This window comes from Cetorhinus maximus, chromosome 10, assembly GCF_964194155.1.
Source record: "Cetorhinus maximus chromosome 10, sCetMax3.hap1.1, whole genome shotgun sequence".
In the NCBI taxonomy this organism is placed as follows: Eukaryota; Metazoa; Chordata; class Chondrichthyes; order Lamniformes; family Cetorhinidae; genus Cetorhinus; species Cetorhinus maximus.
Genome location: NC_135888.1, coordinates 108,422,451 through 108,710,808, shown reverse-complemented (window position 1 = coordinate 108,710,808; position 288,358 = coordinate 108,422,451). Strand labels below are relative to the sequence as shown.

The window sequence follows — 288,358 nt, the reverse complement described above, 5'->3', positions numbered from 1 at the left end:
TGGCATGAATGCCATGTACAACTATGTGTCAGCTCAAGTCTAAATGTTACTTATGTCCTGCTATAGGCTGACATGGGCTGCTTCACAATAGTTGTGAATGGAGCTGAACACAGTGAACAAAAGCCCTAATTCTTCCCTTATAATGGAAAGAAGATCATTAATGAGGCAGCTGAAGATGGTTGAGCTCAGGATGCTTCCCTGAGGAACTACTGCACTGATGCCCTAGGGTTGTGTTGTCAGGCCTCCCATATACAAAAGGTCATCTTTGTCTACATCAGGTAAGATTCCAGTTAACTCTTTGAACCTGTTGTTATGACACAGCAGTTGATAAAAGTTGAGTTATTTAAAATCCTAGGAGGAAGTTTTAAACAATTGTCATAACCTATATTTTCAATTGGTATGTTTTGAGTTGCAGCTCTAAATTTAGGAATAAGACCACCAGTTTGTGAGAGGTTTTTATATCAAATTAAATGAAACATTTATTAATTTACAAAAAATTAAGCACATACACATGGCTACAAATTACTACTATTATAACTTTAACAAATTCCCAAATTAATCTCCACTAAGGCAACAATAACCATAAACTTAAACAGACACCAGGCAAAGCATTTTCGCCTTATGAATTCAAAATGAGGTTCCTTTCAGTTTGGTTCCTTTGCAGACAGTTGCAGGCTTACAGCTGCTTAAATATTACATGCCTCTGCCCTGCACACACCAACTCCTTTCTGTTATGCCCAGCCTTCCCCTCTCATTGTATCACCAGGCCCTTTGAACTCCTTTCATAGTATCAATTTTATTAGTAATATAAACATTTCTTGGTGTCCCCTAGCTAGGTGCAAGATTTCACTCCCACTCTTGAATGCTCTATTCAATTCAACAAAATGCAAATGTACCCTCTACCTACTGTTTGCATCTCAAAACTACTATACATCAAAGCATCCAGGCTAGCTGGCTTTAATCCAATTAACACACACACAGACTTAACCTCTATTTTAAGAAAAATTCCAATAACATTATATACATTAATATCTCTTCCTGACACCATTAACTGGAGTTGTCATTTGGAGTTCTTGGAGCTGTTCATCTCACCCTCTTCGCACATGGAGTTGTTGGAATGTGCATTTAATTGGCCATTCTTTTGGAGTTTAGCAGTTCAATCCATTTGGTTCCAGTCATATTTTTGTTTAGCACTGCTGCTGTGGCTGTTTTTTTTTATTTTCTACTTACTCAAGGAGAAAGTTAAGTTGAAAAGCTATTGTAAAAAAGGTTGTATGCTATGGTGACTATTTATGATTTTATTGTTTAATCCATTTTCTTGATAGTTAAAGCAGTTAAAGTTGAAAGAATGCAGCCAATTTGTGCACAGCAAAATACCACAAACAGCAATGTGATAATGACCAGCTAATCAGTTTTAATGACGTGGGTTTAAGAATAAATATTGGCCAGGGCTCTGAGGCAAATGCATTCCCATCCTCAAACGTGTCATGGGGCCTTTTACATTCCCCTAAGAGGGCAGGCAGGGCCTCAATTTAACATCTCATCTGAGAGATGGCACCACCGAAAGTACAGCACTCTTTCAATACTAGATTGTCAGCATAGATTCTATGATCAAGTCCCTGGTGTGGGGTTAGAACCCACAGCACTCAGAATCAGAGATAAGTGAGCCACATGTAACAGAGGTATTAAAAAAGGGGACAACATCAATCACTTCGTTAAGGCTTTGGAATGATTAGCAAAGTGGAAGAAAGCAGGTTGGCCTGAAAGGTGAATGCCATCACTTAGCAAAAAACATTTTGCAAGTGGACAGGATGCACCGTGAAAATGTAAAATGTGCTATCCTTACTGCATATAAATTGATGCCTGAGAAAGATTTCAGATGATGCAGAAAGGTTAATCTGGTAATTACAGAAATGTTGTCTTAGGACCAGTGGTATTTGAAATTATAGTTAGAGGAGTAGAAAGCAACAGATCAAAAGAGTCTGTCAACTAAGGGATCAATTTCTCGAAGTGATTCATGATAATCTAAACAATGGGCTCGATTTTACCTGCCGGGCATGTTGTCTGTGGGCAAGAGGGCACGTAAAATAGGTCGGGCGGCCAAGCCTACCACCTTCCTATAATATGCTAGGTGGGCGGGCGCAGAAATCGGCAATCAGCACACCATATGCAAATCAATTATTAAGGGTGATTTAGGCTTCTAAACAAGCCTATTAACCTGAATAATATGCTGTCCACGTGATAACATAGTTGCTGTGAGCAGTCAGGCAGCAGTGAGCAGGATGTTTTTAAAGGCCTACATGATCAAAGGCTGGAAGGAAAGGGGGGCACATCATTCAGGGTGTGCCCTGTGCAGACTGAGGGCACCGGCCCCAAGATGTCACCTCCCCCCTTCCTCCTGCACTACCTGCCCGGTTGAACCTGGTGCCTCCCCACCCCCACCACCCCCACCAGCTCCCGCCTTCCCCTCCCTCGTCCTGGTCTTTGGGATCCCTCCCCACCCTAAAACCCCCAGGACAGTGCTGTTGGAGTGGATTTAAACAAAATTGGCAGGGGGATGGAATTCTGTAAAGTAGTTCAGAGGGGATGGAATTCTGTAAAGTAGTTCAGAGGGGAGAATAAGCTGAGATGGAATTAGAAGTTAAAACACTAGTAAGTGAGTCTGGAGGGCAGAGGAAACATAGGCTGGATAAGAAAGAAGTGAGTTTGGCAAGGCTAAATGGAATATATTTTATTGCAAGGAGCCTGAGGAATAAGACAGACGAGCTGAGGGCACAGAAAGGCACATGGGAGTATGATATCATAGCTATGACCGAGACTTAGCTAAAAGGGCAGGATTGGCAGCTCAACATTCCTGGTTATAGGGTATTCAGACGAGATAGAGAGGGGGATGAAGAGGAGGGGGGTTGCAATATCGATCAAGGAATCAATTATAGCAGTGAGGTGGGATGATATCTTGGAAGGTTCATCAAATGAGGCCATATGGGTAAAAGTAAAAAACATAAAAGGGGCAAACATGCTGTTGGGTATGTACTATAGGCCCCCAAATAGTCAGGGACAGATAGAGGATCAAATATGTAATCAAATTTCAGAGAAGCGTAAGAATAATAAAACAGTAATAGTAAGGGATTTTAACTACTCAAATATTAACTGAGATAGATTTAGTGTGCAAGGTAGGGAGGGAGGAAAATCCTTAAGTTGCATCCAGGAGAACTTTTTTAGCCAGTACCAGAAAGTCCAACAAGGGAGGGGGTAGTTCTGGACCTAATTTCCGGAAATGAGCCCGAGCAGGTGGAAGGTGTATCAGTAGGGGAGCATTTTGGAGATAGTGACCATAACTCAGTTAGATTTAGGATAGCTATGGAAAAGGATAAGGTTGGGCCAGGATCAAAAGTTCTAAACTGGGAAAGGCTAATTTTACTAAGATGAGATATGATGTGGCCCAAGTGGACTGGGAGCAGCTACTTGCAGATAAAACTGTGTCAGAACAGTGGGAGGCATTCAAGGAGATAATAGCGAAAGTACAGGGCAAATACGTTCCCATAAAGACAAAAGAGGGGAACCAAGTCTGGAGTACCCTGGATGTCAAGGGACATAAAGATTAAGATTATGAATAAAAGATAAGCTTTTGGTAGATGCCAAGGGCTCAATACAGCAGACTCCCTTGAGGAGAATAAAAAGTGCAATGGGGAAATAAAAAGGAAATTAGGAAAGCTAAGAGAGTGCATGAGAAAGCATTGGTGGGTAGAATAAAGGAAAACCCAAAGGGTTTTAAATATATAAAGAGCAAGAGAATAACGAGGGAAAGAGTAGGGCCAATTAAGGGCCATAGAGGTAATGGAACCGGAAGACGTGGGTACAGTCCTCAATGAATACTTTACGTTGGTCTTCACAATGGAAAAGGATGACACAGGTATAGGCATCAGGGTGGAGGACTGTGAAATATTAGGGGGAATTAACTTAGAGAGAGAGGAGGTACTAGTGGGTTTAGCGGTCTTAGAAGTGGATAAATCTACAGGCCCGGATGGGATGTATCCCTGGCTGTTGAGGGAGGCAAGGAAAGAGATACCAGGGGCCTGGCAGTAATTCTCAAATCCTCTCTGGCCACAGTTGAGGTGCCAGAGGACTGGAGGACTGCTAATATAAAAACAAAAAACTGCAGATGCTGGAAATCCAAAACAAAAACAGAAATACCTGGAAAAACTCAGCAGATCTGGCAGCATCGGCGGAGAAGAGCAAAGTTGACGTTTCGAGTCCTCATGACCCTTCAACAGAACTAAGTAGAAATAGGAAAGGGGTGAAATATAAACTGGTTTAAGGGTGGGTGGGGGAAGGGGGGCGGGGGGGGCGTTGTTGGGATAAGCAAGCAGTGATAGTAGGAGATAACCAAAAGATGTCACAGACAAAAGAACAAAGAGGTGTTGAAGGTGGTGATATTATCTAAAAGAATGTGCTAATTAAGAGTGGAGAGCAGGACAAACAAGGTAGCTCTAGTGGGAGGTGGGGTGAAATAAACCATGGGTGGAATACAATTAAAAATAATGGAAATAGGTGGGAAAAGAAAAATCTATATAAATTATTGGAAAAAACAAAAGGGAGGGGGAAGAAACGGAAAGGGGGTGGGGATGGAGGAGGAAGTTCAAGATCTAAAGTTGTTGAACTCAATATTCAGACTGGAAGGCTGTAAAGTGCCTAGTCGGAAGATGAGGTGCTGTTCCTCCAGTTTGCGTTGAGCTTCACTGGAACAATGCAGCAAGCCAAGGACAGACATGTGGGCAAGAGAGCAGGGTGGAGTGTTAAAATGGCAAGCGACAGGAAGGTCTGGGTCATGCTTGCAGACAGACCGAAGGTGTTCTGCAAAGTGGTCACCCAGTCTGCGTTTTGTCTCTCCAATGTAGAGGAAACTGTATTGGGAGCAACAAATGCAGTAGACTAAGTTGGGGGAAATGTAAGTGAAATGCTGCTTCACTTGAAAGGAGTGTTTGGGCCCTTGGATGGTGAGGAGAGAGGAAGTGAAGGGGCAGGTGTTGCATATTTTGCGTTTGCATGGGGAGGTGCTGTAGGTGGGGGTTGAGGAGTAGGGGGTGATGGAGAAGTGGACCAGGGTGTCACGGAGGGAACATCCCTACGGAATGCTAATGTTGTCCCATTACTAAAAAAGGGAGGAAGAGATAGATCAGGAAATCACAGGCCAGTCACTTTGGTGGTGAGGAAGTCACTAGAAAGAATTCTGAGGGACAGAATATATCCGCACTTGGAGGTACATGGATTAATCAGGGATAGTCAGCATGAACTTGATAAGGTAATGTCATGTTTGACAAATTTGATCAAATTTTGGAGACGGTAACCAGGAGTGTTGATGACAGTAATGCATTTGATGTGGTCTACATGGACTTTAGCAAGGCTTTTGATAAGGTCCCTCATGTCAGACTGTTCAAGAAAATAAGAGCCCAAAGAGGCAAAGTGGCATGTTGGATCCCAGAATGTTGGATACAAAGTTGGCTGAGAGGCAGGAGGCAGAGGGTGATGATAGAGGGATGTTTCTGTGACTGGAAGTCAGTTTCCCGTGGAGTTCCACAGGGCTCGGTGCTGGGACCCCTGTTGTTTGTGGTGTACATAAATGATTTGGACTTAAATGTAGGGGGTATGATCAAAAGGTTCGCGGATGACACAAAAATTGGTAGGGTGGTAAATAGTGAGGAGGATAGCCATAAACTGCAAAAGGATATCAATGGACTGGTCAGGTGGGCAGAGCAGTGGCAAATGGGATTCAACCCAGAAAAGTGTGAAGTAATGCACTTGGGGAGGGCTAACAAGGCAAGGGATTACACTATGAATGGTAGGACTCTGGAAAGTACTGAAGATCAGAGGGACTATGGTGTGCATATCTACAGATCCCTGAAGGTAGCAGGGTGGGTAGATGAGGTTGTTAAGAAGGCATATGGGATACTTGCCTTTATTAGCTGAGGCATAGAATACAAGAGCAGGGAGGTTATGCTGGAACTGTATAAAACACTGGTTGGACCAGAACTGGAGTACTGCGTGCAGTTCTGGTCGCCACATTATAGGAAGACTGATTGCACTGGAGAGGGTGCAGAGGAGATTTGCCAGGATGCTGCCTGAGCTGGAGGGTCTGAGCTATGAAGAAAGATTGGATAGGCTGGGGCTGTTTTCCTTGGAGCAGCAAAGGTTGAGAGGGGACCTTATAGAGGTGTATAAGATTATGAGAGACATAAATAGGGTGGATAGGAAGGCACTTTTTCCATTAGTAGAGGGGTCAATAACCAAGGGGCATAGATTTAAGGTAAGAGGTAGAAGGATAAGAGGGGAGTTGAGGAGAAATTTTTTCACCCAGAGGGTAATGGGAGTCTGGGACTCTCTGCCTGAAAGGGTGGTTGAGTCAGAAACCCTTGTAATATTTAAGAAGTATTCAGATATTCACTTGCATTGCCATAGCCTCCGGGGCTATGGGCCAAGCGCTGGAAAGTGGGATTAGTATAGTCAGATATTTTTGATCGGCACAGACACTAGGGGCTGAATGGCCTCCTTCTGTGCTGTAAACGTCTATGAGTCTCTGAGTCTATGACTTACCTTCTCAGGGCAGCCATGATCCTCCTCGGACCTTCTTCCTGCAGCCCCAGCAGCGCCCACTACTCAGCTGTGGCGCTGCCTGGATTGGTGGAGCTGCCGGCCAATCAGATTGACTAGCAGTTCCCAATGGAAGGGCATCCTCCCAAATGAGGGGCAGAAGTCCCACTCTCCACCAATTTAGCCCACCTGCAGCATGTTATGATTGCGGGGTGGGCTGGCATGTAGCAAGTCGGCTTCTGGCCAACTTTACTTCCGAGTGGAGCTCAATATAGTGGCTAAAATTCAATTTTCTTGTGCTCATTTTACTCCAGCCCTGGCTTTTCCAATGAGCACATGCTGCAGCATAGGAGACTCTTGCTGTATTCATCTTGGGGAGTATTAGGGGATGTCCTTTAGAATTGCATCTTCAGCAAAAAAAAGTTGGTGTAAAGCATTCTCACAGATGCATGGTCTTAAAAAGTACTCTAAAAAAATGAACTACCAAGCCTTATATTGTGAATTAGCAGGGTTTTTTTGGGGGCATTTTTCCATTCCTAACATTGCCATCACGCCCAATTGCAACATAAAAACAGCTTAAATGTTGTATGTGGCTCAAGAATTTTGGACAAGAGAGTGAATAGGGAATGGTTGTAAGTTTGTATCTGTAATATATCATGCATTGGCTCAGGGATCTGTAGTGAGTAAATGTGTTTGCATTAAGTATTATGATGCATAAGGTTTCTGACTGGGCAATCAAATTGGCGTTCTGGTTTACATTAAAACCATCCATCAAACAATATCTGGCCTGTGTTTAACTATAAAGCCTAGAAAGATGATGACTAAGAAAAAATAAACAAACATATTCCAAGGCAAACTTATACCTTCAACGGTGGAAGGCTGCAAAAAGGGATAGAGCTTTGAAAAATATGTGACAAAAGAAAAGTAAGGAATATGTAAATAATACTGGGGGTGAGATCATTTGAGGGTGCCTGGATAAGGATGATTATTGCACTATTTTCAGTAGGTGAGGCAGATCCAAGTACTGTGGGAACATGTGGAATCACAGCAAGGTAATTATTAACAGCAATTAACCACTTATTGAGAGGAGCTGGTTGTAATGCATCAGGAAGGTGAACGTGCTGTGTTTTTCGTCTAACATATCTGAATGAAGCCAACATGAGCAGGAGCACAACCTGTTTTGTGATTTCACAAGGATTGTTTCTGCCAGGACTGTATCTGTGATATGCAATTTCACAATGGTACCAATATTGTGAAGTGAGAGTAACTGCCCTTGACATCAAGGCCAAATTTGACCGAGTCCTAACAAAAGGAGCCCTATCAAAACTGGAGGCAATGGGAACTGGGGGGAACCTCTCCGCTGGTTGGAGTCATACCGAGCACAAAGGAATATGGTTGTGGTTGTTGGAGGTCAGTCATCTCAGCTCCAGGACATTGCTGCAGGGGTTCTTCAGGGTAGTGTCCTAGGCCCAACCGTCTTCAGCTGCTTCATCAATGACCTTCCTTCCAACATAAGGTCAGAATTGTGTGGATGTTCGCTGATGACTGCACAATGTTCAGCACCATTCACGACTCCTCAGATACTGAAGCAGTCCATGTTCAAATGCAGCAAGACCTGGACAACATCCAGGCTTGGGATGACAAGTGGCAAGTAACATTCGCACCACACAAATGGCAGACAATGACCATTTCCAACAAGAAAGAATCTAACCATCGCCCTTGACTTTCAATGGCACTATCATCACTGAACCCCCACTATCAACAACCTGAGGATTACCATTGACCAGAAACTGAACTGGACTAGCCATACAAATACTGTGGCTACAAGAGCAGGCTCGAGACTAGGAATCCTGAGGCGAGTAACTCACCCCCTTATTTCCCAAAATCTGTCCACAATCTACAAGGCACAAGTCAGGAATGTGATGGAATACTCTCCGCCTGCCTAGATGAATGCAGCTCTAACAATACTCAAGAAGTTTCACACAATCCAGGACAAAGCAGCCCACTCAATTGGCACCCCTTCCATACACATTCACTCCCTCCAACTCAGACACACAGTAGCAGCAGTGTGTATCATCTACAAGATGCACTGCAGAAACTCAGCAAGACTCCTTAGACAGCACCTTCCAAACCCATGACCACTACCATCTAGAAGGACAAGGGCAGCAGACACACGGGAACACCACCAACTGGAAGTTCCCCTACAAGCCACTCGTCATCCTGACTTGGAAATAGACAGCTGTTCCTTCACCGTCACTGGGTCAAAATCCTGGAACTGCCTCCCTAACAGCACTGTGGATGTACCTACACCACAGGGACTGCAGTGATTCAAGGTGGCAGCTCACCACCACCTTCTCAAGGGCAATTAGGGATGGACAATAAATGCTGGCATAGCCAGTGAAGCCCACATCCCTTGAATAAATTTAAAAAATTAAGCACACTGCCACTTATTTAGGCCAAAGTATGGGCTAATTGGGGTCTGTGAATTACTCCATGTACAATACATTACTAAATCCATCATCTCCCTTAACCTGGAAGTAAAACTGGACTATAATTTGGTTCCTGGGATAAGGGAGTGGGACTTCATAGGACTGTATAAATTACCAGGAACTGGTTCAAATGCCAACCTAAATAAGCACCAGTAAAAAAGCACTTCAAGCTCTCCGAAGTACCTTGTACCATTTCTAGTGGCAGGCTTTAAGAATGACTAGCTGAATGACCCTATTTTCATGAGTTATTTACAAATGAGCATTTTCAAAGATGACACTTACCTCTAGTGTATATAAACTGCAATCTGCCCCAAACACCCTCCATTATAGTGCACATAGATAAACACTTAAAATTGACGAGAACTGCAAGTGGACAATAGAAGTGAATTATCTTTTTCTTGTGCAGTTTCAATTATTTCAATTGGTTCATTGGAGGAATATCAATCAGGAACAGACAACTTAAAATGTTCAGAACAGAAGGCAATACTTGTGGAGCTGCACAGTGGGAATGAATCAATAAACCTTCATTAACAATTCCAAAGCCGGTGCTCCTGATGTTGCTAATCTCGCTACCCTTTCCACAGAGCTCCAACAAATCTCCTGGAGTGGGGACTCAGTAGACCATGGCTAGCAATTTCCTTGGAGCTTCTCAGTCATTGTAATTTCACCAAATTTATGATGGAAAACTCATTTAAGTTCTTAAATGGGATTCTTCTGCACTTCTAACAAAGTTACGTAACAGCTGAAAAGGAGCAGCTCCAAGAAAGTGACTGGCTTAAGACATTCTTCAGAGAAGGACTGTAGTGTATTGCCCTGTTCATATTTGGCAAAAACAGAGGCCTGAGAATTCCACATGAATCTCTTTGTCACACTTTTAGAATCCCCATGTGCTCCATTGTCAATAATTGTTGACCATATTCAAATGTGCATAGTTGTTATGAGCTGCTGGTGCTCAGAAGCTCCTTCAGTAGCACTTAACTCAATCTGTATTTATAAATAACAGTGACCCACCGTGTTCTGCCTGAGGTTGATTGAGCTAAAGAAGAATAGATTTTCCTGACCTTCTTACCACTGTTCCCACCGGCATTTGAAAATCCAAGGTCTCATTGTCAGCTAACTGATAGTGAGGGCGTAGTAGTGATCTCCTCTCTCCCCAGTTTAGCCCCCATGTAGCTACGCTAGGCCTCAGTCTTGGCCAAGTCCTAGAAAAATTACAGCTACTTTCTTTTGGTGTCTCTTTTGTCTAAGAGTCCCTGGCAGTTTCTTTGGGTGCTGCAGTGGTGTGCCAGGAACATGCACCGATGACACGAATCCAGTTGGTCTTGCAAAGCAGACTCCAAGTTACCCTGATGGAGAAAGGTGCACTGGAACGTCAGCAGGAGTGGAAGGGCAGGAAGATGTCCTGCTCCACTACTACTCCACCTCAAGAAAGAAAATCCAGCCCAGGGTGGCTTAATTGGTCATCAGGAAAACACCGATCAATGTCACATTATCCATATTGGCTATTATTATGACTTCATTATCAGTTAGATTAACAATTTACTGCTAAATTTTGGTCAACTTTGCACTTGGATTTGTACCTGGTAAGAATGAGATTGAGATGGAGCCAAAATTGTTTTATTTTGAGCTGATACAGCTAGTAGAGAGAGAGAGAGAGAGAGAGAGAAACTTTTCCCCACATCAATCTGGCATGAACCTGAGCCATCTGGAAAGCAGTCTTAGCCTCCAATCACACTCTCTCCTCTAACAAACTTTCACGTTATCACTATCTTAATAGCATCATCTTTCTCTCTCCGAAATTTCTTGCTCTCTTAATTCCCCTTAAATTCCAAATAAGCTAACCTGCTCTGCCTCCTCCCTGAATTGTCACTATATTTAAAAAATGATTTATCGTGTTGTTTCTCAGTCTAACTTATTCTTTTCCAGAATCTCAGAATTGGAACAATCCTGTCGTCTTATAATCTATTGGCATTTAAAATTCAAATTTGGCATGACTTAGTCATGTGCTGTCTATGCAGGGAGTGAATTGCCCATGTTACAAGTAATTTATTTCCTATACTTTGCCTCCTACATTTACAGGTGCTGATAGTGTCATGGGTATCTCCCAGCATCTACTTAGTAATTGTTAGAGGGCATCAAGCTAAGGCAAAGAGGCATCACAGTTGAGTTTGATTCTGTCCTCAGCTGCCATCCATGCATATATTGGCCTGAATTCTGCATAAGTTATGAAGGCAAAGCTTTCAGTCTTCACTATGCATGGTGGAGAGGCCCAGCAACTTCTTGTGTTTACACTTTAGTGCATAAGTATCAAAATTGCAGTGGGCCAATCTCTGGTGTTGTTGTTGTGACTTTGCTGGATCAGTCCCTGACCTGCTGATTAAAACAAGAGATTGCAGTGGTGAGAAATCAGGCTGACTGCCCACTAACAACGAATTATTCTGATCGAAAAATTTTAGGGCTGGTATTTCGAGGCATTAAGACCCCCCTCTCATTTCATGAATACTTAATGAGCAAGCCGGCATCTGAAGGGAACATACAAAATGGCTATCAGATACAGGTAGATTTGTCAATCTCCACAAATTTAATTCATTAAACTTTTTAAATGTTCAAATGACTTTAACAAGAATAATCTGTCTTTTTAAATATTTTAATATATAACACTTTTTAACATGATTTTTCAGACTTTTTCAATGTTTCAACGGATATCACTTTTTAGATGTTTTAGCTGGCTTTTTGAAAATATATTAATTTATGATTTATTAAAATGATTGAACAAATTTATCTCAGTTTTAAAAAATATGTATATATACATATATATATATATATATGATTTTGTAAAATGATTCTGGTCAAATTAATCTGATTCAATGTTTTGTTCTATTAACTTTATAACATGACAGATACTGCAGCAATGTGGTTTTGACAGATTCTGCAGGTGTAATTTCCAGTCACTGCTCCACATGATCTGCCCATTCCATTTGTACTGCAGAATGCTGCAGGGCCATTTTGAGGTCAAGTCATGAGGGAATCTTTCCTCCTTGGAGCCGAAATTCTCACTGCACCATCTCTGCCAACGTGTTGTGGAGATCAGTAAATATCAGAGTTCTGGCTGATACTTCCCTTTCTGAGCCCTGCAGCACTAACGCTAATTATAGAACCCAACCACCACTCCAGCTAAGCTCAGCTAATTCAACACAGACTGGAGATTAAAACAGATATGTCCTTAGTCTTCATGGCTCAATTCCATTCTTTGACTAAGAGGGATCAACGACCCAACATAGGGCTGGATTTTGTGGTCAGCTGCAAAGCAACAGTGCTCACTGTTGACCTTAAAGGGCACTGCCACAAAGATCTCGCAATCTCTGGAGTGTGGATTTCCCCTTTCCCGATGGCAGTTTAAATCTGGCACCAAGTCAAGGGGTTCTCCAGGCATCCAGCAGCAGGGATGTCAGCAAGCAGGGTAAGTAGCAAATCACAGAGAAGCATTCTCACAGACAGCAAACCAGGAAGATAAAAGCGGTGAATCCCTTCACTTTTAATTTTAATTTTCAGATAGAAAAATAAATGACTATGATTAACATTGAAGATAAATACCATAAACAAACTAAAGAAAATTAAAAATGTATGGAATTTTTTAAATAAAATGAAGAAATTTGATATTCTTCAAATATAAGATTAGCTTTTCAAAGCCATTGAGGGTGCTTAGCAGTAATTATGAATATAGTACTCCATTAAAAACCCCTCATTCAAAAAGGTGCAACTTTTTTAATGTTTTCTACAGCAAGCCTAACAGTGTAGAAGGGGAGGCTTTCATAAATTAACTGATTGCTTAGAGATTGCACTCTGGGGTGACCTCCACTATCACTGTTGGCCCTGTAGTAGCATAGAACCATTGAGAGCAACTTTTTGATTTCCACATGTGTGGACTCCTGGAGCTTCTGTCAGTTTCAGTGGAGTAATGGTGGCAAAGGCGGACAGTTTTTCTGTCATTACCATCACAAAATCCAGGCCATAGTTTTTAACTCGTTATTGGTCTTCCATGGTGCTCTACATGAGATTCAAGACCAAAAATATAACAGGATGTAACAAAAACAAAGTGCTGGAAAAACTCAGAATGTCTGGCAGCATTTGTGGAGGAAGAAGCAGAGTTAACGTTGAGTCCAACATGGCTCTTCTTTGATACTTTAAGAGGCAGTAATGTTATGCAGTCAACAATTATGTACAGATGTAAGATTTTAAATTTATTATAGATATAAATGCAATTCTCTCTTGTTTTCTCTTTCTTGTTCACACATTTCAAATCTCTCTATGGGTGTTATTTAATGGAGGTGCGGGGGTCTCGCCCGCCTGCCTGAGAGCCAGTAAGAGCCCCATGTCATCTCTTTTAGGGAAGATTCGCCGTATTAAGTGCCACTCAGGCACTTAGCTGGACAGCAGAGGGCCTTCCCTGGGATCAAGGACCCTGGGGAGGAAGTCCCACCAGCCAATCAGAGACCATCGGCTCTACTGAACGGCAGTGACACCAGTACTATACCGATCCAAGGCCTAGTATCATCACCAGACCCCAGGCTACAGGAGAGCAATGGCAGGATTGGGGTCGCAGGGTCGGGGTCATGGGGGGAAGGTGGATCATGGAGGTCAGCAGCAAAGGCAAGTGGCTGACTCTCAGCGGGCTATCCCACCCACTACCTTTACCCCCTCAACGCCAACTCACCTTGTATCCTTCGACAGTTCCTTGACAGCTTTGATAGCTCCAATGAGCTTGTGTTTTTTTACACACAGCCATGTTTACTTTTAGCAATCCCAAACGGTGCCTTACCTCTCCAAAAAGGTGTCCAGGGCCATATCCAAAGGAGTACACTGACTATCCAAACAAATTCACCAAGTTCAAACTAGCTCTTACCTGGTCTAACCTGCACACCCCAGGCTTCACACTCCCGAAATCCCACTTCAGTGGAGGCATCTGGTGATTTAAATGGCCAGCTGCCTCCATAAACCACGCAGGCAGGAACACCAGCCTGACTCCAGTCCCAACCCCATGAAAATAGGAAATGCCGTGTTTTAGGGTTCTCCATCGTGGCGGAAGTCTGGGACAAGTGCTGCACGTTGTTGGAGAGGACAGGGAAGATTAACATATGTACCGTCAGAAGCATGTACCCAGGCGACCAAGTCAAATATGGAGTCCTGTGACCTTGCAGGAACTGCTGTGAGTGAAAAATCTGGGAGAAAATCTGGGAGTAGAATTTGCACATCACACCTGTGGTTCATTTCCAGTCTCATGAAGTGTGACAATAACCTTGATTTATTCCTTTTCTTCTTCAACCTCTTGAATTACCTATTATTTTGTAAGTAAGTAAATTCAGTTGTGACTTAAAAGTGGGCATAATTGGCTTGTTTTTTTGTAGGATGCATTTGTCTGTTAATTCACTAACTGAAATATGTATGTTAGCATAAGAGTGCTGGCTGGCAGCAGGTTAAACTGAGAATGTACATAAATTATGTGGCAGAGATAATGTAGAGCAGCAAACAACCTAATCTAAATACTGAAGGCTCTGTCCTTTTCACATTTGCTTAGCAATAAGAGGATCTAGGGTGGGGGTCGTTCAGGGTTGCAGATGGGTCCTGAATGGTCTTGACACCCTGGACCCCAAGACTTCTTAATCAGGCTCTGAGAGTGGACCAAGAATTTTCACTGCCAAGCAACTTTCCTCAACAAAGCTGATTAAAAATAGTTCTTGGATGCTGCATTTGAACCTTTCTAACTATTGGCAGCTTGCTGGAAATCCATCATGTTACAGTCTGGATGTGTATATTTTCAGTGTACTTGAGCTCTGGGAGCCGCAATCTAGGACTAGAATGAATGCTGATGCGTCCTCAGCATAATGAGAGCCGCCTGTTGTCAAATCCAATTAATCTGTTACTTGAGCAGCTTTTCTTCCCCAGAGGAGAAAGCTAACATAACAGGGAAGATTATTGTCTTCACCATCTGGGGGTAATCTTGTGGAGAGAATCACCCCAGCCATTAGAGAACTTGCCTGATATTCACCCCATTTAAATGAAAATTGGAAGATTTCAATGACGGACAAGCAAACCACTCAGATAAAAACAAAAAGCTAAAAGCTACTGCGGATGCTGGAAATCCAAAACAAAAACAGAATTACCTGGAAAAACTCAGCAGGTCTGGCAGCATCGGCGGAGAAAAAATCAGTTAACGTTTCGAGCCTTCATGGCCCTTCGGCAGAACTGAAGCGGCAAACCACTCAGTCTGACTACGACAGATGGTGAAGATGCCAATTTACGCCCAATGAATCTTCTCCATGTTGTTTCATAGCTGGAAAAGTTCTAACTGTTCCATTTTGCTCTTTAGGTTGTAAGAAATACCCACAACCCTTCAACTCATTCATGATGCTCCTTGCCTGAGACAGAAGAATCAAGGGCTGGGATCCTCCTTCGAGTGGCAGGGTCTCCAACACTGCCAGAACGCCAACCCAGTTGGTGGCCATTCCCTATGCAGGGTGGCCTCCTGGCTGAATCGCTTCTGCCAAGAGGGAGCCTGCAGCTGTGAGGACACAAAATCCTGGCAAATCCCCTGCCGCAGCAGGAGAGCTAAGAGCATTGGTTAAGGGGCAGAAGCACCCTGAAGACCAGGATCAACTGATCTTCAGGACATAGGTACTCGGGTGGAATTGGGGACGAGAGGCCACTACAAGGATATGGTACAGGTCAAATATCCTTTATCTGAAACCCTCGGGGCCCTTGTTTCAGATTTCAGATAATTTTGGTTTTCGGATACCGCACAAAAGCCTAGCCCTAATTACATTACAATGGCCAAAGCCTAGGCTAGCTATAGTCTAAAGAACATAAAATGGCTGGAAAATTAAGGCGTATTACTGAATAATAAATACAGGGCACCTGTAATAAGTTCCCACCTATGGAACCATCTGCAATTCTACTTGTAGGAGAGCTTTCACAAGGTAAATGGCGCAAACAAACAACTAGACTTCCCATGCTAAAGGTTGGTGCAGTCCAGGAGGCTCGTGTTGGCTCGGTTCGTGTTGGCTTAGGTCATGTCGGCTCAGATCATGGACTTCCGCGCTAAAGGCCAATAAGGTTCAAAAGGGGGGCAGTTTTTGGATGTGTTTGGTTTTCGGATTTACGAGTAAAGGATATTCGACCCGTAGTATAGTGGTTATGTTACTAGACTAACAATGCAGAGAACGCACACTTAAATTCCATCATGGTATTGAGGAATTTGAAATAGTTTAAAAGTTTAATCTTTCCTTAAAAAGCCTGAAATAAAATGCTGATAGCAGTAAAGGTGATCATGTCATCAAAATACCAATTGATTCACTTTGGACAATTTGTGACTCCAATCTCACACCAACATGGCTGACTCTTAACTATCCTCTGAAGTGGCCTATAAGAAAGCCATTTAGTTGTATCAACCCACTACAAAGAACAGCAACAGCTCAAGGAGTAGGCTCACCGCCTTCTCAAAGAGAACTAGGAATAAACAACAAACACCAGACTTGCCAGTAACAGCCACACCCCGTGAATGACCAAAATGTCCTCTCACTCAATGGTAGCACCTAAGTGCCATTGTTTCCTGGGGCCTATTGCCATCTTCCCCTTTGCAATCCCATAAAGTGACAGGAACAAGGGTGACTATGAGGAAGAACTGGCCAGGATTCAGGCCCCTCCCCTCATTCTTGTACAGCAGTTGGGAAAGTAGTGGGGGCGGGAGAAGGAAATACATGTTGGGTGGATGGCGATAGTTGGCTCTACTTGCTGAATTTCTGTTCATTTTCTGCAGTCATCTCAACTGGCTTCAGGTGGGATCATGGAGCAGTTCTCAACCTGTGAGGTCATTAAAAAGAAACTAAAAGTCTCTGAAAGTTAAAATTAAAAGTTAAAAGTCTCCTTCTAGATTTCCTTTGAGAAGTAGTTATGAAGCATAAAACATAGGAACAAGGCAAAACTGAGGGAAGCCAGTAAGTTTACAAATTTCTTCCTTTAGAATTATGTACAACTTCAGTTCCTTCCCTTAACAAAATCTCCAAACTAACGGTCAAAATAGGAAGCACTAATGCTGTGTGACTAAAAATTGAAAAATGGAGTACAATTCAGATGATTCAGGAATAGTAGGCTAGTAGTCATACTACTGAACCAGCAACTTAGAGATTGTGAATTCAAATCCTATTGTAGCAAGTTGTGAACCTGAATTCAATTAACCTGGTAATTTATGGCTGGTAATAGGAAGTGGGGGGTGGTGGTCGGGGTAGCTCAGTTGGCTAGATGGTTAATGTGTGGTTCAGATTAATACCAACGGCATGAAGTTCGATCCTATTCTTGCTGAGGTAGAATCAGGGACTGCCTTCATGCCTCAACCCTTAGTAAAATCACAGCATATATATAGCTGTGATTCAGCAATTAATTGTGAAGGGCCTGCCTTCAGGCAGAGACCTCATAATGATGATTTTGATTGAGAAGAAACAACAATGTAAACCACTAGAACCTCACAAAAACTAAATAAGGCTCTTCTGTGATCTGTCCCATCCCAGCCTTCTCTGGGATCCATGTGGCTCTAGTTCCACACTTGACTCTCAATGCCTTCAAAGCAACTGGGTATGGCAATACACATTGCCTTTTACCACTGTCTACATTTCAGGAAAAAATAATAAAATGAATTATACACAAGAGATGCAAAGTGCGTGCAAGGCAAGGGAAATTATGGCATTTCCTTTCTGATATGAGATGCAACAACGCAAATCAGACGGAACTATCTTACAGGAAGGCACTAAGGTAGAACATAGCAAAGCCAACAGCCTGAGACAAGATTTAATTTGAAGATTCATATTGGATGAGGCATGGGCAATTGCAAAAATAAATGTTACAATTAGAAACAATCATGACAATAAATGCATTCAAAGATACATTTGTGTATGATGTCAAGCTTTATGATAAAAACAATCTGGAACACTCAAGCCAGAATATTGGAGTTAGATTGATAACCATCATTATATTGAACAAACAGATCTGCCTTTGTTAGGCTAGCATTTGGAATGCTAAATCAGGATACATTCAGCACAGATCTGTCACGCTTTAGAATACTCAATGAGGAAGTTTATTCCAATAAATATTTGCCCTGTAGAATCCTAGTCATTCTAATCATCCTAGCTCATTGCATGTGTACTGTATTATGATATGGCAGGTGGTAATTGCCGGGCTGACCAAATCACAAAAGGAAACTTGGCGAAGCTATCACAACAATTTGCAATTTGTATTTTTATTACGAGGAGGTATGTGCACTGAAGTCAGAAGTAAAGATTCCACTGCTACTTTTGGAAATGTTAATTATTAAATTAAAACATTTATTAAGAGAAGAAAACTTGAACACACAAGATTACAGTTACAAAGTTAAATTCAGTCTTACATTTTCTAAAATATTTCAACTTAGCTAGACTCCCAAATAAATACTTTTCCAAGCAACATTCCAAATAGATCCTTAACCTATAAAACATCCAGTAATATTATCACAAGGCAACCACTGTTGTTATAAGGGAGGTATTTCACAGGGCTTCCCTCTCTCTCTCACTTGACAATGGAAATCCAAGGCTAAAACAAAATGTTGCATTCTAGTACAAACAAGCACCTCTCTGGAGTGGCTAGAGGCTGCTATTCACAGGCCTGTCTTTGCACAGCCCACCTTTCAAGACCTCATATAGCCACTCATCTCATACAGTTTTCAATCTTCCCTTAAATATATTTTCTCCCCTTTTATCTCTAAACCCATTGTTCTAAACTTTCTTTGGAAGTTACCTTTACCAGAATATAAAAATCTTTCGTGTTGTCATTATGGCCAGCACTTATAGGAAAAATAAACCTAATAACTTTGCCTCATTTATTTGTGTCCTTTGCCAGTTGTAAAACTTACTATTATGCCTCTTTGTAATTCAACAGTGAACAATTCACTCCTCACTTATCTCCTAATGCAAATTCCCATTCATACTGTATCAACTGGGATCTCATCTTAACTCGCCCATCCCCATTTCAAATGCCTGCTTTTACAGCTAATTCCCTTGATTTAAACCTTGCAGTCTGACTGTCTTCAGTTTAATTAAATTAGTCATACACACACGCACACACACGCACGCACCACACACACACACACACACACACACACACAAGCAGTCCCCACAAGCCTGCATCACAGCATCCCACGGTAATATCCGGGCCAGGATTTCCTGGTTGGCGAGTGGGGGGGGGGCGAGGCCCGCTCGCCAATGCGTAAAGTGACACGGGAGGACATCAGGCGGAACTCCCGACGTCACCCCACCTCATTTAAATTTTCAGGTTGGCGGGGGCTTAGCTGAATCAGCTGTGTGCCCACTGACCTATCAATGGCCTATTGAGGCCATTGACAAAGTCATTAATGTAATTAGTGGACCTGCCTGTCCAACGAGCAGGCCAGGAGCCCTGGCGGGCATTGGAAAAAACATGAAACCTCATCCATGGGCAAGATGAGGTTTCATGTAGGATTTTAAAAATTTAATAAAACTTTAATTAAAAGTGATGGACATGTCCTAACTCATGTGACAGTGTCACAGGAGGGGACATGTCAGGGAATTTTTTTTTCTCTCTGTTTTGAACATTGTTTAATGTGGAGCCGATCTCCCTGAGGCAGCACTTAGCCTTGCCGACTTAACTGGCCCACCCACGTAAAATGGCGGCATGCCCCCAATTGGAGGCGCCGATCAAAGCGCGCCTCCACATGCCCACTCCTGAACTTCCCCTTCTGACGGGGGGGAAATTCTGCCCTCGGAAAAATTATATTCTCCTTACAACTGCATTTCTGAGAGAATGTTACAATCAGCAACCTTCACTTACCAAATGAAGTAACTAATTCTACACATCATGAGGTCAACAAAACTCACGGTCAAAATCAGAAGCTTGAGAATAACTACCTTGATGTTGTTATGGCTCACCTTTAAGTGGGTGTGGTTATGTGTTCTGTATACATTACTGGAGAGGAATAATGGAATGTATCATGTGATTCAGACTTAGTTGCAGTTTGTTCTGAGGTAGCTACCAACTTAGACATGTACAAGTTCTCCAATTTTGTAATACTGCTAACAACTTCCCAGATCCTTAATAAATGAACATGCCTTGAAGTTTATCTACTAAGTAATGTCATGTATCTATTATATTTTTCATTATACTATTGTGATTTATTGTAAAATGGGTCTGAGTGTAGATGGTTCTATCTATGTGATTTAATTGAATTAGAGTCAGATAGACTGCAAGCTTAAATTTACCAAAAGAAGTTAGAGGTAAAAGGCATTTGAAATGCTATTGAGTAAACATGGATGAGGGCTTAAGCATGTAGGGTGTGAAGGAAATATTCAGTTTTAGATAAGTGAAGGGTTTCAAAGGGATGATAGGATGTTTAAAACTAACAATATAAGCATGGCAAAGTTTATTTTTCCAAATGGTACTGCCATATTGGAAACATGAAAGGTTTTTATATTATGGGAAAAGTAAATTTCCAAACACATATAGAACAATGAAATTTACAGATTAAAGAAAGAGAAACATATATAAAGGGTAGAAGGTTATGTTGGGGGGGTGGGGAGGGTGGGTGGCCATGTAAGATCATGTAAAACAACTTTGGAGAAGGCCCTAGCCACTTTTGCATAAGTCTGCTCTGTCCAGTAACCAAAGGTGGAGGAAAGCCTTTGGCATTCCACTGTCGAGTGGGTGATGTGGTAAACTTGCTGGCTTGCCTATTTAAATTTAAAATCTATTTTGGGACTGTAGCCTTAAAGGAGGTGTGGTTAATTTAGATAATAAATGTTTAATTTAGTTTTTAAAATCTCTAAAGGTGTCAAGGACTCATTCTGAATTCAGTGTATACACTCGTGATAAATACAAATTGCAAAATCATCGTGATAGCATGGGCAAGTTTACCTTGTGGATTTGGCCGTTTGGCACACATCATCTGCCACATCATAACAGTAAGTACAAGAAGAAGAACAACATAATAGATGTATACTTAGTCTATATTTTTTGGTGATATTTTTGTGCTTATCAATGTGACAGATATCACGACTACTGAATGCAACACAGTCCTTCTCTAAATAATATCAAGCATTCCTAGGTCAGGTATAATACAGAATGAGTGCAGGATGAAGCTCTTTCTTGGAGCCAACACTTCACCACCACCACCCCAGCCTTCACTGATCACCTCCTTCTGCGATTTCTTCACTTTTTTTTCACTTTTCACAAGTTTGGTGATACTGCAATAGCAGAGCAAACTTCTCACTGCCAGCATCAAAGGTGGCGCAGATTTAAGGCAGAAGGAGGGAAGGAGTGGGTGAGAGAGCGAGGGGAGATGGCAATGACTCTATTCATCTGTTAGCTGGACTCAAACAGAAACACTGATTATTGTTATCTTTAATGCTCTGTTTTGCAATTAACCGTGTTTAACCAAATTGATTATTGAATCAGAAACTGTAAATTATTCTGTATCCTTCTCTCTAAAAAAACTTGCTTTTTTAATACTAATGGAAATACTTATGCAGATTGAGTATTAGATAGTTATTGCCTGAGACTGGCCAGCTCATGAGCTCACTTTTAGAATAAACTATTTCAAGATGTGATTGTAAAGCTGCTTGATCTGCTGGGAGACTGAAAGGTATTTTTACAATTTAAGTGGACAGGGGTGTTGAGGGCTCAGGAACGAGGTAGCAAGGGCTAGGGAGAGGGAGCGAGTGGGAGGCAGGATGGCTCCTTGGGCTCAAGCAGTGAGCAACATCACCACGTTCAGGCACAAACCCATCCTGACACCGGTTCACAGATATAAATCAATGACGTCAGCTGTCCTTGTGATCTCTCTGGATAAGATTGCCAATTTAATACTAAAACAAAACACCATTTGTAACACAACTAACCAAAGTGCAACAGGCCCTTTCATTCCCTGTCATTCAAAGCTCAAGGTTGTTTTTTTACTAAGATGGACTGCTCTATGACTAACATACACAAAATGCATAAGATAAGTGCTCAAATAATTATGTACCACTATAATGATAATTGTTCACATGTCATGACTAATCTTGAAGACAAAAAAAAGGATCAGAATAGCATCAGTTTCACAATCAATGATGCCATTCTCCAGCACAAAGGGCTTTTAGCAGAAACAAGGGACATTTATGTGTAATTTATGCAGTGTCTGTTTCAGTCAGCACAAATGCTTTGGTTTTAAATAGTTTACAAGCTTCAATATATTTTAACACAATACAGGATTTAAGAGATTAAAATAGAGCTTTTGGACCCCCAGAGTATCCACTTCTGCCTTCAAAATTTACAGTGATAACGCACACAAAATCTTTGAAAGCAATGTTCAATGTAATTTGATAGAAGCAACAAAAAATACTTTAACCAATTGCAGGTTTCAAACTCTGATGTTTTGATTAGTATTCAAGGTGTCAGCTGTGGCTTAGTGGTAGCAGTCTTGCCTTTGCTATGCCAAAGACTTGAGCATAAAATCTAGGCTGACACTTGGGCAGCGTTGCACTGTTGGAGAAGTTAAACCTCAGCACCATCTGCCTTCTCAGCTGGACGTTAAAGATCCAATGTCACTGCTTCGAAGCAGAGCATGGGAGTTCTGGCCGATATTTAACCTTCAAGTAACATCACTAAAACAAGTTATCCATTCATTATTGTGGTAAGGTGTAGTTTGGTAGGTCCTATTAGCAGTCTTAGGTAGTTCAGCAGTAAGCATTTATTAAGCACTAGAAATTATACGCATAGGCACACTAAAGGTCCAAGCTCAGACCTGTCTCCATGCTTGCTTCTACACATGGCTCCATACAATGCTTCCCTGACCCCTAGGTGCGGGTCAGGTGCTCTCTTATATCACTGTGTGGGTGCTACTGTGCTCAGACCCACGTTAACCCTTTTAGCACCAGAACCTTGTACTACACCACCGCCCAAGTCTTTATCCTACATATTTACAAGTTATCCCAGTTTATCCCATGCATTTACATCATTACTCCTACTCCATCTCCCCCCTCTAGGCTCTGATTTCATAGATTCAGGTGGTCTGGAGGCCTCATAACCCTTCCATACCTTGTTCTCATGACTGTCAGAGGAGCGGTAGGCTCTGTCGCTGTAGGTAAACTATGTTGAATTAGAAGTTGTTCTGGTATCTGAGTTTCTTTTCATCATCTTCTGTTCTGTGGCATTGAATTGCTCTTTGTCGATTCCCCATTTTCTGTTACGGACAGTCATTGGTTCATCCCGTTCTTTACAGGGAGACTGAACTCTCAGCTCATCTATACAGTGTGTCTTCTTTTTCTTCCTTCATGCGGCTCAGTGCAATGCATGTTGAGATTGATGTTTCAAAAATGAAACCTTCATTCCCACTTGTTTCACGATTATACCCAAATATTTGATTACTCTCTTATTTTCCAGTTATTTTTCGAATTTATGAGTCTTTGCATTTAGCTCTGTAACTACTCTGATAAGTTCAGTCGCCTTTGTTACAGAATTATCTGCTGATCTCTTGTATTATTTAAACAACGTTGCCTAGGCATTCAGTTGCTGTCAGAGTCTTTCTTCCATGTTTACTGACTGCTCCTTTGACTCTTTCAATTTATACATTAGATTGTCAATATGTTTCTTAGACTTTTCCTTATCTGCTTGGGAAGGCTGGATGTGTTTTTCCATACTGTGCATCTCATCCTGCACGTTATTTTGATTGGATTGAAGTTCAAATATTCCATCATTTTTGGTTGTTAATTCTACTTTCAAGCAAATGCTTTGATGCATCAGCAATTCTTTCTCAGCCTTCAACCTTTCCGTTTCTTTCAAATCCTCCTTTGTGCCTTTGTGACACTTCAGAAATTTATTTGTTCAGATCTTGAACAGTTTGGTTCATTGAAGACCTTAGTTTATCTTGTATTTCCAAAGTACATACTCAGCTTGAATCTTGAATTTCAAATTTTCCATTCAGCTTTGATATGAACATTTTCTGATCTTACTTCTGCTTTTTCTTTCTCAGCTTACCACAGAGCTTTGTCCTTGTCATTCACTTTGGTCTCAGGTGTGCCCCTGGTGATGTATTAAGTTGTTCCACTTCTCTAATGGTGCTGCACATGGCTTCATTGTCTGCTTGTAGCGTGGAACAGTCCACAACTTCCCCCTCGACCACAGTCAGCTGGCTCAGCACTGTCACCTGCTGTTGCAGTTTAGCAAATGTGTCAGTATTTTCAAACAGATTTATCTTTAAAACTTCCAGAAGTTTCCCTGCCTCTCTGGCACCCTTGTATGGTTTGCTTGGGTAGTGCCTTTTTCCCTTTCATAGCCTTACTGGGGGTTTTCTATCCCTCTTTTTAAGCTTTGTGCACTCCACAACTTGAAGGTTAAAGTATTTGTCAAAGACTTTTAATATTTCATCGAAGCTGGCTGAGGCTTCTTCAATGCAGTGCATTAAGATTACTTTGTCAGCAAATTCACTGAATGAGCATAGGAACATATTAATTCGGACATCTTTTGATTTCCTACTTAGACCATATGTACTCCAGTAATTCAAAAATGTTCTTCTCCGGGGGCCCAATTTTGTGTCAGGTTCGGCCCTTGCATGAGTCCAAGCTGGTCTGGAAGAATTGATTTCTGATTCATGATTAAAAATTTTTAATTACAATCTCAGCCTTAAGAGGTTTCCGAAAATGGTGCCACTGTATGCTTCTTCACAAAGGGTTCTCCCGCGCTTGCCGGTTTTGGTGGGCTCCTGCAGTAATGACATTTGTAATCTCAGCCTGTAAAGTTTTCCAACAATAGTTGCCTAGATTGATTCGTTAGAGTCTTCCCTGCCTTAGCACAATGTTCTCAGGTCATGGAAGCATTGAATCCAGCTTTTGCTAGGTTTTAAAGCTGCCTACTCAGTCATGATTAATTTTTAATTTTTTTTTTTGTTCGGATCGAGCTCAGCTATCACCTGTCCAGGTGCAGGCTCGGGAATCAGGTTTCTCTGACTATAGACCATAAGATGTAGAAGCAGAAGCAGGCCATTTGACCCATTGAGTCTGCTCCGCCATTCAATGAGATCATGGCTGATCTGAAAATACTCAACTCCACATTCCTGCCTTTTTCTCATAACCCTTGATTCCCTTACTGTTTAAAAATCTGTCTATCCCAGCCTTGAATATACTTAACGACCCAACATCTACATCCATCTGCGGTAAAGAATTCCACAGATTCACTACCCTCTGAGAGAAGAAATTCCTCCTCATCTCTGTCTTAAATGGTGACCCCTTACTCTGAGATTATGCCCTCTGGTCCTAGACTTTACCCACAATGGGAAACAACCTCTCAGCGTCTACCCTGTCAAGCCCCCGAAGAATCTCATATCTTTCAATAAGGTCACCTCTCATTATTCTAAACTCCAATGAGTACAGGCCCAACTTACTCAACCTCTCCTTTTAAGAAAATCCCTCCATACCCAGAATCAACCTAGTGAACCTTCTCTGGACTGCCTCCAATGCCAGTATATATTTCTTTAGATAAGGGGATCAAAATTGTTCACAGTATTCTAGGTGTGATCTAACTAGTGCTTTGTGCAGTTTTAGCAAGACTTCCCTATGTTTATACTCCATTCCTTTTGAAATAAAGGCCAACATTTCATTTGCCTTCCCTATTACCTGCTGAGCTTGTATTAATAGCCTTTTGGGATTCATGCACGAGGACTCCCAAATCCCCCTGTGATGTAGCATTCTGCAGTCTTTCTCCATTTAAATAATATTCAATATTCAGCTCCTCTATTCTTCCTGCCAAAATGCATAACCTCACATTTGCCTATATTATATTCCATCTGCCAAGTTTTCTCCAACTCACTTAGCCTGTCCATATCCCTCTGTAGACTCTTTGTATCATCCTCACCACTTGCCTTCCCACCAATTTTTGTGTCATCCTCAAAAGTGGCAACATTACATTCACTTCCCTCATCTAAGTCTTTAACATATATTATACATAATTGTGGTCCCGGCACTGATCCTTGCTGCACTCCACTGGTTACAGGTTGCCATTATGAAAATGTCTCTCTTATCCCAACTCTCAGTCTTCTTTTAGTTAGACAATCCACTATCCATGCTAATATACTACCCCAACACCATGGGCTCTTATCTTATTAAGTAGCCTTACATGTGGTATCTTATCAAATGCCTTTTGGAAATCCAAATCTATCCTGCTTGTTACCTCCTCAAAGAATTCTAATAAATTTGTCAGGCATTATTTCCCCTCCATGAAGTCATCCTGACTCTGCTTGATTATATTATGTATTTCTAAATGCTCTGCTATTACATCCTTTATAATAGAATCTCACATTTTCCCAATGACGGATGTTAAGCTAACTGGCCTATCGTTACCTATTTTTTTCTGCCTCCCTTCTTCAATAAGGGCGTTGCATTGGCAGTTTTCCAATCTTCTGGGACTTTCCCAGAACCTAAGGATTCTTGAAAGATTACTCCCAATGCATCCACTATTTGTGTAGCTACTTCCTTTAATATCCTAGGATGCAACCCATCACGTCCAGGGGACTTATCAGCCTTTAGCCCCATTAGTTTCCCTAGTACTTTTTATCTAGTGATCATTATTATATTTAGTTCCTCCCCCTTTTGCCCCATGATTATTTAGTATTTTTGGAATTTTATTATGTTTTATACTGTGAAGACTGATGTAAAGTATTTATTCAACTCCTCTGCCATTTCCTCGTCCCCATTATCATTTACCCAACCTCATTCCCTAAGGGGCCTATGTTCACTTTGGCCTCTCTCTTCCTCTTTTTATATATGTAAAGAAGCTCTTACTGTCTGCTTTTATATTACTTGCTAGTTTACCCTCAAAGTTTATTTTTCTCCCTTTTTTTGGTCATCTTTTGTTGGTTTTAAAACTTTCCCAATCCTCTGGCTTACCACTAATCTTTGACACATTGTATGTTTTTTACTTTCAATTTGATACTATCCTTAACTTCCTTGGTTAACCATGGTTGGTTTATCCCCTTCCTAGAATGCTTCTTTCTCACTGGGATATATCTTTGTTGTGAGTTATGAACTATTTTCTTAAATGTCTGCCATTGTTCATCAACTGTCTTTTTTGCTGAACTCCTTTCCCAGTCCACTCCAGCCATCTCTGCCCTCATTCCTTTGCAATTACCTTTATTTAATTTTAGCACAGTTGTTTCCAACCCAGGTTTCTCACTCTCAAACTGAATGCTACCATGTTATAGTCATTGTTTCCTAGGGGATTTTTCACTCTGAGATCATTTATTAAACCTGCCTCATTACACATTACCAGATCCAAAATAGCCTGATCCTTGGATGGATCTATAACATATTATTCTAGGAAAATGTCCCAAATACACTCTATGAATTCTTGCTCATGGCTACCTCTGCCAATTTGATTTTCCCAATCTATATGAAGATTAAAGTCACCCATGATTAATGTGCTGCTTTTTTTTACATGTCTTCATTATCTTTTGATTTATTTTCTGTCTTACAGTATAGCTACAGTTAGGGGGCCTATAGATTACTCTCACCAGTGTCTTCTTCCATTTGTTATTTCTTACCTTCATCCAGATGGATTCTACATCTCCCAATCCAAGGTCATTTATTCCATCTCATACTAACAAAGCTACCCCACCACCCTTTCCTTCTTGTCTGTCCTTTCGAAAAGTCACATACCCCTGAATATTTAGTTCCCAGCTTTGATCTCCTTGTAACCACGTCTCCGTAATAGCTATAAGATCATATGATTAACTCTATTTGTGCTGTTAATTCATTTATTTTGTTACTATGTGCATTTAAGTAAAGAGCCATTAATTTTCCCTTTTTACCATTTTTTCCCCCTTTGACCCTATTTGCTGCTGTTTTTTTAATGTTTGTACATTCCCTTCCTTCCTGTCACACTCTGGATATCAATACCTAAATAGCTGCCCAGCAATGTTGCCATATCCTTTAGCTTTGTTAGCCTACATATCCCCTCTCCAGAACCCTCCCCCAGACTATTTAGTTTAACTGTGATTGAAGTGGCAATTTCTGACCACTGCACCATTTAATTTTTTTTCAGGGCTTGTGTTGTCCAGGAACTTTGAACTTTTAGCTCACCCCTGCCAGATCTGCTGACTCTACACACACTGGGTATTGAAGCTGGACTTCCATGGGATGCAATGGCAATTTAATTTCTGCCTTCAGCTTCCAAGACTTTCTTTGGAGCTTTCCTCTGGTGATTTCCTTCTGCACCTTTGTTTCTTGGGCTTTTCTTCAGGTCAGAATCCTTTGATTTTTTCATTCAGTTTTCCAGGATTTTAATTTTCTTCTGCAGCCTCTGCAAGCTTTTGAATTGTTCCATTTACTGCCACCATGTTGTAAGGTGTTGGGCTTAGTTTGGTGGGTCATATAAAAGTATTTGTAGTTTTAGGTAGCTTAAAAGTCAGTATTTATTAATGACTAGAAACATAAGTACAGCAAAGGTCCAAGCTAGGAGCTTGCTTCTACACACTGCTCTGTCCAACACTACACTGGCCCCTAGGTGCGCATTGTGTGTTCTCTTACATCACTGTGTGGGTGGTTTTGTACTCAGCCCCATGTTAACTCTTTATGTGCCAGGAACTTAAACTACAATTATCACATTGCAGTTTGTGGGACTTTGCTGTGTGCAAATTGATTGCAGCATTTTCTACATGATAATAGTAACCACACTTCAAAAGCATTTAAATGCCTGTAGCGTACTTTGGGATGCCCTGAAGCCATAAGACAATAATTTATTATTGTCACATGTAATCCACTGTTACAAAATTGTCACTCTCATGGGAGGTATGAAGTAGGAGCAGTGAAGGAGTAAAGGAATTTGAGTGTTTATGTGCACAGGTCACTGAAAGCCAGTGCACAGACGGAAAGAAATCTAATGGTTGTTGCCCTTTATTTAAAGGAGATTAGAATACAAAAGTGAGGCAGTAATTTTTTAGTTGTTCAGAATCCAACTGGAATCTGCATTCCACTTTGGGTACTGAAGCTTCAGGCAAGATATATTGGTCTTGAATGGAGTCTAACACAGATTTACCAGAATGTTACCAGGTCTTAGAGGGATAAATTATAAGGACAGGTTGCATAAATTTGGTTTGTAGCCCCTTACGTTTAGAAAGTCAAGGGGGAATCTAAATGAGATCATTAAAATGATTAAGAGATTTGAAAGAGTTGATACAGATAAGTAATTTCCTCTGGCAGGGAATTTAGAACAATGGAACTGAATCTTAAAATTAGAGCTAGGGCCATTTAGAAGTGAAACCAGAAATCACTTGTTTTTACACAAAAGGCAGTGGAAATCTGGAACTCTCTCCCCTAAAAGGCCGTGGATGCTGGGTCAATTGAAATTTTTAAGACTGAGATTGATTGGTTTGTTAGGTAAGTGTATCAATGGATAAGGAGCAAAGAGAATTGAAATATAGATCAGCTATGATCTAATTGAATAGTGGAGCAGGCTCCAGGGACTGAATGGCCTACTCCTGTTCCTATGTCTCAATGGTCCTGACAGTTTTAATTATTAATGTGAAGACAAAAAAGTGGGTCATTACAAAGAAGACACTTTACTATAATTACACTTAATGGTTTTAAATGTAAATGAGATGTTTAAACAGACTGTTTGCAACTTTTCAGAAGTGCAATAAATGTCCTGAAAAGGTTTAAGAAGAACATCACAGCGTGTAATTTAACTTCAAAGGATTATTATCAAGCACCTATCCTGTTCAGAGGAACAGTCAGATTGTCAATATATCTAATTGACCACCTTTTTCTAGTTCAAATAATACCAAACAGCTTTACTTGTCAGCTTGCTTCCTTTCTAGCTATGTCTCCTTAGGCACTTGTAGATTCTAACGGATTGATTTATGTGATCTATTCATTGTTCAATTGAATTACATTTCTTAACATTTATTTTAATTTGATATTATAATTTTGTTAATATAGCAAAGAACCCTGAAGTTCTCAGGCACAAGTGTGGCAGAGTGGAAACCCCGTCTGCCCCATCCTAAATTCTGGGAAAAGGTAGTTGAATGACCAAGCAGGTGCACGGTGCCTGCAAGAACACTCCAGCAGTGGCTCACTGTTGCTCCACCTGAGCTGTCTGACATTTCCAGTCCGATGAAAGAAATTGGCTAGATAATTTTTCAAGGTCCAGCAGAGCCATTGTCTCTGTAGACTAAGATAATCAATTCTCTAAAATTGCATTCAGAATCTACACTATTTTTTCTCTTTAGAAATGTTAAAGAAACAAATTGGTTCGATTATGTCATTAACATCATTGAAACTGTTACGACAAAAGCAAAAAAAAGTTACCATTTCCAAGCTGGCATTGTTATACAGTGGAGTTTCAACTTAGTAGAAATTAACTATCTTTTCATATAGCCACAACTGAGACTTCTTTGTCTGAAGGCAGGTCTGACCCACAGCGCCACTACCTCCTCCATGGATAGGACAAGAAGGCAGTTCCCAAATCCACCCCAGCCAAAACAGTGATCAAACCCCAAGTTACCCCATGTCAGATTGGTATCAATCTGATCCACACCTGCCCTTTAGCCAACTGAACCAACCTGCGCCCAAAGCAGTCTGGGTTGCTGCGGCAACATACACTTTTGCATGCATGTTATCGACCAGAGCTATGAAAAATTATGGTAGAAGCTGACACATGGCTGACCAGGAATCTCTCCCACTCTTACTGCCTGCCATAGGTGTGAATTGGATTGATTTCCAGGTTGATAATCAACTTGTTTAGTCACATTATGAACGAACCTTCCTTGGCCATCAAGTCCTGGGGCAGAACCTTCAGCTTGGCGAGTGGGGTCGGGGCCCGCTCGCCGAGGTGTAAAATGACGCGGGGTGATGTTGGGCGTGTGTCCTGACGTCACCGTGCATAATTTAGATTTTCAGTTCGGCGGGCACACAGCCGAGTTGGACTGTCAAACACCTATTAAGGCCTGTAAAAAAGCAATTAAGGCAATCGGCTGACCCGCACATCCAACCTTAAGGCTGGGGGGCAGGCGAAGAGCCCAGGTGGCCTTCGCATTTTTCATGGAACTTCATCCACGGCCCGGATAAGGTTTCATGAATTATTTAAAATTTTCAGAAAAATTGTAATTAAAATGAATGCACATGTCCCAGCTCATGCGACAGTTTCACATGAGGGGGCATATCATAAAATGTTTTTTCAGCACTTTATTAAACTGTGTAAACTTAAAACTAATCTCCCTGAGGCACCTCCATGCCTTAGGGAGATTTCTGTGCTCTTTCGCACGCATGCGCGAAGGAGTGCACTCCCGACTCAGGCAACACCCCCAGACTGCAGAGGGAGCGCACAGCGCTTCCGGGCGCGCGTCACGTTGGGCGGACCTTAATTGGCCCGGCCACGTAAAATGGCAGCACCCAGCTGATCAGGGGCACGCCCGCCCGCGCCTACCCCCACACAACCCCCCCAACAGGGAGAAAATTCTCCCTCTGGAGTGAGACTTGAACCTAGAACTTCTGGCTCAGAGACAGAGACGCTACTCACTGCGCTACAAGACCTCCTGTAGTTGAGTCATAGTTGAGCAATTGTTCTAGGTATGAAAATCTATAATTATGTCATAAATGTTAGATAATACTTGCATCATAATTTTACAGCAATAATTATCCCAAAGAACCACAGAAAAGTTACAGTGCAGAAAGAGACCATTCAGCCCATCATGTCTGCGCTGGTCATAAAGAGAAAAAAGAAGCTAGCCAACTAGCCACTCATTTTAATCCCACTTTCCAGCACCTGGTCTGTAGCCTTGCAGGTTACAGCATTTCAGATGCAGATCCAGGTACCTTTTAAATAAGTTGAGGGTTTCAGCTTTATCCACCTGCTTAGGCAGTGAATTCCAAATGCCCAACACCCTCTGGGTGAAAAAGATTTTCCTCATGTCCCCTCTAATCCTTCTACCAGTCACGTTAAATCTATACCCCCTGGTAATTTACCCCTCAGTTTAGGGAAACAGGTCTTTCCTGTCTACCCTATCTAGGCCCCTCATAATTTTGTACAACTCAATTAGGTCACTCCTTAGCCCCCTCTGTCCTAAGGAAAACAACCCTAGCCTATCCAATCTCCCCTCATAGCTGCAATTTTCAAGCCCTGGCAACATTCTTGTAAATCTCCTCTGCACTCTATCCAGAGCAATTATGTCCATCCTGTAATGTGGTGACCAGAACTGTACACAAAATTCCAGCTGTGGCCTAACCAGCGTTTTATACAGTTCCATCATTACATCCCTGCTTTTGTATTCAATACCTTGCCCAATAAATAAAAGCATTCCACATGCTTTCTTGACAACCTTGATCACCTGTCCTGCCACCTTCAAGGGTCTGTGCACAAGCACTCCAAGATCTCTCACTGCCTCAACCCCTCTCAATAACTTCCTATTTACTGAGTATCCCCTTGCTTTGTTTGCCCTTACCAAATGCATTACCTCACACTTTTCCAGATTCAAACCCAATTGCCACTTCTCTGCCCATTCAATAAAACCATTAATATCATTTTGGAGTCAACAGCTATCCTCTTCACTATCTACTACATGGCCAATTTTTGTGTCATCTACAAATTTCCCAATCATGCCTCCCACATTTAAGTCTAAATTATTAAGATATACAGCAAACAGCAGGGACCCTAACACTGAGCCCTGTGGAACACCACTGGAAAAAGTTTTCCACTCGCATTACCCTTTGTTTCCTGTTACTGAGCCAATTTTGGATCCAATTTGCTATCTTCCCCTGTATCCCATGAGATCTTACTTTCCTGACCAATCTGCCATGTGGGACCTCGCCAATGCCTTACTGAAATCCATGTAGACAACATCTGCTGTACTACCCTCATTAATCCTCCTTGTTACTTCCTCAAAAAATTCTATTAAGTTAGTGAGACACAATCTTCCCTTAACAAAACCATGCTGATCAATCTGTGCCATTCTAAGTGACAGTTTATACTGTCTCTCAGAATTGCTCCAATAATTTGCGCACCACCGAAGTCAGACTGACCGGTCTATAATTTTCTGGCCTATCCCTTGCACCCTTTTTAAATAATGGTACAACTTTCGCAGACCTCCAATCCTCTGGGACCTCACCTGTATCTAGTGAGAATTGGAAAATGATCCTCAGAGCATCTGTTATTTCCTCCCTGGCTTCTTTCAACAGCCTGGGATACAATCCATCTAGCTCTGGTGATTTACACATCTTTACTTCAAGGATTCCATTGGCAACTAAAACATGGGTAGAGAGTTCATAATTTTGCCTCTAATGGGTTTAATTTTTTTATATTGGTAAAGGAGTAAGAAAATGTTCTATCTAGTGAAAGATGTATATTACTGCAATCTCAAACTATAGTTACCAGGAACCAAGTATCAAGATCATCTTTGAGAATCATACAATCATGAGATAAAAATTTGCAAAGCAATCAAATATTTTTGAATTAAAAGTGAAAAAATCAAAACATTTTTTGCGATGAAATGCAGATTTCGCTTTTCTGAGGTATGCACAGCTAGGGGATGTGAAACTTCTGCCTTTTTCCTCCCACCCACTTGATACCCTCACAAGGTTCCCTTTGGGATATGGATCCCTTGCATTTGAGGGGGAAGTGCTGCAAAGGCTTGATGTAGCCGTAAACCAATTAAGCAACTAGTCAGCTACCAAAAGGCACACAGAACAGGCAAATGATTTATTTTCTCCTCCCCAGCTTCCATTCCATGCATCACAGCAATGCAGCTGAGACCAGAAACTCAGCATGTTCACCCACTGATGCTTAAGTGCATAAGAGTATTGTATAGACTTACAAAATGCAGATCCATTCACAGAAGCTGGCAAATGAAGAGCATGAAACATTATTTATTTATTGATTGTGCATTTTTGCTTAGCTGTGAACGTAACAGATGATAAAGTTTGAAAAGGTTAAAAACTAAGGTTCAGGAACTCTGAGTCCCATGATCCTCTGCCAGAAGTCCAATGAGTTGGGACTTCCGCATATCTAGTGGCAGACTAATGTCAAAAATCATGGGGTTAGGTCATTAGTATATTACTCAGCAGAATAGGCATGAGGTTAATGAGCAATTTACGCTTGGAAGGTCTGGAAATGCTAAAGAATAAGTGGATGTACTTCTGCAGCATTTAAAGCTGGACTGCTCTTGAAACAAAAACAGCAATTAGAAGGTGAACATATAACTCCAACAGTAATGTGTATTAAACTTCTCAAAGAGTGATATAAAACATCTACTCATTGGAAATAGGCATAGGAGAATGTCAGTGAGAGTGGGTGGCATGAAACTTGTCAATACAACAGGTAGCACCACATGAAATAAAGTGACACAAACAGTGAATAAGTGTTAACTTCTTATTCCCCAGGATCCCACTTCCATGCAGGACAAGATTTATACCCCAGAAGGTCAAGAAAGATCATAAGAGCATTAGAAAAATGAGCTAGCTCTTTGAGCCTGCTCCATCATTCAACAAGATCATAGATGAACTGGAGGCATTTCCAGACCTCAATTCTACCTTCTCATACTATCGCCATATCCTTTAATTCACTTAGTACCCCAAAATCCATCATGAAATGGTCAAAGCTGAGAATCCACAGATCTCTGGGGTAGACAGTTCCAATGATTCACAACCCTTTGACTGAAGAAATTTCTCCTTGTCTCAGTCCTAGCTGGCTACGTGACCCCTTATTCTGAGACTGTGGCTCTATGTTCCAGATTTCCCAGCCAGGGAATGTTCTCAGCCAAACCTGTTAAGAATTTAATATGTTTCAATTAGATCATCTCTCATTCTTCTAAACTCCAGGGGACACAGGCCTGGTCTATTCTATCTCTCCTCCTAGGACAATTCCCTATCTCAGGAACCAGTCTAGTGAACCTCTGTTTAATTCCCTCTGGGGTAAATATGTCCTTCCTTAGGTATGCATTTCCTACATTACAATAGGGACAACACTCCAAAAGTACTTCATCGGCTGTCGAGCACTTTGAGATGCCTGGTGGTTGTGGAAAATAATGTATTGATGCAAGTCTTTCTTTCTTCTTAAGGAGACCAAAACTGCACATAGTTCTCCAGGTATAGTTTCACCCAGGGATGAAACACACTATGCCGTGGCATGGACCCCCCAAAACAACAGGGGGCCCCCAAAATGAATGAGTTTCAAAATGTTCAAACTGGGTGCGTGAACTAATGCTGCGACAGCCTCTCCTACCCAGTGGGCTGTGAGACGTGTTTCCTCTGGTTTTGTTGCAGTTGCTCTGCTTTATGAGGCTGATTTAATTTCATGCTAATTGCTCACGCTTCCTGCGGCGCTGAGGTTGTCAGATCGATGACCCTGCAGCCTGAAAATCCGCAAACCGTCTGAGGCTCAGGTTCAATGATCCCACCGCTTGGGTCTATATATATATAATCTATATATTAAGCTCAGTGGGACACCTTGAACACTCAATCCTCTCATCCCTCAGCCTTCAAATTTAAACGGAATCATTGGTTAATTGAAACTTAAGACAATATTTGTCACTGCAGAGGCGATATAGACAGAATCAGGCAATCTGTGAGTTGCACAAACGGATTTCAAAATGGACTTGGAGTATTTATTAATGGTTGCAAATCAAATGTAAATTAAAAAGCAATGATTGTAATGCACAATGTTATATTGGCAAATGTTTAACACATTTTAGCCTGTTCCTTTAAAAGGGAAAACATTCTTTGCAGCATTCATGGGCAATGGCTGGTCTGTGTTTGGCGGAGAAAGCTGGGGGCTTACAGTCTTGCTTCACTTCATATTCTGTGTTAGGAACAGGACATAAAAAGTCAGATGACTTCACTACAATACCCAGAAAGCTACATGATTCACTAAACTGACCATACAAAAACCCACACCTGGAATGATCAATTGAAGAACTATTGATTCATAATCAATCACTTCCTAGTGTCATATCCTCAGGGTTGAACATCTTGCCCTGTACACCCACGCTTTCATTAAAGGCAGGCTAGTGTGATGCAGTAAACTCCGGTTGATCACAGTCAGCACAGAGTCAGATCTAGACAGGCCTCCCTCCACATACATTCTCTCTCTGATACAAGGTGTGCCACTTGCTAATAAGCCTAGAGCAGAGCACCAGGGGCACCACTAGTGAGCCAACTTGCTTTACCAACAATAGTGAAGTCCATCTGCTCCCCTCAGCCCATGATCACTGATGCAAGTAGGGAGCTCATTCACTGGTGGTTTGAATGAATGGCCAAGGCCACAGGTTAAAGGTATCAGTGATGGTTCCGGTGCTAGCAGTCTGGTCTCTGGATCAGATGGTTGTGGATTCAAGTCCCAGTCCCATCTACACAGGCATTCCAGGGAAGTACTGACGGGTTAGAGGTGCCACCTTTGGATGTAAAAGATCCCATGAGGCTATCTTGATGAAGAGCAGGTGAGTTACCCTTGGTGTCCTGCCCAATATTTATCCCTCAATCAACATCACACAAAACAGATTCTGGTCATTATCACATTGTTTGTGGGGCCTTACTGGGTGCAAACTGGCTGTAGCATTTCCCACATTCCCACTTCAAAAGTACTTCATTGGCTGTACAACTTTGGGACTTCTGGTGCTTGTGAAAGGCGCTATATAATTGCAACTCTTTAAATTTTGGTATGTATACGAGGTGGATTTAAAAGTGCCAGCCCACTATGCTGAGGCAGGAGGAACTGTAGTCCACACACACGCTTACGACTAGCTTCTTACCTCAGTAATGCCAAGTTAGACTTAATGACAAAAAACAAATAGAGACAGAATCACCTGGCACTGCTCTAGACTACATCTTATCAGCTGGTTTCATAGTCAATCTTTCCTTGGCTCTCACTCCAGACATCGTGTCCAATGCAGAGAGATACCAGAAACTGGATTGGAAAATTGACTGTGGTCAGATGCTAGGGGGAAGATGTTGGGCAGTCGTAGAGCTTCACTCCACACATTCCCATTCTCTCTTAATGATCAGCAAGCTTTGATTGGGAGAGGAGTTTCAGTAAAACTTTGGTCAGTTTGTTCAGAGGTTGAAACATTGACCTCGAGCCGAGTTTTAATTTGATTTTAATTTAAATGATTGTAATGCGGGCCAGCCTGAAACCACAACAGCAGTCATCCTCTTCCACTGAGTGACACAGTTATGAGATTCTCCAGTGAGTGATGAGATCTCAGTAAAGTGCAATGTTTCTCGGGTCTCCTTGGCCACAGATACGTTGTCAGTGCTATTTTGCCTTAGTAAACTTTTAAAAATTCATTTGCAGGAAGTGGGCCAACATTTAATTGCCCATCCCTAATTACCCTTGAGTAGGTGGCGGTGAACTGCCTCCTTGAACAGCTGCAATAGGTACATGTACAATGCAGATAGGGAAGGAGTTCCAGGATTTTGACCCAGCGACAGTGAAGGAACTGCGATATATTTCCAAATCAGGATGGTGAGTGGCTTGGAGGGAAAATTCCAGGTGGTGGTGTTCCCATGTATCTGCTGCCCTTGTCCTTCAAGATGGTAGTGGTCGTGGGTTTGGAAGGTGCTACTTAAGGAGCCTTGGTGAGTTTCTGCGGTGCATCTTGTAGATGTACACGCTGCGGCCACCGTTCATCGGTGTGGAGGGAGTGAATGTTTGTGCAAGGGGTGCCAATAATACGGGCTGATTTGTCATGGGTGGTGTCAAGCTTCTTGAGTGTTGTTGGAGCTGCACTCATCAAAGTGGAGAGCATTCCATCACACTCCTGACTGGTGCCTTGTAGATGGTAGCCAGACTTTGGGGAGTCAGGAGGTGAGTTACTCATCACAGGATTCCTAGCCCCTGACCTACTCTTAAAGCCACAGTATTTATATGGCTAGTCCAGTTCAGTTTCTGGTCAATGGTAACCTCCAGGATGTTGATAGTGGGGGATTCAGCGATGGTAATGCCTGAATGTCAAGGCGCAATGGTTAGATTCTCTCCTGTTGGAGATGGTCATTGCCTTGCACTTGTGTGGCGCGAATGTTTCTTGCCACTTGTCAGCCCAAGCCTGGCTATTGTCCAGGTCTTGTTGCATTTGGACATGGACTGCTTCAGTATTTGAGGAATTACGAATGGTGCTGAACATTGTGCAATCATCAGCGAACATCCCCACTTCTGACCTTATGATGGAAGGAAGGTCATTGATGAAACATATTAAGATAGCTGGGCCGAGGATACTACCCTGAGGGACTCCTGCAGTGATACCCTGGGACTGAGATGATTGACCTCCAACAATCACAGCCATCTTCCTTTGTGCTAGGTACAACTCTAACCAGCAGAGAGTTGTCCCCCTGATTCCCATTGACTCCAGTTTTTCTGGGCTCCTCGATGCCACACTTGGTCAAATCCAGCTTGATGTCAAGGGCAGTCATTCTCATCTCACCACTGGAGTTCAGCTCTTTTGCCCATGTTTGAGCCAAGGCTGTAATGAGGTCAGGAGCTGAGTGGCCCTGGTGGAACCCAAACTGAGCGTTAGTGAGCAGGTTATTGCTAAGCAAGTGCCGCTTTATAGCACTGTATTGACCCCTTCCATCACTTTATTGATGATTGAGAGTAGACTAATGGGGCGGTAATTGGTTGGGTTGGATTTGTCCTACTGTTTGTGCACAGGACATACATGGGCAATTTTCCACATTGCCCGGTAGATGCCAGTGTTGTAGCTATGCTGGAACAGTTCAGCTAAGGGCGCAGCAGGCACAAGCCTTTAGTACCATTGCTGGAATTTTGTCAGGGCCCATAGCCTTTGCAGTATCGGGTGCCTTCAGCCATTTCTTGATATCGCATTGAGTGAATCACATTGGCTGAAGACTGGCATCTGTGATGCTGGGAACCTCTGGAGGAGGCCAAGATGTATCATCCACCTGGCACTTATGGCTGAAGGTTCTTACAAATGCTTCAGCCTTATCTTTTGCACTGATGTGCTGGGCTCCCCCTTCATTGAGGCTGCGGATATTTGTGGAGCTCCTCCTCCAGTGAGTTATTTAATTGTCCACCACCATTCACTACTGGATGTGGCAGGACTACAGAGCTTAGATCTGATCCATTGGTTGTTGAATCGCTTGGCTCTGTCTATCACTTGCTGCTTATGTTGCTTGGCATGCAAGTAGTCCTGTGTTGTAGCTTCACCAGGCTGACAACTCATGTTTAGCTGTGCCTGGTGCTGCTCCTGCACTCTTCATTGAACCAGGGTTGATCCCCTGGCTTGGTGATAATGGTACAGTGGGCAATATGCTGGAACATGAAGTTACAGATTGTGGTTTAGTACAATTCTGCTGCTGCTGATGGCCCACAGTGCCTCATGGATGCCCAGTCTTGAGCTGCTAGATTTGTCCTAAATCTGTCCCATTTAACCTGGTGGTAGTATCACACAACGTGATGGAGGGTATCCTCAATGTGAAAACAGGACTTTGTCTCGACAAGGAGTGTGAGGTGGTCATTCCTATTGATACTGTCATGGACAGATGCATCTGTGGCAGGCAGGTTGGTGAGGATGAGCTCAAGTATGTTTTTCCCACTTGTTGGTTCTCTCATCACCTGCCCCAGACCCAGTCTAGCAACTATGTCCTTTAGGACTCAACCAGCTCAATCTGTGGTGGCGCTACCGAGCCACTCTTGGTGATGGACACTGAGGGCTCCAGTCTGCTGTCTCCAGCTCTGAACAAAATTGTACTAACGGACTGACATATCGATCTTCAAGTGGGAATCTAGTCAGCTTCCTTCTCCTACCTGCAGATCTCTCCCTCCATCTCTCTCTATTTATAATTTGTCCTTGGTTTTTGGCCTTTCTCGTCAGCAAGTTCCATGTTTGCTCGCCTCACATCGCAGTATTTACCATCTTTACCATCATCCAGACTACAGATAAGCTTGGATTTCAACAAGGCAATTATTCATACAGGCATGTTTTTACAAGTGAAGAAGCACTGATCAATTTGTGTACTTCCTTGGCTTTGCCTTTCGTGCCCCGGTTTTGCGGGGTGGGGTTGGAGTTGCGGGGGCGATGTGGGTTGGTGGTGGGGGTGGGGTGGCCGAAAGTGAAGCTGAGAACAAGGCCCCACTAACTATAAGTCCACCACTGGTTTCACCAAACCCTATATTACGATAATAAGCCTCACTACTTCAGTGGTAATTTCTTAAGAGAAGTGATGAGAACTGTCAATTAATTGCCAAAACAAAGCAGTCCGTTGCAGACAATAACAAACATTCTTTTGTCATGCAGAGAAATATTGTGTACAATTATTGAGACTAGTCAGGAGCGAGGAAGGAATTAGGAGCTCGAAGGTAGTAATTTCTGGATTACTCCCAGTGCCATGTGCTAGTGAGAGTAGAAATAAGAATATAAGGTGGATTAATGTGTGCCATGAGGAATGGTGCAGGAGGGTGGGCTTCAGATTCTTTGGTCATTGGGACCATTCTGGAACAGGAGGCACCCATTCAAAAGAGAAGGGTTGCACCTCAACAGGACTGGGACCAATATGCTCATGGCAAGGTTCACTAGTATGGTTGGTGAGGATTTAAACTAAATTGCCAGGGAGACAAAAGCACCAGCAGACAGAAGTAGAAAGGAGGAATAAGATGCAAAGAGGAGTAGAAGTGTTGGACAGTACTAGAGGAGGAAATAGTACTATATTAACTAGGAGCCGACTAAGAAAGACTACAAAGAAGACAAAGGCAGGTTTAGGGGAGATGGTGGCATAGTGGTAATACTGGACTAGTAATCCAGAGACCCAGGCTAATGCTCTGGGGACATGGGTTCAAATTCCATCATGGCAGCTGGTGGAACTTGAATGCAATTAATAAATCTGGAATTAGTCCATGAAACGAACGTTGATTGTTGTTAAAAACCCATCTGGTTCACTAATGGGGAAATCTGCCATCCTTACCTGGTTTGGCCTACATGTGACTCCAGACCCACAGTAATGTGGTTGATTCTTAACTGCCCTCTGAAATGGCATAGCCATTCAGTTCAAGGGCAATTGGGGACACCACATCCTATGAAAAAATAAATAAAGGAATGCATCTACGTAAACACACAAACTGTGGTGAATGACGTTGGCAAGCTGCAGGCACAAATGTCTGTTGAGAATATGAGGTAAGGCAATAATGGAACTGTGGCTTGAAATAATGAGGCCTGGGCACTTTATATTCAAGGATATAAAGTGTTCAGATAAGGAAGGTTAGGTAGAATTACTGATTAGGGAAGATGCACTGTTGGAAAGAGAGGATATCCTTGGGTGGGTAATGACAGTATCCATTTTGTTAGCGTTGAGAAACAAAAAGGGCATGATCATGCTACTGGGGTCTCCAGAAAGATAGAGGAATAAAATATGCAAGGAAATCACAGAGACACAAGAGAACTATAGAGATTCAGGGAATTTTAATTTCTTCAAATAATGATTGGGAGAAGAAGGAATTTCTGAAATGTGTTCAGGATAATTTCCTTGACAAATATGTTTTTAGACCAACCATGGAGGAAGCATTGTTGGATCTGGTGCTGGGAAATGAGGTGTGCCAAATGGGCCAAGTATCTGTGGGAAAACACTTGGGTAAGAGTGATTATCATACAATGAGGTTTAGATGAGTAATGGAAAAGAGCAAGGAACAATCTAAGGTAGAACTTCTAAGTTTGAAGAGGGCTAACTTCAATGGGATGAGTGGTTACATAGCCAGGGTAAAATGGAACCAAAGATTGACAGGAAAAACTGTAATGGAACAATGAGTGATCTTTAAGGAGGAAATGGTTGAGTACAGGCTAGATACATTCCAACAAGGGCAAAAGGTAGGGGAACCAAAGCCAGGATGGCTTGGATTATGAAGCAGATAGAGAATATGATGAAACAAAAAAGTGAGTGTATAATGCATGTCAGACGAATTCTTCAAGTGAGAACATTCTTCAAGCAAGAACCAGGAAATGAAGAGGAAAATAAGACCAGCAAAGAGAGAATATAAGAATATAATGGTAGTTTTGCTGAAAAAGAGACACGCTATTGAAGCTTTTCATCTTGCACTCACCTGGACTGATACGCAAGAACTCAAGAATAGTAATTGTAAAGGGACTAACAATTTATGCTGCATGAGAAGAGAGTGCTGATTGATTCGCAAGTGGACTCTGATTAATAGAGGCATTGCCATGGAGTCAGAGTCCACTTGCCAACCAATCTCCTGGTCTCCTTACCTAAGAAAGGATATACTTGCCATAGAGGGAGTACAGCGAATGTTCACCAGACTGAGTCCTGGGATGACAGGATTTTTGTATGAGGAGAGATTGAGTCAGCTAGGCCTGTATTCACTGGGGTTTAGAAGAATGAGAGGGGATCTCATTGAAATGTATAAAATTCTGACAAAGCTGGACACACTGGATGCACGGATGATGTTTCCTCTAGCTGGGGGCAGGGACGGTCTAGAACAAGGGGTCAAAGTCTCAGGTTAGGGTGTAGGCCATTTAGGATTGAGATGAGGAGAAACTTCTTCACTCAGAGGGGAATTCTCTACCACAGAAGGCTGTGGGGGCCAAGTCACTGAATATATTTAGGAAGTAAATAGATAGATTTCTAGATTCTAAAGGTGTCAAGGGGTAGGGGGAGAGAGCAGGAATATGGCATTGAGGTAGAGGATCAGCCATGACCATATTGAATACAGGGCAGGCTCGAAGGGCTGAATGACTTACTCCTGTTCCTATTTTCCTATGTTTCTATCAGCATTCTCTTCTCATGCAGTATAAATTGTTGTTCCCTTTCCAACTGGCATTCTTCCGTATCTGTCCTGATGAGTGCAGGACAAAAACTTTTGACAGCATGTCTCTATTTTCAGCAATATTCAAGTTCTGTACTACCAAAATAATGATGGTTAACATAAAAGAGAATCCAAAATCCTTCTACAGGCAGGCGAATAGCAAGCAAGTAGTAAAAGGTAGGGTGGGGCCGATGAAGGAAAAAGGTGATATATGCTTAACAATGCAGGGCTATCTTAGAATATTTATTTTTTAAAAATCAGTGTTTGATAAGGAAGAAGTTGCAGATAAAATATCAGAAGAAGGGGAAATGGTAGAGGTAATGGATGAATTGAAAATTGATAGGCAGGATATACAAGAAAGAGTGACTATGCTTAGAGTGGATAGGTTGCCTGGCCCAGGTGGCTCGCCATAACCTTCCAATCTTCCCCAGCTATGGGGGAGGTGACAGAGGAGATTAGAGATTGCTTGAATAAGGGTGGCATATTTGCCAAAGGTGCATGCAAGGTTGTAGTAACTACAGGCCAGTTGATTTAATATCAGTGGTTGTCTTAGAAACAATAATCAGGGAAAAATTTAAGAGGCACTTGGAGAGTTTTGAATTAATTAAGGAAAGCAAGCACTGATTTGCAAAAGGCAGATTGTGCTTGACCAATCTAATTGATTTTTTGATGAAGTAACAGAAGATTGATGAAGGGATGCAGTGATTGTTGTCTATAGGAATTTTCAAGAAGTGACAAAGTACAGTATTAAAGTCTCGTTAACAAAATTGGGCTCGTGGAATAGGAGAGTTGGAGTCAACTTGGATAAAAAAATTGGTTTCATTGGCTTAAAATTGCTTGTCAGCTGCGGCTCAGTTGGTAACACCCGTGCCTCTGAATCGCAAGGTTCTGGATTCAAGTCCCATTCCAAAACTTAAGCAATAAAATTAAGGCTAATACTACAGTGCAGTATCAAGGAAATGTTGTACTGATGGAGTTGCTTTCTTTTGGATGAAACTTTAAACCAAGGCCCCATCTGCATGTTTGGGTGGATGTAAAAGATCCCATGGCACTATTTCAAAGAAGGGCAGGGAAGTTACCCCCAGTGTCCTGGCCAACATTTATCCCTCAATCAACATCACAAAAAAACAGATTATATGGTCATTATCACAGGGCTGTTTGTCAGAGTTTGCTGAGTGCAAATTGGCTGCTGTGTTTTCTGCAACAGTGACTGCACTTCAAGAAATATCACATTGGCTGTCAGGGAAATCACTAAATAAAAGCAAGTATTTATTTCTTTATGATTAGATTGACAAGAGTATAATCAAACAAGGGCATTTTCGCTGGGCTGGAAGATAGAGCAGAACAAGATAGTGTGATTGATTGTGTCAAAGACTGCAGAAAGGCAATAGAGAATAAGGAAGGACAATGCATCATGTTTACAGTCACAGTGCATGTTATTTTTGAACTTGGTGAGGGTCATTTCATGGAAGTTTTGCTGGGGGCAAGGACAAAGGTGGTGAGGAAATGGTTAAGCAAATGGAAAATGAGAAGATGGGAAATAAGAGTTTGTAATATGGACTGAAAAGCCTGAAATGATGATGTAACTGATCAATTTTCAGTTGCACAGCACAACTACAGTTATGTCTGTTATGCTGTGAGAATGTACATAAGGCACAATATCTTAAATTGGATTGGCTACTGTTGAACTTGATTTTTGTGGGAACTCAAGGGCTAAGTGAGTGGAAAATAGTAATGGTCAATTCGCCTGTGCAAACAAGCACTCAAACAGAAATCAGTATAAAATGTCTTGTGTCCTGCATAAGCTGCATTCTTAAAATAGGATATAAGCAATTAATTGACCAAAAGCCTGTAATTATAAGAGGTCAGATATGGGTTTGTCCTTATTGCAAACATTTCAATGGTACAAATACTTATGGTTATCAAGGTTCTGACAGGAAGGACCTCATTAAGGGAATTTTGAAACTACTTCTCATCTCATAAATTATCATTGTGTTATGGGGAGCAAAAAACCTTGAAACAGTGTGAAGATACACTTGGGTGGTGCTTATCAACCATATGGAATGCTAGGCCTCTTTGGGAGACTTGTAATTGTTAAAAAGGGCATTTTTAAACAGAACATGGGGACTTTGTCCATGAGGGGCGACATCACCTTTGACCACCTACACAGCTGACCATGCAGCGAGCAACTAATCCCGGATCACCACAGGCTTTGAACACATGTACAGAAGGGTACAGGAAAGGCGTGCTTTCCTTTGTTCCTTGTGGTACAGTCAACCATTGGCCAACATGTCAGAAGTTACGCCTTTCCCCCTGGGTGCCTGATCAGCACTCTAGGTGTTAACAAGGATTAGAAGGGACCAGCTAGGCTGGGTAAGAGGAAAGCTTGTGATTATCGTTCAGGGAACGCATAACCTTTTAGTCTCCTGGTCGAGTTAAAGCTGGAGGGGAAGTGCCAGTTTTTCTGTGGGTTAAAGTAAAGAGAATGAAGGGCAAGGCTGGATACTGTGTGGAAGATTAAGCTTTGTGGACATTATCCCGACAACTAATTGTGTAAACCTTTGATGTCATAGTTCAAAGTAAGACAGGGAGCTTGATGAAAGAGGCCAGTTGTCCTGTAGTTTAAAAGCTAAAACATGAACTGGATTGGAGGATTCAGCTTCTGTGGGGTATTTATAAAATGAGGACACAATTGAATTGAGCGAAATCAGTTTGAAAGTTTTGTTTTTCATTGATGCATGATGTTATTCACCTGCCTATCAGCAATCAGCATGCTATTCATATCCTTGTTAATTTTGAAACATAGTTCAATAAAATTAGTTCGAGAATTTTACAATCCTATGTTTTGGCAAAGACATTTGGTGGAATCATCCCAATTTGCACTAAGTGCGGTAGCAGGTGGGAAAAAAAATGCTTTACCCGCAATGGCCACAATGGCGGCTTTTCATGCCGTATCATCCCAATCCCGCCTCATTAATCATGCATTCCTAGGGAACATGCCTTTTCACTGGCGGGTGGCCTCTGATTCCCTTGCCCCGCTGTCACCGCACGCCGCTTCCTCATGCCAGACGCCATATGTAAAGTGTAGCTGCGCGCACACCTCTCAGTGCTCCCAGCCCAGGATTTCTGCACAGAATAGATGGGCCCAAAAGACAAGAAGACTGCAGCCCGCCGACTCAGTAATGCCTCCCTGGGACGCTTTCTGGACACCGCTGGAACCCGCCGCAATGTCCTTTACCCCAGCTCAGGCTGCAGGAGGTCATCAGAGTCACCACTCCAGCTTGGGAGAGGTTGTCAGTGCCAACTCTGCACAGAAGAGGTCAGCCATACAGTGCAGAAAATGGATGAATGATCTCATCCATATTGCCAGGGTAAGACAACCATCTCATCACTCTAAACTCACACATTCACAAGGCCATCACACCTTCATTGGCATCTCACTCACTGCCAGCTCAAGGGACATCACCACTCACTCTCTCACTCACACCCTCACAGGTCTATCTGGCCTCATCACCTCTGGAGACTGCCTCCTCTGCCCTCACCCTCTTGAGGTCACTTGCACAGATCAACATGTGCCCCACACACAGCCTGGGTTACCCCCTCTTCCCCAGTACAGCCCTCGTCCTGCAGCCTGGCCTGAGGCCAATTCTCCCCATTCCCCAAGCAAGCCCTAGCCCTGCAGCCATTGAAAAGCCACCTCCACCTTACGGCTGGTCTTGTAAGTACAGAGCTGCCCATGAGTCCCCCTAAAAGCGATGTGGTGCTGCCTGGCGCTGATGACCACAAGTACTGCCCGAAGCAAGGTAGGCAAACAAACCTTAAAATCCAGAGTGAAGTGCAGCTCCCCAGATGCACATCATTATGTTCAATTGTGAAACACGTTGATGTGCAATCGTGCTGACATGCGCGGATGATCCAGGTAGGGGGATGATTCCGGCGATTATGATGATATGCCGATATATTACAATGAAGTTCCCGATGTGTGGCGCTGGGAAATGCAGCCCGCCATTGGCGACAGAGTGGATAATTGTAAACTGGTTTGCACTAAGTATGGTAGTGGGTGGATAAAATAATGTTTTACCCACCGGCCGCAATGGCAGCTTTTCACGCCATATTGTCAAACCCATTGCATTAATTATGCATTCCCAGGAAACACGTTTCCATGGCGGATGGGCTCTCATTCACCCGCCACCCTATCACCTCACCGCTTCATCATGCCAGGCGCCATATTTAAAGTGCAGCCGTGCACACGCATCTTAGTGCTTCCAGCCCAGGACTACTGCAGAGAAGGCATAGCCCTGAAAGGTAAAAGACTGCCACTCAAGGTTCAATGGCACTTCCCTCAAGCACCTTTTAGACACAGTGGAGGCTCACCATGATGTCCTCTGCCCCTGCTCTGGCCGCAGGATGGGCAGCAACCTCATTAATCTGGCTTGGGAGGCAATGGCAGCGGTGGTCAGCGCAAATACCCTGTAAAAGAGGGCAGCCATACAGTGCTGCTACAGGATGAATGGTTTCATCCATTCCATCAAGGTAATTCACTCTTCTCATCACTCTCAACTCACACACTCTCAAACCCATCACACATCCACAGAGACCTCATACCTCAAGGGACAACACAACTAACTCTCACACACACCCTCACATCTCCATCAGGCTCATACCTTTTGGAGCTCACGTCCACATCCTGTCCATGGCTCCACTCACCACACAAACATTCCACACAGTGCCATGTGTCCTGCTCACACTCTCTCAATCTGTTGCCATGCAGGAGAAGCCTGCACACATCAGCAGGGAGAGGTCCCAGACTGGGGTGGAGTGGCCCACATGAGGCCCCTCACTCACTTTGAGGAGTGTGCCATCGCACAGACTGTTGAGGGCATGGACCGTGCCTGCGGTGACAATGAGGTCGGCAGCGAACACCCTCGTAAATAGCCTGCACCACATCATCCCTCTCTCAATGCAACTGTGAATGCTCTCTCTCCTGCTTTTGACTCTGCTGCCATGCACTCATTATCTCTATTTTGGTTCACAGGGAGCTCTGTCAAGCGACCAACACCCTCAGCCAGCCAGTCCCTCAGCTCCATCCACGTCCTCACCTCCAGCCAAGAGGACACCTCCTCCATTGAAGAGCTGGAAATAAGCAGCCTGGAAGACCCGTCACAGCGCTTACGCACACCCTGCACCAGCGCAGAGACACACATCTCGGTGGAATCTAGACCTAGAGCAGGCTCGCGTTAATAATCTGGTGGTCACCACATGGACACATGTCCGCAGCAGCAGGACGCAGGTCTGTGCAAGCTCCCCGACACTCAGAGGACTGCTGAGAATCAGGCATCAGTGAAGTTCAAGTCAGATGATGAGCCTCTAGTTTTGGCTTTCATTTCATCATGTAGAGTCAGCAGAAGGCGTGGGAACATCACGCAGAGCTGTTGGAAGCCCTCTGCAGGGTGGCAGACGAGTCGGAGGAGTGCGTCCGCCCGCTCTCTGATGAAGTGGTGCCTACATGTGCATGTATGGAGGTCTCCACAGGGAGGGTGGCAGACACCATGCAGACCCTGGTCCAGCAGAATGCGGAGTTGTGTGCAGTCCTGCACTCCATCGCAGCAGCCATAGTTGAGTTCCTGCAGTGGCAACGCGAGAGGGAAATGGGGCACCTCAATGTCCCTCCAGGTGTTCCTTCCCCTCAAGGAGTCAGGCCAGGGTACCCGGGCACCCGAAGGGAGGAGGAACGGCAGTTGGACACCCCTGGGTCATCCACTCGAGAATTTCAGAGGCTGTCTTCTCCCTCCGAGTCCCCTTTGCCTGTGATCCCCTCAACCTCATCCTCTGCCACCACAGAGGGAGCAGCTGGCCAGCGAGTGATTCTAGAGGGTGAAGTGTGTGTGTGGCAGGGCCTTTCGGAGCCTCGTGCAAGCACTCTCCCACGCACATGGATCCTTCACGTATCACACTCCCCTCAACGTCTTGAGCATTTTGAATGCTGCCTGCTGGGGTTCGCTTTCAGTTGTCCATCTGAGCTGATCAGTATCTCTGCCCACCCAATGATCACACTCCCACGCAGCACCTGATCTTGCCCACGACTGTCGTTTCACTTTCGATTTGGACAGCATGGTCTGGGTTCATTTTGTCATCAGCTCCGCCATCTTTTCCCCTCCCCCAGTCACCCATTTAATTTCCTCCATCACAGTTGACCCCCTGGCATCAACTTCCACCTCCCCTCCGTGACGTACCAGCCACATCCCTTTCTCCTTCGGGGGTGTCCTGGTGAAGGTGCACATTCCCTTCCTTCCCAAAAATCCTATCCCCCAGCCATCTCCCTGACCATCACCTTCCCACAACCAGGGTCTGTGTTTGCCTCCAAGTCCCCACCAACCACCCTCACTGCCCCTTCTACAGCTAAAAGCCGTCACCCTCCCACCCTACCACCTCACTCTACCCTCGGTCATTCTCACTATTCCTCTCATACAACGCCCACCCTCAGTTCACTCCCCAGGAGGAGGCAATCATGGACCCATCAGACCCCTCCCTTGCACGTTCACCTGGACATCACCCCCCAGAACCCCTTCTCCCCTCCGGACCCCTTCGCCACCCTAGAACCCCTTTCACCCCCCTTAGTCCTCCCACCCCACTGGACACACACACACCCACCCCCCCAACCACCCACCCACTTAGTCCCTCCCCATTCCGGACTCCAGCAGACGCCCTTACTTCTTCTGCCACCCTTAGTCCTCCTCCCCTCCCCTGACTCCTTCTTCTAGGCTCACTTCCTCCTCCACCCTTACTCTCTCCCCTCTCCACTCTCCTTCCTCTCCCTGGACTCCTTCCCCTCTTCGCATTCCTTCCCCGCTCCAAACTCCTTCCCTTACACCTTACACTCTCCTTACACCTACCTCCCCAGTTGCCATTATCTCCCCTGTTAACCCCTCCCCCCTCCCAGCATCACCCCCCCACCCCAACACCTTCATTCCCCTTTCCCAACCTCAACACCCGACACCTTCATTCCCCCACCACAACCTCACCATCCCCCCGACACCTCTTCCTCTCCCATTCGATCCTAGGCCTTCCTTTCCCACCCCCTCGGTCATCATCTGTTGTGAGCATCAACAGTGACTTTCCAACATCCATGAGCTGCTTCGCAGCACAGCCATGCCCATGAGAATCTACCCAGAATGCCATGTACGTTCCTCCAGGATCCTGTTTCTGTCGGGCTCCAGCATCTTCTGCTCCTCGGATGCCCGCAATCTGAGCAAGGCCTTGGCGATGAGTCCCGACCTCTGCACGTCACAGTTGTCAAGACATGTTCTGCACTAGCGTGTTTTCCCACCAACATGGGCAGATGATCCAGCGTGGGGGATGAGTCCGGAGGGCTGGCCTTATAATGATATGCTGATGTACTACAATGAGGCTTCTGATGGCGGGGAATGTGGCCCGCCATCGACAGGCTCAATGGACGATCGCAAACTGGTTTCACAACATCGTAAAACCGATTTTGGGCCTTCTTGCCATATTGTCCGCTCATGCACTGAACAAGCCTGACGCCAGCAGGCACGGAAAATCCCGCCCCTTGGCTTTCTCAAACTCTCAAGGTGTGAAAAGCCACAACACAGGATGTTGGCCTAACATGCCACCTTATTTGGAAAAGGAATTTGGACTTGTAACAGGTCACATGGATGAGATAGCCATATTTGTTGCCTGCTTTTAAAATAACAGGAAAAGCTGTTATGAGATAGGGGGACAGGTGAAAGCCATCGAACCATCTGCAGTGAACTAAGCAGTAAAGGTAATAAACAGCAATACCTTGAAAGTAGGAGAATGCCTCTCTCCAACCTGTTCTGACTTCAAGTTCACCTGAGAACCAACCTCCTGGAAACTCAACTATGAAAAACCTCGCAGCTTACTGAAAATCCTCCGCTTAGAAGACCTTTACTTCAGCTAAAAACATCAACACATCTAAGAAACTAATGGCCTGCCCAAAAGAAAGACTGAAACAATTACACATTATAACTATTTTAGTTTTTTTCTTCATATGTATCTAATCTTTGTGTGAGTGATACTGTGTGTGTGTGAGATGTCACGTTTTAAACCTCTGGGGCAAGTGTGGGATAATAAATAACCTTCCTTATTTTTAAACTCACAAAACAACCTGCTGCTGAGCTATTTAATTGAGCTAATGACTCTGACAGAAAAAGATGCACACACCTCTCATACAAAACAATTTGATCATGGCCAATAAAAAAACATGTAAAATTTATCCGTGACCATATGAGACAACCTCAGCAGCGATTGAAACCATGTGAGTGAGAGACAGCTTTATTTTTAATTTGTTCATGGGACGTGAGCACTGCTGGCAAGGCCAACATTTGCTGCCCATCACGATTTTCTCTTGAAGGTTGTGGTGCACCACTTTTTTGAACCACTGCAGTCCATGTAATGTAGAAGCACCAACAGTGCTGTTAGGAAGGGAGTTCCAGGATTCCAACCCTGAAACAGTGAAAGGAATGGCAATATAGTTCCAAATCAGTATGGTGTGCATTCCAGGGGAATATGCACGTAGTGGTTAAGATGGCACAATTGAGGGGATGACTATAAATATAGGTAAGATAACTTAGAGGGAGGGACAGTTGTAGAAAGTGCAGGAGGTATTGAATTCCAATAAACGAAGATAGGTGTAGTTGAGATGAAAGACAGAAATCACCTAGAGTGAGGATTCGCTCAGTATAGGGGCTGAGGGAAGAAAGAAAGGACAATGCGTTGAGACTCAGTGGTCTTGGGGAATCATAGTCAACACGGATTTCAGAGGAACAGTAAGAGGGTTGGAACAGAGCGAGTGCTTCATTTGAAACTTAAAGAAAAAGAAGTCAGACCATGTCCTGAAAAGACTTTGGGCTGAGGCCCAGCCTCCCATTAATGAATGCACCTTAATTTCTCCTTTCCTCTTCTGAATGCAGCGATTCATGGATCCAGAAGTTGGAACAAATGTTGCCTTATCCAATTGACTATTCTTCACCTAATATGCCCAGACATTGAGCATCTGCAGGTTATTCAACTGTAGGAGTATTACAGCTAAGGCCAATTCATTCCTTACTGAAAATCAACAAACTTGCCCTTTGCCAACAGGGGTTACTGGGGCACACTCAGTCAATCAGGAGCAGGCTGATTTTATTTCTCTCTCTTTCCCATGTTGGGAAACAGACACCAAGGCCAGAATTTTTGGGTCGGCGAGTGGGGGCAGGGCTTGCCGACGCGTAAAACAGCGTGCAGCAATGTCGAGCATGCATCCCGACGTTGCCGCGCGTCATTCAGGTTTTCAGTGCGGCAGGCGCGCAGCCAACTCGGGTGCGCACCCATCAAACTGTCAAAGGCCTATTAAGGCCATTTAAATATCAATGAAAACAATAAACTGAGCTGCCCGTCCAACCTTAAGGTTGGTGGGCAGCCGAAGAGTTCAGGCGACCTTCGTATTTATCATGGAACCTCATCCATGAGCGGGATGAGGTTTCATGAAGATATTTAAAGTTTTTAAAAAATATTTAATAACATTCATAGACATGTCCCAGCTCATGTGACACTTTCACATGAGGGGACATGTCTTAAATTTTTTTTCATCATTAAAATTTTCAGAACTTAAACTAATCTCCCTGAGGTACCTCTGTGCCTCAGGGAGATTTCTGTGCTCTTTCGCACGCATGCACAAAAGAGTGCAGGCCCCGACTCAGCCTATACCCCCCGCCCGCACAGGGAGCGCTTAGCGCTTCCGGGCGTGCATCACGCTGGGCGGGCCTTAATTGGCCTGCCCATGTAAAATGGCGGTGCCCAGCCGATCGCGGGCGGCGATCGGCTGCGTGCCCACCTGTGCCGCTCCCGCCCAACCCCCCCTGACGGGGAGAAAATTCTCCCCCAAATGTACTTTCCACTATTGCCACAGCTGAGATCGACTAACAGATCAATGATTGCATGAGGGACCTTCTAAGACTGCATGGTTCAGGGCTAAGCAACATCCTGAGTTATTGGATGGAGCAAAAGAGCGCACTCCCGGCTGAGGGACTCCTTCCCCGCCCGCACAGAGAGCGCATGGCGCTTCCTGGCACACGTCACACTTAATTTGCCCACCCACCAAAATGGCAGCACGCCCTGACCGGGGGCGCCAATTAGAGGCCCGCCCACCTGCATCCGCTCCCGCTCTTCCTCCACCCCAAAGGGGGGGAAATGTTGGCCTAGGTTAATGTTTAATCAGTTTAAGACAAACGTTAGTTAAATTTCTAATCAATAACAGAAAGACATTTTGATTTGTTACAAAGTGAGGTTTTACTATTCAGTGCCACAGGATGGGAGGATGTAGATTCACACATTACCTTAGTTCTCCCTCTTACTCTTAGCTCTTAGACATTCCATCACAGGCAATAAAAAGAGTCATTCTCAGCAATTTCCACACAACTCCTGATGACTGTCGTGGTGTTGTTAAAAACTTGGGATTGGGGAGTGGGAAATCTCCCAGTGAAGTGAGGACAAATGGCACCTGTATTGTGAACGTTACAACAGGTAGATGGTTACCCACCTTTTTGCTTTAGAAAGGCAACCTACTGCATCTAAATACATACACTTTTAATTCTAATAGGTCTTAATTTCCTAGGCTTTTTGGTAACATGGGAAGTTTTCAATAAGAATAGAAAATGGGGAAATTTCCTGACTGTGTACTCTTAGTAAGGAGCCCTGCCTGGTGGGAGCACATACTGATTATTTGGATATGCGAAAACTAAATTTACAGAACATTCTCTTCAGCGAAATAAAACAAATAAAACGAAAGCAAACCTGCAGATGCTGGAAATCTGAAACAAAAACAAAACCTGAAATACACTGTAAGAAAGTCACTCTCTGAAAAGGTAAGACGGGGCTAAATTTTGGGTGTGGTGCATCATTCAGCGTTATCTCTTTGTTCCAGTGCCAACTTGGTCAGCAGTAGCACTCTTGCCTCTGAGTCAAAATTTGTATGCTCGGGCCCCATGATGTACCTGAGTCCATAATTTTATGTTGGCTTTTCAGTGCAGTGCTGAGGGGTTGCTGTATTGTCAGAGGTGTATTGTCAGAGGTGCCACCTTTCAGATAGGATACTGAATCAAGGCCATCCGGGCCTGTTCCTGTAACTGTAGAAGGTTTTATCACAAATTTTTCAAAGATCAGATATCCTGACCAAATTTATCTCCAAAGATCATCAAAACAGATGAACCTGTTATTTGTTTTTTGTGAGAATTTACTCTGTGAAAATTAGCTCCTGTTCTGCCTATATAATGCTGTTTTTGTATTATAGATCACATGGCATATTTATATATTTGCTGTTTGTTGTGTATACCATATACAGTGCAAAATGCACACTATATTTTGGGACAAACGCCTATATGTCTTAATCATCTGCAACTGAGAATCAAATCCTGGTATTAGTACGTCACCAATCAAATGATGTCACGTACCCTCGCATTCCATCACTATCATCTTTATTACCCCTTCATGTTCATCACTCTGCCTTTATTCCAGATAACAGTAAAACTTAAGCAAAGCACAAAAAACAATAAGATAAAGAACAATTGCGTGCCTGCATCTCCGACACTATTTTTAAGTGTTAGGTGGTCAGATATGCCTAGAAAAATAGGCGCTACATAGCCCAATTTAGTCCCGTGATATTTTATGGGGGTGGTGAATCGCTTAGCCCAGTTGGCTGGATGGCTAGAGCATGGCGCAGAATAATGCCAAAACCTTTTGTTCAATCCCTGTACCAGCTGAGGTAGTTCTTGGGGCCTGCCTCCTCACCTTGCCTCATAGTGATATCATGGCATAAGCAATGATTAGCAAAACTCGGAAAACAAGAATGTTACATGAAAGGAGGGATGTTTTATGACATTAATGTTTTTTCATCACGTATGCTATTAATGGTTTTAAATAATTGGTTTTCTAAAACAATTAGACCTCAATTGACAAGAAAACAATTGCCCCCAAAAAGAGCAATATCCAAGCAAGGGACCAATTCTTAGTGTGGACTGAAGAAGGGAAATGTGAAGAAATGCTGGAAGTCAGAAGTTACCTACTGTCCAGCATAAAGATTTCTTTAAGACAACCAAAGCACTTAATAAATACTCATTTGCCCACCCTACCCCCTTTGATGGGTTATGAACAATGTGTTATCTTTTTTTTCCCCCCAGTTCTTCTTGGTCAATGGCATTCAGTAACCACTGATGAAAGGACAGCCTGTGATTCTGTCCCAGGCTTCTACCAGCCAGGCTGGGAATTATCTTCCCTGATTCCATGTGGCAAATCCATGTGCTTGCTGTCAAAACTGAATAGGTTAATCAAGATTAGCAACATGTATTCCACCACTCCATAGCATTGCAGAGTGCTGTAATGAATACAATGTCATAATGTTTAATGTAATATTTGACTTCTAAGAGCAGACCGAGAGCAGGCCTATGCTCACAACACTTTTTCAGTTATTTTCTTTAGCTGCTTCTCTGAATGCATAATGATTTGCTGACTGAAACACAATCCAATTTGCAGAAATGACATTTCAACAGATGAAAGAAAGGAGATTCCGCACATTCTGGTGCTTCACAGAGATTCACATTGATTGTATTACAGATTTATATGTCTCAAGTACCTTGATCCAAATGAAGTAAATTTTTTTTAAAAACCGAAGACGTAGTATAAAGCACTGTTTCTGCTTAGCCTCACTATAACATTAAAACATGAAACCAGAAAGGATTGTTGACTGATTAAAAAAATATTTCAGCTGAATGCAACATTTTTGAGATCCCAGCCAGACCATATTGCAGGTTTTCCAAATCAATCCACATACTTAGGAACAAACATACATACAAATTAGGAGTAGGAGTAGGCCATCCAGCCCCTCAAGCCTGCGCATTTATTCCTTCAATATTTCAATGGTGCACTCAATGATTACACGGGTGAATTATTATACCTCACACCAATATACAGCTCATGTCTTGAAATACTGCTGTAGAAAGTCGACACCAACCTGAAACTTGCTGCCCTGGGTCACAGGATACTGGCACACTGGGCTGCATTAAAGTTGAAGAAAGTATGACAGCTGTCAGCAAACCAAGCATTCACTTGCATTATTCAGTGCTACTGGTCACAAACAGGCTGCACACTGAAAGAGTGGAATTCTTTCCTGTTGTGGTATTGAGCAAAGCAACGTGGTACACTTGGTAGCATCCTAGGCCCAACCATCTTCAGCTGCTTCATTCATGACATTCATAGGTCAGAAGTGGGGATGTTTGTTGATGGTTGCACAGTGCTCAGTACCATTTGCAGCTGAAGCAATCCATGTCTGAATGCAGCAAGGCCTGGTCAATATTCAGGCTTGGGCTGATAAGTGCGAAACAAATGCCAGCTAATGACTATCTCCAACATGAGAGAATCCAACCATCTCTCCTTTGTATTCAACGGCATTACCATCACTGAATCCCCCACCAAAAACATCCTCTAGGGGGGTTACCATTGGCAAAAAACTGTACTCAGCCAGCCATATAAATATTGTGGATACAAGAACTGGTCAGAGGCTTGGAATTCTGCAGCGAGTAATTCACCTCTTGACTCTCCAAAGTCTGTCCACCATCTACAAGGCATAAGTTAGTGTGATGAAATACTCGCGATTCACTTGCCTGAATAAGTGCAGCTCCTACAACATTAAAGAAGCTCAACACCATTCAGGACAAAGCAACCCACTTGATTAGTACCCTGACCTTTACCACTTAGAAGGACAAGGGCAGCAGAGGCATGGGAACACCAGGAGCTGCAACTTGCCCTCCAAGTCACACACCATCCTGACTTGAAACTATATTGCAATTCTTTCACAGCCACTGAGTCAAAATCCTGAAATTCCCTCCTTAATAGCACTGTGGTTGTACCTACACCACTTGGACTGCAGCTGTTCAAAAATGTGGCTCACCATCACCTTCAAGGGCAATTAGGGATGGGCAATAAATGCTGGCCTAGCCAGCAATACTCACATCCCAAAATGAATATAACAAAAGTCTAACTTCCAGAGGTCATAGGGAAACTGAAATGAAGGAACTATAACAGTTGGTTATGAAAAATACAGGATAGTATTTTACACAAGTGATCTTTGAGAAGATCTGAAATGATTGGAGAGATTTTCTACCAATTAGCAGAATTTAAGCTAAAGTCACCATCTGAGCCATAACAGTCTAAATGCTCCCTGGTTGACTCCCATTTGGTACAGAGTTATCTGATCTCAATTGGGGCAACTGTAAGGGCTCTATAATTGGTCACATCACCCCAGATTAGGGTTTCAGGAAGATATAATGATTCTCATAATGTTACTTCAATTTATTGTAAAGTACAGTACTAGTGGAGTCTGTGTCTAGGGGTTTGTGTATATGTGTGTGTCTTTGATGTATTAGAAGATAAACTAAGTTTGAAATGTTAAGGAGGTAAACATAGGTGTAAATGGAACATTTGCATTTTTAAATAAACCAGACTAGCTTGAGTTCAAAAGAGGATGTGAAATGTGTCACCTAGCCAGGAGAAGTTTAGAGACAGTGTGTTTATTTTTCCCAAAGATTACTGGTAAACTTGGTACTCTGAGGGATTTTTATTATCAGAGTAGTAAAGTCCAAAGACATGGTGAAACAATGGGAATTCGCATTTAAAGGGGAAAATATGTACAAATGAGCAAAGGCTGTGTGTAAGGTTAGGCATTCTAAGATCTAACAAGTGTGAAACCCTCCAGCATCTATGCCTCAAGATGCTGTCTACAAAGATCTGAAGTTAAGAAAACTCACTTTGTATTGGATTGTTCAGGGTATTGTGTTTCTTTACCTGTCTTTTAAAATCTGTGTGCCTTACTGTTGCCTTAACGGAAATGTAACTGGGAGTTAGATTAACTAGGGGATTTAGAAGTTATCATAGTAGTAATTTGTAGATTTATGTAATAAAGGTTTAATTTAGTTTTGTAAAAACCCTATGAGACTCATTGGTCTTATTACTACTGAATTCAAGGCACACATCACAAAATTTACACAAATTGCAAAACAATTGTGGCAGTTGTTTCAAGTTTCCCTCTGGGATTTGAGCAGCTCAGCATTTACCATCGGCTGTGCCATAACATAGGGTAAGAGAGTTTAACCAGTGAATAAATTAAGGATTCAGAGCAGAGAGCTGTGGTGCCTGGTCTCAACTGAGACAACAGCAACAAAGGTGCTACAAGTAGTCTCAGCACCATAGGAAGGGGGAAGTCTCCCAGAACCCTGCTGCTGATTTGGAAGCATATATGGTTGTCAGGGATGTGCACAAACAAGGCTTATCTATTATGTCTGTGCCTTTCCCCTGTGCCCATATTTAAATCACTGAGGAATCAAGTGATTCCTCACTTAACATTGCAATTACATGCCTGAAAAATGCAACTTTGAATGAAACAATGTTAAGTGAATCAGATTTTCTCATTACAACCAATGTAAAAACATTAGTTAGGATCTGTAGGACATTTCCTGTCAGAAAAATCGTGAAAACATTAAACACTGTAAGATAAAATACTATACATTGCTAAAATACTATATTTGTAGATGAAATAACTTTTAAAATAAATGTAAAAATATAATAGAAATATGCTAACAGTTTTTACTTACCTCCCACCCACTGCCTCTCCCACTCCGCGACCCTCCAGCTCACCACTAATCATGCTCCCCCACCCTCCAACTCTTCAATTTTCCCACTCCCTGCCAACCCTCCCACTGGCCACCTCTCCCATTCCTGACCCTCCTACCAGCCACATCTCCCATTCACCACCCACCCATTGGCCAACCCTCCTGCTCTTGACTCTACCGCTCACCGACCCTCTGAGTGAAGTCTCAGGAGATGAGCAGCAAGGGACAGAAAGCAACCTATGGAATGAAAGCAATTTAAAGTTGCGGTGTCATGAAAATAAGCTGCAAGAGGCAGCGGCCAGGAGGAAGATGACGAGCGGGAGAGTCGGGATTGGGAGGTTCAGGGTTGGGAGGGCAGCGGCCAGTAGAAGGGCCAGGGAGCCAGAGGGTCAGGAAATGGGAGGGTCGGCGTGCATGTGAGGCTGCTCCAAAATGGCACCGATGAGATTATGCAGCCCTATGTCATACCTGGTGCGAAACAAGGTTAATGTGAATCCACAACACTAATCACAAATCAGGTCCCTTTAGACACATAACATTCAATCAAAATAACTCAAAACGGGGCAACTTAGGGTAAAGACTTACCATAACACAATGAAAGTCATTGCCTTTGCATTGGTGCACCAGAGAGGCAGAACTGAATCAGTATCAGAATACATTATAATGGAGATATTTTTCAGAATGACAATCCACATTTATTATATCCTGATGCTTGCATATGCAGTATGCAAACACATTAACCAGGAAGATGAGAGTCCAGACAAGAAGTAATGGAAAAGTCTGTGATTAGGTTACTCATATTAAATATAATCTGTCACAGCTGAATTCCCTCACAACATAGTATTTTGGTTTGTAAAGGAAGCACAAATTACATGCTTTATGTCCTGATTACACTTATTATGGATTTTAATGCTGAATTTCTGCAGGTGTCAATAGTTGTCTGATTCAAATATTCCACCTCCAAGATGATCACAATGTTGCCTGATGTTGGAGTAAAGGTTTTTCAGCTGTGGTGAAGCAGCCTACACACAAGCCCCCAATTAGTAGTGCCACGGAAAGCATTACAGCCAATCTATTTGTTTATGAACAGAAATTTAATTCCCTTCATGTTCTCATACATGAGCACTACAGTGAACTTCTACCAACATAGTCCCTATGATCATTTGATTCATTTTTTTTATTCTTTCACAGGATGTGGGCGTCATTGGCTGGGCCAGCATTTGTTACCATTCCTAACTACCTTGAGAAGGTGCTGATGAAGTCACCTTCTTGAGCCGCTACAGTCCATGTGGTGTAGGACACCCACCGTGAGGCTAGGAAGGGACTTCCAGGATTTTGACCCAGTGACAGTGAAGGAACGGCAATATATTTCCAAGTCAGGATGGTGAGGGGCTTGGAGGGGAACTTCCAGGTGGCTGTGTTCTTATGTATCTGCTGCCCTGTCCTTCTAGATGGTAGTGGCCATGGGTTTGGAAGGCGCTGTCTAAGGAAACTTGGTGAGTTGCTGCAGTGCTCCTTGTGGATGATACACACTGCTGCCACAGTGCATCAGTGGTGGAGGGACTGAATGTTCGTGAAGGGGTGTCAATCAAGCAGACTGCTTTGTCCTGGATGGTGTCAAGCTTTTGGAGTGTTGTTGGAGCTGCATTCACCCAGGAAAGTTGAGACTATTTCATCACACTCCTGACTTGTGCCTTGTAAATGGTGGCAGGTTTTGTGGAGTCAGGAGGTGGGTTACTTGCCTCAGGAATCCTAGCCTCTGACCTGCTCTTGTAGCCACAGTATTTATAAGGCTGGAGCAGTTCAGTTTCTGGTCAATGGTAAGTCCCAGGATATTGATAGTGGGAGGGTTCAGCAATGGTAATGCCATTGAATGTCAAGGGGCAATTGGTAAATTCTCTCTTGTTGGAGGTGGTCATTGCCTGGCATGTGTGTGGCAGAGCTTAGATCTGATCCGTTGGTTGTCCTTGTTGCAAGCAATTCATCAGAAACAATTGTTTATACAGACCACAATCCTTTAAAATTTCTGGACAAATTTCGAGACCGAAGTGCAAGTCTGTTCAGATGGAGTTTATTCCTGCAACCATTTAATTTACAGATTATACATGTGACTGGAAAATCTAATTGCAGATGCATTGTCAAGAGTTTAAAGTTTAAAGGAAATTGGGAATTCAAATTGAAACGTGGACACTGGACTGAAATGACCTCTGTTGATATAAAGGATGTGTATAGATTGTTATGTTAATGCGTGCACCTGGTAATATAATCATTTGTGTATATAGATAAGTGTAGTAGGTAATGTAAGATGGGTTGAGAACATGAAGTCGTCTTTTAAAATTATGATGGTTCATTTTTCCATAAGGATAGAGGCATCACAAAACTATCATACTTTTCATATTATTGTGGGGTATTAAAAAGTAGGCTTACATTTGTCTGTGTGTGGATGGTTCTGTTTGTATGGCTGATTTAATTAAATTAGAGACAAATAGGCTGCAAGGTTGAAATTATCAAAAGAATTAGGTGAAAAGGGCAAGTGAAATGCTAATAAATGAGCTAGGGTAAAGTCAGCAGATAGTGTGTGAATGAAATTTGATTTTAAGGTAAGTGGAGAGGTGTTTGATTTTCAAAGGGATGGTGGAATGTTTACAGCTAACAAGATAAATAAGGCAGGTTATGATGCTGATTTTTCCCAAAAGGGCTAACCATAATGACAACATTAAATATTTTTATATTATGGGAAAAGTAAATTCCAAAGACATGGGGGAACATGGGGGATTTACAGTTGAAAAAGGAAGAAATATATTTAAAGAAGGGTTGGATGGCTATGTGTGTGTGGCTGCATAATATCGGAAAGGTACACTGTGTGAAAGAAACTTGGGGAAAAGCCCCTTTGCAGTGGTCTGCTATTCCAATTAACCAAAGTTGTGTTAAAAGCCTTTAGAATTCCACGGCCAAGTGGGTGCTTGTAGTAACCCTGCTGGATTGTCTACATAAATTTAAAATCTATTTTGGACTGTTGCCTTAAAGGGGTTGTATAGTTGGGATTCTGGTTAACTAGGAATTGTGGGAATTGTTATAATATTAAGTACCCATGTAAGCGTAATCTTGAGTTTGTGTTTTATTCTTTTCTTTAGTTAATAAATGTTTTAATTTAATTTTTCAGATCCCCAAAGGTATTAGTGGACTCATTACTTCTGAATTCAGTGCACAAATCTTCTCGTAATAAATACAAACTGCAAAACTGTTGTGATAGTTTCCCTTATAGATTTGGTCAGCCTGGCAAATATCATCTACTGTATCATAACAGGATACTGTGTGACTTGGAGGGGAATTTCCAGGTGGTGGTGTTTCCATGCATCAGCTGCCCTTGTCCTTTTAGGTGGTAGAGGTCTCAGGTTTGGAAGTTGCTGTTGAAGTAGGCTTGACGAGTTGCCGCAGTGCTTTTTGTAGATGGTACACATTGCTCTCACTGTGCATTGGTATGGAGGGAGTGAATGTTTAAGGTGCTGGTTGGAGTACCAATCAAGCAGGCTGCTTTGTCCCGGATGGTGTCGAGCTTCTTGAGTATTGTTGGAGCTGCACTCATTCAGGCAAGTGGAGATTATTCCATCACACTCCGGGCCTGTGCCTTGTAGATGGTGGACAGGCTTTGGGGAGTCAGGATGTGAGTTACTCTCCACAGAATTTCAGCTTCTGACCTGCACTTGTAGGCACAGTTTTTATATGGCTGGTCCAGTTCAGGTTCTGGTCAGTCATAACCCCCAGGATGTTGACAGTGGGGGATTCAGCGATGGCAATGCCATTGAATGTCAAGGAGCGAAGGTTAGATTCTCTTTTGTTGGAGATGGTTATTGCCTGACACTTGTACAGCATGAATGTTACTTGCTATTTTTTCAGCAAGATCTCCCAGTAAGTGACACCCATTCAAGATTAATTTCAATCTTAGCTATATGTTGTGTTTAATGGTTTTACCTCCCCTTTTATTGCATTCAATAAAATTCAGTTGTTGGCTGCTGTGGATCAGATGGTATACTCCTGACTCTGAGTTACAAGGTTCTGGATTCAAGTTCCACGTCAGGCTTGAGCACAAAAATCAAGCTGATTCTCCAGTACAACATTAAAGGATTGCTGTAATGTCAAAGGAACCATCTTTTGGATGAGACAGTAAACTGAGGCACGGTCTGCCTGCTCTGGTGGGTATAAAAGATCCCTTTGCACTACAGGGGTATTTCAAAGACAACCAGGGGGATTATTTCTGATTTCCTGGCCAATGCTTATTCCTCAACATCACAGAAACAAATTATCTGGTCATTACCATATTGTAATTTGTAGGAGCTTGCTGTGTACAAATTGGCTGCTGTGCTTTCTACATTATAACAATTACAGCACTTCAAAAGTACTTAGTTGGATGTAAACTTTGAGATGCCTGGTGGTCTTGAAAAGTGTAAATAAATGTAAGTCTTTCTTTTTTGCTACTTGCATGTGTCAATACTTCAGCTCACCTACCTGCCAATTGCTCATTTGATTCTTCTTTGTTCTATCCATGTGCTCCCATTACTTGCCAGCTCCAGTGCTTTGCCATGCACCCACTGCAAATCTATCTCAACTACTATTTAAGATCGAGTTGTATTGCAACAAAGGGGCAAAATCTTCAGGGGCAGTATTTTACGGCCCCATCATGGAAAATATAGCAAGCGTTTCAAAACTCCATTGACTTCGGCGGGACCTTCTGGTCCCACCAGCAGGAAGGGCCATAAAATTCCACCCCATAATTTAAACTATCTGTAAGTTGCAGTAGTCTGTATATGCGGCCATGTTGTAAGGTGAATCTATGTCAAGTTGTCAATGTTGTTGGGCAGGGAAAAAGAGCCGTTAATCAAGTTTATTGCAATGATTTCAAATGTAAACATAAAACAGGATGCTTCATTGTGATTTTCATTGTAAGGTGGCGTATCTGGAAAAAGACACGGGAAAAGGTTCACTCAATCTCTTTCAGCATGCCTTTAAACAAGTTTTCATTCATTGCTCTTCTTTGAGCCCTGACATGCTGGGCCTGTGCAAATATTATACTAAGAAAGACAAACAGCCATAGATGAATAATAAGATGTAATATTGTATAAGTATTCTGGACCTTCATCTGTGGGGACCAGAAAGAAAAATTGCAGAATAACCAACCTATGTAACCACGAGATTAAATGGATTGAGTTAATATTAGAGATTATCATTCATGGCCTTTGGAAGAATGTGTTTGGGGGCTCAATGTGCTCCTCTTATTCAATACTTTCCTAGGTTAACAATTTTTGATGCATACATGTAATTTCATAATTGTGGTCTCCAGGAATGAATAAAATTTAAAATGTGACCACAGTCATGCCTTAGCCTTCTCAATATAGCCCTACCAATGAATTTACTGTATTAAAAAAGTGTAGCATAATAGTCAATCCACCTTGGCAATTGATAGCTTATGGTGAAGTGATGTTGAACATTGAGACGCATGATAAATCTTTTGACCTAGTGAACGTTGTTTAATGATATACCCCTGGCTGTCTAATTATATCTACTATTTTAGGACTGAAATTAATTCCCTACCATTTCTCTATGTTAAATGCCATTCGTCACAGTTGCTAAGTGACTGGAGAGCTCTGGAAAAAAAGTGACACCTCTGAACTGCTTTTATTGTTTCACTTCAAGAGTAATTGCAATAAACAAGCTCCCAAATAAACACAAGATATACATGGGCTGGGAATTTCCTGGGGGCTTCCCACTTCGATGTCAAAACTTCACTGAGAGTACTGCGGAAACCTCATTTCTGATGAAATTATGACTGTGAAGTGGAAGGAGCCCCACAAGATATTGCCAACCATGGCTTAAGTCATGTAAACAAATCTTTTCATAGCGTACGTACGCAATTAACATGAATCTGCTTGGTGGCTGTGTGATTTCAGTGTGGCTTATAAGTTAAAAAGAAAAGAAAACTTGTTATGGTGGGAGATTGGAAGGACCCCCACAGAAATGACAGGCAGCATTGTTGAGATAATGACATTGAAAAATACATGAACGACGTTCCACATTCTGACCACTCTCTGGATAAGGAGACAAAGAGCGAGGAAGACTGTGAAAGGCATCAGGAAGACATTTTGCCTGGAATTTCCTCAGTGCACCTTTAGATAAAATTCTTAGGCCCATTGTTGGACTCTAGAAGGAGGAACAAGCAAGTTTCTTGAGTATGCTTATTTGCAAACCGATTACTGCAAACATTGGTGTGAAACTGGTGGGAACTGGGTAAGCAGCTGAAGCAGAAGGAAATTTCTGCAGGGCTTTTTAAATATACTCTTCTGTTTGTGTTGTTCAGCAGAACATTAGGGAACAAGAAGGTAAAGCTGAAACATTGCTGGGCCCTTTTGTTTCCCTCCCAAATAACTTCACTGCATGTCTTGCCAACATTTTTATTACACTTGGACTTGGTTATGAATATTCAAATGCTCTTTAAATCCAGAGAACAGCAGGAAATGGTCCCAAGCCAGAGGAGAGGAATGCTGTTATGAATGCTGGACTTATAACACAGTTTTGTTTTAAATTGCCTCATTTAATTTAAGGTAAAATGGAGTAGATTGGAGAGTGGGAAGTGACCTCCTATGAAATCTGCCCAGAGACAAGCCCATGTGACCTCATACTAAATATGCCTGGAGACAAGCCCATGTGACCTGCTTATTATGGAGACAGAAACTCAAATCAAAACTTATTGAAAGTAAGGTGCAAGTTTTAACACTTGACACAAGAGAGGAAGCAGCTGGCCTTGCTGTGCACAGACTATCAGAGTCAATCAGATAGAGATTTGGGGAATAGGACCCACAACAGGTGCTGCTATGACAAGCTGAAGAAAAGAACTGTTTTGGGGTTAATCACCAAGCAGAGTGCTGGTGAGGACAGGTTCCCAGTTTGAAGAAACAAAGCTTGTGAAGAGTTAAAGAACAAAGGCCGGGATTTTCTGGACCACCATGGCGGGACGCACTGCAGGGTATGCAATGGGCCAGCCAAAAATACATTGACTTTCAGCAGGACCAGGCGATCTCAGTGGCAGGCGGTCCTGGAAAACCATGTTCAAAGACTCACCATAGGGTGCCTTGTTACTGGAAGACTACTCGCTTATGCTCGGAAGACTGATGAAGGGGACTTTGTTTAAAAAGACACTGGATCCAAGTGTCATGATCAATATAGGTACCAACAACATAGACAGAACTGTGAATGGGGTTCTGCTGAGGAAGTGAGGTTGAGGAGCTACAGTCCAAATTAATAAACAGAACATCAAAAATATATTAATTTTTGGGTTAACACCTCGGCTACGTGCAAATATCATCAAACGGATGAGAGTTGAACGTGTGCCTCAAAGTGTGATATGGGAGACAGGGATTTTGATTTGTGAAGCACTGGCACCTGTATTGGGGAAAGAGGGAGCTGCTTCATTGGGACTGGCCCCACTTATATCGGGCTGTCCTGGCGAATTGAATAACAAGGGCTGCAGACAGACTTTAAACTGAAAAGGGAAGGAGAGTAAATCAAGTCATGGGGAGTTTATAAGTTTAAAGGGAAAATTCAAGGCCATAGAGCAGTGCAGTGATTTGGGTAAAGATAAGCCGAGTATGGCAGGAAAGTGCACACAGGGGAAAATGCTGCTTGACTGGCAGCTTTTTTCTTAGATCTATTTTGTCGATGGCCCAAAGTTTATTTACACAAAGTAAAAAGGTGGCATGTGCTCATAGTTACTGTTTTTGAAACTTTAAAGGTCGGTTGATTGACTCTTTTATAGGGCACCAGTAACAGCAATTTTTTTTAAAGGAAGTTATGAATGGCTGTTTTTTAAGTGCTTCCACACTTGATATTGTTACCATAGGGTTCATTAGTTCTAAAAGTAGTGTATAATCGGTGAAGGGGCTTGGAATTGCTATAGGTTGGCATGGAGGGCATGAGGGGCCATTGGGGCTGGGTAGGGGGATGAGTTGGCATGGGGAGTATGAGAGGCCATTGGGTTGGCCTGAGTTGACATAGATGGGGAATGGGGGGTGGGTGGGGGGCTGAGAGGATGTGAGGGGTGAAAGCCTAATATTGAACAAAGCAACTGGGATGTAGTTCCAGAAAACCGAGGTTAGCCTTTTAGCCAGCCAGCATCTGTGGCCACCGCCAAGCTGTTTATAGGGACAGCAGGACCGACTCCAATGCGCACTCGCCCCTCCCTGGAATAAAAAGCATGCCTCTCGAGGCACATTTTCCCAAGGAAGGCCCACTGAACCCCAAAACATTTCTCGACTTCAGCCACCTGCCTCTAACATGACAATCCAGCCTGATAAATCAAATTGGCAATAGCGTTTTGGAGGATAGGTTCATGGAATGCATTCAAGAAAGTGCCTTGGAACAATACTTTGTGGAACCAACCCAGGAACAAGCTATTGTAAACAAAAACAGAAAGTGCTCGAAAACCTCAGCAGATCTGATAGCACACGTGGGGAGAGAAAAACAGAGGTGACATTTCAAATCTGTATGACTCTTCTTCGGAACTACTTCTTCTTTGTGGTTCCAAAGATGTCGTATTGGACTCGAAATGTTAACCCTGTTCATCTCTCCACAGATGCTGCCAGACCTGCTGAGATTTCCCAGCATTTCATGTTTTGACTTCAGATCTCCAGCATCCACGGTATTTTGCTTTTAATAAGCTATTGTAAATCATGTTTTGTGTAATGAATCAGGGTTCATTAATAAGCTGATAGTAAGGGATCCACTGGAGAAGAGCAATCATAACATGATGGAATTTCACATTGAGTTCAAGATTGATGTCCATAAACCCAAAACTAGAATCTTAAACTTAAAATAAAGTCAATTACATAGGGATTAGGGGTGTTTTGTGTAAGGTAGGATTGCAGTAGAAAATAAATGGTGAGTATTTAAAGAAATATATCATAGACATTCATTGCCAAAACTTTTCACCCTGCACTCATCAGGACAATTTGCAAGAAAATTCCAATGTCAGGGGGAACATATTTATACTGTATGAGAAGAGAGAACTGATTGGTTGGCAAGTGGACTCTGATTGGTAGAAGCTTTGCTATGGAGAATGCACAGTTGATTGTGACTTACAGTTAACTGCCAAGCATTGTTTGAAATTTAAACCAGGCAGATTTGTCAAGACAATGCCCTGGGAATGAACCAGCGAATGGCTGTCACTTATTTTGTTTGGCTGAAACAGGTGCAATGGGCAGAACTTTACGCCTCATGGGCGGGCGCACGCCCAGCCCGATCGGGTGTAAAATAACACAAGTGCCCCAACATCATCCTGCATGCAACCTTCAGATTGGTGGGCATGCACGGGTGTCGGAGCCATGCCCACCATCAATTAAAAAGCCACTTAAGGCATTAGAAACCCAATTGATCCTGATTTTACCTTGCCTATGTGATTTCGCGTTCATTGCACGGGCAAGACGGGCAGCCCACATTTTGCAAAACCTTATCCAAAGGCGGAATAAAAAGGGTTAGCAGCATTGCTATCGTGAGTTAGGAGATAGTTTGTTGCTGGTTGATTATTTGAACTTGACACCTTCATCTCAGTTCTGAGCTTCATTCTTAGCATTTCCAGGCTTCCCTTCAGGAGTCTTTGGTGTCTCCAAGGCCCCCGGAGGATTTTGGCTGTGTGGAACCTTTTAGGTATCAGACAGCCTTCTGTAACCCTGGGAATAGGAATTGTGGTCTCCGCTGGAGGCACCTTGTCGGAGGGGGAAGAGAGGGGCAGCAGCTTCCAGAGGAGTGACTTGTGGGAGGAGAGGCGTAGGCACAAAAGGCGCAGGGCTAACAGGTAGTCCAAGGCGAAAGAAGACACGACTATCCTGCTGCCAGGGTTTACAGGTGGCGATGCAGCTACCTTAATATGTCCAAGGTACAATGCCGAAGGAGGCCCCACCTCTCAAGGGGGACTGTGACCTTCATTTGTCATGTGATTAGGCCTGAGATCACCTCCAACTGTGTGAGTAGACACCCAATATTAGTGGCCCCTAACTTCTATGCCTCCAGTTCTTTCCGGGGGTCAGCGGGGGATCTTTGTGGAGTCTCCCAATCAGCTGTTCACAGTTGCGTCAAGCTGGTGACTGATGCTCTGTCCAGGCGGGTAATGACCTTTATTCATTTCCGTCAGGACGAGGCCAGCCAGGCTGAGTGAGCCAGAGGGTTTGCAGCGATTGCTGGGTTCTCCCGCATCACTGGTACAATCGACTGCACACATGTGGCCATCAAGGTGCCAGTGGGTCAGCCGGGTGCCTTCGTCAACAGGAAGGGCTTCCACCCCATGAACGTCCAGATAGTTTGTGACCATAGGATGCAGATTCTACAAGTCTGTGCAAGGTACCCTGGCAGCTCCCATGACGCATATATCTTCAGAAACTCCCAGATGCCAAGGCTATTCAGTGCTCCAGCCCGACTGGATGGATGGCTGCTGGGTGACAAGGGCTGTACATTGAAAAGGTGGCTTATGACACTTCTCCGCCACCCAAGAACAGAGGCAGAGGAGCATTATAATAGAAGTCATGCAATAGAATGGATCATAGGTCCTCTGAAGACTCGCTTCCTATGCCTGGACTGTTCAGGGGGAGCACTACAATACCCGTCCAGAGCGGGTGTCACTAATAGTGATTGCTTGCTGCGCTCTCCACAATCTGGCACTGGCAAGGAGGGACCCACTGGAGGAAGAGGATCTTGAGGCAGCTCCACAGGCCACCGAGGATGAATCCAGTAGTGAGTCAGAAGAGAAGCATGGTGAGGGGAACGCTGAGGGCATGGAAGCAGATCTCTGTATCCTTCAGGGATACAGGGACACCAGGGATGCCTTGACCCAATGCTCCTTCAGCGAGGCTGCCAAAGATCTGCTTCAACCTCCAGCCTCAGGGCTGCCCCCTCCCTCCAGGATGTCTGAAATGACCCTTTCATTTGAACCCAAAATCCACTCAGTGCCTGTGCAATAACACTTAGAGCCACTCACATCCAGCATTCCAAACTGGCGTACCCTGCACCAAAAAAAGGGGAAGCATTCTCAGGCCATTATAACAAAAGAGAAACTTAATTTTCACACTCAAAACAAGTTAACATTACAATCTCTGGTGTTCATTACCACACCAGTAAACATATAAACAAAACATTACAGAACAGAAGATCACCCGCGAACAGTCCCTTTTGTGCTCATGGTGCCTTAAACTTAAGTTTATGAGTGCTGCGTTTTTGTGCCCCCTCCCCCCAACCTCCAATCTTGCTGGCAGCAGCATTGGAGACAGCTGCTGGCTCTGGTGTCTTGTTGGTCTTGATGACCTCAGCGATCGTCCTCTGGCCAGTGGAGTCTATGTTGGCCCCGCCTGGGAGGGAGCGGCCAGTGCCACGGCTGGCATCTCCCCAGTCACTGCAGCCTCATCAGATGCCATGGTCACTGGCAGAGGGGCAGAGGAGCTGCTACCATCATCCAGAGCGCCCTGAGAGAAGCCTGCAGAGATGACAAGCAGCTTGTGCGCCAACGTGAGGTCGCTCTGGACCTCCCTGCTCGCCATTGATGGACGGGCACCTAGCTGGGATACTGAGTGCCTCATCCATCTCCCACACTGGCACTAACCTCCTGAAGTCAGTGCCTGTGTGAGGGCTTGCAGGTCCGAGCACAACCCCAGGAACCCCTGATGCTGTCCCTGGAGCTGCCTCTCCATGAGAATCGCCACTCTCTCAATAGAGGAGGCAGTGCGCTCGGCCATGAGGGTCAATGCAGTGCTTATGCTCCGCATGGACTCTTCCACAACCTTGGCACACATACCATCATGGATCTCCACCGATCCTCCCACACGTTCCGCTGGACATCCAGCATCTACCGCTTAATGGACGGCTCCAGGGGCTCCATTTGCCTTCGACTCAGCATCATCCTGGTCTCCAGCAGTCCTCCGACACAGGTGCAGCTGAAACCCAGCGGCCTTCTAACGCCAGGGGTTTGTCCTCGGTCCCGGGCCCGCCGATCATGCTTGCCTACCAAGGGTAAAATTCAGGCCAATGTGTGTACATGTCCTTTCTGTCTGCAAAGAACGGGTCCCTGTGTATTATTATCTGCAGCTTCCATTACACGCAGTGTGGCGCATTTGCACCTGTTTCAGCTAAACAAAATAAGTGACAGCCATTCGCTAGTTCTTTCCCCAGGCAAAAGTCTTGACCAATCAGAGTCAAATTGCCTGATTTTAAATTTCAACCAATGCTTGGCAGTTAACTGTAAGTCACAACCAACTGTGCATTTTCCATAGCAATGCCTCCGCCAATCAGAGTCCACTTGCTGACCAATCAGCACTCTCTTATCATACAGCATAAATATGTTGTTTCCCCTGACATTGGTATTTTCTTGTGAATTGTCCTGATGAGTGCAAGACAAAAAGATTTGACAAAATGTCTTTTTTTTCAGCAATACTCAAGTTCTATACTACCAACCAACTATAAATATATCATAATTCTCAATAGGTATACATCTCATTGAGAAACAAAAACTCCATGGGAAAAGTGATCCTATTGTGGCTAATTGAAGAGGTTGAGGGTGGTACTGGATTAAAAGAAAGGGTTGATAATGTTGTCAGGTAGAGTAGTAAACTTGAGAAGTGGAAGAGTTTTTGATATCAGCAAAGGAAGACAAAGAATTAATAAAGAGAACTAAGTAGAACATGAGAGCAAGAAATATAAACACAGATTGTAAGAGCTTCTGCAAGTGTTTAAATGGGAAGGAAGTACTGAAAGCAAATGTGGGTACCTTAGAGACTCAGACAGAAGAAATTATTGTAGGAAATAAAAGATAACAGTGATGTTAAACTAATATTTTGTGTCTGTCCACATCTACCTACATCTGTTGTATCTGGTGGAACCAGCAAATTTTCAGTGGTGGTGGCGAAAGAGCTAGAACCTCAAGGGACAACAGTTCTTATAGGCAGAGGTTCCTTCAGGAAGAGGACTTTCCTTTGAGAACACATGAGGAAGGCAACAGAGAAACCGCCTCAAGTACCCTTTGCCCTTGTCATATTGCTCATTGCTCCTTGAAATTGAGAATGGGAGGCACGAGCAACTGAAGAGAAAAGTGCAAGACCATGAGGCATGGAAAAATGAGCAGAGCACCTGTTCTTAGCCAGATCACTACTATGACATGGCACAGGAGCAATCACAAACAGCACACCAGAAATAGAAGCATACCAAGGGTCAATTAAGATTGAGGAACTTGAAGTAACTAATAGTAGAAAAGAATAAGTACTGAAGAAATTATTGGGACCAAAAGCCGATAAATCCCCTGAACCTGATGATCTACATCCTAGGGAACTAAAAGAAATGGCTGCTGAAATAGTGGGTGCACTGGCTGTGATCTTCAAGACTCCCTGGATTCTGGAATGGTCTCACGGTTTGAAAGATAGAAAATGTGGCACTGCTATTCAAGAAAAGAGGAAGAGAGAAAACAGAGGACTACCTCAGTTAGTGTCACATCAGTCACTGGGAAAATGTTGGAATTCCTCATTAAGGAATTGGCAACAGTACACTTAAACATCATAATATGTTTCGGTAGCGTCAACATGGTTTTACGAAAGGGACATCATGTTTGACAAAACTATTAGAGTTTTTGAATAATGTAACTAGCAAGATAGGTAATAGAAGAACCAGTGGAAGTAGCATACTTGGATTTTCAAAAACCTTTTGAAACAATGCCACACGAAAGGCTGCCACACAAGCTGAGGACTCATGGGGTTTCTGTGCATAGCAGATTAATTAAAGGACAGGAAAAGAGAGTAAAAATTCATGGGGCAGAATTTTACAGCCCCGTCGCAGCTAGGGTGGGGCTAGAAAATGCAGCAAGCCGTTTAACGGTCCATTGACTTTGGCGGGACCTTAAGATCCCGCCGGCTGGGAGGGCCATAAAATTCTGCCCACGTTCTTTGTCAGGTTGGCAGGCTGTTACTAGCGGGGTGCTGTGAGGATCAGTGAGGCCTAAGCTATTTACAAACTAGATTAATAACTTAGATGAAGGAACTGTATGTAATGTGTCAATGTTTGCAGATGACACAAAGTTAGGTGAGAAATTCAGCTGTAAAGAAACCATGAGTTTGCAAAGTGATGCAGAGTGGGTCAGAGCTGGCAAGTGCCGTATAACGTGGGGGAATTGTGAGGTTCTTTTCTTTGGTTAGAAGACTAGAAAATTAGAATGTTCTTAAACAGTGAGTATTAAATGTTAGTGTTCAGAGGGATTTGGATGGCCTTGTACCTAAAACATAGAACGAGGAAGGAAAATGGTATGGAGGCCTTTATTGCAAGGGGATTGGATGGAATACTAGTGCAAGAAAATTTTGCTGCAATTGTATGGGGCTTTGGTGACACCACTGGAGTCCTGTGTACAGTTTTGGTCTCTGTACCTAAGGAAGGATATACTTGCCTTAAGAGCAAGTGCAACAAAGATTCAGTAGGTTGATTTGTGGGACAAGAGGGTTGCCCTATTGAGATTTAGTAGAATGGACCTATACTATCTGGAGTTTAGAAGAATGAGAGGTGATCTTAGTGAAGCATATTGGATTCTGAGAGGGCTTGACACGGTACATGTAGAGAGGCTGTTCCCCTTCGTTGGAGAGTCTAGAACTAGAGGCCATAGTCTACGGATAAGCAGTTGGTCATTTAAGATGGAGGCGAACCACAAAGCCATCATTGATCTAGTATCCCAAACACAAAGATAAAATTAACATTTGTGTATTTAAATACCTTAATTTGTGCCTCTCTCCTTAACTCCATAACTTCTTTCTGATCCTACAATCTACCCACATGCCCCTTGCCTGTGACTATCTATATCTATCAATGCCTCTGACTCTGGTCACCATTGGTGACCATGCCTTCAATATATAGGACCCACTCTCTGGAATTCCCTTACCAAACTCATCTGTTTCTACAGAAAATGCTGGAAAAACTCATCAGGTCTGGCAGCATCTGTGGAGAGAGAAACAGAGTTAACATTCCAAGTCCAATATGACTCTTCATCAGAACTGAGAGAGGTAGAAATGTGGTGGGTTTTTATGCTGTTGAAAAAGAGGAGAGGGGCAGCTGGAGCAAAATAAAAGGTCAATAGAGATTAAGAGAGATTAAATGACAAAGATGTCATGGAACACAAAGCAAAGGGATTGGTAATTATAGTATTAAAGACTATAGCAGGTGTTAATAGCAGAATAAAGGTTAGCACTGTCTGAATACAATACAGTGGAAAAAGGTTCCATGCTGTCTGAAATCAAAACATGAGAACAAGATGCAGACAAGCACTTGGTGGGGAGGTTGGGGAAGGAAGTTGGAAAAAGATCAATTAAAATGGTGAACAGAGTTCATGGTCCGAAGTTGTTGAACTTCTACCTCTCTCCAGTTCTGATGAAGAGTCATATTGGACTCGAAAAGTTAACTGTTTCTCTCCCCACAGATGCTGCCAGGCCTGCTGAGTTTTTCCAGCATTTTCTGTTTTTATTTCAAATTTCCAGCATCCCGTAATATTTTGCTTTTATTCACCTGTTCTTACACTTTCTTCTGCTCCTTTAATGTCTTAAATCTCAGCTGTTTGATAAAGCTTTCAACCATCCTTCCTGATCATTCTTTCTTTGGTTCGGCATCCATTTTCCTTACGGGTCTGTGCAAATGGCTGTTACCAAAGTCACAAATGGCATCTTATGTGACTATGACAAAGGTGAACTTTCTCTTCTTGTCCTTCATGAGTGTTCTGCAGCCTTTGACATGATTGACCACACCATCCTCCTCCAACACCTCTCCACTGTCGTCCAGCTGGGATGGGGCTCCACTCACCTTGTTCCATTCTCAACTATCTACTCATGGCCGGGGAATTGTCATCAATGGCTTCTCTTCCTATTCTCATAAAGTTACCTCTGGTGTCTCCTAAGGATCTATCCTTGGCCCCCTCCTATTTCTCATAAAAATGGCTCCCCTCAGCAACATCTTCTGAAAACATGTAATTTCCCACGGATACGCCGACGGCACCCAGCTCCAACTCACCACCACCTCCCTCAACCTACACTGATTCCTCATTAAACAATGCCCCAATTTTTAAAATTCTCATCCTTGTCTTCAAATCTCTTCGTGGCAATGCCCCTCCCTATCTCTGTAATCTCCTTCAGTCCTACAATCCATTGTGCTGCACTAATTCCAGCCTCTTGGGCATCCCAGATGTTAATCGCTCCACTGCCAGCCTTCAGTTTGCTAGTCCCTAAGCTCTGGAATTCCCTCCCTAACTCTTTCCCTCTCTTCCTCACTTTCTTCCTTTAACCACTCCTTAAAACTTACTCCTTTGAACAAACTTTTGATAATCTGTCCCAGTAACTGCTGTGTGACTCGATGTCATTTTTTTTTTATAATGCCACTGTGACGTGCCGTGGATTGTTTTATTACATTAAAGGTGCTACACAAATGCAATTTGTTGTTTTCGTTGTTGACTCCATCCCTTTTCCAGGCAACTTCCTGAAGCCGAGCCAAAATCTTGGCAAACTTGGGGGATGGGTGGGGGGATGGGGCTCGACGGGTGTTCGGAGGTTGGGCGGGGGGGGTCGGGGAGGGGGTCGGGGGGGGGGCGTGGGTGTCTGGGGGTTTTGGGGGTGGGGGTCAGAGGGGGGTCAGGAGGTCAGAAGGGTCTGGAGATCAGTGGGTTCCGGAAGCAGGGGGCGGGTGGGGGTGTTGGGGGTCAGAGGTGTCTGGGGGTCAAGGGGGGTCTGGAGGTCAGAGGGTTTGGGGGCTCCGAGGTTGGGGAGTGGGGTGGTGGTCTGAGGTCAGGGAGTTGGTGGGGGGTCCGGAGGTAGGGGGGGTTGCCCAATGTCGGTGGGAGGAGTTGGATCTGAGGTCAGGGGCGGGGATCCGATGTTGGCAGGGGTTCAGGTTGATGTGAGGGTGAGGTGGGGTTGTCGGAGGTTGGGGGGGTTGAGGGAGTCCTGTGGGGTCGGTCTGGGTCTTTACAATAGTTACCCAGAAGTTAGCAGAGGTTCTAATTCTTCTAACTTTTTTCTGAGTAACTATTGGTATAACCCTGATGGAACCATCCGAAGTTTGCGATTTAAATCGCATTTCGGATGGTTCCAAGTGCAGCGCTTATCCAGAGGAAGTTAGCACCTCTGGGCAATTGCTGTGCAAACCCTTACCTGGGAACTTGCCAGAGGGATTCCCCAGCGCATCTTTAGGGTACCCCCCAAATCCGACGCTGGGGAGCACAGAAGCTACAGGCCTATATCTTTGACCAATTAAGCTTTTGATCATCAACCCTAATATCTTCAGACATGGCTCAGTGTCAAATTTTCTTCTATGAAGCATCTTAGGATGTTTTGTTTACAGTAAATACAAGTTGTATGTTGGACCTTGAGGAGTTACTGGTGTATGAACAAATGTCTGTCTCCTGGAGCAATGGACTTTCCAATAAAAACAGAATGACTTCAAAGAACCCTGAGATGAAGCATGGCTTATCTTCTGCTCCACATGTCTGAGTATTATCTGCAGCAATTACTTGCACAAGGAAATGTGACCAGAATGACATCTAGGATAATAAGCCTGAGTGGAGTGATCTATTAACTATAGTGTGGAAAGAAAATGATTAATGAAGAATACTGTTCAGCAATTTTAAGAACAGATAAACCAGGAAGTCTTGTTTGAGTGAAATAGCTTTGGAGTAAACAACCATAACTGTTAACATGAATAGATTCAGAAACAGATGTGTCATGAGGTCTTATTTGTGACATGCACATTTGATGCGGGCAAATGGGGTGTATATGGTTTTCAATTGTTCTTTGTGGAGCTCGAATGATAGAGAAATTGAAAGTCATTCTCTGTTTACAATACCATAAACTCTCACTTAAAGTTGTAGTTGTGTTCCTGAAAATCGCTACTTTATGTTAAACGACTTTGAGCAAATCACATTTTCCCATTAAAACCAATGTAAAAGCTGTAGTTAGGTTCTGTAGGACCTTCATCATCAGCAAAAAAAAACCCATTAAAACATTAACCCCTGTAAGTTGAAATAATTTACATTTCTAAAGTGCTATATTGGTAAATGAAATAACTTATAAAATAAAATAGACTTAAAAATATAAAAAGAAATACGGTAATTCTTACAGTACCTCCCACCCTCTGCCAATCCTGCTTGCCATACATCCCATTTGCTACAGACCCTTCCTCTCGCCAACCTTCCGATTTGTGGTCTCTGTCGGTCCCTGACTCACCCTCTTGCCGACCCTCCCACTCCCCCACTCTCCCATTCACTGCTTCCCTCTCCTGAACCCTCACTCTGAGCGCGGCAAGAGACAGAAGGGGCAGCTTTGACTTGCAGGAGGACTTCAAGTGGGCTGGTCATCAGCTTCATCCCTTTTTGATCAGAAATCTCCTGGCAACAGATTCCTGATTCCAACAATGAGACGAAATGGATTGAATATGTTTTGGACATCAGGCCGGGTTACGACTTCTCTCTACCGTGGCAAAACTGGGTAAACGGGCCAACTGTCTCACTTACTCTGCCTTCGCCCACGCTATGAATGTGGGAACCACTTCTGGGGGCTTTAAAGCCTAGCCAGGTGTGGGAAGGGAAATTTCTGACCAAAAAGGGATGAAGCTGATCACAAACCCACTTGAAGAGAACTTACCTCTCCTGCCTCTTGCTGTTCACCTCCACAGCCCACGCTCACAGTGAGGATTCGGGAGAGGGAAGTGGCGATTGGGACAGTCGGGGAGCAGGATGGTCAGCGAAAAGAAGGATCAGCGAAAGGGTGGCTTAAGGGGCAGGTGAGGCTGCAGGTTTGGGGGGCTCAGCAGCAAGAGGATGAGTCGGAGAGCAGGAGAAGCTGTGGGTCGGGGGGTCGGCAGTGAGAGGGTGAGTCAGGAAGAAGGAGAGGCTGCAGGTCAGGGGCGGGGGGGCATTGGCAGTGAGAGGGTGAGTCAGGAAGAAGCCACAGGTTCGGAGTTCAACAGCTAGAGGGTTAGCCGTTCCAAAATGGCGCTGATTAGGTCACTCAGCCCTATGTCAGACCGGCAGGAAACTATTAAAAAATCTCACGATGTTAAACAAGAACACAAGCCCCATTAGCTTACCAACGTTAAATTGAAATGGGGCAATATTAAACGGGGACTTATTGTATTGTATTGATCAATCATCTATGTTATATATCAATAACTCTACCATCAAGTATTTCATGCTTACTCGAACCATAGAAGGAAGAAGTTTGACTAACAGTTGAACATAATATTCTGTAATGCACCTTATGACCTTTTTCTTTATTATAGCTACTATATAAATACAAGCTGGTGGTGAAGATGTAAAACGTCAAAGAAAGAAATACTGTTACTGATTGAGATAGATAAGCACAGGAGAGAAATAAACCAGTGAAGAGGTGGAAGGATGGACAAAAAAAGAAAGAAATGCAGGTGGATAAAGACTAAACATAACTCATGTCATTGACAACTGCCTAATTAAAGAATTCCACATTTTTACCGGCCAACGTGTTTTTCTTTTCAATTGATTCAAATGTGCACAGAAAATTCAAAAGTTCCATACCCATGCTCAACTAATACAGGCTGAGAAATGAATGGTTATTCCTTCAGATTCTGTGAGCGAAGTTTATGATAACCTTATATCTGCAATGGCTCTTCAAATATAAACATTAAAAGTAGGATCCACACACCAAAAAGGATTTTGTTGCCAAACCAAATTGTTTCCAATATCCTATCAGGACTGACTTTCCACCTGTTTAAAAATGGAGGATTTCTATACAACATTTGGGGAAAATCAATGGCTGTCTGGTGTGGCTGGTCATCATACCTTTCACCTCTAGCACTGAGATGTAAACCTAATCTAGAATGAAAGCACAAAAGTTTCAACCTGATGATTTTAATGGCTGTAAGCCAACCAAGCTGAAGGCACTGTCAACTCAGTTCCTAAGTGCACAAATTTACAGCATAATTTTTTTCTTGTTTATTACAAATTGGTGCTAAGTTGCCTGTCTCACTCGGAGAAGCCTCAAATAAAACTGGTGTGAATGGAAATGTCACACTGATGCAATGTCCAATGCTCTTGAATATTACATTCAATTCTGGCCACCAAGGCACAGGAGAAATATTTGAGCTCACAAATAATGTAAAATGGGACGCAAGGTTGATCCCTACATGCCAAATTTAACTCGGGGCACATATAGGACAGCCAGGGCATAGGGCAAGTGGGACACCCCCAAGACCTCACCAGCATAGAGCCTGCCCCTAATTCCAAGTTTTCATTTCAATGTGAAAAAGAGGTTTCCCATTCAATCACCCAAAGTGAGGCGAATCATTGCCTCCTTTAAATTTCGTTCCAGCCAGACAAACTGGATTGAAATCAGGCCTCTAGTCTCTGAGTGCTGAGCAACGGTTAAATACAACCAGGGAGAGAAACTCGACATCGGTTTGCCCATTTTCTGGATGAGAAAAGAATGATAGGGGGATGAATTGTGCCGTGTGTTAAATTGGAAACTTCAGGTATACAGGGCACCCTCGTGAAACAGGTGTTAGGCAACTTGTATATTTGAATCAGGGTCCTAAGCCTGATTGTAGGACCCTGAATGAAAGTTGTATACTGCATATTTAAGATAGAGTCACTTACCTTTCCTCTTCATCAAGTCTGAAGGTTCACTCTGCTGTAAAAGAAAATAAATAGAGTAATCAAAATGTTACAATAATTTAGGTATACTGCAACCTTATTACTGCCAATCTATTACAATTAAAATTTTTTGATCATATTCTGTAGCTCTTTCACAGCTAGTATAAGAGCTTAAGGTGTGACTGTGACACTTTGCACCATTAGCCCTCTCCCTAAACCTCCAAATTAAAGTGCCATTTGTAGTGGTCTTTTAAAATTCATTTTTAAGTCAGTGTTGTTAAACTGGCACAGACAGTATGTTGGATTTTGCCAATGATAAGCCCTGTATTAAGATTGTAAGGTTGAAATGGCAAGTTCTTCAAAGCCAGCCGTGTCTGGACTATAATTCAACTGATATTAATTTACCTTCTTCAGTAGCTTCTCCAGCCCAGTTCTCTTTGGTCATATCATTGGCACTTGCTATTTAAATCATTATTTTGTTTAAAAAACAGAAATCTGCATATAAAATGTATAATGCCTGCAACTCTTTTAAGCTTTCTCATAGGTTTGATACATTTATTAACCAATCTAATTAGCAATAAAAGTAGATGGAATAGCCAAATGTGTTACAATTTGATGAAAGATCATCAATTTGAAATGTTAACTCTGGGGAGGATCTTCTGGTCTGCGAGCAGGGGCGGGGCCCACTCACCGACGTGTAAAATGACCTGGGATGACGTTGGGCAGAATTCCCGACGTCGCCCCGCGTCATTTCCATTTTCAGGTTGGCGGGGGCACAGCCGAGTCAGCTGTGCGCCCGCCAACCTGTCAACAGCCTATTGAGGCCATTGAAAAAGTAATTAACCTCATTAATGGACCTGCCTGTCCAACCTTAGGGTTGGCGGGCAGGCCGGGAGCCCTAGAGAGCTTAAGAAAAAGCATGAAACCTCATCCATGGGCGGGATGAGGTTTCATGAGGGTTTTAAAATATTTAATAAAGTTTTCAGTAAAAGTGATGGACATGTCCCAGCTCATGTGACAGTGTCACATGAGGGGACATGTCAGGGAAATGTTGTTATCATTTGCTTACCATTTTTGAATTTGGAGCCGATCTCCCTGAGGCAGCACTTAGCCTCAGGAAGGTGAGCGCGCTCTTTCATGCGCATGCTGAGGGAATTCCCCCCCCACTCCCGCACAGGGAGCGCATAGCGCTTCCTGGCGCATGCCACGCTGGACGGGCCTTAATTGGCCCACCCACGTAAAATGACAGCAATCGGAGGTGTGCCTGCCCACGCCCGCTCCTACACTTCCTCCACAACGGGGGGAGAATTTTCCCCTCCGTTTCTCTCCCCACAGATGCTGCCAGACCTGCTGAGTGTTTCCACCATTTTCCGATTTCATTATGTTACATTATTAGTCATTTGCTATTTGTCATCCCAGCACAATACCGGGAATGGCAGGACTGCCCTATGAGGAGAGACTAGGCCTGTATTCACTAGAGTTTAGAAGAATGAGAGGGGATCTGAAACATATAAAATTCTAACAGGGCTAGACAGACTGGATGCAGGGAGGATGTTCCCCTGGTTGGGGAGTCTAGAACCAGGGGCCACAGTTTCAGGATACGGGGCAGGCCATTTAGGACTGAGATGAGGAAAAATTTCTTCACTCAGAGGGTGGTCAACCTGTGGAATTCTCTACCACAGAAGGCTGTGGAGGCCGGGTCACTGAGTATATCCGAGAAATAAACTGATACATTTTTGGATATTAGGGGCATCAAGGGGTATGGAGAGCAAATGGGAATATGGCATTGAGATAGAGGATCACCCATGATCACACTGAATGACGGAGCAGGCTTGAAGGGCCGAACGGCCTACTCCTGCTCTTAGTTTCTATGTTTCTATGTTTTCTATGTAATAGAAATAAAAGCAAGAGGAGAGAACTTGCATTTTTATAGTACCTTTCATAGTCTCAAAGCATTGCTAAAGGGCTTCAGCAGCCAATGAAGTATTTTTAAAGTGTAGTTACTGTTGAAACGTAGGGAAATATGGCTGTCAAAATGAGCACAAACAAATTAGGTAAATAATCAGTGAATCTGTTTTTCAGAGTGTTGGTGGAGGAATAAATGTTGGCCAGGACAACAGAATAACTCCTCTGCTCTTCCCCCAATAGTGACATAGGACGTTTTATATCCTGCCACAACACTGAAATGGTCCTTATCAAAGTTACAGAGGACATCTGACATGATTGTGATCATGTTAAACTATAGTTCCTCAATCTTCTTGATCTGTCTGCAGTCTTTGACACAGTTAACCACATCATGTTCTTCCAATGCCACTCCACCCTCTTTCAACTGGATGGGACTGTCTTCACCTGGTTCCATTTTTGTCTATCCGGTTGTAGCCAGAGAATCATCTGCAATGGCTTTTCTTACCGCTCCAGCAATATTACTTACAGTATCCCCCCAAGGATCTATCCTTGGCTCCTGCCTATTTCCCATCTACGTGTGCACATGTCATGAGGTATCATCTGCAAACACAACATCAGCTTGCCCATGTATGCTGATGACATCCAGCTCTACCTCACCACCACCTGTTTTGTCCCCACCACGGTGTTTGATTCATCACACTGCTTGCCTGACATCCAGTTACGAATGAGCAGAAATTTCCTTCAAGTTAATCACTTTGGTCCCTACCACAAACTCCATTCTCTTGCTATTGATTCCATTCCTCTCCCTCATCACTGTCTGAGGCTGAACCAGACTGTTCACAACCTTGGGCAGAGTTTTGCCCTCATCGGGCGGCCACGGCCCAGGAGCGGACGCAAAGCCGCCTGCTGCCTGCGATCAGCCGACATAGGTTTCACGCTGGCTGGCTAATTAACGGCCAACCAGTGTGAAACACGCTCCAGCACTCAGCGCTGCCAGGATGGGGCAGGAGGAGCACGAGCGCAGAAGTGTGCGCATGCGCGCAGGTGTGTGCAGTAAAAGCTCCCTGAGGCACAGAGCTGCCTCAGGAAGCTGAAGATTTTTAACAATAAAAACAAACATATTAAAAGTAATGAAAACATGTCCCCTCATGTAACTCTGTCACATGAGCAGGGACATGTTAAACATGTTAAAAGTTATAAAAAAAAATTTAATCACTGGTCGAAACCTCATCACTCCCGTGGATGAGGTTTCACCAAAAATGCAAAGGCCGCTTGGCATTTTTGCCCGCCAGTGAAAAATTCGAGTCAATTGGGTTCTTAAGGGCCTTAATAGACTGCTTAATTCATGGCGGGTGCGGCTCCAGCTCCCACGCGCGCCCACTGACTGACGCGAGTGCGCAATGATGTCGGGACGCTCGCCTGATATCATCGTGCATCGTTTTATGCTCGTTCGGGTCAGGCACGCGCCTGCCCGGCGAGTGAAATATTCTGGCCCTTGACATCTTATTTGACCCTGAGATGAGCTTCCAACCTACACCATCACCAAGACTACCTACGTGCAATTCCGTAACATTGCCAAACTCCACCCTTGCCTCAACTCATCTGCTGTTTAAACTTCAGCCATGCCTTTGTTTCCCCTCGACTATTCCAATGTTCTCTTGACAAACCTCCAATCTTCCACCCTCCATGAAGCCAGTGAGCTGACTCATGGGGCTGCTTGAGCCTGGCATCTGAGTTATGAGATTGATGCCAACTGTTTATATTTAATACAATCAGCAGCAGTTCAGAGGTACTGTCCACACTTCAGAATTTGCTGATGACAAACTGATTTTATTTTCTGGCACATTGAAGTGGAATTATAACTGAACAAAATAGCAATAAAATAGCAGGTAGCCACTTGGAGCAAGGATATTACCAGGAGAGTTCTGTTAAATACTTGCCAATGCTCAGCTTGAAGTGTTTTTATTTATCCCTTCTCAGCGTTTGCTGACAAATATTTCCATACTGTGTCGAAGTCGCCACATAATGCAGCTCAACAAAGCTTCTTTTGGCCACATGCAACTATGTTAGGGGCTTACATACTTTTTATTCTCTTCAGCAGCTACTTTAGGTAGGGCAGGTAAACAATGTCTTTGGGAGATAATCCCAGCAGAAATCATGGTAGGACGCTGGGTAACTGACTGGGTGTCAGTGATTTTAAGATGTTTAGTATTGGAACATCTCCATTGGCATGTTCCAAATTAATATGTATGATGTTTTACTGCATGTATCCCCTGTTGCTAGACTCAAAAGCCAGAGGAAACATCCTATCTACATCTACCCTGTCACACCCTATAAGAATTTTGTAAGTTTCAATGAGATCACGTCCCATTCTTCAAAACGCTAGAGAATACAGGATCAGTTCCCTGAATCTCTCCTCATAAAACAATCCTACCATCCCAGAGATTAGTCTGGTGAACGTCTGTCGCATTCCCTCGAAGGCAAGTATATCTTTCCTTAGATAAGGTGACAAAACCTGTACAAAATACTCCAGGTGCAGTCTCAACAAGGCTCTTGCAGCAAGACATCTTTACTTGTGTAGTCAAATCCCCTTCTGATCAAGACCAACATACCATTTGCCATCCTACTTGCTCGCTGTACCTGTATGCTAGCTTTTAGTGGCTCATGAACAAGGACATTGTCACTGGTAATCCAGAGACCTAGGGTAAATCCCACCATGGCAGATGGTGGAATTGGAATTCAATAAAAATCTGGACCATGAAACCATTGTTGATTGTTGTAAAAACCCATCTGATTCACTAATGTCCTTTAGGGAAGGAAATCTGCCGTCCTCAACTGGTCTGGCCTGCATGTGACTCCAGACCCACAGCAATGTAGTTGACTCTTAAAATGCTCTCTGAGTTTGTATACTCGGTTGTATCAAACTGCTAAAAAGTCAATAAAAAGGAATTGACCTGGACACACCATCTAGCATCGACCTAGGCATCGGAAATGATAATGGCAAACCCAGCCTTATCGACCCTGCAAAGTCCTCCTTCCAACATCTGGGGGCTTGTGCCAAAATCGGGAGAGCTACCTCATGGAATCATACCTTACAGATCATGTCCCAGACGCCACCATCACCATCTCTGGGTATGCTCTGTCCCACCAGAGGGCAGACCCAGCAGAGATGGTGGCACAGTGGTATGCCTTCGGGAGGGAGTTACCGGGAAGTCCTCAACATCAACTCCAGCCCCCATGAATTTTCATGGCATCAGGTCAAACATGGGCAAGGAAACCAAGGAAACCTCCTGCTGATTACTACATACCACCCCCGTTCTGGACCCTCAGCTGAAGAATCAGTACTGCTCCATGTTGAACATCACTTGGAGGAAGCAATGAGGGTGGCAAGGGCGCAGAATGTACTCTGCATGGGCAATTTCAATGTCCATCACCAAGAGTGGCTCGGTAGCACCACTACTAAGCTGGCTGAGTCTGAAAGGAACTGCTGCTAAACTGGATCTGCAGCAGGTGATGAGGGAACCAACAAGAGGGAAAAACATACTTGACCTCTTCTTCACCAACCTGCCTGCTGCAGATGAATCTGTCGATGACAGTTTCGGTAAGAGTGACCACTGCACAGTCCTGGTGGAGGCAAAGTACCGTCTTCATGTTGAGGATACCCTCTATTGTGTTTTGTGGCACTACCACCGTGCTAAATGGGATAGATTTCGAACAGACCTAGAACTCAAGACTGGGCATCCATGAGTCGCTGTGGGCCATCAGCAGCAGCAGAATTGTATTCAACCACAATCTGTAACCTCATGGCTTGGCATATCCCCCACTCTACCATCACTACCAAGCCAGGGGAATCAACCCTGGTTCAATGTAGAATGCAGAAGAGCATGCCAGGAGCAGCACAAGGCATACCTAAAAATGAAGTGTCAACCTGGTGAAGCTATAACACAAGACTACTTGCAAACAGCATAAGCAGCAAGTGATAGACAGAGCTAAGTGATTCCACAGCCATTGGATCAGATCTAAATTCTGGGGTCCTGCCACATACAGTCATGAATGGTGGTGGACAATTAAACAACTCATTGGAGGAGGAGGCTCCACAAATATCCCGATCCTCAATGATGGAGGAGCCCAACACATCAGTGCAAATGATAAGGCTGAAGCATTCACAATAATCTTCAGCCAGAAGTGCCAAGTGGATGATCCATCTCGACCTCCTCTGGATGTCCCCAGCATCACAGTTGCCAGTCTTCAGCCAATTCGATTCACTCCACATAATATCAAGAACCAGCTGAAGGCACTAGATACTGCAAAGGCTATGGGCCCTGACAGTGTTCTGGCAATAGTACTGAAGACTTATGCTCCAGAACTTGCCGCACCCCTAGCCAGGCTGTTCCACAACAGCTAAAATACAGGCATTTATCCGGAAATGTGGAAAATTGCCCAGGTATGTCCTGTACACAAACAGCAGGACAAATCCAACCTGGCCAATTACCGCTGCATCAGTATGCTCTTGATCATCAGTAGAGTGTTTGAAGGGGTCATAGACAGTGCTATCAAGCGGCACTTGCTTAGCAATAACCTGCTCACTGACACTCAACTTAGATTCCACCAGTCACTCAGCTCCTGACCTCATTACAGCCTTGGTTCAAACATGGACAAAAGAGCTGAACTCCAGAGGTGAGGTGACAGTGACTGCCCTTGACATCAAGGCAGCATTTGATCAAGTGTGACATCAAGGAGCATTAGCAAAATTGGAGTCAATGGGAATCAGGGGGAAAACTCTCCACTGGTTGGAATCATATCTAGCACAAAGGAAGACAGTTGTGGTTGTTGGAGGTCAGTCATCTCAGCTCCAGGACATCACTGCAGGAGTTCCTCAGCAGTGGTAGTGTCCTCGGCCTAACCATTTTCAGCTGCTTCATCAATGACCTTCCTTGCATCATAAGGTTAGAAGTGCGGATGTTTGCTGATGATTGCACAACGTTCAGCACCATTTACACCTCCTCCGATACTGAAACAGTCCATGTCCAAATGCAGCAAGACCTGGACAATACCCAGGCTTGGGTTGACAAGTGGCAAGTAACATTCACGCCACACAAGTGCCGGGCAATCATAATCTCCAACAAGAGAGAATCTAACCATTGCCCCTTGACATTCAATGTCATTACCATCACTGAATCCCCCACTATCAACATCCTGGGGTTACCATTGACCAGAAACTGAACTGGACTAGCCATATAAATACTGTGGCAGCATGAGCAGGTCAGAAACTAGTAATTCTGCAGCAAGTAACTCACCTCCTGACTCCCCAAAGCCTGTCCACCATCTACAAGACACAAGTCAGGAGTGTGATGGAATACACTCCACTTGCGTGGATGACTGCAGCTCCAACAACACTCAAGATGCCTGACACCATCCAGGACAAAGCATTCTGGTTGATTGGCACCCCATCCACAAATATTCACTCCCTCCACCACCGACACACAGTGGTAGCAGTGTGTACCATCTACAAGATGCACTGCAGTAACTCACCAAAGCTCCTTAGACAGCATCTTCCAAACCCACGACCGCTACCATCTAGAAGGACAGGGCAGCAGACACATGGGCACACCACCACCTGGAAGTTCCCCTCCTAGCCACTCACCATTCTGACTTTGAAATATATCGCTGTTCCTTCGCTGTCGCTAGGTCAAAATCATGGAACTCCATCCCTGAAGGCACTGTGGTGCACCTACCCTCACAGCCACCACAGCGGTTTAAGAAGGCAGCTCACCACCACCTTCTCAAAGGCAATTAGGGATGGGCAATAAATGCTGGCCTAGCCAGCAACATACACATCCCACAAATGAACAAAAAAGAAACATCAACACTTGAGAAACTCACAACATTTAAGAAATACTCTGACTTTTTGATTTTTCTACCAAAGTGGCTAACTTCACAGTTATTCGCAATATATTGCATCTGCCATGTTCTTGCCATTCACTCAGCCTGCCCAAGTCCTCTTGAAGCCTCCTTGCATCCTCCTCACAACTTACATTCCCACTTAGTTTTGTGTCATCAGCAAATTTGAAATATTACAATTAGTCCCCACATCCAAACCATTTATCCAGATTCTGAACAGCTGTGGCCCAGCACTGATCTTTGCGGTCCCACTAGTAAGATTCTGCCAACCTGAGGATGGTCCATTTATTCCTACTCTCTGTTTTCTATCTGTTAACCAATTCTCAATCCAAATCAGTATATTACCTCCAGTGCCATGTGCTCTAGTTTTGTTTGCCATCTTCCTGTGCGGGATCTTATCAAAAGCCTTCTGAAAATCCAAATGCAGCACATCCACTGGTTCTCCTTTATCTATGCTACAAGTAACGTCCTCAAAAAACTCCAACAGGTTTGTCAAACATGGTTTCCCTGTCATTAGTCCATGTTGCCTCTGCCTAGTCATACTATTACTTTCCAGGTGTTTGTTATGACTTACTTTAGAATAGATTCTAACACTCATGCCATCAAACTAACAGGTTTGTAGTTCTCCGTTTTGTCTCTTCCTCCCTTCTTAAATAGTGGGGTTACATTTGCTACATTTCAGTCCGCAGAAACCTTTCCAGAATCCAAAGAATTGTGAAAGAGAACCACCAATGCATCCATTATCTCTCTAGCCACTTCCTTCAACACTCTGGGATGTAGCTCATCAGGTTCAGTGGATTTATCAGTCTTCAATCCAATTAATTTTTCGAATACTACCTCTTTATTCAGACTAATTCTTTCCAGTTCCGCATTTTCACCAGCCCCTTGGTTCCCAAGGGCAGAATTTTTAGCTCGGCGTGCGGGCACGCGCCCCACCCGTTCGAGTGGAAAATAGCGCGTGATGATGTTGGGCAAGCGCCCCGATGCCATACTGCGCTCGCGTGATATTTCGGCCGGCAGGCACACACGAAAGTCGGAAGCGAGCCTGCCAACAACTAAGAGGGCAATTAAGCCAATTAAAGTTCCAATTGACTCTGATTTTTCATGGTCCATCCAACCTTACGGTTGGCAGACCAGTGAATCTGCCAGGAAGACTTTGCATCTTTGATGAAACCTCATCCAAAGGCGGGATGAGGTTTCCGTTCTTAAATTCAAAACAAATAAAATGTTTGGATAGAATTTTCATCATTTACATGTTCAGGGGACTGATTCTGATGCACGGTCATTTTTTTCTGAATTTCATCATCTTTATTGATTGCTTTTAAATTCTTCAGCTCCCTGAGGCAGCTCTCTGCCTTCAGGGAGCTTACGTTCCACGCTCCCCCAAACCTGCGCTTATGCCAGCGCCCGCCCTCCTCCTTGGCAGCGCTGAGCATTTCAGCGCGCGTTGCACGCTGGCTAGCCGTTAATTCGTGCCGTTAATCCTGCCCAAATTATTTCCGGGAGATTTTCTGTATCTTCTCCGTGAAGACAGGCACAAAGTAATTGTTTAGTTTCTCCACCATTTCCCCATTCTCCGTTATAAATTCTCCTGTCTCCGCCTATAATGGACCCACATTTGTCCTTGCTAATCTTTTCCTTTTCACATTCTTAAAGAAGACTTTACAGTCCACCTTTATGTTTCTCACAAGCTTGGATTCATATTCTCTTTTCCCTATCTTTATCAGTTTCTTGGTCCTCCTTTACTGGATTCTAAATTGCTCCCAATCCTCGGGCTTATCACTTTTTCTGGCAAGGTTATAAGCCACTTACTTTGACCTGTTCTACAAGGAGTCAAGAAAAGTGTATGTACTTCCAGTCAAAGAATCAGGAACAGGACTAGGCCATTAAGCCCTGTGAGCCACTTCTACCATTCATTTGCATCATGGCTGGCTGTAACTCAATTCCATTTATGTGCCTTTGATCCATATCCCTAGATATTCTTACCTGATGAATACCTACGTAAATGACTTGTGCCCAAATTTCTTCAATCTTTTGCACTGAAAAAAATGGCATTTTGCCATTATTTCAGCACAGGTTTCAGGAAATTATGAGCCCAAAATACAGGACGAACTGAGTATTGAATGTGTAAATCCAGCTCCATTTCACTATTAAAATTAGTGAACCATCAAAATGAATAATCATCCCAATGTTGTTTAAACAAGCAAGTGTAGTCAAAACTTAACCCATTTGAAATAAATGTCAGCCTATCTTCCATATGGTTCTGAATAGTAAATCTTATAATATATTGCTTTCTTGTCTAGATTAAAAATATTTTTTATATCAGTTGTGCAACATTGATTAACCTCAGTGTTGCAATGGCAATAGCCTTCAGCATTCTAGATCACAATCCTTTGTTCAAATGTGCCAATGATAAATAAACATTATACACACAGAAGTGTTATAAACCCAGTAACTGTGAATATGTTTTTAAATCTGGGTGCTATTTACACATAGGAGGGGATAAACACATTTTAATTTTCCAACAGCAATCTCTTAAGTATTTCCTGCCACTCAATTTGAAACTGGAAGGGATGCTAATGGAAGAGATGAACAACGACAACAGTACTTAAAAGATAAAGGTCATACAATACTAATTCTTAGCTGAGAGAATGCTTTAAGAGGCATGTACACTGCCTTTTATCTGTTTTTTTTCTCTGTCTTTGCTGGTCTCCACTGTTTTTGACTCATCAAGGTGAGGGATGTCAGTGTTAGGAAATGGGTTACTTTACATTTCAAGCATCCAGTATCAGTATTTAGCATTCCCAGAATCAATACAGCGCAACACAAAACCTCCTCTTTTTTGACTCAGCAATATGCTCTGACTCTAACCTCCAGATAACTGTAATGTGGCATATTTTCCACTTCCTGCACCAACTACCTACCTAAAGGACAATGCCAACTAGTGTCAATTGAGTTTTGTGTTGCAGATTCATGCCCACTAGAAACTCAATTAAGACTCCACTTAGAGTAGATAGATAGAGGAGACGTTCATCCACAAGTCTGGGTTGGATTTAAATTCAGGTCCCAGAGATCATTTTTACTTATTCGTATGGCTGACGTAGCAGTTCTATGGTTTAATATAGTGGTTAACAATCCATTCACTGGCTTCTGCTGATGCAGTATGAATGGTTATGATGCCACCAGGAATAGATCTCTCAGGGCAGAAGTTCAGTATGTGGGCGATGGTCTGACTTGCTTTCTGTCTCCCTCCCTTATTGGACAAAGGAGTCACATTTGCTAATTTCCAATCTAATGGAACTTTCCTCAAATCTGGGGAATTTTGAAAAATTAAAACCAACGTATCAACTATCTCACAAGCCACTTCTTTCAAGACCCTAAGATGAACTCTATCAGGGCCACTTGTTTGACTGCAACAGGTATTTTTTTAAACAAAAGATATGCTCGCTAATTCAGTGATTGTTTAACTGTTTATGTGCTGTTACTGTAAAAAACACACATCTACAGGTTTACTTTTAAGTTTTAGTTAAAAGAAGTGAGAATATTAGTTAGTACCCAGTCTAGCTAACACACACATGCATTCAAGGCTTCACTCTCTCTCTCACACGCACACACACACACACACACACACACAAGTTATAAAGTGGGAAGATAGATAAAATAGCAGCAAATAAGGTTGGTTCTTAAAACTGCCTGCAGCATCTGGGTGTTCAAAACAGCAGGTAGGGTTCGAGCTTGCAGGCTGGATGGAGAGAGATATAGAGAGAGAGGGAGATTGGGTGCCCTGCTCAGGGTCTTACTTCTTCAGTGTCTCTTCAACTTCTGTTCTGTGACCTGAAGAAAAACAGTTTCTTAAAGCACAGAAGAGGGCTTGATCCCCCTCACCAACTGACCAGTTATACAAATATAGTCATTGCAAGTTGATTCCAAGTTCGTGGTTTAGACATGGTTGGATTATGGCTGGATGAGTTCCTTTCTCAGCCAGAGTCCATTGTGCAAAGTGATTACATCTAAAGGCTTGTTCCCCACCCAACTGAATACCCATGTGCTGTCTGGATGTTTTGTGAATAGGTCAGGAGATGTGACTAATTCACATTCCTCCAAGGTGATTGTCTTTGATGGGTTCCTCCAGAATGGCTGACTCCATTTTAATGACTTTGGAATATGTAAAGTACAGTCACACAAATGTTCAGCCATCTTAGAAGCTGTTGGTTTAAGTCTCTGGAATGCTATTTCAGGTTTTTAAAACTCAAAAAGTGGTTTCAGTCCAGTAATTAAAGTCATTTTCGATATACAGCATGTTTTTTTTAACAACTCCCATATGCGGTGCTGGCTGTTGAAGTTGGCAATTTGGATGGTTAGATGTGCTGGAGACTGTATTACGATGTTGGGCCATCGGTCATTTGGTGGCTTGTTGACATTTGGAATGATCAGCTTACCTACTTTGATAGAAATGAAGTAGGAGCCATCTGATTTTAGGTCTTCAGCACCTTTGATGAGGCTTTCCTTGATGTAGGTGGCTAGGCCATACGTCTTGTAATCCCTGCTTGCAATGAGTTGGTACCCAGGAATGCGGGCTTGACAGCTGGAGTGGTCTGTGAGGTTGGTTTCTTGCAGGGTGACTATGTCCACATTCCTGTTAGATAATTATTTTGCAAGGGGCTTATGTTTTGCTCAGGAAAGGCCTTCAACATTGAGCTGGTATATTCTTGTTGCTGGTCCTGTTTCTCACTGTTGTTGTCCCTGAGAGAAGCCATTTTCCAGTGCGTTTTTACCACTTGGACCAGGAGCCCAGTGGTTTTTTTTTGACAGCATTAGCCCGTAGATTTTCAGGTTGGAAAACTTACTTTAACAGGAGGGTCACATGATGGTTGCTGTCTCCCTCCTGGTCCCAGAGGTAAAAGGCCAGGTTCTAACCCACAATGTCACCCAGTTTCCAGCCTCCCAGTATAAAGAAAAATACCATCATGTTAGGCAGGAAAGATGTTCATTTTTCATAGCATTTTAAGAGAACTGACAGTAATTGAGCTAATTAAGTTTACAGTCATCCCCTTTTCACCATTCTCAGATGTGCTGAAGTTCAGAATGGCTCCCTGCAATGAAATCCTGAAAATGCACCATTCTTTTGCCAAGCAACATTCTACTTACATCAAGACTGCCATAAAATTCTGACAGAATGTAGCTCACTGACTTAAACAAAACCAGCAGAAAACAATTAACACACAATTGATTTCACATATAAAATCTGCTGTTTAGTGAAATTTACAAGAGAATTGACAGTCGTTATGCTGAGCATTTAAAACCTGTTGTTACACTTAGATCAGGGGTCCTATACAAGCGCAGTGAATAGGAAAGGAGCTCAACCACTTGAATTTTACATAATGGCAACAATGACAATTTTTTTTAGCCATTGGAATGTTATGTTTAGGTTTTAGCTTCTGAATGGTCTTTGTTACAATATGTGGCCATCTATATCTTTGTGTATTTTTATGTACAGGTCAAATGAAAAATGATAAAACTGAGCAAAGTGTTGCAACTGTAAAAGTAGAAGGATGCAACATTACCCAGTCTCCTAATAAAGGACGGAAGCAAGCGAACGAAGTGAGAGTATAAAGATAAACAGATATTCTAGATCCTCCCATTGACAAAAAACAATGGATTTTCAATGTGTCAAGTCAGGCATCCTTCTGTCTTGTGAGATGATGGTTTGCACCTTGGTGGTCAACTCTATGAATAGCTATGGTCTCCCATACTTCAGGGCCCCCTCTCAACCTCCCTGGTTGAGCTCAAAGGAACGCAAAGCACTATGTTTAGCACTAGCTTGGTTGCAAGTGCTGCTGGAGAGATGACATATTTAGACTTCAGTCTGCCTTTGGGCTCTACTTCAGGTTTTTTTGTCAGGGATTACTCCCTTAGCCTTCAACTCTCCCAAGATATCTAGAAGGCAATGGAGCTATTCACCCATAACTGTGAATTTGGTTCATGAGTGCCAGGGCATACCGGTGGGCCTGCACACTGCATGGCTGGAAGTTAAGCCTCCTCCAAGTTCCCCTGAAGCTTTAGTCTGGGCCTCAAGGGGCCAAATTTCCATGAATCACCACATAGAGGCACAGTTGAGGAGCTGTGTACTGACAGAGACATTGGCCAGAATTTTCCCGTCGGCAATTTGGGGGCGGGGCCCGCTCACTGACAGGAAAATCATGCGGAATAACGTCGGGAGGAACCCCCGACATCGTCCCGGTCCCTTTAAATTTTTAGGAAGACAGGCTAATTAAAAGCAAAAAACTGCGGATGCTGGAAATCCAAAACAAAAACAAAAATACCAGAAAGTTCTGTTGAAGGGTCATTCGGACTCGAAACGTTAACTGTGCTCCTCTCCGCAGATGCTGCCAGACCTGCTGAGTTTTTCCAGGTATTTTTGTTTTTGTTTTGTGACAGGCTAATTAAGATCATTAAAGACCTGCCCGTCCAACCTTAAGGCTGGCGGGCAGGCCAGGAGCCCCAGCGGGCTTCTGATAATGCATGAAACCTCATCCACTGGCAGGATGAGGTTTCATGTCCGTTTTTAAAAAGTGTAATAAAGTTTATGTCATTTTTATTAACATGTCCCATCTCGTGTGACGTTGTCACATGAGGGGGACATGTTAATAATATTTTTATTTTTCTATTTTTTAACATTTGTGCACTGTCACCAATCTCCCTGAGACAGCACTTAGTCTCAGGGAGCAGTGCGCTCTTTCGTGCGCATGCGCGAAAGAGCACACTTTGACAGCTGGGGATTCCCTCCCCCGCCCCGGCACAGGAAGGCCGCTGGGTGGGCCTTAATTGGCCCGCCTACTCAAAATGGTGGCAGGCCCCGTTTCAGCGGTGGGGGTCGGCTGTCTGCCCGCCGCCGAGCCGGTGGGGCCCGCACGCCCACCAAGGTCAAAATTCTGCCCATTGCTGCTCACCAGCTGTGCAGGCTGAAAATGAGAAGCAAACTAGCATACAAATAGTGGAAAGCGCTAACTCTCTTCACCCACACATTAGATGCATCACATCAACCTGTTGGACACATTTTCAACGCGTATGCATCAATTAAGATTCCATTATAGTACAAGGATTGAGTAGATTAGAATTATATTAGCTCAAGCAAACCAACCTTTTCAAATAGGGGTGGGAGGGGAGAGAGATAAGGAAAACACAATTTTGTATCTCAGTGCTACTGATACATATTACAGTCATAAAATAATTTGTCAAATTTTTACATCCATAAATTAAGCTTTAGGAGGTTGATGACAGCAGCTGGATTTCTACAATGACAAAATTTGAGATTTAATAGATTTACAATCCTTGTAAAAACACCTGTTTGGAGTTAATTTTCAGGCTGCAGAAATTGTAGGAGTCCACCAGTTGAAGATCAGATTAGGTGTATAAGTAATTACAGTTAACCTGCTGCAGCTTCAGGATAAGGCACAAGCTCAAGACAAAGAGCAGACTATATATGGCATAAAGGGAGAGTTTGTTTCTTTTAATTCTTTATCAGCCCATAGATAATCAACACATAAACAAAGGAATTTGATTGCATTAAGTAGAAATATAGGAGTGTTTTACTTTTAATCCTAACTCGCTAAATTGAATTTTTATAAGTGAAGATTTGTACTTGAAATGTTGCCATTATTGTTTGTTTTGTAATGCGTTCAGTTGGGTTACAGTGATAAAACCTCTTATACTGGTATATGTCTGTTTGTGTTTCTGAGAGACAACACAAACAGGTGAACAGCATGAAAAAGGTTAACTTCAATGGGTGAAAGGTTGGGGATCATCTGCCTTAAAAATTCTGAATTTAGGCATGTTATAAACAGCACTTGGGTAGCATAGAATGCTGTTGCAAAGGTGTTTGGTGAAGAATGAAGATGAAAGGTAATTTAATAATTTATGAAATCACTCCTGTAGCAAATAAAAATTGTTATTAACAACAACCACAACTGCTGAACTTCTGTGCATACTTAATAGAGAGCACGGTGCTAGTGTGCTAAAACAGAAAGGTAATAAAACAGGTTCAGAAACACACTGCAAAATATTCATACATAAGCACTGGAAAGTAAGGTTGAATTTTTCAGGTCACATGGGGGCAGGCTGGGAGGCAGAGGCTCTGGCAAAATGGTGGGGGAAGGCATCAGGAGGGGACCTGCTGCTATCCCACTGCTGGCAATTTAAAAAAATTATTCATTCATGGCATGTGGGCTTCGTTGGCTGGGCCAGCATTTATCCCTAGTTGCTCTTGAGAAGGTGGTGGTGAGCTGCCTTCTTGAACAGCTGCAGTCCATGTAGTGTAGGTACACCCACAGTGCTGTTAGGAAGGGACTTCCATGATTTTGACCCAGCAACAGTGAGGAAACGGAGATATACTTCCAAGTCAGGACGGTGAGTGACTTGGAGGGGAACTTCCAGGTGGTGGTGTTCCCATCTTTGCTGCCCTAGTCCTTCTAGATGGTAGTGGTTGTGGGTTTGGAAGGTCTGTCAAAGGAGAATTCCTGCAGTGCATCTTGTAGATGGTACACCATGCTGCTATTATGCACTGGTGGTGGAAGGAGTGAATGTTTGTGGATGTGGTGCTAATCAAGCAGGCTGCTTTGTCCTGGATGGTGTCAAGCTTATTGAGTGTTGTGGGAGCTGCACTCATCCAGGCAAGTGGGGACTATTCCATCTCACTCCTGACCTGTGCCTTGTAGATGGTGGGCAGGCTTTGGGGTGTTGGGAGGTGAGTTACTCATTGCACAATTCCTAGCCTCAGACCTGCTCTTGCAGCCACAGTATTTATATGGCTAGTCCAGTTCAGTTTCTGGTCAATGGTAACCCCCAGGATGATGATAGTGAGGGATCCAGTGATGGTAATGCCATAGAAAATCAAGGGCTGATGGTTAGATTCTCTCTTGTTGGGGGTGGTCATTGCCTGGCACTTGTATGGCGTGAATGTTACTTGCCACTTGTCAGCCCAAACCTGGATATTGTCCAGGTCTTGCTGCATTTGGACACGGACTGCTTCAGCATCTGAGGAGTCGGGAATGGTGCTGAACATTGTGCATTCATCAGTGAACATCCCCACTTCTGACCTTATGATGGAAGGTCATTGATGAAGCAGCTGAAAACGGTTGGGCGGAGGACACTACCCTGAGGAACTCCTGCAGTGATGTCCTGGAGCTGAGATGACTGACCTTCAACAACCATAACCATCTTCCTTTGTGCTCGGCATGACTCCAATCAGTGGAAAGCTTTCCCCCTGATTCCCATTGACTCCAGTTTTGCTTGGGCTCCTTGATGCCACATTCGGTCAAATGCAGTCTTGATATCAAGGGCAGTCACTCTCACCTGACCTTGGGAGTTCAACCCTTTTGTCCATGTTTGAACCAAGGCTGTAATGGGCTGAGTGGCCCTGGCGGAACCCAAACTGGGCATAAGTGAGCAGGTTATTGATAAGCAAGTGCAGCTTGATAGCACTGTCGATGACCCCTTCCACTACTTTACTGATGATCGAGAGTAGACGGATGGGGCGCTAATTGGCTGGGTTGGATTTGTCCTGCTTTTTGTGTATAGGACATACTTGGGCAATTTTCCACATTGCCAGGTAGATGCCAGTGTTGTAGCTGCACTGGAACAGCTTGGCTAGGGGTGCGGCAAGTTCTGGAGCACAAGTCTTCGGTACTGTTGTTGGAATATTGTCAGGGCCCATAGCCTTTGCATTATCCAGTACCTCCATATGGGATGGCAGTGGGAAATTTGGCAGCAGACACCCATCAGATGGCCAATTAAGAGCCATTTCCCACCTCTGCAGGCATTTTGCCTGCATCAGGAGAGCACTCTGCTGTGCCAGTCTCGGCTTTGGCAGGGAGGGAACACGGCAGCATTTGTTTATGGGCACTCCATGGCCCACTGAGAGGGCCCCCAGTGTGGCCATTGCTTCATGACCCCCACCATCGCCCCAGCTTTGCCCAATCTACGTCACCTCACTTTCAGGGTTCCCTATTATTGAGGCAGCCTCTCCCTGGAGCTGCAGCCTCAGAACTGGCCACCATGAGTGGTGGCACTGCTAAGGTTGATGCTCTTGGAGATGGACAGCCATCCTTAATTGGACAGCAGCCCCGGTTTCTTAACTGGCCATTGGTGGCAATGTTCTGCCTTGGGTCCTGCTGCTTCCCACTTTCGGCCCCAACTGTGGAACTTGCCAGTAATCAGTAAAATTCACCCCTAAAAGTGCCACCTGACCTGCAGTTCATGAACACTACACAACATCAATCAATGTTCTTTAAATTTGAAGTTCTTCTTAACAGATCATGGGGCAGAATTTTACATCCCGTGGAGGGGGGGGTGCGCACCTGGCCCGATTGGGCGTAAAATAGTGAGCAATGACGTTGGCTGATTGTCCCAATGCACTTGCACGATATTTCGGTCAGCGGGCACACACAAGAGTCGGCAATACGCCTGCCGACATTTAAGAGGCCTATTAAGGCCATTAAAGTTTCAATTAGCTGTGATTTTTCGCTGCCTGCCCAACTTTACGGTTGAGAGCCGAGCAAATTGGCCAGGCAGCCTTCCGATTTTTGAGGATACCTCATCCAAGGGCAGGATGAGGTTTCTGATATCAATCAAAAATAATAAGAAAAATGTTTGGGCAGAATTTTTATTACCTGTATGTTTAGGTGAGAGTCCGATGTGTGGAGATTTTTTTCTGCATTTTTACATCCTTATTTCTTGGTTTTAAACTTTTCAGCTCCCTGAGACAGCTCTCTGCCATCGGGGAGCTTTCATTGCACACTCCCCCGCGCATTCTTCAGTGCTCACCCTCCTCCCGCCCCCACCCTGGCAGCGCTGAGCCTTTCAGCGCACATTTCATTCTGGTTGGCCGTTAATTGGCCAGCCAGCGTGAAATCGAGATCGGGGGCCAATCGCGAGCGGAGGCCTATTTCCCGGTTGGTCCTGGGCCCGGGCCCGACCCACCCACCCCACCCGCCCACTGCGCCTGCCCGATGACCCAAAAATCCTGGCCATGGACTTGGAAAAAAAGAAAATCCCAATTCCCTTTCATAACTAACATTGTAAAACAATAAACTTTAATTTACATAGCACCTTTCATGACCCCAATATTCCACAAAGCACTTCTAGGCCAATAAAATATTTTTAGAGTGGAGTCAATATTGTTGAGGTATTCCCACAAACAGCAATGAGATAGTGGGGAAACTCCCTCACTTTCTCCAGGAAAGTGGAGAATATACTTGTACAATACTTTCAAATGCTTGTACCACCCAAGTTTCCTGGCATTCCTGGGGCTGTTCCTAAGCACACCCATAGACTTTATTTACATATGTTGCCTGAGAGCCAGACGAACTATGAGTGGCAGTTTCCTACTTGGATTTGGTTATCTGGGGATAAGTTATATTTGTTTCCATTAGGGACAGTAGCTGTCACGATCAACTGCTAAAAACGGAATTGAAGAGTTTCGAAGAGCCTGCAGAACTTTCATTGAAGATCTTTAAGATAGGAAATGTTTATTTTAAAATCAATTCTCTTTTTTATATTCAGCTTACAGGCATTAGCTTTTGACTGCTTTTCAGAGGGTCAGATGACAGCAGATGTTTGGACGGCCACCCACACACACCATGCAGTACCCTGCGTCATGAGTATTCAGGAGCAGATATGGCATTCCCTAGGACCATCTTATTGCAGTGTTCTTCCAACTGCCATTGGAAGGTTTGGGATTTAAAGAAGTGTTTGGTCCCTCATCCTACTAAAAAAAAGGCTGGGGCTGAGGTGGCCCTCATCCAATGACAACGGACTTCTGGTCTGCCGCCACTGCTGATGCTGTCCTTGAAGGGTGCTCCCAGGAACTTGGTCTCAGATCCCACATCCCATGCAGTGCCCTATGGGAGACAGCAGAGTTTCCATTCCTCCCTGATTGGCTTAGCATCTCCTGGAGTTGAAGATTAGTCTCCACAGCACTGTTGCAAGCCACCCTGGAGAAAAATCATACCGGCATAATAGCAAAGGTGTGCTTCATTTATTTTCTTTGCACACCTCTATTTATTAGTTATAAAGATATTGAAGGCTGGGGTAAAAGGCTGTTTGACTGAAGGTCAAGAATCATTCGATTGGATAATTCAGAGATTTTTGCTTTCCAGTTAGTGTGGGAAGGCTGACAGGATGAACATGTTGGGGGTGTAGGGGAAGGGCAGCTGGAGGCCGGTCATACTTTGATAAAACCTCCAAGAAAACGTCCAGAGTTGGAAACCTTAGGGGACAAATGAAAATCTAACATTCTCCACTGTCCTGAAGGATGGCCGTATCATGCAGTTGTAACCTCCTTTAAAGGTATCTTTAATGTAGAAAAATACTTTACAGCATGTAATTAAAAAGGGAAGCCAAGTCTAAGGATTGGTAACTGGATGGGTTGTTAAAAGGTTAATCAGAGTGATGGGATATATAGATAGAGTTGGAGAGATAGGTGGGTTTATGAGAGAATTTAAGAGCACCGGACCCAGGCACAGGGTAAGTGGAGGAAGGGGGTGAACAAAACACCAAAGTTTAAGCAACAGTGTGTGGGAGGTTGTAGGACTGGAGGAGGATACAGAGGTAGGGAGGTGTGTGGCCATAAAGGTGGCCATAAACCTAAACAATTAAGGTGACAATCTTAAATTGGAGGCACTAGGATCCAGGAGCCAACATAGTTGAGTGAAGGCAGTGGTAATGGGTGGATTAGACATTGTGCAGGATATGATATGGGCAGTAGAATTTTGGATGACTTGAAGTTTCTTGTGAGCAGAGGATCAAAGGTTGACTGGAAAAGTAATGAAATAGTCAAGTCTGAGGTGACAAGGTTGTGGAAGGGGGTTACACATGGTGGCTAAGACAGTGGAAGAGACAGGCAACGTTACAGATGTGGAAGTGGACATCCTTGGTGATGGAGATGAAATGTAGTTCAAAGCTGAGCTCGGAGTCAAAGTGGACGCCAGAGTCATGAGCAATCTGGTTCAGCTGAAGACAGTATTAGGGATGGCGATGAATAGGTATCAAGGGTATGGAGTTTGTGGCAGGAACTGAATATTATGTTTTTGATTTCCAATGCTTAATTGAAGGAAAAAATGGGAGCTGAGGCGAGGGAAACATTTACAATGTCAAACAATGATATAGTCATTTACTAGACTTTTGACTGCGATGCACCATGACCTTTTCCATTGTAGTGATAGCAAAAGTACAGCCTAACACTGTTGATGAGTGGAGGAAAGGGGGCTTGGGGGTTGTATTAATTGGTTCCCACACAGTGCCACTGGAGATAGCACTGGTTAGGTGCTCTGCTTGCTTGCACATGAATAAGCTGACATCACTCCATAATGTATGGTCAGCTCACTAATATTTTATGGCCCTCCTAGCACATAGCACACGACATACTGGAAGCACTAGTTGTGTGATCAAATCTACAAGCACCAGCAGTATTCTATGAGAGGCATGGTTGCACATAGGACGGAGTGTACAGGGGCGAGAGTGCAATGAGGGAGGGGCGTAAGCAAGGACAGCCAGGGAAATGTAAAGCATTTATTGATTAGGACCTTGTATTCAGCATCAATTCCAAACTGCTGCCATTCAGGTTCTTCAGTCATACTAAGAAGACCCTTAATAAACTCTAAAGAACTTTGCGCATAGTGCAGGCCAGCCACACTAGGGTGCTGCAGCCTCCATAACTGATAACCTGAGAGGTGCTTTAGTGGATCGGTTGCCTGCTACGATATTATCAGCCCCTTTTAAATTTTTTCTGTCTTTGCGCTGTAATTAATAAGTTCATCTGAAAGAGGTACATAATAAATGAGCAGTAGATGTACAATCTAGACCTTAACCATTATATTTTAAATTACCACTTTTTCAATTTCTAATCTTTGAAACAAAACACTTATCCTATCAAATCTTTTCAAATCGTCAAAAACCTTGCTGGCAGTGTGAAGCTGAGAATTAGTATTCAGTGCACAATCTTTATCTTCTCTCACTCAACCGCAATGGAATCAGCTAATATAGCCAGAGTTATATTCGACTGAAGTGTCTGATCCAGAGTACATCATTCAGTGCAGTGTAACAATGCCATTAGAACATTCAACATCCAAACTGCAGCATTTATGAGCGATTCCTGATTCCAAAATGTTGAAGAAGCTCTCTTTAGTTATAGAATTACTGAAAATCAGAAGGCAATTTCTCTCAAAATAGTTAGTATAAAAACTTTAGAATTTGTACTTTACAACAAATTATTGTGGCGTTGTTAGCACTAAATCACTGCTAAAACATTCAAGTATCCAATGAACATCTGGCATTCCAATGGGATATTACAGAAAGAACACAAGATTTCACCTTGGACATCTGGTTAATGAAAGAAAAATAACATTTAGTGCATAACAAAAAAAAAACTGTAAAAATACATTTTGTATTATAATGGCTGTTAAAAAAATCATATGGGGTAAATCACTATTATATTCTGAAATTCTTTGGATCCAGTATTATTCCTAGGACGCATGATTCTGAATGGATTCCTACTCCAGCATCCAAGATTTAAATTCAATTCAGCTTTAAACATTACCTCCGAGTGACTCATTTTCTCTTTCTGCCAAGTTCTAATTTGGCAAAAAGTCTGCAGTAGAAAATTACAGTCTTCACCCTTGCTTAATAGTATGCCTTCAAATTAGATATGCATGCTGTGTAATCTGCAATCACCCAGGCAATTTATATACAGAAAAACATTACTGAAACAGGTGAAAGGATGTTCATTCTAGTCACCCTTTTGTATAGAGTCCAGTGTGGATTTTTAGTACAAATTATCAATCTAGCCCAGTTAAGAATTTATTGGATCAGATCACAAACAGTATCCTCCAATTTGTTTCTCAGAATCTAATTTAAATTATATAAACTAAATTAAACAGAGAAAACAGGAACACTAGCAAACGAACACAGGGGGATAAGAACAGAGCAATCAGAAAGTAGGATAAGCCTCCAGCTACCAAACAATTTAAAGAATAATGGTTAATTGCAACATTTTTTGATTTTGCTGGATGATTTTGTTTGAATATTGACTGCTGGTGACATTAGAAAGTTTGGGGTGGCTACTGGCTTGAAAAAGCCTGATTATGAGAGAGGTAGATTCACATAAAGAGGGAATGCTGAAATGCTCATGTTATTAACTGTATCTCCATTGATGCTACTTCAGCTCACGGACTCTCCAGTATTAATAACCCATTTCAGCAAATGTTTGTCCAGGGAGATCACCAGCACTTAATACTTAAAGAAAACTATTACAAAAGTGAGGTGTTTTAAGACAATCATGTTTTAAAATGTCTCCTTTAATTTAAGGTGAAACAGAATGTCCTGAATGGGGGATAGCGATTGAACTGAACTCTGCCCTGAGCCACAGGCCTATGTGTTTTGGTTGCCATGGGGACAGAGGTCCAGGTCAAAAGCCACTGACACCCAAGAGCCAGTTTTCACACCTTGACACAAGAGGGGCAGTTGGTCTTGCTGGACAAAGGCTCTCAGTCAGACTCTGTCAGAGACCTGGAAAGAGAGAGAGAGAGAGAGAAGAGAGATGCTGCTGTGATTAACAGAAGAAAAAGACTGTGTCATGGTGTTAGCCCCAAGCAGAATGCTATTAGGAAATGGCTCCATGGTCGAAGATTCAGAACTTGTAGAGATTAAAGAACCAAGGTGTCGCCAGAGGGTGCCTTGCTGCTGAAAATGCTGGAAGACAGAGTGAAGCAACTTTCAAAAGGACACTGGAAGACTCGCCCTGACATGGCAGGGAGAAGGGAGCCTGTTGATACACTGGAAGAGATTTGGACTTTATTCACAAGGCTACATATCTGCTGAAAATGTGGCGTAATGTATAAATGTGGTGTGGGTTTTTCCAGATGTGTTAATTAGTTAATGGGGAAAGTACTTTTTCTGTTGTTTAGTGTAATAATTGTCTACTAAGTAAAATTTAGCCAATGTTGATTTTCATTTGTTTGCTGCAGTAAAGTCTTAAAACATGAAATCTTGTCATGCGATGCTTTCTGTCACTGGAAATTCATGCTTCTTTAAAGTTATTGGTCTCTAGGGGATCCTACAAATAAAATCAACAAACCAACAGAAACTGACAACATAAAGCGAACATTTTTTCTTCCTTCTCGGAATATTGGCTTCAATGGAAAGGCCAGCAGTTATTGCCCATCCCTAATATGCCCTTGACAAGATGAACAACTTGGACAGCTGTAGTGTAGGTGCACTCACAGTACTGTTAGGGATCGATTCCAGGGTGCTGACTAAACAACAATGAAGGAACAGTAATATATTTCCACGTCAGGATGGTGTGTGACTTGGAGCAGAACTTGCAGGTGGACGGTGTTCCCATATGTCTGCTGCCCTTGTTTTTTCAAGTGGTAGAGGTCATGTGTTTGGAAGGTACAGTCAAAGGAACCTTTATGAGTTGCAGCAGTGCATCTTGTAGGTGGTACACACTTTTGTTATTGCACACCGGTGCTGGAAGGGGTGAATGTTTAAGGTGGCAGATGGGGTGCCAATCAAACTGGCTACTTTGTCTTAGGTGGTGTCGAGCTCCTTAAGTGTTGTTGGAGCTGCACACATCCAGGCAAGTGGACAGAATTCTATCACACTCCTGACTTGTGCCTTGTAGATGGTGGACAGGCTTTGGGGAGTCAGGAGGTGAGTTACTCGCCACAGAATTCCTAGCCTCTGACCTGCTCTCGTAGCCACAATATTTACATGGCCAGTCCAGTTCAGTTTCTGGTCAATGGTGATCCTCAAGAAGTTGCTGGTGGGGAATTCATTGATAGTAATGCTGTTGAAAGTTAAGGGGAGATGGTTAGATTTTCTCTTATTGGAGACGGTCATTGCCTAGCACTTGTGTGGCACAAATGCTGCACCAGGAATACAGGATGGCAAATCTGGGATATCACAAGCTTTGCTTACAAAGATGTATAATAAAAACAGAAAATACTGGAAAATCTCAGCAGGTCTGACAGCATTTGTGGACAGAGAAACAGAGTTAATGTTTCGACTCTCTCCACAAATGCTGCCATACCTGCTAAGTTTTTCCAGAATTTTCTGTTTTTATTTCAGGTTTCCAGCATCCACAGTATATTGCTTTAAGATGTGAACCTGCTACACATCCATATCGCCTCAGGAAGAGAATAGTTTTGTCATTCTGCCTTCATAAACCTTACTCCAAATTAAATCAGACTTTGCTAAAGTAGTTGTGCTGAATTTGGTTTCCAGTATTTCACCCCTATGTCTACCACACTGTTCTTTGAATTTGTCTGAGATAAGATGAAGTTCCAATGATTTTGGTGTCATGAGGCAGACCTCAGCTTTTACAGAAGAAGGAGATTTTTTTTCAGAATTAATAGATGCTCTCTGAATTTGAACTCAACTGTAAAACGAATTCTTTGTGGTGAAAGGTGCTATATAAACAATTTATTTTCTTTTCACATTTATACTCCACAAGTTGAGTAAATTTTGGATTAGTCATTTGGCTATCCACAGATGCATTGCTGCAACATGTTTACCACTCTGCCTGTGAAAAAAGCAGTCATCAGCTTTACAGGGTGGAGAATGTTTCGCAGGTGCCAAGATTACCAAAATTACAGCACATAGTACCTGACATTAATGTACTTCACAGATCATTGGGGCTAGTTGTCATCACCGGACAGACAAGGTGCACTGCTATACTCTAGAAAGAGTAGCCTAAAGTGTCATACAGGACTCTTCTTTATACAGCAGCATGCCCACTTTGCCAACAATTAAACAGGGGATTAGATGTGGTTCCACTGTCACTTGTCCCAATGTCGAAACATTTTCCTCATTTGATTTTGCCTTGAACCTCAAACCTACCTTCATCATCAGTCTTCAGCTGTTTTGATTCACTCCACATTTGAACATACATACATGGAGCAGGAGTAGGCCACTCAGCCCTTCAAGTCTGCTCCACTATTCAGTAAGATCTGATCTGATTGGAAGCTCCTGCCTAGCCCCCGGTAACATTTGTTAATCAAGGATCTATTTAGCTCTGACTTGAAAATATTCAAAGACTCTGCTTCCACTGCTTTTGAGGAAGAAAGTTCCAAAGACTCACGGCCCTCAGAGAGAAAAAAAGTTCTCCTCATCTCAGTCTTAAATGAGTGACCCCTGATTTTTAAACCGCGATGCGTAATTCTAGATTCTCCCACAAATGGAAACATCCTCTCCACATCCACTCTGTTAAGTCCCCTCAGGATCTCAAAGGTTTCAACTAAGTCACCTCTTATTCTTCGAAACTCCAGTGGATACGAGCCTAACCTGTCAGCCTTTCCTCAGAAGACAACCTGCCCATTCCTGCCATTAGCCTAGCAAACTTTGTCTGAACTGCTTTTAACACATTTACATTTTTCCTTAAATAAGGAGACCAATACCGTACACAGTACTCCAGATGTGGTCTCAACTGTGCCCTGTACAACTGAAGCATAACTTCTCTACTTTTGTATTCAATTACCCACGCAATGAATGATAACATTCTATTAGATTTGTAATTATTGCTGTACCTACATACCAGCCTTTTGTGATTCATGCACTAGGACACCCAGATCCCATTGAACCTCATAGCTCTGCAATCTCTCACCATTTAGATAATAGTCTTCTTTTTCATTCTTCCTGCCGAAGTGGACAATTTCACATTTTCCCACATTATACATCATTTTCCAGGTCTTTGCCCACTCACCTAACCTATTTATCTCACTTAGTAGCCTCCTTATGTCCTCCTCACAACTTACTTTCCTACCTATCTTTGTGCCATCAGCAAATTTAGCAACAAAACCATCTGTCTCTTCACCCAAGTCATTCATATAATGATCCCTGTGGCACACCACTTGTTACATCCCACCAACCAGAAAAAGACCCATTTACGGCTATCCTCTGTTTCCTGTTAGCTAGCTAATCATCTATCCATGCCAGTATATTACTCCCCATACCATGAGCTTTTATTTTCTTCAATAACCTTTGATGTGGCACCTTATCAAATCCCTTCTGGAAATCCAAGTACAGTACATCCACTGGTTCCCCTTTATCCACAGCACGTGTGACTCCTTCAAAGAAAGCCAATAAGCTGGTTAAAATTTCCCTTTCACAAAACCATTTTGGCTCTGCCTGATTGCCTTAAGTTTTTCTAAGTATCCAGCTTTAACATCTTTAATAATAGCTTTGAACATTTTCCCTATGACAAATGTTAAGCTAACTGGCCTGTAGTTTCGTACTTTCTGTCTCCCCCCCTTTTTGAATAAAGGAGTTACATTTGTAATTTTCCAATCTAATAGAACCTTCCCTGAATCTAGGGAATTTTGGAAAATTAAAACCAATGCATCAACTATTTCACTAGCCACTTCTTTCAAGACTCAAGGATGAAGTGCATCAGGACCCAGGGATTTGTCAGCCTGGAGCTCCAACACATGATATCAAGAAATGGTTGAGCCCATTGCCCCATCCCCCATCCACCACCACACGCTCCCCACCACCACCCCCCTCCCCCACCATCACCACAGCACCTCTGCTGTAGTACCGAAGACTTGCACTCTAGAACTAGTTGTATCCTAGTCAAATTGCATCAATGCAGCTACAACACTGGCATCTACCCAACAATGAAGAAAACTGCCCAATTATTTCTTGTCCACAAGAAGCAGGACAAACCCAATGCAGCCAATAACTGCCCCATCAGTCTACATGCAATCATGAGCAAAATGATGGACGGTGCCATCGACAATGCTATCAGGCGCCATTTACTCACCAATAATCTGCTCACCAATGCACTGTTTGGGTTATGCCAGGACCAATTAGCTCCTAAACTTATGACATCCTTGGTTCAAATATGGACAAAAGAGCAGAATTTCAGAGGTAACATGAGAGTAATTGCCGTGGACATGAATACAGCTCTTGGCTGAGTGTGTAAAGAGCTCCATTAAACTGAAGTCAAAGGAGTTCAGGGGGGAAACTCTCCATCGCCACTAGCACAAAGAAAAATCGTTGTGACTGTTGGAGGCCAATTATTTCAGACAACGTTGCAGGAGTTCCTCAGGATAGCATCCCAGGCCCAACCATCTTCAGTTGCTTCATCACTGACCTTATCTACATCATAACATCAAAAGTAGCGGTGTTCACTGATGATTGCATAGTGTTCAGTACCATTCGTGACTCCTCAGATAATGAAACAGTCTGTACCCATACGCAGCAAGGCCTGGACAACATTCTGGCTGGGGCTGATAAGTGGCAAGTAAAATTACACCAAATAAGTTTCAGGGATTGACTATCTCCAACAACAGAGCCTAACTACCTCCCCTTCACTTTCAGTGGCATGACCATTGCTGAATCCCCACCATCGACATCCTGGAGGTCACCACTGACTAGAAACTTATCTAGGCCAGCCTTATAAATACTGTGGCTACAAGGGCAGGTCAGAGGCTGAGTATTCTGTGATGAGTGGCTCACCGCTTGACTCTTCAATAGCTTGTCCAACATCTACAAGTCACAAGTCATGAATGTAATGGAATACTCTCCGCTTCCTTTTTATTCATTCATGGGATGTGGGCTTCGCTGGCTGGGCCAGCATTTATTGCCCATCCCTAGTTGCCCTTGAGAAGCTGGTGGTGAGCTGCCTTCTTGAACCTCTGCAGTCCATGTGATGTAGGTACACCTAAAGTGCTGTTAGGAAGGGAGTTCCAGGATTTTGACCCAGCGACAGTGAAGGAACGATGATATATTTCCAAGTCAGGATGGTGAGTGACTTGGAGGGGAACTTGCAGGTGCTGGCGTTCCCACCTATCTGCTGCCCTTGATCTTCTCGGTGGTAGTGGTCGTAGTTTTGGAAGGTGCTGTCTAAGGAGCCTTGGTGAATTCCTGCAGCGCATCTTGTAGGTGGTATACACTGCTGCTACTGTGTGTCAGTGGTGGAGGGAGTGAATGTTTGTGGATGCGGTGCCAATCAAGTGGACTGCTTTGTCCTGCGTGGTGTCTAGCTTCTTCAGTGTTGTGGGTGCTGCACTCATCCAGGCAAGAGGGAAGTATTCCATCACACTCCTGACTGTAGCCTTGTAGATGGTGGACAGTATTTGGGGGTCAGGAGGTGAGTTACTTGTCACGCGATCCCTAGCCTCTGACCTGCTCTTGCAGCCACAGTATTTATGTGGCTAGTCCAGTTCAGTTTCTGGTCAATGGTGACCCCCAGGATGTTGATAGTGGGGGATTCAGTGATGGTAATGCCATTGAGTATCAAGGGGCGATGGTTGGATTCTCTCTTGTTGGAGATGGTCATTGCCTGACACTTGTGTGGCACGAATGTTACATGCCACTTGTCAGCCCAAGCCTGGGTATTGTCTAGGTCTTGCTGCATTTGGACATGGACTGCTTCAGTATCTGAGGAGTCGCGAATGGTGCTGAACATTGAGCAATCTTCAACGAATATCCCCACTTCTGACCTTATGATGGATGGAAGGTCATTAATGAAGCAGCTGAAGAGGGTTGGGCCTAGGACACTACCCTGAGGAACTCTTGCAGTGGTGCTTTAGAGCTGAGATGACTGATCTCCAACAACCATAACCATCTTCCTTTGCGTTATGCATGACTCCAACCAGCGGAGAGTTTTCCCCTGATTCCCATTGACTCCAGTTTGGCTTGGGCTCCTTGATGCCACACTCAGTCAAATGATGCCTTGATGTCAAGGGCAGTCACTCTCAACTCACCTTGGGAGTTCAGCTCTTTTGTCCATGTTTGAACCAAAGCTGTAATGAGGTCAGGAGCTGAGTGACTCTGGCAGAACCCAAACTGGGCATCAGTGAGCAGGTTATTGCAAGTGCAGCTTGATAGCACTGTTGATGACCCCTTCCATTACTTTGCTGATGATCGAGAATAGGCTGATGGGGTAATTGGCCGGGTTGGATTTGTCCTGCTTTTTGTGTACAGGACATACCTGGGCAATTTTCCACATAGCCAGGCAGATGCTAGTGTTGTAGTTGTACTGGAACAGCTTGGCTAGGGGCGCGGCAATTTCTGGAGTACAAGTCTTCAGTACTATTGCCGGAATATTGTCAGGGCCCATAGCCTCTGCAGTATTCAGTGCCGTTAGCAGTTTCTTGATATCACGTGGAGTGAATCAAATTGGCTGAAGACTGGCATCTGTGATTCTGGGGAACTCCGGAGGAGGCCGAGATGGATCATCCACTCGGCACTTCTGGCTAAAGATTGTAGCAAATGCTTCAGCCTTATCTTTTGCACTACTGTGCTGAGCTGCTCCATCATTGAGGATGGGGATATTTGTGGAGCCTCCTTCAGTGAGTTGTTTAATTGTCCACCAGCATTCAGGAGTTGATGTGGCAGGACTGCAGAGCTTAGATCTGATCCGCTGGTTGTGGGATCGCTTAGCTCCATCTATCACTTGCTGCTTATGCTGTATGGTACGCAAGTAGTCCTGTGTTATATCTTCACCAGGTTTACACCTCATTTTGAGGTATGTCTCGTGCTGTTCCTGGCATGCCCTCCTGCATCCTTCATTGAAGTCGGCTTGATGGTAATGGTAGAGTGGGGGATTGTGATCAAGTACAACTTTGCTGCTGCTGATGGCCCATAGCGCCTCATGAATGCTCAGTATTGAGTTGCTAGATCTGTTCGAAATCTATCCCATTTAGCACAGTGGAAGTGCTACACAACATGATGGAGGGTATCCTCAATGTGAGGGCAGGGCTTCATCTCCACAGTGACTGTGTGGTAGTCACACCTACCGATTACTGTCATGGACAGATGCATCGGCGGCAGGCAGATTGGCGAGGATGAGGTCAAGTGTGTTTTTCCCTCTTGTTGGCTCCCTCACCACCTGCCGCAGACTCAGTCTAGCAGCTATGTCATTTAGGATTCGGCCAGCTCGGTCAGTAGTGGTACAACCGAGCCACTCTTGGTGATGGACATTGAAGTGCCCCACCCAGAGTACATTCTGCACCCTTGCTACCCTCAGTACTTCCTCCAAGAGACATTCAACATGAAGGAGCACTGATCCATCAGCTGAGGGGGGGCAGACATGGTAATCAGCAGGAGGTTTCCTTCCCCATGTTTGGCCTGATGTCATGAGACTTCATGGGGTCTGGAGGCGATGTTGAGGACTCCCAAGACAAACTCCCTTCTGACTGTACACCACCTCCCTGTCATGCCGGTGGGACAGGACATACCCAGGAATGCTGATGGTGGAGTATGGGACATTATCTGTAAGGTATGATTGCTTGGCTAGTCTGTGAGACAGCTCTCAAGTTTGGCACTAGCCCCCAGATGTTAGTAGGGAGGACTTTGCACGGTTGACAGGGCTGTGATTGCCGTTATCATTTCCGGTGCCTAGGTTGATGCCGGGTGGTTTTCATTCCTTCTTTGTGACTTTGTAGTAGTTTGTTACAACTGAGTGGCTTGCTAGTCTTGCTAGTCCATTTCAGAGTCAACCACATTGCTATGGGTCTGGAGTCACATGTAGGCCAATTAAGGACGACAGATTTCCTTCCCTAAAGGGCATTATTAGGACATGGGTTTTTGACAGCAATCAATGATGGTTTCATGGTCATCATTAGGCTTTTAATTCCAGGTTTTTATTGGATTTAATAATGGGATTTGAACCCATTCCCCAAGGCCTCTAGATCACTAGTCTACTGACAATACCACTACGCCATCACCTCCCCCCAAGTACAGCTCCAACAATACCCAGAAACTGACAACATCCAGGATAAAGCAGCCTGCTTGATTGACACTCCATCACCAGCTTAAACACTCCCTCCACCAGTAAAACAGGTGCCTAAGCTCTAGTATGACACAGTCAGACCAGGCACATGCAGTAAAACGTGGTCTGCAGGCAGGGTAACCTCAGACCATAAAGTGATAATTGGGATTGCCACCAAAAAGGTAAGCTTAAAAAAAGTACTTGCCTGAATGTGGAGCTGGAAGATGCAGGAGTGTTCCTCCCGAGCCGACTGCATTGCCAAATATGGTTGCCAAATCCTGTTCAAGCCCTTTTTGATCACCCTCCAGAAAATTACTTCTTGAAAGGCCAGAATATGGTCGACCTTTAACAGCCATTTTATATCAGAAAGCTAAATGCACCACACAACCCATCCATACCACTTGGGAAATTATGGAGACTAGGTGGCAAATAACACACCGTACAGGGCCAACGAGGAGCAAACAAAACATAACATTGCAGCATTTGGCAGTCTCTTCAACCCCAGCCCGCCATGGTAAGAATAATGCTGCAAGTTGAAAAATTGGTTCCACAAAGTGTCTCTCACAGAAAACAACCTCAGCAACTGTTACACATTTCCTTAGGATGAGGATTATACGATGCCCTCCTGCACACTCTGGATCTCCTTACTAACCACATAGAGTCAGCCCATTGACTCGGGTTGAAAGCTTATGGACTACAATGTGTGTAGAATGCAGAATGCTTAGCATAATCACACTCATCTGTCATGACAGGGCATTTAGGAAGGAAAGTTAGTGTTAAATGGTCATTTAATTTCAGTGTAGCTTGTGGTCAAAACAAACTGGTGCAATGGTGGAGATATGGGGATACATCACTTCTCTAGAATCTATCAGCTATTCTCTATACCTACAGGGTGTGGAGGCTGCATAGCTTTGATGTATGAAGAAGACCTTGCCTGGCAGGTCATCTATCTAAAAGAGTTACAAGGGCCGCTTTTGAGCTGTGTGCACTGTAGATATGGTGGAAGCTTTTAACTAACACACCGAGCTCTGCCAATTAGATGCAGAGAACAATTAGAAACCATTTTCACATATTCTGCCTGCCAGTATTTAGTTATTACCACACACCATAAATAGTTTCACTATTTTAATAATGATGGATGCTTTACAGCAAGCATTGTAACCATTATTATTATTATTGGTAGGTGATTCTTTCAGCCTCATTAACCACAAAATAGTAACTGCTATAATCCTTACATCTGTCAAGTAATATTCTGGCAAGGAAAGGAGCCCTTCATCAAATCACTGGATTGCAGCACTCAGCTCATCTGGGTTACCGGATCTGCTCAGGACCAGGTGTAAAACATCTGCTCTAAGGCAGCAACTTAAGTAACTGCTATTACAATCTGGACACTGCTGCTTTCGTGTATGTCCAAAGGTGGCTTTGCATTTGCACACTTAAATAAAGAGGTTCATTAACCTCCATCAAATTCAAACAAATTTAAATCATCTCAATATTTGCCCTAATTTAGGAGAGAACAAGATTCACTGCAACACAGCAGAAGGAAAGCAGAGCAACAGCTACGCCATTCAATTCATTTAATATCTTTCTCCAGGGCAGATGGACAAGTAATTTAGCCAATATAAGCAGGGCTAAGAGCCATTTGCAGCTGAGCTATCAGTGAAATTGTGAAGGGTATATTTCTGAGTGGCATAAAGTCACATCACAAGTAAATAAATATTATCATGCAAAATTTAAAAAAAAACTTTTAAGGGCATTAGTTGTTACAGGGGGTTTGATTATTCCTTAATATAGAAATTGAGCAGGAGGAGACACTGGTAGCAGAGATTTCTTTGGAGAGGCCATGCTGGGGGTGCAATCCCCTCCAAGCTCTATTCAGCTGAACAAATATACCGACCTCCACGGACTGTTGTTGTTTTTCATTCATTCATGGGATGTGGGTGTCGCTGGCTAGGCCAGCATTTATTGCCCATCCCTAATTGCCCATGTTCAGAGGGCACTTAAGAGTAAACAGAGTTGAGAACATAAGTACTGGAAAGTGCATCAGCAACGTAGTCAGATACTAACAGATGCACCACGTACACTCTCCACATTAGCAGAGACGATGGAGGAGTCCAACTTGGTCACTAGTGGAAATAAAAACAAAAATACCTGGAAAAACTCAGCAGGTCTGGCAGACCTGCTGAGTTTTTCCAGGTATTTTTGTTTTTGTTTTGGATTTCCAGCATCCGCAGTTTTTTGCTTTTATCTTGGTCACTAGTGGATTGGAGGTGCAATGAATTGTGAGAATGTCTGCCAAGTATAGAGAGTCTGCCATCATGGAGCCTCAAGCAAGGTTCTCAAATGAGTCCAGGCCATGACCAAGGCCATGCAGAATTCAGATACTATTGTATGCAGCCTTGAACAGGGTGACAGAAATCATGTCCGTGGTCTAGCCATCTCGGTTACCTTCAGCCATCGTGTCTGCAGCAGTACAGGAGTGATGTCGCACTGGTCCAGGTTAGGAATGATAGTGAAAGGGGACCAGGAACTGAGAATTACACACAAAGTACCCCCCCTTCTCAACCATGCACCCAACTGTCTCTACCAACAGCTCCCCTGCCCCCACCCGTCCTGCCATCTCTGACTCAGACAGTACCTGACATGCTGCCTCATTACCCAATGACCAAGTCTGCTCTGCACAGGTGGAGCAGTCTTTGGCAAGGTCCTCATAAGCTCCAAAATCCAGAGATCATTGGCCAGGTGCATCTCAGCAGTCAGAGCAGGCATCTGAACAGCCTGCTTCCACACCAGTGTTCAGTTCCATTCATAAGTCCTCAGAGAATTTAGGCTTGGGCTGGTAAGTGGCAAATCACATTCATGACACACATGTGCCATAATGGCCACATACAAAAAAGTATCTAATTACCTCCCCTTGATATTCAATGGCCTTATCATTGCTGAACTCCCTCACCATTGACTAGAAATGTAACCAGACTAGCCTTAGAATTACTGTGGTTACAAGAGCAGGTCAGAGGCTGAGCATTCTGTGGCAAGTGACTCAATTTGATTCCTCAGTCACCATCTACAAGATACAAGTCAGGAGTGTGAAGGAATACTCCCCACTTGCCTGGGTGAGTGTAGCTCCGACAACACTCAAGAAACTCAACTGAATCTAGGAGTGGCCCCTTTGATTCAACACATGAAATATTCATTCCCTCCACCACCACCACTGAGTAATATGGCTGCAGTGTGTACCATCTAAAGAATGCACTGCAGCAATTTGCCAAGGCTGCTTCAACAGTACCTTCCAAACACACAATCATTACCACATAGAAAAGCAAGGTCAGCTGGCACATGGGATCACCAGCACATCCAAGTCACATACCATCCTGATTTGGAGATATCTTATTGTTCCTTCATCGTCCATGGGTCAAACTCCTGGAACTGTTTACCTAACACCGCTGTGAGTGTACTTACACACAGACTGCAGCAGTTCGAGAAGGTGGTTCACCACCACCTTTTCAAGGGCAATTAAGGATGGGTAATAAATGATGAGCTTGACAGTGACACCCATATCCCATGAACAAATGAAAAAAAAATTGAGAGAAAGCTGTTAAAAGGTATACTATACGGACAACAAAACCTTGAGGTTCTGTGGCACTTTTCTTTCTTGGCATAATACATCCTGGTATAATGACCCGGCGTTTGAAAATTCTGGGTTATTATTTTAATCTGACTAGTTCATAATCTATGCATGAATAAACATCATAGTCACAGCAAAGAGAATGTTTTAAAGATAAATATATATATACTGGTGAAGCCAGCTTTAATCCAATAAGCTGTTTCAGGATCCCCATTTGGAGCCCCACAGATTGCTGATGTCTCAAAATTATAGTTGCCTGTTTGCCACGGGTATGAGTTTCTGGCCACTCCACATGTGGGTCCAAAAAGCAATATCAAATTCAATATCCCAGATATGATTTGGTGGTTATGAGTCAACTAGTACACACACATGCTCACTGCTGGGAAATCACTCATCAGAGCTGCTCATGCTCAATTGCCATAATTTCAACAGAAGCAGAGTGGAAATCTAGCTAATGCATGGAATCAGGGAGCTGGATTTTCAGTCTGGGGTTCTAGGTCCCAACATTGTGCAGCTTCAGCACAGTGTAAAACACACAACTGGCACGGAGCAAGTTCAGTGTCCAATCCGTGGCTATGGGAGCAGCCTGGAGGCAGAATACTGATCTGGAGGATCCTTTGAAAAAGCAAGCAACAGCTAAGGCTGGGCTTGCCATTCACTGAGGAGATGTCACAGGGGGGTGTTGATTGGGCAAACGCTGGCATGCACAAGTACATATGGGTAGCACCAAAGTTTTCTGATGTCTCCCTTGAGGCACTGATGGACGTCGTTGCAGACCAGAGCACAAATGTCCAAAACAAGTTGCCTGGATAGGTGCAGCTTCCTACAGCATTCCTGCTCTGTCATTTACAAACAGCTGACTCCTGGGTACTACACCTGATGATTTGGGTAGCACCTTCTTCTCCTTGCAGCCCTTCTCTGTGCTTCTCTGGTCTCCTCCTGATCAGGAGGATGAGTCTGTTGAAGCTCCTCCTTGCTACTCTGTCCTATGTCAGAGTAACCTGTTCCTATCTCCATTCCCTCAGCTGGCGCTCGTCTGTGCAGCAAGGTTCTTCTGCCAACCTCTGCTGTCCTGATGATGACAGCCTGATGCCCCTCTCAGGACACCAACCTCCCACTGGTGAGAAATACAAGCCTGTCAGTGTGAGCGATAGTAACTCTGTGCCACTGGTTGAGCAGTTGGCTTTATTCTACCTGTTTTAAATGAGTTGAGCAGTGTATCCATTTGCCTCATGGCTCCCCACTGTCTGCACGTCAGCTGCCCTCACATGTCCCAGACACTACAGCCTGAATTTTCGTTCCCAGGTAGGGGGCATACAGTAGGGTAAATTCCTAACTCCACAAATCCGACCTAGGGACAGGTACTCTGGATGCTCTGATTTTGGTTCTGGGGTGGGTGGGGGAATGGTAGGGTGGATTGGTAGTAGGTCCCACTGACCCCAGAAGAAGTGTAGAGACGGAGGTGGGCCCAGCATGGGTTGGGCAACTCGGCTAGGTTTAAAAAGCTGGCCAGTAAAGAGGTCCATTGAGCCAGGAAGTCTATGCTGTTGTTTCTGTGCCTTTGAGGAAATGTCATCTGAGCAGTCAGGTGAGTGCAAACTCTCTAAACGTTGCCCAACTGGATGCTGACCCTGGAACAGATGGCCCATCATGGGCTTTCCATAGGAAAAAAGTAGTCATTGTTGCTGCCTATTCACATTGTATTGAAGGAGCACACTGAGCCACATAAAGCATCGAGGGGCCTCACAAGACAAAGCCATGGAGATGACACTATATAGTTGCTAATGACTTTCTGCAAAATTAAAGCAAGTTTTAATTCTGTTTAATTCTGTCTCAGAGGATGTCTGGTGCATACTACAATTGCCACAGTCCTTTGCCCATCCATCTAATGCCACCCATCTATCAGGATGCACACACTCAATTGACCCTTGACCAGCTCCCTTGCAGTAGCACACTGGCAGGCAGAACAGTGTGACCCAGAGGGAGTTAGTGGCCAGTAGCACAGCATGCCATCTGGGAATGACAGCAGCAAAATCTATGGCAACATGTATTTGTGTGATCAGGTGCACCTCAAACGTGAGTGCTGTGTGCAAGACAATCATCTGCACACCACTGACATGCAGTCAATTAAGTGGAGGCTCCACCAGTCAAGATGCCATGTATGCTCCAGTGAAGAGTGCTTGTGTGCTCTCCCCATTATTTTGGAAGCCTTAGTCTTTCAGACGGCAAGGACTGTGGTTCGTAAGGGAGCCAAAGTATATGGCAGCAATGGATGCTGCATTTGTCTCCCATTCTTGAAACTGGACCATGGAATTGTACAGATAATATGGAAGGAGGTCCAAAGAGCTGGTCTAGCACAGTTGTGACCTCGCCCTGCACAATGTGCATTATGTGCATTTCTGTCAGCACATGCAATCATATCTGCGGGTATTAGGTGGTATAAGTGCCAGGCAATGACCAGCTCCAACAAGAGAGCATCTAATCATCCCCCTTGACATTCATTGGCATTATCATCACTGAATCCCCCACGATCAACATCTTGGGATTAAGATTGACCAGAAACTGAACTGGACTAGCCATATAAATACTGTGGCTTCAAGAGCAGGTCAGAGGCTAGGAATCCTGCAGCGAGTAACCCACCTCCTGACTCCCAAAGCTTGTCCACCATCTACAAGGCACAATTCAGGGGTGTGGTGGAATACTCCCCACTTGCCTGGATGAGTGCAGCTCCAACAACACTCAAGAAGCTTGACACCATCAAGGACAAAGCAGCCGCTTGATTGGCACCACATCCACAAACATTGTCTCCCTCCACCACTGATACACAATAGCAGCAGTGTGTACCATCTACAAGATGCACTGCAGCAACTCACCATGGATCCTCAGACAGCACCTTCCAAACCCACGACCACTACCATCTAGAAGAGCAAGGGCAGTAGATGCTTGGAAACACCACCACCAGGAAGTTCCCCTCCAAGCCATTCACCATCCTGATTTGGGAGTATGTCGCCATTCCTTCACTGTCTTTGGGTCAAGATCCTGGAACTCTCTTCCTAACAGCACTGTGGGTGTACCTACACCACATGGACTGCAGAGGCTCAAGAAGGCAGCTCATCACCACCTTTTCAAGGGCAATTTGGGATGGGCAATAAAAGCAAGTCTAACCAGAGATGCCCACATTCCATGAATGAATTTAAAAAACAGGTCATGATTCCTGCTGGCCCTCCCATGGGCATAGTAGGCATGGTTTGAGTATGCACAAGGTCGTAACTTTGGCGCCTCATTGGCAGCCATTGGCAGAAATCTGAAGGGTCCAGGTTGTGAAGGATTTCTCAAGCTGTGTATTTGCAATATGTTGAGCCCAATCGTTATACTATTTTGATGATGAGGTTATCAGCCACATTTATGTTATTGAGTCAAACTCATTGCTATTGTTTTTCTCCCTTGTCGGGGATGAGCATTTCGATGTGTAACTGTGGTTTCCATGGAAAAGGTTTATTATGTTGAAGTTGTTCACCAGGGACTGGCTGATGCTAAGTGTGAGATTTCGGGACCTCAGGTAAATCTGCATACGAACTAGGAGCAGGAGTAGGCCACTCAGCCCCTCGAGCCTGCTCCACCATTGAATAAGATCATTCAATAAAATCTATTTTGGATTAGGACACTTCTGGCGATGGCCCCCCCTCCTGCACAAAATCAGCTACGGCTATATGGGTCTGCCTCTTAGCTGCTCTGCCATTGCCGCCCTTCCTCATCCTCCTCTGTGTCAGATTACCCAGAATGGTCAGGGACATCCTCCTCCTCCTCCTCTTCCTCCTCCTCATCATCTTCCTTATCATCCTCCTCCTCAGATATTGGAGCTCTGGGCATGGCTTTTTCTCCTCTTCTGTGCAAGTGTGTGCAGATATGCAGCACTGCTATTCCAGGCCCCCTTGTAGGGGAATGAGCAGTCAAGGCACCTGAAGCGTCTTTTGTGAACGCCAATAACCTGCTCTACAGTACCCCAGGTCACTACATGACTGTTGTTATAGTTCCATTCAGGCTCAGTTTGTGGCTGCCTTAAGGGGGTCATGAGCCACCTCCTCAAGGGAGGCTTATTCCCCCAGAATCCATCCACAGATCTGTGTAGGTGGCTGAAAAAAATGAGGTAATGGGAGCTCCTCAGTGTGAAGGAGTCATGGCAGCTGCCAGAGAGCCTTGCACAGACTTGAAAAAAGCCTTGCTGTGTTCGCAAACTGCCTAGGGGAGGAATGATTTTTGGTTCCGGTTGATAATTTGGATCCCTTATGGTGAGGTAGGTGCAGTTGATAACTCCCTGCACCTGAGGGGGGTGGGGGGAGCCTGCTAACGGTGCAAAAAGCCTGGCTCTCTGTGTCTGAAACACCACATTAAGGGGAGGCAGTGGCATATTGTCACTGACCTGATAATCCAAAGACCCATGGTAATGCTCTGGGGACCTGGGTTCAAATCCCACCACAACAGATGGTGGAGTTTGAATTCAATAAAAAAATCTGAGACACCACATCAACTAAAAGGTTACTGTGATCCCCTACCTGAGCAAAGAGGACATCAGTGACTTGATGCAGATGTATGTTGCTGACTCTGAGATTTCCTGCTGAGCCTGATGCATAAAAATTCAAAGCCACAGCAACCTTCACAGTCACTGACAGTTCATGAGGACTGACAGACTGTGATTCAAAAATCATTGTACCATGCCACATATGTCAATGACCATTGCTCAGCTTAACCTCAGCAGCCTTCTGCATTAGTTCCCAGTCATATGTTGAAATATGACCTCTGAGGTCAGTACACCCTTACTTCTGGGTAAAATCTGGTTGCCCTCCTTCCTGCTGCATGCTGTGTGGCCTCAACCTCCTGGCCTGGTGCCCTCACTTTGGTTATGTTCACTGGCCTCTATGTGTGAAGGTGTCATACCCATTCAGTCTCTTCTTTGGCGCAATGCTCCCATCTCTGGCACACTCTCCTTCCTGCCACCTGGGTGCCCAACTCAATAGAGACAAAACATTTTGTCCTTCCAGGTCCTGTAGCCCCACTCTCCTATTCTGTTGGGTGAATGCCAGACACCTGTGATAGGTTTTTTGCTACATCTGTGGCAGTTGCTGCAGCTTTTCAGTTATCCAAAGAGGCCCCTGGGGTTATCCAAGAGGGTACCCTATCTCTCCAAAGAACTCTTCAAATGTTTGCCCTTCTCCTGATAGCTCTAAAGTGCAGAAGTTGTATTTCCTGCTCCTTCCTTTTGAAAATCAGATCTGAAGGCAGCTGCAGCTTTTTATGTGCAGCTGCCTCCATGAAACATGCATGTCCAAAGTGCGACCCACCCTCGTTCACCCCTCCTGTGAAAATGGGGTCCAGGTTTGGGGCCGGTCTTCCGGATTTAGATCTCCGGCACCATTTTGAATAAGCCTGGAACACTCTCCGTCATGGCGAAAACTCAGGCCTGCCTGTTCCCCCATGCCTGACAGTTCCAAATGTAAAACTGCTCCCCTGAGGCCTGTTAATGAGCTCATCAATGAGATCAACAAGCATTTAATTGAAGGCGTGCAAGTTTCAGAATCGCCCCCTCACCGAAAATCATATTGTATTCCAGAGGTGGTGGAATCCAGTGCCGCATCTGGGAACATGATTTTCAAGTGGCGCCTTCAATCATTCCCATCCTTGCCAGCAATTAGAAATCCAGCCCAGGGTTTCTGAAGCACCTCCGGCAAAGTCACAGAGATGGAGTGGGAGCAGCTAATTTTTTTTATCATGCAGAAACTGGCTTTATTAATTTACTGAGATCTAACTTTGTGAGGGTGTTAAAGGAAATTACACAACTGATACCTTGATAATTCTTGCTAGGCTTTAGGTTCCAGCTTTGAAATTACTTTTGCTGATATTAGAAGGTGTTATTTTAATGCAAGTTATTTCAAGATGGTTTATACCTCAGCTGAAATTAACAGTCATAATAGTACATTAGCATTCATACACTGATAGTTAACAGTAATTTCCAAGTTATATTTACATTAATGATAATTGTGCTCCACAAAAAATAAGCTCCACTTCTTCCAGCGCTCACTGTTAAAGCAGAAACAGTAAAACTTAACAGAAATGAATACAAAGAAAAAGCTTTAGGATTAGTGTTAATTCTTGCCAGCCATTCGTAAAGTTCATTCCCATTGCGTACTGTTTTCAGGGCAGCCATGAATACGTTCACATGATTTCCTGCCTGTACTGTTTTAACACAAGTTTACCTTTTCACTTCAATTGATAGTTAAAAATAAATCTCAAATGGATGGTTCATTGTTAAGTACATGCTCCTGACAAATGTATCACAAATTGTAGTGGTATATTGTATTTAACATCCTTGCTCTCCCTTCATATTATAATCTAAGTGGATAACAAAAGCAAAATATGCTTGGGCTAATGTTTTTTCTTATTTCGGGTATCAGCAAGCAATTGCCACACTTCTCTTTGTTACCATGCCTGCAGCACTGTAATATGTCATTGAGCAATCTCAGCCCGACAGTAAGTCTCAACCTTCTGCTACAATAATTGCAGTGTAATGTGGGAGTTTGTGGTCAGTGAAACTGTCTCTAGGGAACACATCTGCAATAGATGGCTCTATCTTTAATCTCTCCAGTTTAGAGTAATTGAGCTAGATTGCAAGTTGGAGACACTTTGACACGCAAAAGAAAGGAGAATCTAGACAGCTTGACCAGAGCTCAGTAACACCTCGGAGCTGCGGGATCATAACCAGGGTTAACATGGCTGAAGGAGTGGTATGAGTGGAACGAGGGATGCCATCTCATGAGATACTGGCTCCAAAACTGGGACAGGAAAATGCCCACCTTTGTGACTCCACCTGAACTAGGTTAGGACCAGGGTCCTAGCAAAAAGGACCAATACAGTGACAACAAGGACTTTAAACCAGTAATAGGTAGGTCTCAGGTAGAAAATATAGTATAAATAATAGGCCAAAAACAAACATACAGGATGAGAGTACAGTAATAGTCAGAAATTGTACAGGTGAAAGAAAAACAAAATCTAAAAGATGTAAAAATAATTAATCCAGGAGAGAGAATTAAGAAATGTGTGAGTAAAACATTAGAAGGACAGGTAAGGATGTGTGGCTGAAATAAGCAATGTTTTTACAAACGGGTGGAATATAAAGGGACAAATTGAATGAATTCCATTAGTAAGACTGCAACAGTCAGGACTGGGAACTAAATATACCAAATTATGAGACTGAAAGGAAAGAGAGGGAAAATAGTAGAGGAGGAGAAATAGTCTAATGACAGAATTTTATGTCCTACAGGCGGGCGCACGCCTGACCCGATCAGGCTTAAAATTGCGTGAGATGACATTGGGCGAGCGTCCCGACATCATCGCGCACTTGCCGGGGGTCGGAAGCCTGCCCGCCAACAATGAAGCAGGCAATTAAGCCCATTAACAGTGCAATTGTCTGCGATTTTTCATGGCCCATCCAACCTTACAGTTGGTGGATGGGCGGACTGGCCAGGCGGCCTTTACATTTTTGATGAAATCTCATCCGAAGGCGGGATGAAATCTCCATTAGGAAAGAAAATAAAAATAAATATCTTGGGAAAGCATTTTTATGAGGAATGCTTTCAGGTGCTTGATTGTGATGCATGGACATTTTTTTGCAGCTTTTTAGAACTTTATTTTATTACTTGCAGGTCTGCAGCTCCCTGAGGCAGCTGTCTGCCTTCAGGGAGCTCTCTCGCAGCAACCACCCACACCCGCAGTGACGCCATCGCCCGCCCTCTTCCTGCCCCATCCCAGCAGCGCTGAGCTTTTCAATGTGCGTTTCACACTGGCTGGCTGTTAATTGACCAGCCAGTGTTAAATTGCAGTTGGGGGCCGATCGCGGTGGGGGGAGGGGGTCTGTTTCCCGGCCGCTCCGGGTCCCTCCGATCACACGTGCTCGACCGGGGAGAAATTCAGGCCTAAGTGATTAACGTTGAAATTAATTTAATGATGAGAAAGTATATAATGAGAGATAAGCAGGCAATGGAGACTTTGTAGGTAGAATTAAGAAAATGTGGCGGGGCCTCTGACAGCAGTTGGAGATGTTGGTGGAGAGCACTAAGAGGGGAATTGGTCAGCCCCTATGGGCCCCTCCCTGCAGGAAGCAGTATCTTTGACAAGCTGAGTGGTGGAACTAGATGCCATGTGATGAAGGAGAACGTAGCCAGGACAAAGCCAGGGCTTGAGTGGCTGGGGCCTTGAGCAGCTTGAAGCCCCCGAGGGAGGCTAAGGAGCCAGGAAGAGAATTGGAAACCTATTCCAGCTGATTGGAGCACCCGAGGGTCTGAGAGGCCTCATGAGTGAAAGAATGAGGGAACAGGATTGCAGCCAGGAGCTGGACCACAGGACAAACCTGAACATGCTTGGTGAGTGACTGTGTGTTGAGGAGCCAAGGCTTCAAAAAGTGAATTTTCTCTGTAAATAGTTTGTTTCTTGAAGTTACCCTTTTCCACGAGAGTTGGTAGCACTTTGACGCCAGTGAAATAAACGAACTTTGTTTTCTAACCTTTGTGCTGTCCAAGTGCTTAAATCACATGTTACAAAAAAATTTCAAGACTGTAGTGGGAATTAGATATAGCTCCCTTTGTAGCAGCAGTAAAGTGGTGGAATGTATAAATGCACAGATTAGATAAGCATGTAATAAAGGCAGAGTTGTTTTAATAGGGAATTTTAACGTTCATGTAGATTGTGATAAGCAAATTACATGGGCAACATTTTCAATCGTCCATGGGAGTGAGATTGGGTGTGCTCTGAAAATCGCGCACTAGGATGGCATCAGCCTTCCGGTGTCTCTGTGACATGCTGGATTTTTTTAAAGAGAGGGCCAGGGTAACCACATGCTGCATGGCTCCAATTAAATTGCTGTTAAGCTCGTGGAAGAGTGTGTTAACAGTCTGGAGAGGGATGGAATCAAATTTTCAAAGTTATTAACAGGAAGAGCAAATGGTCTGGGACAATTTAGTGCACAGCTGTCAGAAGCACAGCAGGAAGTCAATATTGATTGTGGCTGCTGATGAAAAATCTTGTACAGAAAAGGCTAGCTAAACTGAGGTGCTCATGCAGTAGCACAAAGTTGCCATCACTTAAGCAAGGTGGTTTGAGTTCCTGGGGAGTAAGCGTTTGGGTACTTGTGTGAAACCTGAGGCTGCTGGCTCTCTGCTCTCCTACGTGCTCCGTTCCTCAAGGGAAGGGCAAGACAATTAATGACTGCTTGCCTTTTAAATTCACCCTCCAGAACTAGTCCCCGCTTCCTCCCTGCACTCACCACCCCTAATTATGTGCTAAACACGCCTCTGAGTCAATTAGGAACTTTTTCATCGAAAATCACATCACATGACTGACCCTGATGCAATGGGGTCAGGACCCAGAAATGGTCCCAAAGTTGGGTTCCCAAATCCAGACTTAAAATTCAGGCCAACGTGTCAGAAAGGTAGTGAGTTTCTTGAGTGAATTCAGGATAGTTTTCTGCAACGATATCCAACAAGGCAGATGCCGTATTAGATTCAGTAATGAAGAATGAGCCAGCCCTAGTTAGAGACCTAACTTTCATGAACATTTATCTAATAATGATCATGTTATGATTGAGCATAATGTGGGAGAATTGCAAAACAGCTCCTAAGATTCTAGATTTACGTAAGGTTGACTTCTATTGATGAGATGGAGGCCATCCACAGTAAAGTGGGCAAATCTGTTCATGGGTAGAATGACAGACTAACAGTGGGGAGGTGTTCAAAAAAATATTTCATGTGAAACAGAGCCAATTCATACACCTAAGGGGAAAGAGCTCTACTACCAAAAAAAAAAACAGCGATAGGAAACCAAAGAGGCAAGAGAGAAGATAAAGCTAAAAGAAAGCGCATAGAAAAATGCAAAAATTAGCGCAGATGCTAGTGAAAGGGAAAAATACAAACAGCATCAAAGAGTGACAAAACAGGTGGTAAGAACAACAAAAACAGAATATGAAAAGAAACTTGGAAGAAATATTAGGATCAGCACTATTTAAAAAAAATTTTATTAGGAAAAAGAGGTTAATCAGAAGGAATGTGCAGCCCCACTGATAACGGTGGTGGGAGCGGGAACCCAGAGGGACTCCTGCCAGAGAACAGGACGGGTGAGCACGCCAAATCGTACGCTGCCCGCCTCACTAATTATGCAGCAAGGGGTTTGATGCCAAATCGTGGGGTGGGTAGGAAGTCGCACGCCCCACAGTCATGTCCGGGTGCCATTTTTAAAAGGCACCCGGACATTCATTCATCATCGCGCCAGGACTCTGCAACACCAACATGTCCTCCAGGAAGCAGCAAGCACGGGCCCCAACATTCAGCGACGCCTCACTGGAGACTCTCCTCCAGGCTGTGGAGGATAGGAGGGACGTTGTCTTTCCCAGGGGTGGGAGAAGGAGGCCCACCTGACTCACCAGACCTTCCTGGGAGGAGGTCTCCAGGGTGGTCAATGCCATAACTAGGCAGAGGAGAACAGCCTTGCAGTGCAGGAATGAATGAACGACCTAACCCACACCGTCAGAGTAAGTGAACCCTCTACTCTCCATCACCTCACCAGTCTCTGAATGGCTCATGGGACATGGGTATCAATAGCAAAACCAGCATCTGTGCTAACCATCCCAAAAGCCCTTCACAAGATGTCCCACTGCAGTTCATGTGGTCCACTGACATGGAGGCAACTGCAGGTTGCTGACCCAGCCACACTGAAGGCACAGCCATGGTAGGGGAGTTGTAGTAAAGGGCAACCTGCAGATGCTGCTGATGCCATGCCTCTGTTGCCCTTGTCCTTCTAGCTGATAGAGCCCTTGGGTCTGGAGCTGGCTGCTGAACTAGCCTTGGGGATCAGCTGCAGTGTATCTTTTACATGGCACACACAGCTGCTAATGGGTTGGTGATGCAGGGACTCAGTGGGAGTGCAGGATGGGGTGTTAATCAAGCGGCTTGACCAGCTTCCTCAGTGCTATTGGAGATATACTTATTCAGGCAGGTGAACAGTATGCCCTCAAACCCCTCACTTCTGCCTTGTACATAGTGGACAGGCTTTGGGGTGTTACAAAGTCACTTATATGCCATAGAATTAGCAGCATGTGACTTCCTCCAGCATCTTAAGTGCTCATAATCCATCTACATTTATGCAGGAGAAGACAATGCACAACATGCGTGAGAGGGAGAAGACTGGAAGGGGCATGTCCGAAACCCTCACACAATATGAACAGCAGGTTATTGAGCTGGCAAGGGAGGACCGTGACTGTGCACATGCTGAAGACAAGGTCGGCCTTCCCCAAGCGTCCAGTGAGGAAGCACGCTTAACCTCTGCCACTTGGAACCTGAGGGTGGGGCTCTGTGCTATGTCGGAGGCAGCATATGCAGTTGCAGATCCTCTCTTCTTTTCATTCCAGGTGCCAGCAGGAAGAGGGTGAGCTAAGACTCCATGCCAGAATTCAGCCCCAGCCCGCATGAGACCTCAGAAGAGGCTGACCTCTCACCTGTAGAGCTGTCACAGCATTCACCTGTGCCCTCCACCAGCCCAGGCACACACACCTTGTTAGGTGACATGTCTAATCTAGGCTTGGGCTCTAGTCTGGTGGTCACTACACAGACATTTGTCTACAGCAGGAGGAGACTGTGAAAGCCAAGGTTTCTGACACTCGGAGGACTACTGAAGAAGAGGCCCCTGCTAAGTCTGAGTCAGATGATGAGCCTCTGGAAGAGGCCATGGAGAAGATACTGGACTATCAGTGAGACGCAGGAGAACATCATGCAGAGGCGCCAGAGGTCCTCAACAGAGTGACACACAAGGCGGAGGAGTGTGTCCGCGTACTCTCTGATGTAGTGGCAGTGACATGAGTGCATGTAGATCTCCATGGGGAGGATGGTGTATGCCATGGAGACAGCAGAATGCCCAGTTTCTGTTGAGGGTGTGCTCAGACCTGTACTCCATCACTGTAGCCATGGGTGAGCTTTCACAGTGGCCACGCAGTAGGGGTATGGAGCACCTTGACTTCCCTTCGGGTACCTCTTTTCCTCAAGGAGTCAGAGAGAGGCCCTCGGGCACACAAAGGGAAGAGGGGCATCAGACAGACACTCCTGGGTCTTCCAGTCTGGACTCTACAAGAGGGTCCAGGCATTCCTAGTCCCCTCTCTCTGTGACCCCATCAGACCATGAGACCGCTGAATGTGCACCTGTCCCAGAGCAGGAGACATAAAGGACACTAGGGCCCTCCAGGTCTCAAGCCTCCAGAGGACGGCACAAAAGTCATCAGAGACAAGAGTGCAAAGTGGTCAGCAGGCTCCCTCCACCTCGGCTGCAGATGTTGGAGAAGCACCTAGGCATAGCGATAGGGTAAGGAAAATTAAGATTGTTAAATTCACTCTGGTTGCATGGATGTAGGGCCATTGTAAATAGTTGTTGCAGCTTTGTAAATAAATATATTAATCTTCACGCCTGATAGAGTTCACCTGGGTTTTTTTGTTGCTGCTGCTCATGTTATTGCCTCCCCCCTCCCCTACATCCAGGGGGCAACCCAGGCTGAGTTGACGTCCCCCTGGATCATGCCTGTGCGAGCCAGCTGCGAGGAACCTCCCATACGCATTGTTCCCTTTCCCTCCACTACCCTCCTGAGTCGAGAGAGAGACCTTTACCTCGTCAGGACAGATTATCAGGGTTCCCCTTCAGTTGGCCAGTCGAGCTGACCTTCAGCTCCTTCCATCCGGTGATGCTCTTCCCGAGCAGCATTTCTTGAGCTGGTCATCGAGGGTGTGGACTCAATGCATGAGGATGATGCACGTGAGCTTTCAAACCGTTTCCAACATATTCCTGTAACCCACACCCTCTATGCCCCCTCAATCACCAGTAACCACCCCCCTCCTCCTGTGTTACTTTCACTCTGTGAACCTTGAACCCCAAACCCCCATCACCCTTCAGCCCTTCACCATATCCCTTCACATGTCTTCCCTCCCTGATGAGCCCACACCTGTCATGGTCCCCATGCCCATCCTGATCCAGCCCACCCCTAAAATTCATGTACACCTCTGTATCCCTGCCAATAATCCAAACCAGCCCTTCCCCCACCACATATGGGCCCTCACTCTCCCACCCTACCGCATCTCACAGTCCGCTCTAACAGTTACAGTGTCGTCCAACCACCAGTACCCTCGGTTTGCTCCCCACCATCGACAACACCTCCCCCTCCCCCTGAACCCTCCCCACCAACTCCCAACCCTTCTCACTGCCCTCTGTTTTCCTACAGCCTCTCCACTTCCTCCCCCAGCAAGGCTCTATGCCTTTATCTACCTACCCGCTCTGGCCTTTCAACCTCCCACCTCGGACCTTAATACTCCATCCACTTCTGGCTTCCCCCACCTCGTGTTCCAGTGACCCCATCCCCTCCCTCCCCACCAACCTGGTCGACACACACCTTACTTCCCTTTGGACAAGGCTTATCATTGCCATCTCAACACCACGTTGGTCTGGTTGTGTTTCAATCGGCTGGTGGGGTGCATGATATGCTGGAGGGGGTGGGGGTTGGGGGGGGGGGAGAATTCTGGCCAGCTGCTCATTTTAATTCTATTAATGAGATGCTAACTGAATGGCCTTTGGCGGGAATGGCGACCTGCCATGACAGTTGGGACCACAAGCTCCCGCCTTCATTTCCCGCCATTGGGAGCCTCATTTTTTTCCATCCCCTTGTATTGTCCAATTCCCACCTGCCACAAACCCTGCCACTGGCGGGGGGGTGGAAAATTCCAGCCGTTGTCAATGAAAATAAGGGAACGGAAGACAGTTGAATAATTATTTTGCATCAGTATTTACTGTAAAGGTCAGCATCCCAGACCTTCCAAGGAAGCTAATATTGAATCAGGGACAGGGTCTCAATAAAATTACTGCAAGCAAAAGAATAGCAATGCAGAAAACAATGGCATTAAAGAATAAAAAATTCTCAAGGGTCAAATGGTTTCCACCCCAACATTTTAAAGGTACTACGTAAGAAATTGCACATGCCTGAACTATAATCTTCCAAAGTTCTCTTGATTGGAAACCATTCCTTTAGGTTGGAAAATTGTGCATGTTACTCTGCTACATAAGATAGGTGAAGGAAAGAAACATGGGAATTAGTCCAGTTAACCCAACATCTATTGTTGAGAAATTATGGATAGAATATCTGAACATCTTGAAAATGTTCAGCTCCTCTGAACGAGCCACCATGGATTTGTAAAGGATAGGTCTTGTCTAATAAACCTGACTTGCTTTTTTTGAGGAGGTGACTAAAGTCGGGACAAAGATGTGCCTTTGAAAGTTATTAATATTCCAGAAGGCATTTGATAAAGTCCATCCCAAGAGACTGTTAGTTGAATTTGAAGCTCAAGGAATTGAGGCAAATTATTGACCTGGTTAAAAAATTGACTGAGCATCAGGAGACAGAGAGTTGGGGTATACAGGCAGGGCTCTAAGTGGTGAGATGTAACCATTTGTGTTCCACAATGGTTTGTGTTGCGGCTGCTATTCAACGTATTTATTCATGATTTAGATGATCGGGTAGCAAGCCACATATCCAGGTTTGCCAGAGTGACAAAGTAGCATTATAAGCAGTGCAGATGGAAGTTTCAAATTTCAATGAGGTACTAACAGACTAAAGGCAGAATTTTCCGTCCCTGTTGACGTTGGGCATCATGGCGGGCATGAGTGGACATTATGGCGGGCAGGCCAAAAATTGTTTTCACGACATCGTGAAACCAGTTTGCAATCGTCCATTCTACCTGTCTATAGTGGGCCACGTTTCCTGCTGCCAGGCGTCGGGAATGTCACTTTAATACCTGCATATCAACATAAGCCCTGCTCACCGGAATCATCCCCCCATGCTGGATCACCTGGGCATGCCAATGTGTTTCACAACTGTACATAAGCAATGTGCACCAGGCGAGCTGCACCTCGCTTGGGATTTTGAGGTTTGTTAGTCTACCTTGTTTCGAGTAGTACTTGTGATCATCAGCGCCAGGTTTCGCAGGCAGCACCATCTCACTTTTAGGGGGGCTCATGGGCTGGTCTCTACCTACCAGAGCAGCTGTAAGGAACAGCCCTGGGCTTTTCAATGGCTGCAGGCTTAGGGTTTGCTTGGGGAAGGAGGGGAAGTGGCCTCAGGCAAGGGAAGAGGCTGCAGGGCAAGGGCTGCACTGGGGAAGGGGGGTATCCCAGGGTGTGTGTAGGGACACATGTTGATCTGTGCAAGTGGCCTCAAGATGGTGAGGGCTGAGGAGGCTGTCTCCAGAGGAGATGAGGCCAGGTGGAGATGCGAGGGTGTGTGCGAGAGAGTGAGTGATGATGTCCCTTGAGCTGGCAGTGAGTGAGATGCCAGTGAATGTGTGATGGAATTGTGAGTGTGTAAGTTTAGAGTGATGAGATGGTTGCCTTATCCTGGTGGCACAGATGAGATCATTCATCCTCTTCCTGCATAGGCCAACCTGTTCTGTGCAGCACTGGCACTGATCACCACTGCCACAACCTCCCAAGCCAGCGTGGTGAGATTGCTGAACCTCCTGCGGCCAGAGTGGGGGTGGAGGACATCAGGGCGGGCCTCCAAAAGGCATTCCAGTGACAGGTCACTAAGCTCTTGTTGGTTTTCAGGGCCAAGTCTTCACTGGAGCGGTCTGGGCTGCAAGCATTGAGAACTGTGTGTGCAGCCGCAGTTTAGATATGGCACCCCAAACTGTGAGGTAATTGTGTGGCTGGTGATTCAAAGGCCGCCCGCTGGCGAGACGGCATGTTTCCTGTGGCTGCATAATTAATGAGGTGGGAAGCGGACGATATAGCAGGAAAACACACCATTCCAGCTGGTGGGTAAAACGTCGTTTATCACACCCCCTACTACAATTAGTGCAATTCTGGGATGATTCTGCCCTAAGTGAATTAACAAAACTGTGGCAAATGGATTTCAATGTAGCCAAATGTGAGGCCATCCACTTTGGACCTTAAAAGTATACAATAGGTACCTAGGGTACTTTCTAAATGGTGAAAAGCTAGAAACAATGTAAGTCCAAAATTAACTTAGAGGTCCATGTACCTAGATCATTAAAATATTTGTACCAAGTACAGAAAATAATCAAAAAGGCTCTTTATATCTAAACACAGTACAAGTGGGCAGGTGCTATGTTACAGCGAGACAAAGCCCTGTCTAGATAAAGCCCTGTCTAGATCACACCAGGAGTACAGTGAGCACCTTAGGAAGGATATATTAGCTTTGAAGGAAGTGCACCACTGATTTTCCAGAATGCTACTTGGATTCCCAGGGTTCATTATGAGGAAAGATTACATAAATTAGTGCTGTATTCCTTGGAATTTAGAAGATTGATAAAAGTTTTATTGAAGATATTGAAGGGAGCCCATGGGTAAATAGAAAGAAGCTATTTGTCCTGATTGAGGAGCCTAGGATGAGGGATCATAGTCTAAAGATTAGTGCCAGGCCTTTTAGGAAACACCTCTACGTGCAAAGGTTGATAGAAGTTTGGAACTCTCTTCCTCAAACAGCAATTGATGCTAAATTGATTGGTAATTTTAAGTCTTAAATAAATAGATAAATCAGTAGTGTGGGATAGGGGGAAAAGATGGGTGTATGGAGTTGCGTCACAGGACAGCAATGATTTCATTGAATAACAGAACAGATTCGAGTGACAGATAGCCTACTCCTGTTCCAATGTTCTTATGTGCTGTTGATATCTTCTAATTTACATATTACTGACCAGTCTATAATATGAGAATTTTTTTTTATTCACTCATGGGATGTGGGCTTTGCTGGCTGGGCCAGCATTTATTCCTCATCCCTAATTGCCCTTGAGGAGGTGGTGGTGAGCTGCCTTCTTGAACCGCTGCAGTCCATGTGGTGTAGGTACACCCACAGTACTGTTAGGAAGGGAGTTCCAGGATTTTGACACAGCAACAGTGATGGAACGGTGATATATTTCCAAGTCAGGATGGTGAGTGGCTTGGAAGGGAACTTCCAGGTGGTGGTGTTCCCATCTATCTGCTGCCCTTGTCCTTCTAGATGGTAGTGGTCGTGAGATTGGAAGGTGCTGTCGAAGGAGCCTTGGTGAATTCCTGCAGTGCATCTTGTAGATGGTACACACTGCTGCTACTGTGCGTCGGTGGTGGAGGGAGTAAATGTTTGTGGATGTGGTGCCAATCAACTGGGAATTTGTCCTGGGTGGTGTCAATCTTCTTGAGTATTGTGGGAGCTGCATTCATCCAGGCGAGTGGGGAGTATTCCATCACACCCCTGACTGTAGCCTTGTAGATGGTTGACAGGCTTTGGGGAGTCAGGAGGTGGGCTACTCTTCGCACGATTCCTAGCCTCTGACCTGCTCCTGTAGCTACAGTATTTATATGGCTAGTCTAGTTCAGTTTCTGGTCAACGGTAACTCCCAGGATGTTGATAGTGGGGGATTCAGTGATGGTAATGCCATTGAACATCAATGGGCGATGGTTGGATTCTCTTTTATTGGAGATGATCATTGCCTGACGCTTGTGTGGCGCAAATGTTACTTGCCACTTGTCAGCCCAAGCCTGGATATTGTCCAGGTCTTGCTGTATTTGGACATGGACTGCTTCGGTATCTGAGGAGTCACAAATGGTGCTGAACATTGTGCAATCATCAGTGAACATCCCCACTTCTGACCTTATGGTGGAAGGAAGATCATTGATGAAGCAACTGAAGATGGTTGGGCCAAGGACTCTACCCTAAGAAACTCCTGTGGTGAAGTCCTGGAGCTGAGATGATGACCTTCAACAACCACAACCATCTTCCCTTGTGCTTGGTATGACTCCAACCAGCGGAGAGTTTTCCCCCTCATTCCCATTGACTCCAGTTTTGCTAGGGCTCCTTGATGTTGCACTCAGTCAAATATGGCCTTGATGTCAAGGGCAGTCACTCCCACCTCACCTCGGGAGTTCAGCTCTTTTGTCCATGTTTGAACCAAGGCTGTAATGAGGTCAGAAGCTGAGTGGCCCTGGCGGAACCCAAACTGAGCGTCAGTGAGCAGGTTATTGCTAAGCAAGAGCTGCTTGATAGCATTGTTGATGACCCCTTCCATTACTTTACTGATGATAGGGAGTAGGCTGATGGGGCGGTAATTGGCCGGGTTGGATCTGTCCTGCTTTTTATGCACAGGACATACCTGGGCAATTTTCCCCATAGCCGGGTAGATGCCAGTATTGTAGTTGTCAGCTTGGCTAGGGGCACAGCAAGTTCTGGAACACATGTCTTCAGTACTATTGCCAGAATATTGTCAGGCCCCATAGCCTTTGCAGTATCCCGTGCCTTCAGCCATTTCTTGATATCACATAGAGTGAATTGAATTGGCTGAAGACTGGTATCTGTGATGCTGGGGACCTCCGGCGGAGGCCAAGATGGATCATCCACTCGACACTTCTGGCTGAAGATTGTAGCAAATACTTCAGCCTTATCTTTTGCACTGATGTGCTGGGCTCTTCCATCATTGAGGATAAATAGACAAAAGGCATGAAAAAGAAATACCTTTACAATCATGTAAATTAATCAAATTAGCAAATTGTGAATGATTAAATCTGTGTGAAAATTAGGGCAGGCTATTTTTGAAGCACAATGTAAATCAAATCATTGAAATTTAAGTAGTACTTTACTACCTTGTCTGATTTTTACTGGACAGTAACAGCTGATCCCTTACACATTACACTATATTATCTTCCTCTTCTCTATTTTTTCTCTGATTTTTAAAAATTATTTGTTACTAATTTGGTCCCAAGAGCGTTACCTTGGGTCTCTGGATTACTAGTCCAATGACAATACCACTACACCACTGCCTCCCCTTGCTACAATGGGGGTAACTTTAACTCCAGAACGGTTGGGAATGATGGTAATTAAAATATGGGCAACATGACCCCAAACTGCCCACATCCATCTTTAAAATAGCTGGGTCCTGGGTGAGCGAACAATCCATTCCCAAGACATACGAACATATGAAATAGGAGCAGAAATAGGCCTTTCGGCCCTTTGTGCCTACCCCGCCATTCAATAAGGTCATGGCTGATCTGTTTGGGCTTTGAATTCCACATCCCCATCTACCCCTGATAACCTTTGATTCCCTTGCCTAACAAGAATCTATCTGTCTCCACCTTAATAATATTCAATGACCTGGCCTCCACCGCCTTCTGAGACTGAGTCACACGACCCTTTGAGAGAAACAAATTCTCCTCATCTCTGCTCTAAAAGAGCGACCCCTAATTTTAAAACAGTGCCCCCTAGTCACTCCTTAAAATATTTTCGGGAGGCTGCGTACCTACTTTGTAACATCACTTTAGTTTTAACACCTGTAGGACAGGTTTTCCTGTCACCTCCCCCAAGATCTGAATAACCCATGAGACCACCTCATGATCTGGCCAACCGTTGACGTCCCTCTGACCAATCTGATAGAACTTCATCCAATGACCAACCCTTTTGTTGATCCCCAGGTGTGGCCTAGAGCCAGAGTCCTAACCACCCAGACAGCCAACATTCAATGTGTTTGGTTGCAGCCAGACAACAGAGAATTTGTAAAAGAATTCGGTCCTGTCATTTGACTTGTCAAGATTTTTGTTAAACCCATAATTAAGCATTTCTGAGTAACCAAAGCCCCTTCCCCCCACCCTTCCCCAACCAACAGCACCCTTCTGACCTACTGACTTATTTGGGTCAATGAGTCTATTGGCACAATTTTCATGTGCACAAGGCCAATCATACTTTATCGAAGAGTATCCTTAAATTGAACATTATTTTTGTGGTACTTGGAATCGGTTTCTCTGTTGTCCTACTCACTGTATGAGTTGTGTTCTGGACCTGATGATAGTGTTATGTTTTCATAAAGAATTTAATTAGATCTTGGCTGGTTTGTATGTCAACTCCATTTACATGCCTTTGTTTCATATCCCTTGATACCTTACTCAACAAAAATTTCACTCAATCTTGGAAGCTTCAAGAGGCTGGGTATCCACAGTCTTTTAAGGGGGTACAACTGTGGGAGTGTGTTCCAGATTTCAACTACTCTTTATGTTGAATATTGCTTTCTGATTTCACTCCTTGATAGTGGAGGTTTTTAAGTTTATGCGTCCCCCCACCCGTTCTTGATTCCCACAGAGGAGAAAATAAATCCTCTGTCTTTTACCCTATCAACTCCTTTTAATATTTTATAAACATCTTAATTAGAGCACCCATCAATCTTCTAAACTCAAGGGGATACAATTTAACCAACCTGTCCTCATAATTTAATGCATTAAGCCCTGATATCATTCTGGTTAATCTGTGCTACAGTCCCTCCAAGGTCAATATATTTTTTCAACATACCAGAGATATATAATTCTTACAGCAATAGAGTTATCTTTCTCAACTCTAATCCTGAAATTTGAGCTAGGCCACAAATTATATGCCCTCTGAAGTAACCCCAGCAGGATTAGCTTGGGCCTGAGGAAATCAAAATATTGGTTACTGTTTTTGTGCCAGTCAGGACAGCGGTTTGAAATGATTAGATTTAAATCCAGCATCAATCTCTCCAGCATTCATCAACCAGGAAGAGATTTATTGAATTCCTGCATTCTTAGGCTCCAACTAGGAGAACAGCAATGAGTTAAGGCTCTCTCACACTTTAAGGGCAGAATGTTACCCTGATCGGGTGGGCATACGGCCGACCCGATCAGATGCAAAATTGCGCGAGGTGACATTGGGCAAGCTTTCTGATGTCATCCCGCACTCGTGCAATATTTCGGTGGGCGGGCTTGCGCTAAAGTCAGAAGTGCGCCTGCCGACAGTTAAGAGGCCATTTAAGGCTATTAAAGGTGCAACTGTCTCCGATTTTTTGTGGTCCGTCCAACCTTACGGTTGGCGGATGGGCGAATCGGCCAGGTGGACTTTGCATTTTTCATGAAAGCTCGTCCAAGGGTGGGATGAAGTTTCCGTTATTAAATGAAAAAAAAATCTGTGGACAGCACTTATATCATGTACATGTTCAGGTGACTGATTGCAATGCTTGGACATTTTTTTCCTGATTTTAAAACTTAACTTAATGCTTTTCGGGTCTTCAGCTCCCAGAGGCAGCTCTCTGCCTTCAAGGAGCTTTCTGTTAGCGCTCGCCCACGGCCTCGCTGATGTCAATGCCAGCCATCCTCCCACCTCGTTCACAGAGACACCAAACAAGGTTGCTCCCATTTATAGTTGCAAATGGTACATTGAACTAAAGAGCCTTACTCAGGGAATCTTTAGCAAAGTTGTATTTGATCCTTCTTAACTCTCAACATGTTAAGATCAAATAAGCAAGTCCCTACTCAGGTGCATCCTTGACTCCTGTAAGGTTATTCTGTTTTAATTCATTTACTGATAACTGCATTATGGATTCATATATCAATATTTGGCCTTCTGGAGGGGATTCTGTCTCCAATGGAATAGTAATCTGAGTAATTTAAGAAATTTAAACCACACGTCTGGACAAGGAACCATTTAAACACCATTATCCAGACAAGCTGAAGTTTTCAGAGACATGTTTATGATTAATAGCTAACTAACCTAACCTTCCATGCTGCATCAGTAATTGCCACTGTTTATAACAAATATGAACTCAAACTGTCACAATGGATGATATTTGGACCAAATAAGCCAAGGCCAAATGTTGAATAGGCAGAAAAACAGGATACCTCTGCAAGATGTGAGACAAGCAAAAGGGAAGTGAGAAAAAACACATGTGCAGGGAGGTTTTGCACAGTAAAAAGCCCTAAGTAGGACAAAATGATTGGATGCATTGCATCATATGGCCTAGGAAAATGGTATATAAAGGATAGGGCATTTTTCACAAACAGAACAGAATTAGAAGGCAATCAAAAGAGCCCTAGCTTGAGTAGATGGGAAAGGAAACTTCTGCTGATTACCAATTTCCACCCTCCCTCAGCTGATGAAACAGCACTCTCCATGCTGAATGCCACTTGAAAGAACAGTGAAGGCAGCAAGGGCACAGAATGAACTCTGGGTGGGAGCCTTCGCTGTGCATCACCAAGAATGGCTCAATAGCACCACTAGCGACTGGGCTGGTTGAGCCCTGCAGGACGTACTTGTCAGACTGAGCCTGCAGCAGGTGCTGAAAGAACCAACAAGAGGGAAGAACCGACTTGATCTCATCCTCACTGACCTATCTGTTGCAGATATATTCAGATGCATCAGATGTATCTATACCACCTAGAAAAACAAGGGCAGCATACACATGGGAACACCACCTTCTGCAAGTTCAGCTCCAATCCACATACCATCCTAAATTGGAACTATATTTCTGTTCCTTCATAGTTGCTAGGTCAACTAGGTCAACAGGAGCTGGAGTCCGAGCTGCAGTCATTGCACCACATCAGGGAGGGGGAAAGTTACCTGGTGTGGTAATTATGGTTTCATGTAACGTGTAGTATACCTTTAAGAAGGATATTATAATGGGAGATCACATGATCTTTTGTAACCAATAGAAGAGTAGCACGGGGTAACTCTGTACTTAGTGAGAATTTGGTGAGTTTGTGTAGAGCACACATGTGTGGCTGCTGAGCACTTTGTAAGTAAACAGAATGCATTCCACCTAAGAAGTGTCTGCAGAACTACTCTATCTAAAGTACCAGGTCAGTCACCCTGCAACAAGCATGCAACTGGGATTCACAAGTCCCAACACCTGGACACTTTGCTCCAGGAGGCAGTCACACCCCTCAGATTAGGTCATTCAAATTTGTTCTGTGATCAGGGACAGGAGGGTGTGACTGCAGGTGAGGCAGGTATGGGGACCCAGGGGGTAGCATTTGAGAAGCCTCAGCCCCTGCAATTGTCCAACAGTTACGAGGTTCTTGCAAGCTGTGTGTATGAGAGCGGGGACTGCAGAAAGGATGAGCGAACTGACCACGGCACAGTGGTACAGGGAGCCATTCAAGTGGGGGGAGGAAATAGGAACGTAGTAATGATAGTGAACAGTATAATTAAGGGAAAAGATATACTGTTCTCTGCAGCCATGAGTGTGAGTCCCTGTGTTGTCTGCCTGGTGCCAGGGTTAAAGATACCTCCTCAGGGCTGCAGAAGAACTTGGAGTGGGAGGGGAGGGATCCAGTTGTCATCGTCCACGTTGGTACCAATGACATTTATAGGTGTAGAAAGGAGGTTCTCTGAAAGAATTTGAACAGTTAGGAGCTAAATTAAAAAGCAGAACCTCCAAGGTAATAATCTCAGGATTACTACCTAAGCCACGGGCAAACTGGCATAGGGTAAACAAAGTTAAGGAGTTAAATGTATGGCTCAAAGATTGGTGTGGGAGGAATGGGGCACTGGCACCTGTACTGGGGTAGAAGGGAGCTATTCTGGTGGGACGGGCTTTACTTGAACCGTGCTGGGACCAGTGTCCTGGAGAATCAAATACCTAGGGCTGTGGAGAGGGCACTAAACTAAATAGAGGGGATGAAAGTTCTGGAGAGGGGATACATAGGCTTACAAAGCTAAAGGATATGGCAGCATTGCAGGGCAGCTACTTTTAGGTAATGATACCCAGAGTGTGACAGGAAGAGAGAGAGTGTACATACACAAAAAAAACAGCAGCAATTAGGGTCAAAGGGGGAAAAATGGTAAAAGGGCAAAATTAATGACTCTCTACTTAAACACATGTAGCATTCGGAACAAAATAAATGAATTAACAGCACAAATAGAGGTTAATGGGTATGATCTTAAAGCCATTATGCAGACATGGTTACAAGGAGATCAAAGCTGGGAACTAAATATTCAGGGGTATGTGACTTTTCAAAAGGACAGGCAGAAAGGAAAGGATGGTGGGGTAGCTTTGTTATTATGAGATGGAATAAATATGATAGCAAGAAATGATCGGAAGATGTAAAATCCATATGGGTAGAGGTAAGAAATAACAAGGTGAGAAGACACTGGTGTGAGTAGTATATAGGCCCCCTAACTGTAGCTATACTGTAGCACAGGAAATAAGTCAGGAGATAATGAGGGCATGTAAAAAAGGCAGTACATTAATCATGGGTGACTTTAATCTTCACGTAGAGTGGGAAAATCAAATTGGCAGAGGTAGCCATGAGGAAAAATTCATAGAGTGTATTTGGGGCAGTTTCCTAGAAGAATATGTTGTGGATCCAACCAGGGATCAGGCTATTTTGGATCTGGTAATGTGTAATGAGGCAGGTTTAATAAATGACCCCAGAGTGAAAGATCCCCTAGGAAACAGTGACCATAACATGGTAGAACTTAGCATTCAGTTTGAGGGTGAGAAACCTGGGTCAGAAACAACTGTGCTAAAAGTGTGCTAAGGATAATTACAAAGGAATGAGGGCAGAATTGGCCAGAGTGGAGTAGAAAAGGAAGTTAGCAGAAAAGATGGTTGATGAACAATGGCAGATGTTTAAGAAAATAGTTCATGGCTCACAACAAACATATATCCCAGCAAGGAAGAAACATTCTAGGGAAGGGATAAACCAACCATGGTTAACCAAGGAAGTTAAGGATCATATCAAATTGAAATAAAAAACATACAATGTGGCAAAGGTTAGTGGTAAGCCAGAGGATTGCGAAAGTTTTAAAAACCAACAAAAGATGGCCAAAACAAAAATACAGAGGGAGAAAATAAACTTTGAGAGTAAACTAGCAAGTAATATAAAAACAGACAGTAAGAGCTTCTTTGCATGTATAAAAAGGAAGAGAGAGGCCAAAGTGAACATAGGCCCCTTAGAGAATGAGGCAGGGAAAATAATAATGGGAATGAGAAAATGGCAGAGGAGTTGAACAAATACTTTGCATCAGTCTTCATGGTAGAAGATGCTAATAGCATTCCAAAAATACTAAATAACCAAGGAGCAAAAGTGGGGGTGGGGTGGGGGGGTGGTTGCCTGGGGGAGGAAATAAATACAATACAAAAAAATACACTAGAAAAAAAGTACTGGGAAACTAATGGGCAGATAAGTCCCCTCGACCTGATGGGTTGCATCCTAAGATATTAAAGGAACTAGCTTCTGAGATAGAGGACGCACTGGTGGTAATCTTCCAAGAATCCTTAGGGCAGGATTTTACATTTGTCAGGTGGGTGTGTGCCTGACCCGATCCGGCGTAAAATCGGGCGCGATGATGTTGGGCGAGCGTCCAGACGTCACCGTGCACTCTCGCGATCTTTCAGTCAGCGGGTGTGTGCAAGAGTTGGCAGCACGCCCGCCAACAATTAAGAGGCCTATTAAGGCACTTAAGCAATTAATTAGTATTTTTTGCTGCCCACTCAGCTGTTCGGTTGGCAGGCAGGCAAGTAGGCCAGGCGGCCTTTGCATTTTTATTGAAACTTCATCCATAGGCAGGATGAGGTTTCCAACGGTAAACAAAAATCCATTAAATATTTTTCACCATAATTTTAAACATGTCCCTCATCATGTGACAGATTCACATGTGGGGATATGTTTATATCATCTTTAAAATCTTTATTTTCATTTTTCCACTTCAGCTCCCTGAGGCAGCTCTGTGCCCTCAGGGAGCTTTCAGCACGTGCCCCTCCGTGCATGCACAGACTTCTACGTTTGCCCTCCTCCACCCACATCCTGGCAGCGCTGAGTGTTTCAGCGCACCTTTCACACTGGCCAGTTGTTAGTTGGTTAATTAGTTGTCCAGCCAGCGTGAATTTGAGGTCGAGGGCCAATTGCGGGCGGCGGAACTTTTCCTGACCACCGCTCCCGCCCAACGACCTCAAACTTCAGCCTTTAGATTCTGGAAAAGTCCCAGAGGATTGGAAAACTGCCAATGTAACACCCTTATTCAAGAAGGGAGGGAGGCAAAAAGCAGGTAACTATAGGCCAGTTAGCTTAACATCTGTCTTTGGGAAAATTTTAGAGTCTATTATAAAGGATATAATAGCAGAGCATTTAGAAATACATAATATAATCAAGCAGAGTCAGCATGGCTTCATGAAGGGGAAATCATGGCTGCCAAATTTATTGGAATTCTTTGAGGAGGTAACAAGCAGGATAGATAAAAGGGAACCAGTATATGTAATATATTTGGACTTCCAAAAGGTGTTCGGTAAGGTACCACACATAAGGCTGAGTAATAACATAAGAGTTTATGGTGTTGGGGGTAGTATATTAGCATGGATAGAGGATTGGCTAACTAATAGAAGACAGAGAGTTGGGATAAGGGGGGCATTTTCAGGATGGCAGCCTGTAACTAGTGGAGTGCCACAGGGATTGGTGCTTGGGCCACAATTATTTACAATATATATTAATGACTTGGATGGGGAAGTGAATGTACTATCGCCAAGTTTGCGGATGACACAAAAACGGGTGGGAAGGCAAGTGGTGAGGATGACACAGAGTCTACAGAGGGATAGACAGGTTAACTGCGTGTGCAAAAACTTGGCAGATGGAATATAATGTGGGAGAATGTGAGGTTATGCACTTTGACAGGAAAAATAGAGTAGCTGAATATTATTTAAATGGAAGATTACAGAAAGCTGCAGCACAGGGGAATTTGGGGGTCCTCGTGCATGAATCACAAAAAGCTAGCATACAAGTTTAGCAGCTAATAGGGAAAGTAAATGGAATTATGGCCTTTATTTCAAAGGGAATGGAATATAAAAAATAGGGAAGTCTTGCTAGAACTGTATGAACCATTAGTAAGACCAAGCCTAGAATACTATCTAATATCTAAGGAAAGATATACTGGCATTAGAGGCAGTCCAGGGAAGGTTCACTAGGTTGATCCTGGGTATGGAGGGGTTTTCTTATGAGGAGAGGTTGAGTAGGTTGGGCCTGCACTCTGGAGTTTAGAAGAATGAGAGGCGACCTTATTGAAACATATAAGATTCTTCGGGGGCTTAACAGGGTAGATACTGAGAGGTTGTTTCCCTTATGGGAGAGTCTAGGACCAGAGGGCATAATCTCAGAGTAAGGGGTCACCCATTTAAGACAGAGATGAGGAGGAATTTCTTCTCTCAGAGGGTAATGAATCTATGGAGTTCTTTACCACAGAGGGCTGTAGAGGCTGGGTCATTAAGTATATTTAACGCTGAGATAGACAGATTTTTAACCAGTAAGGGAATCAAGGGTTATGGGGAAAAGGCAGGAAAGTGGAATTGAGGAGTGTTAGATCAGCTATAATCTCATTGTTTGGCGAAGCAGACTTGCACGGCCTAATGGCCTACTTCTGCTCCTGTGTCTTATGGTCAATATCCTGGAACTCCCTCCCTAAAGGGACTATGGGTATGACTACACCAGATGGACTGCAGCAGTTCAAGAAGGTATCTCATCACCACCTTCCCAAGGTCAATTAAGGAGAATCATTAAATACTGCCCTGGCTCATATCCCATGGATATGCGGAAAAATTCTGGCTAGAGAACAACATTTACATAGTTAACAAAGTAAGAAGGTAAAGGAAGGAGAGAAAAGAGGTTAAGAAAGGAACAGTTTGCATTATTCTATCAAGTAATCAAATGAGTAATATATGATCTGCTTGGAGCCATAAATTACAGTTTAAAAACTGTAATGTGGTGACCCCTGCTCTGTGACAATTAAAGAGGTTTATTGCAACTGATTGTGTCAAGTTAAAACTCTCATGCCCCTTTTTCATCCATATACTGCCCCTTAGTGATAATTGCAAACATGGGAGTCATATTCCACAGGTGCACTGACAATATACATCTCCGGCTATTCCTCACCTCTCTCAACCCCATCACTGTCTCTGTTCTAACAAGAATTGTCTGAAATTTAGACTTGTTTAAGCTGTAACTTCTTCAGGTAAACACTAGCCAGATAGAAGCCATTTTCTTCAATTCCCCAGCCATTAACTCTGTACTGTTGCCACCAGTCTCTTCTTTAGGCCACTATCTTGGGCTGAACCTTCACAATATCTGCACCCTATTCAACTGTGAACTGAGCTTCCTATATCTTTTCTATCACAAAGAACCGTAACATCACCTACAGCTGCGCCTGCCTAAGCCCAACTCCTGTTGAAACCCTCATCTGTTCTTTTGTCACCTTCAAACTTGACCATTTCAATATTCCTCTAGTCAACCTCCTCTTCTTCCACGTCAATAAACTTCAGCTCAGCTAAAACTCTACTGCCCCTATGCTATACCACACCAAGTCCTGCTCACCTATTCCCCATCCTTGATGACCTACATTGGTTCTGATGGTTTATCTGTGTGAAGGCACAATATAAATATGTTGTTATTGCAGTAATCACATGATTGACCAGCTAGCAGTATACCAACACAAAAGACAATTAGAATAGATTAGAATCCCATGCTATAAAAGAAATCTGATGATTTTTGGCACCTATAATTGTAAATATATTAACATATCCAGCTCTGGCATGATCATTATTTCATTAATGTGATGTTTTCACAGGCACATCAACACTCTGCCTTGTGAACACTATTCTTCCTTGTCAGAAGCTTTAGAAGACTTCAGAACATTCTATCTGGAATGTTAAGCTTCTTTTGTTCATGGTTAAAATGGTTAATCTGTGTGGTAATTTTTTCTATTAAAAGCTGAAATTCCGCTTGCTTGCTAGAAGTAAATGTGTAATTATTTTTGCAAGTTCTTATGACTTTAGTTACCCCCTCCCTCTCAAAGCAGTTCCTTGGCTTGCAGCAACCTCTATTGAAAGTCCATTTGTCATATTTAAACCTAAACAATGAGTATCAAACAAGGATCTTGGACAACAATGTAAAGTGGGAATCCTGTCTGAAGCACATCCACTAGTGTACCAGTTCAGCAAACTCAGCACAGAACAGAATTGAACAAAGGAACTTTAAAGTCAATATGGCTTACAGCAAATTATCCTATTAGGAGCTCATAAAACTGTCAAAATAAACAAACTCACAGTCCCCTTGATAGCTGTATCAACAACCTGTGCTGAGCTAAATCCATTAATGCATTTGGAGCTCAGGCAAGCATTTGTGATGAGATTGCATTGCACAATTGTGTCAGTAAAATCTCCAGAGCAGAATACATGAAAGTCTTTGAAGTCATTCAAAGAGCTCTGCCATCTGTTCAAGCTTTGCAGCAGTCAAAAGGATGTCTGAGATTAAATTAGATGCATAGATTGAAGCAAAAGGGACAACCGACACAGCCAATTCTGAATTTCATTTTGTTTTTTTTTTCATTCATGGGATGTGGGCTTCGCTGGCTGAGCCAGCATTTATTGCCCATCTCTAGTTGCCTTGAGAAGGTGGTGGGGAGCTGTTTTCTTGAATCACTGCAGTCCATGTGGTGTAGGTACACCTGCAGTGCCAGGATTTTGACCCAGCGACAGTGAAGGAATGGTGAGTTTTTTCCAAGTCAGGATGGTGAGTGGCTTGGAGGGGAACTTCGAGGTGGTGGTGTTCCCATGTACTTGCTGCCTTTGTCCTTCTAGACGGTAGTGGTCATGGGTTTGTAAGGTGCTGTCTAAGGAGCCTTGGTGAATTCCTGCAGTGCATCTTGTAGATGGTACACACTGCTGCCACTGTGCTTCGATGGTGGAGGGAGTCAATGTTGGTGGATGCTATGCCAATCAAGCGGGCTGCTTTGTCCTGGACGGTGTCAAGCTTCTTCAGTGTTGTGGGAGCTGCACTCATCCAGGCAAGTGGGGAGTATTACATCACACTCCTGACTGTAGCCTTGTAGATGGTGGACAGGCTTTGGGGAGTCAGGGGGTGAGTTACTCATCGCACGATTCCCACCCTCTGACCTGCTCTTGTAGCCACTGTGTTTATATGACGAGTCCAGTTCAATTTCTAGTCAATGGTAACCCCCAGGATGTTGATAGTGGGGGATTCAGTGATGGTAATGCCATTGAACATCAAGGGGTGATAGTTATATTCTCCCTTGTTGGGGATGCTCATTGCCTGACACTTGAGTGGCACGAATGTTAATTGCCACTTCTCAATTTATGTGTAAAAAGATTCCCAACTCCAGAACAGGAATCCCCCATGTTTCATACCACTGATCTGGTGTGAACCAAGCAAGCCTGACTCCATCAAAATTGCAGAGGGTCTGAAATGCCCACATCCACAATGGAGTCAGCAATGTCAGAACAATTGCAGACACACTTGCCTGCACATGTATCCCACACCAATCAAAACTGCTGGCAAAGGGAAGGGAGGCAGGAATCACAGAATTTGCATCCCACTCAGAATTTTTAAAGTCCACCCAATGTCGTTCGGCCTGTGTCAGAATGGGAAAATCCAGCCTCCTGACTCCATTATTTATTTCATGTTTATGGAATGGTGGCATGGGAAAAGTTGGCCAGGATTTTACATTTGGCGGGCAGGCTGGTTGGGAGCAGGCGCGGACGAGCGCAGAGCCGATCACATTCCGTGATCAGCTCCGCACCGACATTTTACATGAGGGCGCCAATTAAGACCCGCCCAGCATGAATTGCGGTTCCCGAGACCACCAGATCCAGTGGCGACCCAGCGGCCTATTCAAACATGGTGCAGTCAGCCTTCCAAAGGCTGACACCGACATCGCACAGGAGGATGTCTGGCAGCGCTCTCGGAGAGCAGGCCAGGCAGGAGGGCAGGTCGGCGGGGCAGTGTGCCCCGAGATTCTCGGATGAGTGCCTCGCTGCCCTCCTCGAGGAGGTGGCGGCACGGCGCGACACCATAGTGCCAAGGAACAGGAGGAGGAGGCTCCCCCACATAACAAAACGTGCCCGGGAGGAGGTAGCAGAAAGGGTCAGCTCCCACAATGTGGTGAGATGCGCCTGGGTGCAGTGCCGCAAACGGTTTAATAACCTCTTGCAATCGGGAAGGGTGAGTACCGTGTTGGCATGGGTCACTTAGCACAGCAGTTTGGTTGCCCCTCCACACCCGGCCCCAACCCCAGCTCAGAATTTTGTTTTTGCATTCATTCATTCATGGGATGCGGCCATCGCTGGGTGGGCCAGCATTTATTGCCCATCCCTCGTTGCCCCTGAGAGGGTGGTGCTGAGCTGCCTTCTGCATCTGCTGCATGTGGCGCAGGTACACCCACTGCAGTGTTTGGGGGCGAGCTCCAGGATTTTGACCTAGCCACAGTGGTGGAATGCCAAAACATTTCAAAGTCAGGATGCTGAGTGACTTGGAGGTGAATTTCCACGTGGCAGTGTTCCCATCTATCTGCTGCCCTCGTCCTTCTAGGTGGTAATGCTCATGGGTTTGGAAGGTCTTAGAGTGTGAGTGGCAAATGTGATGGAGGCAGCATCTGGGCAAGCGGAGTGAGTGTACGGCAGCTCCATGGTCACGAATTGGAAGAGCCCTGCAATGTTTCACTCAGGTGGGGGTGGCAAGGCTGCAATGGCAATCCAGGTACAGGGTGGACTAAGCAACGTTCCTCTCTCCTTTCAGAACACCGCACACAATTATGCCGAGCGGCTGCAGACTGGCGGAGGGTGGCTCCACCTTCTCATCATGACCAGATACGAGTAGGAGACTCTCGAGCTGGGGAGGCACCGTGCGCCCAGGTCAAGTGGCCATGGTGAGGTCGGGGTGCCACTGGGAGGTAAGACTGCCGTGCACTGAGGTCACAATGTCTGTCAGTGCAAACATTCCACTGTTGACTGTATACTGATTTCAGCCTCCAACATGGGATCCCTGTTAATAATGGAAGGGGGAGAACATCCTGATCCAGGTGCCAGGCATGCACATTAACAGTGTAATGACTTCAACTAATCAAACGTCCTTGTTCTTCCTTTCAGCCTCAGCGGAACATGGCCACACTCAGGAGGCAGAGGGACCGCCGATGACCCCTGAGGGCCCAGAAGGTATAAACGCACCAGTGTCATACCCTCTAAGTTAGACAGGAACCATCAAGATACCAGCACCTTGGTGGGGATAAGATGGTCAGCTAGTGTCTTGGTGCACGGCGGTGAGGGCACTTCACACTTGCTTGAGGTGCAGGCGGAGACAGAGTGTGCCCAGGGCGCCGGCAGTCGGGGGACTGCTGGGAACCAGGAACATGCTCAGTCGGTGGCTGATGATGGGCCTCTGGAGTCGTCCCTGAGGCAGTTGATGCTGGAAGTCCAGCAGGGTGTGCGGGAGGATCTAGCGGAGATACATGAGGGAATGCGTGCCATGGTCTCCGTGATGGAGGAGTCCATGCAGAGCATGAGCAATGCAATGACCCTCACAGCTGAGCACACTGCCTCCTCCATGGAGAGAGTGGCAACTCTTATGGAGAGGCTCCTCCAGCAGAATAACCGGGACTTCCTGGGGATGCACTTGGACCTGCAAGCCCTCACAGCGGCATTGACCTCAGGTGGTCATTGTCAGTGTGGGAGATGGATTGGGCACCCAGTATCCCAGCTGGATGCCCATCCATTAATGGTGAGGAGGGAGGTCCAAAGCGACCTCACATTGTCACCTCTGCAGACTCCTCTCAGGGCTTTCCGGAGGATGGCAACAGCTCCTCCGCCCCTCTGCCAGTGACTGTGGCATCTGATGAGGCTGCTGCGACTGGGGAGATGCCAACCATGCCACTGACCACTCCCAGTCAGGGACAGCAAAGGCTCCATGGGCCAGAGGATGCCCGCCAAAGTCATCAAGGCCAACAGGACAGCAGAGTGCCAGCAAGGGGGGAGAACCTAGACGTAGCACCCGCAAACATAAACGTAAATCACCTTAGGCACAACACAAGCTTATCACTGGTGGATTTCTTTTGACTCCTGTTTCAGTTGTTTTTCAGTAGGTGTGCTGTTCAACACCTTTTAATGGACTTTCATTTCTGTATGCAAGTATGCAATCGTTAAATGTTTTGGTTCTCAACAAGCCTCAGGGTGCTTCATTACTTCTGCAGGTGTATGGGAACCCATGATAATATGAGTGACTTGTTTGTCATTGAGCTTTATTGACAAGACACATAGTTAATGTTCCTAACCAGGCAGATGTTGCTCTCCGGTATCGAGTATGGAGCCTGCAGCCCTCTCAGGTGTTGAAGGTTCATCTTTGGTAGGCTAGCTGAAGGAGCGTTGGATCAAAGCCTCCCAGGTGTCCCTGCCTCCCTGGAGGTTTACCAGGTCAGCGTCTAACCCCTCAGCATTCTCCTGACCGTGCTCATCCTCGGACTCACTGCTGGAGTCATCGTCTGCAGCTAGAGCATCTGCGTTTACAACTTCTTCCTCCACTGCGCCCCCCCTTTCCATCACCAAATTGTGGAGAGCGCAGCATGCAACCACTATCACTGACACATGATCTGGGGGTACTGGAGTGCGCCCCTGAACGGTCCAGGCATCGGAAGTGCATCCTGAGAAGACCGATGGTTCTCTCTATCACAGCCCTTGTGGAGGCGTGGCTACTATTGTACCGCTGCTCAGCCTCTGTTCTTAGATGGCGGTGAGGTGTCATGAGCCATCTTTTGAGGGTGTAGCCTTTGTCACCCACCAGCCATCCATCCAGCCGGGCTGGAGCACTGAAGATCCCCGGCACCTGGGAGTGTCTCAGGATGTAGGTGTCATGGGAGCTGCCTGGGTACCTTGCACAGACTTGCAGAATCTGCATCCAATGGTCACACACTATCTGCGTGTTTATGAAGTGGAAGCCCTTCCTGTTGACGAAGGCACCGGGCTCACCCGCTGGCGCTTTGATGGCCACATGTGTGCAGTCTATTGCACCCTGGATGCGGGAGAACCCAGCAATCGCTCCAAAGCCTCTGACTCGCTCTGCCTTGCTGGCCTCGTCCGAGAGGTAGTGAATGAGAGTCAATGCACGCCTGAACAGAGCGTCTGTCACCAGCTTGTGGGCAGCTGACAGGGAGACTCCACAAAGATCACCCACCGACCCCTGGAAAGAGCGGAGGCATAGAAGTTGAGGACAACTGTGACCTTCAGAGCCACAGGCATGGGGTGTCAACCCACATTGTTGGAGCTGGTCTCAGGGTCGATCATCTGACAGATGGAGGTCACTGTCTCCCTTGAGAGACAGAGCCTTCTTTGGCACTGCACCTCAGACATATTGAGGTAACTGCATCGCCGCCTGTAAACCCTGGCAGCAGGATAGTGGCATCTTCTGTGGCCCCTTCCGCCTTGAACTTCCTGTTGGCCCTACACCCCTTGTGCTTGCACCTGTCCTCACAAAGGTGGCTTCCCTGGAGGCTGAATATGGACTCCTGGCCTCCTCCCCCTTTCTGGCCCTCCCTTCTCCCCCAGAGGAGGTGCCTCCTGAGAAGAGCACAATCCCCATTCCCAGGGTAAGGGAAGGCTTCCTGAAACCTGCTTGGCCACAAGTGTTATATTTCCTCCAGAGTCTTGAACTGAAACCTGTTATTTCTGTCAAAGCAGCTCTGAAGAGAATTGAAGTTGTCCTGTTCACACAAGCAGATAGCAGTAAGTTTAAAAACTAAAGTACTAACAACTCGCATCAGCGAGCCCACTCACCCCGCTTATCCCGCCCGTGGATGAGGCTTTCAAAAATGTGACCTACCAGTTTGCTCGCTGTGCCCATGCGATGCACTGAAAATCACACGGGCTGTGAAAAATCGCTATCAAATACTGCCTCAAGGACCTTAACTGGCCCGCTAATTAATGGCGGGTGCACCTTGGAACTCATAGCTCGCCTGCCCTCCGAAACATTGCAGTGACGCGCGGTGACGTCATCGCGCGTCATTTTACGCATCGACATGTCGGGCCCACCCCCACATGTCGACGGCAAAATTTACCACGGTATACACAGCATAGATACAGGCATTCGACCCAACAAATCCATGCCAGTGTGTTTGTTCCACATGAACCACTTCCAGCTTTTTTTTATCTAACCCCATCAACATATCGTTCCATTGCTTACCTAGCTTTCCCTTAAATACATCTTTGCTATTTGCCTTAACTGTTGAGGAATGTAAAGATGCCACCAGATGGGTACTGGGCTTGAAACAGGGAAATTGATTAACTCATGGGTCCAAATTAGGCACAAGATCCATAAGAACTGAAAATGTATGTTAGTCTAGACTGGGCTTGTGTGATTTGAAAATTTCCTGGAGTAACACTGGATCACAAAGACATTCTAGATTGAACACCTCAAAACAATGTTGATGTCAAATCCAGGTTATATCTCAACATCTTATTTATACATTAACACCTTCATTTCTTGTTTGAAGCTTAATAAAGCATTTAAGCTTTGAGCCTTAAATAAATTACATTTGATTCCACGATGAAGGGTGGGGGGTGCAATTTTGGATGAAGTACATTGTAACCTTTAGATTGCTGTACATGTTAACGCTAATATTAGCATTAAGAGTTTCCAGTTTTGAGAGACTTGCATAATAGTTCAGGAACAGTACTGGTGGCAAAAGATTATATCCACAGGCTCATTGGGCGGGGTTTTCATCTTGGAGGCAGGAATCGGGAATTAGCAGCTTTTCCAATGTCACAAGACCACCTCCTGTCGTCCACAGTACCTTCACGGTGGGTTGTTGGAAATAAGCTGATGTTCGGGCCGTTGCTTTCCACAGCCTTGAGACAGAGATGCATGTGGGCTAATGCGGTCAGGTTAAAAAGCCCACCTCCATTTGCAGAGACGTTGGCCCAGTTCTGGTGATGAGCCCCACTAAAGCTCATTCCCTACCCCTCTCAGCCCCTAACCCTCTCACCCCCTAACCCTCCCTTCACCCCCCATTGCCCCCCATACTCCCCAAAAAACCCACTCACCCAATATTCAATACATAAGAACTCATGAGCCCTATAATAGCAGCGGGAAGTCTTTGAGATGTTTATAAATCTGTCAAAATAAACAAACAGTACTTCAGAAGTGCTTAAAAACAGAATCCTCTTAACAGCGGAAAAGCTGGGTGTGGGCTTGTGACATGCCCCCTTTCCGGTACCAATGAAAATTGCTGATGATGGGAATAGAGGTGGGAATCCCTAATCACTTCCCATCTGCCATTTAAAAAGCCTGCCTAAAACCATTTGGCCTCGCATCAGGAAAATTTTGGAGAAAAAAAATGAAGTATGTTTAGCCATGGAAGATGAGATCGATAGGTGTAGAAATAGAAGGGAAGCCAGCAGAAACAGTGAAAGATGATCCTAATGGGAACAGCTTGCTCAAAAGCTGTCAAAGTTTCTGTAGGAGTGGGCTGTATTAAAACTGCTAAAATGTTTAGTGAAAACCTAAAATGTTGGAGTTGCAAACATGATCTAAGGGGGATGCAGAAATGTAATGTTGAAATCAGCAGTGAGATTTGTTACAGAGGATGTACTGGGTAAAGGGCTGGGTCTCGATTGGATTCTCAATGTCCCCTTTCCTGTGGGTCATAACACTTCCCTTTGGATACATGGGAGCTGTGTAAAAAATTATACAGGAAGCAGCAGGCTTGGGAAGGACATAGACTGTGCACTTGAGACTTTGAATCAGTACAGAATGGGGTGAAATAGCAAATATGACACCAGTGGTTCAAACTTAGTTTGAGAGAGAAAGGACAAATCAATCTCTGATGAAATAAAGAAGGAGAAATTGGGCCAGATTTTCACTCCTGAGGTGGGTAGCTTGAACTCAGGAAACTTCCCGGCTCGATGCACCCGCCTTTGGAAAAAGTGCCCTGAATGGCGCAATTTATTTTTGCTGGAGGTCAGGAAATCGGGGGCAGGATATGACTCCCAATGTGGAAAACACAAACTTTATAGAGCTATTTGAACTCAGTGTTGAGTTCAAACAGACCCCATTTCCGTGGTGCAAGGACCTTATCTCAAAGTGTACGAGTTACGAGATATTGGGGAATCGGTAACACACAAATCCGTTGGTTTCTGACCCTGCATTCTTTTGTATAATAATGAATGTAACAATATTTCAAATTAAATGTGAGGCAACTAGTATGCAGAAATGCATTTTGAAGATGCACTGTAGAATGTGGTTTGGATATGCTCAGTTGCTTGACAGCATGACATAACATGGTTGATGTGGGGCTAAAGAGAGTGATAAAAAAGTATTTTTAAATCAATGCACTAAAACATCCTCTACAGAGAAACTGAATAATTAAAAAGAGGGACACAAAATTTGGATTTCCAAAATTTAGATCTCATTTCCTTTGAGCTAACAATGAAATTGGGACAACTGAGGGCAAGGGAGAAGCAATACTCAGTAAGACTTATCCACAAGATGGATGGTAGTAAAGGATTCTCCAGCTCCCCCTTTATGTCCATGATTTCTTGATAATATTGTGCATTGCAACTTAAGAATATTATGATTTTCTATGCCTGTATCATGATGTATAATATTAATTGAATTAATTTAGAGTAAAAGAGAAAATGGCTCAAGAAAGGTATGTGACCCTAACAAGCTGAAGATCTCAGATAAGACCATGTAGGGCAACCAGGGGCCTTTGGAGATTAAAACAGAGAAGTAGCAAAGGAAACCAATTTCTTTCATTACTTTTGTAGTTTATATAACCTATTATTCAAAGGCTGACATGCATAGGAAACAAAGTAATGCTGTCATTAAAAAGGAGAGATTTATCCTTTGAAATTATGCATGGTAGGAGATGGTTTACAACATAGCTCAGCACCCATAGGCTAAAAAATATCAATGAGTTTGGTCATAGTCTAGATAATTGTCCTCATATTTTAAATCAGTACAATGAGTTTGTTCAAATGTTCTAATGATCAGTTAGAGAGTGTTATAGAACATCCAGAGCTTGGTATTGCATGCTTTGATTAAAGGGTGAGAAGTCAGGAATTTGTTACTTCTGCATGTAAAACTTGCATTTAGATTAGGAATTTTTAACTTCTAAACTCTAAACTACTCAAATTTAGATTAGGCAGCCTAATACACAAAGTGTACATACTTATAAACATAAGCTAGCTAGGAATCATAGGATAGTAGCTAAAATTAAGCTAAGTTAAATAGCTAAGTTAAAACGCCTCAGAATTAAGAATTACAGCTGAAAGCTGCTTACGTTCCAAGTTTCAAGATAAGGGCGACGTTGTGAGAATATGTCGACCTCGGGCATGTCTGATAAGAGGTCAAGTAATTGCTTTGCTGTCATGCTTATGAAATAAAACTGGAGAGGCTCTACCAACCAATGTTGCCCGAAAAACTCAAGTTTATGGAGAGAAATTCAGGTTAAGATACAGATGCAATTCCAAGGGATATCACCACATATACCATGAGACAGAGAGAAAAGCAGAAAGGTTGTGTATAGGGGCTAGAGCAGGGACGTCCACTTGAAACAGATATAGGAAGCAAGTAGGAACATGATAGACTGGTGCTGGAGAAAACTTATGCAATATTGGGTGCCTGGTATCTGTTTAACAAGTAAATTGCTCCTATGAAGGATGGGGCTATATTGTGACTATATTGCAACTCAACACCTTCCACCTGATCAGAAGCTGCCACCAGGTCTTCAAGGTGGCATCTGCTGACATCCTCAAGAGTGGCATACATAATGAATTAACTATCCAGAGATATTGGTATAGAGTGGTGAAACCTGGGTAGTGTCAAATTTATCTTGCTATGCTCTGATCAAAGAAACATTGATTTGTCAGTATGATGTCACTCAGAACAGTGTCCACCCAAGATTAGCTCCCCTAATTACACTGTTAATGTTCAAGGCCAGAAATCAGGATAAGAATGATATGGATACACAGGGAGAAACTGATACGACGTAACAATAATGGATATCAAAGGTTATTGAGGAAAATAGAAGCTCATGGTGTAGAGGGTAACATATTGGCATGACGAGAAGATTGGCTAGCTAATAGGAAACAGACAGTAGGCATAAATGGGTCTTTTCTGGTTGGCAGGACAATAAGTCGTGTGCCAAAGGGATCAATGCTGGGGCCTCAACTTTTCTCAGTTTATATAAATGACTTGGATGAAGGGACTGAAGGTAGGGTTGCTAAATTTGCTGATGACACAAAGATAGGTAGGAAAGGGTGAAGAGGACATAAGGAGGCTACATAGAGACATAGATGGGTTAAGTGAGTGGGCAAAGATCTGGCAAATGGAGTATAATGTGGGTGAGTGTGAAATTGTCCACTTTGGCACAAAGAGTAAAAAAGAAGCTTATTATCTAAATGGTGAGAGATTGCAGAGCTCTGAGATTCAGAGAGATCTGGGTGTCCTAGTGCATGAATCACAGAAGGCTTGTATGCAGGTGCAGCAAATAATTAGGAAAGCTAATAGAATGTTATTGTTTATTGCGAGGGGATTTGAAAATAAAAATAGGGGGGGTTATGCTTCAGTTGTACAGGACACTGCTGAGACCACATCTGGAGTACTGTGTACAGTGTTGGTCTCCTTATTTAACAAAGGATGTAAATATGTTGAAGCCATTCAGAGAAGGTTTACCAGACTAATACCTGGAAGGCAGATTGTCTTATGAAGAGAGGTTGGACAGGCTCGGCTTTTATCTGCTGCAGTTTAGAAGAATAAGAGGCGACTTGAATGAAACATATAAGATCCTGAGGGGTTTTGACAGGGTGGATGTGGAGAGGATGTTTCTTCTTGTGGGAGAATCAAGGACTAGGAGTCACTGTTTAAAGATAAGGGGCCGCCGATTCAAGGCAGAGATAAGGAGAATTATTTCTCTCAGAGGGTACTGAGTCTTTGGAACTCTCTTCCTCAAAAGACGGTAAAAGTAGAGTCTTTAAATACTTTTAACACAGTGGTAGATAGATTCTCGATTAACAAAGGGGTGAAAGGTTATCAGGAGGTTACAATCAGATCAGCCATGATCTTACTGAATGGCAGAGTAGGCTAAGATAGGCCAAGTGGCCTACTCCTGCTCCTAATTTGTATGTTCGTATGTTATATACCATTGTTACAGACTTGGTCCTGGTCCTCATTAACACCCATAATGCTACAGGGGTACATTATTTAGGAGGAAATCGGTTTAAGAAAGGAAACGCAAAGGCTGTTACAGAGTTTAAACATCCAATTTGACCACTGAGTCTTAAAATTATACTTGGCAGGAAGGTCACATCAGACGCAACCTAACTGACCTACAACAAAATGCAGTCAAAGCAAAACCATAGAACAGTTTGGACAGCATAGATGACGGAAACAGTGTATAATGTAGGACTGCATCACTGCGCTAGAATTCTCATAAGTTTAAATCTTTAACCACTCCATTATCATAATTTCTATTATTATAATATATTAGATAATATAGCACCTTCAATGTATAAAATGCAAATCATTCTGTTGCCTATCAATGGCATGAGCTAATCTTTGGACGGAGATATGAGCTTGAGTGATAAATAGTCCTTAGGCTCATTGATGGGATATGTCAGAAAATAAATTTCTCAGATTGACTGTAGAATGTGGGCTTCTGTTGAAAATTGTCAAGTTCAGCTTAAACTGTTATAATAGTGTGTCCTCGATGTGTCCACATGTGTTCCCATGGTGGAAAAATTGAATAAGGCCTGTTTTTGGGCACGGGAATCACAACATGTGTCTGGTCCCAGGCAAGCTTCAGGCAAACTTTGTGCTGCCCCCTCATCTAAATGATTTCAGCAAGCTGTCCTGTGTGGAACATGCTGCAGAGTGATTGTACACTTGCCTAGTGACCTTGCCTAGTATGACGTGGAGGTAATCTGGACCTCTTTAAGGATATCAGCACATTGCTGGAAGGAAAAGAACAAATGGAGCAACAGGCAAAGAGGACTGGCAGGATATCTGATGAGGCACTGGAGGCAATACTAATGGTGGCATTAGTGGTGGAGGTAAGAGGAAAAACGCCATATTCCGACAAAGGACCAGGAGGTCCTCAAGGCATACCCTGAGAAGGAAATGGAAGCAGATGGCCACAGACATCAATTCCTGGAGTCTGGTCCCAAACAATTTGCTGCATTGCTGGAAGTAGTTCAATGACCTAAAATGAGTGGTCAAAGTCAATGAATGCATCTTCCATTGACAAACTCTACTCACTGCTCCATCAACATCTCACACTGCTCAATGCAACACACTCCCAATAGGCACTCATCAGCAATCCTGGATCTGACACACTGCATCATAGGGTCTTAATAGAAGTGGCTGCAGAGGTAGTGGAGGTACTTGCTGTACTTCCAAAATTCCCTAGATTCTGGAAAGGTCCCAGCAGACTAGAAAACTGCAAAAGTTACGCCCCATTCAAGAAAGGAGGAAGACAGAAATCAGGAAATTATTGGCCAGTTAGCCTAACATCTATCATCGGGGAAATGCTAGAACCCATGTTTAAGGAAGTAGTAACAGGACATTTAGAAAACCATAATACAATCAGATAGAATCAACATGATTTTATGAAAAGAAAAATGTATTTGACAAATTCATTAGAGTTATTTGAAGATGTAGCAAGCAGGGTGGATAATGGGGAACCAGTGGATAATGTTTATTTGGAGTTCTAAAAGGCATACTATAAGGTGCCACATAAAAGGCTACTACACAAGAGGAGAGCTCATGGTGTTGAAGGTAACCTATTAGCATGGATAAAGAATGGGCTAACTAACAGGAAACAGAGGGTAGAAATAAATGCGTCATTCTCAGATTGGCAAACTGTAACTAGTGGAGTGCCACAGGGATTAGTCCTGCAGCCTCAATGATTTACAATCTATATTAATGATTGGCTGAAGGGTCAGAGTGTGTTGTAGCCAAATTTTCTGATGAAGCAAAAAGAGGTGGGAAAGCAAGTTGTGAGGAGGATACAAATATCTGCAAAAGGATATAGATAAAGTGAATGTGCAAAAACTTGACAGATGGAGTGTACAGTAGAAAAATGTGAGGTTGTCCACTTTGGCCAGAAGAGTAGAGAAGCAGAATATTATTTAAATGGGGAGAGATTGGAGAATTCTGCAATACAGGGGGATCTGGGTGTCCTCTTACATGAATTACAAAAAGTTAGCATGCAGGTAGGGCAAGTAATAAGGAAGGCAAATGGAATGTTGGCCTTTATTGGAAGGGGGTTGGAGTATAAAAGTAGGGAAGTCTTTTACAACTGTATAGGGTGTGGGTGAGATCATACTTAGAGTGCTGCATATAGCGTTGGTCTCCTTATTCAAGCAAAGAGACATTTGCATTTGAGGCATTTCAAAGAAGGCTCACTCAGTTGATTCTTGCGATGAAGGGGTTATCTTACAAGGAAAGGTTGGGTGTATACTCATGGAGTGTAGAAGAATGAGAGGTGGTCCTTTAGAAAAATATAAAATTTGGAGGGAGCTTAACAGGGCAGATGCCGAGAGGATGTTTTACCTCTTGATGGAATCTAGAACTATGGGGCAGAATTTAAAAATTAGGGGGCTCCCCTTTAAGATGAAGATAAGGAGGAATTTCTTCTCTCAGATTTTTGTTAATATTTAGAATTCTCAACTGCAGGGAGCAGTGGATGCTGGGTAATTGAATATGTTCAAGTCTGAGCCAGATGTATTTTTGATCTACCAGGGAGTCGAGGGTTATGGGGGGCAGGTAGGAATATGAGGTTGAGACCACGAGCAGATCAGCCATGATCTTATTGAATGGCAGAGCCAGCTCGAGGGGCTGAATGGCCTACTCCTGCTCCTAGTTCTTATGTTCTTAAACAGGACTCATGCCTAACACTCAGATACTCTGCATCCCCCTGTAATGACCCATCTGCTGGGAAAAGCTTGTATTTTTTTTTCATGCGATGTCTCCTTGAGGACCAGGGTGAAATGGGGAGTATTTTAAAAGAGGGTTAATTGGTTTTCTGATTATGACATCATAAGGTTCTAAGAAATGCCCATGTGTGCTGAGATTGCCATGGGGATGAACAGCTAAGAAGCAAAGAACAAATAGAAAGATATTGCAGTGGGGTTGGGTCAGCCTATGTTTTGTGTTTGGCAGTTCAAAACACACTAATAATTTGTGTAAAGAGGAAACACGCAAGGCTCTCTCCAAATGGAACAGTTTTCTGTTTGACAGTCTTCAAATAGATCCTGGTATTGAAGCAGGTCTCTGAGAATAGAGCAGAAGCTATGTTACTGTGTGTGTTATTCAGTTGGAAAGAGTAGAGAGCTGAAGACAGGAAGGGTGGTGGACTGAACAAGACCCAATATTGCTCTTTCAGTGTTGCCAGAGCCCACCAGACTGTTTAAAGGTTGGAGAAGGGAGTGTCTGGGAATTCTGTGCCATCAGGATTATCGTGACCCGAGTGAGAGAACGTTCATAGACATGCAGCTTTTCAGTGTTGACTATGTCTCGCCACATTGGATGGAATATGGCTGCTGGTGAATGCAACTCAAAGGCTGAAACAAATGAATGGGAAATGAGAGACCCTACATAATGGAGGCCGAGTTGGAAAGACTGTAAGATTGCACATGGTCCCAGATTTGTGTGGGAAGTAACTTATAACTATGTGATGTGTATTTTTGTTGTATTGATTTTACCTCTTTGCAGAAAATATCCTTCACATGTTAATTTATGTTTGAATTATGTTGATTTTAGTTGGTTTGTTACAGTAAACATTTTAAAAAGTGAAATCTTGTCCAAAGGTTTTTTTTCTATTGGCGTCATGAGGATTCCTTTCTTTTTAAGAAGTTATCAGTCACTAGGGAGATTGTAACAAATTGTGGGCATGTCTGGGATCATGAAACACTAAGATATGAAAACAGGTACACTGGAATTTTCCAGACTTTAAACAAATAAGATTTCACATTTACTTTTGTTATATGCATTGGAAATCAAAATGGCCACCTTTAATGCTCAGACCTTTCTGAAGAGAACGGAGTTAACTATTGATGCCTTGGAAAAGTTAACAATGGTTAATTTGAAAGGTCTGGCAGAGGAGTTAAGAGTCGACATGAAATCAAGAGTTAAAAAAATCAGGGATCATTGAAGTAGAGCCTCAGCACATGAAGCTTAAGTGAGAAAAGGGTAGCTCTTCTCATGCTCAGATCAAATTAGCAAAAATTGAATTAGAAAAAAAAATGAAATTTGAAAGAGAGGGAAAGGAAAGACAGAGAGTGAAATGAAAAAAAAAACTCAAAGGAGAAAGAGAAGAAAGCATAATTCTGATTGAATTAGAATCAGAACGGGAGTAGGAAGAAAGAGAGGAAAGGAGTAAGGAACGAGACAGAGTTGGAAAGAGACAAGCTTAAAGTCTATGCATTGAAGGGGAACAGTGAGGATGGCCAAGACCCAACACCTCGTACCTTTGATGTCGTGACGTGTATTTACTTGGTACATTTTTACTCCTTCCTCACCAAATTTAGGTACCGTGTGTCACTTGAGAAATTTGCTACAAAAATGAAATGGCCTAAAGAAATTGGACTGTGTTCTTACAGAAAGCTTTCATAGGAAAAGCTTTGGAGGTTTAGTCATCCCTTTCAGAAGAGCAATTAGGGGAGGCGGTGGTGTACTGGACTGGTAATCCATACACCCAGGGTAATGCTCTGGGGACCAGGGTTCAAATCCCACCACAGCAGATGGTGGCATTTGAGTTCAGTAAAAAAAAATCTGGAATTAAAAGTCTGATGATGGCCATGAAAACATTGTTGTAAAAACCCATCTGGTTCACTAGTGCCCTTTAGGGAAGGAAATCTACCATCCTCACCTGGGCTGGCCTACTTGTGGCCCCAGATTCATAGTTAACGTGGTTGACTCTTAAATGCCCTTTGAAATGACCTAGTTGTATCAAACCGCTACAAAGCCAATAAAAAGGTATGAAGCCAGATGGACCACTCAGCATCGACCTAGGCACAGGAAATGACAGCAGCAATCTCAGCCCTGCAATGTCCTCCTGAATAATGTCTGGGGGCTCGTGCCAAAATTGGGAGAGCTATTCCACAGGCCAATCAAACAACAGCCTGACATAGTCATCTTCACGGAATCATATCTTACAGATCAGGTCCCAGACCCAGATACCACCACCACCATCTCTGCGTGTGTTCTGGCCAACTGGCAGGACAGACCCAACAGAGGTGGTGGCACTGTGGTATACAGTCAGGAGGGAGTTACCCTGGGAGTCCTCAACATCTCTGGCCCCCATGAAGTCTCCTGGCATCATGTCAAATATGGGCAAGGAAACCTCCTGCAGATTACCACATACCCCTCCCCCCCCTGCCCACCCCACTCTTGATGAACCAGTGCTCCTCCATGTTGAACACCACTTGGAGGAGGCACTGAGGGTGGCAAGGGTGCAGAATGTACTCTGGGTGGGGGGCTTCAATGACCATCACCAAGACTGGCTCGGTAACACCACTACTGACCAAGCTAGCTGAGTCCTAAAAGACTGGTTCTGTGGCAGGTGGTGAGGGAACCAACAAGAGGGAAAGGCATACTTGACCTCATGCTGACCAACCTGCCTGCTGCAGATGCATCTGTCCATGACAGTATTGATGGGAGTGACCACAGCACAGTTGTTCTGGAGACAAAGCACCATCTTCACACTGAGGATACCCTCCATTGTCTTGTGTGGCACTACCACCATGCTAAACAGGATAGATTTCAAACAGATCTAGCAACTCAAGTCTGGGCACCCATGAGGCGTTGTGAGTCATCAACAGGAGCAGAATTGTACTCAAGCAATCCGTAACCTCATGGTCCAGCATGTTCCCCACTCTACAATTACCACCAAGCCAGGGAATCAATGCTGATTCAATGAAGAGGTCAAGTGGGCATGCCAGCAGCAGCACCAGGCATACCTAAAAATGAGGTGTTAACCTGGTGAAGCTACAACACAGGACTGCTTGCATGCCAAAAAACATAAACAGCAAGTGATAGACAAAGCTAAGCGGTTCCACAACCAACGGATCAGACCTAATTTGCTCAGTCCTGCCACATACAGTCATGAATGGTGGTGGACAATTCAACAACTCACTGGAGGAGGAGGCACCACAAATATCCCTATCCTCAATGATGGAGGAGCCCAGCATATCAGTGCAAAAGATAAGGTTGAAACATTTGCAACAATCTTTAACTGGAAGTGCTAAGTGGCTGATCCATCTCAGGTTCCTCTAGCGGTCCCAAGATTTACAGATGACAGTCTTCAGCCAATACAACTCACTCCACGTGACATCTAGAAATGGCTGAAGGCATGGATAGTGCAAAGGCTATGGGCCCTCAGAGTATTCTGGCGATAGTACTGAAAACTTGTATTCATGAACTTGCTGCACCCCCAGCCAACCTGTTTCAGTACAGCTACAACACTGACATCTACCTGGCAATGTGGAAAATTGCCCATGTACGTCCTGCACACAAAAAGGACAAATCCAACCTGGCCAATTACTGCCCCATCAGTTGACTCTTGATCATCAATAAAGTAATGGAAAGGATCATCAACAGTGCTATCAAGCAGCACTTGCATAGCAATAACCTGGTCACTGACGCTCAGTTTGGGTTCTGCCAGGGTCACTCAGCTCCTGACCTCATTACAGCCTTAGTTCAAACATGGATCAAAGAGCTGTACTCCAGAGGTGAAGTGAAAGTGACTTCCTTTGACATCAAGACAGCCTTTGACCAAGTATGGCATCAAGGAGCTCTAACAAGGCTGGTGTCAATGGGAACCGGGTGAAACTCTTCACTGGTTGAAGTTATACCTAGCACAAAGGAAGATGGTTATGGTTGTTAGAGGTCAATCATCTCAGTTCCAGAGCATCACTACAGGAGTTCCTCAGGGTAGTACCTTAGGCTCAACCATCTTTAGCTCCTTCATCAATGACCTTCCCTCCATCCTAAGGTCAGAAGTGGGGATGTTCGCTGATGATTGCACAATGTTCAGCACCATTCGCAACTCCTCAGATGCTGAAGCAGTCCGTGTCCAAATGCAGCAAGACCTGGACAATATCCAGGCTTGGGCTGACAAGTGGCAAGTAACATTCACACCACACAAGTGCCAGGCATTGACCATCTCCAACAAGAGAGAATCTAACCATCGCCCTTCGACATTCAATGGCATTACCATCGCTGAATCCCCCACTATCTACATCCTAGGGGTTACCATCGACCAGAAGCTGAACTGGACTAGCCAGTACTGTGGCTACAAGAACAGGTCAGAGGCTAGGAATCCTGCGGTGAGTAACTCACCTCCTGATTCGCCAAAGTTTGTCCACCATCTAGAAGGCACAAGTCAGGAAAGTGATGGAATACTCCCCACTTGCCTGAATGCGTGCAGCTCCAACAACACTCAAGAAGCTTGACACCATCCACGGCAAAGCAGCCTGCTTGATTGGCAGCCCTTCCACAAACATTCACTCCTTCCACCACTAATGAACAGTGGCAGCAGTGTGTACCATATACAAGATGCACTGCAGGAATTCTCCTTCGACAGCACCCTCCAAACCCACGACCACTACCATCTAGAAGGACTAGGGCAGCAAATAGATGGGAACACCGTCACCTGGAAGTTCCTCTCCAAGTCACTATTCTGACATGGAAAAATATCACCGTTCCTTCACTGTCGTTGGGTCAAAATCCTGGAGCTCCCTCCCCAACAGCACTGTGGGTGTAACTACACCACATGGACTGCAACGATTCAAGAAGGCAGCTCACCACTATCTTCTCAAGGACAATTAGAGATGAGCAATAAATGCTTGCCTAGCCAGCGAAGCCCACATCCTGTAAATGAATAATTAAAAAAATTAGGGGACTATGACAGAGTAAAGCATGCTGCTCTCAATGCCTGCGAGTTAGTACCAGAAGCCTACAGACAGAAGTTTTAAAAATTGAAAAGCTTTTGAAATTTGCTGGAGAGAAGGAAATGGTGTTTGAAAGGTGGTAAAAGCAGAATGCTGTGGATGCTGGAAATCTGAAACAAAAACAGAAAATTCTGAAAAAACTCAGCAGGTCGAACGGCATCTGTGGAGAAACAGAGTTAACGTCATACGGACTCAAAATGTTAGCTCTGTTTCTCTCTCCACAGATGCTGCTGGGCCTGCTGAGTTTTTCCAGCAATTTTTTGGTTTTGTTTGAAAGGTAGTAACTTGATTTGCATGGTATGAAATGGCTAATTGTCCATCAAATCAGCATTAGAGGCTATTTAATGTCACAATTTGCCCACTCTGCATGTTTCTGGCTCACAGAAGGCATACCCACGCTTGCGCCCTTACAGTCAGTGGGCAGAATCGTCCCAGCTTTGCACTAAGTGCGATGGCAGGAGGGTAAATCAACGTTTTACCTAGCTTCTCACGCCGTATCATCCCAAACTCGCCACATTAATTATGCATTCCCAGGAAACAGGCCATTTCCATGGTGGGCAGGTGGAGTCTCATTCGCCCACCATACCATCATCTAGCTGCCCCATCACGCCAGGCACCATATTGAAGGTGCAGCTGTGTGCACACCTCTTAGTGCTTTGAGCCCAGGGCTGCGGCATGGAAGGCATGGCCCCAAAATGCAAAAAGACTGCAGCCCCCAGGTTCAATAATGCATCCCTCGAGAGCCTTTTGGACACCGTGGAGGCCCACGTGATGTCCTCTACCGCACTCTGGCCACAGGATGGGCAGCAACATCACCAATCCAACATGGGAGGCGGTGGCAGCAGCGGTTAGTGCCAGTGCCCTGCAAAATAAGACAGCTACCCAGTGCCACAAATGAATGAATGATCTCCTCCGTGCTGCCAGGGTAAGTCACTCTTCTCATCACTCTCAACTCACACATTCACAAACCCATCACACATCCACAGGCTCTCACTCACTGCCGGTTCAAGACGAATCACCATTCACTTTCATACACACACCTTCATTGTCCTCATCCTGTCCATGGGACCACTCACCACCCACACATACCAGGCGTATTTGTCACCTGGCCTGGCAGGCGTCCTGCTTACACTCTCTCCATTTCTATTCATGCAGGCAAGCTGGCACACAACAAGCAGGGAGAGGTCATAAACTGGTGGAGGAATACATGAAATCAAGGTCCTCAGTGACTTTGAAAACAGAGCAACTGCTGGCCGGTGAGTATCTGGGCAGTTCCTGTGCTGACGGTGAGGTTGGAGGTGCTCGACCAAGTGAGGATCCAGCAGTGCAATATCCACCAGACAACCATGCTTAGAGTGATGTGCCCTGTTTCACAGGCCACTGCCATGCACTAATTATCTTCCCTTGCTTCCGCAGGCATATCTGGGAAACAGCCAATGGAGTCCATGGCCTAGGACCTCCAAGCAAGCCCCGAAGAAACCTCTGAAGAGGAATCTGGAGGCATCCTCCTTGATGTCCTATCACAGCGCTCACCCACACCCTCCACCAGCGCAGAGACACACTCTTCGGGGGAGCCTAGCTTTAGAGTAGCCTCGGGGTCACAGTCTTGTGTGCACATCACACTGTCTGATCCACAACATCGGAGGCAGGGAAATCCAATGGTGCTGGCATTTGGAGGACAGCTGGAGGCCAGGAATCTTCTGAGTCCGAGTCAGATGACGAGCCTCTGGACTCTGTCATGTCACAGTTGCTGGAGCTGCAAAGGCAAGCTCGGGAACATCAAGAAGGGATGTCTGCTGCTCTCCTCAGATTGCAAGGCACGATGGAAAAGTCCGTCCACCTTCAGGCTGAGGTGATAGCGCAGGATGGCGGCCGCCATGGAGACCTTGGTCCAGAACGTCGCTCCTGCACTGCTGCACGGGCTAAACTCCATCACCGATGCCATAGTTGGCCTCCAACAGTGTATTCGTAAGACGAGTGCAGGGCAACCTGATCTCACTCCAGCTATCCCTTCTCCTCAAGGAATCAGCCAGGAGCCCTCAGACACCCACAGCGAGGGGGATGAGCAGATGTGCCACCCCAGAGCCATCTGTCCAGGTGGCTCTGGGAGCGTCCGGCCTATCCGAATCCCCTCTTCCTGTGACCTCAGCAGCTCCAGATCCACGGGCCGAGGAGGGCGCCACTGCCACACATCAGGACCCCAAAAATCAGGCCGGGGCCCACCAAGTCTCAGCCCTCCAGAGGATGCCTGCCAAAGTAATCACAGACAGGGTGTATCAATCAGCAGGCTGCCTCAACCTCTGCTGCGAATGTCCAGAGTGCACCAAAATGTAGCGGCAGGGTTAAGAGAGTGCAGAAGCTGTAGTTTCACAGCCTGGGCACAGGTGTTAATCACTCGTACATAATGTTCACCATTGTAAATAAACTCCCAAGAATGTCTTCCTGCCTATGGCTCCTTGTTCTGATGAGCAGTGTTTGTGTCACTCTGATGTGAAACCTTTCTGCACAAGATAAAGGCAGTTGTCTCATTCCAGGGCCTCTCCCCTGTGCTTTGTGCAGCCTTCAGACCAAAGTGATGGTCCAGCTTCACACTCTCTGGACACATCAGTGATGCCTGCACCTCGATGGTGCTTGTCATTGCTGCTAGAATGGAGTGGGAAGGCGTCATAGAGTTCCGTCATTCTCTCTGTGTGCTCTCAGCACCTTTAAGGTGGGGCTGGCCCTCATCTCTTCAGCATCTGTGACCAGTGACACTGTGCTCCTGAAGGGGTCGGGTGCTGAAGGTGGATAAAGTTTCATGGCTGTGTCTCCAAGATATGACCCTGATCACAAAGTGCAAGTGAGCTGCCCTCGGCCAGACAGGAGTCAGACATTCTCAGAGGCTATGTGAAGATCTATGGAGTGTCCTTAATGTATGTCGTTATCATCCTCCTGCAATCAAGCGACTATTAGGGCTTTCACTGCATCTCAATGACAGGAGCATTGTTACAGAGGGTATGTGCGCTGCCATAAGCCAGACTGGAATCAAAAGTTCGTAGGTGCTATGTGAGGATCCATGGTGTCTCCTCGCTGCACATTGTCATCATCCTTCACATATATAGCAGCTATGAGGGCCTGCTGAGTGCCTGCATCATCTGCCCAGTACAAGGGCCTTATCGCCATCATCGTCATCTTTGAGGATCTCCTCACCCTTATCACCATCGACGTCCTCCTCATCGGAGGAGACCTCCAGCTCCTGCATCTCCTCCTCAGCCAGTTTCTCTCCCTGTTGCAGCGCCAGGGTGCAAAGGGTGCAGCAGGTGATGACGATGTGTGACACCCTCTGTGGACTATATTGCAGGGCTCCACCGACCGGTCCAGGCACTGGAACCTCATGTTCAGCATCCCAATGGTTTGCTCCACCAAGTTACAAGCTGCAGTATGAGCCTTGTTATACCTTTGCTCTGCTGCAGTCTGAGGCCGCTGTATAGGTGTTGTCCACATCATCTGCGGGTAGCCCTTGCCCTCTAGGAGCCATCCCTGCAGCCTCTGTGGACCCTGGGAGAGGTCAGGGATCTGTGACCGACTGAGAATGTAGGAGTCATAGACGCTCCCTGGAAACCATGCTCAGACCTGCAGGATACGTGAGTGGTGGCCACACACCAGCTGCACATTCAGCAAATGGAAGCCCTTGCGGTTGACATATTTGGCCAAGTGTTGCGACAGAGATCTGAGCGCCACGTGAGTGCAGTCGATGGTACCTTGCACCTGTGGGAAACTCAAGATCTGGACAAATCCAATCGCTTTTGCATCCTGGCTCTCTTGGTCCTGGATGAAATGCAAAGTTGTGTGCCCTCGCGCAGATGGCATCCGTGACCTCATGGATGCATTTGCGTGTGGAGGCCTGTGCTATCCCACAGAGGGCACCTTTGGAGCCCTGAAAGGAGCCATTGGCATAAAAATTGAGCACCACGGTCACTTTCACAGCCACTGGCAGTAGATGTCCTTCATGTCCCCATAGCGCCAAATCCTGCAGTAGCTGGCAGATGTGACTGAGCAGCTCCCTAGACATGTGCAGTCTTCGGTGACACTGGTTCTCGGTCATCTGCAGGAATGAAAGGCGGTGTCTATAGGCCCTGGGTCTAGCTGGGCGTTGACCAACGACGCCTCGCTATGGCTTTTCAGCAGCGTGTGTGGAAGCCCCAGCTGCCCCTTCTTCCTGAGGGTGCTGCTCCTCCCTCTGCACAGCCAGGCGCCTCCGTCGCTCTCTTCTCCATTGTCTTCACTCACTGTACACCACGAGGCATACAGCTAGTTCACCAGGCTCCATGCTCCTGATGTACCCCTCCTGCACGATGAGAGAGACATTCATGTTAGCTTGGGTGTACTAAGAACCTCTCTTTCTTAAGTCTGAAGGCACCTTAACGCATCCTGAAGAGTGGTGACCACCACTTGGATGGCCAGAGTTTAGTGCACTGCATGGATGCACAAATCCCCACCCACCTCCGCCCCACTCCACCTGGCCGATTGGCAGCAGCTTTGCCCGTTGCAGTGCATGCTGTGCTCTCAGTTCAGGTGCAGGAATTCTCATAACCCGCGCTGCATGGCTGCACTATTAGCTTGAACCATGGGGGAGGCTGGTTCAAACCGGGATGAAGACGTTGCAAGGGGCTGTGATCGCCTCCACCAGTGACTGCTCCAGGGCCAGCTTTAGCAAGGAGATTGTACAATGTGCCCAGTTGCCAACTGTTCTGCAGTCCACTAAAACACTCATTTAGTTTGCAGTCTGTGCCCAAGGGGTAAAAAGCTCTGGAGCACTTGGTGGCACTTTCATGCCTCTGCGTTGCTTGAGTGGGCAGATAAGCTAGAGACCTGGTTCCACATGTGTCAATGTGGCTGTGCCTGAACTGTCTCAGCTGCAGAGGATTGGTCACTTTATACAGCGTTTCCATAATGATGCTTTCCTAACCTCCCCCCCTCCACCCGCATGTGCTTGGGCACTACCTTCAACCACCAGACAGCCCTCGCCCCCACCCCCATGTCACCTCAACCACAGGACATCCCTTGCTCCCCCACCGCCCCATTCCAATGCACCTCAACCTTGAAGTCCAACAGACGACCTGGACAAATGCTGCTCAACGTTACTGTGCATTCACCTCCAAGTTCCCCTCAAAGTGCAGCCCAACAAGTGCAAGCCTTACATGTGCTGTTGTGAAATACGTCAGCGTTTACCGGCGGATGATCCAGCGTCGGGGGAGAATTTTGGCAGCTGGCCTTATAATGATATGCAGATGCATTACAATGAGGTTCCTGACGTCCGATGATGGGAAACATGGCCTGCTATCGATAGGCTGAGCGGACGATCACAAACTGGCTTCATGACATCGTGCAACCGATTTCTGGCCTTCTCACCATATTGTCCACTCATGCCGCCAAGCACACCCAACGTGTGCTGCGCCGGCTGTACCAGAAGTGTTCCGACCACCATTTTCTGAGTTCAAGCATCAACAGCACTATGGAATCCAATTTCATGCCTAAGTCTCCAATATTTATCTCACATGCATGGAATGGTGGCATGGGAAATGTTAATATCTGTTTATACTTTGTTGTGGAGTGTGCAGGATTTGATAGATAGGTGCTGGGCTTGAGGCAGTGAAATTAATTGGGCCCAAAGCAGCTTCAAGGTTCCATAAGAACCATTAACCTATACAAATTGAGTCTGTAATTGTGTATGTTACAACCTCTCAGTGTGAGGTTGAACCACTCAAGTGTTACCACAAGGTCATTTGAGATTGATCTGTTTGAAGCTTTGTTAATGTTAAAGCTCGTTGGTATTTCAGTGGCTTATTCTATGTTAATGTGTATTGTAACTTAATAAAGCCTTTATACTTTAGAACAAAAATACCTTTGAGCGTCTTTGTTCAGGGACTGAACCTTAAACTACTTATTTACAGCTATCACATCCAATATTGGGCAGCATTGCAGAGAAAAATCCAACCCTAACTTTCACTTCCATTATTCCTTGCCTACAGTAGTTACACAAGGACACATATCAAAAAGAGATTGTGTTCTCCAACCTTAGCTGTTATGGCAGCAGTTATACTAGGCTCTTGATTGTTTAAAAAGCATAAAAGACTGGTGTGTGCCTAGGCAGAATATATTCAGAACACATAGAATTATCGACATTGTTTAGCAAAATGCAAACAGGAAAAACAATGTTAACACTTGTCTCACCAAACCCCAACCCCCACCACCCCCAATTTTTAAGATCAGTAGGTAAGCACAGCACAGAATCAGTCAGACCAGAAAGGTCCTTAGTTGGGTCTCTGTTCCATGCTGATTTAATGAATCCCAGATAGGGCTGGGATAGGGACACTCTTTGGGTTGATGGGTGGTAAAAGTTGTCAATAAAACATACTGCCTCTGATCATTATCTATGAACGCCACTGGAAGGCAAATGTGTGGATATCTGAAGAGGAGGGAACCAAGCTTGGCCATGATCAATAACCTACTGACATCTATTGGAGCTATTTGAACCTAACCCACCACCAACCAGGAAGCTGATGGGATCCGGTGCAATTCTGATTTTACACCTTGCCCAATTTTACTCAAAAGGCACGGGAGGGTAATATTGGGCAGACTGTAGAACCAGCATTCCACCCGATTCCACAGGGTTCTCAACCAGCAGTTAAGTAAAGTTACCCCTGCATTGTCTAGACTCAGAATAGCAATTTGAGTGAGGAGTACTAAAGAGCAGTCAGTGCCTGTGGAATCACAGTCAAATATGAATCATCACTTTCTGGGTAGCATAAAGGAGAAGAGAAACTAGACACAAAAATAGCTTCCATTTCAAAGGTGTCTTTCTCTGAACTTCAGAGGTAAAATAGAAACCATATTTAATTATTTTAGAAGTTTAAAAAAAATACTCCAAATGTATGTTTGATTGGAACATAGGAACAGGGGTAGGCCATTCAGCCCATCGAGTCTTCTTCATTCAATTAGATAATGGCTGATCATCTACCTCAATGCCACTTTCCCACGCTATCTCCATAGCCCTTGATGTCATTAGTCTCCAGAAATCTATCGATTTCTGTTTTGAACATGTTCAATGATTGAGCTTCCACAGCCCTCTGGGGTAGAGAATTCTAAAGATTCAGCACCCTCTGAGTGAAGAAGTTCCTCCTCATCTCAGTCTTAAATGGCCTTCCCTTATTTTGAGATTATGTCCCCTGGTTTTGGAAAATAATGATCGGAATATATTCACACATATGTTGTGAAACAAAATCACATATCTTCTGAAAATGTGAGCTTGGTTTTAGGCTTTTTTCACTGCATGAAAATGATACATGTTTAATGCAAAAATAACAGTAGGACATTGAGATGATAGATGTCTTCATCCAAAAGGTAGATGATTACTGACATGCCAGTTTTCCACTTGTGAGCCAACTGTTCAGTCTCATAAAGATAAGTATCATGTGTCAGTGCAAACAGTGACATAGCTTTGATTTAGCAACAATTCAGGCTATAATTAATCTCATCTGTAAACCTTCAAACCAATTCTAACTTCAAGGATATCGAACACAATGAAAAATCAAAATAAAAAAGGCAGCACATAGATGGGTTTTAAAAGTTGCCAGGAATTAAGTTCTTCCATGTTTCCTCTATTATTTGATGGCCTGGGGCTTCGCTCCGAATGCTCCCATTTACCTCTCTGAACTGACTGTTGCTGTGGAGATGAGCACAAAATACAAAGCATAGATATGTTAATGAACCTCTGGGGATTGAGGGGGTGTAGTTCCACTGGGGCCACTCTCAATGTATCACTGGGCCTGAAAGGATGTGGGTGATGTGGAACTCATCCATTAATTGCTTGAAGGGAAAATCCTGTTGTTGGCTTCACCCTCCTAAGTAACCAAAAATATACCCAGGTCTATCATGACATTGTCTTTTATATACTTCTCCCTCATTCTGGACATTCCATGTCTAACTGAGCAATGCACTGTATTTTTAAATTCTACATTTGAATGCTATTATTAATGAGTATTATTGGTGAATCCGATGAAGCATAAACTTGTACTTGCTTGCATCAGGTGGGCTTGAAATTTGCACCCAATGACCTTCTTAACTAAAATAAAAGCAAAATATTGCAGATGCTGGAGATAGAAAGGGCTATTTCAGACTTTCCTAATTAACCCTGGCTAGGGATTTTAGCTACTCCTGTAAACCAGTAAAGCATTATAACATTGTAGACAGAAAACTGATAATTTAGTTATAAAAACAGAGCAAGGAAAGGGAAAATTGCAAGATGGCTAATTTTAGGGTTCGGAGGCCATTTAAAGAATTGCTTAAGCTTTATTCACACCATTTATAATAACTGAAGGCCTCAGTTATGTAACTCTATAAGTCAGTCTTACTCATGAATTAACTGCCAGTTCAAACTACTGAACCTTTGGCACATGCTTGAATAAGTACATTCATGTACAGAGGAATTAAGTGGGAAAAGGACAATTTTAAGCTCAGTAATGTTGCTCAAATTTATTCAGAAGCTGACATATTCAGATGGGAAATTAAATGTTCTTGCCATCTATTAATCAAATGTGGGAAGCATTATATTTGGCAAGAAACTCTAGTCTTTCCTTCCCCATGTCTCACAGTTTTCTCCCTTTATCCCCTGAAGATCATAACTGATGTGTGGATATATTCAGAGGATACATGCAGCCTTCCAGTACCTCAACCAAGTGGCCATTATTGGTGTATTAGTCTAGACAGTGAATATCAACAAGTTATTCAATTACAGGAAGTACCACACTCTTGTCAGATCCTACATTCATCAATCATCCACACCAGCAGTGTCAGTAGATAAAGAAAAGAAAGACTTGCATTTATATACCACCTTCAGATGTCTGGAAATCCTTTACAATCAATTAAATGCTTTCAAAGTGATGTCCACATTGGAGCATAGAAAACATGGCAGCTAATTTGCATATAGCAAAGTTGTACAAACTGCATTGTGCAATTGACTATATTATATGTTTTCAGTGATGCTGGTTGAGGGATAGATATTGGCCAGAACACCAGGAAAAACTCCCTCACTCTTCTGTGAAATTGTACCATGGGGTCTTTTATGTCCAGCTGAAAGGACAGGCATCACGAAATGGCCCCAGTCACGTTTCTGAATGACATAAATCCAGGACGTGATCTCCCCCCTTGAATGGCAGGCTGCATTTCCCATTATCCAATGTTGGGAACTTAATTTTAATGTAAGGATGGGCACGGCAGCACAGGCTGATGGAAGAACACAAGTACATGCCGGGATGGGGTGGGCAGGGGGGCCTGGGGGGCGGTGGGGGGGTGGGGGGTGGGAAGCGGCCACACACTTGGAGAAGCTTGTCAAAAGTGAGCATTCTTCCATAGCTGGAACCATTCTCCAGCAGCTCCACTGGCTTGGAGTTGGACCACTGAAGCATTTCTGCCCACTCAAGCAAAGCAAAAGCTTGAAATTGCCACCAAATGCTCCAGAACCTTTCACCCCTCGGGCGCAGACTGCAAATTAATGTGTATTTTAGGGGGCTGCAGAACAACTAGATGACTTGGCAAGTTGTAGGATCTCCTGACACAAGGTGGGCATGGAACAGTCACTAATGGAGGTGCTCACAGCCCCTTGCAATGTATTTATTCAGATTTGGGCCAGTAGCCATCATGGTTCAAGCTAAAAGTGCAGCTTTGCAGTACGGGTTAGGAGAATGCCTGCGCCTGAGCTGAGAGCATAACATGCAGTCGAGTGGTCGACACTACCGCCAATCAGTCAAGTACAGTGGGGCAGAGGCTGGTGGGGTTTTGGACAGCCATGAAGCGCTCTAAACACTGGCCACCCAAGAGATGGCCAACACTCTATGGCGTGGGTGAAAGGGCCTTAAGGTGCAGTCGGAGCCAGCAACTTAATAAGATGAAAGTGCAGCAGAGCCTCTTGCACACGCAGCTGAAGGTCTACAGCGAGCCGTCACTCGTAGGTGCTTCGATAGACTCAAGGTCTATAGACGGCGCTTGTCATTCCTGCAGATGAGAGAGAAACAGTGTCACCAAAGAATGTGCATGTCCAGGGAACTGATCAGTCACATATACCACTTTCTGCAGGATTTGGGGCCACAGGGACTTGGAGGGCATCCACTGCTAATGGCAGTGAAAGTGACTGCGGCACTCAATTTTTTTGCCAGTGGCTCCTTCCAAGGCTCCACAGGTGATCTGTGCAGGATCTCACAAGCCGCCACCCGCAAGTGCATCCTGGAGGTCACAGACACCCTCTGTGCACTCAGAGGAAGGCACAAAACTTTGTACATTTCACCCGGGATCAGGCAAGCCAGGAAGCAAGAGCGCTGGGATTTGTGGCATTCTCTGGTTTCCACAGGCGCAGGGGCCATCGACTGCACTCACGTGGCACTTAGATCTCCATGGCAACAAACAGTCTAGTATGTGAACCGAAAGGGCTTCCACTCGCTTAATGTTCAGCTGATGTGCAACCACAACAAATGCATCATGCAGGTCTGCGCACGATACCGCAAGAGCATGCACAACTCCTACATCTTCTGCAGGTCTCAGTTCCCTGACATCTTCCAGGGTCCACACAGGCTGAAGACTTGGCTTCTCAGGCACAAGGGCTATCCACAGAGGACATGGCCGATGACACCTGTGCGGAGGCCTCAGTCTGCAGCAGAGAGACGGTACAATGAGGCTCATGCTGCAACCCAGACTTTGGTGAAGCACATGGTTGAAATCTTAAAAACATGGTTCCAGTGCATCAACAGGCCCGGTGGAGCACAGCAGCACAGTCCCCAGAGGGTGTCATGCATCATCGTAACTTGTTGCTCGCTACAAAACCTGGCGCTGCAGCGGTGCAAGGACCTGGCTGAGGAGATGAAAGAGCTGCATATTTCCGATGAGGAGGATGTCAAAGGGGATAGGGTGACAAGGTCCTGGAAGATGAGGATGCTGGCGATGAGGCCATCGCAGCAGTAAGCCGAGGCAGGCGTGTTCGTGGGACCCTAATAGCCACAAGATTCATGGAGGATGATGACGACGACATGTGTGAGGACAGCCCTGGCATACTCGCATTGCAGCTTCACATTGCAGCAGGTCAAACAGACTCGAAACGTCAACTCTGTTTCTCTCTCCACAGACGCTGTCAGACCTGCCGAGTTTTTCCAGTATTTTCTGTTTTTGTTTCAGATTTCCAGCATCCGGAGTATTTTGCTTTTATACTCACATTGCATCCGTGAATGTCAGACTTATGTCTGGCTAATGGCAGTGCACATACCCTCAGTGATCAGGCTCATGTCATTGAGACACAGCAGTGATACTTTAACAGCACCTGATCCTTTGGTAGCTCTCAGCATCCGACCCCTTCAGGAGCACAGCATCACTGTGCACAGATGCTGAAGATTTTGGGGGGGGCCAGGCCCACCTCAACGGTGTTAAGAACACACAAAGAAACTCACGAACTCTGTGATGCCTGCCCACGATATTCTGGCAGCAATAACAAGCCACACTGAAGTGCAGACATCACTGATGTGTCAAGTGATTGTGAAGTTGGACAATCACTTTGCTCTGAAGGTTACGCACTGCACAGGGAACAGGCCCTGGACTGAAAATCTTGCCTTCATATTTTGCAGGAACCAAGATTTCACATTTGAGTGACAAAAACACTGCTCATCAGAACAAGAAGCCATAGACAAGGAGACATTCTTGGGAGCTTATTTACAATTGTGAACATTATGTACAAGTGATGAACACCCATGCCCATGCTGTACAACTACATCTTCTTAGTTTTCCTAACCCTGCCAATATGTCTTGGTGCTCTCCCCACATCCACAGTGGAGGTGGGGGCAGCCTATTGACTGCTATGTACTGTGATAACCTTGACGGGCGTCCTCTGGAGGGCCAAGGCCTTGAGGGCCCCGGCCTGCTTTCAGGGTACTGCGATATGGCAGTGGCACCCTCCTCGGCCTGCAGAGCTGGAGCTGCTGGGGTCATAGGAAGAGGGGATTCGGATGGGCCGGACAGTCCTGGAGTCACCTGGGTTGATGGGCCCAGGGTGTGCACTTGTTGATCTTCCTCCCTATGGGTGCCCGAGGGCCCCTTGCTGACTCCTTGAGAGGAAGGGGCAGCTGGAATGAGTTTGAGATGTCCCACCCCCCTCTCGCATTGACACTGATGGATATCTGCAAGTGCCTCAGTAATGGAGTGCAGCTCCTGCAGCAGTGAAGGACCAACGTCCTGGACCAAGGTCTCCATGGCGGCCGCCATCTTACCAGTGTTGACCTCGGTGCACTGGCATGCAGGCGCTATTACCTCAGTCTGAAGGCAGACGAACTCCTCTATCGAGCCTTGCAATCTGAGAAGTGCGGCGGACATCCCTTCCTGATGTTCCCGAGCTTGTCTTTGCAGCTGTAGCAACTGAGGTAGAACCAAATCCAGAAGCTCCTCATCTGACTCAGATTCAGCAGATTCCTGGCATTCAGCTATCCTCCAAATGCCGGCATCCATGGATTTCTCTGCCTCCGGCTGTTGTAGATCAGTGTGATGCACACACGAGATTGTGACTCTGAGGCTAATCTAGAACTAGGTCCCGCTGAGATTGGTGTCTCTGCGCCGATGGAGGGTGTGGGTGGGCGCTGTGACAGGACTTCAATGTTGATGTCTGCGGATTCCTCTTCCAAGGTGTGCTCGGGGCTGAAGCCGAGGACCTGGCTTGTGACTGCCCTCAGATGCTTCACAGATGTGCCTGCAATAGAAAAGAGAGAGAATTAGTGCATGGCAGGGGAATGTGAAACAGGAGCAGTATGATTGTCTGATGGATGTTGCAGTGAAGGATCTTCACTTGGTTGAGCACCGCCGACCTCACCGTCTACACAGGGACAGTCCAAGTCCTCAGCAGCCAGCTGGTTGGCTCTATTTTCAAAGGTCATGAAGGCCTTGATGGCGGGCATTCCTCCATCAGTCTGGGATGTCTCCCTGTTGTTGTCAGCTAGCTTATCCTGCATAGAGACAGATGCAGACAGTGTAAGCAAAATGCCTGCCTGGCCAGATCAGACAGTTGCCTGACATGTGTGCAGTGAGTGGTGCCATAGACAGCATGAGGAGACGATGGGCAGGGGAGATGAGGATGTTTGGGAGACAGTGAGTGGAGAAGTCCCTTGAGCTGGCAATGATGGATGTGGATGTGTGATAGGTTTGTAAGTGTGTGGGTCGAGTGTGATGAGAAGAGTGACTTACTCTGGCAGAACAGAGGAGATCATTCATCCTCTTTTGGCACTGGGTGCTTTTCCTCTTTTGAAGGATGTTGGCACTCACCACTGCTGCCACCACCTCCCATGCTGGATTGGCAAGCTTGGTGGCTGGTCTTCACCCAAAGCAGGGGTACAGGAGTTTGTGACGGGCTTCCACTGCATCCGGTAGATGCCCCAAAGAGGCATCACTTAATTTGGGGGCCGCCATCTTTTCTTTCGGGACCATCTGTCACCTGGAGCAGTCCTCTGGTTTGAAGACACGAAGTAGGCTGCACTCTGGTGAGCTTTAAATATGGCGCCCAGAGCGAGGAAGCGCTGAGGTCACGGTGTGGTGGGCAAAGCCAAGCCTGCCCATCAGCTACCCGGCGTGTTTCTTGTGCATGCATTTTTTAAAAATTAATTCATGGGATACAGGCTTCGCTGGCTGGGCCAGCATTTAGTTGCCCTTGAGAAGGTGACAGGACACGCTGGGAAGCAGATGATATGCGCAAAAACCCGCCATTGCGGCCAGCGAGCAAGAAATCTTCTTTCATGCCTGCCACCACACTTAGTGCAATTCAGGGAAAATTCCGCCCTCGGTGTCTGTGTTCAAGCCTCATAGTACAATGCCAAGCAGTGCATTTTCCCATTAAGTCAGTATGGGTAGCAATGCCATTCATTTCTTGCGGTACATATTCCGTCAGAATTCCCTTTTCTGATGATAAAACATGCTGGCGTTGTGGAGCATACAACTTACAAATCATGTAAATTGTTTTCTTTGATAATGACAGAATCAGTTTATTAAAATGAGAGGCATGTTTTATATAGCTTCCCTAGTACTAAGGGGACCACAAACATTGGTACTAAATCAAAGGTCATGATATATTACAGAATACTGTGTATTAAGACCTATGCCCCACATTATGGCACTGTTATGCTACAGGTACCTCAGGACACTAACTCACAAGGGATTCATTAAATCACTCCATGTAGGAATGAAACTGTGCCCTCCTCCAAGATTTAAATTGCTATTTCATATGCAGAAATATATACTATCGCTGAACATTAGTAACGTGTCAAAAAGTTCCAGAAGAAACAAGTATAATGTCAGCCAGTCTCACACAGTATGAAAGACTTCATAGAATCATAGAATGGTTGCAACACAGAAGGAGGCCATTTGGCCCATCGTGTCCATGCTACCCCTTTGCAAGAGCAAGTCACCTAGTCCCTCTCCACCACCTTTACTCCATAGCTCTGCAATTTTCATTTCAGATAATTACCTAATTCCCTTTTGAAGGCCTCAATTAAATCTATCTCATCCATATTCTCAAGCAGTGCATTCAGATCCCAACCACTCACTGCATAAGAAAGATCTTTCTCATATTGCCATTACTTCTTTTGCCAACTGCCTTAAATCAGTGTCCTCTGGTTATGCATCCTTCCCCTGCCAATAGGAACAATTTCTCCCTATCTACTCTGTCCAGGTGCCTCATGATTTTGATCTCCATCAAATGTCCTCTTGATCTTTTCTTCTCCAAGGAGGCCAGCTCAGCCTCTTAAGCCTACGCATGTAACTGAAGTTCCTCATCCCTGGAACCATTGTTGTGAATGTTTCCTGTACCCTATCTAATGCCTTCACATCCTTGCTAAAGTCTGGTACCCAGAACGGGACACAATACTCAAATTGAGTTTTTTTTTACAGGATTAGCATAACTTCCTTGCTTTTGTACTCTATGTCCTATTTATAAAGCCCAGAATGTGTGCTTTTTCAACCTGCCCTGCTACCTTTGATAATTTGTGCACATATACTCTCAGGTCCCTCTGCTCCTGCAGCCCCTTTAGAATTGTCCCTTTTAATTTATATTGCCTTTCCTCATTCTCCCTACCAAAATGAATTTCATCTGTCAATTGTCTGCTCTTTTGAAGTTTATCACTATCCACCTCACAGTTCATAACAGTTTCAAGTTTTGTGTTATCCACAAATTTCAGATCATTAATGTAGATCTGCACAGCCCTAATCGCAACCCTGGGGATCCATAGTTTTCTCTAATCTGAAAAACAACTGTGCACAACTACTCTTGGTTTCCTGTCACTCAGCTGATTTTGTATCCATGCTGCTACTGTCCCCTTTGTTCCATGAGCTCCGACTTTGCTCACAAGTCTGTTATGTATTACTTTATCAAATGCCTTTTGGAAGTCCAAGTGCACCACATCAACCACATTAATCTCATCAACCCTCCCTGTTACATCATCAAAAATTTACCAAGACAGAGGTCCTTCAGTCATGTTTATAACTCTCTGTGGCCAGGATCTTAGATACTGATGGGTTTAAGACTGCTAGTCCTAAGTCAGGCCTGCGATAATAATGCCATACAGCCAATTACATCATCCGGATGCAACTATCATACAAGCAAGGAGCAGGGGTAGGCCATTCCGCCCCTCGAGCCTGCTCCACCATTAAATAAGATCATGGCTGACCTAATAGTAACCTGAAATCTGCATCCCACCTATTGCCGATAACCTATCACTCCCTTGCTTACCAATAATCTATCTACCTCTGCCTTAAAAATATTCACAGATTGCTTCCACCACCTTTTCAGGAAGAGAGTTCCAAAGAGTCATGACCCTCTGAGTGAAAAAGTTTGCCTCATCTCCGTTTTAAATGGGCGACCCCTTATTTTTAAACAGTGACCCGTAGTTCTGGATTCTTCCACAAGAGGAAACATCTTCCCCACATCCATCCTGTCAAGTCCCCTCAGGATCTTATATGTTTCAATCAAGTTGCCTCTTACTCTTCTAAACTTCAGTGGATACAAGCTTAGTCTGTCCAACCTTTCCACATAAGACAACCCACTCATTCCATGTATTAGTCTGGTAAACCTTTTTTGAACTACTTCCAAAGCATTTATATCCTTCCTTGAATAAGGTGACCAATACTGTACACAGTACTCCTAATGTAGTCTCACTAGTGCCCTGTACAACTCAAGCATTACCTCCCTACTTCTGTATTCAACCCCCCTCGCAATAAATGATAACATTCTATTAGCTTTCCTAAATACTTGCTTCACTTGCATACTAACATTTTGTGATTCATGCACCAGGACACCTAGATCCATCTGCACCTCAGAGCTCTGCAATTTCTCACCATTTAAATAATATGCTTCTCTTTTATTCTTGCTGACAAAATGGACAATTTCACATGTTTCCACATTATACTACATCTGCCAGATCTTTGCCCACTCACTTAACCTATCTATATCTGTTTGTAACCTCCTTATGTCCTCTTCACAACTTACTTTCCAGCCTATCTTTGTGTTATCAGCAAATTTGGCAACCACCCCTCTATCCCTTCATCCAAGTCATTTATATAAATTGTAAATTGTAAAATTGAGGTCCCAGCACTGATCTCTGTGGAACATCATTCGTTACATCTTGCCAACCTGAAAAAGACCCATTTGTGCCTACTCTGTTTCCTGTTAGCCAACCAATCTTCTATCCATGCCAATATGTTATCCCCAATACCATGAGCTTTTATTTTCTGCAATAACCTTTAATGTGACACTTTATCAAATGCCTTCTGGAAATCTAAGTACAGTACATCCACTGGTTCCCCTTTATCATGAGCACATGTTATTTCCTCAAAGGGCTCCAATAAGTTGGTTAAGCATGATTTCCCTTTCAGAAAACTATGTTGACTCTGCCTGGTGACCTTGAGCTTATCCAAGTGCCCTGCCATAAATTCTTTAATAATAGCTTCTAACGTTTTCCCTACAATTAAATTAGGAACACTCTGTTCTGGGTAAAATCACCTTCCTGTGCCTGATTTCAGACTAGTTAAAATGGTGGGGCTCAAAATTATATTGGAAACATGGCACGAAGCCCCTTGCCATCTTAACCCTTCCATCCTGCATTGTTGGTGTTTAGTAGGAAAATTCCACCTAATGTACAACTATTACAAGGTTAGATCAACATTGTCCAGCCTTTCCACAGGGTCACTAATGTCAAATTCAAATTGGGCCATAACTTCCGACTAGCATCGGAAAGTGCTGGCCTGCAGAAATTAGAAGAAATAAATGCATACTTACCTGGTATTGAAAATTGCGTGGCCACTTCTGTTTGCTAGACCTGCTTGGGGCCTGCAGCAAAAGAAACCTTACAAGTCCTCCCAAGTCTGGATCCAGCGTATTCAAGGAGGCCACGCTCCATTTTTACAGCACTTGCTGCCATAAAGCTGATAAGTTTAAAGAGCCAGGGAAACCAAGAGGCCAAGGGGAAGGTAAGTGTCTAAGGTAAGTGGATAGGATTTGGGGATTGTGGGTTTCCGGAGGTCGGGGGCGGGTATTCGGGGGTTGGGAAGTGGGCATCCGGAGGTTGAGGGGAGTTATGGTGGGTGTCTGGAGGTCAGCTGGAGGGGGGGAGCGTCCAGAGGTTGGAGGGGTGCGTGGGGGTGGGTTTCGGGAGGTCAAAGGGATGGGAGTGGGTGTCTGGAGGTTGGGGGGGGGTGGGGGTGGGTTTCCTGAGGTCGGAGTGGGGGTTGGGTGTCCAGAGGTTGGAAGGGGATTGGGGTGGGCTGGGTGCCTGGAATTTGGGGGGCTGGGGGTGGATGTCTGGAGGTTGGGTGGGGGTGGGGTTGGTGTGTGGAGGTTGAGGGATTGTGAGGGTGGGTGTCCGGAGGGGGATGGGAGTGGGTGTCTGGAGGTCAGGGGGTGTGGGTGGATGTCCAGAGGTCGGAGGGGTGTGGGTGGGTGTCCGGAGGTCGAGAGGTTGGGTCTGAGGTGGAGCGTGGAAACCAAGGTCGGGTTGGGTTGGGTCCAAGGTCAGGTTGGGTCGGGTCGGGAGAAGGGGGGGTCCGAGTTCGGGTTGGATCAGGTCGGGGGGTGTCCAAGGTTGGGTGAATTGGGTCGGGAGGGGATCTGAAGTCGGGTTGGGTTGGGTGGGATCTGAAATTGGGTTGGGGGTCTAGGTTGTCTGGGGTCGGGTCAGCCCGGGTGTTCTGGAGGCTGGGGTGGGGGTTCCAAAGGTCGGGGGGTCCGACGTGGGGGTGGGGGGGGGGTGGGTGGATGGGGTCCAAGGTCAGAGGTGGGGGATGGTTTGGGTGTCCGAAGTCAGGCGGATGGTCAGGATTCGGGGGGGGGGGGTTTCGGGGTCCGATGTTGGGGCGGGGTCTGGTGAGTGGAGGGTGGGGCTAAGATCGGTGGTGGGGGGAGGGAGGAGGGGAGATGGTTATGTCGGAGGGGGATTTGGGGGAGTCCTGTTGGGGGCGCGGGGTGCAGGGTTTGGGTGAGTACCGTGGGGTCGGTCTGGCTCTTTACAACAGTTACCCAGAAGTTATGAGGTTTTAATTCTTCTAACTTTTTCTGGGTAACTTTTGTTATAAGCCTGGTGGAACCATCGTAGTTTGCGATTTCAATCACATTTTCGGATGGTTCCCAGTGCACTGCAATTGTCCAAAGGAAGTTAGCATTTCTGGGCAATTGCCGTGCAAACCCTAACCTGGGAACTTGCCAGAAGGATTCCCCAGCGTATCTTTGGTGAACCCCTCAAATCCGACACTGGAGAGCATGGAAGTTACGGGCCATTGTCTTTCGCTATGGCAGTATGCTGAATTTGGCATTAATATAACATTAATACCTACTTGGATTAGTAAATCATAGCCAGTGTGTGCCATAATTGACAGAGCTTGAGCATTTCCACTATATATTACAATTTTATTTAAAATAAAACATTTGCCCCAAGAGTAAATCACATAATTTGGCACATGATAAAATAATGTTCAACTCATCTTACATTCCTAGAGCTTATGGTAGCCTGTTATCTCGTTCTACTGCACTGATCACCACCACAGATAAATGGAGCAGACAAGCTCTTTCTACGTATCGCCTTCATTATTCCTGTGGGTCTCATTTCATAAAATCATGAGCCCATCAATACAATTTCTTGGCATCAACTATAGTCAGTTTTTTATAATCAAGCTTCATCTAAGAAAGGCTGTAGCAGAATTATAATCCAAAGCACAATACCCCCACCCCTTTTGTTTTCAAGGTTAGAGGGCAATTTCAAATTTCAACTTCCCATAGCACGGTGATCCTTGTAATTAATGTTAGGTCACTTTATATGCATCAATTGGACAGCTTATCCAATTTGAACTGTCATTTTGAGAAGGTTATGTCTAATATGTCCAATTTTGTCTGATTACGCTCCGTTTAGCAACCCTGGGACATTTTATTACATTAAAAATGCTATATAAATGCAAGTTGTTGTATATTGCAGCTCATTAGATTGTAGTAATTCATTAGGAAATCCTAATATTTTGAGAGGCGATAAGCCACATGAACAGGATGTAATAAAGTCCTAACTTTGCAATGGATTATGTATCTAAAAGTTAATGTCTCACAGGTATCATCCATCTTAGATCAAATTAGCCACTTAAGCATGACTTAGAAAATCACAAAACAAGGCCAAAATGTAATAAGGACATAAAAAAGCATCGACGTGACTAATTTCATAACATTTGTAAATAAGTGTGCAAGCCTCACAAGCGCTAGCTAATAACATGACCTTTTTTCAACTATTTTATGTGTGCTCATAATCGGTTCAATTGCACTTTGCAAGCCTGGATGGTATAATATCATGAAATCATTCATACAACAGCTACTGTCAAATAAGCAGAACTTCGACTGAAACACAAAAAGGTACAGGGCAAACTCAGTTAGCACTTACAAAGCCATTTAAAACAGGTAAACCAGGCAGATGTTTATAATACTGTTGTGCTATTGATGAACTATATTGTCATCAACATAATTCTGTTGCACATAGCCAAAAAGTCATTTTTTTTCCAAGTAATAAATATCTCATCTGTGACTGTGAAATGTTTTCACATTCTCCTTGTCCTGCGTCTTTGCCATAGTCCTATATTTTCCTTGACACATGAATTATTGCATAATTCAAGTGATTCTGCACACACTGACAACAAATTGCCAGGAATTTTTCCATAAACCATTATAGCAATAATAGTATATCATGTAGTTAATTAAGTAATCACATGGTATTATAACAATGTAATTACTGACAATAATTAAACTTATCAAAATAAATTCAGAAATTCATAGATTAGAATGTGAGAAAGCATGCAACTAGAAGGAGACAGTTGGCACACTCAACAGAGCACATTTTCCCCATCATGCACTCTGCATGACTAATTGCATAAAAATTTCATATCTTTTCTGTGATCCTCAAAGAAATCCAAGCAAAACTCCACAATCTCCATTTCTATTACAGATGCATTACTCAAGCCTGAACAGTTTTGCCAGGTATTTAATGGCCACAGCACAGAAATGGCCATATTCCACAGAGTATTTTATCACCTCTGTCCATATTTATCTGTAAAACTTTTAATTCCATTCCTAACCAGAAATTTATCAAGTTTTTCTTTGAAAGAATTAATTAACGTGTCACCAAAAGCTTTGACTGGAAGTCTGTTCTGCATATCTACTGTTCAACAGCAAAATCTTATTCTCCTTATTTTCACTCAAACTATTTAAATTTTAGACTTGTGGAGACTAGCATTTTCGACAGAATGGAAAATGGGTTTTTACATATCGGTTGCCCGTTAAGACCCTGCCCGAATTCCCTTTCCATTAAGGGAAATGGAAAAGCTACGTGTGTATCTTAGTGCCCAATTCGCAGCTTCTAACTCTCTGTCCCTGCTCAAAGTTAAAATTAGCCCCATGATTTCCAGTGATCAATTGAAAATGTCATAGGAATAAGTGTATCGTTTTACATGTCAAAATGAATGATTGGCACCAAACTAGTTAGGGAAAAGGTTGAAAGAGATCAAAGAGTCTGAGTGCACTCTTACCAGATTTAGTCGCAACAAAGCAGAAATCAAAGCAAACAGAATGTTAATCTTTATTGCCAAATCAGTACAGTGTAAATCTAAAGCCGTTATGATGAAGCAGTGTGGAGACCTACTGGTCAGGCCGCACCATAAATATCACATTTACTGTCAATGAGGAACAAGAGAAATAGTGAGGTCCTAGAAACGCTGCATACAAGGGGAACGAGGCTAATCCCTTATGTCAGAAGACTGAATTATGGGGAATTATTAAAGAAGAAACTTGGAACTGTTCAGGCTTAAATAAAGGTGAATGAAAAGGAACTATAATGAATGCATATAAGATACTGGGTGGAATAAGAAACATTAACCCTGAGCATTCAAATTAAGTATTATTGAGGTGTGCTCACTGATCTGCAGGCAAAGGCACCAGCCAACTTGCAAGCAAAATCCCATGAATGGCAAAATGAGGTAAATTATCAGTTAGTCTGTTTTTGTTAATGTTGGCTGAGGGACTTTTAATTGCAGAGATCCCCTGCTTTTCTTCAAGTAATTCCATGGATATTTTACATCCACCTGAAGAGCCAAATGGGCCTGTACCGTGACATCACACCTGAAAAACAGCATCTCTGACAGTGCAGCACTTTCTTTGTACTGTGCTAGCCTAGGTTATATACTCAATTCACAGAGTGGGGCTTGAACCCACAACTTCCTTACTCAGCTGAGAATGTATTGTTGTTGCAAGCTAAAATGGAAGCACAATGGAGTAAAAGACAAGTTTAAGACTGATATAAAAAGATACATACATGATACACCAATTAGGATAGTGATAAAATTCTGAAGTCATTAAAGAAACAACTAGATGCTGTGACGGGCATAAATTCCTATCAAAAGGCGACCTGGATGAGTTGAAATCCCTCCCTTCGAACTTCTGCGTCATATCCAAACTTAAGAGTTGGTACAGGGAGATTGCATAGATTAGTACGCAGTTAAAAAGGAAAGATTAATTTGCGGAAAAGAGTTCAAACTTCCAACGTTCTTTGTGTGAGCACCATTATGCAACACCTGATATTAGTTGTTCAATGTGGGATTCTGAAACCCAAGAGTTCAATCAGATACCTATCAAGTTTTCAGGTGTTCATATTGGATTTAAAGAGTTAGAATTTTAACTTGTTCAGCAAACCTAAAACTGATGCTGCAGATCATAATATCCTGATACATATTAGTGATGTGCATCTTGGTGTACGGGGCACAATTTCAAAGTTTGCGAATGATACAAATCTGGAAAGCATTGTTAACTGTGAGGAGGATAGTGTAGAACTTCAAAAGGACTTAGACAAGCTGGTGGAATCGGTGGACAGGTGGCAGATGAAGTTCAATGCAGAGAAATGTGAAGTGATTCATTTTGGTAGAAAGCACATGGAGAGACAGTGTAATATAAGGGGTACAACACTAAAAGGGGTGAAGAAGCAGAGGGACCTGGGTATATATGTGCATTAGTCATTGAAGGTGGCAGTACAGGTTGAGAGCGCGGTTAATAAAACATACAATATTCTGGGCTTTATTAGTAAGGCCATAGAGTACAAGAGCAAAGGGGTTATATTGAGTCACTAGTTTGGCCTCAGCTGGAGTAATGCATCCAGTTATGGGCACTGCACTTTAGGAAGGAAGTGAAGGCATTGGAGAGAATGCAAAAAAGATTCACGAGAATGGCGGATATGGACCTCTGCACCTCCTCATGCGGATAGCTGACGCAGACACGGTGGGCCAGATGCCTCCTTCTGCATCGTAACAATTCTGTGATTCTGTGATTATAGAATCTGCTCAATTTTAATTTCCATTGAAATTGGTCTTAAACCCATGTGGAAAAATGTACACCTATCCCAAAGAATCTTAGTAGAAACAGGACGAAATTTTATGGCCCCCCCCACCAGCAGGATCTTCTGGTCCCGCTGAAGTCAATGGACTTTGAATGGCTCATTGCATTTTCTGGTCACATCCCCGCAATGACGTGGTCGTAAAATTCCACCCAGAGTTGCTGCAATAATGATGTTCTGCCAATAGATGGTTTTAACATGAAACTCCCAACTGCTTCTCACTCCCACATGTTACCATAATATTGGCTTTCTCAGAAACGTCCTAACTTCTGTCTTTAATTGCCACATACCCACTCCCACTGTTCTCCCAGTGTAACATCCTTCTTTTTGCATTCTTAAATGGCCAGTTATTTTGATGGATTTAGCTTGACCACTTCAAATAATATATTAGTTCTCTTATCGGCAGTCAAATCCTTCTCCAGAATCATCCTAAAGCGCAGGGACAGTTCCATCTCACCAAGAAACTCTGAAATTCTCTACCTAAAGCACTGCACCTCCTCATTTTCAAAAGTCTTTGCAAAACCTACCATTATACATCTGGCTTTTCCCCAATTCTAGCATGAGCCCGATCATCACTCACTTTATGAAGTGGTTTGGGAAGACTTGCCATGATAAAGACTAAATACAAGTACACATTGTTATTGTATTGCAAAAACAATAGGTAATCATAAATATTCCAATAACCTTCATTTTTGTTGTATTGATATGCTTTCCAATCTGAATGTCTAATAGCCATTAAATAGCATAGGTATCATTTTCGACTAACATATTTTTGATAATGTGACAGCTACTGAAACTAAGGATTCTTTTTTTCTACAAAAAGTGTTTCAAATCTGCACAGGCTCTCAGATGAAATAGGTGAAGTAAATAAAGGACTTCTAGCTCACATACCTTTCTTGTCTCAATCGCCTATCTGGCTGCATTTGAAACAATACATTCAAGGAAGTGTTCATTTGCAGAGACCACACTATTGGAGAATTGAAGAATCAAGTGACAATGTCAGCAGAATAAATGACTGTAAAATGCAAGCTTTCAAATTGGGATCGGTGAACTCCGCAACAGATTCTCTGGTCCACCCTCCCCTTTAAGCCAATGACAGAAGCTGTACACACAAGTGCAGTGCCCAAAAATGTCAAGAAATGTTACTGTAAATGCATGATCCTTTTAACGATATGCAACATACAAATATGAATGTACAATGAATAAATAGCCCCTCCCAGTATAATCAGGGTAATTCATCCAGGCTTAGAGCCCAATCCATTATTGCACGCTTTTTCTTTCTGTCCTTATAAAAGCTAGAGGATTTTTCCACAAAGTACCTCCCATAAAATTTTGTAAGGCTTCACTGCACCAATATTATTATTCATCACATAAACACCCATGGTTAATTGAACAGAATTTTCAAAAATTGCTAATTTACACTAGTGTTTAATCCAGAGATCAATTACCCACTCTTGTATGAAGTGTGTAATCATACTGGTTCTGTAGATGGGATTTTTTTTGATTGTGATGTTTTCTACACTATTAAGCTCATGCCTTCATCATGAGAGACCTCAATAGCTTAGATTTTACAATGAATTAAGCCAACTTTTTGTTGATTTGTGGTATTTCTCTGTCAGCAAGTACATGTCAATCTTACGCATTCATAAACTGCCAATAAAACTCTCATTGTAAAAACAGGAGTGGCGTGTCCAATAGTGCAGTGATTGCTTTTTAACCAACACATGAATGGGGCGGTGATCACAGCTTTCACACCAGGTAAATGCAGTTTGGTAGTTATTAGAAAGGATGATAATAGTCAAAAGGCAAGTCAGAGATGTTCCTTTGTTGGGATGGAAAGAGTAGGAGTGCAAGGCTCTCCCTAAGGTCCCTCTACAACACTTTCCTGGTAACCTCCAGGAGCTGTGTGCCAGGTAAGAAGTGGACCAGCAGCATTTAAATAAGTACCAGTAGTTAAAATGGTTGACGACCTTGTGTGGCCACTGATGAATGGGAGATTAACTGGTTGGAGTGCTTTCCCATGTAGAATTGTGTGGCCACCACCCACCACACCAACTACCACACCCCTCCACCACCCCGCCCCCCCCAACCCCACCCACTTCCAACTTCCATTCCATCTATCTAGCACTGGGGATCATATTAGCGGACCTTTTCTGCAATACTTCCAGAATTTGAATGTCAATTAAAAGACAAAGGGAAGGAAGTGAAAAATAAAGGAAATCACCCTGTCCACACCCTGAACCCAAAGCAAGCAACTTTACTAACCCATTATTGTCCTATGATACAGCACCTAAAAATGATGTGCAAACTGGTGAACATTATAGGTCCAATTCTGTGATTTATCTGGGTTTTGCAAACAGCTTTTCAGTGCTGGTGATTCTTATTTTGAGATAGTTCATTTATGGCAAATCTAGATTATATATCAGTCAGTCTATAACGGCCAGCTACATAAAACAGTATTACCTCTTGCGGGAGTGAGACTCCACGTAGATAAAGCTTTCTAGCCGTTTTCTTTTCCAACCATCCTTCTGCCATCAACAAGCATAACCCAAGCAAGGAAAGAAATGACCACGGCACATTGGACTTCATTGGATCAAGTCTGTCAGAAACAAGATAACAATTGTCACTCATTGTTACTCTTTCCAAGATTTTCTTTTTAGTGAAACTTGCCTTGATTAGCTTATCTTAATGTCTTCTGTAATAGCTGTTTACCATGAAGATTGTGCGTTTAGACATAGTTGACACATTAAACATACATTATAGTATTAACCATACATAAGTAGTTAATAATAGCTTTACAAGGCCCAATATCAAATGCTGGACATTCCATCGGGAGTGTGAAAACTAAGCATATAAATAATATTGTAATTGGAAACTCAGAACATTTTGGTACGATAATGGGAATAGGCAACAAAATGAAGGTTTTCACGGCATTATTATTTTGACAAAACTCAGATTTTATATTAACGTAATTTGCAATGCATATAGTGGATATTTGCCAGGAAATCTTATGGAATAAAGAATCTATTTTGTATCTATCAGAATTTTTGTTATCTAGTTAGTTGCAAGTTAAAATGACAAGTCAGCAATGGAATATGTGATGCCCATGCACTGCACCTAGTGAAAGAGACAACAGGGCTAATTTTAGGGCAGTGGTGGAAAACAGGTGATCTCTGATAAGGAATTATATGTTCTGTTTGAATCTCCTTCCTACTGACGTCAATGAAAAGGAAAATCAGGGTGTGCAACCTGCAGCCAATTTGCTCCTGCCAGTTTCCTGTCCGGTGCAAGTTAAAATTTACCACAGTAAGTCCTGTATTTTGATCATCTCACTCTTCAGAGCAATTTCTATATGCTATGTCATTATATTTTGTGGATAAGCTGCACAAATTCTCCATTGACTCCTATTATGTAGCTTCTTCTACATTAAAATCAATGCAGTGCTTTTGGAGTCACTGTTGTAAAGTGCTTTGGAACACCCTAAGGTTGTGAAAGGTACTATGAGCGCTGCCATCTTGAAAATCCTACGGAAGGAGAACATCAGAAGATTTCAGTATTACTGAAACAAAATTTCACTGCCGTGTAAAAGAATACACTTATTTTTATATAACACATCCCAATCTGTATTTCACAGCCAATTAATTTCTTTCCAAGCTAATACAACAGTCAATTTACACAAGTAAGAATCAATAAATGGTAATATGATCAATGGCCAACCAATGAGCCTCATATCATTGATTGAGGGTTGAATTTTGGAGAGGACAACAGGAGAACTCCCTGCAGTTTCCCTTGAAAAAAATGCCACATGTTCTTTTACATTCACCTGAAGACATCTCTTTCAAAAGATGGCACCTCCAACAATGCAGCACTCAGTACTGCACTGAGGCATCAGCCTAAATGATCTGTTTACATCATGGGCCTTGAAGCCAGGACCTTCCGGCTCAGAGGTGAGTGCAGTATCATTCAGTCAAGGTGAGGATTGTACATAGAATTAATAATATCGGAATATCAGTTTTGAAATGTATTTCATGTTTTGGCTCTATAATAAATCTCGGAGCAAATATATGTCATAGTACAGTGGTGCAATTCATTCCTGAGGAAAATTTCTACGTGGATCTCCAAATTTTATACCATGATGTTGATGGAAGATCAGCAAAAACCCTGGGAAAATTATAGTAAACCAGTTTTCACCTTTTCTCCAACATTTCTGCTGATCCTCTGCTTCAGTAGGAGACCAGGGGAACATTTGTAGAAATCCCAGTTATCTAATTTTAAACAAAAAAAAACCCTCCTCCTTATGAGTTCTTCAGACTCACTAAATAGATTAACAACATACTGGCAGGTGCCCTGCTGAGGTCATGAGAACACATAAACATGTGATGACACTGCTCATATTAATCAATTCTTTTAGGAAATCAAAAATGCATCCTTGTTTTCAGCATAAAGCTCAGTAATCTTTGCTAGTCAAGTCTGCAGTACTCCACAACGCTGTTGATGTCTAGTATCTGGGGACCTGAAAAGGTAGACCTGTATCTGAAGACTGAGTTTTTTCTCACTCCGATCCAGATAAAAATAAGCCACAGACATAACACAGAGTACGGTGCTGACATACAGGGAGTGTGTTCCTGCCTGTGTAAGCACCTGTACGCCAATGCTAGTAAATTGCATAGGAGTTTCAACTGATTAATTTCAACTGTATATCAATGCAAAGCTAAGCCTATCCAGTCAGCACCTGGCTTAAACAGGCTATGACCTTGTAGAGAGAAAGTGTGCATTTCCACCTTAGGCAAACTGAAATTTTACTTAAAGAGCTAAAAGCTGCACAATTCAGAAATATGTAACAAAACCAAAATGCTGGAAACATGCAGCTGGTGACAGCATCTGGGGAAGACCAGACAAGTTAATGTTTCAGGTATAAGCCTTTATCCGAACTGGAGAAAAATTACAATGAACTGCATTTAAAAAGGAATCGAACAAAAGAGAGGGGAGGGGGGTGGATATAGGCATATGTGTTAACGGCAGTAGCATAACTTGTAAAGTGCTAAAAAGTAAAGCAGAACATGGTTAAAAGGCCAAATTGATAATAAGACAAAATGATAAGAAGAAGCATGACTAAAAAAAGGCACTTAAGAGTCAGTAAAAACGTGAATAGATAAGGATGTGGCAGGGAGGGTGCGGTAGGCAAGGCAGGTCTGAAATAGAACCAACAGCAGCTGGCAAAGTGGAACAGAATGCAGTAGCCTGTGAAGTACAGAACTAGCTAATATCAAGATTGCAGACTGCTGCGCCAGCACAGTTTTGTGACAGAGAATCACCCTTCAAGTGTCAGGCCTGGGAATCAAGTACATTCATGATCCCTCCAGACAACTTCACTTCTAACACACTCCATTAAAGTACAAGCGGGTTGTACTGAGGGCTGCATAATAGCACAGAAATGTGGTATTGCCATACATTTGGCTGGACCCTTTAGGCCCATGCATTAATCTTTCTCTGGATTGGTCAAATAGGCTGATTACACAAAATGACAAGAGCAGTGATTGCAGGAAGAATGAATAGCACAGAAATTAAGGAATGGAGAATGTTATAGATCCAGAAGGATGCTGAATATCAGAGAGTGAGAGGAGTAGCGAATGTCACAGAGATATGAGTGAATATAGGTTAGTCTAAAGAGGTGAAGTTTGACCTAGAATTCATATGTAACCAAAAGCCCTACTGATGTGAATTACTCCATTGTTTGATTTGTGGATTCATAAATATGATGATTAACTGTGTATCAGATGCCAAGCTGACCAAATAAAATGATAATATTATACAGGTAAAATAATTATCATTTACAGGAAAGTGAAGAGTTGGGAAGAAGCTGAGCTTATGGTGCTTTCTCTGCAGGGATTTGGCAAGGAGTGGGTTTAGAGAGAATTACTGAAAAAATAAGGTCTGATGACATGGCAGACGGAGCAGGGAATGAACAGTAAACCTGGACCAGAGAAACACAGGGTGCGAACAGAGATGCACGACTGGAGTAGATATTCAGCTAGGGCGAAGCTAGTATCTTGGCAATGGTAAAATTGATTCACTGCAGCATAAGAAGCCTCTGGGTGTGACAATGATGGGTTTGATGTGTGCGAACTTAATGCAGGCAGAAACATTCAGAACACTCCTTGGTAGCTACTAACATATTTCTCAATAAAATTTAAATCCTAATATTTGATAACTTGCATTATAATTTATGCTGATGCCAATATATAATCCAATGGTATTATTGAAGCATAGGGTCTGTTCTAACTGAACTTAATTTTTTTTTACACCAGTGGCCATGACACACATCTTCTATATGTTTTGATGTAAAAGTCCATTTTTTTCAGTTCTAAAAAGGTTTTAAAGTCAATATGGCTACAGTGCACCAAAATAAATGGAGATTATATTTCTCCATTCTACCAAAATTGTCATAAAATGCTTATGGGCACATATAAAGGTATATATGTGGCATATTTTTAAAAATTCTCTAATTCCATTATCTCACCCACTTTCTCTTGGCCAACTCCATGCCCTTCATTGTGGCCTAAACCCCTCTGCCTTTCTGTCTTTAAAAGCCTTTTGAAAACCTATTGCCTCAGCCATGCTTTCCATCACCTCTTATAATTCTCACTCTAAGGTTCCTTTCTTCCTGACTGAAGTGCTTCAAGGTGTTGGTCCTCATTAAAAGTGATATATATACATACACACTATATCACTCTGATACACACACGCACACACACACACACACACACACAAGTTTGCATTAAAAGCTGAGTATCTAAGTGACTATTTTGCAGTTGTATCTCCAGTCAGAGTTACTAACATGATTGATCACATCTTTTGAATATAAAAAGAGTTAAGTGGCTTGATTAAGTTAAATCATTGCCTGGTGAACAGTATAAACTAATTTATGGTAAGCATCTCTGACGTACAAAACAGTTAATGGTTATGTAAAGAGAGGATTGCGGAAGATGATGATTGCAATAGGTGAGATAAATGCTGCACAATGATGCAGCAACTAAGGAGCATAATATGCTGTGATGTGAGTCACATAACAAGAGGTAAACCTTTTCCAACTAAACTTCAGTGGTGGTCGTTCATTCTTCTCAACAGTGCTCAGTGAGAGGAGCAGTGGGATCACTGTAATTGGCTTCAGCATAGGAGGAGGGGGTAACAAGCTAGATTTCTGATTCCTGATGACTGAGCCCTGCTGAGACATGTATGTGTGACATGCTGATGACTGGGGCACAGCTGTTAAAATAGTTTAATGAGAAAGCATTTTCAGAGAGGAGAGGGTGTGGAGAGAAAAACTAGGAAGGTCATGTCATTTGCCACAATAACACAAGTGATACATGTATGGGTTTCGACAAGAATGATGCCACCATTGTCTGTGTGTAAACAAAATAGATTTGCCAAAAACTTCATGAAGACGATAGACCTTCAATACTTAAAGTGCCCTCTCAACACTCGTACACCTCCCAGCTACTATGTGAAAATAATCTTTCTCCCAACAGTCCATGGAGGCCTAAATTCTCTTGTTTCAATTTGTGTTCACAAGAGCACCCCACAGCAGAAAAACTTATTACAAAAATACAGCACTGATGCCTCAGACTTCTGAGAATTAGCAGATTAACCTGCTACTTAGCTTCACTCTGGAACATCAAAATCATTCAATGGATCACCCATTGAAAGCCCAATCACATTGAAAATGGTTGAGCAATGAGGTGAATAGTCCGACTGAGTATCAACATATTCTGGTCTCAGTGTAAAGACTGCAGAGAATGAATTTGTTATTTTTTGTGACAAACAGATTGTTTTACACGGTTTGTCTGGCTATAGTTGGTATTTAAATAAAACGTGCAGACTGCAACTAGCAACAACGATGATGTTAGCACCCCAAAACAGGTCTCCAATATCTTGTAATGTAATTATTACATTTAACTTAGCAATAAAAGCAGCGTTAATAGAATTGATTCTGGGCTATTAAAATAATTTAAAATAAACATTGGCAAACCATCGCTGCCTGGTTACCAGGAAGCTCCCCAGTCTGTCTCCACTAAATGGCACCACTGAACGCCACAGCATCGGGACTTTAGTTCATGAGCTGCCGAGGAACCAGGTTTGCCAAACGGTGGGTAGAAGTATTAAATCATGTGGAATATGAAAAGAAAACTGTACGTCAAATTAATATTGTTCTCTATTTGTTGCGGGAACGTACTAAGACAAAGGAATCCAGTGCCGTCCCCCTTTTAGTTGTAGAAAATTGTCAAATAACACTGAAATTCTTTTATTGTGGTCAGTCATGAAAAAAGACTAAAACACACCCCACTTGATTTGAAAGACTGTGTTCTGGAAGGGAGGAGGCTGTTGGAAGATGGTAACGATTTTCAAAGTGGAGTAAAATGACATTGGCTTCTGAGTTCGAGAGTCACAATCGAATGGTGACTCACGTCCAATTCAGGATCGTGGGCACAGGTCTGATATTTTATCCACTTCGGCCTCTCGGCCATCTCTCCTCACGTTGCTCCGCATAAATGTTCTTCCAACAACACATTTCGCATTCAGATGTACATTTACATGGATATACACATAAACCTACAGATACCCTTACACAAAGGTCCATAGCTCTCGCAATCGTTGACTTGGGGTGGCAATTTAATGTAAATGTCTTGTTTCAATAATCAATGGCAGTGTGTCTGTGTTCAGTCTGACTATGGACAGTTGGGCTGTTGAAGCGGGAACTGATCTAACTGAACTGGAGCCGAGTGTACATTTCAGCACTGATATCCGAAGACAGCTCATTTGCGTTCCAATAGCCTCGCAAGAGCTGTATGAACTGGCGCACAGCCTTGCTGCAACTACTCAACACTGCCTTAACTGCTTGGCTCCACCAAGCCACTACTTTCATTTAGTAACCCACCCCGTCCAAAACAAAAACCTATAGTAGGTCTTTGGCTGTTACACCAACCCAGTTCTGAATGTAAATTTCAATAGACAGCTCACCTACTGAAATACTCACTCAGACTTGGTGCGGTGGGCATAACACGCTGAATTGTGATCCACACGTGTTGCTTGAAGGAATATTACCTTGGAACTGTAACAATTAACCCAGCAGGACCTATTTAACTGATGACCTAAAATATTCAAAATCAAATTCGCCTACACGTGAAACACTTGACTAATCTTACTGAAAAAAACCTCTCTCAAATAGGTGAATAAGTTCAAACTGATTGCAGGTTTTCTTAATATTCAAATTAATGCGTTCATGACTAATTTGATTTTACATATCGCATGTCATTCTAGTTATTCCTTTGCTGTTGGGATTGAGATCATATCTGCAGACAAGATGTCCACTCAGTCCCGTAAATAATGGAATACCTGACCCCCTTTTATTTTAATTTGGTTCGTCTCCTTAACTTGCTCCGCCAATACTCTTTAGGGCAATTTTCTGCACAGGAAACTCCGGGTGCAAACCGGTATTGCGCCAGTTTCTGCGCACGTATCGGAGAATTGCTTCGCCAAAGTACAGCATCCCCAAAAGTGCGAGTAACATTAACCGCAGCCCATCGATCAAAGGACTGGAAAGGAAACGTCAATCCCTTGAAAGGCTGTTCCTTTAATCCTTTGGTGGGACTAAAACACTTTCTTTTTAAAAGTTGTACAAAACACAGAAGAACTCTCACAGCTCATTAACAGATATTAAAATGTAGAAATGGTATTCACCATCGCATCTATTATTAAACTGAAACACTGGGGACATGATAGACAGAAAAGTTACTGCATTCCCTGGGGCCAGTTGATAATCGAATGATGAATGTTAAACTCTGCTGTTTTCAGCCAGCTTGCTGGGGGATAGATACATGCGTCTGGTCCGCCAGAAATCGCGACTCAACTTCGATTTTCGATAGGGCAGGGTATCTTCGAAGTTCTTCCGATTATTTTCTCTCTCTAAGGACGTTGCTTTTAGGACAATGATTGTCCTACACCAGACTGGGATGTGCACACATGCATTAATGTTGAAGCTCTATTTCATTAGAGCTTCGTTGTACAAGGGATGGGTAATAAATGCTGGTCCAGCCAGCGATGCCGGCATCCCGTACATGAATAAAAGAAAAGTACGAAGACACGATGGCTTCGCCACAATATCTGAGATAGTTTAAATCCATCGGTGGCACATTGCTGGGAGCAGCTGGATAAAAACCCAGGACGCTGGTTCAACGTCGTGTATTTTCAAAAAAGTCCAAGTCACAGGATCTAAAGACAGAGCCAGAACTAATAATTAGACAGCCGAGTTCCAACAGACAGCAACTGCAGTGCCGTTCCTGCCGCGTATTATATCAATCACCTAGGATCACGGCCAGGTTTTAATATACATTTCTAAGTAAATAAGATTGAAGTCATTTTTAACATCTTTCTGAAGACTGTTTACAGCAATATAGCAATCCTGAAAAAAAACAGTTTTATAGACAAGAGGTTCCTCTTTAATTAACTATTTCAGGGGAATGGGACTATTTCGATTGTTCTAAGTGCCGTCACAGGCACCGTGGGCCGAATGGCCTGCAGTGCAGTGTCCTCTGTAGTTTAAATGCTCAGAGAAGCGTTTCCACTGTCCTGTTGAGAATCAAAACTGCTTAGAGTTAGACTTTAGAAATATTATCCTTTCCAAGTGCTCCACTCAGTCTCGGGTCCAATAAAGTCAAAGAAAGGTTCTCTGGTGGTTAAAACATGGCAATCTATTGTGACAATTTGCTCCGATAGAGTAACAGTAACACGTTAAACCACAACGCAGGGGGAAAAAAAAACAGATGCAGCGGTGACACTTGCATTGACTGAGTTTTACCTGCAACAGCCCGCAGTCACTGGAGAAATCCGAGACGTGCAGTCACAACTGAGGAAAAGCCAATGTCAAAGATTCCTCGTTTGTTGTCCAAAAGGAGTGTGTCGCGATCAACACAGAACTGTGGGCGGTGAACGACCTGCTTTGGGCTCAGGATCGGTATTACCATCAGCATTAGCACCACGCTTTGCATCGCCGGCACCAACAACTCCCACCTCTCCTGCTCATCTTTATGCCAACACGCTACACAGCGCTGACACACCCACGAGTCCTTTCCAACCAATGACTGCGGAGCCTTGCGCGACTCTGTATTTGCATATAGCCCGCCCCGTAGCCAATACCTGGCGCTGGCGTTAGGGTCAGTCCTTGATGACTTGAAGCTCAATGATTCAGGACACGAGAGCGGACTGGTTAAGTCGCACCTTCTGCTATCCACATTGCACTGCCTGACTGTCTGTAATGACCATATTGAAATGCCTGCGATGTTCATTGATTGTATTGAAGCTCTCTATGTGGAAAAGTTGAAGACCATTGCACTTTTTGTGATGGCCATTTTGAAATGTGTTGTAATGTTCTTTCAGGTATTTTACGAATAAAGTATATTTTTCCAAAAAATTGTCACCTATTATGCATAATATATTCGGTTATTGATTCATAAACCATCTAAATGTCCATTGGCAGGTATGCTGAAATTTTACTGATTTCAAGGATTTACTCTCAACCCAAATTTCGATAGTTTTATTTTCAACTCTGCATTTGATTGTGTAAACTTGCTATGGTACTTTGTGTATTTGCCTCCATTTTTATTGTCTAACCCACCCCCCTCCCCCTCACTCCCCAATATTAATGACTCAAGCTGGGATGGATGACTAGCGAGCAATTTTAAAATTGCACAATCTCTGTCACAAGTGGCTGCCCTGACTGGTGTGCATATGTAAGGATGTGTAGAGTCATGGTAGCCAGAAAGGAAATTGTTGCTTTTTAAATAATAAACTAAATAAAAGTTTACTTTGTTATTGGAACTTCCACCAGTGGCACAGTGCATGAGCCATATGGTTTGGAACCAGGCAAACCAGGAAGGATCTGCTCTGTGTTGAGTTCGTTGATCCTAGGCAACTGCATCCATACTAATTATCTCAATATTGCTGGGGCTAAGAGATGGGAAAGTATCAGGCAGCTTTTGAACTGATTATTATCCTTCGACCTCAGTCAGAATGTGAATGTGAAAGCATTGGATGGAAGAAAGACTTGCGCTTATATAGCGCCTATTAAAACTTCAGACAACCCAAAGTACTTACCATCCAATGAAACATTTTTGAAGTATATTCACTGTTGTAATACACTGTAACATATTAGACAATTTGCACACAGGAAACTTCCATAAATAGCAATACGAAATTGGCTAGATAATCGGTCTTGATGATATTGGTGAAGGGATAAATATTGGCAAAAACACTGGGAAGAACTCACCTATTGTTTTTTGCATGGTGCCGCAGGATCTTTCATGTGTGCTTGAGGGGGAATATGTGGCTTCAGTTTGCCTAGTTTGAAGTGTCATCCTAGATGATGTGCTCAAGTCTCTTGAAATGACAACCTTCTGGTTCAGGCGAGAGTGCTACCACTGAGCAAAAGACAGATAACTAACTTCAGCTTTGAATCCCCAATAGTTAGATAGCTTGCGGATACTCTGCTTATAAAACAAATAGCATCAAGGTATTCTACTATAAGTCACTGCATTTTTAAAAAAAAGGAAAAAAAGGCAATTATTTGATTATCTTGATACATATTGTATAAAAAGAATGCAGACAAAACACATGGTGGACTACACATTTTATTCTGATTTTAACAACATTAATTGAATAAATGTGCTCATTTACTTGTCCTGATTGTGTGGTATCAATGCATCATCATATATCGAGATCAAGAGGACAGAGTCACATAGCAGGTTAGCAAATGTCCTTTTTCACTCCTGGGACCTTGGTTCAATTCAGCCCAGACAGATGAGATGTAATTTTCCATTTTCATCCAGCTGTAAATGTCCCATCTGTAATAGATTTGGGCAAATCCACAAAAATTCAGAGCACAAAATTGCCATAATTTGGCACAAATTGGTAACATCACCCTGTGAAATTGCAGTGAAAAAATACATGCTAGTGGATTTCTGAAATATTGTCCTTTTGGTTAAAAGAGGCGGTAGAAGGAAACTTGGTTCTGTATTGAACTCATGTTATACCCAACACTGTGACAAAAATAGCAGGTATTTCAATGTCTAGTATCAACATCCTTCACTTTGAAAACAGAGATTCAGTAATAAAACAAAATGCCTTTCTATAAATACAAAACTATATGGCTGAGTCACCGCTACAAACCAATTTGGATCAATTTACCAATTTACAACAAATTCAGTGACTGTTATCAATATGCAGTGGAACAGAGATTATTATTAGAGAATTTATAGGCTCTGTTCCATCCCTACACTTATCAAACCAAGTTAATATATACCATTTGACTTTGGACCACAGGGAAAGGTGCAGGAAATGTAAAGGGTTAATATTGTATTGCCATTAACAACTTCATATTTTAATTAATAACTTAAGATTCAGGAAACTACATTTATAAAACTTTGAGATTAAAATTGATACTTTGTCAGGCATAGGCTATTAACCAGTGCTCTGAATTTAATTCACACAAAGATTTGATTAATTTTAAATAAAATCAGATCGATATGTTAATCAGGCTGGACTGCTATTAACCTAATATGTCAGGTTATACTACAAAGCTTCTGGAGATCAAACTTTGAATTCTACATAACTGATAGCTTATTAAATTCAACAACAACAGTTTGCATTTATATAGCATCATTGACATAGGGTCTAATTTTTAGGTTCCACTGGGGACAGGAACGGAGGCAGACAGGCATAGGAAATAGTGTCTCCAGTCAGCATGCCAGTTCCCCATCGCCATTCCTGCTGCTGGCAAGTTTAATTAGGTCAGGAGCAGACATCAGGCCCATCCGGTGATATGGTGAGTTAAGCTGGTTAAAGCGCTCATTGCGAGACCATAGACGACCAAGTTGGGATTTTGATGTGGTTGCATGAATTGCAGGCTTGATCAAGGTGCATGGAGGTGGCAGCACAGTGGGGAGCCAGTCACGGTCACCCACTAAAATTAGTTGGGCTCATAAAAGGGAGCATGGCTGAAAGGGGCACTCAGCCATTGGCACATGGTTGCCTTCAGTTATGCACAGGTTGCAGGGTGAGTGGTCAAAATGTGCTTGGGCAGTACAGAGGGTCAGCACCCTCTTGGTATTGCAGGGGCAATATTGAGAGTCTAACTGAACACAAGGAAATGGGAGCACAACTCTCGAATTTTGGGACAGAGTTACATGGAGATGTTGGATAAGCAATACAGGAGCAAACTGTGACTGTCCACACAGATTGTCAGAGAGGTGTGTGCCCTCATGGTGAAACATCTCACACCTCACAGCATTGCTCGCCATCCCTGCCAGAAACTGTAAAAGCCACTGTGGCCTTGAATTTCCTCATCACTGGATCCTTCTAAGGATTAGCTGTGACCTTGGTGGAATCTTGCAAACAGCTGAGCACCACTGACATTGCAGGTCACCAATGCCCAATTTGCAAGAGCTGGGTAGGAGATTCAATTCAGACATGATGGGCCCTCCTAGGCACAAAGGGCAGTGGGTTTTGCCTCAATTCCTGGACACCCCCAGGAGCAGGGTGTAATCGCCTGCACTAATATGGCCATCAGGGCACCCAGTGACTGGCTAATGCGATTCAGCAACAGGAAGGGCTTCCACTCCCTCAACACTCAACAAGAATGTAAGCACTCACTTTCCGGGCAGCAGTCATAAGCCCTTCATCCCTGGTGCTGCAACTCTGCATTCCACTTCACAATCTCCGTGGATGGATTCTGGGGTCCAAGGATATCCCTTGAAGAGATGACTACTCCCCCCACCCCCTCCAACCCCCACCCCCACCCCTAAGAACACTATCATTGAAGACATAGGGCGGATTTGTCCCAGAATTGCACTAAATGTAGTAGTGGGCTTGAAAAGCAATGTTTTACCTGCTGGCTGCAGTGGCAATTTTCGCACCATATTGTCCCCTTCCCACTTCATAAATTATACAGTCACAGGAGCCACGCTATCTCGCTGGCAGGCGGCTTCCAATTTGCCTGCCATGCCGTTATCTCGCTGCTTCCTTACTCCAGGCGCCACATTTAAACTGCAGCCGTGCGCACAGTTCTCAATGCTTGAAGCCCAGGGCTGCTCCAGTGACAACATGGCCCCAAAAGCCAAGAAGAGTGCAGCTTCCCAATTCAGTGACGCATCCCAGAATGCCTTTTGGATGCTGTGTAGGCCTGTTGTGATGTCCTCTACCCACTCTGGTCGCAGAGTCTCACCACTCCAGCTTGAGAGGCCGTGGCAGAGGTGGTCAGTGCCAACACTGCACACAAGAGGTCCGCCATCCAGTCTAGAAAAAGGATGAAAGATCTCATCTGTGCTGCCAGGGTAAGTCAACTATCTTGTCACTCTCAACTCACCTACCCACAAACCCATGACACATTCACTGGCATCTCACTCACTGCCGGCTCAAAGGACATCACCACTCACCCTCTCACACACAACTTCACATCTCCATCTGGCCTCATCTCCTCTGGAGATCGCCTCCTCATTCCGTCCATGGCTCCACTCAGCACACACGCATGCCTGGTATCCATCTTATTTGGCCTGGCATGCGCCTTGCTCACACTCTCTCCATCTGTCTTTATGCAGGGCAAGATCACGCACAATCACCGGGAGAGGTCCCAGACCAGGGGTGTAGTGCCGGACATAAAGATCTTCACTCCATTCGAGAGCCACGCATTGAGTTGGCCGGAGAGGACATGGGCTGTTCCTGCGGCGATGGTGAGGTCGGCGGCAAGCATCCACATGAGGATCCTGCACCAGGTCATCCCTCTCTCAATGCTACTCTGAGTCCAATGTTCTGTGTAGAACGTAGCTGTCAAGCACTAATAATCTCCACTTTCTCTCAAAGAGACATCTGCACGTTGCCTTCAGGTGACCTTGACCCAGACTCCAGCGCCGAGAGTGCCCTTGATGAGGACCCTGAGGGTAGCATCGTTGAAGACCTATCACGGCGCTCACCTGCACCCTCCACCGGAGGAGCGACACACACCTTCGTGGGATCTGGATGTAGGGCAGCCTCAGGATCACAATCTGGTGAGCACTGCACACAATCTGTTCCACAGCAGGCGGAGGCCGGGACATCCGAGGTCACTGGCACTCGGAGGGCTGCTGGAGGCAAGGAATCCGCGGAGTCCGAGTCAGATGATGGGCCTCTGGGCTCGGTCCTCAAGCCGTTGTTGGAACTTCAAAGACAAACACGGGAACATCAGGGAGGGGTGTCCATTGCACTCCTCAGGTTACTCCTTAGGGACAATGGAGGAGTCCATCTGCCTTAAGACCAAGGTGTATGTGCAATCATGCTGATGCACCAAGTTTAAGACTGGCGGGTTGGCGGCCGCCATAGAGACCTTCGTCCAGGACATCGGTCCTGCACTGCTGTGTGGGCTGAACTCCATTGCTGATGCTATAGTTGGCCTGCAACAGTGTCAATGCGAAAGGGGTGCAGGGCAGCTCGATCTCACTCCAGCTTCACCTTTTCCTCAAGAAGTCAGCCAGGGACCATTGGGCCCCAGTTGCAGCACCAGGCTGTGTAGCAAACAACAATGATGTGCGACACTCACTGAGGACTGTATTGCAATGCTCCACCACACCTGTCGAGGCACTGGAACCACATTTTCAAAATGCCAATCATCTGTCCCAACAAAGCCCGGGCTGCAGCATGAGCCTTGTTAAACCATCTCTCTGCTGCAATCTGAGACCGCCACATGGGCGTCAACAGCCCGGTCAGTAGCCCTGCTCACCGAGGAGCCAACCCCTGTAGCCTCAGTCAACCCTGGAAGATGTCAGGGATCTGATGCAGGACTCGTGGACGCACCCTGGGGAATCTTGTGCAGACCTGCAGGATGCGTCTGCAGTGGTCGCAGACCAGCTGAACATTCAGCCAGTGGAAGCGCTTGTGGTTCACATACCGGACTGCTTGTTGCCATGGAGATCTAAGCATCACTTGAGTTCAGTCAATGACACTTTGTACCTGTGGAAAATCAGAGATCGCCGCAAATCCCAGCGTTCTTGCTTCCTGGCTTGCCTGACCCCAGTTGAAATGGACATATTTCAGTGCCTTCGTAAAGATGGTGCCCGTGACCCCCTGGATGCACTTGTGCATGGCGGTTTGTGAGACCCTAGAAGAAGCCACTGCCATAAGAATTGAGTGCCGGCGTCACTTTCACGGCCACTGGCAGTGGATGCTCTCCAAGTCCCTGTGGCACGAAATCCTGCAGAAGGCGGCACATATGACCAACCAGTTCCCTAGACTTGCACAATCTTCGACGACACTGGTTCTCGCTCATCTGTAGGAATGACAAGCGCCATCTATAGACCCTGGGTCTAGCGAGACACCTACAAGCAACGGCTCGCTGTGGATCTTCAACTATGTGTGGAGGGGGCCCTGCTGCACCTTCACCTTGAGGGTGGTGCTCCTCACTCTGGCAAGCCAGGCATCTCCGTCGCAATCTTCTCCTTCTTCTCTGCTCCCTGTAGGCCATGAGGCATAGAGCCAGGTCGCTATGATCCTGATGTTGTCCTCCTGTAGGATCAAAGAGAGAGATGTGAGGGTTAGCATATGTCTCCCAAGGACCTCTCTTGGTTGAGTCTCCAGCTCTGGCTGCATCTCAAGACCCCTTCACCCATGCCGGAAAGTGTTGGCCACCTCTTGGATGGCCAATGTTTAGTGCGCTTCATGGCTATCCAAAACCCCATGCACCTCTGCCCCACTGCACTGCATGGTCTGCTCTCAGGTCAGGTGCAGGCATTCTCCTAACCCACACTGCAAAGCTGCGCTGTTAGCTTGAACCATGAGGGATACTGGTCCAAACCTGAATACATACATTGCAAGGGATTCTGAGCACCTCCACCAGTGACTGCCCTTGGCCACACTTTGCAAAGGGATTCAACAACTTGCCCTATCATCCAAATGTCCTGCAGCCCTCTAAAACACACATTAATTTGCAGTCTGCCCCCGAGGGGTGAAAAGTTCTGGAGCATTTTGTGGCACATTCATGCTTATGCGTTGCTTGAGTGGGCAGAAACCCTTCAGAGGCCTGACCCCAAACATGTCAATGGAGCTGCTGCCGACCGGTCTCAGCTGCAGAAAAATGTTCGCTTTTGACAAGCTTCTCTAAGTGTGTGGCCGCTTCCCTCAACCACCCCCTCCACCCTGCTCCCCCACCCGCCCCTAATGTGTTTATGTACTTCCAACAGTCTTTGCTGCCTTGGCCCCACCCCCACCCCGGTCTCACGTGCACTGGAGTCCTTGCCCTGGCATTGCACTGAAAGTCATCCGGGAAAAAGCGACTTGTCTGTGTCCCCCTACCGAATGTGCGGTGCCTCCTCCTTGATGTCCCACGGGCAATCTTCATGAGCTCTGTGCAAAGTTGTGTGCACTCACCTCTGAGTTCCCATTGAAGTTCAGCTCACCAGGTAAAGACAGTCATGAATGATGCCATTCTGAAGTCACGCCAACGTGGGCGGTAAATTTGATTGGGGGAATGATTCCGGTGTGCAGGCACAATGATGAGATGCAAATGCATTAAAATCAAGTTCCCGACTTTGGACAGTGGGAAACGTGGGCCGCTGTTGACAGGTGGAGTGGAAGATGGCAAACTGATTCCACGATGGACTAAAACCGATTTTTGTCCTACTCGCCATATTGTCCACTTACGTCGCCAAACATACCCACAGCCAATTGCAGTGGAAAATTCTGACCTTAGTCATATTCCACTCTTACTGTCACTGAGTGATGCACATCTGTCCAGGGGTTTCACTGCCCTGCTTTATGGACAATTGCTTCCCTTCAGCACTTCTTCACTCTTCTTCTGTCCTGCCATTAAAGAATGAAAGCAGGAGAGTGATAAACCTCTAGAGGACATAGACAGGCTGGTGAAATGGGTGGACAAGTGGCGGAATAAATTTAATGCAGAGAAGTATGAAGTGACGTTTGACATCAGTTGTCCATATATTTTGGAAAAGAGAAATGCACACTTACGGTTGAGAAAACTCCAATGGCCTATTCAGTACTCTGCCCGTGCAGTGGCTTCCGCTCTTGGCTACTTTTCCACAGTGCCTCCTTGTGGCCTCAGATGAGTTGGAGGCCACCTGCTCACTTATCACTGGTTTCAGCTGAGACGTACATAGAAAGATAGAAGGAGGTATAGGCTTCAGTATAGAAGGAGGTCATTCATCCCATCATGTCTGTGGCTCTCTGCAACAGCAACTGACGTAGCCCCACTCCCCCACCTTTTCTTTGTAGCCCTGCAAATGTTTTCACTTTGGATAATTATCTCTTGTGAAGTCCTTGATTGAATCTGCCTCACTCACAATCAGTGCATTCCAGATCCTAACCATTCACTGCTGTCATGAAAACATGTGTTATGCCAAACAATGATTTTTAATCCATTGGCTGGAAAACCGAACAGAACTTTTAAAAGCAGAGACATTTGAAAAACACACACTAAATATGTGACTTGAGCTCATAACAAAGATGGCTACCTAATTTACATCTCTATGCTCTTCACCTTGCAACCCACAGAGATGGAGACACCATGTCTGCAAAGGCCCATCAAGGACAATGGCCTCAGGAGAATACAGTGTGCCACAAATACTGTCCCCTTTAGCAAGACATGAAGGCAATCACCTGTGTTATTCGACAGAGGGTTCGCAGACATGAACTCATCAAGCCACAATGGGAATATGCTAAACCCAATAACTTGAACAATGGGACATTAACTAAGAGAGAGGATTCTCAGACAGGAACTTATTAAGACCCTTTGTGTGTTTAAACTTCTTCTTTCTTGCAGTAAGAGGACAAGCAGCTGAGAAGCTGGTGAGAAAAGACCCGATGGAGTCCCTCCTTCCTCACTCTCTGTCCAACCCATCTTGTAAGCTTTGAATGCTGTTTGCTGACTGCGACCATCCAGGGACACCCCTGTGGTAGGCAGAGGCTTCTTGAAAGAATTCAACCCAGCACTACTGTCTCCAGGAGAACAGCCAAATCAGCCATCTACATTTTTAAATCAGAAACATCGAGACCACTGAAGGAAAGTCAAAAGGCCACTGAATTCAGCCTGAAAAGACCCGAGTCACCGAACTACAGACTGTATACCCATCTTATTTCTCTGGACTCTAAGTTGACAAATCTATCCTTCCCTGCTCTGTAACCTATTGGTATGTGAACTTTGATTGTGTGTGTGTGTATGAAAGTCAGAGCATATTTTATATTTTATTTAGGCAAGAAAACCTGTCTATTGGTTCTTTTATGATCGCATTGTATTAACAGTTAAGCACTCACTGACTTAGCAAATATGTCCTTTTCAAGAAACTGGTTGTGGTCATGCGAGAAGAGAAAAAAAGGGAAGCCATCCGACCCCTCTTCACCTGATTATAACACTGCAAAAAAAAAGATTTTCCTTATCTCACCATGGCATCTTTTACCAATCATCTTAAATTGGTGTCCTCTGGTTCTGGGATCCTTCCACCAATGGGAATATTTTCCCCTATCAACTTTGTCCAGACTTCTCATGACTTTAAAAACCTCTATTAAATGTCCTCAATATTCTCTTCTCCAAGGGCAACAAACCAGCTTCTTCAATCTAACAAATTAGCTGAAGTTCCTTATTTCTGGAACCATTCTCATGAATCTTTTCTGCACCCTCCCTAATGTCTTCACATCCTTCCTAAACTGTGGTGTCCAAAATTGGACACAATACTCCAGTTTATGTCAAACTAGGGTTTTATACAGGTTCATCATAACCTCCTTGCTTTTGTACTCTATGCCCCTATTTATAAAGCCCAGGATCCCATATCTCATTTCTTATCCGCTTTCTCAACCTTTCCAAGCAACTTCAATGATTTGTGCATATGTGCCCTCAGGTCCCTGTGTTACTGCACTCCCTTTAGAATTTTACCCTTTAATTTAGATTGTTTGTCTTTGTTCTTACTACCAAAATTAGTCACTCCATACTTCTCTGCATTAAATTTAATCCGCCACTTGTCTGCCCATTTCACCAGCCTGTCGATGTCCTCAAGAGGTTTATCACTATCCTGCTTATAGTTCACAATACTTCCAAGTTTTGCACCATCCACAAATTTTGAAATTCTGCCCAATACAACAAAGTCTGGGACATAAATATAGATCAAGAAAAGTAGTGGTCCTAACACTGATACCTGGGGAACCCCAAGGTATATCTTCCTTCAATCCAAAAAACAACTGTTAAGTAGCACCTTATCAAATGCCTTTTTAAAGTCCATGTATACCACATCGACTGCATGACCCCCAACAACCCTCATTGTTACATCATCAGAAACCTCAGCATATTAATAAATCAGGATTTTCCCTTAACAAATTTATGCTGGCTTTCCTTAATTAATCCGTATTTGTCCAAGTAGCTGTTAATTTTGTTCCGCCCAGTGACATCCTTGACCTTGGCACCAAGGAGGCAACAAACCATCCAAAATTCATGTCTGCAGCCACACAAATGTCTGTCTGTTCCCCTAGCTATTGGATCCCCTACCACTATTGATTTCCCAATCTTCCTTCTGCCCTTCTGTGCAGCTGACCTAGCCATGGTGCCATGGACATCGGCTCTGGCTGCCCTCTCTAGGTGAAACATCACGCTCACCAGTATTCAGAATTGAACACTGGTTGGAGAGTGAGATGCACTCAGGGAACTCCTGCACTACCTGCCTGTTCCTCCTTCACTGCCTGGCAGTCACCCATTCATTCTCTGCCTGCACACCCTTAAGCTGCATGGTGACCACATCTATAAACATGCTTTCCAAAAGCTCTCAACTTAATGGATGCGCCGCAGTGACACCAGCTGCTGCTCAAGCTCCAAGACCTAATGCTCGAGCTTCTGCAGCTAATGACACTTACTCGACATGTGATTGTCCAGGACATGAGAATCATAAAGGGAGGTTAACTGGAATATTTTACTTGACTCTTATTATCTAAGAACATTGGATTTTAATTTCCTGAAAAAATCAGACTCCTTTAGTGTTACTATCCTTTGTTATTTAATTTTAACTTTATTCCCTAGATCTGATTAACTGATTGAGCACTGATTATAATTATATGATAAATTATAAATAGGATTCAGCTTTTAGCATTTGTACTAATTAATCAATCAACCCTTACTTTATCATTGATTAATTTTGAGTAAATTAAAAGCTTACCAGAAAATTCACCACACATGACTCCTGTGACGTCACTTCGATTCCAGGACAACCTGATTCCACTCTGTTCTGACTCTCAGCTCCCACTTTTTTTAAATATCTGCTCTGGCTCTCCGTTCCTGCTCTTTTATTAAATCTCCACTCTAACTCTCAGCTTCCATTCTTTTAAAATCTCAGTTCTCAGCTCCCACTGTTTTTAAATCAGTGTGATGCCAGTCATCCTCATCATGAGGGGTCAGCAGGAGTACCTGCAGATGTTGCTGCACTGGTCTATGCAGGAGCAGCCTCCGTCATTTGGCCTTGCTGCACAGATATTCCCTCAGTCAGAAGGCCAAGGAGGCTGACGATGATGATGGTGCCACATGAGGGCTGGCAGCCTCTTCCTCCTCTTCCTTGGCTGGCATTCCTGATTGCTGGAGGGGAGCACCAGTTGTGGCGCAACTGGCAACCACTCCAAATAAATCAGTGCTATTAGTGCCACTGACCGCTCAAGGTTGCAGTGTGGCATGCATTCTGTGTATGTCAACGCATTGCTCCTGCATCCACTCTGAGTGCTGCTGCATATGGCTGTCCATGAGGTTGGCCACTCTCTCAATGGAGGAGCTCATGTGTTCAAAGCCCCGAGCAAGGGTTGTGCACATGAGCATTTGGGCTCCTCCATTCTCAGCCAATGACCTACACTGGCTCAGAGAGCTCTGACCTGTGGGTACACATCTCTTGCTGCTGGTCAAAGTTGTGACTCGCAAGGTCTTGCACATGTGCCCAGCACTGAAGGGCTGTGCCTGTTCTCCATCCTCTGAAGGGAACTGCCCACAGCTACCTCTGCCTTTCTCACCTCCTTCTCACTCATCCTATGCTCTTCACCCAGCGCTACCCAATCTAATCGTGTGTGAGAACCCACTGAGGTGACTGTACCTGAGCTGGCAGAGGATGTACTTGTGGGATGCGGTGGTGCTTGCTCTGATACCAGGCTTGCCTGGTGCAAACAAAGGCATCTATCCTTCCCCATCAATGTCAGAACCTGTGAGAAGCACAAGAAAAGATTGTGAGAACTAGCCTTTGGGAGCAGAAGCCTCTTCAATGCTGAGGCTTTCCAGTGCAGCTGAGTCTTTGACGTGCTTTCGGATGGAGTGGAGTGCACTTCACTCTCTTCATTTACTGTTTGCAATATCTTTTCGCCTTCTGCACCTCGAATGCCCATCTCGCCTTCCCTGACTTGCTCCTGGGGAGCAACCCTGGCAATCTTCATGACTCCCTCCTCCATGGTAGTCACAATGTATAAATGGAGCCCCCCTCCTCCTGTGAGTACCCTTTCTTGGTGTTCTGAGCTCTTTTCTCCTGCGAGGATGAAAGAGAGAGATATGGCAGTGCTGGTCTCTTATAGCCAATGTCAGTGGCTCATCTAGATAGGAAGCTGTATGTATCAGTGCTGGCAAGTCTTCAGCAGCACCAGGGCTCTGAGCCTTGCTATGGGGTCAGTAAGTACCCTGGGCTCACATTCATTCCATCTTCAGGAACAGCCTGCGCCTGTAGGGTCCATAGCTGGTGTGTCCACAGGGGACTAGCTAGAGGCCTGTCATGAGACTCTATCGTTGCACTCATCCTGCTAGAATAAATAAGGTCATTGAACCTTTTGCCGTAGTGGATCCAGTTCCTCCTCAGCATGCTTCATCTACAACCCTACAACCTATGCCCTACAACCACTCCCTCCCACAACTTCTCTCCCCCCACCCCCCCACCTTAAACCAGCTTATATTTCAGCCCTCTCCTAATATTACTCGCTCTGTTGAAGGGTCATGAGGACTCGAAACGTCAACTCTTTTCTTCTCCGCCGATGCTGCCAGACTTGCTGAGTTTTTCCAGGTAATTCTGTTTTCGTTTTGGATTTCCAGCATCCGCAGTTTTTTGTTTTTATGCTTCATCTAATGTCAGTCTCGGTGACCTTGATCCAGGCCTTCTTGGTTTGTCAGGCTGGTCTTCTCCAGCCACCTTCCAGCCTTCCTCTCCCTCACTACCTCAAGGAGAACCTCCAGGTCATTGTGCATGAAGTGAGGGACAGTCCTGTCCCGAGTTCCAGCGTTGTCCAGCTACCCTGACCCAGGTTCCAGCTATCTGTCTTTCCTGTTCCATGACTGCTGCTACTATGGCCGCCTTGGTGTGCTTAAATCAACCCCATATTCTCTCAGTCCCACCTCCATTCCAGCCCCTGCAGTCACTAATTGGCTGCCCAACCCACCTACCAGCCAATTAACAGGTGCCCCTGTGAAAATCGGGACCTGTGTGCTTCACCTGGGTGATGGGGGAATGGGACCAAGTCTCAGAAATGGTCCCAACGTTGGCTTCCCAACCCTGGAAGGAAAGTCAGGCCCGTAGGAAAACATTCCAAGGTTCCTTCCTAGGAGAGGAATCAAATAAAATTTGAGACTGAGCCTCATGAGGAGATATCAAGACAGGTGACCAAAAACTGTTCTTACGATCTCAAAGAAGACCAGTAACTTAAAAAAAATAAATTCCCAGTTATTAACTGAAAGAATTACGCCACAAGGTTTGACATTTTAAACAAAACCTTTTACTGTACAAGAATTAAACAAAGCAAATACTACTAACTTAACACTATCTATTTCAGAAACAATTATATTATATACCTGAAAAACTCAGCAGGCCTCTTCCTGTTCTACCGTCATTTACACCAGGAGTTGACCTACACTTTACAGGAGCTTGAAGGCTCCCTCATTTCTACTGAAACCAAATCAAGGTGTGGCTCTCAGGAGTTCACTTTGATTCTCCTCAGTGTTCCTGCTATTCTCTTAGGGATGAGATTTCTTGGGGTCTTTCTATTGCATCCGGCTAGGCGACACTCCAACTCTCCTCCAACACCTCACAATTGTGGACACGCCAACTCAAACATGGGCCTCACTGCTTTTTTGCTCAATGACCCCAAAATCAGAAAACAACCTTGGTTTTTGATAGCCATTTGCTTATCATTTACAGCTTCTGGCAGATTTTTCTCTCTGCTTCTCAAAGCTGCTCCTAGGCTCCAACTCCAACTCCGGTGAGAAAGCACACAGATAACCCAAAACCACAAAAAACCTCCCTGCAATCTATCCCCTGGCAATGTAACATTCCTGGGATGTCCCAGATAGAAATTCAGACTCATTATTTCCAAGTCCCAAACATTCCCTTTGCTCTGGGAAACCATATGAATAATTTAAACTCCTTTTGAAGACAACTGTAGATGCCTTGTCTCCAGCAAGACTCAGGGAGGGGCCACCCATTATTTAATGTTACTTCTAACTCTGACCTTATCAAATAAACACAGGACACCCTTTGAATTGCAATAACTTTTAAATCAGTTTATCGGTCTCTCACCAGGGGTTTTCATTCATCTTATATTTAACATTTCAATTCCCAAACTAAAAATTATATTCCTACAACATATGAATTATGAAATTAGACATTTTTGCAACATTGTCTTCAGAGTCTTAAAGGAGGAGAGAGAGATAGAGAGGAGGAGTGGTTCAGGGAGAGAATTCCAGAGCTTAGAGCCTGTGCAGCTGAAAATATGGCCCCAGTGGTGAGGCAAGGGGAGTTGGAAATGCACAAAAGGCTAGATTTTGAGGAACTCAGAGATCTCGGTGGGTAGATCCTACTTGGAGGAGGCTACAGAGATAGCAGGAGTGGTTGGGAGTGCGAGGTTATGACGGGATTTGTAAACAAGGAAGGGAATTTTAAAATCAAAGTATTTCTGGACCAGGTGCCAATATAAGTCAGCGAGCACAGAAGTGACAGGTGAATAGGACTTGGTACGAATTAGATTATGCACAGCAATTTTTTGAATGAGCTCAAGTTATGAAGGGCAGAAGATGGGAGGCTGGCCAGGAATGTGTTAGAGCAGTAAAGTCTAAATGTAACAAAGGCATGGATGAGGGTTACAGCAGCAGACGAGCAGAGACAGAAGTTTGAGTAGCCGGTCGTGGTGATTCCCTTTGCTCACCAGTCTGCCACAGAAACATGTGGCCAAATTTTCTTTGTCAAAATAATGGTGAAGCTAAGAGCATTTGCTGCTGTGATGTATGAATGTGATCGTAACTTCAAGCCAGGAGCAGATGTGTGATGTCATGAGGCTATGCTTCTTTATTTTTGAAACTATGATTTTTCAACTTTCAACTGACTGGAACTTTTGCAATTTGAACTGAGACAGAGCAAACTGCTTAAAAATGCAAAGCCACATTTCAAGTTGAAGATGAGACACCAGAAAGTCACCCTCAGGGGAGTGTGCAGCAAGAGACATTTCCTGTGATCCAGACACCCATCAAAACTCATAACTGCCTAAGGCAGACACATTAAAAATACAAAGTACTGGACATTGAAACAGTGGTTGACATAGACAGACCCACTCAAAGCCTCTTGGAAAGACACAATGGGTGAAGTATTTCATGGTAAAGCTGCCCAGCCACTAGAGAGAGGTTGCAAGTGACACAGGTGGTGTCAAAAAAGCCTTCCACAGAGGAAACAAGCTGATGGCTGCTTACTCTGTCTCTTTGGGAATAAGTGTGTTGCCCAGTTCAAGAAGCCAACTCACCAGAAACCTACCAGCGAACCAAGATCTCATAATAATTGCAACATCTTCTTCATTTGATTGTATCCAAGAAACCAGATAAGCTAAGTTAGCAATCAGACACAATGTTTAAAATCAACGCCCCAAGGGCAATCAAAGGACACTTAGCCTTATATTCTTTTACCTTTTTGTTTTTGGATTCTAACTCCCTCTATTTCTGTGTGCACCCTAGTGGCAGCATAAGGGCTGAATGCTTGAAGTCACGTTTTTATAATTTTTCCCGGGTTTAGGAGTTAATAAATTTGCTCTTTCTTTGACTCAAGAAAACATTGATTGGCTCCTTATTGCTCACAGCTTAAACAGTTAATTACATTCTGATTTGGAAAAGGCGTACCCTCTCAAAAAGAAACTTAAACCTTTGTTGTGACCAACCGAGGAGGTTGAATGGAGTGTAGCCAATTCATCCCTTTTCACCAGGTCATAACGGTGGTTGAATTTGAATAACCAAACGTCGCTGTCCAAGTTGCGCCATTCCACTATTAGCTTTGTAGAAACAATATTTCACTGTCTCCTTCATCATTGATACACAATACATATTGTGGAGCCTAGATCTGCTGTAGCATGGAATTTAATGGTATCTGCTATGGGTTAGGTTTACCTTTGCACCCTCAGCTCAAAGCACTTTTGCCTATAAAGCTGCTGAAAGTGTGACCTGATAATGACTCAGTGAGTGAAACAGGATTCTGGTAGCCAAGTGAACAGGGAAATCATTGGGTATCCACTTAAGCAAAAAGATTTAAGAATTGGAAAATAGACACAGGAATGACTGAGAAGGAGGGTAAATTAAAGGGGTGAATTACATGTCAAATCAGGTACAGAAAGAGATAAAGAGAAGGCTACAAAGGTTGGTTTGAGAAAGAGAGAGGGAAAGATATAGAAGACATATAAGAAAAAAATAAATTGGTATTTTAAAAGCTTCCGAAAAATTCAAAAAAACTTGAAGATATATATACCCTACTTCTATCAATTTTCAGTTTCAGAGTTTGTTGATTAATTGTAATTAACAATCATGTTGTTAAAAAGATTTTTACATTGCTAATTATTTGCTGCAAATATGTGCAGCAGGTCTAATTTATACCTACCATGCAATTAGTACAACTCTTTACTCAAAATGTTTTGAACTAAAAGGTACAGGGACAAGTCTAATTAACACCATCTGCTGTTGGATATTGTGTCATGGCAAACTCTGGCCCAATGTTGTTTTACTGCCTCAAATTGAATTTTCTCATTCTTGTTTTCAAATCCATCAGTGGTGTCTCTCCACCCTATCTCTGTAATCTCCTCCTGCCCTACTATGCTACAAGGATCATGTGTTCTTCGAATCCTGGCCTCCCGTGTAATCCAGAATTTAATTGCTCCACCTTTGAGCTACTGTGTCTTCATCTGCCTAGGCTCTAAGATCGGGAATTCCCTCCCTAAACCTTAGACTTTCTTTTATTTATTAAATACCAATAAAAGGGGAAAACAACAATTTATACTGTATTGGAAGAGAGTGCTGATTGGTTGGCAAGAGGTGTTGCCATGGAGAATGTACCAGTGATGGTGACTGACAGTTAACTGCCAAGCATTGTTTGAAATTTAAATCAGGCAGCTTGACCCTGAATGGTCAAGGCATTGCCCTGAGGAATGAGTCAGCAAATGGCTGTCACTTATTCTGTTTAGCTGAAACAGGCACAATTTGTGTACGTGTTCTTTCTGTCTGTAAAGAACAGGGCCCTGTGTATTAATATATGTAGCTTCTAGTACACACAAATGTGCCACACTGTGAGCCTAACTGACAATCTTAAATTGGTTGTCAGCATAATTCTTAGCACACTGAGGATGTTGTCCAATTGCAGAATCACATCTAATGTTGGACACTGTGTTTTGAATTTTGCAAGTACGGGCTTGTTGGGTACGGTCTGTACCCTGCCTGTTGCAAACAGTGGCTGGGACATGCTGTTTGATATGATCCACCAGTCTTTGGGATGTACATCCTACATACCTAGCATCACATTGGCACTGAAATTCAGATGCCACATTACTCATTTGTATGACAGACAGAACATCTTTTTGACTTGACAGCAGCAACCTGTTAGTGACGAATACCACTCATGTTGCTCCTGCATAGTAGCAGTGTGAAACAGCTAGCTTCACCTGTTACTCAAATTTTTGAGAAGGGCAAGGTGTCTCAAAAATTTGAGCAACGGGTGAAGCTAGCAGTTTCACGCTGCTATTATGCAGTAGCAGCACAAGTGGTATTCACCACTAACAGGTTGCTGCTGTCAAGTCAAAACGACATTCTGCCTATCACACAAATGAGTAATATGGCACGAATTTCAGTGCCAGTGTGATGCTAGGTACATAGGCTGCATGTCTCAAAGGCTGGCGGATCGTTTCAAAGAGCATGTCCCAGCCACTGCTTGCAATAAGCAATGTACAGACCGTACCCAACCAGCCCGTGCTTGCAAATCTAAAAACACAGTGTCCAACATTAAATGTGATCCTGCAATTGGACAACATTTGCTAAATAACCCTCAGTGTGCTAAGAATTACACTGACAACCAATTCAAAATTGTCAGTTAGGCTCACAGTGTGGCACATTTGTGTACTAGAAGCTACATATATTAGTACACAGGGCCCTGTTCTTTGCAGACAGAAAGAACATGTACACACATTACACCTGTTTCAGCTAAACAAAATAAGTGACAGACATTCGAGGACTCATTCCTCAGGGCAATGCCTTGACTAATCAGGGTCAAGCTAGCAGTTAACTGTCAGTCATCATCACTGGTGCATTCTCCATGACAATGCCAATTGCTAACCAATTAGCACTCTCTTCACATACCGTGTAAATTGTTATTTTTCCCTTACATTGGTATTTTTGCAAGCTGATCTGATGGGTGCAAGACAAAAAGCTTAGACATGTCTCTTTTTCAGCAATACGTTAAATCTTTTGGCATTGACTCTTTTGCCATTGGAAACAGTTTGTCCTTATTTACTCTATCAAAAAAATTCCTGATTTTCTTCTTAACCTCCTCTGCTTTAAGGAGAACAACTCCAGCTGTTCCAGTATCTCTACATAACGGAAGTCCTTCATCCCTGGTGCCATTCTAGTCCACTGTACCATTTCTAAGGTCATGACATCTTCCCTAAAGTGTGATGCCCAGAATTCAGCATTCCCGTTGAGGCTTAACCAGTGTTTTATTTAGGTTTAGCATAGGTTGCTTTTATATTTTGCGCTTCTATTAATAAAGTCACACATCCATATGTATTTTTAACAGGCTTCTTAAGCTGTCCTGTCACCTTCAAAGACTTGTGCACATAGAACCCCCCCTCCCCCACCCCAGGACTCTGTTCCTGCACCCCTTTTAAAATTATATTATGTACTTTATATTGCTTCTCATAATTCTGCCTATCTCCAGTGTTCAGTCCAATATTTAGCCCTCAGTCAACATTATGGAAACAGGTTATTTGGTCATTATAACAATATTGTTTGTGGAAGCCTGCAGTGTGCAAAATAGCTGCTGTTTTTCCTACATTACAACAGTGACTACACTTCAAAAGTATTTCATTGGCTGTATTGTATTATGAAACATCCAGCAGTTGCGATAGGCACCAAACAAATGCAAGTCTTCCTTCTCTTTTTACCAAAATCATATCACTTCACACCTCTCTGGATTAAACTTCGTCGGCCATGTGTTTGCCCATTTTACGAGTTTGTCTATGTCCTCCTGAAGTTTGTTGCTCTCATCCTCACTGTTTTGTACATTTCTGAGCTTTGTGTCATCTGTGAACTTTGAAATTGTGCCCTGTATACCCATGTTCAGGTCATTAATATATATCAAAAAGACAGTGATCTGAATTCCAATCTTTGGAGCACACCACTGTATGCTTCCCATCAATCTGAGAGACAACCAATCACCACCACTCTCTATTTCTGTCCCTTTGCCAATTTCATTTCCATGCTGCCACTGCTGCATGAACATTAATTTTACTGACAAGTCTATTATTTGATATTTTGTTGGAAGTCCATCTGCACAGCATTAATTGCATTACCTTCAGCAAACCGTTTTGCTTTTTTTAAAGAAGTTAGTAAAACACAATTTGCCTTTAGCAAAGCTTTGCTGGGCTTTCATTTATTACCCCTTACTTTTCCATATGCCAGATAATTGTGTCCCAGAGTATTGTGTCTAAAAGTTTACCCACCATTGACATTAAGCGGTGGCCCTGTAATTGTCAGGCTTAACTCTCTCCCCCTTTTAAAAAAATAAAACAGGGGTGTAACATTTGCAATCCTCCTCACTTCTTCACCCCTCCCATATCCAAAGGGGATTGAGGCAACCTCCACCCTTTCTTTCCTCAGTAATTTAGGATGCATTGCATCAAGACAAGTGACTTTTCTACTTTGAAGACTGTCAACTTTTTAGGTGCCTTCTCTTTATCAATTTTACCCTATCCAATCTTGCTACTGCCTCCTTCTTTACTGCTACAATAGTACCATTTCTGTGCCCGGTGGGCACCGCGGGGACCGGGGTGTTTTATCGACCCTTTTAATCACATTTTGATTTGATGTTTGTAAGTTTCCTTTAAACTTTGTCCTTGGTTTCACAGCTGACCTGACTTAGGGGCTGTGTTTATTTTATCCCTCATTTTGTTAATTTAGTTTAATTATTTGACTCAGAAAGAGTTACAATAGCACCATCCTCTTTTCTAGTGAAAACAGATGCAAAGTACTCATTAGTACCTCAGCCTCCACAAGTACATCTTATTTTGGAACTCTATTGAGCCCCACCTTTCCCCTGCCTGCCATTTTACTATTTAGATGCTTATAAGCTCTTTTGGATTTACTTTCTAGCCACTAATCTATTCTCATACTCTCTCTTTGTACCTGTTATTCCATTGTCATAATCTCGTCTTTACTTTCTACATTCATCTTGGCTCTCTACTACTTATGATCACCATTGAATCTAATGGAGAATAAAATCAGCATCTGAGCTGTCCCTAACAGGTGAATTAGGTTAAAATTGAAGCTGGTGTGTCTGTGTGTGTCCAACACCTTATCATATTGCGTATTAACACATCAACAAATTTCACATACAATCAATTATTTTGAAGTACAGCCAATGTTGTGTGTGTAGGCAAATGCAGCATCCATTTTACATCTAACAAGATGTCATAACATGTGAGAAGTTAGTCTGAATTGGTGCTAGTTGAGCAAGGAATATTATTCAGATGAAATCTCTGCATTTCTTTTTATTTTTGCTATGGTATTTTTAGATACACTGGAACCACTGGAATAAGCAGATGGTCCCTCACTTTGCCATCTTATCTGAGGAGCAGCAGCATCAGCAATGCAGCACGTCCCCTCCTGTACAACACTGAAATGTCATGCTAGATTACATGTTCAAATCTACTCTCGATCAACAGCAAGGTGATGGAACGTGTCATCAACAGTGGTATCAAGCAGCACTTACTTAGCAATAATCTGCTCACTGACACTCAGTTTGGATTCTGCCAGGGCCACTCGGCTCCTGACCTCATTACAGCCTTGGTCAAAACATGGACAAAAGAGCTGAACTCTAGAGGTAAGATGAGAGTAACTGCCCTTAACATCAAGGCAGCATTTGACCAAGTGTGGCATCAAGCAGCCCAAGCAAAATTGGAGTCAATGGGAATCTGTGGAAAAACTTTCCACTGCTTGGAGTCATACATATCTCAAAGGAAGATGTCTCTGTTTTTGGAGGTCAATCATCTCAGACCCAGGATATCACTGCAGGAGTTCCTCAGGGTAATGTCCTAGGCCCAACCATCTTCAGCTGCTTCAGCAATCACCTTCCCTCCATCATAAAGTCAGAAGCCAGATAATGACTATCTCCAAAAGAGAGAATCCAACCATCACCCCTTGACATTCAATGGCATTACCATCGCTAAATTCCCCACTATCAACATCCTGGGGGTTACCATTGACCAAAAATTGAACTGGAACAGCCATATACATATTTTGGCTACACTCTGATTCTGTGATTCTGTAACTAACAGGTCAGAGGCTGGGAATTCTGCAGAGATTACCTCACCTCCTGACTCCACAAATCCTGTCCACCATCTCCAAGGAACAAGTTAGGAGTGTGTTGGAATACTCTCCACACCATCCAGGACAATGTAGCCTGCTTGATTGACATCCCATCTACCACCTTCAACATTCACTCCCTCCACTACCAATGCATAGTGGCAGCAATGTGTGCCATCGACAAGAAACACTGCAGCAAGGCTCCGTTGACAGCACCTTCCAAACCCGCCACCTCTATCACCTCGAAGGACAAGGGCAGCAGGTGCATGAGAGCACCACCACCTGCACATTCCACTCACCATCCTAACTTGGAACTATATCACTGCTCCTACACTGGCACTGGGTCAAAATCCTGGAACTCCCTTCCCAGCAGTACTTTTGGTGTATCTACACCATATGGACTGCAGTGGTTCGGAAGGTTACTCATCAGTCCCTGCTCAAGGGCAATTAGGGATGGGCAATAAAGGCTGGCCTAGCCAGCAATGCCCACATCCTGTGCAAGAGGGAAAATAGGTTCTAAATTGGGGTTTGTGTCCATTAACTTCTGAAGGAGAGGCAAGAGTACTAACAACAGCAAACTGACTAAAGCCTGCAATCTAGGCAAGCTGCCTTGATGCCATGAAAAGGATTTACACAGAGCCCAGTGAAGGCTCTTGCAAAAAAGCTTACTAAATTCTAGCAGCAGCATGGGTATCCATAATCAAATAACTGGAAAATCCATATTATATCAGACTACAAGCTATTTTCCTGTATTAGCCATGAGTCATGCAATGGGAACCAGCCCATCACATTTGTGATTGACTGGAGTATCCCTTCAAAAGGCTTTCGGTTGCATTAAAGAAGAAAAGCAACTTCCCAACATTGTTTCAGCAAGCACAAAGTTCTATTTATCTAGTTTGCACATCCAATGAGAAATATAACAACCATAACTGCAATCAATATTAATTCTCAGATGTATAACAGTGAAAAGTATAAGTGCCCCACATCAGGCAGCAGACAAATATATCACAGTAATATCTATTAAAACATTTAGAGGGAATGTTTAAAAAAAATGAGCAGTGCAATTTTAAAATGACTTGTGTAGATCCTTGGCAGTTTGAGGCAAAACAGAGTGAAAATGGGCAAGTAAATAGAAGAGGTTATATTTCACATTTAAATCTTTGTACAGAAAGTGAAATAAAGATTGGTACATGCAAATCAGTGATGATGTGATTTGGCATTGTTGGCTGGATTTTCAAATGCCTGCAAGGTCGGGTAGGCCTGGTTTCAAAATTGTGGTACCAGAGATCATCCCAGGATCCCAATGCCTCCAGGTTGGTTTGGAATTTTCAAACGCCCAGGAGGCAAGAGGGAACAGAGAACCTGCTCGCTGACAATTAATGACTCGTTAAGCTCATTCAGGAGCTTGATGAGGAGCCTGTCCAGTGGACAACGCGATGTTTAATCTTTATTTTGGCAAACCCGATCATTAATGCACAGCTATCAGGTTCATCATGGAGACAGCAGGAATTCCTTCTGCATTTTATTAATTTTGTATAGTGAATTGATACAAAAGGCTGGATTTTCATGGCGTTGGGAGGATTCACTGGAGGGGTGAAAATGGTGACCGCGGCCTGATTTCAGGATTCCTGACCCCATTCCAGATTTTCAGAAGTACCTTTTAAGGGTGAAGGCTATTTAGGTCATGAGGCTGCATCCTGCACTCCTGACCTGCTCCATTGTTGAGATAGGTATGTCCTATTCTTTGCAATTTTAATGGAGTTGAGCTAGCTTTTCAAAGAGTCACAGTTCACGGCACCTCAGAGGAGTCGTGAATCAGAGTTGATATGAGGGATCTTTTTGAATGGTAAGTTCAAAAGATCCTCCTCATGTCCCCCTTGCCAAAGTATGCCTCTCACCCACCCCTATGATCCCTCATGCCACCCCATGCTAAGGAAGCCCCCCCCCCACCCTCCCTGCAATCACTCACTATGGCCCAGAATATGGCCCAGGATGTTGAGGTGCAGCTACAACAGTTCATAAGTTCATAAACCAGGACAAAGCAGAATGCTTGATTGGCACTCCATACACAAACATTCATTCCCTCCACCACCGATGCTTAGTGGCAGTAGTGTGTACCATCTACAAGGTGCCCTGCAGAAACTTACCAAAGCTCCTTAGGCAGCACCTTCTGAACCCACAACCACTACCATCTAGAAGGACAAGGGCGTCAGATACATGGGAACACCACCACCTGCAAGTTCCCCTTCAAGCCACACACCATCCTGACTTGGAAATATATCGTCGTTCCTTCACTGCCACTGGGTCAAAATCCTGGAACTCCCTCCCTACGCCATATGGACTGCAGCAGTTCAAGAAGGCAGCTCTCCACTGCCTTCTCAAGGGCAACTAGGGATGGGCAGTAAATGCTGGCCTAGCCAGCAATGCCCACATCATGTAAGTGAATTTTAAAAATCTTACAAAAAAAAATTACATTTGGTTGAAACGTTATCAACTCTGGTGTTGCTGATCTGTTTGTGACCTTGTAGAATATTGAGAATCTATTCATATTTGCTGATATAAAATCCCTAATTTAAAATGATCTTGACCAAACTCAATCAAGCTCCAATTTGACAGGAGTGCCTCAGCACAAAGCTTCCTACATTTCAGCATTAAAACCTAAACACACCTGAAGATACCACCGGATGGCTAATATGGAAAATGAAAATACCAGGCTGAATAAAGTAAGAAGTGCTCTTCTGATGCTAGGATTAAAATCCATTGTTGCAGCAGTTTGAATTGGCATCTAACATATCCTGTAGTTGGTCTGACAATATTTGAAACTGACACTGGATAAAAATAGTGAGAAAATGTTCCATTTTCAATCATGTTGCTCCTCATCTTAACTATTACAAGAATCACCAGGAAGTATAAATATTTAGCACAATAATCTACACATTTAACATTGTCTGAAACAAGTTTTGTAATAACAGTATTTTAATAGAGTTGCTCCATAGCAGCTTATCTGCTTTGTAATTTGTACATTTTATGTAAAAATACATTTAATAGGTAAATTATTATACTTTTAATTGTTTTGCACCATGACATTTTACAGAAATATTACCAATTTATATAGAAATTTCTAAGATGTATCCGATTTAAAACAAGATATTTTAATGGATATATTAAATTTTCATAACACTAAATATTTAAGAGATGTGGTTTAAAGTCCCTCATTGCCTTTAAGTTCCTAGAATGTATTCCTTTGGGACCTAGCGCTTTGCCTTCCTTGAGCATAACTAGCCTATCTAAAAATTTCCTTTTATCCATCCTAATTACTTACTATCACTTCAGGATTCACCTCCTCTCCAATGCCCACCCCTTTAAAAAAATCAATCTAAAACACTTAAGTCCCACTGCCATTTTTGACAATTATCTACAAATTAGCAATCCTCTTTTCTAAAGGTGTTACAACTAATTTTTAACAATTTTATTTTAACTGATTTGTGAAATATTTAGCTTTCCTTAATCTGCTCTTAACCTTGCATTTTTCATGTTATTTTATTATTATTCCAATAAACATCATGGGTCCTCTTGAATTTTATTTGGTTTAAAAACTTTATATTGATCTGTTGTATTCTAAAGATACTAGTAATTTCCTTCTTTTCAATTTAATATACTTATTCTCTACTTTATCAATGTCTTTTCAAAAAGATCGCTACTGCTGTTCAACAGTCCTATGTGCACATTTCTCCTCCCATTTCTCCTTGGCTGCTTACACCTTATCATTCTAAAATCTGCTTTATCCCAATTTGCTGCTCTACTTTTTGTACCAGTTTCCCATCCATGCCCCATCCTGCTCCATGGTTGAACCCCTAATCACAACTGTATTTTAGTGTTAACTCTGTTTCTCTCTCCACAGATGCTGCCTGACCTGATGAGTTTTTCCTGCATTTTCTGTTTTTATTTCAGATTTCCAGCACCTGCAGTATTTTGCTTTTACTTTTGTATTTCAGTGATGTTGCTCATCTCCACCCTGGATCTGCAAGATAGGCTGTACGTCCAGCATCTGAGAAGTGCTATTAGCATGAAACACAATGAATGCAGTTTTTCTTAATGGCACAGGCCAACAGACAACAGCAGAGAGGTGCAAATGCACAAAGGCACATCCTGGGGCTGCCTTCTGCCTCCAGCTGAAAAATTGGCTAGGAAGGTGGAAAGCTTCAGTTACTTGTTCATTTATCCAGGGACATTGCTCTGAGAAGGTTATTGATTATTGGTTTGATGTTTACCAGTGTGATCACAGGTCTGTCATTATACATGTACCTGAAGCCCAAGGGCATTAATTGACACAAGAGGCCACTTTCAGGTAACCATAGTAACAAGCAGATGGGTGTGAACATCAGCTGACAGACTGTGAGAAATTATTTTGTGGAATAAATGTTAGACGTTAAACCATTCACATTTTGTACCTCACTTCAATTATATTGTAAAACAACATTAATTTTTTTTATTGGATTCTACAAGTGTTATTGTCCATGAACAATTATTCCTTTCATACTTAATCAAGAGGTTCATTGAGGAATATACAACACTCTATGAATCAAGAACAAGAAAAAATTGCTTTCTTTGAAGCTAAGGCATTATTATTGATGAGGAATGGAACATTGCCATTGAGTCACCCAATGTCAGCAGTAAAGACTTGCAGATCAGGTATAGTATTACTAATATGTAGAATAAAACACACTGAATGTAAGCCTTAGCCTCAACTTTAGAAAAGTGTTCTTGCTGTTGTCAGTATGACGCTTTTGATTCTCTTCCCAGCCATCATTTTAGCCTGCCTGAAAAAGATGGCCAGTTTTGCAACAATCTGCATTAAGGTATTGCTAGTTTTGTGCGAGGGACTGATGCTTGGAAGAGAATAAGATGAAACAGCCATGAATTAATGTCACTTAGTACCTTCACAGCTGGCGAATAGAAAAGACCCCTCTCTAGTCTCAGCTAGACTCAAGTTCAGGATTACAATTCAGGCTCTCCCATACTTTTTTTATTCATGTTTCCAGACAACTGTACATGAACAGATCCGTGTCCCCAAGTATAGAAATTTACAATATATTATGTCATAAACAGAACTATTGTGCGACAAGGTTAACAATTTTTTCATTCTTTCACAAGATGTGGGTGTCGCTGGCTGGGCCACCATTTATTGCACATCCCTAATTGCCCTTGAGAAGGTAGTGATGAGCTGCTTTTTTGAACTGCTGCAGTCTATCTAGTGTAGGTACACCCACAGTGCAGTTAGGGAGGGAGTTCCATGATTTTGATCCAGCGACAGTGAAGGAACGGTGATATATTTCCAAGTCAGGATAGTGAGTGGCTTGGAGGGAAACTTGCAGGTGGTGGTGTTCCCATGTGATTGCTGCCCTTGTCCTTCTAGATGGTAGTGGTCGTGGGTTTGGATGGAGCTGTCTAAGAAGCCTTGGTGAGTTCCTGCAGAGCATCTTGGTAGATGGCACACACTACTGCTACTGTGCGTCGGTGGTGGAGGGAGTGAATGTTTGTGGATAGGGCGCCAATCAAGCGGGCTGCATCGTCCTAGATGGTGTTAAGCTTCATGAGTGTTATTGGAGCTGCACTCATTCAGGCAAGTGGAGAGTATTCTATCACACTCCTGACTTGTGCCCTGTAGATGGTGATCAGGCTTTGGGGAAATCAGGTGAGTTACTCATTGCAGGATTCTTAGCCTCTGGCCTCCTCTTGTAGCCACAGTATTTATATGGCTAGTCCAGTTCAATTTCTGGTCAATGGTAACCCCCAAAATGTTATAGTGGGGGATTCAGCAATAGTAATGACATTGAATGTCAAAAGGCGATGGTTAGATTCTCTCTTGTTGGAGATGGTCATTGCTTGGCTCTTGTGTGGCGTGAATGTTACTTGCCACTTGTCAGCCCAAGCCTGGATACCTTCCAGGTCTTGCCTCATTTGACACGGACTGCTTCAGTATCTGAGGAGTCGCAAATGGTATTGAATATTGTGCAATCATCAGTGAACAACCCCACTTTTGATGTTATGATGGAAGGAAGGTCATTGATGAAGCAGCTGAAGATGGTTGGGCCTAGCACACCACCCTGACGAACTCCTGCAGCGATGTCCTGGGACTGAGATGATTGACTTCCAGCAACCACAATCATCTTCCTTTGTGCTAGGTGTAAATCCAACCAGCGGAGCATTATTCCCCTAATTCCCATTGGCTCCAGTTTTGCTAGGGCTCCTTGATGCCACACACAGGCAAATGCTGCCTTGATGTCAAGGGCAGTCACTTTCATCTTTACTTCTGGGGCAGAATTTTCCCCCCGTTGTGGGGAAGTTGATGGGCGGGCGCGTGCAGCCACGCTTCCGATCGGTGCCTCCAATTGGAGGTGTGGCGCCATTTTATGTGAGCGGGCCAGTTAAGGCCCGCCCAGCGTGACGTCCGCAAGGAAGCGCTATGCACTCCCTGTATGGGCGGGGAAATGCCTAAAATCGAGAGTGCGCTTTTTCACGCATGTGCCCGAAAGAGCGCATTCATCTCCCTGAGGCTAAGTGCAGCCTCAGGGAGATCGCCTCTACTTTCAAAAATATTAAAAATAGAAAAAAAAAATCCCCTTACATGTCCCCTCATGTGACAATGTCACATGAGTTGGGACATGTTCATAATTTCCAGAAAAACTTTATTAAAATTTTTGAAACCCTACATGAAATCTCATCCTGCCTGTGGATGAAGTTTCATGTTTTTTTCTACTTCCCACTGGGGCTCCTGGCCTGCCCGTCAACCTTAAGGTTCGACGGGCAGGTCCACTAATTACTTTAATTGATCTGTCAATGGCCTCAATTGGCCATTGACAGGTCGGCGGGGGCGCAGCAAAATCAGCTTTTGCTGCGCCCCCGCCTTCCTGAAAATTTAAATGGGGCGCGGTGACGTCGGGAGTTCCGCCCAACGTCACCACGCGTCATTTTACGCGTCGGTGAGCAGGCCCAGCCCCTGCTTGCCGACGGTAAAATCCTGCCCCTGGAGTTCACTCTTTCCGACTAAGGCTGTAATGAGGTCAGGAGCTGAATGGCCCTGTCGGAATCCAAACTAGGTGTCATTGAGCATGCTATTGCTGATTGAATGCCGTTTGATAGCACTCTCGATGACTCCTATCATCACTTTGCTGATTATCAATAGTGGACTGATGAGATGGTAATTGGCTGGTTTGGGTTTGTCCTGCTTTTTGCGGACAGGACATACCTGGGCAATTTTCCACATTGCCGGACAGATGCCACTGTTGTAGCTGTACTGGAACAACTTGGCTAAGGGCACAGCTAGTTCTGGAGAACAGGTCTTCAGTACTATTGGAATGTTGTTACAGCCCATAGTCTTTGCAGTGACTCCAACCATTTCTTGATATCACATGGAGTGAATTGAATTGATTGAAGACTGGCATCTCTCATGCCGGGGACCTCCGGAGGAAGCTGAGATGGATCATCCACTCGGTACTTCTGGCTGAAGATTGTTGCAAATGCTTCAGCCTTATCTTTTGCACTGATGTGCTGGGCTCCCCCATCATTGAGGACGGGGATATTTGTGGAGCCTCCTCCTCCAGTGTGTTGTTTAATTGCCCACCACCATTCATGACTGGATGTGGTAGGATTGCAGAGCTTAGATCTGATCTGCTGGTTGTGGGATCGCTTAGCTCTGTCTACTGCATGCTGTTATTGTTGTTTGGCATGCAAGTAGTCCCATGTTATAGCTTCACCAGGTTGACATTTCATTTTTAGGTACGCGTGATGCTGTTCCTGGCATACCCTACTGCACTCTTCATTGAACCAGGGTTGATCCCCCATCGATTGTAGTGGTAGAGTTGGGGATATGCCAGGCCATGGGGCTACACATTGTGATTATGTACAATTCTGCTGCTGCTGATGGCCCTCAGAGCCTCATGGATGCCCAGTTTTAAGTTGCTACATCTGTTTGAAATCAACCCATTTATCACAGTAGTAGAGCTACAAAACACGATGGAGGGTATCCTCAATTTAAAGATGGGATTTTGTCTCCACAGGACTGTGCAGTGGCCACTCCTACCAATACTATCATGGACAGACGCACCTGTGACAGGTAGATTGGTGAGGATGAGGTCAAGTATGTTTTTCCCTCTTGTTGGTTCCCTCACCACCTGCCGCTGACACAGCGCTATGTCCCTTAGGGCTTGGCCAGCTTGGTCTGTAGTGGATTGTAGTGGTGCTACAATCCCTTCTTATTGCAAAATTTCACACTGAAGATTGTAGAGTTTAATAATAATGTACTTCTGACTTAAAAAATCTTATTATTAACCGTATCACTACTTAGAGTCATACCTTGCTCAAAGAAAGATGATTGTGGCTGTTAGAAGCCAATCATCACAGGCCCAGGACTTCACTGCAGGAGTTCCTCAGGGTAGTGTCCTAGGCCCAACCATCTTAAGCTGCTTCATCAATGACCTTCCCTCCATCATAAGGTCAGAAGTGGGAATGTTTGCTGACAATTGCACAGTTTTCAGTATCAATAGTGTCTCCTTAGATTCTGAAGAAGTCCCTGCCCCCATATCCAGCAAGAACTGGACAACACTTAGGCTTGGGCTGATAAGTGGGAAGTAACATTTGTGCCACACAAGTGCCAGGCAATGACCATCTCCAACAAGAGAGAATCCAACTATCTCCGCTTGACATTCAATAGCATTACCATCGCTGAAACCCGGACTAGCAACATCCTGTGGTTACCATTGACCAGAAACTTAACTGACCAGCCAAATAAATACTGTGACTACAAGAGCAAGTCAGAGGCTGGGAATTCTGTGGTAAATAATTTACCTCACATCTCCCCGAAGTCTGTACACCATCAACAAGGCACAAGTTAGGAGTGTGATGGGATACTCCCGACTTGCCTGGATGAGTGGAGCTCCAACAACACTCAAGAAACCCGACACCATCCAGAACAAAATTATCCCATTTGATTCATACCCCATCCACCACCTGAAATATTCACACCCTCCACCATTCAGCATTGTGGCAGAAGTCTGCTCCATCCACAAGATGCACAGTAGCGACTCACCAAGTCTTCCTGGACAACAAACACACAATCTCTACCACCTAGAAGGACAAGGGCAGCAGCCATGAGGAAACACCACCATCTGCAAGCTCCCCTCAAAGTCACACATCATCTTGACTTGGAACCATATCACCCTTTCTTCATTGTCATTGGGTCAAAAACATGGGATGCCCTTTCTAACAGCATCGTGGGTGCACCTACACCAGATTGACTTCAGCATTTTAAGAAGATGGCTTACCAGCATCTTATCAAGGGCAATTTAGGATGAACAACAAATGCTGCTAGTCAGTGATGCCCATATCCCATGAAAGAATTAAAAGAATATATCATTTAGCCTAAAACTACATCAATCTTATTTACAAGGTTTGGAATTGGAGTACACATGTTATGAAAGTCAAACTTATCTTGACATGAAGAGCAGACGTTAGGAACTTCAACCCCCGATGGACCTTGGAGTTTTGTGCATGCGCAGGCTAGGAGAAGGCTGCACATGTGTAATTCTACATTTTCACATTATTTGGACCTAGCACGCCTGTGCAGGGAGAAAAAACGGTGCGAAAACCCAGGTTAGGTAACCGGGAGCAGAGTGCCATGGAAGACTAGTGCCTCAAGCAGGGGACAGGGAGAGTGCACAGTGAGAGGTCCCAGAGGAAGCATCTCAGAGAGGGGGTAGGTGCAGGAAAAGGCCCCAGTTCAGTTAAAAAAAAAAGAGCAGAGCAACAGGTTCAAAACAGGAAAAGGGCTGTGGGGAGCAGAATTTAAGTGAAGAGAGCACCTAAAGGTTGTCGACTCTGTGCTACGGGTAATTGGGGTGGAGTTGCCCTCATAGAGCAGTAGTGTTCTGCTTAGAACTGCTTAACCAAAGAGCTGAGGTTGTGCTTCTGAGTTGGTGTTTGAGCGTATCCTCGGGAATCCAGGGGAATGGAATCTCGGGAGACGAAATTGAAAGACTGCGAGGTGGGCCGTCATTGATGTCATCCAAGTTGGAGCGACTTTTGGGGGGAATTCCAAGACAAGGTCTTGAAAGGTAAAGATTGAAATCCCTTGTGAGAGAGATAGAGTTTCACTGAGATTGGTTGTCACTGACGTCTGGAAATCCTGGAATCTGTTTTGGTCGCATTTGGCATTTATTGTGCAGTGTGGTCTGTTCGATCACAGTTTGTTAATTCATATGTATCTCATATTGACCCTGAATGTTAGAGTACAAGATAGATATTGCAACTTGTTTTATCTTTCTGACCAATACAGTAATGTTCTGAAGAAAAGTCATACAGACTCAAAATGTTAACTCTGTTTCTCTCTCCACAGATGCAGTCAAATCTGCTGAGTTTTTCCAGTATTTTCTGTTTTTATTTCAGATTTCCAGCATTCGCAGTATTTTGCTTTTATACAGTAAAGTTTATCTTTGTCTATTCAAAACCCATGGAATCTTGTGGCTTTATTCACTGAGCAAGTGTCTTGAACCTCAAACTTTGTCTACGTTAAACAAAATGGTATTGATTCAAAACCAAACCTTACCAAAACCTTGGGGGTCTGGCCTAGGGTTATAACATAAATTGGGGGTCTGGCCTAGGGCATAACACAGAAGCAAAGAAAATTACAGCAAGGAACTGACAGTACACGTATTTAAAAAACATAGCATTTGAGTCTGTTCAGGAAAGTTCAATAAACACCTATCAGAGCATAATCCTTAGAAAGCCCATTAAATTGCAAGGATTCCTGCTATGATGTTTACACGAGGGCAAGGTAATGTCCTTGCTATCTGCCATAGGTCATAATCAATGTTTAAGTTAGAGCCTAAACTAAACCTAACATTAGGAGCAGATAAGACAAAGAAGAGATCTAACAGAAACATTTAAAATTATGAAAGCGTAAATAGTGAAAGATAGTCTCTATTGGTCAGTGACTCAGCAACAATAGGGGCATAAGTTTAGATTAATAGCAGAAATGAGGAGATTGGAATTGGAATAGGTAATCCATTATAAACCGTGGCCTATAAGCCAATTCAGTCACAATATTTAGGAGGCAGTTAGATAAGCGCATGAAGAAAATATTACCGGGTGCAAGGAAACAGTAGAAAAATTGAACTGCAATAGATGCCTCCAGTGTAAAGCTAGCATCAGCACAGGGGCATTGGCCAAAATTATTTTCTTCTGTGCTTAAATTTCAGTGTTTCTACAATATGCCCAATAAAACAGAAACCAGATCAAATACACAACTGTGGGAGATACTCACATTTTAGTTGTACTTTAGTAAGCAACTTAAACCTATCACCTGCATTTCTTAGACACTTCTAATGATTTAAACAATACACAGTCATTCTTCTCCATAGAATGAAGCTTAAGCTTGATGGCTCAGCCATTCCTGCTAATAGCATGTCTGGAAATTTGCATTCTTTGACACCTTTCAGCAATCTAAGCCATATGCCCAGCTGTTTGGAAATCCTAAAAAGCCATCCACTGTTCTCCAAAAGATCAATAAATTTGATTAGTCAGAATTCAAAGACTTCAATCCAGACAATGTGATGATGCTTCCCAGGGCTACAAATACAAAGAGCTTCTTCTTGAAGCATTGGTGGCTGAAGTCAACTTTAAATTTGAAAAGTATTGATCTATCCAAGATTTCATAAGAAAAAAAATATAACTAGATACTTTATGTTATGAAGCAAAATGGAGCATTGCTCCACACCCAGATTCTGGAGACGTAAGAGCAGTGCAGTGTAATCCACAATGCCATCCAGTCCCCATTAACATAGGTTATTGATTTAAACTGTGGAGTTTTACAGAGGATTTATTTAGCCAGAGTTTATAGAAAAAGACAAACAGAACCCCAGAGAGAGTAGCAGAGGCTGGTCACTGGGTTAATGTACATTTGACTGAGAGTTTAGAACTGTCTGAAGAATTAAATTGTATAAACAAGCACTCTGTTTAGAAATGAATTAACATAACGCACACTTAAATTTTATTACTATAATCTACAAAGCAGTATTATTTCCCAATAAATTGCAACATATTACATCTCAATCGTGTAGTCATTATGTTAAAGATTTAAGCCTCCTATATGGATGTTATTACTGATCAAATAGATGAAGCAACTCAGCTAAGGTCTGCTATGACAGTGGCTTCCAAATATTAATCTTCTGCATGGCATTAGAATAGATTTATCATTAAAAAGAACCCCGCTACCTATATACAAATAATGGGATTTTAATCACATTGAGAGATTCAGCCAATGCCATAAATTATGAAAGTGAAGCTCAAGTAAAATGTCACCTATCTAGTAATTATTTTCTTGCATTTCCTTCCACTCACCAATTGTCCACCAGAGCAATTGAACCAATTGGTATTTACATCAGTATTGGAGCTCCTACAGTTTGTCAAGTTGCATGCTTCAGTCACAAGAATTCATTTAAATCCCAGTTTCAGAGGAAAAATAACTTCCATTTTATACAGCACCTGATCATGCCTTCAGATGCTTGAAAGCGTTCACAGCCAATGAAGCATTTTTGAAGTGTGGTTAAGTTTGCACACAGCACAGCCCACAAACAATAAATATATCTGGATTTGATTGAGGGAGAAATCCTGCCCAGTGCACTAGGGGAAATCCCAGCTCTTCTGCTAAAAGTGTCATTGAATATTTAACAGGTAAATGGGGGCCATCTCATCTGAAATAGGATATCTCCAACAATGCAGCACTCTGGCAGTGTAGCACTGGGATTGCAGCCTTTGGCCTTTGCGCAAATCCTGGAGAGGAGCTTAAATCCTTCGTTTTCTAACCTGGAGACAAGGATGCTACCAATTGAGCCAAGCTGGCACTTCTCATCTCAATACTCATTACTGAGTCTATTAATAATTGGTGAGGCTTGACGATGCTAGTCTATTTTTGTCCTTCTCTAGCCGATGGAGCATAAGCCAAATTCAGTGATCCCCACCAGTATCCTAGCTGCCATTAGATAAATCAGAAGAAATCAACATTTAACTTGAAAGCACTTTGGTCTGTATAGGTGAATACCATCCATGAAAGACATTTACCCACTGAGCTATCTTGTTAGTACAAGAACTATTTTTTTTTATTTATAGAGATGAAATAGCAGGCCTGTGCTGTATCAAAAATCAATCAATATTATCACAGTCCCTCGTTGCATATAGGGGCCTCAAGGAAAGCATCAAACTTGTATCATGTTCCTTCTTTAAGTATGAAAAGTAACATTTCAACTTTTTCATCATTCATGCACAGCTGCACACATGTTTAAGCTTTTCAATTTTTAATGCGACTTGTGCTTATGCCATAAAAGTGCATTTTAAAAAAGTGCAGATCTAAATAAGGATTTTTTTTTAAAACTGCTCTAAAGATAGCAGTAAAATCCCAGAAGAATCACATTGATCCCTGCTGCACCTGAGATTCTGCAATTTTAATAGAGAGCCTGTAAGAATCACAATAGAAAACCCTTATATGAGGCTCTGCAACTGGGAGCTGGACCTGTGTTATGGGTGGAGATGCATTGAAAGTGCAGGAATTGATAAAATATTGAGAAGATTTTGGAATTTTTGTAGTTAATTCACTTATGCCCAAAATTCCCTGATCTTCTAAAATGCACAATTGGCTTGCATCCCAGTTGCATATATTCATGGAGAAAGTTCAAACTTTTGTTTTAATTTCTGTGTACATGATGATTTGATGATTTTGTCTGGGATGTGAGATGCTGCTGTTAATATACCATTGTTATGACCGATGCAGTTGGTAAAAAGGAGTTATTTAAAAATCCCAGAGGGGAACTTTAAACAACTGTGATAACCTATAATTTTAAGTGTGATACAAAAACAGAATTACCTGGAAAAACTCAGCAGGTCTGGCAGCACGGGTGGAGAAGAAATCAGTTAACATTTCGAGTCTTCATGACCCTTCGGCAGAACTGAGTATAGTTAGGAGAAAGGTGAAATATAAGCTGGTCTAAGGTGGGGGGGGCGGGGGGAGAGAGAAGTTGAGGGTGTGGTGATTGTGGAGATAAGCAAGCAGTGATAGGAGCAGATAATCAAAAGATGTCACAGACAAAAGGATCAAAGAGGTGTTGAAGGTGGTGATATTGTCTAAGAAAAGTGCTAATTAAGAATGGAAGACAGAATACTCAAGGTACAGCTCTAGTGGGGGTGGGGTGGAAAGACTAACAAAGTTTTAGTTTTAGATTTAAAAATAATGGAAATAGGTGGGAAAAGAAGAATCTATATAAATTATTGAAAAAAAGGGAGGGGGGAGAAACGGGGTGGGGATGGGGGGAGGGGGAGTTTAAGATCTAAAGTTGTTGAATTCAATATTCAGCCCGGAAGGCTGTAAAGTGCCTAGTCGGAAGATTAGGTGCTGTTCCTCCAGTTTGCGTTGGCCTTCACTGGAACAATGCAGCAAGCCAAGGACAGACATGTGGGCAAGAGAACAGGGTGGAGTGTTAAAATGGCAAGCGACAGGGAGGTTTGGGTCTTTCTTGCGGACAGACCGCAGGTGTTCTGCAAAGCGGTCGCCCAGTTTGCATTTGGTCTCTCCAATGTAGAGGAGACCGCATTGGGAGTAACGAATGCAGTAGACCAAGTTAGGGGAAATGCAAGTGAAATTCTGCTTCACTTGAAAGGAGTGTTTGGGCTCTTGGACGGTGAGGAGAGAGGAAGTGAAGGGGCAGGTGTTACATCTTCTGTGTGGGCATGGGGAGGTGCCATAGGTGGGGGTTGAGGAGAAGGGGGTGATGGAGGAGTGGACCAGGGTGTCACGGAGGGAACGATCCCTACGGAATGCCGTCAGGGGGGGTGAAGGGAAGATGTGTTTTGTGGTGGCATCATGCTGGAGTTGGCGGAAATGGCGGAGGATGATCCTTTGAATGCGGAGGCTGGTGGGGTGATAAGTGAAGACAAGGGGGACCCTATCATGTTTCTGGGAAGGAGGAGAAGGCGTGAAGGAGGATGCGCGGGAGATGGGCCGGACACGGTTGAGGGCCCTGTCAACGACCGTGGGTGGAAAACCTCGGTTAAGGAAGAAGGAGGACATGTCAGAGGAGCTGTTTCTGAAGGTAGCGTCATCAGAACAGATGCGACGGAGGCGAAGGAACTGAGAGAATGGGATGGAGTCCTTACAGGAAGCGGGGTGTGAGGAGCTGTAGTCGAGGTAGCTGTGGGAGTCGGTAGGCTTGTAGTGGATATTGGTGGACAGTCTATCATCAGAAATTGAGACAGAGAGGTCAAGGAAGGGAAGAGAAGTGTCAGAGATGGACCATGTGAAAATGGTAGAGGGGTGGAGATTGGAAGCAAAATTAATAAATTTTTCCAGGTCCCGACGAGAGCATGAAGCAGCACCGAAGTAATCATCGATGTACCAGAGAAAGAGTTGTGGGAGGGGGCCGGAGTAGGACTGGAACAAGGAATGTTCCACATACCCCATAAAGAGACAGGCATAACTGGGGCCCATGCGGGTACCCATAGCCACACCTTTTATTTGGAGGAAGTGAGAGGAGTTAAAAGGAGAAATTGTTCAGTGTGAGAACAAGTTCAGCCAGACGGAGGAGAGTAGTGGTGGATGGGGATTGTTTGGGCCTCTGTTCAAGGAAGAAGCTAAGGGCCCTCAGACCATCCTGGTGGGGGATGGAGGTGTAGAGGGATTGGACATCCATGGTGAAGAGGAAGCGGTTTTAGCGGTTTTAAGTGTGATGTTTGAGATGCGACTCTAAATGCAGGAATCAGACCATCATTTCTCGAGGTTTTACATTAAACTGAAGGAAAGGTTAAAATAGATATACACATGGCTACAAATTATTACTATCATAACATTTAACAAATTCCCAAATTAATCTCTATTAAGGCAACAGCAACCCATAGACTTAACCAAACACCAGGCAAAGCATAAAAGCAAAAAACTGCAGATGCTGGAAATCCAAAACAAAAATAAAAATACCTGGAAAAACTCAGCAGCTCTGGCAGCATCTGCGGAGAGGAACACAGTTAATGTTTCGAGTCCGTATGACTCTTCAACAGAACTAAGTAAAAATAGAAGAGAGGTGAAATATAAGATGGTTTAAGGGGGGGGTGGGACAGGTAGAGCTGGATAGAGGGCCAGTGATAGGTGGAGATTGCCAAAAGATGTCACAGACAAAAGGACAAAGAGGTGTTGAAGGAATGTGCTAATTAAGGGTAGAAAGCAGGACAAGCAAGGTACAGATAGCCCTAGTGGGGGTGGGGTGGGTGAAGGGAAGGGATCGAAATAGGCTAAAAGGTAGAGATAAAACAATGGCTGGAAATACATTTAAAAATAATGGAAATAGGTGGGAAAAGAAAAATCTATATAAATTATTGGAAAAAAGGGGGATCGAAAAGGGGGTGGGGATGGGGGAGAGAGTTCATGGTCTAAAATTGTTGAACTCAATATTCAGTCCGGAAGGCTGTAATGTGCCTAGTCGGAAGATGAGGTGCTGTTCCTCCAGTTTGCGTTGAGCTTCACTGGAACAATACAGCAGGCCAAGGACGGACATGTGGGCATGAGAGCAGGGTGCAGTGTTGAAGTGGCAAGCGACAGGGAGGTCTAGGTCATGCTTGTGGACAGACCGAAGGTGTCCTGCAAAGCGGTCACCCAGTCTGCGTTTGGTGTCTCCAATGTAGAGGAAACCGCATTGGGAGCAATGAATGCAGTAGACTAAATTGAGGGAAGTGAAATGCTGCTTCACTTGAAAGGAGTGTTTGGGCCCTTGGACGGTGAGGAGAGGGGAAGTAAAAGGGCAGGTGTTGCACCTTCTGTGGTTGCATGGGAAGGTGCCGTGGGAGGGGGTTGAGGTGTAGGGAGTGATGGAGGAGTGGACCAGGGTGTCACAGAAGGAACAATCCCTGTGGAATGCCACCGGGGGGGTGAAGGGAAGATGTGTTTGGTGGTGGCATCATGCTGGAGTTGGCGGAAATGGCGGAGAATGATCCTTTGAATGTGGAGGCTGGTGGGGTGATAAGTGAGGACAAGGGGGACCCTATCATGGATCTGGGAGGAAGAGGAAGGTGTGAGGGTGGATGCATGGGAGATGGTTAAGGGCCCTGTCAACCACCGTGGGTGGAAAACATTTTCACCTTACGAATTCAAAATTAGATTCTTTCACTTGGTTCCTGTGGAGCCAGCTGGAGGCTTACAGCTGCCTTTTGATCTCACATTGCCTCTGCTCTGCACACCCAAAAACTGCTAAAGTTATACCTACCAGCACTGATTGAATTCAAATTCTTATTGTCTCCCTAGCCTCTTTGAACTTCACCTTTTAACAATAAAACTCCTTTCATTGTACCAATTTTATTAGTAATATAAACGTATTGCTTGGTAGCTGCTAGAAAGGCATCAGTTTTCACCCCACTTCTTGAACGCTCTATTCAAAAAATGCAAATGCACGCTATCTCTCTTACATATCAAAACTAGTTCTCATCAAAGCACCCAGACAAGCTGTCTTTAATCCAGTTAAGACACACCCACAGACTAAACCTCTGTTTCAAAAGAAAAATATTCTCCAATAATATGATATACATTAATAGCTTCATGACAACCATGAAGACTTTTTTGTACTAATGCAAAATATCAATGGGCTTTACAGTAGCTTTTACATTTCTGACATAAGTATATAGGCCTGTTTTAAGTGCCAGCAATTTTATAATGCTGTCCTTGTGCCTTTCTATTTTGCCAGCTCTGCAACAATCCAATCTATCATTCTGGCTGCACCACAACCAACACACAGATTTGCCGGTTCATCCTGCAAGTTTCCCTGAGTCAAAGAAGATGAAATGAAAGAGCCAGCATAAGAACTGGTAGATCTTTCGTCACAAAGGAAATCAAATCAACTCTGGATAGCAAGAAAATATCCTTTGTATAAACAGATGGAACAGTAACATAAGGAATGACAGAAAAAGATGAAAACGTAAAACAAGAAACAGGAAGTATTTGGAATAGTCAGCATCTGCAGAGTGAATAGGTGAATCAACATTTCAGGTGTGGATCCTTCATCAGCAGAGAAAAACATGAGCTGCAGCAACTTCTCAATCAATACATTCACTACAATCATAATGTTACATTTGAACAAGCATGTCCTCAATGATTACCATTATGTCTTGAACAACAATGGAGACAGCTGAGCAAATGCAACAAGATTGCTCTTTCCTGTTCCAAGATTTCTTATGTTTGTCACTCTGAATAGTATGACATAGAGCATCTACTTTAAATTGGCAGAAGGATATTGGAGCTACTCAAACATCAAGAGGCCACAAAAAGTGAGAATTTAAAGCATATGCTGATGATTAATACAGGCAAAATAAAAAGCCTTCAATGCCATCCTGCAACAAAATCAATCAATATTGAGTAGCTATTATAAGATTGCCAACAATGCTAATGGCTGAATCGCAGAAAAGTGTTAAGACTCTTGTGACAGTCATTCATGATACTATTGAGTAAATAAACAATTTAATATTGATGAACTCTCCATAAATTGCTCCAGCCAAATTGTTAATAACTGAAGATTCAAAGTGCCTTTTCCAATTCTTTAAAATGATTAAAATGGTGATTCTGTAAAGAAATGAGAACGAAACAGTTAAACTTTCGCACTTTAAAGCCTTGATGGTTAATTTCTTTTTATGGGAATACATCAACAATTTTCTTAATAGGACTATCCTTGCTTCTTTATCCAACATTCCCCACAGATGTTGCTTAGTTGACACAGATGTGGGGCATCATATATTTGAGATTATTGTCTTAAAAGTAGGCTTTTTGAGCATTTAATATCAAATTACTTTGTCCACCATTATAACAGAGCTGTTTACCGATTTTATGTAAATATGTTAATATTTGGAGCAATTAATTCCAAGATAAATGTTGCTTGAACAGACTGACAAATATCTCAGTTTATTAGTGAGAGTTGGGATCATCCCTTCCATACTTAGTAGTCACATCTGTGTCATTTTGATTTTAGTTGGGACACTGGTGAAATTTGTTGAAATGTTTTTCAAAGTATGCTTACATAATTGATTGCAAAATGCCTTTTCACTGTATACACATTCTCCCCATTAAGAAAGCCACAAGATGCCATTTTCAAATTTCTGTCCATTTGGCTGTCGTGAATTTCTTATTTCTTTGTTGAGCTTGTGATTGCAATTCATATTGTATATTCATAAATGTGAATCCTACTTTGAATATATATACACATATGCTCTTTATTGCTTCTGATACAACAACTTGCGATGATACATGCCATGTGAAATAAATATAAACAAAGGGCTGAATTTTGGAAAGACCTGAAGCTCCTACTCCTGGACTGGAAGTGAGAGCTACTGCCGCTAAGGCAGGGGCCATGCTAGAGAATGGGATTCAATAGCAGCCAGCCAACTCAGGTGGCGTAGGAGGCTTGACGTCAAGGCAGCAAGTGCTGGTTCCATATTTAAAGGGGTGCCAATTTTTTTGTCCTTCAATAAATGTGGAACGTTGCAAGGCAAAAGGGATGCTTCCATTTCTTCCAGGCCACCGGGCCTTCAGCAGTACCCTGACTCCCTCAAAAGATGAGATAGGAAAGACAGCACTGAATAAGAATAATGCATTCCCCATGCTCCAGTCCATTGTTTTAACTGGTGCGGGTAATTGGTAAATGCAATAAAGGAAATGGTAACATGGGCCAGGATTTTTCCTTCAGCGATTTGGGGGTGGGGCCAGCTCGCCGAGAGGAAAATGATGCGGGATGACATCGGGAGGAATCCTTTAAATCTTTAGGAAGGCGGGCAGACAGTGAAATCAGCTGTCCACCCACCGACCTGTCAATGGCCAATTGAGGCCATTGACAGGCTAGTTAAGATAATTAAAGACCTGCCCGGCCAACCTTAAGGCTGGCGGGCAGGCCAGGAGCCCCAGCGGGCTCCTGATTATTCATGAAACTTCATCCACTGGCGGGATGAAGCTTCATGTCCGTTTTTCAAAAATGTAATAAATTTTAAGTGTTTGTTATTAACATATCCCATCTTGTGTGACATTGTCACATGAGGGGGACATGTTAATAATTTTAATATTTTTCTATTTCTAGAGTTTGCTTACCTCTCACGAATCTCCCTGAGAAAGGACTTTGCCTCAGGGAGCAGTGCGCTCTTTCGTGTGCATGCGTGAAAGAGCGCACTTTGACAGATGGGCAATCCCTCCCACCCCTGCACAGGAAGCGCATAGCGCTTTCTGTCGGGCAGGCCGCTGGATGGGCCTTAATTGGCCCGCCCACTCAAAATGGCGGCGGGCCCCGTTTCGGTGGCGGGGGTCGGCTGTCTGCCCGCCGCCGAGCCGGCGGGGCCCGCACGCCATCTGAGGGCAAAATTTTGCCCAGGGTTGCAGAGACTGTAGCTTTATTGAATTGCATGGGTCTGTCATTAAACATCATCTGAAATGTTCCTGTATTAGCTCATCGTGAGTCTCCCTTGTGCCTATTTTATCGTGCCTGGCCTGTGTTCTCTGAGGTACTTCATCATGCAGTGCCTGGCCAGCATCTTCCTTCATATCCTCCTCACTGGAGGAGGGATCATTTTCTACAATGTCTTCATTATTCAAGGCTTTTCTCCTCTATAGCACCAGGTTGTGCAGAGCACAGCACACTACAATAATATGCGAGACCCTTGTTAGGGCATACTGAAGGTCACGTTATTGATGTAGGCAGATGAGCTGCACCTTCAAAAGGCCTCTGGCCTGTTCAGTGATCACTTGACTTGTCCCCTGAGGTGTTGTACCTCAGAGCTTGGGTTCCTTACAGGTATCATTAACTGTGGCTTCAGACCTTAATCATGTTTGAACGTACATGGGTGATGTGCGAGGTTCTGATACTTAGGGCTGTCTTAGTCGTTAGGCATTGAGACTGCTTCCTAGAAACTATACACACAACTATAGAAACTGCTTCCAGTGGTGGCAGACCAATTAGACATTGAGCAGGTGGAAGACTTTCCTGTGGGAGCCTTGGTGATCACATGCGCGCAGTCAATGGCACTTTGAATTTGGGGGAATGCAGCATTGGCCCCAAACCCTATGGACCTCTCAGTTTGATTTTCTGGATTGGTAGGAAAGTGTATGTATTCGCTTGCCCTCTTGAAAATGGCATTCGTGACCATCTTGATGCATTGGTGAGCTGCAGACAGGGAGATCCCACACATATTTCCAGCAGATCCCTGGAATTATCCTGAGGCACAGAAATTCAGCACCAGGGCCATTAGGTGGGCACCACTTTCCATGGGGCCCAACTCATTCACCATCATAGCAGACAGCTCTATGACTACCTCCCTGGAGAGGTGCAGTCTTCAACGACACTGCTGCTCTAACATTTTTAGGAAGCTGAGCCTCTGACCATAGGCTCTCTCTGGTGGGTAACCACCTCTGAATTTTAGAGACTGGTTGCGTACCCTTCTGTGCCCTCTTCTTGCATCCCTTCCCCCAACCTCACGCACCACCCACCCCCCCCCCCCCCCCCCCCCCTCACTCCACTCCCCCAACAACAATGCTCAAGTTCCTGGTTATCCTCAAGTTCCTGCTTGCCTGTTGCCTGTGGCTGCAGCTCTCTCCCTGGCTGGTGCTCCTCTTCACTGAAGCTCTCAAAGCCTGAGTGAATGAGACCCATGGTGGATATAGCTGCACTCAACTTCCAGGGCATCGCACTTCCCTGCTCTATTAACACAAGTGTCCCTTCTGAGGTGGTATGCCCCCACTGTGCTGACAACTTTGTCCCTGCTCCCGACTATCGCTGCCAAAGCCCACACTGTTCCACACTCCCTGTCAATTCATGCTAATGTTCACAGTGAATACCGTCTGGAGTCAGCATTGGCTTCCTGCTAGTCCACGACCTCCTTATACATGGTCAGGCTCTGAAAGCCCTGTTGTTCCCATGCACAGTTTACAAAATTCAAAATCCCTGATAAATTACAGTCAATTGCCTGTTAAAATAGGCTTAATTACTTTACTGCGTTTCAGCAAGTGGCCCATGCGGCCGCGATATGAACCCCTCTTGCCGTCTTATAGTGACTCCTCCTGCCTTCCAGCCCATCACCATAGGGTTGGCATAATTCGGCCCAAGGAGCAAGTGTAAAAAATATGAAATAAATTTTTATGAAGGTTTCAAAAGCAGCAGCAGGCAGCAACACAGAGGACAGGGCGCATCTGCTCAATGATTGGCAACTCATTGCAGGCTGGAGAAATGTGGACAAAAACAACAAACCAGACTCAGAGGAGCAGAAGAAGAGGGCTAGAGTATAAGACTGTTGATTAGCCAAAAAAGGGTTGCTGTGAAACCGAGGGAGAGTCCCATAAGACAGTGAGGATCTTGAAGTTGATATGGTAGGATACAGAGAGTCAGAACAGTCAGGCGAGGGTGGAATGATAAACATATGGGCATTGGTTGAGAGACGATTCAGGCCACAAACTCTTAGTTATAAGAAGTTTATGAAGAGTGGAGATGAGGAGACTGATGAAGAGAACATTTGAAATATCTATCTTCAAAATAATGATGAAATGGATGAGGATGCTAGCAACAGGAGGCACGAGGGGGGGGTGGGGAGCAAAGGTCAATAATATTCTGGATTGTCTTGGCAAATCAGGTTTGGATAGAAAACTCATCTCAGAGCTCAACAGAAGTCTGTAATTGTGTAGCACTGGGCTCAAGCTGAGCAGGCAGCCAGATAAATTCTTTTTAAAATTTGTTCCTTGGATATAAGCGATTCTGACAAGACTGCATATTACTTTGACTTGTATCCAAGACAGGATAGTGTGTGATTTGAAAGGAAATGTGGAGGTGAAGGTGTTCCCTCACATTGCTGCTTTTGTCCTTCTCAGTGGTAGAGGTCAGAGGGGAGGAAGGTGCTGCCAAAGTAACCCTGGTTTCTGCAGCGCATCCTGGAAAGGGACTTCTGTGCTGAATGACCAAGTTTAATCTGATGACAGGCAGCCAGAGCTGCTGCACATTACATTCATTCTCATCCCTGGTCCAAGGTCTTGAGACAATGGAGGAGTCTTCTTATCCAGCAGCAGTGGTGGGGATGAAACACTGAAAGGGGAGGAAAAGCAGCTGTTGAACAGATAATGAAGGTGCCAATGGCCAGGATTTTCCATGTCCACTGGCGTCGGACGTGTTTGGTGGCGTGAGCGAACAATCTGTCGAGAAGACCAGAAATCGGTTTCACAATGTTGTGAAACCAGTTTGCGATTGTCTGCTCTGCCCGCTGATGGCGGGCTGCGTTTCCCACCATTGGATGTCGGGAACCTCATTGTAATACACCAGCATATCATTATAAGGCCAGCCCGCCAGAATCATCCCCGCGCCCCCCTCCCCCCTGCTGGATTGTCCGCCCACGTTGGCGTGATTGTATGCTGATGTGTTTCACAACATCATATGTAAAGTGTGCACTTGGTGGGCTGCACTTTGAGGGGAACTCAGGGGTGACAGCATAGTAACGTTGTGGAGCACTCGGCCAGGCTGCCTGTTGGATTTCAAGGTTGAGGCGCGTTGGTGGGGGGTGGGGCAAGGGCTGCCCTGTGGTTGAAGGAAGCGCACAAGCACGTGCAGGGCGGAGGGGTGGTGGGCGAGGGAAGCAGCCGTGCATGAGGGAAACCTTGTATAAAGTGACCATTCCTCTGCAGCTGAGACAGTTCAGGCACAGCCACATTGACATGATTGGAGTCAGGCCTCTCACTTCTCTGCCCACCAAAGTAGCGCAGAGGCATCAAAGTGCCACCAAGTGCTCCAGAGCTTTTCATCCCTCAAGCTCAGTCTGCAAAGTAATGAGCATTTTAGTGAACTGCAAAACAGTTGGATGACTAGGCATGTTGTACTATCCCCGTGCTAAAGCTGGCCAGGGAGCAGTCACTGCTGGAGGTGCTCACAGCCCCTTGCAATGTCAGCATCCCGGTTTGGACCAGTGTCCCCATGGTTCAAGCTAACAGTGCAGCCTAGGAGAATGCCTGCACCTGAGCTGAGGGCACAGCATGCGGACGAATGGGCAAAATTGCCGCTAATTGGTCAAGTAGAGTGGGGCAGAGGAGGATGGGGTTTTGGGCAGCCATGCAGCGCACTAATCTCTGGCCATCCAAGTGGTGGCCAGGACTCTCCGAGATGCCTTAAGGGGTCTTCAGACTTAACCAAGACAGGTTCTAAGTACACCCATGCTAACCCACGTGTCTCTCTCTTTCATCCTGCAGGAAGAGTACATCCGGATCATGGAGCCTGGTGACTTAACTGTATGCCTCGTGGCTTACAGAGGGAGAAGACGATGGAAAAGCGAGCGACAGAGGCACCTTGCTATGCAGAGGGAGAAGTAGCACCCTCTGGAAGAAGGGGCGGCTGGGGCTCCCGCACACACCGCTGAACAGCCACAGTGAGCCATTACTGTTCAGCGCCTAGCTCGGCCCAGGGTCTATAGACGCTGCCTTTCATTCATGCAGGTGACCGAGAACTAGTGTCGCCAAAGACTGTGCATGATAGGGAACTGGTCAGTCACATCTCCCAGCTACTTCAGGATTTGACGCCATGGGGACATGGAGGGCATCCACTGCCAGTGGCCGTTGAAGTGACAGTGGTGCTCACTTTCTATGCCAGGGTTCCACAGGTGACTTCTGTAGGATATCACAAACCTTCATTCACAAATGCATCCATGAGGTCACGGATGCCATCTTCATGAGGGCACACAACTTTGTGCATTTTGCCCAGGACCAGGACAGCCAGGATGCTAGAGTGATTGGATTTGCCCAGATCTTGAGTTTCTCACAGGTGCAGAGTGCCATTGACTGCACTCATGTGGCACTCAGATCTTCCTCGCAACATGGGGCCAACTATATCAACTGCAAGGGCTTCCATTCGCTGAATGTGCAGCTGGTGTGCAACCACCATAAATGCATCCTGCAGGTCTGTGCACAACTCCTACATTCTCAGTCGATCACAGATTCCTGAAGACTCCCAGGGTCCACAGAGGCTGCAGGGCTGGCTTCTCGGGGACAAGGCTGTGGCTGATGACATCTGTGTGGCAGCCTCAGACTGCAGCAGAGTGAAGGTATAATGAGGCACATGTTGCAACTCGCAACTTGGTGCAGCAGACCATCGTGATGCTGAAAATGAGGTGCCGGTGCCTGGACTGGTGGAAGTCCTGCAATACAGTCCAGAGAGGGTGTCATGCATCGTCTTCATCTGCTGAGCCCTTTACAGCCTGGCACCGCAATGGGGAGAGGAGCTGGCTGAGAAGGAGATGGAAGAGCTGGAAGTCTCCTCTGATGAAGAGGATGCCGACGGGGATAAGGGTGAGGAGGTCCTCGAAGACGACGATGATGGCGATGAGGCCCCTACATTGGCCAGACAAGACACGTGTGCTCAGGAGGCCCTCATAGCTGGTAGATTTGTGAAGGATGATGATGACATGCAGTGAGGAGACACCATAGATCCTCACATTGCATCTATGAACGTTTGACTCTAGTCTGGCTTATGGCAGCGTACATACCCTCTGTGATAATACTCCTGTCATGGAGCTGCAGTGGAGGCCCTAATAGTCGTTCAATCGCAGGAAGCTGATGAGGACATGCAGTGAGGACAGTCCATAGATCTTCACATTGCCTCTGAGAATATCTGACTCCTGCCTGTCTGAGGGTTTGCTTGTACTCTGTGATCAGGATTGTATCATAGATACGCAGTCATGAAACTTTAAAAGCATCTGATCCTTTGTTCGCCTTCAGCACCTGTCCCCTTCCGGAGCACAGTGTCACTGGTCACAGATGCTGAAATGATGAGGGCCAGCCCCACCTCTAAGGTGCTGAGAGCACCCAGAGAGAGTGATGGAACTTTGTGACAGCTGTCCACAACATTCTGGCACCAAAGACAAGCACCACCAAGGTGCAGGCATCAGTAATGTGTCCAGGGAGTGTGAGGCTGGACCACCACTGTGGTCTGAAGGCTGCACAAAGCACAGGGAAGAGGCCCTGGACTGAGACACCTGTCTTTATCTTGTGCAGAAAGGTTTCATACCTGAGTGACATGAGCACTGCTCATCAGAACAAGGAGCCATAGGCAGGGAGACATTCTTGGGAGTTTATTTACAATAGTGAACATTACATACAAGGGATTGACACCCATGCCCAGGCTGTGCAACTACATCATCTTCACTTTCCTAACTCTGCCGTTACGTCTTGACATTCCCCAGATATCCACAGCAGAGGTGGAGGCAGCCTGCTGACTGATATTCCCTTCTGTGATTACCTTGGCAGGCTTCCTCTGGAGGGCTGAGGCCTGGAGGACCCCGGCCTGCTTTTGGGGTCCTTCTGTGTGGCAGTGGTACCCTCCTCAGCCTGTGGAGCTGGAGCTTCTGAGGTAACAGGAAGAGGAGATTCGGATGGGCCAAACATTCCCAGAGTCAACTGGATGAATGGCCCCGGCAGGTACACCTGCTGAACCTCCTCCTGATGGGTTACCAAAGGCACCTGGCTGAGTGCTTGAGGTGAAGGGGTCGCTGGAGTGAGATTGAGCTGCCCCACACCGTTCTTCCGGACACACTGCTGGAGACCAACTATGGCATCAGTGATGGAGTTGAGCTCGTGCAGCAGTGCAGGAGTGACATCCTGGACCAAGGTCTCCATGGCGGCTGCCATCCTACCTGTGTTGACGTTGGTGCATTGACATGTTGGCGCTATCACCTCAGCCTGAAGGCGGTGGGCTCCTCCATCGTGCCTTGCAATCTGAGGAGTGCAGCGGACATCCCTTCCTGATGTTCCTGAGCTTGCCTTTGCAGCTCCAGCAACTGTGACATGACCGAGTCCAGGGGCTCGTCATCTGACTCGGACTCAGCAAATTTCTGGCCTTCTGCAGTCCTCTGAGTGCTGGACACCTGGGAAGTCCCTGCTGCTTGCCTGCTGTGGATCAGACAGTGCGATGTGCTCATCATATTGTGATCCTGAGGCTACTCCAAAGCTACGTGGAGGGTATGGGTGAGCGCTGTGATAGAGTCTTCAATTAGGGTGCCTTCAGATTCTTCTCCTGATGTGTCTTTGGAGCTTTATTGGAAGCCTCGGTTCATGCACGCCTTTGGCTGTTTCCCAGATGTGCCTGCGGAAGCAAGGGAAGATAATTAGTGCATGGCAGTGGCCTGTGAAAGAGGACACATCAGTCACGGCATGGTTGTCTGATGGATGTTGCACTGCTGGACCCTCGCTTGGTAGCCTCACCGTCAATACAGGACTGGTCTAGATCCTCACCAGCCAGCTGGATGGCTCTGTTATCAAAGTCCATGAGGACCTTGATTTCAGACATTCCTACACTGGCCTGCGACCTCTCCTTCTTGTTGTGTGCCAGCTTTTCCTGCATGAATAGAGCTGGAAAGAGCATAAGCAGGACACCTTTCAGGCCAGATGATAAGTATGCCTGGCACGTGTGGGTGATCAGTAGCCCCATGGACAGGATGAGGATAATGACAGTGTGTGTGAGAGAGTGAATTGTGATGTCCCTTGAACTGGCAGTGAGTGAGGGCCCTGTGGATGTGTGATGGGTTTGTGAGTGTGTGAGTTGAGAGTGATGAGAAGAGTGACTTACCCTGGCGGAACGGAGGAGATCATTTATCCTGTTGTGATACTGGATGGCTGTCCGCTTTTGAAGGGCATTGGCGCTGACCACCGCTAACACTGCCCATCATGTGGCCAGTGCGGGATTAGAGGACATCGCATCGGGCCTCCACGGCATCCAAAAGGCGTTCCAGTGATGCGTCATTAAACCTGGAGCTGCAGTCTTTTTGCCTTTCGTGGGCATCTTCCCTGTGGTAGTCCTGGGCTGGAAGCACTGAGATGTGTGTGCGCAGCTGGATTTTAAATATGGTGCCCAGCGTGATGAAGTGGTGAGGTGATGGCGTGGAGGCTGAATGAGAGCCCGCCCACCATGGAAACGACGTGTATCCTGGGAATGCATAATTAATGTGGCGGGATTGGGATGATACGGCGTGAAAAGCCGCCATTGCGGCCGGCGGGTAAAATGTCGTTTTATCCGCCCGCTACCGCACTTAGTGCAGCTCTGGGACGATTCCGTCCAAAGTCTGTTGTGCCTGAGGATGGGAGTTGGAAAGGCAACTGAACAACTTAAGGTAGTTTTGCTTTCAGAGACGCAAGGGTATGTAAAATATTTCGGAGTTGAAGTCGGTGGGGAAATGTGTATGGGGAAAGAAATCGAGTTATCTGTCTGAGATTGTGACCCTGGAGAGTGTGCAGTTTTTTTAAACCCGAGGTCAAGACACATGAGTAGGAAAGTTAATGCAGAGGTTAAGGCTGAGATGAGAGAGAGGGCCAAGAATTCAGGGGAGATGGAGCAGGGATATGTTCATGTGCGGATTCATGACCATTAATCAGAAGTTGTTCTTATTGAGAGAGGACAGATTGGAGTTCTCAGCAAGGAACATACTAATGCAGGATGGCAGGAGGTTGATTTTTACTTGATGAGAATCTTAGAGATGTGAAAGGTGGAGATGCACCAAGCCAATGCTCAAAATCTGAGGGATATTGTTCATCTACAATACAAACAAAAGATTAGCAAATGATTTTTTTATTCAGAAATTAGAAAACACATTTTTCATGAACCATAGAACCACAAATGTTTACACAACATAAGGGCTTCATTCAAAGTAATATGTTTGTACCAGTTCTTTACTATAACAATCCTAAACTAATGCCATTGTCCCTACAGCCATAAAACTGTCCCATTTAGAATAGAGGGGCACTAGGGTGCCTGTACATTGATTGGGTGGAGGTGTTGGGGGACGCAGAGGGAAGAGGGTTTGCAGTATTTCAATGAAACACTCAAAAGTGACATCGACCTCCTGAGCTGATAGAGCAGGTAATCCTAATGCTAAGCTAAAGGTTGAATAAGAATTGCAAATGCTTCTCACTGGCACACAAACTGTATTCTGCAATTAAATTAGCATGGCCTCCAGTAAGTTAAGTTTTATTGGTTCACTACTAGCATTCGACTTATTTCAACTTCTTACTTATCTTAATGCACCACTTATTGTGTCCTAAACTTCTGACCTTGGAAGACTAATTTAAGCTTTTACATTTAAGCAATAAGCAGGAGGCTCCGATTGAGGATAGATCATTTGATGGAAAAGGAAGCTTGGAGGTCAAGTCGTTTGATCAAGCTGCTGACTTCTACTTATAATCATTCTTTGTGGCACCCCACAGGAACATCAAGTACTCTTGAGACAGATTAGCTGTGACTAGATTCAGAATAAAACTCCATCTACACCAACCAAAGTTGTGCTTTAAACTTGAATCTCAGGAGTGTCCAGTACCACATATTGCAACACTTCTTTTTCACATGCTATCCATCACTGTGATCTCTGAATCAGATTTTGTCAAATTAGAGCCAATTTGTTGCACATGGAGGATGGTTTTGTGCTGGAGGTCCAGAGAAAAATTATCAAGATAACAGAGGAGCAGAAACTAAAATATTGCACTAAGTAGCTCCCAGAGCTGGACTTTTACATTTTATGAGTGGAAGATTAAGGTTGCCACCAACTTGATTTCGGACTACCACATTCCAAGTACTCAATGGGTTGTAAATACTTAAAAATGTAAATTGTGCAACAAATATTTGGATTTGGAACCTGGTCTGGTTTTTGGGACCATATGCTGCGTGTGCCCATAAAAGCACTGTGTATATGATCTGATGGGCCATTCTGTGGAGTCCAGAGAGGAATGTTGATATTCCAATCATCTCTGGCAATTGCCTTAATGATTAAAAGGGCGTTGGTCATTCAGGTTATTCTTCAAGGCATTCTAATCAATAACTGAAGTTAATCAATTCCACGTGAATATTATGAGATTTGGAACCAGAATGAAATGTATTCATGTGGGCTTGCAGCTTAAAGAATGTCTTTAACATCTGGTTGTTAATAAAGGCTAAACACCTATAGAATTTTTTCTTGGAATGTGGCGTCACTGGAAAAGCAAGCATTTGCTTCCCATCCCTAATTGCCCTTGAACTGAGTCGTTTCCTAGGCCATCTCAGAGGGTAGTTAAGATTCAATCACGTTGCTGTGGGGTCATGTGTAGGCCAGACTAAGTAGATTTCCTTCCCTAAAGGACATTAGTGACCCAAATGGGTTTTTACAACAATCATAGTTTCACGGTCACCATTACTGAATCTAGCTTTCAATTCCTGATTTATGAATTGAATTTAAGTATTGCTGAGAAAAGAACATGTCTAAGCTTTTTGTCCTGCAATCATCAGGCCACTTTGCAAGAATGCCAGTATAAGGAAAAAACAACAATTTATACTATATGTGAAGAGAGTGCTGATTGGTTGGCAAGTGGCTTTGCATTGGGAATGTACCACTGATGGTGACTGACAGTTAACTGCGAAGCATTGTTTGAAAATTTAAACCAGGCAACTTGACCCTGATTGGTCAAGGCATTGTCCGGAGAAATGAGTCAGCAAATGGGCTGTCACTTATTTTATTTAGCTGAAACAGGCGCAATGTGTGTACCTGTTCTTTCTGTCTGCAATGAACAGAGCTCTGCATATTAATATATGTAGCTTCCAGTACACGCAAAATGTCCTGTTAAGTGAAGTTAAAAGGGAGGGGCAGAGAGAAAGGCTCCAAGCTTCAAGTTTAAAGCTTCAAGCTGCAGAAAACAGATTTAAAGTGAGAACAGCTTGCAAGAGGCAAGAAGGTCCAAAGAGACAACTGAAGGTCTGTGTCTAGAGGAGAGTATGAGAGGAGGATCCTGGGACAGGCAGTCAGCAGCACCTAGAGGATCTAGTATCTGGTCTATACTCAAGCAGGAGTAAGGGTAAAAAAAAAGCCAGGGTACATATTCTATTTAGTTAAATATATCTGGAGAGCTCAGTCCTGTGATTTACACATCCAGCTGAAGGGCTCTCAAAATTCCCACATTTTTCATATCATCAACAAGGATATGACTTTTGGACTTTTAAACTGCTGAGTTAAGTGTAAAACCCTGCAGACAGGAGGCTAGACCCATGAAGGCCTGGAACTGGACATGCCCAGGCTTGTTGAGTGCAGTGTGGTTTTTTTTTTGCCTGAAACCAGACAACGAGAGGAGACAGAATACACATTCTTCCCTTTAAAACAATCAAACCAGAGAAAGACTTCATGTTACACGAAACTAAAGCCCATCAAAATCTTGCATAAATAATCGCTACTAACTACTAAGGCAGGAAGGCACAATCAATGCAATTATGCGAACCCATCAATACTCCACACATACAATGGCTTTCAGTTCAAAACTAGTTACGGGGGCAGGAAGATAATGATAAACATCATGCGAGCCCATTAAAAACAATGAGACAATAATCACTGGGGGAAGCCCACTAAAATCAAACAAAGAACTAACCTTGATTTGGATTCCGATAAGAAATTCGAAAGACAGTATAACTGGCCCAGTCAGTTACAAAGGAGGGAGAGAGAAACCAGCTAGCAGGAGGGTGGCCAGTTTTGAAATGGTTGAAACAGAGTTTAAGCAAGAAGATCTGGAGGTTTGCAGGCCCACAGGCAACATCACGGCAAGGAGCACGGGGTGGCAGGCTCAACCGAAGACAACAAGGCCACAACCGCAGCCCTCCACGAAGATCAACCACCCACAACCGCGTCCTCCACCCAACTAAAGAACCTTCGCAGATTCCACAGACCAGGACCACATGGGGATGGCAGGCCCCGGAGGACAAAAAGAATGTACCCCAAAACTGCAACCGGCTTACCTGGCTGGATTCCGAACTGTCAAAAAACCCTGGGTTGGTGAGCATGATCCCTGACCTCTCCTAGTTCAATTTAGTGAATTTTTGGGGGTGGGACAAGGGTAAGGGGATTAGTAGCGTGATTTTCCCTCGTTATGCCGTGTGTTCCCCATGCTTAACTAAGTGTACTTTGTAAGTCTGTATAATCTCAGTGTAATCCTAATGTTATAAGTTCATTTGTGACTTCAATAAACTCAATTTTTCTTGCACCAAAACCAGTTGTCTGCTGCACTTTGTCACAACCCCCAAATAAAGTCCAAGGTCTAGAACCCAGGGAGTGGGAGTGAGTTGAACCGCTCGGGAGTCAGAGGTGAAACTGACACACACCACCACCCCCTACACAGCGCTATGTGGGAAATCCAAGATGCTCCTGGCAATATGGATGACTATGTCTACAGGAGGTGCCTCCAATTGGAGCAACTCGAGCTCCAGATTTTGGAGCTTAAGCAGCAGCTGGGTGTACTACAGTGCACTCATGAGGCTGAGAGGTTCATGGATAGCATGTTTCAGGATGTAGTCACCCTGTACTTTAAGGAAATGCAAGCAGAGAGGGAATGGGTGACCGCCAGACAGAAGAAGGGGACCAGGCAGATAGTGAGGGAATCCCCCGAGTGCATCTCACTTGCAAGCCGTTTTTCGGCCTTGGAAAGCGATGAGAGTGACAGTTCTTCTGTGGAGGCCAACCAGAGCCAAGGCCATGGCACTGTGGGTGGTCCAGCTGCTCAAGGGGGAGGAAGAAGTGTGGAAGGGCAATAGTAGTAGGGGATTCATTAGTGAAGGGAGTAGTCAGGTGTTTCTGCGACCATTGACGTGACTCCAGGATGGTATGTTGCCTCCCGGGTACCAGGTTCAAGGATGTTACAGAACATCTGCAGGACATTCTGAAGGGGGAGGGTGAACAGCCAGAGGTTGTGGTCCATGTTGGGACCAATGACTGAGGAAGAAAGAGAAATGAAGCCCTGCAAGCAGACTTTAGGGAGTTTGGTTGGAAATTAAAAGCAGGTCTTCAAAGGTAATAATCTCTGGATTACTCGCAGTGCCACGCAGTAGTGAGTGAAGGAACAGAAGGATGGAGCAGATGAATGTGTGGCTGGGGAGATGGTGAAGGAGGGAGAGCTTTAGGTTCCTGGGGCATTGGGACCATTTCTGGGGGAGGTGGGAACTGTACAAGTTGGATGGGTTACATCTGAACAGGAACAGGACCATCGCGGGGAGGTTTACCAATGCTGTTGGGGCGGATTTAAGCTAAATTGGCAGGGGAGTGGGGTCCTGAAAAGTAGTTCAGAGGGGAGAGAAGCTGAGATGGAATTAGAAGTTAAACGATAGTATGTGACTCTGGAAAGCAGAGGAAACATAGGCTAGATAAGAAAGAAGTGAGTTTAACAAGGCTAAATGGAATATATTTTAATGCAAGGAGCCTGAGGAATAAGACAGATGAGTTGAGGGCACAGATAGACACATGGGAAAATGATATTATAGCTATGACCGAGACTTGAGTTGAAGGGCAGGATTGGCAGCTCAACATTCCTGGTTATAGGGTATTCAGGCAAGATAGAGAGGGGAATAGAAGAGGAGGGGGGGTCACAATATTGATCAAGGAATTAATTATAGCAGTGAGGAGGGATGATATCTTGGAAGGATCATCAAATGAATCCATATGGGTAGAAGCAAAAAACAAAAAAGGGGCAAACACGCTGTTGGGCATGTACTATAATTCCCCAAACAGTCAGGGAAAGATAGAGGATCAAATATGTAATCAAATTTCAGAGAAATGTAAGAATAATAGGGCAGTAATAGTAGGGGATTTTAACTACCCAAATATTAACTGGGATAGTTTTCGTGTGCAACGTAGGGAGGAAGCAAAATTCTTAAGTTGCATCCAGGAGAACCTTTTTAGCCAGTACGTAGAAAGCTCACCAAGGCAGGGGGCAGTTCTGGACTTAATATTTGGAAATGAGCCCAGGCAGGTGGAAGGTGTATCAATAGGGGAGCATTTTGGAGATAGTGACCATAACTCAGTTAGATTTAGGATAGTTATGAAAAAGGATAAGGTTGGGCCAGGACTAAAAGTTCTAAACTGGGGAAAGGCTAATTTTATTAAGACGAGATGTGATTTGGCCCAAGTGGACTGGGGATAACTACTTGCAGGTAAAACTGTGTCAGAGCAGTGGGAGGCATTCAAGGTGGAAATAGAGAGAGTACAGTGCAAATATGTTCCCGTAAAGACAAAGGGGGGCATCAAGTCCAGAGCACCCTAGATGTCAAGGGACATAAAGGTTAGGATTAAGTAAAAAAGAGAAGTTTATGGCAGATACCAAGGGCTCAATATGGCAGAGTCCTTAGAGGAGTATAAAAATGCAGAGGGGAACTTAAAAAGGAAATTAGGAAAGCTAAGAGAGTGCATGAGAAAGCATTGGTGGATAGAATAAATGAAAACACAAAGGAGTTTTTTAAATGTATAAAGAGCAAGAAAATAATTAGGGAAAGAGTAGAGCCAACTGGGGACCATAGAGGTAATCTGTGTGCAGACCCAGAAGACGTGGGTGCAGCCCCCAATGAATACTTTGCATCGGTCTTCACAATGGAAAAGGACGACACAGGTATAGGCATAAGGGGTGGAAGGCTGTGAAATATTAGAGGAAATTAACATAGAGAGAGAGGAGGTACTAACGTGCTTAGCGGCCTTAAAAGTGGATAAATCCACAGGCCCAGATGAGATGTATTCCAGGCTGTTGAGGGAGGCAAGGGAAGAGAAATCAAGGGCACTGGCAGTAATTTTCAAATCCTCTCTGGCCACAGGTGAGGGGCCAGAGGACTGGAGGACTACTAACATTAACCCATTTTTAAAAAAGGGAGGAAGGGGTAGACCAGGAAATTACAGGCCAGTCAGTCTAACCTTGGTGGTGGGGAAGTTACTAGAAAGAATTCCGAGAGGCAGAATATATCTGCACTTGGAGGGACACGGATTAATCGGGGATAGTCAGCATGGATTTGTTAAGGGAAGGTCATGTTTGACAAATTTGATTGAATTTTTTGAGGATGTAACCCCCCAGGAATGTTGATGAGGGTAATGCATTTGATGTGGTCTACATGGACTTTAGCAAGGCTTTTGATAAGGTCCTTCATGGCAGACTGGTCAAGAAAGTAAGAGCCCATAGGATCCAAGGCAAAGTGACACGTTGGATCCAAAATTGGCTGAGAGGCAGGAAGCAGAGGGTGATGGTAGAGGGATGTTTGTGTGACAGGAAGTTTGTTTCCAGTGGGGTTCCGCAGGGCTCAGTGCTGAGGCCCTTGCTGTTTGTGGTGTACATAGATGATTTGGACTTAAATGTAGGGGGTATGATCAAGATGTTTGCGGATGACACCAAAATTGATAGAGTGGTAAATACTGAGGAGGATAGCCGGAAACTGCAGGAGGATACCAACGTTCTGGTCAGGTGGGCAGAGCACTGGCAAATGGAATTCAACCCAAAAAAGTGTGAGGTAATGCACTTAGGGAGGGCTAACAAGGCAAGGGATTACACTATGAATGGTAGGACCCTAGAAAGTACTGAAGTTCACAGAGACCTTGGTGTGCATATCCATAGATCGGTGAAGGTAGCAAGGCAAGTAGATAAGGTGGTTAAGATGGCATATGGGATACTTGCCTTTATTAGCCAAAGCATAGAATGCAAGAACAGGGAGATTATGCTGGAACTGTATAAAACGCTGATTGGGTCACAACTGAAGTTGCAGTTCTGGTCACCACATTATAGGAAGCATGTGATTGACTGGAGAGGGCACAGAGGAGATTTACCAGGATGCTGCCTGGGCTGGAGGGTCTGAGCTATGAGAAAAAATTGGACAGGCTGGGCTTGTTTTCCTTGGATCAGGGAAGGTTGAGAAGGGACCTGATAGAGGTGTATAAGATTACGAGGGGCATAGATAGGGCGGATAGGAAGGCACTTTTTCCATTAGTAGAGGGGTCAATTACCAGGGGGCATAGATTTAAGGTAAGAGGTAGAAGGCTAATAGGGGAGTTGAGGAGAAATATTTTTCACCTAGAGGGTGGTGGGAGTCTGGAACTCACTGCCTGAAAGGGTGGTTGAGTCAGAAACTCTCGTAACATTTAAAAAGTATTTAGATATTCACTTGCACTGCCATAGCCTCCAGGGCTATGGGCCAAGCGCTGGAAAATGGGATTAGTGTCATCAGATCTTTGTTGACTGGTGTGGACATAATGGGCCGAATAGCCTCCTTCTGAGCTGTAGGCGTCTATGAGTCTATGAGTAATCTTTGCCATGGGCATATGAAACAGTGATGTGCTGTTGCTATGGGCATGTGAATCAGTGGTGTACTGTTGACGGCTGAGTTGGTGAGAGAGAATGTGTGGAAGACAACTTGAATGCAAGTGATGACCCAAGGAAGAGGAACATGGGAAGGAGAGTTCGAAATCCTGGAGGTGAACCCTTGCGGAAGGCATCTGTTAGAAAGCGTTGGTTTCGGAAAGGGTTCCAAAGCAATTTCTTGGAGAGTGAAAATTGGAAGAACTTATGTGAAAGATGGAATGCAGTGAGACCAGTTGGCTCATGCAGTGACAGCATCTTTGGGTTGGGGGGAGTTGAGGAGAGATCCATAGCACTTGTTTAAGGTGGCATCTGTCACTTGGTTTCAGAGCATGGTGTGTCTGACCACAGGTTTCCATAGGTTTACACAGACTGTGTATTTACTGTGAACATTAAGGTTAAGATAGCTTTTGTAACTTGTGTTATCCCTATAAATCTGTACATATCTATAAAGGTATAGGATGGGTGAAGGAGTATTGTAATATAGTTCATCTTTTCATGTTCAATAAATGTTTTATTCTTTTGTTAAAAGTTCATCAGCTGACTCCTGTGACTCTGTTCAGTAGCTATTTTCCATGTATCTATACAAACAAATAAAAGTTAGGATCTATCAAACTGGGTTCCACTCTGGGATAAGGCTTGTCCAAGGGTAACCTTAGCTGGGGTCATAACAAAATACAGTCTCGTAAGCAAAGAGCATGAGACACAAGTATAATTTCTGAATTCTGGAGGGCATTCTTGGGAGTTCCTTCTTGTCCAGTAGTGAGACTAATGGTTTGTGATCTGTCTCGATGACATCTGATATAGTCAGAGAACTTTTCACAAGGTCACATGACTGCAAGACCCTCTTTTTCTGTTCCTGCATATCTCATCACTGTGTCTCACAGCACCCTAGATGTAATCTACTGGTTGGCGTCATCCATCCAGCTGCTCCTGCAACAGGGCTATTCCTAGTCCTGTTGATGAAGTATCCACTGTGATTGTGGCTGGCAGGGATGGGTTGTAGTGAGCTAGGATATTTGGTGAGAGCAGCATGTTTTTGATCTGAAGAATGGTGTGCATCCCAACACCTTGCTTGGGTCTTTTTCAGTAGGTGTAACAAGGGCTCTGTAACTTGTCAAGAATTTTACAAGCTGGTTTACCATGCACAGGAATCTTTGGAGCTCTGGAATGGATGACATAATTGGAAATTCATTGATTTCCTTTGTTTTATGTGGGTCTGCCATGATGCCTTTGTTGCTGATAATACGACCCAAAAAACGAAAGGAGGTCTTAGAGAATTCACACTTATTGTTCAGTGTTAATCCTGCTTCCTGCAAGCTGTTCAGGACAGCATTGAGTCACATGATGCATTCCTCAACACTTGTTCTGTGGACAAGGATATCATCCATGTGGCAGATGACTCCTTTTAGGTCTTGTAAGATGGCCGACCTTGTGCACTGAAAAATCTCGGGTGCCGAGGTAATGCTGAAGGGCAAACAATTGAAGCAAAATCTGCCGAATGGGGTGATAAAATTTGTCAGCAATTTGAATTTTCATCTAACAGTACCTGCCAGAAGCCACTGTTGACAACAAGTTTCGAGAACACTGTACTCTTGGAGACCTTGGTCAAGCTGTCGTCCACCGAGGACATCGGGTGGATTTCCCTCGGCACAGCCTTGCTGAGTTGATTCAGATTAACACAGATGTGAGTGGACCTGTTTGTTTTCGGAACTGGGACCATCCTGGAGCACCAGTCTGTCGGCTGAGTGACGGGGGAGATGTTGGTTGTCTCAGCAAGTTGCAGTTGTACTTGCTTCATAAGTGAATGCGACATTTTCCATGGAGTAAACAAGCACACAGGTTTTACATCATTTCTCACTGTTATGCTGTATTCGGTCTTCAGTCACCCTAGCCCAGTGAATAGTTTTGGAAAATCCTTTTTAAAATCAGAACCAGACCCTTGCTGATTGATCTCTTTGATCTTTTGGATGCAAGTGAGATTGACACAGGCTTTCTTGCTCAGAAGAGAAAATACTGGTTGTGAAGCACATATAACATTTTCCATATCTGTTTGTTCTTATATTGGAGCGTTGTTTGCAATGTACCTCTGACCTGGAGCTTGATTCCTCCTGGTCTGTACAACTATGTTGTAGGTAGCTGCAGAGATTGTTTTACCATCCACAGCTCTCTATCGAACAAGACTGTCACACTTGCTCCTGTGTCTAATTTAAAATTAATAATTTGTCCATTGATGCATATGTCAGCATTCCAGAAGGTATACCTGGGATCTTTAATCTCACCTAGGAAGCATCATTGCTTTTTGTATTGCTGTGACTCTTCTATTTCATTGATGGCTTTTTGTGTGAAGATTTGCTGGTGACCCTCTGTAAATTTGGAGGTTTTTGACCTGCATATTTTCCCAAAGTGTCCCAGCCTTTTGCAGTGGAAGCATTCTGCTGTGCTTCCAGGACACCGTTAGCGCCTGTGAGGCTTTTTGGCGCCACAGGTTTACCACCATCTTGAGTTTCAATTGCATATGATCTTCTTTCCCGAGAGTGTCTTTCGTATTTCATTGCTGTAATGTCTGAGATCCCCAGCATTGGATTGGGGGGTACCCCAAAGATGCGCTGGGGTATCCCCATTCAGAAGTTCACAAGTAAGGTTTATATGGCAATTGCCCAGAAGAGCAAACTTCCCCTGGGCTTTTCTGATGATTTCCAGCTGTTTCATCAAAGTCTTCTGTTGTGGCACATTTTTTCAGGTCAGACTGCAGATTTTTCCATTTTTATTTTCGGAGATCTCGGGGTCATTCTTCATCTGCTGCCGCCATTTTGTATGTTGTTGTGATTGTCTAAGGAAGAGGTTCAGAGGCAAAGAGTCTGAACAGTAACTATTTATTGTGGAACATAACAATGCACAGATGTACAAGACAGTAGACTTCTTCAGTTCAAGCCATGAGTTTTCTCCATTCAGGCATCTACAAAATGACTACTAGTCATGTGACTCCCTTGACATCATCATGTGGGCGGTACACTTTCCCCAGCCCCATATTAACCCTTTCAATTTTGAACACCCTAATATACAGTTTGCGTGATAAAGGCACCACAATTGTGGATGGAAGCTAAAGGCAATAGCATGAATCAGAGTGTGCTCTCACGATGTAAAGGGCTACATCTCATTACCTTCTTTTGTGTTTCACACAGGTCCCTGAGCTACCCTCCAAAGTCACCTCAACCCCTGGGCATCAGGTCTGAGGAGATAGCATCACATCTGACTACCCCACACTCCGCCAACTCAGATACTAGCACATTGGAGGGATGTAGCAAGTGTTTAGAGTCAGTGGCATATAGTGAAGGGCATTGCGCCAGAGTGCAGGAGGTGTCTAAGGCAGAGTCGTCTGTGCACAATCACCCTCAGTTGAGGGAAGACAGTCAAGATCATGCTCCAGTAGGCATGGACGTAGGGTATCAGGAGTCACCTTATGGGCACAGTATTTGGAGCATCAGCAACAGATGCATGGGCATCTGGCGGAGTCCCTGAGGCAATGCATGCTCATGTATGGCAAGGGGAGGATTCCATCGAAATGATAAGCTCTATCTTGTCTTGGGGGTTCAACCACATGAGCTCCAACCATGAGAGAATAGCCAATCTCATGGAGAGACACATGCAGCATCACTGCGAATAGATGAAAGAGCAGCGTAACTCCCTACAAAGCCTACGAGGTTCACTTTGTAGCCTGAGCTGTCTGCTCAGTGTATGAGCACTGACATCCATGGATGTCATGAAGCTATTCCTGTATATATTGTTGGAAATTATTTTTTAAATAGATCTTTAGTCTGTGGGTGTGTCTTAATTGGATTAAAGCCAGCTAGCCTGAGTGCTTTGATGTGTACTAGTTTTGAGATGTAAAAGAGGTAGAGTGCATTTGCATTTTGTTGAATAGAACGTTCAAGAAGGGGAGTGAAATCTGGTACCTAGCTTGCAGAGACCAAGCAATGTTTATATTACTACTAAAATTGGTACTATGAAAGGGGTTTTATTGTTAGAAGAGGTGGAGTTTAAAAGGGGCTGGTGATACAATGAGAATTTACATTCACTGAGATGTGCTGGGTATAACAGAAAGCAGTTTTGTGTGTGCAGAGTACAGGCATGTCACATCAAAGCCTGTAAGCCTACCACTGTGTCTGCAAAGGAACCAAAGTGAAAGGAACTTCATTTTGAACTTGTAAAATGAAAATGCTTTCCCTGGTGTCCACTTAAAGTCTATGGGTTGCTGTTGCCTCAGTGGAGATTAGTTTGGGAATTTGTTAAAAGTTATGATAGTGGCAATTTGTAGCCATGTGTATATGTTTAACTTGTGTAAATTAATAAATGTCTCATGTAATTTGATATAAAAGCCTCTCGAGAACTGGTGGTTTTATGCCTGAATTCAGAATTGCATCTTAAACATACAAAATGAAAATATAGGTTATGACAGTTGTTTAAAGGTTCCCTCTGGGATTTTTAAATAACTCAGCTTTACCAACTGCTGTGGTGTAACAACGAAATACATGAGAAGTGGCATTTCCTTAATAGGACATTAGCACCGGTGGCACAACATTTACTGGACTAGATGACTGTTATCCCCCGGGACCAGCCCCATGAAGGCCAACCTAGGGTTGTAGAGGTTATTGAAGAGGGTGAAGATTCTGAGAGCATCTCAGCACCCCCTTCTAACTCCCAGCCCCTCCGCCTGAGCCCTTGTTAGCTCTACTTTTCCCAGTGACAATGGCTACCTCTGAAAAAATGCAGAGGCCGCAGTCTGAGCTGGTCCCCAGTGGGTCCCTGCATGACGAGGCCAGCCACCACGCTCCTTCAACACCAAATAGCATGATAGTTGAGCAGCCTGTCTCCGTTTTCTCTGAGGCAACATGGGAGCACTACATAGGAATGTTTGCAAGCACAGGGTGCCATCTAGCCTCTATCATTGATGTGTTCATCATGATTTTATTTTCTATCACTTTGTATATATTGTTAGAACCATATCTCTCAAGACTGAATTTTTCTTTTACAAAATGGAAAGACATGGCATGATCTGGACATCTGGATGCTAACCTGGGATTTTTTTTTAAAAGTCATCAGTTTACCTTGGCCTCTTCCAAGAAATCACCTGACCTTTATGGTACTTGAGAAGGAGCTGTTTGTTGTTTTGAACTGCAAAGCATGTAATTAATGAAAAGCTGGAAAACAAAATAGGCAATCACATGGCAGAGGCAAACCTTAAGTCTGAACCTGTGGTTTTGCTTTCAGTCTTGTTGGAGAACAAACTGAAGGAAGACTACCCTGGCTGGCTCCCTTGCCTGAAATTGTGTGTGGCTATCAACCTGTAGCGAGAGAACCCTCATCTGAGTGTAACTAGTCTGCATTTGGACCTGCAAAGCTGAGACCAGTTGGTGAGAACTTCCAGATTTCCACTGGGACCAGTGGCCTATCTTCAGATGGAAGTCCAGGTTGATAGCATTGAGACCCTTCGGACTTCATCCTTTACTTTTTAAGGCCCATCTCTGCAGAGAGACTCTGTTTGTCCTTTGTCTGTGTGTGCGTGCGCCTGTATGTGGGGTAATTCTTCAGAAGGAGATAGATAGTTATACTTCTGGATTACAATTGCATGTTAACAAGTACTTGCAACTTGTTAAAAGACATTTTGTTTTAAAAAAAATTAATCATTCCGAGTCTTTTGAAAGAAGCCTCTTCAGAGTCTCTTTTCTTCTGGGTACTAGAAGTGTAGGTACACAATTGGCCATTTCGGTGAGAAAATTAAATATTTAACTTAATGGTACGGCCTGCAGAGTAGTGCGGCTTGATAATTCACGCACTCCTCCCATCCCGTCATAACAATATCACAATTAAGCACACTGTAAATACAAATTATTATTCCAAAAATGTTTTGGTCTGCTTTTGTACAGTAATGCCCTCAACGAGAATGTTTACAGAATGAAGGTATTTCTTACCAGTGGCACTGAAGACTGCATACTGAATTCCATCTCATTGACACCATCAGCAGCAAGCGTGTGCCCATGCACATCCAACACTGGAAGGCTGTTTCCTTCTCTAGACCTTCAGATAAGGTAGCTGTACAACAAGGGTTGCCATTTGTGATGCTCCTTGCAGCGTTTCATGTTCATCAATTAATGTCTTTAAGGGAAGATCAATGATCATACCCAAAGATCAAATCCAGTTTATCAAGTGCAGCTCAAGCGTGAGTGCTGTGTCGAAGGCAGTCACCCACAGGTAAGTGTTAGACAGTGACTTAAGTACATTTTTTGCATGTGAAGATGCCATGTATGTTCCAAGGAAACATGCTTGTGCGGTTTCTTCACTACGTTAGAATCTTTGTCTTCCAGGCGGTAGAGGCTGTGGGGTCATAGGGAACCAAGGTGTTTGGCAGCATTGCATATTGCAGGCGTGACACAGTCCTGACACTGGATGCCGGTAGTTGAAGGAGTTGTTCTGACACAGTTGTGGCCTCGCTCTGCATAGTTGCTGCAGTGCTGTTTAAACATACAATCATATCGGAAGGTCATAGGTGTAAAGTCCTGCTTCCTTCTGGCATTCAGCATAGGGGGCATAGTTTGACTAGGCAAAAGATGGTGGTTTCTCTGGCTGATTGGCAGCTTCTAACATATGTGTAGGGTCCAGGTTGTGAAGGGTAGGGTAAAGGGTTCATGTGAATAGACAGTCTACATCTTCAGTTATGTAAGGTCATATGACAACAGGGTATGCTGAGAGACAGTTCTATGTGAATTTTTATCCTGTACACTGTTAGAAGAATGTTTAATAAAAGTTAAAGTTTGCCAACTGCCTTGCCTCCAACAGTCTCTGTTGATCCTCGCCAAGGACAACCTAAGCTGATAACAGATGGTGACAGTAGTAAAGACAATGCAAAAAGCACTGAATAAATGGTGCAGTGACTGAAAAATCACAGGCAAAAACTGCAATGTAAGGACAGCGTAGGAATAAATGCCAACAGATCTCAAAGAAAGGCTAGAGTGAAGAAAAGCCATAGAGGACATCTTACCCTTAACAGAGAGCTTTGAACATGTGGAAGGCCCAGATCAAGCCAAGAAGTGGAAGAACTGGCATTGTAGATTTATCAGATACAGAACTGCTTTAGGACTGGCAAAGAAGCCTACCAGAGAATAGGTCAGTACCCTTCTCTATGCTATAGGCAGTAATGCAGATAATATAATGGTCAGACAGGGAATAAATGAAGAAATGCGACATACAAAGATGTTATAAAAGCTTTTGATATATATTTCAGCTTTAGAATGAAAACAATCATAGCAAGGGCTAAGTTCAATAGATGTACTGAAAGACTGGGAGAAAGCATAGATTCCTTCATTAATGGTTTATATTGACTAGCTCACAATTGTGAATTAATTCAAGATCACATTGTTGTAGGAGTCTTAGAGGAGTCTTTATCAGATTTTCTACAGCCAAGGGAGGATTTAACGCTATCAAACGTTGTGCAGTTAACAAGGCAGGCAGTAGTGAGAAAGTAAAGCCATGTATTTATTCAAGGAGACAGGGAGATTTCTTGCAGAGAAAGTACTTACTTTGCAGTTTGTACGACACAGAACTAACAGCACACCTACTCAGAAACAGGAAAAGAAAGAGAGGGCACGGTAACTGCCATTAAGTTAATAAAAGAAATCTTTGCCATATAGCATTTCAGACAATGAGCCACAGTTTTCCAAATGTTTTAAGCAGTCCATAGAAGGCTATGGGTTTGTCCACATGACTAGCTCACCCAGATATGCTCAAATTAATGGGGAGGCTGAATGAGGAGTAAGGACGGTGAAGGATTTGTTGAAGAAAAATGACAATACCAACTTAATGCTGTTGAACTATCATGCCATACTGCTCAAGAATGGTCTGGCCCCATCCGAACTTCTGATGGAAGATGACTGCAGACTCAACTTCCTGTTCTCCTGTGGACACTTATGCCTCAAAGCAACAGATATAGAGAGAGTCAGGGAGAAGGAGAAGGAGGCTGATGAGTATTGTGCAAATCAAACGAGAAACTATAATCAATGCCATATAGTACAAAACTTACCAGAACTCCAGGCAGGAGAGTCAGTGTGGATTCATGACCAAAATCATGAAGACCAGGTTTTGGAAACAAACACTACATCTGCATCTTGTCTTGTGGAGACTGAAAATGGAATAGTGAGAAGAAACAGAAGTGCATTTGCATCTACAAGAAGAAGAACAACAATGGAATGGACAGTTACCCAGAAGATTAGGAAATTGACGGAGACAGTCAGCTGGTAATCTCTGATGATTCGCGTACTACTCTATCAAGTTCAAGAGAGAACATGAAGAACTTGAATCCCATATATCCTCCGAGAGAACTGAGCACAAGTTTGGGGAGATTGATGAAACCACTACATCTCTGTGAACCAGGGATGAAGGTAGGGACATCGGGGGAAGTTAGAGGATAGTGTAAATAATGTATTGAATAGAGTTAGAGACTTGGGGAGAAAATGTAGTGTAAAGGGTTCATGTAAATAGACAGCCTACATCAACAATGACATAAGATCACATGACAACAGAAAGTGCTGAGAGATAGTTCTATGTGAAGCCTCATGCTAATTCTTACCCTGTACATTGTTAGAAGAGTGATTAATAAAAGGTAAGGTTTGCCAACAGTCTTACCTCCAGCAGTCTTTATCGATCCTAACCAAGGACAACCTAAGCTAAGACCCACAATGATGTTAGCAGATGAAGGACTTCTCAAGGTGTATTTGAGCACTATGGAGAGTGACGTAGTTGATTCTGAGACTAGAATCCTGAATCTTAACAAAGGAAACTACGATGGTATGAGGGGCGAGTTGGCTATAATGGATTGGGAAACATTACTTAAAGGGATGATGGCAGATAGGCAATGGCAAACATTCAAAGAGTGCATGGGTGAACTGCAACAATTGCTTATTCCTGTCTGGCGCAAAAATAAAACAGGAAAGGTGGCCAAACCATGGCTTACAAGGGAAATTAGCATTGTATTAGATCCAAGGAAGAGGCATACAAATTGGCCAGAAAACACAACAGACCTGAGGATAGGGAGGAGTTTAGAATTCAGCAAAGGAGGACCAAGGGATTGATTAAGAAGGGGAAAATAGAGTACAAGAGTAAGCATGTAGGGAACATAAAAACTGACTGTAAAAGTTTCTATAGGTATGTGAAGAGAAAAGGATTGGTGAAGACAAATGTAGGTCCCTTACAGTCAGAAACGGGGGAATTTATAATGGGGAACAAAGAAATGGCTGACCAACTAAATACATACTTTGGTTCTGTATTCACAAAGGAAGACACAAATAACATACCAGAAATGTTGGGGAACACAGGATTTAGTGAGAGGGAGGAACTGAAAGAATTCAGTATTAGTGGGGAAATGGTGTTGGGGAAATTGATTGGGTTGAGGGCCGATAAATCCCCAGGGCCTGATAATCTACATCCCAGAGTACTTAAGGAAGTGGCCCTAAAAATAATGGATGCATTAGTGGTCATCTTCCGAGATTCTATAGACTCCGGAACAGTTCCTACAGATTGGAGGGTAGCTAATGTAACCCCACTGCTTAAAATGGGAGGTAGAGAGAAAACAGGGAATTATAGACCTGTCAGCCTGACGTCGGTAGTGGGGAAAATTCTAGAGTCCATTACAAAAGATTTAATAGCTGAGCACTTGGAAAACAGTGGCAGAATCGGACAGAGTCAGCATGGATTTACAAAAGGGAAATCATGCTTGACAAATTTATTGGAGTTCTTCGAGGATGTAACTAGTAGAGTTGATGAAGGGGAGCCAGTGGATGTGGTTTATTTGGACTTTCAGAAGGGTTTCGACAAAGTCCCACATATGAGATTAGCGTGTAAAATTAAAACCCATGGGATTGGGGGTAGTGTATTGAGATGGATAGAAAACTGGTTGGCAGACAGGACTTTTCCAAATGGCAGGCAATGACTAGTGGGGTACCCCAGGGATCAGTTCTGGGACCCCAGTTATTCACAATATATATTAATGATTTAGATGAGAGAACTAAATGTAATATCTCCAGATTTGCAGATGACACAAAACTGGGTGGGAGGGTGAGCTGTGAGAAGGATGCAGAGATGCTTCAGTGTGATTTGGACTATCTGAGTGAGTGGGCAAATGCATGGCAGACGCAGTATAATGTGGATTACTGTGAGGTTATCCACTTTGGTAGCAAAAACAGGAAGGCAGATTAGTATCTGAATGGCTATAAACTGAGAGACGGGAATGTGCAACGAGACCTGGGTGTCCTCGTACACCAGTCGCTGAAGGTAAGCATGCAGATGCAGCAGGCGGTAAAGAAGACAAATGGTATGCTGGCCTGCATAGCCAGAAGATTCGAATACAGGAACAGGGATGTCTTTCTGCAATTGTACAGGGCCTTGGTGAGACCAATGTTCCACACCTGGAACATTGTGTGCAGTTTTGGTCTCCTTATCTGAGGAAGGCTGTTCTTGCTATACAGGGAGTGCAGCGAAGGCTTGCCCGACTGATTCCTGGGAAGGCAGGACTGACGTATGAGGAGAGACTGAGTCGATTAGGATTATATTCACTGGAGTTCAGAAGAATGAGGGGGGATCTCATAGAAACCTATAAAATTCTAACAGGACTAGACAGGGTAGATGTAGGGAAGATGTTCCCGATGGTGGGGGAGTCCAGAACCAGGGGTCACAGTCTGAGGATATGTGGTAGACCATTTAGGACTGAGATGAGGAGAAACTTCTTCACCCAGAGAGTGGTAAGCCTGTGGAATTGGTAACCACATTAAGTAGTTGAGACTAAAACATTATATGCTTTCAAGAAGGAGTTAGATATAGCTCTTGGGGCGAAAGGGATCAAAGGGTATGGGGAGAAAGTGGGAGCAGGCTATTGAGTTGGATGATCAGCCATGATCATAATGAATGACGGAGCAGGCTCGAAGGGCTGAATGGCCTACTCCTGCTCCTAGTTTCTATGTTTCTATGTTATTGCTGCAGCTGCCCCTGTAATGGTGCCTCTAGTGCCTGATGCACCCTTCCTCTGTGCCTCCCCTCTACCGCTCATGGGTCCAGGAAGATTGGTTGGATGAGTCCCATCTTTGGATGACACCTCCTTCACTGGCTGCTGTCCTTGGATGCAGTGTCCCACTGTTGACCCTCAGTTTCTCAGAGCAGCTCGGCCCCTTCAGAGGTCTGGCCTTCTGCTTCTCAGAGCTGCCCCTCTTCTTTGGCCTCTTTTCTCTGTTCAAGGAAAGTTTTCACTTCAATAGAATGCAACTCTGGAATGATTGACCTTCTACAAAGAGTCAGCGATATCGTTTGGAAACTGCCACCTTTGAATGGTCAGAAATCTGGTGGTCCATGATCCCCATTTGTGGCTCTTTAAAGTTGCAGGGCAGCATTTAATTTCAGTCAGAGGAATGCTAATTCGACATAATGACCTTTTTAATGATCTCAATTACCTTCCCACCGCTTGTATGTGGCATCCCCTCCTCATTAACTACCTGCCACCTGCATGATTCAGCCCTCAGTTTCTGATGTTGGGTCTCTGACACATGTCACTCGTGCAATTCAACGGCTCACCCCATCCATGGTTCTCGTTCCACTAGCCTGCATTAAATTCCACCCAATATTTCAGTGGGGTCAAAATTGCATTTGTCATTAAAATGTCTTTACATAAAAGGTGGTACAATAATTTACCTGCCTTTGACGATGGCTTAAGAGCTCCAATTGCTGTAAATTTTTCTATGAATATATGGACTATCTCAATTTTGCATATGAAGTACAACACACAAGATCTGACTTCAGGCTTTGCACTAGGCTAGCTAATACTCCACCTAGTGGGTAAAATGTTTTGCAGATGTATAGCTTCACATTTCTCAGAAGACAACATGGGGGCACTTCACACTATGACTGATAAGCTTTTTGGATTTGCTTCTTGTTTTTTTTTCAGTTCCAACGTACTCTGTATGTTAGAGTAAGTGTGCTTTTCCACACAATCTTCCACCTTAGACAGTAATGAGTCCAATTCCTCTCTTAATTTACAATCTTACTTGTTATTCCAATGTAACTTGCTAGTTAATTATATTCTTTCTGTTCAATGAACTCCATCCAGTTCATTTAAGAGAAATGGTCTTTTTTGGGTTTTGCTTTTCATGAGCCAAAATTCTGTCAGTTTCCTCAAATATCCTGACTCTCATGAACTAAAACGAACATACTCAGTTTTGTTGCACCATCTCAGAACTAGCACTCAGCCTTCAAGCCATTCTGAGTTTCAGCCCCAGCACCAGATGCACCATTCTTTGATTTCAGAAACTAAATTATTTGCCAGTTTTAAGTGAAATAACCAACTTTCCCCAATCTTCCAGGTAGCTTTACGCTTTAAAATATTTCCAGCATTTCTGGGAAAAAATGGAGTGAATATGGCTCATAATGTTTCGAATATCTCTGGGTATAATTGGAGTGGATATGGCTAACGGTATTTCAAGAATATCTAGAAATATTTGGAGCGAATTTTGTCCTTTAATTACACACTTATGAGCCAGTTCCTGTGACAATAGCTTAAACGTAACCTTTCAGTAGCAAGCTGAAAATCGAAATGACTTTCCTGAGCAATTCCTGCATTTGTACTGAAGAATAGATCTGTTTTTAACATTTGACACTATAGCTAATTTCAAGCTAACATCCCATCCTTTTTGGTTCCTATCTAAAATATTAGTCATAACTTCCAGTCAGTTTCCCCTAGGATTCCACAGCCAAATGTTGCGTTGAGATGCGGGCACATGCTACAAACAACATCGTTTTGTAATTGTCGTAGACCCTTCATTGAGAATATTGTTGAAATTGGAGCATTCATAAAGTTCATTGGTTTCCCAAGACAGTAATTTTCCAGTTTGGTGAGAACAGCAATGTCTTCTCTTCTTCATCTGTCTGACACTGAAAAGCATCATTTATTTTCCTTGTCACCCTCTCTGCCACAAATGGTAATTAGTGCAGGGGTTTTGTTTTTGTTGAGCTTCTTAATCAATGCCCTTGTGGACCCATTTATTCATCTCAATCTTTCAATCTGTTGCATAGCACAAGTTATAGGGAGCTACCGTTTTTGTTTGCAAATATTCCTTTTTCCATCTGGATCCCCTTTTAGAATATTCTGGTGGAATTGCTACATACTTTCCACTTTTGACATTATGGGCTGGGTTTTCCTTTATAGGTGGACCTGTTTTCATACGAATGGCCCCTGTACGCACTACTTTCATTCCAAGGAGGTGTGGGCAGGGTCAAGACTGGCCCACCCCAGAAGCAGTTTGGAGGTGGCCACAGTGGGGGGTGAGCACCAAGGATTGCTGGGTAAAAGGCCAAACTCGGATCGCTAGGACGCTGGCCAGTTGTATTAAAGGCTATTGGGTCCTTTAGTTCCCATTCTTCACCTCCCACCCTCACTACCCCGTCCACTCCCATTCCCTCTCATGCTCCTCATATTCCCCATGCCACCTCCATGCTCCCTCCTATTCCCCATGGCTCTTCCATGTCCCCATATCTACCATGCCCCCTCATACTCCCCGTGCTCCCTCTATGCCCCACATGCATCAGCCATAGCCACTCACCCAGTATCCACTATGAGAAAACATCAGGAGCCAAAGAATTAAACTTCTAACAATCTATTAGAAGTCTTGCTCGAACACACTTGTGTTATGATCTGGTTAGGGACCATCAACATTTAAAGAGAAACCTGAACACCTTGTTTTAACCAATAGAACTGCGCCACAAGGTTTCACATTTTGAAACAAAAACACAGACTTAATTGTGTATAAAATACTTAAAAAAAACAAGCACTATTAACTTAGCTAATTGATTTAATGATTAACTTAACCATATAGTTTATAACTGCGTATGTTTTGCACTCAGGTTTACTTCTTACTTCCCCCAATAATTCTCTTAAAAGACATGTAATCTTAAAGTTATTTACTTCTGTAGGGATCATCCATAAGTATGCCACAGTTCTCTGGAGGCTACTTGAATTCTCCCTCAGCTCCAGCTATTTTCAGAGATAAAACTTCCATTTACCATCTTTTGACTATGGATGCCTCAGTTCCTTGTTCTGGTTACTTTTCCAATTCTTCCAAACTAATCTGCTGGTTGCTTTCTTCAGCACAAGACTTTGTGGGGGCCAAAGTAGATTCTTCAACTTGTTTCAAGCTGGGCAATCTTCCAGCTTCTGTTGCCTCACAAAATTAAAACCGAGATTAAGCCTCACCAACATTTCACATGGCGAGTGATGAAGTTAGCTTTTCACTCTGCTTCTAGTGCAGGTCTAACTGTCAGGTACATTGGCTATCTTCTCTCAATGAGCTGCATACTTGACTCACCAGTGCAAACTTGCAACACCTGCTTAGATGGCTCTGAGTCCCTTTATATAGCCTCAACCAGTTTCAGTATGCCATGAAGTTTTGGTTTCCAAATCTCAGGTTCAGTTTTTCTTTCCTTAGAAACAAGGAGGGTCATTTTTCTTTCTATTTTTCTTTTCTTTTTCACTTTTCTTTTTCCACTTTCAGTTTCTGTTTGCAGTTAAGCCATACATTGTTTTAGTTTCTCTACCTGTTGTTTTATAGCACCATCCCTTCTATTCTGACTTTTTAATTGTATTAACCTCCCAGCTTGTTAATGTTGCATTTACCCCATTTTCTACAGTTAAAACTTTAATCCTTAAAACTACAAGTTATATTCTAAAACACATGAACCATAAACTAAATATTTGCAACACTTGATACTGAAAGAAGCTCTCACTCATAAAACCTATTCAAAATGTAAATCGTCTCAAGTAGGGAATTTGTTGTAAAAGCAGACAAACATCTATTTCACTAACCACATCAAAGACAATTAATCCTTTAATAACCTCTTAAAACTGTCAATCAAAATGTCTATGCAAAGCCCTGCTGAGATAAGTGGTGCTGAGCATTTTGAAACTCAGCCAACTATTCATAATGGACTCAGCTATACTAATAAACTTTAGGAAATGTAAAAATTGGAGTCTATTGAACTTTTATAAACACATGGCAATGGACTTTCACTAAGCTAATCCAGATGGCCTGTCAATTAAGGCACTCCAGTTGTTGGTGTGTATTTTTTTATGTTAAGTGAAAGCTGCAGACTTTTAAAAAATTTTAATAGGTAGGTGGGGTTAAATCACTTCAGATAATGATGCTTAAACAGACCTTAATTCCATCTTTCACAAGCATTTATGCCTTCTCCATAAAATCATGGTTCCCACACTGAGGGCTAAGGCCCTTAAAACAGCAAAGATGGGGTCTGTTTGAACTCAGCACTAATTTCAAATGGCCCAGCAGATTCATTTTCTGCATCTGTGCGATTCATACCTTTCCTCCTTTCCCCTTCAGGAAAAAATGAGCTCTGCTGAAAATGGGGCCAAGGGTTCTGCATGCATTCCTGACTGCCATTTTTTAAACTCCAATGAATCAGCCAGGCTTGACAACAACCTTGTCTCATGTTGCATTTGTCATTACATGCCTGTTGGGAATAAATCAGAAGGACTGCTCAGGTAACTAAATATGCTTTTTACTATGTTGTCATTTTAGATCAGTATTGTAACAGTCAGTCACACAAGCGCCTCCAAAATCATAGGACATAGCCAAAGTACTTGCTTTCTCTACCGATACAAAGTTTTAATTCAATATTGACACAGTTCCATTCTGTATAGCAATTCTAACTTTGTATTCACAATATATCCAGCCCTAGAATTCTGTAGCACACTATGATCAGTTTCTGTGGCAACCCCAACTATATTCTGAAACATAAGAATGTAGATCCTGCAAGCCTGCCTAGATTTTCAGGACACCTCAATCTCAATATAATATTTATAGAATTCAGTATAAAATAAAATTAATCTGGTGGCCTTTATTTAGAAAAATCACTCATCCTAAGCTGTTCAAAAATAACTTATCATGCTTATGCTTTGACTCTTCGGGCTGAATCTTCCCTGTCCCGTGGTGACAGGTTTGAAGATGGGACCGAGAGCAAGATTGAAGATAAGGGCCTTGCAACAGTGCTCAATGCGTTCCCGCTTCCTGTCAATTTTTAAAATCGACTGCATCTACATTCCTGGCAGCGACAGATTGCCAATAATGAGCACACAAGTAACTAATGAAGGGGGATGAGAAGGATTCTACCTGATTTCCCCAGCATTGTAATGGATTTCAGCAGCTCCATGGAGGTGGTCTCCCAATGGTAGGCTAGGGGACCATTGGAGCTACAGTCCTAATGACAGGCCCATGGCAATGAAAGGCTGGTGCCTGTGTCTGAAATTAATCTTCCAGAGGGGCTTTTGCTTCACTCCAATGGTCCTACCATCTTTGGGCCTGAGCACCGCCTCTCGTGACGGGGCTGTCAGCCATTCATAGCTGTGTGCCTTCTGCTTGGGCCTGCAGCCTAAGCAAACCATACTGCCTTTCTTAATTGGACAGTGGATGCAGAGGTGGGCAATTAGCAGGGCACCTCAGAGGAGATTGCGTCGCTGTGCATGCTGCAAACTCAGCTCCTGAAAATATTTTATCAGCTCAAGGTTGCATCCCTCATATGCTACTTATTTACAATAGTTATCACTTAACCTTTAGCTGTCTCACTTAACTTTTCACCTAACTAATAGGTAACTGTTAATCAACAATTAGCAAATGAATACCTGAATTGAATGGTGTAGGGCAAAACCAATTTTTCAATTCCAATTGATTTACAACTCAATAAATCCCATACCAGTTGCACTTTACATATTTACTTGTGTAAACTCAGTGGTGGAAAAAGTCTAAGATGTAATGGAGTGAATTATAATTTGTTAGTTTATCAAGTTATATTTTTTCTGCATAACCACTGTTGGAAGATGGCTTATATTTATGATTAGATGTTCTATCTATTCCTCAGGAACCTCACTAACTAAAAGTTTTATTGTTTTTTGGGCTGGAACCATCCTTGTCATTCTTCTCCAAATTCTCTCTAATGTATTAAAGACCTTTTTGAAGGCAGGAGGTCCAAAATTCTATTCAATTTTCTCAATATGTGAACTATGGCAGGTGTTTTCTTTAAACACAGCAAGAGCCTACTTACTAAATTGCAGGCTCTATATTGAATTGACCTTAGATAAAGTAAATCTTTAATTGTGGGGTTACAGCATTTAGTTCTGGCTGACTAGAGCTAAAATGCATTGCTAAACCTTAGATGATCCAGCATTATTCATTCTATGGTTTGACATAATCACTTTTCCAAGGTCTCAACACCAATTTTTTTTTGAAGAATTTGTACATCATTTCATACCATTTTGCTCATGACTATTATCCTCTTCTCACATTATTCCAGCTGTAGGACTCCTAAATATTCATTATTCTGGTAGGATTGTGACAGAATGAATTTTCACTTGGCTTTCATTCACACTTCCAAATAATTCTGCACCTGACATCTTCCATTGGTTTACCCACTAAATCCCTTTTATGTGACTTATCGACAGATTTATGGTTTATTCTATTTTTAATCTGTTACTGCACAGCCAAAATCTAAATCAATAATACTCCCTGTTATTCCTACACGTATCTCCCATCTTTACCCAAATGGCTACACGTTTTTTTTTGGATCATTTCTGCCTCAGAGCATTTTTTTTCTGCAGATGAAACAGATGGATAAAATATTAAAAGAAAATCATCATCTTGTTGCCAGGCATCTCTTGGATCTGGTTCCTAAAGTCTTTCATTCCAAGACTGGACAGAAACACCTTCCCTTTTAATTGTCCAGGAGAGACAAATCCAAAACTCTATTTCCATTATGACTAGACATATGAGGAGAGGTGTGAAAATACAAAAAAAAACTCAGATAAATATGATGGATAAAAAAAGAAAAGGGCACATTACAGAAACAAAATCAAAAATATAGTAGAAGTGAAAAGACAAATTAAAATGAAGCAGATAATTTAATTAGAACAATCTTGAGAGCTTAACTGGGAAGCCTTCAAATGAAAAATTCTTGGCCAATTTTTTCCTTTTATTTATTTACAATGGTAACACAATGAAGCAACTTGCATTCACCCACTTTGTGTCTCTTATGTGTGATGTCAACATGACAAAAATGATGTTCTACTCCCCGTGACCCCTTAAAAGTTAGTGAAGCGTATGTGGAAGGTGCTGGGGAATCTAGAACAGGGAAATCAAAAGGGGAGAAGTGCTGATGAACATGAGTAAGTTGCCACACCCTTTGAGAATTATTTGACATTTGGGTTGAAAAAAATTTCCTTTCACATTCTCAGGATATACAGGAACAGTTGTTTCACAGCCAATTAAGAACTTGTAGAAGTGTAATCACTCATGTAATGTGGACAAATAGAAGAACCAATCTGCACACATCACAGTCTTTCAAAGGTTAATGAGATGATTCACCAGATAATGGGTAGGATTTTATGGGCCACCCACAGGTGGGAAAAAACAGTGTGTGGATCTGTAAAGTAGGGTGCATGCCATTGGCACTGTGCTCACCACTGGCCTGTCCGCCCCCATCCCGCTATGATTTTATGAGCAGCCAGGGAGGCCTGGGGTGGACTGCCTGCCCATGGCCCAAATAGGAACATAGGAATATGGATGCAGGAGAAAGTCATTCAGCCCCTCAAGCCTGCTCTGCCACTTAACTAGATCGTTACTAATCTTCTAACTCAATGCCATCTCCCTGCACTATCCCCGTATCCCTTGATGTTATTGGTATCTAGAAATCTATCGACCTCTGCTTAGAACATACTCAATGACTGAGCCTCCGCAGCCCTCTGTGGTACAGAACTCCAAAGATTCACCACCCTCTGACTGAAGAAATTCCTCCTCATCTCGGTCGTAAATGGCCTACCTCTTATTCTGAGACTGTGTCCCCTTGTTTTAGGCCCTTAAGTGGGCAATTAATGCTCACTGAAGGGCTTCATCCCACCGCTGTTTTGATTCAATGACCAGCATGAGAGCCCTGCGCCCAACTTGCAGTCCGACAGGTTTGTCCCTAAGGGCTGCTGGCCAGTGAAAGGCAGTGGAGGGGCGGAGGGGACGGTGTGGGGGTGCAACTTACAAGGTCCCTGATGCCAATCAGACGCCCTCTCCCCAAAGTGTTCCCTTCCTGCATCCACCCACTTCCCGCCCTCTCCAGAATGCCATCCCAACCCCCTTCAAACCCCTCATTGAGGCCTGTCTGCCTGGTCCTGGTTAGATCTTGGGCTTACCTGGAGGTCCATCACTGAACACCTCCTCCTTAGCCTAGCTGCAGTACCAGCAATGGCCATCACTCCTGATGGTGCTGCCGGCACTGTAGAGCTGCCGACGTCTAATTGGCTGGCAGCGCTATGAGATGGGATCTATTCCTGGAAAGAGACAAAATTGCCCAAAAAATTAAAGGGTTAGGGGTGGGGTGGTTGCTTGTAAGCCAGTCAATAGGAAGCGAGCTCACCTCAATATTTAAGCAGGGCTGTGGAGGGTTCGGCCTCAGTGTATAATCCAGCCCAATGTGTTTTGTGGTGTTAGTTAAGGAATGATCGTGATAGGACAATCCAAATTATGGAAATATTCAGTGGTATTAGGTAGTATTTGAGAAGGCAGAAATGTTTCAACATTAACTCTACTTCTCAATCCAGAGATACTGCCTGACCTGCTGAATATTTCCAGCATTTTCTGTTTTTATTTCAGACTTCCAGGATCTATAGTACCTCGTTTTCATATTAGCTGAGGCAATGCCTTGCTTTTCTTCAAAAAGTGCCATTAGTCTTTTACACTGACCTGAGAGGACAGGTGAGACCTTTTGCCCTTGGTGGGCGAGCGAGTCCCACCGGCTTGGCGGCGGGCGGGCAGCCGACCCTCGCCGCTGAAACGGGGCCCGCCACCATTTTGAGTGCGTGGGCCAATTAAGGCCCGCCCAGCGGCCTGCCCAACAGAAAGTTGCGCTTCCTGTGCAGGGTGGGGGGAGGGAATCCCCAACTGTCAAAGTGCGCTCATTCGCGCATGCACGTGAAAAAGCGCACTGCTCCCTGAGACTAAGTGCTGTCTTAGGGAGATTACTGACAGGTAAGAAAAGTCAAAAAATACAGAGCTATTAAAATTATTAACATGTCTCCCTCATGTGACAATGTCACACGAGATGGGACATGTTAATAAGAAACACATAAAGTTTATTAAATTTTTTAAAAACGGACATGAAGCTTCATCCCGCCAGTGGATGAAGTTTCATGAATAATCAGGAGCCCGCTGGGGCTCCTGGCCTGCCCGCCAGCCTTAAGCTTGGACAGGCAGGGTCTTTAACAAAGTTAATTAGCCTGTCAATAGCCTTAATTGGCCATTGACAGGTTGGCGGGCAGACAGCTGATTTCGCTGTCCACCCGCTTTCCTGAAGATATACATGGACCGGGATGACGTCGGGGGTTCTTCCCGATGTCATCCCGCATCATTTTCCCCACAGCGAGCGGGCCCCGCCCCCAAATCGCCGAGGGGAAAATCCTGCAGCTTGACTTAGATTCAATGTGGAACATGGAACCTCCAAAAGTGCAGCATTCACCTTCCTTCAGGCTTCTAGGTATATATTAATACTCTAATATTAACAAATCACCAAGTAAAAGCACTTTTGCTAAAGGGAAGTGTGGAGCTTAACCCTTAAGACTGGCAGTGGGCCAAGGGAATTCCTATTTTTCTCAGCAGATGAATGTGCATGTTTCCAGGTCACACACCATCATGCTGAGAATAACATAAGAACTAGAGGAACCAGCTATTCAAAATCAGTAATAGTTTTATTACTCTAATGTTAAACATAAAGCATTCGTAAAACAATGCTTAACATTGTAGTTTCATATAGCTGACTTGAATGTTTTCATATTTGTCTTTTATCTTTTATATTTACTTCTTACTCTTAGTTTTTCTATAGCTAGTATGACCTTTAATTGTTTCCTCGCTGCTAATATCTATATTGCAGGTAGGAAGGACTTTGAAAAGCTTGGCACCAGAATGGTTTAAACTGCCTGCAAAACCCAGCTTTTGAATTTGCAAAGGTCTGATGATTGGCATGATTTACCTCATCGAAGAGAAAGGCACTGCCAAAGTAAATGTGCATCACCAAGTTATGCTATTGGCAGCTCAACCATTTTAAGTGGTAAGAAAGAACAGACAGGGAAACAGTATACAGGAATTCCTCTGAAGGAAGAGAAATCTAGATGAGAATTTTGAGTTGGGAGGATCTTTTGTTGTTTTGCCATGTTATACCTGAAACATAACCTGCAACCTGTAAGTCCAAAAGATTTGACATTATCTTTCAGCTCCAGAAGTCGTCTTCTCCCATTAGATCTTTAGCCAGAATCTAAAAAAATGCACAACCAAATATTGTTCATAATGCACAAACAAAGGCTGCGCGATTTTTATTCTTAAGCCCGAAACTATGCACTGATTTAGGGATATACATCAATCTGCTGCATTTTCTGTGTCCTTATTAGTGTCTTCACAAAGTATAGTGATCATTCTTGAAAGATCTCCCTTGTCCAATTATCATTCATTCTGATTAGAACACTGCTAAGTGAACTAGGGAATTTATCCATACAAAGGCCCTAATATGACAGGACAGCTTATTTGACTTTATTTATATAACAGAATGCTCTTTCACAAACTTCACTTTCAATTTTTTCCTTTTATAGCTTGTGGTTTATTTTGCTGAGTGGTGTCCTTGACCTTCACTGCCAGGGGAACCATGGGCCTTAAACACTTATTGAAACAGTGTGAATGTAGCATTTACTAATATCACCCTATTTTCATTAATATCGCTCAACTTCAAACGCATTGATATCCATGACTCAATTAACATATATTTGAATATTTTTAAATCAATTTTCATATTTAACCAATGAACCATGCAGGATAAAGACTGTTCTCACCCTGCAATTAACTAATAATATTATGAATATTGTACTTTTATAGAAAAAGAATCATATTTAAGATCCTGATTATTTTTAATCTGTCGTACAAGCCAAACATAGCAGAAAGGAAGGAAATGTAAAATGCTGCACTGTGTTTTTTTAATCCTTCATGGGATGTGGGCTTCGCTGGCTGGGCCAGCATTTATTGCCCATCCCTAATGGCCTTGAGAAGGTGGTGGTGAGCTGCCTTCTTGAACTGCTGCAGTCCATGTGGTAAAGGTTTACCCACAGTGCTGTTAGGGAGGGAGTTCCAGGATTTTGACCCAGCAATCACCACTGGGTAAAGTGCAATAAAAATCAAGACTTCGATTTATGTAATGACCTGGATCTACCATTGAGTGACAATCATCATTGGATAGCTGCTCTGCTTGAAATTTTTCCCGCCTCAACACTGCTCCGCATTCCTTACCCGGTCTTCTGAGCCTGGCTTTACCAGAAATGCAAAGGGCAGCATCCCTCCAAGATTGCCATTGCAGCACTATAGAGTCATTAGGAAGACAGAACACACTAGCTGCTGTATAGGAAGTTTAAATGTCCAGTGTGAATGTTAGTGAATGGGTAGGTGGTAGGGTGGGCAGGTGGGTGAGGTAAGGGGGAAGTGTGTAGGGTGGATGAGGTCAGTGGAAAGTGAATAGATGGGTAGGGTGGGTGAGGTGGCAGGCGGTTGTGGTGGTAGATGGGTAGGGTGGCAGGTGAGTGGGATGGCAGGTGGGTGAGGTAGAAGTGGGTGAGGTGGTAGGAAGATAGTGTGGAAAACGGGTGAGGTGGTGGATGGGAAGGGTAGCAGATAGGTGAGGCAGTACGTGATTAGGGTGGCAGGTGAGTGGGATGGCAGGTGGGTAAGGTGGAAGTGGGTGAGGTGGTAGGAAGATAGTGTGGAGAATGGGTGAGGTGGTAGATGGGAAGGGTAGCAGAAGGGTGAGGTGGAAGGTAGACAGGATGGAAAATGGGTGAGGCAGTTGATGGGAAGGGTAGCAGGTAGGTGAGGTGGTACATGATTAGGGTGGCAGGTGAGTAGAGCGGCAGTTGGGTGAGGTGAGTACATGGGTTGTGTCGGGTTGGATTGGGAGGGATAGTCAGGTTGGGGCTAGTCAAGGTCGAGTTGGGGGTCGTTGGGCGGTGGGGTGTAGTCAGGTCTGGTCAGGGTTTGTCAGGTGGATGGTGGGTAGCATGGTCAGGAGATGTAGTTAAGTCGGGTTTGGAGGGTAATCTGGGGTCGAGGGGATAGCTGGGGTGTCGGAGAGGTGGTGGGAGGGTAAGTCAGGGGTTCAGTGTGAGCAATTGGGGTTGGGGTCAGTTGTGTAGTTACCCAGGAGTTAGGCTAGGTTTAATCTGTTTAACATTTCCTGAGTAATTATCCAGCTAAGTACTGAAGAACTGTCTGAAGTCTCTGACTCTCACTTAAAGTTGGAGACATTTGTAGAGGGTCCTGGGGAGCAGCGGAATTGCCAGTCAGAATTAAAACTTCCGAGGCAATTCACATGGAGGCCACAACGTCAGGACTTCCGTGGGGTCCTGGCGCGATCTCGGGTCATACATCCAATCTCTGATGATTGGAAGACCAGTGGATTTGGGCCAATGTTTTTCATGACCTCAAAACATTCCAATCCACTTTAGAGTCAATTAAGTTTTTTTTAAAGCAAGAGCATAATAAATAGAAGCAGGAGTAGCCCATTCAGCCCTTTGAGCCTGTTCCTCCATTCAAAAACATCTTGTGCCTCAACTTCACCTGAGGGGTGCATGGTGGTGTAGTGGTAACACCATGGGGTTAGTAATCCTGAAACCTGGGCTAATGTTTTGGTGATATGGGTTCAAATGCCACCATGATAACTGGTGGAATTCAAATTCAATGAATAAGACATTTGGGATATGAAGCTAGTCTCAGTAATGCTGGCTATCATAACTAAAACCCCATCTGATCACTAATATCCTTTAAGGAAGGAAATCTACCAGCCTTACTTGGTCTGGCCTATATGAGATTCCAGACCCAGAGTGATGTGTTTAACTAGTAACTGTCCTCTGAAATGGCCTGGCAAGCTACTTGGTTCAAGGGCAATTAGAGATGGGAAACAAATGCTGGCCTTGCCATTGCTGCCCATATCCCATTAAAGAAAAAAAAAGTGTTTGACTAATGTTTCTGCCATTTCCTTATTCCCCATTATAACTTCTTCTGATTCCGATACCCATGCCTACTTTCGCTAACCTCTTCATATTACATCTTTTAAAGTATTCTCAATCTGTTTTTGTACCTTTTGCCAGGTTACTTTCATATAAGGTGGAATCTTGTGAAGGCGACGGGGGTCTTGACTGCCAGGTGAAGAGCCAGTGAGATCCCCACGCAGCCTGTTTTCAGGAAAGCCTGCCACATCTTATGCCCCTCAGACACTTAGGAGGCCTTCCCAGAGATCTAGGACCCCGTGGGCGGAAGTCCCACCCGATGAGAGCTGCCAGCTAATCAGAGGAGAGCAGCTCTTCAGTACTTAGTAGCTCTGCCAGGGTGCTACCAGTACTATATGCACCCCGGGGTGCTACCAGTACTACATGCACCCAAACCTTCAGGTTGAGGGAAGGGCCCAGGCAGAGGTGAATGATGGCAGGTAAGGGGGTTGATTAGTGGGGGCTGTGGTGGAGAGGGGTGGTTCAACAGCAAGGCCAGGGGAGTGGCTTTCAACAGCCTCTCCTTCCAAATGCTGGGTCCCTCAATCAGGCACTGAGTACCTTTGAATAAGGGACCCCTCTCCTGGGAGCCAGCAAGCACACGTGCCAGGGTTTGCTTGTTGTGTTCCACGCATGGCAAGACCCTCGCCTGCTGTTGGGTTAATACCTACCCAGCACGGACTTAATCTGGGTGGAGACAGGAAGGTGGCGGAAGTCCCTGATTAAATTCCCCCGCTACAAAAATTGTCATGGGGGCGGGGGGCACAACATTCCACCCATTATTTACGTTCTTTCTTTACCAATTTTGTGATCATCCTTTTCTGAATTCTAAAGTCGTCACAATCTTAAGGATTACTTTTTTTGGTATCAATATAAATGTTTCCCTTTAATCTAACACTATCTTTAATGTCTCTTGTGAGTCATGGTTGGGCCTTTGTGGTATTTTCATTCCGAAAGGAAATGTATATTTGTTGCAAATTATAAATTAATTCTTGAAATGTTTGACATGGCTTAGCATTTAAACAAGCTTCTCAATCTACCTTAGCCAACTGTTCCTCATAGCTACATAGTTTTCTTTGTTCAGGTTTAAGATACTAGCTTCAAATTTAACTAAAATCACCCTTAAAGTCAATATAAAACTTTCATCTTATAATCACTCCTCCCGAGAGGCTCCATTATGGCAAGGTTATTAATTAACCACAACTCACTGTACAATACTAGATCTAGATTAACCTGCCCCTTCTTTGGTTCCGCAACATACTGCTCCAGAAAACTACCTTGTATACGCTCGAGGAATTTGTCCTCTACGCTATTACTGCAAATTTGGTTTCCTCAGTCTATATTAAGACCAAGTTTCCCATGATTAGTATCTTACTCTTGAAGCATGTGCAAATAATTTCCTAATTTATACTGTGCTTGGCTGTACAATTAGTGTCTGGGGGCCTACTGTAAGTGTTTTCTTGTTTCTTAGCTCCAATCAAATTGATATAATTCTTGATTTTCTGAGTTAAGTTCCTTTTTTTCTACTGTCTTTATCCCATCCTTTAGTAACAAGGCTGCCCCTCCTTCTTTTCCATTTTGCTTATCTCTCCTAAAAATAACACATTCTGGACAGATTTAAGTTCCAACTGTAGTCACTCTGCAATCATGTCTCAGTAATAGCTGTTAGATAAAATGCATTCGTTTCTATCTGTGAATGTTTCATGTCTTTAGCTTTATTTTTTTCTCTATTTTGCTTTAATGCCACCTTAGTCTTCCCTAATGCATGAATATCTTTGATAAGCTCTCTGTCCCTTCCTGACCCACTCAGCTTACTTTTCCCAAATTTCTAGCCTGATCTACAGCCTTAACTTTTTCTTATTGCGTTCAAATTTACCTTTATTGTACCCTCCAACCCCGCTTCCTTGGTTTCTACCCTCTTATAGGCATCTGCCCACTGCCCTAGTTTTTCAATTCACCTGGACACTGGTCCCAACCCAATTTAAGTGGAGCCCATTCCAATGGAACAGCTCCCTCTTTCCCCAGCACTAGTGCCAGAACCTCCAACACCACTCTTTCAACCACAGATTTAAACTTCTAATCTGGATGCCGAGAGGATGTTTCCCATTGTGGGAGAGACTAGAACAGGGGACACAGTTTAAATTAAAGAGTCTCCCAAAGAAGACTGAGATGAGGAGAACTTTTTTCTCTGAGGGTCATGAATCTGTGGAACTCTCTTCCCCAGAGAGGAGTGGAGGCGGGGCCAATGAATATTTTTAAGGCTTAGTATAGAGATTGTTGATTGACAAGGGAGTCAAAGAGTATAGGGTGTAGGAAGGAAAGTGGAGATGAAGCCACAATCAGGTCAGCCATGATCTTATTGGACGGTAGAGCAGGACCAAGGAGCCAAATGTCCTACTCCTGCTCTGAATTTGTATGAACGTATGTTTGACTCTATACCAATTTGCATTTGGCTCAGGTAACAATCCAAAGGTTATAATCTGTATAACTAGAGGTTCTGTATTTTAATTTCTACCCTAGCTCCTCAAATTCCCATCAGAACCTCATTTCCAATGTGAGAATTGGAGGTTATTCTTTTGATGCCTTTGGTGAATATTGTGTTATTCTGCAAAGAAGGTTGTGCGTATGCATGTGCGTGTGTGCATGTGTAAATGATTTAATTAAGTTGGGAAAAGGTTAATAGAAAACATGTTGTCTGGGGGGGTTTAGAACATGAAAGGATCGAGGTGTTAGGTTTGAGGCACAAGTGAATAAGTTGGATTTAACATTTGCATTTTTAGTAAGCTGAGAGTTTGTTTGAATATCAAAGGGGAAGTCAGAAGTAACCAGAAACATGTTTGCATCTTGCAGAAGTTCCATAGGTAAATAAAAGACAGGGCAGAATTTTGCCCTTGGTGAGCATGTGGGCCCCACCGGCTCGTCGGCCGGCGGACATCCGACCCCCACCACCGAAACGGGGCCTGCCGCCATTTTGAGCGGGCTGGCCAATTAAGGCCAAGTCCTGCAGCCTGCTCGACAGGAAGCGCTGTGCACTTCCTGTGCGTGGGTGGGGAGGGATTCCCCAACTGTCAAAGTGCGCTCTTTCGCGCATGCGTGCGAAAGAGCACACTGCTCCCTGAGACAAAGTGCTGTCTCAGGGAGATTACTGACAGTGCAAAAAACTTTAAAAATAGAAAAATTAAAAAATTATTATCATGTCCCCCTCATGTGACAATGTCACACGAGATGGGACATGTTAATAAAAAGGACATAAACTTTATTACACGTTTTAAAAACGGACATGAAACCTCATCCCACCAGTGGATGAGGTTTCATGCATTATCAGAAGCCCGCCAGGGCTTCTGGCCTGCCCGCCAGCCTTAAGGTTGGGTGGGCAGGTCTTCAATTATCTTAATTAGCCTATCAATGGCCTCACTTGGGGGTTCCTCCCGACGTCATCCCGTGTCATTTTCCCGTTGGCGAGCAGGCCCCGCCCCCAAATCGCCGATGGGAAAATTCTTCTGACAGTATATTAAATTTTATTGACTCCAAAGCAAAGACAGAATCTGAAGCACAGTATTGTTACAGTGCAGAAGGAGGCCATTCAGTCCATCATGTCTGCACCAGCTCCCTGAGCATTTTAATTTAGTGCCAATCTCCTGCCTTTTCCCCATAACCCTGCACATTGTTCCTATTCAAATAAGCATTCAATGCCCTCTTGAATGCCTCAATTGAACCTGCCTCTACCACACTTCCAGGCAGTGCATTCCAAACCCTAACTACTTACTGTGTGAAAAAGTTTTTTAATCACCTTGCATTTGCTTCTCTTGCAAAACACTTTAAAACTGTGCCCTCTGGTTCTCAGTCCATTTATGAGCAGGAACATTTTCTCCCTATCTACTCTGTCCAGACTCCTCGTGATTTTAAAAATTTCTATCAAGTCTCCTCTTAGCCTTCTCCTCTCCAAGGAAAACAGTCCCAACTTCTCCAATCTTCTCTCATAACTGAAGTGTTTCATCCCTGGAACCATTCTTGTAAACCTCTTCTGCACTCCTCCAATGCGTTCACATCCTTACTATAGTGCGGTGCCCAGAACTGTACACAATACTCCAGCTGAGGTCTGACCAGTATCTTATATAAGTTTATCAAAACCTTCTTGCTGTTATACTATATACCCCTATTAATGAAGCCTAGAATACTGTATGCTTTAGAAACAGCTCTCTCTACCTGTACTGCCACCTTTAAGGACTTATGTACGTATACAGCCAGGACTCTCTGCTCCTGCACATATTTTAGAATAGTATCTTTTATTTTATACTGTCTCTCCATGTCCTTTGTACCAAAGTGCATCACCTCATACTTCTCTGCTTTGAACTTCATCTGCCCACTCTATCAATATCTCAATGTCCTTTTGAAGTTCTACATTGTCCTCCTCACAGTTAACAATTCTCCCAAGTTTTGTGTCTTCTGCAAACTTTGAAATTGTCCCCTGCACACCAAGATCTAGACCATGTATTAAGACAAAGTAGAAACATGAACTATTTTATATTTGGAAGGATTTAAGTTTCAAAGAGGTATGAGAACAATGGAGCATGAGATGAAAGTGGGGAAAAGGTATTTTAAAGTTATTGTAGCTGGAGTTAGTTGAGCTGTTGGGAGCTGGAGCTGTTAATTGTAGCTCTAGGCTAGGAGAAGATGAATTTGAATCAGCCATCTGGTCAAGCCAGAAAGTCTTGGGCAGCAACAAGCATTCTTGCTCTGAAGCTTTGGTTTTCCACAGCAGAGTGGAAGAGAGTTAGAAGCCATATGGTATGCCTTTATTAAAGCTACAGCAGTTTGTCTTGGGTAATATTACTGGATTTTTATAGTTAAACATCTATAAAGGAGTGTTGCCTGGAAGATCTTTACTTGTGGGTCTGACCAAGTAGAGAGTCTTTTGGGGGTAATGTTTTGTAAGACTAATTTTTAACTGTTCAACTGTAATCTTGGGTGTTTAAGTTTTTGTTTATTCTTGTTCATAAAACTTTTATTTTAAATTTTTAAAATCCCAAAAATGTCACTGGATATCTTGCTGCTGAGATCAGTGCGTCTTCTTCTTGCTTTTTGGAATACAAAAAAAAGGGTATGGTTCATAAGCCAAGTTTCCCTCTGAGATTTGGTTCGTGCAGCAATTAACATTGGCTGTGGTCATAACACCTGTTCTAGCTATGTCACTGGATCCTACATTGGACCATGATAACTGGTTCCTCTTCCTCCTGCTTCAAGTTCTTCTCCAGCTGTGAGGAGATGCCCTTAATCTTAGCACTGGGCAGACAACAGAACCTTTAGGACTGTGTCTGTAGAGTGTAGTCATTGTTGTAGTGGAGGAAACACACCGGCTAAATGTGCAAAGCACGATCCCACAAAATGCAAGGAGATAAGAACTAAATAATATATTTTAGTGATGTAGGTTGAGTAATAACTATTGGCCAGGACATGGCGAAAACTCCACTGTTTTTCTTCAAAATGCCACCACGTGATTTTTTTTCTGTTCACTTGAGAGTTCAGACAGGAGCTTGATTTAATGTCTCATCAGAAAAATGTCATTTCTGAATATAATGCATTGGAATATCAGCCAGAATGTTTCTGTTGTCTCTGGATAGGGACTTGAACCACAACCTTTCTGACTCAGAGTTCTACCCATTGAGCCACAGCTGATGGAGTTGAAGGACAGGATTTTATGGTCCCTCCCACTCGGCAGGATAATATGGTCCCGCTGAACTGAATGGAGATATAAATGGCTCGCCTCACCAGCTGGGGGGAGACATGCTGAGGCGGGGCTGTAAAACACTGCCCCAAGAGATAAAAATAAGTTTTGACTTCTTTATCTTCTGCTTTTAATTCAGTACCAATTTCCTGCATTACCCCACTAATTTTGGTCACAGTTCCATTGCACTCATAAGTGTTATGATAATTCCACAAGAACAGACAAGCAACATGTTGTTTTCAACAAAAGAATAGCATCTGTTGGGGCAAGTGGGAAATTAAAGATACCTTGAACCCACCATACAGTTTTATTGTGTTGAGAAGCTGTCAACCCTGCCTTAAGATGTGATTTATGTGAATTGGATTAGATGTTCAATAATAAATTGCTTCACAGCCTCTAAACAAAATCAAAGAACAGAAATCAGGAAGGAGATTTACTGTCAGCATACATTTACCCAGTTCATAGACATGACTAATTCCCATTGTTTTTCATTTATGAGTCTAGGATGTAGTACAAATATCACAGTTGGAGCTGAGATGACAGGAGCACAACTTCGTCTAATAGTTTTGAACTTTGATCATGCAAAACATATTCTAAACATCATAATGTCCTAGTTTTGTTTTGCATTTTAAATCCAGGATAAAAGCTGATGTTGAAACATGCTGGAAAACCATAACACAATCAAGAAAGTACAGATGGCATCATAAACCACAGAATCTTCAAACATTACCCCTGCACTCACAGACCTATTGGTTCCCAGTTCAGAAATGACTCAATTTTAAAATTCTAATCCTTGTTTTCAAATTTCCCCATGGTCTTGCTCCTCCCTATCTCTGTAACCTCTTTTAGCCTTACATAAGGTGCATAGAGAAGGAACATGCCATCATCCTGGGTGGTTTCTGTGATGTCAGTTTCAACGGGCTCAGTCACTGCCAGCCAATAATTCACAGTAACTCCTCCAAAGGGCTCAGGAGATGCAGGTGTGCCTGTACCCTGCTGGTTCTCTTCTACTGCTTCCTATTATGTACCACCTTCTCAAGGAAGAGAGAGGAAAGAGTATCATTGGGTATGTTACAATGTTTTTGGATGCTGTGCCTCTCTTGGCTGAGCAGTTGACACTACGTGGAAGTTGTGAGATGTGGATGTAAGACTTACAGTATAGGTAAGTGTGTGAGGTGGAGAATCTGAATGTTAGGCCTGAGTTCTGATTGCTAGACATTCCTGATACGTGAGTGGCACAGTGTGGTGCACTGAGCGGTGCTTGAATTTGACTTCCTCTCCGATGGTGATGGAAGGTCCACCTCAAGCAAACTAAAGGCCTAACGGCCTTTAAACGACCGAGGGCTGAGCTGGCCAAGCAGAGATGGGCTCGCCACTGACCTTTACACCAAGGGTGCAGGGACCCTTCCCAGTATAAAATTCAGCCTATATATATATGCAACATACATAAAGAAATAAATACATCCATTTCTATCTATCAGGGGAGCAGCAATAAACAAAACTAATAGAATGCTGCATTCTATTCCAAAATCAATAGATTGTGTCAGAAGATGTTGTGCTGAAACTGCACAAAGCCCTGATCGAGATCATAACTTGGATATGTATTCAGATTTTTGTTACCAAGACTAAGGGAAATATTCATGTTGTGTAAAGAGGAAAAGAATCATCCTTGCTACGGAAGGATTGAAATACAATGAAAAGGTGAAGAAACAGGAGTCTTTAGTCGTGAAGGAAAGCAACCAAGAGGAGAACTGATGACAATTTAAATCAAATAGTGGCTGTGCAGGTAGAGAAGGCCAAAAGAAGACAAAAGCTTGGTGCTAATGGTGAACTTTTACAATTTCCAATTTTTAAAAAAATGGGGCTTTTTGAAAAACATATAGAAAGTGGACACAAGAATGGCTGTTGTGGACATAAATAGAATTGATGGATGTATGTCCTATTTCAATGCTGCATCACTGCCTCGGATAATATTGCCCGAAGAATTAAAAGACATCTAATAAACTGACCAGTGTAGCAAGTTCAGGTAGACATTTCTCTTTCAGAAAATAGTTCTTGGAATGTGAGGAGCACATTAATAAGGTCATAACAAGCCACTGGGTGATCTCTTGGTAAGACTCACTTAGCTATGTCAATTTTAAATTCTGATAACTATCTCCTTTAGAAGAAAGTAAATGTGATTATTAATCACATACTCAGGCTGCAGTGTCTCTGCTTGATTTTACACATCACCTAGTTTCAGAATCTTCAAACAGCCATAAGTAAGAGACAGATTATGGTCTTTTTAATTGATTCCCGCATGAAATGTTTGACATTTTAACTCTGGTGAGCTCCGGATGGCTCTGGCTGTCAACTCTTCATATCTCAACTGCTGAAACAAAAAGACTTTGAGGATCATACAGTTCATTTGTTGACTTCCTGCATCAGAGAGTTGGGGACTGAATCACAGCCAGATCATCATTTCTTTCTCTCGGCTTGGTGGTGAATTGCATTGCATTTTATGTTGCTGATCTTCTGACCCACCCTAAGGTTGACAGTAATTCCACAATTTCTGAATAATTATCTGTGATTATACTTAGACCCATATTTGCATTACTTAGTTTACGAATGTATTTAATATCAAAGACAGAAAAATACAGTAATGGGCTTATGATAACCCAAAAGTTCCTTATTGTACACTTGTGTTCCCAAGAAATATGCTTTCCTTTCACCACTTGAGGCTTCTCGCCCATAAAACCCCACTCAGTTTTGAAAGTCTGGAATCGTCAACCATTTTTTAATATAGGCACAGCAATTAGATAACCTATGGGCTCGTTAGACAAACAGAAATGGGTCTTTCTCTACATGTGATTTTTGGAAGACAATTTTGTCATATGGGGAAGGAAGTGGAGAGGGACAGCCCCTTCTTCACCCTCACTGACTATCCATGTAGTCACCCTCAGTAATGGTCCTGTGGGAATCTGAGCAGCTTTCTCTCCCTGTCATGCACAGGGATGTTGAGTGCAATTACAAGACCTTTGATGCTGCCCCCCCTTGAGTAAGCTAACTCAACAGAGGGCCTAAAACAAGCAGGCATGAAAGGTGAAGCCTTCTGGTGTCTAAAAATTGAGCCATTTGTGGTGGTCCATTCATCTGACATTTAATGGTCTCATAATACTCAACAAAATTCTAAAATCTATAACTTTAGATTGTACACTTGGAGCCCACTGAATTGAATAAATAAAGTTAAGGAGTTTATGCGAAATGTTCTCAGTTTGATACTTTAACGTCAATGTAAAGGCAGCTACTGATGACATGCAGCAGTGAATTTACCAAATTTTAGAGCTTTACTCGGAGTCTCTACGCTGTACAATAGCAATTTGCTTGACCCGCGGCTGAAATCTGTACTAAGTAGCACACAGAGTTACATTATAAAGCCTTTATAGGAATCTAATGTTGAAATCAATTGACATCAAAGAGCTCATTAGCTTAACAGTATCACTTCAAAGATGAAAGAGTCTGTCCCTAGCTAATGATACGTTAATAAATTATTACAGAAATAAAGCCAACAGAGAGAGGTGCCACACAGCATGAACAAAAAGAAATTCTTTTAAAAACTGTTTGTCTGAATGACCCCCAGTGACACATTAAGAATATGCTGATGGACTTCACAAGGATCGAGATATTCAAGAACTGCGGGAAAAAAAGCAGCTTCAAATATATTTTAAAAATCATTGATCAGACATACACAAGCCCATGAGAATCTTCGTTCCCATTTAAAAGTAAATTAACATAATTAAACTACTAGAACATGAAAAGGATTAAACTAAGGTTAGAGAAGTGCCTGTCATAAATATCCCAAATAAGTGGAGTTGAATTATTTTCAAGTGCATATTTGGAGTTGTGGGATGGCAATACTTGAATATAATGAACCATTCTGGGTGATAAGGTGGCACGGTAATTAGTGAGGATTGTTTCAAGTTTGAACCCTCAGTGAATCAGGACAAAACAGGGACTGGTGTCTTTACCTACTAAATCATTGGGGGCTGAGCATAGATCAGGGATTATGCCTTTCTCAGTTACAATCACCAGAGTATTAGGACAGACCATAGATCAGTGCTTTTATCCACTAATGGGAAAAAAAAACAACTTTGGTTAGAGTTGTGAGCCTTACTTTGTGGAGAGCTTTAACACTGATAAGGTTACTGTAGTAATTATGGTTTGGATAAACATATGACTGTAGCTTTAAGAATAATCCTGTGTGTAAGATCACATGATCTGTGTAAACCAATGAATTAGCAACACAGTGAACCTCTAGGAGAGAGTTCTTCTTTGGTTATAGGGTTAGATGCAGACATGTAGATGCTGCTGTCTTGTAAATAAAATTCAATGTTTCCACCAAGAAAAGTTGCCTGGA

The 288,358-nt window shown here is 43.9% G+C and overlaps 1 long non-coding RNA gene across 1 annotated transcript; it reads right to left on the bottom strand.

Moving 5' to 3' along the window:
* Positions 1–79,262: 79,262 nt before the first annotated feature.
* LOC144685281 (uncharacterized) lies at positions 79,263–196,059 on the bottom strand. The gene is made up of 3 exons (XR_013577692.1): positions 195,871–196,059; positions 187,479–187,614; positions 79,263–79,284 (listed from the first exon to the last, which is right to left on the bottom strand). It is a non-coding gene; the product is annotated as an uncharacterized LOC144685281 (long non-coding RNA).
* Positions 196,060–288,358: the final 92,299 nt, after the last annotated feature.